This window comes from Eretmochelys imbricata, chromosome 15 (genome assembly GCF_965152235.1).
Source record: "Eretmochelys imbricata isolate rEreImb1 chromosome 15, rEreImb1.hap1, whole genome shotgun sequence".
Classification (NCBI taxonomy): Eukaryota; Metazoa; Chordata; order Testudines; family Cheloniidae; genus Eretmochelys; species Eretmochelys imbricata.
In genome coordinates this window covers 26601618-26817717 of record NC_135586.1, presented here as the reverse complement: position 1 = coordinate 26817717, position 216100 = coordinate 26601618, and the positions used below count along the sequence as shown (strand labels likewise).

The following is a 216100-nucleotide window of genomic DNA, read 5'->3' as shown; positions in this document are numbered from 1 at the left end:
ATGAGCACTAAAATTCCTTTAAAGTGGAAGACAAAAATGGATACAGAAACATCAGGTTAGATTTCCAGGTCAGTCACATAAACATTTAGAATCCCAGAGATGGTTCTATAGCATGTAAACAATCATTTATTCCATCTCGAAGTACCATACATATGTCCTCTGTCCGGTCATGCATGTACCTAAAGCACCTGTAGTTCCTTGTGGCAGAGATGTTCCCTCTTAGACTTGTACCTCTGTCACAGTGTCTATGCATAATAATAATTCAGAGAAAGGGGGATAAAGCTAGAGACTGGCACTTTGTTCAGACCCAGATTAGTTTTAGGCTGACTTTGGGGTCTGGATTCATGGTCAAACAAGGGCTGAGGTTCAGTTCAAAAGCACAGAAATCTTGCTAGCAAAGAGCTTTTGAAGATGGCTATTCTCATGAGCTTTTGGCTGCATCCACACTAAAACCAGAAAACAGATCCCTTATGCTTGTACATACCACCTGGACCCCAACCCTTAGGGACAAGTTTATATACAAGCCTTCAAATCGGAGCCCTATGGTTCACCTCAAAATGAAAAAATGAGGTCTGGTTTTGGCCCATTCCCTAGATAAAACTCTCCCATTAGAGACTGGCATGCAAAGGGTTGGGGATCTCCTCCCTTGGGAAATGTTTTTGAAAATACACATCATTTAGTACAGTCTGATAGACAAAATATTTGCTCTACAGACCATGCTGTTGCTGTGTGAAGGATTGACAGCCATCAATTAATCCTGTCCACAGCAGGACATTAACCCCACCAGAGGCAGGGAATCTCCCCATTCCCCTGCCACCCTCCTTCAGTTCAAACACCATATTGTACATACACCGAGTTTGGGCACCTACCCACGCCCCGAGGATGCACGCTGCATACTTTAGCTCGGCTCCATCTCTGGTTCATATCTGAGGGCACAGACATTTTTCTTTCTTTCTCCAGCTCACCACAGATTTTTGCACCCGTCAAAACACATTTATCTCCAGTGAGGGCAATTACTCAGCAGGATATTAATGATTTAGCTCCCACCTGTTCCTGTTGCCTTATCCAGACCCCCCTCCCCCCCCTTCTTCCCCTGGGACTGCTGCTGCAGCTCATCCTTCACACCCCTCTAACCTCCTCTGACTCTCCAAAACCTTTCCATTCCCTTGGCCAGGCTCCCCCAAACCTTGCTCCCTCAGATGCTTACCAGCAACTCCCCTTTCCTCAGGCCTTACCCCAAATCACTCTCAATGGGACCCCCCCATCCCTCTCCCTTTCAGACCCCCTCTCAGCCTCACCTCTGCAGCAGCCTCAGCCCCAGCTCAGCAGCCTGGAGCTCCCCTGTTCTGTTTGTATCTGAAGCCTGTTCCCATAGTAACTGCTGCTGGTGCTGCAGGCAGTGAGAGACAGGCTGGAAAGATCAGTTGTAGAGGAGCTTGCTGTGTAGGGGTGAGAGAAGGGGAGAAGTGGTGAGCACTAAGGTACCACCAGGCTGGCGGGTATTCCTCAGGGGGTGGAGGATAGGAGGTACTTCCTTTCTCCCACTGGCTGCTCCTGACTTCATGGTACACAGGCCGTCTCCACTCCCCCCTGCAGGACACTGGCTAACAGGACCCAAGCAGCTGCTCATCCCTTTACCCTCCTCTGCCCACACCCAGATCCCATTTACACCTGCAAGAGGTACCACTGTTGTGAGTCCCTGTACAACATGAACCCAGCCTCTAAAGAAGAGCCCGACTCCCCTGGGACAGGTGGCCTCACCTTGTAGCAGAAGCATCATGAGGGAGGGTAGCCCTGAGCTGAGTGCATGGCACATGAGTACCACAAGGCCCCATCTAATTAAGTCATTATGTCAAGTTTTCTGTGCCAGATCACTGCCTTTCAGAATCTCCTGTAATCACATGACTCCAAGAGCTGTGGCTTCAAGAAAAACTCCAGACACCCTGAGACCTATGATAAAATAGCAGGAACTGCCACTACTACATCATCTTCCCTCATTCCCTTTTCTCTTCTCCCACATCTTCCAACCACTAACACTGCTCTTTGTACCTCCTGAGTGGGGCAAATGGAGCAGAGCAAGCTAGAGAATCTGCCCCAAAGTTTCAGAGTAGGAGCCGTGTTAGTCTGTATTCGCAAAAAGAAAAGGAGTACTTGTGGCACCTTAGAGACTAAACAATTTATTTGAGCATGAGCTTTCGTGAGAGCTGTAGCTCACGAAAGCTTATGCTCAAATAAATTGGTTAGTCTCTAAGGTGCCACAAGAACTCCTTTTCTTTTTGCCCCAAAGTATTGACTTTGACTGCTTTACCTATCTGAAATAAGGCATCTGGTCCTCAGGTTAGACAGCACTTGTATAAACAATCCACTAAAGGGGTTGTCCAGGGTAATGCTTCCTTTAAAACACGTTTGCAAATATAAAGTTTAAAATATTATCTTCCCTTAAAAGATAATGAAGTTTAAACTCTCTTGACTACGTAGAAATAACGATTTCTAAATCTAAGTTCTTTTCCTCATGCACGATATGCAGCGTGATAGTCCAGAAAGTCAATTTTGTTATCCTTTGAAACATTAGGTTTTTTTTTCAAGCTCAAGAGGCAGCTTGACTGTGTGAGGTGCGAAGCTACTACTGTATTAGACCCATGAAGCAAAAAATATAAACAACTCTTGGGTGTGTGTGTATATATCAAATGGAACGGGGCACTTTAAGGAGTCGAGATAAGAGATAAAATGACCGATGCAAGCAAATACAAACAGGAACTGCTGCCTTTAATTTTACACACCTGGACATTTGCAGGGCTGGGACCTTGGCTAAAATTCAAAGTGAAGCCAGTTTTAGGCTCTATAGAAAGGTTAAGGCTGAGATTCTGTGCTGTGCTGCGCTCCCCCGAGACGCATTCAACGGGAAAGGAATTAAAGGTGGCTTTAAGCCACCTTTTCCCCCTCCTGCTTCTGATCTGTTCCAGGAGCAAAAATAGCCTCCGGCATAATTAGGTTAGCTAATGGCCTTCTCTAGATTCCCTCGGACGGCCTCTGGCTTGCAGAACAAGTATGACTGTAGTGGTGTGGTCATTCCTGCCTCTTCCCACCCCTGCCATCTCCACTCTAGTCCCTAGCTTCTCTCTCAGACCTACTGGCCTGGGGCTTCCACAAGGGCTAGCATAAGTCCACTTATGGAAAGCCAATGCAGTGATTCCACCCCTGCATCTTGTAAGCAGTTTATAGCACCTATACACCACGGGAGTAGGGAGATGAAACCCATTTTATATTTCTAGTGGTCATTTAGTTTTGGTATTTATTAAAATTCATTTAGTTTAGTATTTATTAAAGCCAATTTTCTCTTGTTTCAGAAAGCATTATTTTGCACTACAGTGGCAGCTTGAAGTTATAATCAACAATGTTAGTTCAAAACCCTGGTGATTATAGATTGTTATATACTCCCAGCAACATTCATTCCATCATTTCCTACCTTGATATCATTAGGCAGAAGGGCCAAATTCCACTCTCACTTACACTAATACAAAAACACTAATTCCCATTTACACTGGTATATGGTCCTTCTGTTCAGTTCCCCCTTGCTGGACCCTCGTTTGTAGGGTAAGCAGGGAGTTTAGGCCTCTCCACCTGCACACTATATCTGATTTTGCAAGGAGGATAACACAGGCTTTGTTGATTACACTAGCTGGCATGTATCAATACCTCTGACTGAACATATCCGTAAACACCAGCAAGCAGGAAGAATATACAGTAACTCCTTGCTTAAAGTTGTTTCGATCTTACGTCTCTGCTCAATTATAGAACATGCTCCATTTAAGGTTGTGCAATGCTTTGCAATAACATCATTTGGCTGCCTGCTTTGTCCACAGCGGGCAGCCCCACGTCAGCTCCCCTACGCCCCGCCCCCAGCGCCTCCCACTCGCCGGGAGACCCCACGGATCAGCGCCTTCCCCCACCTCCTGCCCACAGCAATCAGCTGGCTTGCGGTGTTTGGGAGGCAGGGAGAGCCTGCGTGCTGTGTCCTCCCTCCAGAACACCACAAGCCAGCTGATTGCCATGGGCAGGAGGGAGAAGCGAGGACACCTCGTGTGGAATAAAGGGGTAGGAGGGGAGGCTTGGGGGAAGGGGTGGAGTGGGCGGGCCAAGGGTTGAGCCCCCCACCCCAGGTGCTTGCAGAGTAGGGGAAGCTGCCGCTGCTGCTGTGCAACGTGCTTCTCCCAGCCTACAGCACCTTCAGCCTCCTTGCCTGCCTCATTGTCTCCAGTGCCAGTGGACTGTGCCTGTGTGGGGTAAGGTGGGGGCATCTCCCAACTATAGTACTGTACGGCAAAAAAAAATTCCCTGGAACCTAACCCCCCCCATTTACATTCATTCTTATAGGGAAACTGGATTCACTTAGCATCATTTCACTTAAAGTCGCATTTTTCAGGAACATAACTACAACTTAAGTGAAGAGTTACTGTAGCTGAAAAGCAAATGAGCCTACCACATATGAAGGATTAATTAATTAATAGGTCTTTTAATAATTAATTGGTATGGAGTTAACAGATCAATAGGCTGCTTATAGCCATGGCTTAAAACAATCTATAACACCTTCTACACCAGTGCTTATAACCACACATAATATACTATCCATGTCTGTAATATACTTATAAGATGTATAATTTATTAATCCATTATAGCCTTTGAAACCTCAATATTAAGAAGTTGACCCTCTGATCTCTAGATATCAGTGTTGATCTGCTTCTGTCAGGTCCAAGTTTGTTCAAAACTGAGATTCTATAAAAATAACCTTTTCCAAAAATTATGACAGCTACACTAAAATCAGGTATACGTCTTTTTTTTTTTTTTTTTTTTAAGAATTCCAATAGAAACTGGTTTAAAAACAAACCAAGCCAATAAGAGTCCTCTTGCAGTGTATGCAACCCAAAAACTACAGCACAGCAAATAAAATGAACAAGAAACTCAATATACACCAAATTAAAACTATATTATAGTCCAAGCTATGAGAAATATAAAAAGCTGACCTGTTCAGGAAGGACTTTAGATTAAAAATGAATGTAAATTATCACCAACAAACAAAAACAAAAAAACCCAGCATAACTCTTTATTGGTAAATGTTACTTCCCATGAACAAACAGAAAAAAACATTCACTAAATGTTACAGAATAATTTGGCAAGGATTCTAACTAAAGAAAAAGCATGGACCTCACTTTGATCTCACACCTGATTTACATCAGTGCAAGTGAAGTCAGAATCAGGTCCTATGACTCTACAATCTATTCCTTATGAATCAGTAAAATTACTGATCATGACCAGGTGCAAGTCTGTTGAAAGCAATTCAGGTGTAGTATATGCAGCAGGCTGGAGGTCAGAGCCTCGGAACCCATCATAAACATTCCAGCTTCAGCAAGTAGATGTAGGTTGCAAAGGGAACTTTTCAAACCAGGTTGGAGTTAAAAAAGCACAAACTTTGATCTTATTGTCTTCCAAGCCAGTCATCTTTGCAAGGGGAGAATATTGCAGCTGAAAAAATGAACAGGAATAAAATTAGGTCTTCTGCATTCAATCCGGAGTAAGGAAATAGGGGGAAAAGGATTTATTTTTTTCTGGCCCCTTTGTAATCTTTGAGCTTACTACGTAAAGAGCTCCATAGCCAGACCCTTCCCCTCCAGTTAACCAAACAGAGCCCCACTCACCTCTTTAGCCTCCCCATTGGGCTGCGAGGCTAAGCCTTCCCCATTCCCAACTTGATCTCTTGATATGATGCACCTCCCCACACTGCTGCAGCTAAATCTTTAACAACTGACTTTAGATAATGTCTTTCACTGAAGGTTCTAAAAGTGATCATCAAATTTGAGAGGGGTGATCAAAGCAGAGTGAACCATGCCCAACACCACATGACAAATTAGTCCTGTCCTTAATGCAGAATCCATGGTTCTGATCCTGTGTGAAAGCCCTATCCACTCCATTAAGTGGAGGAGAATATTGCACCCAGCTGAATCTGCAGAGGAAAGATCCTGTCTCCACTATAATTCCAACAGTTTTGTGAGCCTCAGCTACAACACAGCTGTGCCCCAGTCAAAGACTGTTTTCCCCGGGGTAGACTGAAAAACCAGGTATAACAGTGTTAGAGGATCCAAACTACATCCTGAAAACATATGGGGCCCTATTTCCCACAGGCACACACATGGTACAAGTAATACTGATTGACATCAGTCCCTGCAGTGAAGAAATTATACTCCAGGGCTGTAACAAGGTTATAACAACATGGTTTGGGCCAGTCTACGCAGGAAAACCAAACCATATTATAAAGCAGGTGGGGCATAACAGGGTCCAACTGCAATTTGTATAGCACCAGCAGGTCCCCCCCCCCCCCCCCCCTTGCTAGGCAGGTCAGAAGTACCCACTTGATAATGAGCAAGGTGGCACTCAAAGACTTTGGTGCTGAAGAAAGCTAGGTTGGATTCTGCCTCAGGTAAATTCCCAGGGGAGGGCAGAAGGCTCAGGCTCCGTTCTGCTTAGCAAAGGCATCTTCCAGTTTAAGGCTGGTTAATGACATGCCTATTCATGCACTTTGCCAACCTGAACTCAGAAGCTATGGAAGAAAACAGCATGCCTACCCCAGCAGTCCTTTCCCAGCCCACTGCTTTGGTGTGAGCCCGAGGTGTAATTTCTTGCCGCCACGGATCACGGTCACACTCAGAGGTTTCTGAAATGCAAGAAAATAAACAGCACCTTCTCCTGTCAAGTTGGCCCTGCTCTCATTTCCCTGTCCCCCTAAGAACATAAGAACAGCCATACTGGATCAGACCAATGGTCCATCTAGCCCAGTATCCCGTCTTCTAACAATGGACAGTGCCAAATGCTTCAGAGAGAGTGAAAAGAACAGGACTATTTATAGAGTGATCCACCCCGTCACAATCCCAGCATTTAGTACTCAGAGGTTTAGGAACACCCAAAGCGTTGGGTTACATACCTGACCATCTTTTTAAACTCCCTCTTTTGGAAGCTGTTCCATAACCTTAATTTTTGTTGCCCTTCTCTGTACTTTTTCCAATTCTGATATTTTACTAGATGGGCTGCCCAGAACATCACGCAGTATTCAAGGCATGGATGTACCATGGGTTTACATAGTGGCCTTATGACATTTTCTGTCTTATTATGTATCCCTTTCCTAATGGTTCCTACCCCTCTGATAGCTTTTTTGACTGCTGCTGCACATTGACTGGATGTTTTCAAAGAACTAGCCACAATGACTCCAAGATCTCTTCCTTGAATGGTAACAGCTAATTTAGACCCCATCATTTTGTATGTATAGTTGGCATTATGTTTTCCAATGTGCATTACTTCGCTTTTATCAACATTGAATTTCAAGGCCATGTGGCAGAGTAACTCTTCTTCCTTCCAAGGAGAGTCAAAAGCAGCTCTCTCTAAAGCTTATCACCATTACTCCTTGATCAGCCAGCAGCAGGCACTCTCAGTAGAGACAAAGCATGATGCTTACACACCCTCCCAAATCTCTCAGCCCAGGAAAGGTCTCAACTGTTCTCCATTGGATCCAGCTGGTCTCAGGAATAGTATTGAGCAGTATAGCTATGGGGTCAACATTCACATCAAAAGCAGCAGCAGGATGAGCCTGATGTTTGGTTTCCAGAGTGGCAACTTGAGACTACTGGTGTCTTCCAACTATCACAAAAGAAAAAATATCTAACCTTCTGTTCAAAGACTGCAAATAGAACTCAGCCGAAGCTGGTAACCTGCTCACCCCTTCGCTGTGCTGCACCACGGTGGCAATATTCTGCAGTGTCTGGAAGTTGTGTGTGTCGACAGAGCCAAACTCAATGATCTCATCATCAACCTGTAATCCCTTTACGAAGAAGCAACAGGAGACTAAGCATCATTTGCCCTCAAAGATACACAACGCTTTGTGTTTATATAACATCTTTCATCCAAGGACCTTAACACACCTGGTGAACATTCATCTAGAACGGGGTGGGGAACCTACAGCCTCTGTTCCGCATTTGGCCCATTACTTAATTTCATCTGGCCCGTGCATGGGCAGGGTGTCCCATAGGCTGGGGAGGGCTGTGCCTCCCCAAACAGCCAGACATTGACCTGCCCACGCTCCACCCTGCCCAGCTCCACTTGCTCCTGTTTACTGCTGTGCAGTGTGCGGCTCCTCCAGACCCCCTGTGCTCCAGCTAGCGCTCCAGGGGCCGCCTGCCTTCCCAGCGCTCCTCTGGGACTGGGGGCCCAGCCTGGGGCAGGGCTAGGGGCCGCAGTGGCGAGGGGCTTTGGGGCTCTGGCAGGGGGGCAGAAGGGGCAGGGCTGGGGGCTTTTGATCAGAGCCTTCCTTTTAACTTCTGTGGGTCAATGACCCATGATAGCAAAAAGGTTCCCCACCCCTCATCTAGGTTATGCCTCCATTTAAGAATCTCAAAGTGCTTCTCAAAATTTAGTAGATTAAGCCTCACAACCCCCCAGGGAAATATGGGAGTAGTATTTATTATTTCTGCTACAGAGATGGGGAAACCAAAGCACATAGTGGTGACATGGCCTTACCCAAGTCATACAGTGTGTCAATTGGAGAGCTGGGGAAAAAACGAGTTCTGATTCCCACCCCCATGCCCGACCCACTAGCTAGGTGTTCTAACATGGCCACGGCTCTACAGGTTACAGCAATACATATTTTACACTGTCCAGGCTAACGAGTATAATTACGTCCACCAGGAAAGTTACAAGCACCTGGCAAGAATCTGGTTTAACAACAGGAGCTCAAACCCTGCTCCTGATTGCAGGTGAGTGGGGAGGGCCACCTGCCATATCTGGGGCCCAACTGGCAGAGATTGTGCCATTGGAAGCAAGATGACTGAACTTGCCGAGATGCTAGCAGGAGAGCCTGGTGTGACAGCATTCACTCTTGCGAAGGGCTGTGGCAGACTCGGGTTCTGATTCATTGCCTCAGCCTGAGCTTCTGCCTCATCCTTTGCCTGCTTCTCCTTCTCTCGGGCATGCAGCTGGTGGAGAGCTTTTTCCACTTGCAGCATTAGGGCCTTGTGATCATTCTGTAAACCTAAAGGCGAGAGACATTAGTGCAGAGAAGACAGGAACAATCACATTTTCATTTAAAGTCCTTACCTAACAGATGCATCTCTCTCTGGCTGAGATTCTTAGCTTTCAATTAAAAGTATTTTGTTCCTCTTAGGCCTACACTGTGAATGAAACTGTGCTAACAACCTTGTGCAGCTAGCATAGCTGTTCCTAGCTCAGTTTCCCTGTCCAGTGTGGCCACCTGAGAACCATATTAAATCTGTTAGTAACCCATGCTCCTGACTACCTATCTATGGGAGTGAGTCAATGTCCCCAAATACACTACAGGATCCACTGTGTAAGGATAACCAGTTACAACAGTCATCACCTGACAGTGCCATGGTTACAGACTGAAAGCTGTTTCACAGCCCTGCTCATAAGCAGCAGTGATACACAGTACACATACACAGTTGTGAAGAAACAGCCATGTTACAAATTCAGTAAAAATCCATAGCGTAGATAGAGAATATGGACTAGGGAGATCAATGTCCACATAAAGAACACTAAGCAACCAGGTTTCAGAGTAACAGCCGTGTTAGTCTGTATTCGCAAAAAGAAAAGGAGTACTCGTGGCACCTTAGAGACTAACCAATTTATTTGAGCATGAGCTTTCGTGAGCTACAGCTGTAGCTCACGAAAGCTCATGCTCAAATAAATTGGTTAGTCTCTAAGGTGCCACAAGTACTCCTTTTCTTTTTACTAAGCAACCAAATCCCCTTTCCATTAAATCACACGCTAAATACAACACTTATTTCTAAACAATGACTATTATAATACATTTGTCCACAAATACAAGGCAAGCACTAAATTTAAAAGGAACAATGTCAACTAGTTTTAGTTATTTTATAAAGAACACAGAAAGGTTTTACAATCTGACTGTTCTCATTAATCATTAGTAGGTGCATTAATAATGCTGCACACTGCATTTTAACAGATTCAATTTTATGACTGAGCCAGTCCACTGGCACTTTTGTAGTACCTGACCAGAGGGCAAAGCTGCTTAGAAACAAAACTCAAACTGACTCCACTATTTTTATTTTCCAAACTGAATAAAATGAAAATATTAGGGCTGTCGATTAAGCGCAGTTAATTCACACAATTAACTCAAAAAAATTAATCGCGATTAATCGCACTGTTAAACAATAGAATACCAATTGAAATTTATTAAATATTTGAAAATGTAGAAAAACATCCAAAAATATATTGATTTCAGAATAGTGTACACCTTACATTATTTTATTACAAGTATTTGCATGTAAAAATGATAAACAAAAGAAATAGTATTTTTCATTTCACCTCATAGACGTACCGTAATGCAATCTCTTTATCGTGAAACTGCAACTTACAAATGTAGAATTTTTTTGGTTACATAACTGCACACAAAAACAAAACAATGTAAAACTTTAGCTCCTACAAGCCCACTCAGTCCTACTTCTTGTTCAGGCAATCACTAAGACAAACAAGTTTGTTTACATTTATGGGAGATAATGCTGCTGGCTTCTTATTTACGTCACCTGAAAGAGAGAACAGGCATTCGCATGGCAGTTTTGTAGTCAGCATTGCAAGTTATTTACATACCAGATATGCTGAACATTTGTATGGCCCTTCATGCTTCGGCCACCATTTCAGAGGACATGCTTCCATACTGATGATACTCGTTGAAAAAATAATGCATTTTTGATTGAACTCCTTGGGGAAAATAGTATGTCTCCTGCTCCCTTTTTCCTGAATTCTTCCATACATCTCACGTTATAGCAGTCTCCAATGATGACCTAGCACATGTTCGTTTTAAGAACACTTTCACTGCAGATTTGACAAAAGGCAAAGAAGGTACCAATGTAAGATTTCTAAAGATAGCTACAGCACTCGACCCAAAGTTTAAGAATCTGAAGTGCTTTTCAAAATCTGAGAGGGATGAGGTGTGGAGCATGCTTTCAGAAGTCTTCAAAGATGTGGAAACTCTGATGTGGAAACTACAGAACCCAAACGACCAAAAACAAAAATCAACCTCCTGCCAGTGGCATCTGACTCAGATAATGAACATGTTCGTCCACACTGCTTTGGATCATTATCGAGCAGAACCTGTCATCAGCATGGACGCAGGTCCTCTGGAATAGTGGGCAAAGCATGAAGGGGCATATGAATCTTTAGCGCATCAGGCATGTAAATATATTGACACACTGGCTACCACAGTGCCATGCGAACACCTGATCTCACTTTTAGGTGACATTGTAAATAAGAATCAGGCAGCATTATCTCCTGCAAATGTAAACAAATTTGTTTGTCTGAGCAACTGGCTGAACAAGAAGTAGGACTGAATGGACTTGTAGGCTCTAAAATTTTACACTTTTATTTTTGAATGCAGGTTTGTTTTGTATATAATTCTACATTTGTAAGTTCTACTTTCATGATAAAGAGATTGCACTACAGTATGAGGTGCAATGAAGTGAACTGTATGAGGTGAATTGAAAAATACTATTTCTTTTGTTTTTTACAGCACAAATATTTGTAATAAAAAATGTGAGCGTTGTCACTTTGTGTTCTGTGTTGTAACTGAAATAAATTTGAAAATGTAGAAAACATTCAAAATATTTAAATAAATTATTAACAACAGTGCAATTAATCAAATTAATTTTTTTTATTCGCACAAATAATCATGATTTTTTTTTTAATCTCTTGACAGCCCTGGAAAATATTAAACAGCAGTAGGACGTTATTACTATAAAAACGGTTGCAATTCTGAATTTTATTAAGTTATTAATAAACTAAAGAAACTCATCCTTTTAAACAGCCTAGTTTCCAATCAATAATGTCCCTTTGCTAACAGAGTTCTCAGTTTTATTTCTTTACGTTTGCCAAGGGGAAAAACCAAACCCGATGTTTGCAAAACAAAAAGCCAAACTTCTGACAAGCGTTGTCCCCTTCATTTCGCTCAGCCCCCGCGAAGGACGACTTTTCAGGGCAGAACTGCTTACAGATAACGTTGTGCCTGGCCGCACGGACTTGGTACACGTCAACATCGGCACGCGGATACCCTTCGGCATCGACCAGCGGCTCGTTCATCCCGACTCCCTTCTGCTGCGGGGCAGAAATGCGGTCACCGACCTCGCCTCAAGAGCCCGCTCGGGTTCCCGTTTTTTAAAGGGCAAACAAACAAAAAAACGGCACCTGTGGCGTCCCCGCAGCTCGTCGATGAGGCTGAACGAGAGCGCCGGGGAACTGCAGAGTCCGAGGCTGGCACAGGCCCGCCCCGGGGCTGCAGACCCCCCCCGGCTGACACGCCTCACACACAGCCGCGCTTTGCACAGAGACCCCCCCCGCCGCCGCCGCCTGACACGCCCCACACACAGCCGCGCTTTGCACAGAGACCCCCCCCGGCTGACACGCCTCACACACAGCCGCGCTTTGCACAGAGACCCCCCCCGCCGCCGCCGCCTGACACGCCCCACACACAGCCGCGCTTTGCACAGAGACCCCCCCCGGCTGACACGCCTCACACACAGCCGCGCTTTGCACAGAGACCCCCCCCGGCTGACACGCCTCACACACAGCCGCGCTTTGCACAGAGACCCCCCCCCGGCTGACACGCCTCACACACAGCCGCGCTTTGCACAGAGACCCCCCCCGGCTGACACGCCTCACACACAGCCGCGCTTTGCACAGAGACCCCCCCCGGCTGACACGCCTCACACACAGCCGCGCTTTGCACAGAGACCCCCCCCGCCGCCGCCGCCTGACACGCCCCACACACAGCCGCGCTTTGCACAGAGACCCCCCCCGGCTGACACGCCTCACACACAGCCGCGCTTTGCACAGAGACCCCCCCCCGGCTGACACGCCTCACACACAGCCGCGCTTTGCACAGAGACCCCCCCCGGCCTAACACGCCTCACACAGCCGCGCTTTGCACAGAGACCCCCCCGGCCTAACACGCCTCACACACAGCCGCGCTTTGCACAGAGACCCCCCCGGCCTAACACGCCTCACACACAGCCGCGCTTTGCACAGAGACCCCCCCCGGCCTAACACGCCTCACACACAGCCGCGCTTTGCACAGAGACCCCCCCGGCCTAACACGCCTCACACACAGCCGCGCTTTGCACAGAGACCCCCCCGGCCTAACACGCCTCACACACAGCCGCGCTTTGCACAGAGACCCCCCCCAACACGCCTCACACACAGCCGCGCTTTGCACAGAGACCCCCCCCAACACGCCTCACACACAGCCGCGCTTTGCACAGAGACCCCCCCGCCGCCGCCGCCGCCCCCGCCTGACACGCCTCACACACAGCCGCGCTTTGCACAGAGACCCCCCCCGCCTAACACGCCTCACACACAGCGGCGCTTTGCACAGAGACCCCCCCGGCCTAACACGCCTCACACACAGCGGCGCTTTGCACAGAGACCCCCCCGGCCTAACACGCCTCACACACAGCGGCGCTTTGCACAGAGACCCGCCCCCGCCCCCGCCGGCCCCGCGCGTCCTGGCAGTGAGCCCCGTGTGCGTGAACAGACACCCCCGTGCGCGCCGGGGGGCGGGGCAGATGCAGGGCCCGGGTGCCCCCCGCCGCGCCGCGCCGCGCCCCGCCCCCGCACGCGCGGGCACTCACCCCCTCCAGCACGGCGTAGCAGGCTTTGATCTGGGCCTCGAGCTCATCCTTCCTGCGGACCAGCTCCTGCACCTCGCGCACGCTCAGCGCCTCGGGCCCGGCGGCCTCCTCCGCCATCTCCCGAGCCCAGCAACCTCGCCCGCGCGCACGCGCGCGAGCGGCTCACGCGCCGCGCCGCAGGGCGGGGGAGGGGGGCGGAGCCACGCAGGGACCCGCCCCGCCTCCCTGGGCGGTGGGCGGGGCGAGCGGGGGTGGCTGGGTGGGTGGAGCCGGGTGGAGCAGGCCCCGCCCTCCCTGAGCCAGACACACACCTGGGAGGTGGAGGTGGGCTCAGGGGGGGGACGATGCATCTGCCGCTGTGCAGGGGGGTCCGTGCCCACCTTTGATGCCTCTCCCGTAGGGCACAGAGGGTGCTGCGCCCGGAGAAGATGCATCTGTGCGGAGCGGGTGGCAGGCCCAGACAGAAAGTATCTGCTGAAATGCACCGACCCCGGGGGGGTGGGGACGGGACAAGCCACCCCAACAAGCCTGTCCCTCGTGAGGGTTTCTAAACGGAAGAACTTTGGAGTCACTTGCAAGCGCTTTAAAAGAGCTGGCGTCGCCCGGTCACTGCCTCTTTTTATATCCTTCTAGCACCTTCCACGCACCTTCCACGCCAGTTGTGCGAACATCTGGAGAGAAAAATCAGCGGGAAAAATGCTGCCGAGTTTCGGCTTCTTTGAATTCATAGAATCTCAGGGTTGGAAGGGACCTCAGGAGGTCATCTAGTCCAACTCCCTGCTCAAAGCAGGACCAATCCCCAATTTTTTCCCCAGATCCCTAAATGGCCCCCTCAAGGATTGAACTCACAACCCTGGGTTTAGCAGACCAATGCTCAAACCACTGAGCTATCCCTCCCCCCTGAATTGTGCCGCTGAATGCTCTATACCCCCGTGCAAGAGAGATTTCGTAATGGTGACAGACTTCAGGGCAGCAGGCCTTGTATGCGCTACTGTAGCTCATCATCATGTGGTACAAACGGGAGAGGCAAATTCCTTCTCAGGATCGCACATACACCCAGTTTCATTGAAGCAGTTTACATGCTTTAAAGCCTTTCCTGATCAGCTTTTCCTAGTTTTGTTGCCCGTGAATGTTTGCAGATAGCTTTTGAACTGAAGAGTTCTGCAGTGCTAGCTTAAATCAGTGCCATACGGCGGGCTGGCTGGGGGGATGTGCTTGTGGGTTTGTTTTTTATCTTCTGACTGCTGTGGAGGGATTCTTATCTTTTCAGTCTTTTAGGTAAACATGTTTTTAATCAGTTTCATGAGAGAAACACTGTTCACTTCTGTAGGTTCCCAACATCAGCTCCTGCAAGAGCTGAAAAAGTGACCATTATGCTGCATGTTGTCAAACTTTTAGACCTTGGCTGTTCTGTACGTCTACTTTCTAGTTTGTGGCATGATGGAGGCTCTTAGGGGCATGTGTTTTTGTTTTGTCAAGGTTTTTTATTTGCAAGAAATCTCATAACAAGGATGACTGGAGCTTTGATTATTTCCTTGTTGGGCGGAGGAGAGAATGCTTGAATTGATTTGACTTTGAACTGAAAAGGAAAATGGGATTTCAGCCAAATATAATAAATATAGTCAGAGATGACAATTTTTTCTTACTTGTCTGGACAGAAAACACCATGCTAAAGAAGTGTGCTTGAACTCTGGCAGACAGCTAGGCTAAGCCATAGTCCGATAGGTCTCTCCTCCCACTCCGGTTGGGTTGCTGGTGAGTGTGGTTTGAGGGAGGGTGGGGAATGAAGAAAAAAAGAAAATGTTTTCTTGGGGCATGCCTGACACCAGCTCCAGTGCTCACACAGGCACAGCTGTGAGACAGCTCTTCTTGTTGGGCTTGGACAATCTGGTCCCTGAGGAGACAACAGTGTGAACTGATGGAAGGACTCAGCAGAAAAAACAAACTCAGCCACAGTCAGCTGTGTCTTTCCCTTACTAACAAATCAAACAAAATTAAGAAGGAAAAGCGAGAAAACATAAAACTCCTTAGCTGGGGTTCAGCTGAGTCCTATGACCTCAGCCCTGTCCTTGCCAAAAGTATTCTCTCCTTGTCTCCCAAGCAGCCCCTCAGCTCCTGTGTCAGAGGAGAGGACCCATGTTTGCTGGGGCCCAAGTTGACTGCCTGCAACCTGTCACACCTTGGTTATAACATGTTTATTTCTGTCCACACAGGGAAGAAGAAACCGTATTATAACAGGGTTTACCAGTTCCATGAGGGGCGTGATTTTCCTCTAATTGGTGTCAATCAGATATAATGGTGGAAAGCATTGGTGTACACTGCACAGCCATCAAATAATAAATTTTGATCACTGCTATTCTATTCTAGATTTGAAACAGCAATCTAGAGCCGAAAAGCACCCTTTCCCACTGCCAATTCCTTGAGCAATCCACGGCCACCCTCAAGTAAGGTTTCTGTTTTTATAATCTCTCTGCAGCAAACATCTGTAGAGGCTGGTACTGCCAGAGCCCTGCTTCAAGGAGATGGTACCTGATGTGTGGTCCACAGACTAAGCTCAGTGAAATCTGGTGTTAATCAGAGTATGAAGTTACTCTGGGTTTACACCACAGTCTATGAGAATCTGGCTCCTTCTTTTAGGCTTTCCTTAGATAATCTGACTCACAGGTACGCTGCAGGGTATATGAACTCCAGATACTATTCCCTGCACAGCTCATTTCATCATGTCTTACCCTATGGGCAGAATGATTCAAATCAAGTAAACCAATTCAAACCAAGTAAATCATTTTAGTTTACAATCTAGAGAAGGTGGAGTCAGGGAGGGGCTTTCTCTCCTCCTCTTGCTATATTAAATGCATTGAAAGAGTCTGACTGTCTCTTGGTGCTATCACATTCAATCAGGTTACAAAAATGGTGAGGTTGAGAAATTTTTTTTTTTGTTTAAATTTGCTGCCAACACACTGTGGAGGTAAAAGAGTAAATCTCCCACTGTGCTTGGATAGATTTATTTCTGCACAATTACTCTCAGTACTGTTTATGCTTTGAAAAGCTGGGCTTTTCATATTTATGTTTCAAGTAGTTCAGAAAATGTGTTTTCTAAAAACTGACCTGATGGATTACAGTTTTCTGGTGATTAGTGTACATTTTTGAAATGTGAATATGTCTCTCTTTTTTAATTCTCTCTCTTTAGACAACTTACACGGACAAAGGAGAAAAGGTAAGAATACAATTGCATGGAATGGGTTTATATTCCCTCCAGCGAAAGACTGGTACTGTTACTGCAACACTGATCATATTAATTTCTTATTCATTGATTGCCAGGTAGGATTAAAAGCAAAAAGGCGCTCCAGTTTTATAGTGTTGAAACACTGCTTATATGTATAGTTTTCCTTCTCTGTAAATTGCAATTAATGATGCAAATCCTTTTTCTTCACTTTTTTGGGGAGGGAGGAAGGAGAAATGTAAGAGTAGTGACATTTACCAAGGAAAATCTAACTCTTCCAAGTCTAAACATAAGCATGCTTTATTGTATTATTTCTCACTAATGACTCTAAATATATTTTCAAAACTTTTTTTCAAATTTAAAGCATTTTAAAAAAATACTGATACATACAGCAAAATTATGTTTTGTTGCTAAATACTATACCACATAACACAGATTTATTTTATATATTTTATGCAAAGTACATGCACAAATAATTAACAGTGATTAAAAATGACAATACAGAAGACAGCAGATGTCAAATCGTAGGCAAGGAAGAAAAGCTGTTTATTAAAGTAGTGTTTGACCAAATAATGTTATGAAATACTCCAAATAAATTTGTTAAACTCCCAAACTGTAATTTGGACCCACATTTGAAGTTGGGTAAGAGCTTTCCTCAATGAGAATTAATCTTTAACATAACAAGGTTAACAAACTCATACTGGATCCAAACAATTGTGCAGGTTGTTTGAACTGTGGCACAAATTCTAGTTTCCATTATTCTCTGCAACCCGTCCCCATTACAATCTGCGTAACTCAGAGCAGAATTTGACCCGTTGGCTTGATTCTGTTCTCATTTGAACGGATTTTACATGTGACTTAATTGACTTAAGTGAAAGCACTCCTGATTTGCAAGGCTGGGAGAACAGAATCAGGTCTAGCAGTGACAGACAAAGCAATGACTGAATGGATTGGCTGCTGTGTGTTCTTCACTCCACAGAGGACCCCAAAATATTATTTTCCAGAATCATGAGGGGAAAGTACCCCACTGTAAATTATTCATGGAATTTTTTTCCAGCTTTGCTCCTTCCTGGCTTGTGAATATTTTAGTAGCACCTTCCTCACCCACACTGGAATTTTTCCTCTAGAGCATGCTTTTAGGGTGCTGTGATTTGATCCAGCCAGGCCATATTGACCTTGACAACTGGCACCCAGATATTATAAATAAGCTTTTGGTGACTTTGTTTTTAGACAAATTACTGTTGAATATTTAGAAGAAAAATTAATTGTTTTGCTTGAAATGTATAACACCCCGCCCCAGCTTTTCAAAGTCCCATGTTCTGGGGGTCAGTGCCCAGTGACCATCAGAGCTCTGTAAGGGCTCCTCAGAAACCCTGTGAGGTGGGAGTGCCTCAAATTATTTGCAACCCAGCAAAACTGGTTAATTTCAGATATCCTGGGTGTATATTTTATCAAATCCTAGTCTTAGATTTGTGCTTTCCCTGGTTTTATTATTTCAAATGCTAAATGTGCAGTCACAACATGTTTCTCTAACTCAGCAGTTCTCAAACTGTGGGTCGGGACCATGTTTAAATGGGGGTCACCAGGGCTGGCGTTAGACTTGCTGGGGCCCGGGGATGAAACCCGAGCCCCACTGCATCAGCCCTGGGTGGCGGGGCTCAGGTTATAGGCCCCCAACCTGGGGCTGAAGCCCTTGGGCTTTGCCCCCACCCCCCACCTGGGATGGTGGGGCTTGGGCGGGCTCAGGCTTCGGTCCCCCCTCCTGGAGTCATGTAGTAATTTTTCTGACTGAAGGGGGTCATGGTGCAATGAAGTTTGAGAACCCCTGATCTAAACCAGTCTAAGGATGGCTTAGATGTACTCATTGCTCCTTGCTAAAATAGAGACCGTGTCAGCTTGAAAGTGTTGCATGGAGATGGCATTAAAGTGAGACCCAAAACCCAGTAGATTCATATTAACTCTTCTTCATTCCATTTAGCCCGAAGGAGGCAAATTTCTCCACTTCCACTCTCTCACATTCTGGGTTGGAAATGCTAAGCAGGTATGTAGATAAAAGTCACGTGTGTGCCTGTGAGGTCTCAGGGTTGGATCATTCTTGTGCACTATCCCTGTGTGAAGAATAGGGGCATAGGTAATCTGCCTTTGTGATTGGCTGTGAGGAGGGGCGGGTCTGCCATGTGATACCTGGATGGTCCTAGGGATCTGCATTCAATTAAAATTCCATCAGTGGCTGGCTCTGGTGATCTTGCGCAGATGGAGGTGTTTCAGCACTTTTGCTCAGTGGAATGTTCTTCAAGGATGGTCTTTGGACCATTATTATGCAACAGTGCTGTTTACACTGCAGACAGGGCATATTTGTGTGGTCAGGCATGGAAACATTTGTCTTCCTAAGTTAGTGGACATTCAGAAAATCCAAAATAAATGAAAATATGAAATCCCAGAAGAGATTTGCAGTGGCACATGTTTAATATAAAACAAAAACATAGTTCCTGCTGCTTCCCTGACCATGTCCCCATCTCCAGGCCTTTGTGAGTCATTTAGATGGAGGCAGTATGTAGCAGTCTTGTTTGCAAAGAGATAAGGTATCAGTCTTAGCTGATTGGACCGGCAGATATATCATTCCATGTTAAAAGGACACTGACAAGTTAAAATCCCTCTATTTTAAAAACCTGATTTTTTTTTTTAGTGACATCTTAAATTAATGGAAAGAATATTAAAAAGTTCATTTACATTTCATCATTCATTGTATTCACTTTTTCACTTCCATCCAGTTTGGAAAAGGGTAGTCCATTTCACTCACATTTATACTCCGCTACTAATCGGTTTCTCTTTCTGCTTCTCCTCCATGAGCATGATGTTGCAATGTTTGGGTTGCAACTAAAAAGGGAAAACGTTCCTTTAAAAATGTCAGGGACCCTTTTCTTTTGTTGTTAGATGTTGTAAGAATGCAGTATGGCCTGCCCCTTTTGCTGCCAGAGCCCTTTTCATGTCATTTACAGCAAGGTTTGCAGTGTGGGGTTGCTTTTTTTCTCTTCCAGCAAAGTGAGTAAGCTCATGTAGCAGGTGCAGGAAAGTATTAAAATATGCAGTGACTCACTGCAGACTGTTGGAAAGACTCAGCAGAAAACCATAGTCACCGTCAGCAGGGTCCTTCCCTCAGGGGAGATTGTTTATAGCAGGGGTTCGCAACCTTTTTCTTTCTGAGCCTCCCCCCCTCGCTATAAAAACTCCACGGCCCGCCTGTGCCTCAGTAACTGCTTTTCTGCCTATAAAAGCCAGGGCAGGTGTGAGAGGGAAACAAGCAGGGCAGTTGCCTGGGGTCCCACACCACAAGGGTCCGTGTGAAGGTACATTGCTCAGGCTTCGGCTTCATCCTCAGGTGGCAGGGCTCAGGGCGCTGGGCTTCAGACCTATGAAGTGGGGCTTTGGCTTTCTATGCTGGTTGGGCCGCAGTGAATCTAATGCCGGCCCTGCTTGGCGGACCCCCCTGAAACCTGCTCACAGCCCCCCAGTGGCCCCGGACCCACTGGTTTATACAAGAAAACAGAACAAGTTAACTTAATCAGACAAAGAATCCCAAACCCAACTGAGACCTGTGACCGCTGCCTATGGAGCCCAAGATTCTGCCTCTCAGACAGTCAGTCTTGTGCAAGGGGAGTGGGACACCGAGCTGGACTGAATCCCTTGTTTACCAGGGACCAGGCAGTGCCCTTGTCTTCTGCTACATGCGCAAAGGGATCTCTAATTCATAATGTACATGTACAAAGGGCCACTTGGCAGACTGGGACATCAGACCCTTAGCAGTCTCTGCGTGCAAGTGCTTGCTTGTGAGTGAATGAGGGTTGTGTAGGTGATTAGAGGGTGCAGAAGGAGCATCCCCAAGGCTATCCAGAGTGTTACTCACCACCGCCTGGACAGTTGCTCGACCTCTTTTGAGTTAGCTGGTGGCTTCTGCCTCCCTGGGACTCAGCACTAGCCTTACGCCCACCCTGCAGGAGAAGCAACAGTTCTGAACCGAAACAGCTGCTCCGCACTCAGGCTGTGCTCTGCTGCCCCAGTCACACCCACAACTCCGCCCCATCCTCCCCTTTTCCCATCCTCCTCGTCCTTGCTCGTGGCTGCTGGCCTAGACGAGCTGTGCTGAGCATGACACCGCACACAGCTGCTGCCTTCTCGTTGTGTGGTGTGTGCCCAGCTGAGCCGGTTCTCTGACCCACTACCCCATAAGGGTTTGTAGGCTCAAGCTTCTAGTCATGTTAATGTTCATGGTGCCAAGTCACCTATCAGCCACTGTATCCTGTGACGTGCCATCACATTATCTAGCTGGAGACCCAGTCACTAAGGGGGCAGCCTGGTGCTTGGACAGCCTAAGTCAGGCCCTGAAAAGCAAGAGGGTGAATGGGGCTGTGTCTAGCATGGTGGAGCTTTGCACAGTACGGAAACACTTGATTTGAACCTGTGAAAGAGCTGGGTTCATTGTGGGACCCCTACAACATTTTGAATGGAAGTGTGGACCCTGTTGGAAATCTTAGATATAGTCGCAGCCCTCCGGGGGTCCACAGACCACAGGCTGAAAACCGCTGTGGTATGCTTGCAGTGCATAGTTATCCCCTTCAGATGCACAAACAAGGACTTGCTTGTGCAATGTTAGAGGCCCATATGGAGAAGGAAGTTTGATTTTTTTTAGGACCATATTTCAGATCATTCAACAGCTGGATCATATTGTACATGAGCTGTTCACTAGAGAATGGGGCCAGTAGGTGACGCTGAAAAGCTGTCTGTGCTTTGGGCAGTGCTAGTCTGGATATGAGTGTTACCAGAAAATAGTCCTTTCCTTTAACTCTAACATGTTTTCATGTATTTCAAAGGCTGCCTCGTTTTATTGTAACAAAATGGGATTTGAAGAACTGGCCTATAAGGGCCTGGAAACTGGCAGCAGAGAAGTGGTGTCTCATGTAATAAAGCAGGATAAGGTAAGCTTGTGAAGAACGCTTTAAGGCACTATATAAAGAATAATGTCACTACTCTGGTAGCGGATCAGGGGATAATGAAGTGCTGTTTTCGGTCAGGTAAATCAGGGGAGAGAAGAGATGATTTCTAGTGGTCTCAGCACCAGACTAGGAACTGGGAACTTCAATCCTTCACATAGACTCCCAAATTAGTTTGGGCAAGTGATGTAACCCATGTGCCCCAGTGGTGTCACATGGCCAGCTGAGGGGGTGAATGATATGCTTAGTCTTTTTGTCTGGGCAAAGGTAGGCGGGTCACATCTGAATTCCAGCTTCTCACATTTTGTGGCATTACAATAAACTGCATTAAGTCCTTGAAGCCATTTGGAATCGCCCATTAGCGTGGTGATGTCCTGTGAGGCAATGTACCTCTTACATCTGCTTCCTCAACTGGAACTGAGGCAAAAGGCTCAGTTTCAGGTCCAAGAACTGACATTTTTACAATTTTCTGATCACTGGCCCAAAATAAACGGAGAACAAAAAGGGACTTTCTAATCTCCAGTTTCTCTGAGGCCAGTCCTGCATCCTTTCCTTGCCTGTCCCCAGACAAAACTACTGATTTCAATGGGAGTTTTGCTTGAGTCAGGACTGAGTCTAAGTCAGTAACAGAGCAATGCGAAACATCTTGGGATTTTTTAAACTAGAGCTGGATGAATATTGCATAAGAGCATTCATTAGCATTTATGCAAATAAAAACACATACATATCTTCAGTTTACCTATTAGTGTCCAATCCTGCAAACCCTCTGCTCAGATCTCCCACTGACCTTATCTGACAGTAAATAACGTATAATATTCTGCTTAATTCTCAGATCATATTTGTCCTCTCATCTGCTCTCAACCCTGAAAACGAAGGTAAATGAAAATGATCATCAGGGATGATAAAGGACTGCAGGCAGCTGTACCTCCTGGAGTGTAATCTGCACAGGGAACACTACTGAAGGCTACAGCGACTAGACCTCCCCCATCTTTCCTATCATGGAGCCATTTATTATCCTGTCCTGCTGGGACTGTGTGCGGAAAGTAATAAGGGGGCAGGAGCTATTTTCTCCTGTTTACTGTTTATAAATCCCTGTTCACTAGAACCTAAAGAACCCAGCCACGAGCAGCAGCTCCCTTTGGAGCAGATCCGGGCTCTTAGGGAAAGGGAGGGGTTCTAACTTGTGTGGCTGGAAATCCTGCCCTTATGAAGCAGTCTCTTCTCGGGCCCTGGGTTACCAGGGGAGGCTCCTGAGAGTGGGCATTCTTTGCCTACCCTGGTTTAGGGAGGATACAGTGTGATCTTTACCTGACAGTGTGAGCTAGCTCTGAACAGGCCTTTAAGTGACAGTTCAAGCTCATACTGTATCTTACAAATGGCACCATGGCTGTGAATTGGGACAGAATTTTGTCATTTCACAAATCCAGCTGATACTTTTACTGGGTTACCACTTCTTTAGTCTTTGGACCTGCTCTGATCCTCCCTGAAGTCCAAGATGTGGCTGAATCTGTTCTCAAGACTAACCCAGGCCAATCCATTACCTATTCACTCCCTTTGCATACACGTGCAATTCTCCCACCGACCAATAAAATGGGAAACTTTGAAAACTCTTTCACATGCTGCTACATCTAATCAGGAGGAAGGAGCTGTTGATGCAAGGCAGAGCAGCGAGCCAGAGGCAAGCAGTCCAGCGCACTGAGCTCCATGCGTGGTCTGTCAGGCACTGCAAATGAAAAGTCCCTCGGGTCACTCACACACACACACACATTGTCTTTCTCTTTGCACAGAAATGGGAAAGCACTTGGTGAAGCATGGAGATGGTGTAAAAGACATTGCATTTGAAGTCGAGGATTGCGACTTCATTGTGCAGGTAAATGATATAATCAGAGAACCATAAAAAGGCAAGGCTGGAAGGGACCTCAGGAAGTCATCTACTCCCCCTGTGCTGAGGCAGGACCAAATACTGAAGTGTCCAAGCCAGTTCAATTTAACATCTCCAGGTCTTGCAGGGTTAAGTACTCCATGTAGATAGTGTCAGTTTAACCACTTACAAAGTTCAAGAGTCTCTCCTGCTCATATGCAAAATTGCAGCAACTGCACTGAAGCAAATGTTGACACTGGGGAAACACCGAACGTGATGCACCATAGTTTCCCTCTACTGGGACGTGAACTTGCCTTGAAGTGCGGTTCTGTTCTGAAAAGTGACTCCACGGAGACAGCGTTGGGAGGTTCCATGTGTGCTGTGTCTCAATTGCTCCATATGAAATTCACATAATTTACTATAAAGGATGGGTTTTTTGCCTAACTCCCAGCCTTGCAACTGCCCCCTAGGATCGGACAGTCAATCCAGGGTCTTTCCGGTTTGTGCGTTGTCCCCACCAATATTGTAGAATTAGATGCTATATGTCTTCTCCTGAAGCATCCAGCATTGGCCAGTACTGGAGACAGATGAGCAGGCTTGATAGGTCTGCTCTAGCATGGCAGTTCTTACCGTCTTCTGTTCTCTTTCACAGAAAGCTAAAGAGCGTGGGGCAGTGATAGTGAAAGAGCCCTGGGTAGAGGAAGACAAATCTGGAAGAGTGAAATTTGCAATCATCCAGACGGTAAGCCTGAGGAAAGAGTTGTCTCTGTTCCATGGACTGTAACATCATGGGCTGCAGGGGTGGGGGCTGCAAGATCACTAATCACACTCACAAGTGGAAAGGGAAATCGAGCAGCTACATGGGCACTTTCCATCAAATACTGCAGAGCTGAGCTTCCGGGCCCCAATTCCAGGCTCCAGCACTGCCCCTCTATTGTGGCTCAGATTGAGTGGCTGGTGTGCTTCAGCTATTGTGGGCTTTTCAGCAACCCACTGGTGTCTATAGGTAGCCACTGTAAGTTAGAACAACCCTGGGGCTGCTCTCGGTTATGGTGAGGCTGTGCCAGCCCCTGGAGCAGTCCAGAATCCTGGAGGTGGCATAATTTCACCTTTGCCTGCTCCCTTTCAGCAGAGCATCCGGCTCTCTCACTCTTCTGAATATATGACTAACTTGAGGAAAAATGCAGGCTAAACTGAGTTCCCCAGCTACAGGTCAATGGAGGCCCATGTAGTTGCCTACATCCCCGCTCAGGAACACCTCCGCTACAGGAACCTAGTGTCACATGGGAAATTTCAAATTATGCAATGACTTCTTTGGAACCTGCACAGTGAATATTTAGCAAGCATCTGCAGTCTCTGCAGCCAGCACCTGGAGTTAGCGTAGACTTTTCTAGTATTCTAAATTCTCTGGGCTACTTCCTGCTCAGACCGAGTACCACATTCCCTACCACATGTAGGGGGTCAAAATTGGACCCCTGCTCCTGAAAGCAACAGGCGCTGGTAAGCACTTGGGCATCAGAGGGTTCCGCCCCTTGCATTGTCCTACAGTGAGCCAGCAGTCATGCCTGGTGAACCTGAAAGGGTTCCAAATTCAGGTTGGATTTGATAAGACTCCAATAGCTTGGCAGTTCCTCTGAACTTCTTTGGTCTGCAAATCTGAGGATTGGCTGCCTTGTCAGATTTCCAGCCCTTGCATTTCCCATCCTGATCAGAAACAGCATCTGAATGGCCTCTCTCACTAGGAGCTCCTAGTAGTGAGGAGTTGGGAGGGAAAGAAGCTCATTGGACCACTTCAGAACCACACCAAGGTGCAAGTTACGTTTTTGAACTAGGCGCAGATCCAGGTGCTTATTGAACAGTTATTGGATTATCTCAGAATCCTTGGAGAGGAACAATATTTGTAACGTTACCCATTTTCTCCCCTCCCAGTATGGAGACACGACGCACACATTAATAGAAAATCTTAACTACAAAGGTCTCTTCTTACCTGGCTTTGAGCCTCCTCTCTTCAAAGATCCACTGTTACCAAAGCTGTAAGTACAGGGCCTGATCTAGCAGTTCTTACTTATACAAAACTCCCACTGGCTCTGCTGAGTAAGGAATGCAGGGTCAGGTCCTCAGATCATAGTGGTGAAATGTTCAGAGGCTGGGCTGTCTGTATGCAATAGATGTGAGCTCTAGCTAGACCTGTGCTTAACTCAGGCATTGTGCTTTGCATGGTCTCTTGCAAATGTCTTCTGTTTTTCCTCTATTTGAAGTCTGTCACCTCCCGGTTATGCTTGCAGTTTCAGTCTCAGATGCACCTGAAAACTCAAAAGCGAAACTTGGTCAAAACTTAAGATGGGCCTTGTAATGGAATGCTAAAAGGTCTTATATCGTTCAGCCACTAGATGACGCCACAGCAATACCTTAACACAGGCTAGCTATAAAAACTCAATGGCCCACCTGTGTCACAACAACAATATAAAAGCCAGGGCTGGCATTAGGGGGTAGCAAGCAGGGCAATTGTCCGGGGCCCCATGCCACAGGGGGCCACACAAAGCTAAGTTACTCAGGCTTCTGCTTCAGCCCCGGGCAACGGGGCCTCGGGCTTCAGCCCTGCAGAGCAGGGCTTAGGCTGTCTGCCCTGGGCCCAGTGAGTCTAACCCTGGTCCTGCTTGCGGCCCCCCAGGGGACCCCTGGTTGAGAACTACTGCATTAAAGGATCTTCTGGATGACACATCTCTGGTGTACCTCCCTGAGAAGGAGGCTCTGTAGCCAGGCTAAGTCTGGTGCAGGAACTTGACCTGCTGGTAGTAGCCCTGCAACCTACTGTGTACAAGGTGTGCTTGACAGGCCTGACCCGCACAATTCACAGCTGGCTCTGGATCACAACCCCAACCCAAACGTGTAGGGTGTCTAGATGCAGGGTTTGGTTTGACTCATTTAAGAGACAGGGAACAGTTGCAAAATTGAGAACCCTGTTTGGCTGCTAAACCCTTCCCTCAATGCTCAGCCGCTAGGGGATGACATGATCACACATGTGAGCAACCAACCAACAGTGATGCGTACACAGGACAGTACATTACACTGCAAGCAGTTATGCTCGTACCCAAGTATGGGGCCAGGAGGGAATTTCCCCTGGGGATTATTGGCGGAGAGTTTTAGTTGTGTTTTATCTCTTTGGCACAGAGCGGGAGTTGTGTGTTAGGAGCAGATGAGCATACCTCCATGGGACCTTGGTTCCTTCTCACTGGCGCCTGTTTTGATGGCACTGGTTGTATTTTACGAGCTGTGTCACTACATACATAAATGCCAGCTGCTTTTTGAATGAAAACTGACCTGGTCTTTCTTTCCCAGACCAAGTGGCAAGCTGAGTTTCATTGACCATGTGGTGGGGAACCAGCCAGATCTTCACATGGTCCCTGTGGCAGAATGGTGAGAACTGTAGCAGTTAGAAAAAAGCCACTCAAGCAATTCTCTCTGTTAACACCACTGTTCAGTAATTTATGTCGATGTTTAATGTTCTATTTATTTTATTAACTCTGCTGTCTTGCTGACAGGACACTTTGCACAAGGTTCAGTTCTCTTAGGGAAGTATACTCTGGCTTCCATGGGAGCAGGGCTGTATTCCAACATGGTGCTCAAGGGGGCAAGGGCCAGCCAGTGTGCTGTGGGATTAAGGGGAGTGCTATCCACTGGCTAGAGTCACAACCAGCCCACCCACGTCTACTGCATGCACTGGTCTGGAGCCTACATGGATCTCTTTCAGAGGAACACCAGTGAACATCCACTGCTGCACCTCCATTCCCGTCTCATGGGATCCTACTTGGGCAGGCAGGATTTGGGCAGCAGAAGAGGCATTTGGCAGCTTCCTTGACCTTTCCCGGTGATGTCCAGGGCAGAATTTGATCCTTGGTCAGAACTAGTGCAGTGGCTCCCTTCTTTGGGTCTGGTTGATTTTAGGATGATTGGATCATATATCTAAGGCTTCATACTGCAGTCACTGTCTGTATGCAGCCCCTGTCGAAGATAGCGACTACAGGATCCCTAATGCAGATACAAGGAGAAAAATACGCTTTCCATGCGTGTAGCTCAAGTCCCTACGTTTTGAAACATGAGCTTGTTTAACTCTGACTCAGCAGAATTTAATTTTTACAGGGGTGGTGGTAGCACAAATATCTGGGATGGGAGGAGTTAAGAACATGGCTCTGGATATACTGCACTACATTACATGCCTACTGGCTGACAGTGCTGCACATTATGGAAAACCTGTCATCACCATGTCAGTTTAACTGCTACAAAAGCTGAATTCTACATAATACCTCTCTCTTCTATAGTGTGCGTAGATCTCAGAGTGCTTCACAATCTTTAATGTGTTTATCCTCACAACACCTGTGTGAGGCAGGCAGTGCTAGTGTCTCCATTGTACAGGTGGGAAACGGAGGCACAGAAAGACCTTAAAGGCCTGATCTACACAGTGCTGGCAAAGCGCACTAGAGAGGTGAGATTTGTAAAGCACTCGAACTGCCCTAAGTAGACCCAGCTGTTGTGGTCTAAAAGGAACCTAGTTCATGTTAACGTAGTCCTGTGTTAACATGTGAACTAGGTACATTTTATAGCACGCCTGCAGAATCTATAGGGGATCATTAGAGAGCAACACTTTAGCGTGCTTTACAATTCACACCCCTCTGGCATGCTGTGCCGCACCGTGTAGACAAAGCCTACGGGAGTTGCCTGAGGTCATGCAGGAAGCCTGTGGTGGAGTGGAGAATTGAACATAGGTCTCCCATCTCCTAGGGTAGTGCCCTGATGTATTTGGCTCATTTATTTCTGAGCTGGCTGCATATGTCAGAAGATATTCTAAAGAAAAAAGGTAAATTATAGTGTAAATGAAGTAAAACTCCTTTATACACCTGAATCATGTAGAGGAACAAACAGCCATTGACAGAGTGATTCAAAGAAAGACAGTCACGTGAGGAAACCATGGAAAGTGATTCCCAGCATAACACAGCAAGTTGCCAAAAGACCCCTCGCCACCCCAAATTCCTGAGAGAGTTAAAACAAAGTAAACTTTGTGAGTTTATTTACTCAGCAAAGACCATTATCAGGTGATGTAGCCAGAGGACTTGAGTCAGTCACATGTAAAGCCACTGAAGTCAGTAGAAAGAAAAGGAGTACTTGTGGCACCTTAGAGACTAACAAATTTATTTGAGTATAAGCTTTCGTGAGCTACAGCTCACTTCATCGGATGCATTCAGTGGAAAATACAGTGGGGAGATTTATATACATAGAGAACATGAAACAATGGGTGTTACCATACACCCTGTAATGAGAGTGATCACTTAAGGCGAGCTATTACCAGCAGGAGAGCGGGGGAAAAACCTTTTGTAGTGATAGTCAAGGTGGGCCATTTCCAGGAGTTGACAAGAACGTCTGAGGAACAGTGGGGGGTGGAGAGGGGGAATAAACATGGGGAAATAGTTTTACTTTGTGTAATGACCCATCCACTCCCAGTCTTTATTCAAGCCTAAGTTAATTGTATCCAGTTTGCAAATTAATTCCAATTCAGCAGTCTCTCATTGGAGTCTGTTTTTGAAGTTTTTTTGTTGAAGAATTGCAACTTTTAGGTCTGTAATCGAGTGACCAAAGTGACTGAAGTGTTCTCTGACTGGTTTTTGAATGTTATAGTTCTTGACATCTGATTTGTGTCCATTTATTCTTTTACGTAGAGACTGTCCAGTTTGACCAATGTACATGGCAGAGGGGCATTGCTGGCACATGATGGCATATATCACATTGGTGGATGTGCAGGTGAACGAGCCTCTGATAGTGTGGCTGATGTGATTAGGCCCTATGATGGTGTCCCCTGAATAGATATGTGGGCACAGTTGGCAACAGGCTTTGTTGCAAGGATAGGTTCCTGGGTTAGTGGTTCTGTTGTGTGGTGTGTGGTTGCTGGTGAGTATTTGCTTCAGGTTGGGGGGCTGTCTGTAAGCAAGGACTGGCCTGTCTCGCAAGATCTGTGAGAGTGGTGGGTCGTCCTTCAGGATAGGTTGTAGATCCCTGATGATGTGTTGGAGAGGTTTTAGTTGGGGGCTGAAGGTGATGGCTAGTGGCGTTCTGTTATTTTCTTTGTTGGGCCTGTCCTGTAGTAGGTGACTTCTGGGTACTCTTCTGGCTCTGTCAATCTGTTTCTTCACTTCGGCAGGTGGGTATTGTAGTTGTAAGAATGCTTGATACAGATCTTGTAGGTGTTTGTCTCTGTCTGAGGGGTTGGGGCAGATGCGGTTGTATCGTAGAGGTTGGCTGTAGACAATGGATTGTGTGGTGTGGTCTGGATGAAAGCTGGAGGCATGTAGGTAGGAATAGCGGTCAGTAGGTTTCCGGTATAGGGTGGTGTTTATGTGACCATCGCTTATTAGCACCATAGTGTCCAGGAAGTGGATCTCCTGTGTGGACTGATCCAGGCTGAGGTTGATGGTGGGAGGGAAATTGTTGAAATCATGGTGGAATTCCTCAAGGGCTTCTTTTCCATGGGTCCGGATAATGAAGATGTCATCAATGTAGCGCAAGTAGAGTAGGGGCGTTAGGGGACGAGAGCTGAGGAAGCGTTGTTCTAAGTCAGTAGAGTTACAGCAAAAGGCAGAGTGAGTGTAAATGAAAATTATTTCGAGTGGGTCCAGTTCAGCTCTGCCAGAAGATGATGCATTGCCCATTAATTTCAAGAGGTGAGATGACGCGGTGGCAAGGATGTGTTGTCCAGTGCATCTGCAGGCATTCAACTGCTCATGCCCTGTTAAAGTGGAAGGGAGCTTCATGGGTTAACCCTGGCAAATGAGGGTGAAATTATCTTCTTTACTTTATTAATCTAGTGATAGAAACTCATCAGCGCTGAAGTCCACAGTTCTTAGAAGCTATGAGTTGGCTTAATGGGGGAATGAAATCTGCCTTTTCTGTTCCCGGTCAGGTATCACAAGAACCTTCTGTTTCATCGGTTCTGGTCTGTGGATGATAAACAACTGCACACAGAGTTCAGTGCCCTCCGTTCCATTGTGGTCGCCAACTACGAAGAGACCATAAAAATGCCCATAAACGAGCCAGCGATGGGCAAGAAAAAATCCCAGATTCAGGTAAATACTCATGAAACTTGGGTCTCAATATCAAGATTGTTATTTCCCCATAGGCCTGTGGTCATGCACAGCGCTTCACACAGAAATAACAGATGCAAGCTGCTCAGAGCCAGGACCTAATTTCAGGATCCAGGAGGGCTCATGAGTCAGTGCCCGCTTATTACACTAGATGGCAATGTCTCACTGAAGTTATATCTGGGTTAAAATCTGCAGTTATGATCCAAAAAGTGACTCTGAGAAAAGAGCCTTTTCTTATTCAACAGATCTGTTGTAACAGAGGGAGGGACTGTTAGACAAACAGGGAAGCTGCTTGCACTCAGTCTAAGTTTGCTGTCCTAATACCCATATCTAGCCCTCTTATTTCACTAGTAAAACACCCGTGAGTTTAATTTTCCATTTTGTGGAAGGACTGGAGGCAAGGCCTTGGTTTGAGCTGCAACTGCTTTTGCTTCTTTTGTTTTTAAGCATAAAAGCAACTTAGAAAATACTCAACAGTTGAACCAGAGCCAAAAAAATTCCTGCACTAATGGTGTGTGTTTGTTTCTTGATAGGAATATGTTGAATATTATGGAGGAGCTGGGGTCCAGCACATTGCTCTGAATACCCCTGACATTGTTACTGCTGTAAGTCTGACAATTTAATGCTGCTAATGAGTAAAAATAAAAATGAAAAGAAATCCAGTATGCTGCGCAAACTTTTTAAGTCACTGTATGTGGCAATGCCCTTAATTTTCTCTGAGCTACCGCGCAGTGAGCAAAACAGGCCAGTTCGCCGCTTACACAGAGCTAACCTGTGAGAGCTAAAGTTTTTAAAGCTGTATACATGGGGCTTGCTTAACTTCTTCAGCAATGGTGGCTCACAGAACAACCCACTAACTCTCCTTTGTCGTATGGCTGCAGAGATGTTAACCATCCACTGCACATTGAATTGTCTCTTGCAACATGTGTTAACTCCTTATGCTTAACAATCCATTCCATGGTCCGTTTAGCTGTGACACTCTGAGGACCTTTCCCAGACCTGATGAAGAGCTCTGGGTAAGCTCGGAAGCTTGTCTCTTTCACCAATGGAAGTTGGTCCAATAAAAGATATTACCTCACCCACCTTCCCTCTCTAGTTATTTTGCATGACTTTTGTGCATTCTCCTACCCCAACCAGCACAAGAGACACACCCATCTCTTCGGTGGCTCTATATGAAAGGAGTTTGATGGGTCTCAGCTCAGTGTCCACATCACAAAAACCCCACCACAATTGACACTACCTGTCCCCCTTGTCAGCAACCACAGCAGAGGGGCCAAAGACTGACTGGGCCACGAGGATTTGCCCTTTGAGATGGTACATCCAGGTCAAGATTGAGGCAGATTGGCAGCGGGATTTGTGGAGGATGCTCATGTTACCACTGCGCATGCTGTACTTGTCTGTTTATACAGATAGGATTAGAAACGCCAGGCCTGTCAATCTGACCTCTTTCACCAGCACTAAGTTGTCTCTTGCTTTTTCTCACACACACAGAGTTGTTGGGATATTAAGCACTCAAACACACAGAGTCTTGTTGGAAGACCACAGGCTAACTCCTGATGCCATCTGTCCTGTCCATCTAGGACTCAAATCAGATGGACTAGAGGAGAGGAGTCTTAGTGTAACCCAGGTTTCAGAGTAACAGCCGTGTTAGTCTGTATTTGCAAAAAGAAAAGGAGTACTTGTGGCACCTTAGAGACTAACCAATTTATTTGAGCATGAGCTTTCGTGAGCTACAGCTCACTTCATCGGATGCATACTGTGGAAACGGCAGAAGACATTATATACACAGAGACCATGAAACAATACCTCCTCCCACCCCACTCTCCTGCTGGTAATAGCTTATCTAAAGTGATCATCAAGTTGGGCCATTTCCAGCACAAATCCAGGTTTTCTCACCCTCCGCGCCCCCCCCCCCCCCCAAACTCACTCTCCTGCTGGTAATAGCCCATCCAAAGTGACCACTCTCTTTAAAATGTGTATGATAATCAAGGTGGGACATTTCCAGCACAAATCCAGGTTTTCTCACCCCCCCCCCCCTCCAAAAACCACACACACAAACTCACTCTCCTGCTGGTAATAGCTTATCAAAAGCGACCACTCTCCCTACAATGTGCATGATAATCAAGGTGGGCCATTTCCAGCACAAATACAGGTTTTCTCACCCCCCCCCACCCCCATACACACACAAACTCACTCTCCTGCTGGTAATAGTTCATCCAAAGCGACCACTCTCCCTACAATGTGCATGATAATCAAGGTGGGCCATTTCCAGCACAAATACAGGTTTTCTCACCCCCCCCCCACCCCCATACACACACAAACTCACTCTCCTGCTGGTAATAGCTCATCCAAACTGACCACTCTCCTTACAATGTGCATGATAATCAAGGTGGGCCATTTCCAGCATAAATCCAAGTTTAACCAGAACGTCGGGGGGGGGGGGCGGGGGAGGGGGTAGAAAAGAACAAGGGGAAATAGGCTACCTTGCATAATGACTTAGCCACTCCCAGTCTCTATTTAAGCCTAAATTAATAGTATCCAATTTGCAAATGAATTCCAATTCAGCAGTTTCTCGCTGGAGTCTGGATTTGAAGTTTTTTTGTTGTAAGATAGCGACCTTCATGTCTGTGATTGCGTGACCAGAGAGATTGAAGTGTTCTCCGACTGGTTTATGAATGAGAAAAACATTCTTGACATCTGATTTGTGTCCATTTATTCTTTTACGTAGAGATTGTCCAGTTTGACCAATGTACATGGCAGAGGGGCATTGCTGGCACATGATGGCATATATCACATTGGTGGATGTGCAGGTGAACGAGCCTCTGATAGTGTGGCTCATGTTATTAGGCCCTGTGATGGTGTCCCCTGAATAGATATGTGGGCACAGTTGGCAACGGGCTTTGTTGCAAGGGTAGGTTCCTGGGTTAGTGGTTCTGTTGTGTGGTATGTGGTTGTTGGTGAGTATTTGCTTCAGGTTGGGGGGCTGTCTGTAGGCAAGGACTGGCCTGTCTCCCAAGATTTGTGAGAGTGTTGGGTCATCCTTCAGGATAGGTTGTAGATCCTTAATAATAGTGTAACCCACACACCTCCTGGATGTGGCGTTCTGTCGCATCTAGTGGCACTGAGGCCATGTAGAGAGAGATTAAATGAGTCTGCTACAGCCTTAGCTAACATTCGTGTGGCTTTTAGCTCATGCAGTAGAGTCTCATACACTGAGGTCCCAGGTTCGATCTGGCTCACCGATGATCGGGGTCTATCAGGGTTACGTTAGCATCAATTAATTTCTTGCCGTGTATCTCTCTCTGTTTCCAGGAATTCAGCAGACTTCTACTGTGACCTTTTAACTCCTTCCCCTTTAAAATGGGTCTGGCTTTTCCCGTTCATTTTTTAATGACATGGAAGTGCTGCTGTAAGGGTAGGTTCTGTTACAGGAGCCATGGAGGCAGCCAGATAGATAGTGGTTGTTTATTGCGTGAATGAGTGCTAACCTAGGAGGGTTGCACATGGACTGGTTTGCATCGGGAGCTGCCATCAGGATCTCTATGCTGCATGGGCTCCACTTGACCTGCTTCTGAGCTCCTCGCACCAGCTACTGGCATTTCCTGACCCAGCGGCAGCTTTGCTGCTCTGAGTGGGACCATGCTTTAGCCAGTAGGGTGGGAAAGGGGGTGAGCGAAAGAACCACTTGAATGAATCTCACTCTTGTGTTACAGGTCACAAACTTGAAACAACGGGGCATGGAGTTTATGACGGTTCCATCCACTTACTACCAGCAACTGCGAGAGAAGCTGAAATCTGCCAAAATCAAGGTTAAGGAAAACATCGACAAACTGGAGGTCAGCCTGGTTCTCAAGGTGTATGCAGACAAAACAATGCAATCTCTGGCATTTCAATAACACTTTCCAATCTGGAGGGTCCCAAACAGCTCTGCAGACTGCGATCTCTTCCCTCACCACTCGAGCTGGGTGGGATTTTATCAATAACCTTTTTGTTTCTGGAACATGCCAATGTGCCCAAACTGAAACTGTTCATGAAAATTAATCTGTTTCAATGATAATTTTGTCAGGAAGGTTTCTCAGGTCCAGGATGGGTGGAGGGAGAGACAGCCCCACCCCATTTGGAACAGGGACTTGAGCCTTGGTCTCCCAGATCCCATGTGAATGCCCTAATCACTAGGATAATTGGCTATTCTGGGGTATGGAGTGTCTCAAACTCTCCCCCCAAAAAAAGCTTAAAACCTCTAAATTTTTCATGAAAACAAATTCTTGTTTTCTGTACTCACCACTAGAATGCAGTCACTCCCAGGGACAGATTGTGACCATTGCTTTAACAACCCAGTGACATGACAATCATTTAGGAAGGAAGGAAGTGGAGAGTAATGCATCCACCTGAAACTTCAGATGGAATTTTGGATAACCACGACATAACGCCACAGATTGGCATTTGACCAGAACGTTATTGTCTTTAAATCATAACCTCTAAAGATCCTAATGGCACAGAATTCCAGATATTCCAACTCGAGCAGTTCTGATGCAGACCAGACATCAAAAAACTTTTCACAATATTGCTGAAAGATTCTAGTGGATTTAGGGGGTTATTTAGCACCAGCTTCCAGCTTCTCAACAATTCTCCAAACAATCGGTTTTATTGTTTTTCTTTCCAAGGAACTGAAAATCTTAGTTGACTTCGATGAGAAAGGATACCTGCTCCAGATCTTCACTAAACCCGTTCAGGATAGACCCACTGTCTTTCTGGAGGTCATACAGCGCCACAACCACCAGGTTTGTTGAGTGTTTGGGCTTGAGAGGTTCTTTCCTGGCTGCCTTTAACTGAAAATGTTAAGATTTTTCATTATAATTTAAAAAAATGGAGCTATGCCAAAAAGCAGGGGTAGGCAGGAGCATTGCGCTCCCGGTCCCATTTTGACTGTTTCATGTCCCTGCGACCGCACAGGGATTTTGCTCTGAAATTCTTAAAGTTAAAGTTTTGAAAAATTAAAAAGCTGCTGCAGAGACTTGGTTCCTTAGACCAGCCAACCCAAAATGGCAGCTGCGAGCAGCCTGGTGGGATTTCCCGTGGGGCCTGTGAGCTGCCAAGCTTTTTAAGAGATGCCGCTGCTAAGCTGTTTTTACAAAAGAAATGTTAAAAATCCAAGTTGCTCTTGGTTGACTGAACTCACAGCCTGAGCAGGCCAAGGTCCCTTAAGGATGTCTCGGTTGTTAACCAGGCTGCTGATGAAAAGCCTGATATTTGGCAGTCCCGGATCATGATTGTAATGGTATGAAATTCCAAAGGGTACTTACCCACTAAGCTCTTTCCTTCTGTCAAGGGTCAGTGCCTCACTCCTTCAGAGCACCGTGTAAGACAACAGACTGGGGAGACTTCCTCCCAATGGAGAAAATGGTCTGTTTCTGGACCTCAGTGGAGAATTCTCTTTATTGCTCTATTTGGTGCCTATACACGCTGGGTGGATATACCAGAAATAGAAAGATAGAACCAGCTCCAGACCTAGCTAAGAGACTCTCCGGAGTTTACCTGCTCTAGTCCCTTGTCTCTCCAGAATTAGGTGCTTAATTTTATTATCATTCTGAGGTGGGAAGGAAAGGGGAGGCATTTTCATACATATGTCACAGAGTCGTATTCTTGATGGAGTCTTTGGTATGGCTTTGACACTATAAATAATGATTAGCAGCTTGCATAGCACATTCCACCATCAAACTTCAATTCATTAATCCTCACAAGATTCCTGTGAGCTGCAATAGGTAAGCAGTAGCATCCTCAATCTATAGATGAGAGAAACTGAGGCACGGGAAGGTTAGATGACTTGCCTGTGACCACTGCAGTTGTCAATGGCAGAAGTTCCTGGCTTCAAGTCCCATTCTGTGTCCTTAGGGAAGGAAGTCCCACTGTATGTAAGTAAACCTCTTGTGGCTGCTTGGTTTACTCCTGAGACTCTGGAAATAACAAATTCACTTGCCATGTCCATATGCCAGTTAATGTTCTTTTCTTCCCATATGTAGGGATTTGGTGCTGGAAATTTCAAGTCTTTGTTTCAAGCTATAGAAGATGACCAGGATGCAAGAGGAAACCTTACCATACTAACAGCAGATGGAGAAACTAATTTAATCTAGAGCCTCTCAGCAAGAGATAGGCAGCAGACACAATAACTTCCATATATGAACGTGCCTATACATTTTTGTTAAAAATCTCCAATAATTTGGGTCAGTAGCCGAACACTAAGCATATAAACCAAGGAAATTCACAGTTAAGCATGAGAGGCAGGTATAATAGGCCAGAGGTGGCTAAGCCTCCCCTATCCCAGGCTGTGGCCCCGCCCATGCTCCGTCCTGACGGCCCACCTCTCTCTCCCCTTCACCCTTGAAGCTTGTGGGGGCTCAGCTCAGAGTGGCCCGCGGTCAGGCTGGGCTGGCGCGGTGGGTCGGTTTGGGCCGGGCTGGCATGGCAGATTGGGCCGGTTTGGACCGGGCCGACACGTCGGGTCAGGTCGGGCCGGGTCGGTTCGGGCTGGCCCGGCACGTCGCTGACTGGGCCAGCGCGTTGGGTCGGTTCAGGTTGGGCTGGTGCTTCAGGTTGGTTCGGGTCAGGCCGGGTCAGTGTGTCGGGTCAGGTCGGGCTGGGCATTGGGTCGGTTCAGGTCAAGCTGGCGCATCAAGGTGGGCTGGCACATCGGGTCAGTTCGGGCTGGGCGCCAGTCGGGTGGGGCCGGCACGTCGGGTCAGTTCGGGCTGGGGGTCGGGTCAGGTTGGGCTGGGCCGGCGCGTCGGGTCAGGCTGGGCCAGTGCGTAGGGTTGGGCTGGGCCTGCATGTCGGGTCGGTTCGGGACGGGCCAGCGCGTCGGGTCGGGTCAGGTCGGGCTGGCGCGTCAGTTCGGGCTGGCGCATTGGGTCACTTTTGTCTGGGCTAGCGCGCCAGGCTGGGCTGGCATGTCAGGTTGCATTGGGTCGGTTCGGGCCAGGCCCGAGCGTTGGGTCGGCCAGTGGCTTGGAGCAGCTGGGGCAGGAAAGCCAGTGCTTGGGGCAGTTCAGCCAGGGCTCCTACGGCAACAGCGTGAGCCCTCGGGACTTTGGTGGGTAAAAGGGGCAGGGCCGTGGGCATAAGGGGCAGGGGACTATGCTCCCCAAAGGGGGGGATTCACGCACCACCAATGCAGTTACGTTTAAACTTAAAAGGATTCCAAATGTGATATGGTATGGCAATGTAATTAGGACAGTCCAACAACCTTAACTCTGCCCGCTACTGACGGAGGGGGAGGGGAGTTAAAAAAAATCAAATGTCTTTAAAATCAGTTTAATCCGATCTGGGTTGCTAAATACTAAAATGCCTTAATCATCACTACAGGGCAGTGTTCAGGTTTCTGCTGAGGAGGAATTTCAGTTATGAAGAATAACACGGAGAAACAACTATTAATCCTAATAAACTATTTGCATGTTGCATAAAGATTTCAGTGAATTTTAACTATAGAAAAGAGGGCAGAGTTAAGGTTTGGTGCCCTAACTGCATGTTATACCTTAGTTGTTCGGATTTCTTTTAAATTTAATCTTATCTGTGAATTTCCTGGGTTTCCAACACTTGGTTTTGGGATAATTACAACGTCCCTGTAATGCGGTTTAACGTAAACTGCCAAACTCTCAACCTTAACTCCACTTTAATGTAGTTATTGTCTAATTAATTTTAATTCCTAAGCTAATTAACATGTACATTCTCAGAAAATGCGTTCTGTACTCAAAGGGTACGTGTGGTAACTTTGGGGAGAATGCAATGTATTGTCCATACATTATAAAGGGGTTGAATCCCTGCTTTAAGTGCAAAACTTAACTCAGCCTTTGTGGCAGAAATATTCTTTGAAGTCTCAATCTTCTGATGGGGATAAGAGCTAGGGAATGGGACTGATTGCCTTTTCTCCTGGGTCTCTCAATCAGCCCCTGGCTGCAATTAAATGTCATGCTCATAAAAGTGGATCCCTGTAACCAGCTCTGCAGTTAGTGTCCCCAGCTTCTAAGCCTCCGCAACACACATGCAAAGAAATACTGATGAGAGACAGAGGCCTGCCACTGATGCAGACTTCTACCAGAGTAGTGGCGCCCAGATGGCGATATACACACATGGCCAAAAGAGCAGAACAAAGCCCATCTGTTTGCTAAAGAAACATCAAAAAATAAAACATCCCAGAATAAACTTGGCTCTGCTGACTCTTGGTCTGAAAGACTTAAAAGCAGCCTTAGGGGAGAGAGCCCAACCCTGGGTAAAATTTTCAAAAGTGCCAAGTACCTGAGAAACTGACATCCCATTGACTCGCAATAGGCTCCCAAGTACCTATCGCTTTTGAAAATGTTACCATGTGGGTTGTGATACCAGGCCCCCAGCAAACCAGGCAGAACCAAGAACAGAGTCAGAGTCATGACTATGGGTGTTTTTTCTCTGCAGGAAAAAAATCTGGTCAGGAGACACCCTCCCTCCCATGCTTGGCGATCCCATCCTTAAACCATGGGTTACAGGAAGAGGGCAGATAGCCTAAGAGGGGGAAGGGACTCAGGAAATGGTAGAGATGGGTGACTGACTTGGTTAACTAGAGGGAGGGGGCACCAGGTTCTCACGAAGAGGAAGAAAACATCACTGACTATTTATACTATACACCAGTTTCTAAGATTGCTTTTAGCAGAGATGCTTAAACCATTGTCAGTGTCACATAACCGGGACAGTCTCCGTTTACAATGCCCAACATCTCATTACAGAGGGGGCCAAATTCAGCCCTGCCGTCAACTGACACAACTCTATTGAGTTCAGTGGTGATGTGTCCATCTATGCCAGCAGAGAATTGGTGCCATAGCATTGGTGGAAGAAACTCAAGGGACAGGAGACCATATTGTTACAACAACACAAATGCCAACCAATTTCATCTGCGAACACCTGACCTGGAAATAAAATGGATCATTATACGATGTGGCCACAGTTCTGTCACTGGTTTCCCCAAGTCAGTCCCCACTGCCCACATAATGTGTTACGTTTGGCTCTGCCTTCCCCCACAACAACCCGCAAAAGGAGCATTGACACGGGGGAGACGTGTTCTTCCTGCCCTGTGGGCTGGCACCAGAGAATTGGCCAGGAAGAGTCACTGGAGGGGATTCCAGGCTCAGGCCCCTGCTGGGCAAGAGAGAGGTTAGTTGAAACTGGAACCCAGTACGCACACACTTCTGTCACCATTGTCAACAAGAACCTGCAGCTCCCAATTCCCAGCATTTAGCCCCAAACTGCAGGATTTGCCAAAAAAAAAAAAAAAAAAAAAGGACTTGCATAAATAGCTGAGAAGGAGACACCTGGAAGGAGGCAGGGAGGGAAAGTGACCTATCAAAGGGGGTGAATGGGCAGATGAAAATCAAGTGGCCCTGAGGGGCAAAGAGGGAGGTTATTAGAGACGTGGGGGGAGGGTGGGTCAGAACTCAATTGACTGGCAGTTAGATAATTGACTGCCTGGGGGAACTGCTTCTCTTCCCAACCATGGGGGAGAGTCCTCCCCTTTTTTTGCATCTCCTGTCCAATTGCTTGTGGCTCTCTCCTGTATCAGTCACTGTCCCCTGCCCCCACTTTACCTTTAAGGGAAGTGTCTTGCACTTCTTTTCCCCCTCACCCCAGTCAGAGGGCAGCTCTAGCAGAGCCTCCTGCCCTTCCCCTCTCAGGAGTGCGTGTGTGCTGTGGGGAGCGGCTGGAGAGGAGGGCCAACAGGCTAGGACAACATATTTTTCTACAAGAAGTGGTGGGGGAGGAATGGAAAAAGCCCACTCCTTTCCCTGCAAATATACCTTGGGGCAGGCTGGGACAGGCTAGACCAGCCCTTCCTCACTGAGGCAGAATTCTGAGGGGACCCAAAGCAGTTGGAGCAGGGCAAACATTGGATCCAGGGTGGGAAAGGGAGAGGTGGTTGTGTGGAGATAGGGTCCTGCCTCCCTCTGCCACTGGTCTGGGGAGATTCGTACCTTCCTCCCTGCCCCAACTGCTTGGAATGAGGAGCAACTAGTGATTGAGAAAGGTCACCCAGGGAGCGGCTCACAACTTGGTAGTTATGGAGAGCGGAGCATGTGCAGGAGAACACGGACCCCAAGGGGAACACAGATGACGGGCAGACAGATGTCACGTTGTGCCTCCCTATGACTATCTCAGAAGCACAATACCGGGGGAGGGACGACTTCGCATAACTTTGCAAATCCACAAGCCCATCAAGTTAACCACCCCCCACAGAACTACGCCCTTAGGTGGCTTATCAATGCGTCCAATTCGGCCCTTGGGCCCAAGCACCAGGCTGCTTCTGAAACGGTCTTGTGCAACCCTAGGAACCTTAGAAAACCTTTTTGGCCACTTAAGCTCCCAGTTTCTCCCATAGGAGCTTTTGAAAATCCAGGCCATTCTCATCACCTGCAGAACGTGGGGCGGGAGGTATAAATAGAAACGGCATCTCACCCAAGTGATGAAATTTGCTACCGCAAACCCTAGTTCATGGCCTCCTTTTCTGCTACGCTGGGCTTGTTTTTTCATCTGTTTCAATTGTAAGCTCTCTGAGGTAGGGACCGTCTCTTCCTACAGACAGAACCCTAGCACATTTGGGCCAATACTGCCAATAATGAACAGAGGGGGTGGTGCTTTAATGGCCAAACAAGGGGCTGAGAGTAAAGGAGTCCAGGGTTTTATCTTCAGGTCTGCCACGCTCTTGATGTCGGACTGAAGCGGTGGCCCCTGTGGCTAAACGGGGGCAGGGGGTGCATGGCTCTGGTTCCCTCAGCTCAGTGGAGCTGTCAGTCTACCCCTGGGGTCCAGGAATCTGGAAACCCCCCAGCGGGCTGGTAGGGGATCCCAGGCCTGCCCACTCCATTGGGTTCCAGCTCCAGGCCCTCAAGCTACATAAGGAGAGTCAGGGGTGCTGACCTGGACAATGCCCGGAGCTCCTTCCTACCTTCCCTCGGGCCTCTGCAGGCTCTTCACTCTGTGGGTTTGTTTGCCCCTTGCTGGGTGTTGTCCAGTTGTCTAGCAGTCCACTGACTAGAGTTCCCCTCTCACTTACTCTGTAGCAGCCTCTCCCTTCTGCTTCCCAGCCCTTTTATCCTCCCAGCTGCTGCTAAACTGCCAATCAGCAGTAGCTGGCAGGGCTTGTATTAACCCTTTGCTTGCTGGGCTAACATGGGGTACATACATCCCATAGCAGTGACCTTGGGCAAGACTCTTAATTTTGTATCTGTTTCCCTCTACTGTAAAAAGTAGATCAAGTTCACTACAGATTTAGCACAATTAAAAAAAAAAACCACCCAAACTAAAAGCTCTTAGCTCCTTGCCAGCCTTACGGCATAAAGAGTCACAGACCGATAATACAAACTCAGCCTCCAACAGTAATCTCTATGGGATGCTGAGATGTATGCAGGCTAGATGATCATAATGGTCCCTTAAAATCTCTGAATCGATGTTTCAATTAGTGCGTTTTGGGATCCTGAGATAAGAAGAGCTATAGCTGTGCAAAGTATGAGTCCAATCCCACAACTTTTGTTCAAGTAAGTGATCCTTACCCATGCAAAACAGTCACACTGAAGTCAACAGGGTTACTCACGTGACAAAGTGTGACAGAATCGGGCTCTATGTTTATAGGCCCTGATCCTGCAATGAGACTCACATGGGTATGTTAATAAAATGTAGCTCTTCAGGATAGGGACAGTCTCTTATTGTGCGTCCATACAAGGCCTAGCACAATGGGGTCCCCAATCTCAGAGGCCTCTAGATGCTACTGTAATAGAATAATAAGCACAACATAGTGTTTTTTTCTGTAAGAAAAGTCAGTATATTTATGGTTTGCTTTATAAAAGTTACTATAATACAATGGTACATAGTATTCAATTCACAAAAATATGAACAAATATATACAGCATGACACATCCACAACAAAACACTTTCTTCAAAACAAGATACATACTGATGACAGAATCTATATGCACAAAACATCCCTAAATTTATAAATTTGCTTAACAAAAGCGAAAGCAGAAATCCTAAATCTTCAAAGCAGAGATTTTTTTTAAAGAGAACTTAAAAAAAAAAAAAAAAAGCAGAATTTTCATTTATTGCAAACCATTTTACCTGCCTCCTTTTAAAGGAGGCCCTTAACCTTCACACTGTGAATTAAAACAACCTGTTTACAGAACCCATGAAACAGCAAGGAATGAGGGCAGCTTTTTAGGTTTTGTTTTTAAAACTGCCGATTGGATTAGAGTGTCCTTTACAATGTGTTTCTTTTCACTTGTACAAATATTACAATTGCAATTAAAGAGGAAATTTATTAAAAAAACACATTAAATTGAAAAAATCCAGATGCAGATTTGCTTAAATATATTTTAGGTTGTCTATTAATAGACTGTACATATTTCCTCGCTTGAAATAAATAGATTTTGCACATTAGGTTTCAGACTGGCAAACAAAAACAAAAACAAAGCCTCCACTTGGCATTCTTTTGTCTTCAGTTTCTTAATGCTTCTAATTTCGTCTACTTATTTGACCAAAAAAAAATATTTATACAGAATTTACATTATACAAAGCTTGACACAAGCTGTAAATGCCACCAGCTCCTTTTCTATAAGCATTCCTTCTCCCTCCCCCGTCATCCTGACACGAGTTAGAGCTGGAATCTTCTTTTTAAAAAGAACTCCAAATTACAATAGCCACTTTTAATAAATTATTTACATGCTCTTGAAGTACAAAGAAATCAGCAAAAAAATTCAACATGTTTCTACAAGAAACAGTGTCTGAAGAGAAGATTCTTAAGTTTGCCTATGTACAGAAGATGCATTTTTTTAAACTTCAAAATCCTTTTTTCCTTAAATTTTTATTTTATATAGAAATGCACTGAAATGATCCCTGAAAAAGGTCACAAAAACCAGAACTGAATCTACTGTCTACATTGTCAGAGTTTAAAAATGTTTTTCTGGTAGAAATAAGATGTTCTGTACAATATAAATATCTGCAAGATGAGCCCCTTCCCACCCCTTGATAGTTACAGATTACTTATGGGACCCAACATAGTTCTGGAATTGGAAAATATTGGTGTGAAACTGACAGATAAATGAACAGGGCAGGCAGGACATGCAGGTTTTTCAAGCAGAGAGGGCACTTACTATGTATGCCAATTTCTAAGGCATTTACAAACATAATTAAAGCCAGCTCATTCGTGCTTGGGGACAATAGAACTTGCAACTACATTTCCACAACTTTTGTGTTATTTTCTGGGATTGTTTCACGTAGCAGACACATTAAAGTGATTCAGTTTCAGGGGATAAAATTTAACAGTGAACACATTCAATCTCTTTGTTTGTTGTTAATGTAAGCCCAAGCAGAATTAAGGATATGGTCTTCAATGAAGAAAAATACTTCTGTAAATACCCCTCCAAAAAAGAATGCCTGGCAAGATTTGATTTTAGTAGTTCTCCCCCCCTTGAAAACTTCCCACATTACAATCAGCTTTTAATGGCTATGGCAACACCCAATTTAGCACAGCATAAGGCTCTGCCAGCCTTGGGCTGATGTCTATACATCACACGCTATGGTCCCTCCATTTTGCTCATCAATCTCAGGTTTGTAGGGTACCAGCCTTCGTAACTAGGAATAGTCATGAATGTGTAACTGGTACAGCGGCCCACATACGTATTTGTATCTGCAGAGTGCCCAGACATTGCCCAACCAAGACCACGTGGGTGACTTGCCAGGAATGAGGTGGCCAAAACGAGTATGCATAAAATGGAGGCCATTGCTGCCACTCATTTAATGTCAGCTGAGACATCCTTTGGAGACTACAAGTCCCACCATCAAATACTCCATCCTGGCCCACTCAGAGGCTGCTCAATTCAAGATGGAAACTCTGCATACTGGGCCCTGCAAGCCCAGATTCTGAAGGGAAACAAACACACACACACACACACAAAGAAGCATGAAGTCAGGCTTCTAAGCTCATATTTAGACTCTGAAATATGTAACCTGTTTTTTCAAAAGTGCTGAGCACTCAGCTGCTCCCATGGAAGCAGCTGGCTGCTGAACACTTTGGAAAAGTCAGGGTAGTTAACATTTCCAAAAGTGCCAGAGTGACTTAGAAGCGAATGGTACTTCGGCACTTCTGAAAATTTCACCCTAGGAAACTAATAGTAGTCTCATTTTTTTAATCTTGGCCAGAATCTCTATAGGCTGCTTCTCCATAATAAAGACAAAGGCAACTGCATGTGGCCACCCTATCATCCCTCACAATCCACTGGGGTCATCAGTGTCGTAGGAAACATATTGTACATGTAGACTGGACCATGTATTTGTAAGAAACCAATGTTGATACAGTAGTTTGAAGGGATGGAAAGGAAGAAGGCAGAGAAATTAATATGGTTTAGAACTTTAGTTCTGAAACACAAGGCTTTAGTGCAGTCCCCAAAGCCTTAGACATGCCAACTGGAGAGACAGTATGAAAGGAAGAATCATATTAAAACAAATAAAGGAGCAGTTGGCTTAATTTCAAAACGCTCCCAATGCAGCTGTAGTTATAACCAGCTCTCAAAGACAGAAACCACTTGTGCTTCTAATAAATGTATGTCTTTGGGTCACAAATACCCACTGTTGAGGAGATTTTCAGAAAGCATTTACTGGGGTGCGGGGGACCAACAAAACAAAAACAAAATAAATAAAAGGAGAGACTATTGCATGTCCAATCTCGAGGACAATGTAACTATCCTCAGCTAGAAATGCAAATAATATTAAGGCAGCTTGTATCAGTACAGGTCCTCTAGGCCTTTTGCTTGAAACAGAAATGAAATATAGAAGTCTACCCCATATTACATGCTACATACTGTAATACAGTCCTGGCAAATACATATGCAGTATAAATAACTTCTAAAAAACTCATTTCTAAGATTCCAACTTCTGATCACTGAAGCATGATCAGGCAGTAATCGTCACTAGACAGAAGAGAGTATGGAACTCAGTTGTCCAATTTACTCTAAAGGGAAAAGATTTTTAGTTACTGTGATAACAGTAAGATTTTCCCTCTACAAAGTGTTTTTTTTTTTTAAATGGCTTAATACAACTAAGTTCCACTTGTAAGCAGGAGGAATAGAATACGGTTTGAAAGACTGATCTGCTTACCTTCAAGTGGCCAAACAATATTTCAGATCAAAAGATACTTGCATGGGATTCTGGCTCATCTGAAATGGAACCCCTAGTACAAAACTGAGGATTTCATTACAACATACACTTACAGTGATCAAATATTTTCTAAAAGGAAAATAAATGTTTTTATTTGGAAGTTAAACTTTTTTAAAACCCAATTTTCATACTGTACAGTTTGGGACAGACTCTGATACCCTCATGCACTTAGAGCAGTGCCTTACTCCATAATTAGTCCTATTGAAATGAATGGGACTAATTTAAGGTACTGCTCAGTGTGAGTGAGAGTGGCAGAATATAGCCCTTTAGCAGTAGAACAAGAATCTCGCCCATACAAGTGCAGAGCAAACAGTCTGAATGAAAAGTCGTGGAATGGGGGGGAAAAAGGGTGCGTGTCAAGAGGCAAAGTTGGAAATAAACAACAAAAGAAACCCAGCAGTTGGTTTCTTATAGGGAAAGAAATCTCAGTGCCATCTTCCATGGATTGTTCTGGTAGTGTATGCTTAAAAGACAGTAAGATTTCTACAGCATAAACAATGACTGTACTGATCATTTAATTTCAGCCTCAGTATTTTGAATGAAAGAGGAACAGATCCACCAGAAATGTAGATACAGAAAAGGCCATTTCTCAAGCCACCTTTCACGAGTAAGGACTAAGTAACTGATTAAACTTATTATACAGATTGTGGTATTAAATATTTTTCCTGTATGGTAACAGAGCTATTGATCCCCCCAAAATACCAGCATGGCATGTGAAAATTAGAGGTGAGCCTAAGGCATTACATTCAGGCCCATTACAGAGCTGAATGTTCCCCAGCATTCCAGGATGTTTGGGTCAGAGGAATTGATCAGGCCCATCTCTAAGGAAAAGGCAGGACAGTTCATTTATAGTCTCACTTGAGACACACCCAAGCATACACATACACACTCACACTCTTGCATCCAAGCCTCTGGCTTGCTCTGTAACATCAACCATACATTTATTTACAGCTTACTCTGAAAAGTCTGTGCAATTTCAGCCAATCAAGCTCCCAACAAACCTTTATGGCATTTTCAGTCTCTGCTTCACATTTAAACGTTGAATGTCTTTTTCAAACAACAAACTGATGAGAAAAAAGGTAGCAGCATTTATAGAAAGACAAAGGTTTACAACAAAAACAACAACAACAACAAAGGTACCATTATCGTACGATGAGCAATAAAATAGAGACTGAACAGAGAGAAGCTAGTGTTTGGATATACTATGCCACAAAGTGGTAATCACCTTTTGTGTGTGTTGGATCTGACGAGGAAGAGCACCTGAAACGTGAACAGTCCTAGTTATGCATGTGCGCTTTTTGCTTTCACTTGTGATCCTGACAGAAGTGCGAAACTTGCTTGGTTTTCTTCTCTCTCTCTCTCTTTTTTTTTTTTTGGCAAAGTGCAACCACACCTGGTTACTGCAGTTCTGACATGGCCGAAGGTGCAAGTGTGACGAGAAGCCTCGGGATTAGTTCAGGGTCCCCCTGCAGTTCTCAGAGCCGCACAGACACGGGATCTTTACATCCTCGATCGGAAACTTGTAGTCATAGGTAATTTCCTCATTCACGCTGATGTGCTGCTTCGAGTAGATGACAATCTTCTTCTGAGACTCCACGGTGACGACTTTAGCGTAACAATTTGGCTGCAGGGGTGACAAATTGGGAAAGGGGTTAATTTTCTGAAAGTTTTAGATGTGCTGGCTTCTTTAGCAGTTATTTAAATCAGCTGAAATGTTGCAATTATTTTTACAGAGGGGCACAGGTCCTTTTCCTGAGGCTGGAGTGTGGGGCTTTCATTTTTTTTCCCTGCCATACTCAATTCCTCATGGGAATGGGAAGATTTATTGGCGGAATTAAGACAAAAAACAAAGTTCAGCCTTCATATCCTTTTTCTAAGGTACAGATCGTGACAGTTTGTTCAGTCAGCATGAACGGCACCTACAGGCTTTGGTAATGGGAGGTGGGAGGCGGTAATGACTCAGACACCCAAATTATTACTACTCATTGAGTGCACACAGTCTGCCCAGTACTGTACAGAACACAGGCGAAGGCAGAGTCCCCACCTGGAGGAGACAGACAACCCTGGTCCTACATGAACACCATTTGGAGACTGTTCCCATACCAGTGTTAGGGTATGTTTTGTTTTAAATACACTTTCCCTAAACACCGTACAATAGTGTCTCTCCAGGATCTTTAGATACAGTCGGATTTCTAGGGCCAAATTCAGAGCGGACTCTAAATTGTTGTAACTTAGATCTTCCAGTCCCCTCATACCAGTTCTTTATACTAGTCTTGACCCACATCAGCTTATCAATATGTTGATTTCAGTTCCTATTAAACATCACCACCTCAGAGTATAACTGAGTGTCTGGCTGGTTTATCTGTAAGTAAAGGCCAACTCGAAAGCATAAGCGAAGCGATACTTACATTGCAGCTATGATTAATGAACCTGGCAAAGTTTCCACATTTTGTTGCATCAATGATGGTGTCATGGTCGACCCTGAACATGTAACTGCTCCCAATGCCTTCATCCTCGTATCGCTTCTCTCGCATGTCTGCAATGACCTACCGGGCAAACCAATTGTCGAGTCAACGTGTGCCATAGAGACGGGCAGTAAAGTACATGGGATTTACATGCAGTTAATTTAAAAGGCACAAACCAAAACTGCCATTCGGGATTTAAAAAGATATTCACGCCCCCAAATTATTCAAGAGAAGACAGACTTAAAATTCAAAGGACAAGCATTTAGGATGGGATTTTCAAAGATTAGGCACTGAATTTCAAATGGGATTCAGCACCTAATTCCCTTGGACTTTAGAAAAGCCTGCTTTACAGTTTAAATCAGTGATTCTCAAACTTTTGTACTGGTGACCCCTTTCACAAGCCTCTGAGTACGGCCCCCCTTATAAATTAAAAACACTTTTTATATATTTAACACCATTATAAATGCTGGAGGCAAAGTGGGGTTTGTGGTGAAGGCTGACCGCTCATGACCCCCCATGTAATCATCTTGTGACACCCTCAGGGGTTTCAACCCCAGTTTGAGAACCCCTGTTTTAAATCCATACACCACTGAAACCTACACTGAGGACAACACTTGGCAGAGCCCCTAGCTCTGCACTGAAAAAGATTGTAAGACTCCGAAAATGCTCTGCCTAGCTCATGTAAGGAGGAATGTGTATAAAGAACCCATGTCCTAGTCACTTGGATTCCTTTCATCACATCCCACTCAATTTCTCCCTTGACAATACTTCTAAAGTACAATCGGACTCTGCATGTGGATTTTAGAGAACTTTAAAATTATGCTCTTAAACCAGAAATTTGGTCAGGGCAAAATTTCCAGAAAGAGTCCCTGCACGATACAGGCAGAGAACAGCTACTGTGAACAACACCCATCTCTGAAATCTGCCAGGGGTAGGACTTGAACTCACAGTGCATAGATGCAGTTGAGGCTCAATGAGTACAGTGTGTAACCCTGAGCTGCCTGCACGCTCTATGGCTTCAGCAGAGCCCTAGTCTTGCTACACGTGCAGTTTAACTGTTTTAGACACATCAGGTTACCTTGTGCTGACCTGGAGTTCCAAACTTTACCCTCAATAATTTATTCAGTATTGCTTCCCCAGTGTACAAGCTGAGATCAATCCCATGGGATCATATCATTTTGGGGAAGATCAGAGCATTAGTTTGAGCCCCAGATGTGGGCAACAAAATTTTAGAAGAATCATGTAATTTTTTTGTAAACAGCTGATGTTTTATGGGGTGGGGAGAGTTGTATCTCAGGAACCCAACTGCTCAAAAGACCCCAAATTTGGATTTTAGAGCCCTTACAATAATCTTCTTTCAAAAAGTAGGTGACTCTCAACCCTATCTATAGCACAGCTTCTTCATGTCTGTGTTTCGTTTGCCTTACAGATTGTATGTTCATCCAGAGCAGTGAATGGGTAGCTAAAGGGCTGTGTAAATTTATTGCACTCTATAAAAAAAAAAAAGACAAATTCTGAGAATATGCCTGGATTTAATCCTGTTTCGAGAAATCCTGCTCCAGCCTACATTGATCGGGGATTCTAAACAACTGTTTGTTTTTTTTTAAATGCACGCCGAGTCTTCACCACTCAGCATTAAAGGGACCAGCCAGTCCATCATGTGAACAGAAGTATTTTAAACTTGTCTTGTCAAAAATCATAAATTGGAGTCTTTTATCTTATGCTCATTTCCACACAGATGTGACATAACATCATCAATAGGATTCTGCACAATGACTTTGCCTTGCATATGTTACTCTCTGGGTTTCCAGAGAGCAGGGGGCAGGCAGGAGGAAACAGAGCAAGAGAACTGAGCCATGCACAAAAAAACCCAGAAGAAACACTCAAGATGTATGCAATCGTGCAGTATTGAAAGCTTCAAGGAAGCTTTAGTGTTTGTGAATTCACAAGCAGGATGGAGAAGATAAATAAACCCAGGGAGGTATGAAGAGCGATGCTACGGAGGACAGATACATGTGGCCTTCCACACTTCATGACTGAATCATGGCAAAGGCCCTGTGGTCACCTGTGAGGAAATCCATCTTACCTGTCTGATGTTCTGACCCACATATTCAATCACCATCTCGTCAGCTGCAATGGGCTCCATAGCAAAAAGGCCCCAGTCATGAATGTGACTCTTGCAGAATTTTAGCTTTTTCTTCCGGAACTGTGTACAAAACAACCCCAAACCATCATGAGCAAAAAACGAAACAGCAATCCGCACAGTACACAGCACACAAGAAAGAGCATGTGCAGTGTGTTCCATGCTACAAGTGTGACATTGCAGCATGTGGCTCCTGACTCTATTGTTAAATCAGACTATTAATTACCTCCACGTTAGCTGTGAAAGGGAGTGTAGTCTAGTGGTTAAAGAAGGGAAGACGTCGTCTTGAGTAGACGTCGTCTGCTCCCAGCCCTGCCCTGATTCGCTGCATGTTTTTGTGAAAGTTGGTAGAACAGGCCCGTTTAGGGCAAAGGAGATACAGCCCAGTGTCTAAAGCACAGTTTTGGTCTGGGGCTCAACTCCATTTGTTCACTGATTGTCTGCTTCCTGTTTTATTGTCACTGCCTATCATGTGTTAAACCCCACAGGGTATCTATGATGACCTCTGCCCCATGGATTTCCCGCTGATTTGCTTCTTTCCATTCCCTTTAGGTATTTGAACATTAGATCAAAGAGATCTAGCACTTGTACTGTTTGGAATTTTATGTGTATTTAGTTCTCCCGAAAGTCAATACCCCAGGCCAAAGTACCTCAAACTACCTGCTGTTCTGAAGAGACAGTACAACGAAGGGGTGAGAAGACCGTTCAGTTTGGAAACCCCACTCAAACCTTCAGTGAGATGACGAACAAGGGTGCCCAAACGTGGAGGTTTTTGTGATGCGAATACGTGTCCACTAGGAACTGGACCGAGATCGCCATCTAATTTCACACAGGCTACACAGCCATCAGATGGTAAAACTACTTCTGGTTACTACTAACCTGAACTAGATTGGAACCCACAATTTACAGATGAGTCTCTTTGTCCCATTATCAACCCCCTTGATCATGCAGTTGAAACTACTGGACATATTGTACTAAGTAGCTCTTGCTCCCAGACATACTGCTACAGTGTAATACACAGCTTAATGTGACAAGGAAATATAGGCATCATGGAGAGATTTATAACTCACAGGATTCGTCATGGATCTGCGGCTTTTAGCTGGCCTTGCCGTAGCTTATTCCTAACCAGGACCTGACCTGTGCTCTCCGATTCACAGAATAAAAATCTGGTTGCATGACCTACCTTGAGTTGGTTAAATTTGAGTAGGTCGCTGTCACAGCTACCAGTGAAGGATGAGAGAAGCCTGCGTTGCTCTGACCTCCTCTCAGAGCCAGCCCGGGTGGAAGCATGAGGTTGGGCAGGGATGCTCATTCCCTGCAAACAAGGAAGAACAGTTTAGGAGTTGCAATTTAAAAAAATTTGGGGCAATCCATTTGTACATTTTCTAGAGACAAGTGAGAGATGAAAGCGGAGCCAGTGAGGAGTTTGATGCACATCCTCACACAGCCAGTACATATCTATCACAGCATCAGCGTAGAAACTATTGGATTAGTTAACACAGTCTGCCCTGGCTAGTGAAAAACTCCTCCCTACAGTATATCCGCAGTGTGGTCTACTAGGTAAGGCAGGTTTCAGAGAGTCTGGACTCCTGGGTTCTACTTCCAACACTGCCACAAAACACAGAAATTGTAAGACTTGATCAACTGGTTAGTTGTCAGTGGTCCATGTAGCCAGGTATTTGGTCTCTGTCAGTGGCCACTACCAGATGCTTTAGAGGAAGGTGCAAAATCTTCATAGTGGACACATACTGACTAACTTGACCTTAGAGGTAAGTTTCTTCCTAATCCTAGTCAGTCAGTGGCTGGCTGATCCCTTGTAGCATGAGGTCTTATAGCCCTTCTAACAATTTTTTTTCCCCTATCTAATATAATTGTGGAGTTTCTCATTATCCATAAAGTCTAATCCTGTCTTGAATACTACACTAAACTCTTGGCCTTACTGATACCTCCTGTAAATTACTTTAGCTGTAGCTCACGAAAGCTCATGCTCAAATAAATTGGTTAGTCTCTAAGGTGCCACAAGTACTCCTTTTCTTTTTGCGAATACAGACTAACACGGCTGTTACTCTGAAACCTTTAATAGGTTAGTTATGCTTTGTTTAAAAGAATATTTCATTTGATCAGTTTTAGATTCAATAACTTTTAATTTCATGAAATGTCCCCTTGAAAGGTAAATAGGAGCACTTGATTTGCCTTCTCTGTGTCACTGGTTAATTTGATTACCTCTATCACCTCCCCTCTCTAACTAAACAGTCGCAGTTTCTGAGGTTATGGGTCTATACAGCAGTAGGTGGGAAAGGTAATCATGATGGTCCCTTTCTGACCTTAGAATCGTAGAATCATAGAATATCAGGGTTGGAAGGAACCTCAGGAGGTCATCTAGTCCAACCCCCTGCTCAAAGCAGGACCAATCCCCAATTTTGGCCCAGATCCCGAAATGGCCCCCTCAAGGATTGAACTCACAACCTTGGGTTTAGCAGGCCAATGCTCAAACCACTGAGCTATCCCTCCCCCAAAGGGATAAAATCTATGAGTCTTCAGTCTCTCTTCATATACAAATCTTTCCATTCCTCTGATCGTTCTATCACACCTCCTTGCTTTGCAACATGATACCTTGGTATATGCAGCCCCAATAAAGTATTTTAGATCTATATTGAAAAACAGGTTCCTCAATCCCCAAAGTACTTCCAGAATGACAAACCATACATATACATAAGAATCACTTCTCTTCAGCCACCGTGGAAATGCTCCTGCAATGGGGTGCAAACAGCAGACATTGAGAAAATACCAGTGACAACGCAGAACAGTTTAGGAGAGGAGGTCACTGTATATAGCTCTACCAACAGGGACATTTAAGTAGGCAGAATGCATTTCCCCATATTGGAATGCTGTACAGGACACAGGGGGAAGACACCCCCACTCTTACAGAAAATGACCTTGACTCAATAGGATCTCGGTTTTATTTCTCATCTGAAAGGCAATACTTCCAACAGGGAAAGCCACACTGGGGCACTGGCTTAATGCCATCTCAGAGACGAGAGTTACTAACACCACATTGCAAGACAAATCCAATTAACTCAAGGAAGCAGTCAGCAATATGAGTCTCCTTACTTGTGTATCAGCTGGCGGCTCCTCTGCAAATGCACGACTGTTGTTGAGGTATTTAAGTTTGTCCTTCTTATCAATTTTGTAATAGCCTTCACTTCGAGCACAACCTGTAACATGTTCCCGCATGCCATCATCCCGCTTCTTCTTCTTCGGAGTAGAAAAGCTAGTAGGTGGAACTAAGTTAAGGAGAAACCCAGCTATACGTGGAAATCAGACAAAAAAACCACTCTCCTTGGTATTTGATTCTTACAGCCATGTGGACAATTTCAATGCTATTAAAAAAAAGAAGGAAATTAAGACTGTTTGCCAAAACAAGCTATTAGAGAAGTGAAAATCTAACTGTTAGGCAACTGGACACTGGAAAGGTTTGTTTTTGTTTTTTTTTTTGCAGGTTTTAGGATTCAGCAAATGAAAGTGGTTTCCATCTAATGGTTCCGTGGTGACCATGTCAAGTGAGTTTGCGTGTCTCAGTCTACTTCCCTGTAGACAAAGGACACCATCACTATTGGCACTAATTGACAATCTCCACAAAGAGGCCAGGGAGTGTATGGGCAACAAAGACCAAACTAATTGCTCACCCCTAGAGTTGGGTCCCTCAAGGTAAAGGATGGGGCAGAGTGGTAGTGGGACGAATTAGCACTGCTGTTCCCCATGCTGTACATGATCAATAGCTACTGAAAGAACTTCAGCCTCCAGGGCCAACAATCTGGTACCTTCCATGAGCTCAGAAAATTAAACAGTTTTTAGGGCAACCCCACATCCCTACTTGAGAAATGGACATTTCTTTATCTGTCACTATAATGCTCTGGGGCTGCAAAATACATTAAAACAAAGAATAATGAAGAAATATAATGAAATGGAAGAGAGGAAAGGGCTCATTTGTCAAGAAAAGGCTCTTCGGGAGATGACTTCTGCAAAGTATGTGACCATGGACAGAGACCACAGCCACCTGAGTAAACTGGTGAAGCAGTTTGCTCTGTATGTTTTTAATGACATTTTCCACCCACTTGTAGTGTTTCTAGAACTTCCTCGCAACATCTCAGACTGTGGTCAAGATACCACGAACGTATCACGGCAGCAAAGACTCATCACTTGATATAGTGATGGAGAGGGCAAGGAGACATTCCCTCTCTCAAATCCAGCTCCTGGTTAACCTTAGCACAGCTCCCCAGACTTTCACAGGAGCAGAATCAGCTCCAGGCAGATATTCCAAACCCCATTCTGAACTCCTCATTGGCCAAGCAAAACTTAGAACTGGTTTGGTTGTAATATTAAATGTTCACCCACACCCCTTCCTCTCCCTAATACGGACCTATATAGAAAACAGCATGATGCAGTGGCTGGAGCTGGGGATGGGAACAAAAGATTATATTCTCTGCTCTGCCACAAAACCCAGCTGACTTTGGGTGACAAAATTCACTTCTCCGTGCCTCAGTTTCCACAGTTACTACAATTGCAAAGATAATGATTTTTCCCCCCATACAAGGGTATGGCAAGGATTCATGAGTGTTTGTTAAGTGTTTTGAGGTCCTAGGTCAAGGTAATACAGAAAGACAAGTATTATCATATCACATCATAATGAAAGACTATTAAAACAGTTATGACACCAATCTTCATTTTCACCAGATGGCCCTAAAACAAGCTCTTCAGTTCAGTAAACCTTGCCTACAAGGATTTATTGTCACTATAATAAAATAGGGAAAGAACAAGTTAAAAATTACTTCAACAAGTTAGATGTCTTCAAGTCACCAAGGCCTGATGAAATGCATCCTAGAATGCTCAAGGAGCTGATATCTGAGGAGATATCTGAACCATTAGTGATTATCTTAGAAAAGTCATGGAAGATGGGAGAGATTCCAGAAGACTGGAAAAGGGCAAATATAGTGCCAATCTATAAAAAGGGAAATAAGGACAACTAGGGGAATTATAGACCAGTCAGCTTAACTTCTGTATCCGGAAAAATAATGGAGCAAATAATTAAGTAATCAATTTGCAAACATCTAGAAGATAATAAGATGATAAGTAACAGTTTGCATGGATTTGTCAAGAATAAACCACGTCAAACCAACCTGATAGCTTTCTTTGACAGGGTAACAAGCCTTGTGGATGGGGGGAAAGCGGTAGACGTAGTATATCTTGACTTTAGTAAAGCTTTTGATACTGTCTCGCATGACCATCTCATGAACAAACTAGGGAAATGCAACCTAGATGGAGCTACTATAAGGTGAGTGCATAACTGGTTGGAAAACCATTCCCCGAGAGTAGTTATCAGTGGTTCACAGTCATCTTGGAAGCATAACGAGCGGGGTCCAGCAGGGATCGGTTCTGGGACCGGTTATGTTCAATATCTTCATCAATGATTTTAGATAATGATATAGAGGATACATATACAAAGTTTGCAGATGATACCAAGCTGGGAGAGGTTACAAATGCTTTGCAGGATAGGATAATTCAAAATGATCTACACATACTGGAGAAATGGGCTGAAGTAAATAGGATGAAATTCAATAAGGACAAATGCAAAGTACTCCACTTAGGAAGGAACAATCAGTTGCACACATACAAAACAGGAAACGACTGCCTAGGAAGGAGTACTGCGGAAAGGAATCTGGGGGTCATAGTGGACCACAAGCTAAATGAGAGTCAACAGTGTAACGCTGTTGCAAAAAAAAAGTGAACATCATTCTGGGCTGTAGTAGCAGGAGTGTTGTGAGCAAGACAACGAGAAATAATTCTTCCGCTTCACTCTGCGCTGATTAGGCCTCAGCTGGAGTATTGTGTCCAGTTCTGGGTGCCACATTTCAGGAAATATGTGGACAAATTGGAGAAAGTCCAGAGAAGAGCGACAAAAATGATTAAAGGTCTAAAAAACATGACCTAGTTTGAAGAAGACTGAAAAAATTGGACTTGTTTAGTCTGGAAAAGAGAAGACTGAGAGGGGACATGATAACAGTATTCAATTACATAAAAGGTTGTTACAAGGAAGAGGGAGAAAAATTGTTCTTCTTAACCTCTGAGGATAGGACAAGAAGCAATGGGTTTAAATTGCAACAAGGGAGGTTTAGGTTGGATATTAGAAAAAACTTCTTAACTGTCAGGGTGGTTCAGCACTGGAATAAATTGCCTAGGGAGGTTGTGGAATCTCCATCATTGGAGATTTTTAAGAGCAGGTTAGACAAATACCTGTCAGGAATGGTCTAGATAATACTTAGTCCTGTCATGAGTGCAGGGGACTGGACTAGATGACCTCTCAAGGTCCCTCCCAGTTCTGATTAGCAAGTATTTGAAATAGCCATTGCAAACAGGTTACTGTACACATGACTATTTTATGTCTAAGCAGCTTCACATATGAATGATTTCCCCCCCCTGTAAATTGTAATGGAAACAGTTTTTTTATTTTTAACAAAAATTCTCTTCTGCATTTGCAGACTGGGTTAGTGCAAAAAAAAAAAAAAAAAAAAGTGAAAAAATGAAACTGACTGGTCCTAAAAGTGTAGCTAACAAGCATAGTTTAATTGTCTAAGCTGAGAATGCAAAAACAAACAAAAAAATTAAATTAAAAAAAATTCATTTACTATCTACAGCTTGGGTTACTACACTAGGTAAGGTTTTTTTTTTCAAAACAATTTAACTTGTCAGTATCCTATCAAGACATAACGGTCTTCATAAACCTTGAAAATGACTTTTCTTGTTATAAAATCTCCATCAGCCAAATGAAGCATCCTCCCGATGGGTACACATTTATAATGTGCTTCAAAAGCAGCATTAACATACAACTGTATTTAGATTGTAGCAGTTATACACATGACTATGTGTGCTTCTAGAAGAAGGAATCTCTTTAGAAGTAGAATTCTGTTGTCTGATTGGAAGCATATGTCCATAAACATGTGCATGAAACCCACGACCCTTTAGCTCTATCCAGGAATTTACCCTACACTTATATGACCTCTTTCTAAAACTACAGGATTGAAGCAGAAGGTCTGGAATTAGCAAAAACAAATGGACTTGAAAGTGCCCTTCAACCCTGTATTTGATGACTTGTTATAAGAAATCCAAGCCCTGTAGAGTTAATTTTATAAAGTCACCATATAATGAAGTAGGATTGGATGCAGTGATGGGAAGTTACAAATCAAGTTTTTAACTGGATCAGGCAGTGGCCTTAAGAGTTGGTGTTAGAACAGGGGTGGGCAAACTATGGCCTGGGGGACACATCCAGTCCTCCAGACGTTTTATTCCAACCCTTGAGCTCCCATCAGGGAGCGGGGTCTAGGGTTTGCCCCGCTCCAGCCAGTGAATAGAGCTGGGGGCTTGCCCCGCTCCGCGCAGCTCCCAGAAGCAGCGGCATGTCCCTCCTCTGGCTCCTACGCATGGGGCAGCCAAGGGGCTCTGCACGCCACCCCCACCACAAGCGCCGCCCCCACAGCTCCCATTGGCCAGGAACTGCGGCCAATGGGAGGTGCTGGGGCGGCACCTGCGGACAAGGCAGCACACAGAGCCGCCTTGCTGTGCCTTTGAGTAGAAGCCAGAGGGGGGGACATGCCACTGCTTCTGGGAGCTGCTTAAGGTAAGTGCTGCCTGGATCCTGCACTCCTGACCCCCTCCTGCACCTCAACCCCGTGCCCCAACCCTGATCCCCCTCCCACCCTCCAAACCCCTCAATCCCAGCCCGGAGCACCCTCCTGCACCCCAACCCCTCATCCCCAGCTCCACCCCAGAGGCCTCACCCCAACCCTCTGGCCCCACCCCAGAGCCCCCTCCCGCACCCTAAACTCCGCATTTCTGGCCCCACCCCAGAGCCCTCACCCCCTCCTGGACCCCAACCTCCAATTCTGTGAGCATTTATGGCCCGCCATACAATTTCCATACAAAGATGTGGCCCTCAGGCCAAAAAGTTTGCCCACCCTTGTGTTAGAATAACGTTTGTTAATGGAAGGAATTTATCTCAAATGTTGCCATTATGCAAATTACCAAATACATCATACACACACACACACACACACACACACTCACTCACAAAACCTTCCTTTCCAGGACCATCATTCCTACCCTCAGCTGTCCAGTTCTCCTCTCCTTAGCCTCTTCCCTAGCAAGTAAAGTACTATTAATGTAGATGCCAATTACTTAAAACTTATAACATTTATTTTTTGCAAATGAGTTTTCAAATGAGGAAGACAAATGATATTCAATAAAGTGGATTTTGTAAAGACTTCATACCAAAAACTAAAAGGGGTGGTGGGTGCAGTTAATTTTGTCTCCTTTTTGGATATTTTCTAACAATTAAAAAAATGCATTTAAGGCTATTACACAAGCCATAAAAAGGCAGAAAATTAAAAGTTTAAGCCAACAAGCTGCCCTTAAGTCATGTCCTTTGGAATGGAGAAAAATAACGAAGAATGAAAAATGCAGTGTCAACCTAAACCTTGAATTTCCTACCTTTTGTTACTCTGAGTCACATTAACATTTTTAAATGAAGAGGAAACAATGTTTTACATGGAATCAGAAGAGATGGGATATTTTACCCCACTGACTGCATCCATACGTATTCCTATGAGGGGAAAATTATGATTAAAACCATAACCAATACACTGCCTCTTCCAAGACAACACTATGCTTTAGGTTTAATCCAGAACCTCAATGTGAAAGGATATAAGGATGGTATACCCAAAGGGTATCGTTGAGCCAGTCCATACCATTATCTTGCTGTAACAAGCGATCATACGTGATACACATGAACTTGATATCTTCCTCATCTATTCCTCCATTCCAGATATCATACAAAATGGTCATCTCCTCAAACTCGGAGCGGGGCCTAAAGTGGGGCCGATGTGGAGAATATTCAGGGGAAGGAATCACTGGGATGTCTTCAGGTGTCTTTTTCTGCCTCCGCCACTGTCTTTTAGGTTTCACGTGAATCTCCTCTTCTTTGAAGTCCTCATTCCACTGATTCTCTAGTTCCTTAAACGGAAGTTTCTCTGCTATGGCCTCTGGGGTTACCTTCTCGTGGAAGCTGTCATTCCTGAAGTCTAGGGTGACCGCTTCAGGGTCTTTCAGTCCGTAAAAAGCATCAGGATGCCCACCCAACAACTCTTTGCTCACAGCACTTTCTGTCAAGGCAACTGGGACAGGAGGAGGTTCTGAAGTTTTGCTGGGATAGGCCTCCAACGAGAGGACCGAAGGAGGTGATCGTTTCGGCCGCCCTGGTTTCCTTTTGGTGGGCAGAGAGGAAGGAGTAGGAGGAAGAGGGAAAGGAAGAGACACAGTAGGTGCTTCTGAGGAGAGCAAAACGGATTTCACGGCTACCTTGCTCTCCTCTATGGATGTCTTTCTATCCACTGGCACACATGGCAGGGCTGCTACAGATACTGGCTCGTCAGGTGGCAAATCTATGTCTGTGTGGAAATCAGTTTCTGGAGGGCTAGCAAAGGGAATTGGGGAGGGAACACTGTTCATGCTGACCGTTCGGGAAGCACTAAGAGGTTCTTTAAAACATTTCTCCTCTGGCTCATCTTCTGATGGTTTCTTGCCAGACAAAAGGCAAGGAAGGATTGCACCAGGCTCTGGGAAAGTAGGCGTGAAATTAAAATCCCTCCCAGGAGTCCGAGGAATGCCACTATTAATCCCAGGAGAATGGGATGGGTATGAAAAAGGGCTGCCTGGGACTTGAGGGGAACTTAAAGTCAAGCTGCTTCCCGTAAGGGGAGCATCACTTCCAGGGGTGGCTGGAATAGTGTCCGTACTCTGTGACTTTGCAAAGCCATGTGAAGACTTGGCCATAATATCCCGCCCTGGAGTCCTAGGAAGCTCCTCTTCCAGAGCTGTTTTGGTCACAGTTAACTGTTCAGGGAAATTTTCTGGAGGGAGTAAAGGTTCCTCTTTACTAGGCGTTGTTGGAAGGGGAAGTGTAGAGGGTGGCACCTTATTAGCTGGAAGTATGGGAGTATCAGAATCCGAATGGACCACCATGTCCCGTCCAGGAGTCCAAGGCAGTCTCTCCTCCTCCTCCTCTGCTGCAGATAGTAGTTTTCCTGTAACTCGGGTTTCTAAGTCACTATCATCAGACTTACTGAAGAAGTGGCTCTTACTGGGTAGAGGTTCTTCAAATACCCCCACTGGTGCTGGGAGACAGAGATTCTCTTCATCTTGAGATTCAGGCTTTGGACCCTCTAATACCTTAGGTTCCAGCTCGATATCCAGTTCGGACTCTTCCACTGGAGAGAAAAACAGAATGAGCTCCATTCAGTTGCTAATCATTTCCAAGTGTGCACACGTTAAAGATGCTGCAATTACAAAACCAGTTCATATCCACTGGGAGGCTTTAAAAAACTGCCACTTCCCATTTTGGAAGCATAGAGAGGAGCTTAATTAGGACCCTGAAGCGACCACAGATATCCCTACTGGACCACCAGAAAACATATGATTTATCTGGGGACTAGCTACTCTAGAGGCTATACCCAAGGTTTCCAGCTTACAAAGCGCTTTGCTTACCAAAACCTTGGCTGGCTTCTTACAGCCATATAAAACATGAGTGAATTATTGGGGAAAGGCTGTTCGTAAGTAGGCTGTAAGAGCCTTGAGCTGTCCTTAGTTTTGTTTTTTTGCAGGAGGTAGTAAATTAACTGGAGGGCCAGCAAGAATGGCAATGGAGCATGGGGGAAGCGTAATGCTCTTGAACATAACGTGGAAGACATGGGAGACCCCTGTAATGAAATGTGGATACACTCGGTTGGTATCACTGAGGCAATTTATATGCTTCTCTAGCTATAACACTCATTTGTTCGTATTTTATTTACCTCGTAGGGCTTAGGGCCAAAAGGAACCAACACTCAACCTATGAGGCAGCTTGAAATAACATTTTCAAGAGGAAAAAGGAAGGAGTGTGGAAATGTCTGGCCAGTTGGAGGGTTCTCTCAGGTCTATCTATGCTAAGGAGCAAACCTGAAACCAGGATTACTGACCTTTGCAGGGAGGTCTGACTCATCTCACTCTTGAGCAATTGCATTGGGATGTCTTGATAGGAAGCACCAATGCGAATGCTATAGATTTCTCCTGCATTCTAATATGCCACCGCTAATGAAGATTCCCTACATCAGAGCAACCCTCCCTGTAGTGGAATGCGGCTGTCTCCAGAATGTATCAGAGTCTCTCCACGTGTCCTCCAAGGACAACAGCTTGTTCTAGAAAGTAGTTCCTTCTCTGTCCCCCAATGGTGAGCCTATGACCAGCCTAGAGCTTCCGGGTCCCAGGGCAGCCCAGGAGCGAATGGCTGAGCAGGGACCTGAACTCCAGTCCCGCCCCGTGGTGGTATTCTCCACAGCCTGTAGATTGGCAAGCTTTACCCACCTCACTCCTATTTAATAACAAGTTTAAAAATCTCCTAGAGGTTGTCTTCACACGTAACATACGACTCTGTGAATTTAAGGAAGACACCAGAACACCAATTTCCTTCTCCTGGGAGGAGGATGCTGGGACAAATGTTCATTTACAGTGGCGCTAAGTGAAAAACCCCTAATGTAGGTCTGTGATTCCACCCCTCTCAAGCCCTGTTAACTATCTCTTTCCATTCCCCAGTCACACAGCTCCTTCAGAACCAAAGAACTAAAGGAGCCATCTTCTGGCTGTCATTAAATTTAGAGTCGCACTGCTCATCTACAAGGCACTTCATAGATTAACTCTCTGGTCCTTCATAGGCCACTTATTCATTCACACACCTCTAAGGGTATGTCTACACTGTGATAAAACACCCACAGCACTGAATCTTAGAGCCTGGGTCAGCTGCCTCAGGCTCCTGCTGTAGGGCTAACAATAGCAGTTTAGCTGTTCAGGCTCACGCTGGAGCCTGGGCTCTGAGACACAACCCCACTCCCACCCCACTTCACGGGGTCTCAGAGACCAGGCTCTGGCCTGAATCTGAATGTCCACACTGCACGTTTAGAGCCCTGCTGCCCAAGCCCACTGATCTGGGCTCTGAGATTCAGTACCATGGGTTTTATATTATAGTGTAGACATGCCCTAAGACTATTATGCTCCAGAAGGACACTGACACTAAACTAGCATAGGATAAGACTCTTGGGTGCAATGCTCAGAGCACTTTCAGCAGCAGAACTCCAGCTGTAGAACACCTTACCAGATGATCAAGAGCTCAATCCAAATCTCCTTCCCCAGTGAGGACATCTCCAGGACCAACCCATTATTGCAGAGATAAGGAGGAGGAAAGGACAAGAGGGGCACCGAAAGTATGCAGAGTTGGATGCTGTGAGAATATTATACTTTGATACTACAGCGACAGATGACAGAATACATTAACCCACTGTACCTGCTACGCATATAGGGGACGGCACTCGCTTTACTTCCTGGTCTCTCTCCGTGACCAACAAAGCTTCAGCAGCAGCAGTAGATTCCTCTGGCACTTCACCACTTTCATCTTCCCGTTGCTTGGTTTCTTCCATCTCTTCCTCTTTTACGGCTATAGCTGGGGCCTCTAGTGCCAGGCTTGTTGCTTCCATATAGTCTTCCACTGGAAACAGCTCCAGGATGGTCTCTTTTTCTTCATCTGCTAGTTCATGACTAGCAGACTCAAGCTCTATTTCAGCAGCCATGGCCTCTCTATCTTGGTCTTCAGCCGCCACCTCTTCCTCCTCCTCCTCTTCTTCCTCCTCCTCCGAGTCAGAACTCGACTCAAATTCTGAGGAGTCCTCACTTTCATCAGATGACTCAGCTTCAGCTTTGGAAGATGTGGGACTCACTACATCTTCTGCAAGGATAAGATGTTGTTATTATTACTGTCCTTTTATGAGCTCATTAAATAATCATGTGAAACTACAGAAATTAATCCCCTGGATAGAGTTTTTGGGGATTTCCTCATGATTTTCAAGGGTTTCTTTAGACAAAAATATAGCTCATGTTTAGAAGAAAAATCAGTGTGGGAAAATATTTTTTCTTGAAAGATATAAAACAAAACTGTCCTCTGAAGCTCTGTGCTCCCAGAGAAGAGCTTCTAGAAATCATGGGAAACGTTGGTGTCTGCTTGTGCCCTGGTAGTGAGCATGGATGAGTGCATGGGGAGAAACTATTCTCTGCACTCTTAAAAGTGGCAATTGGGGTGAGGGGGAGAGGCAAAGGGGCAATTTACAGTATATTTTAAAATAAAATTTTATTCTCAATTTTTGATTTGGTGGAGTGTTATTGTTATAACCCAGTGCTGTAAACTCCAATATGCACAAAGTTAGAACCAGTTCAATGATAGCAACCCCTATTATATATACTTAAGCAGGAATACAAGCTTAAGAATTGGCCTAGAGGTAAGCAATTCTACTGTTAACAAAAATGTGGACCTGACCAGAAGCTAAAGTTTACTTTGTTTCTAGTAAGACTGCATACCTTCTTCAGAATCCTGCTCATCTTCCTTTTCACTTGTTTCTACTCCCGTTTCTTCATCTTCCTCCTCTTCCTCCTCTTCATCAGCATCTTCCTCCTCTTCTTCGTCTTCCTCCTCCTCCTCCTCTTCCTCCTTTGACAGTAAATATTTTAGTATTTAGAAAAATATGTTGATTTTGTGTATTCACTTTAATAAATACACCAAAATCTCAAATACCACAGCAATGAATGCAGTAAACAAACCTAAACAGACAATAATTCTGGACATACAATTCAATGTGCATCAGTGCAGACTCTCAAAAGTTGTGTCCCAATAAAATCAAACAAAAGGCAAATTAAAAGACAGTTTGCCCACCTCTATAAGACATTGAGTTTGTGATATTATACAATGGGGATGGAAAGAGAAATTTGTTTTGAGCTGGTGAGTAAACTATGTCATCAAATATCAGGAAAAGTAGCCCATATAATTTTATCTAAGATACTCTAACTACATTTATTCATAAGTGATTATAGCTGGAGACTCAGGGTTTGAGAATTCCACAGTTTAATTGTGTGACGCACTGGGGCGGGGGCAAAATACCTTGCCAGGTGCTGCTTTCACCAATCCTCCCTCTTCCTCCTGCTCATCTTCCTTTTCAGAACAGGATTCTTCTTCTTTACCTGAAGTCTCATCTCCTTCCTCCCCCTCACTGTCTAGCTCCAACGGTCTTGCTGGTCTCCTTCGGAGGCCTACTGCATCCGCATCCTTCTTAGACAGGTCTGAAGTAACATCAGACATGTCTCTGTCCCTTTCTGACTCTGGTGAGGGGAAATAAGAGAAGAGAATTGTAATCAAAACACCTTCATGTCAAGGATTCAACTATCATGGGTAAGCTCATAACATTATTATTAATAGTATTATAGCAGTGGTCAAAGTTTCCAATCAGGATCAAAGCCCTACTGTACTACGCAAGAGAGAGTCCCTACCCCAAAGAATTTGCAGTCTGATTTAAGGCAAAGCACAACAAGGGGGTGTAACAATAGAAGGAGGAAATGGGGAGGGTGAACAAGAAATATTAAGGATCTCAGTCATACCTAGGGGCCATCTACGTAGCCATTATTCGTTGGCAATTTATCACAGGCTTTCCATCAGAAGTGTGTCTTGAGTAGCGATTTACTGGAGGACGGGGAAGTGGCTTTATGGACTAGTTTGGGGCAGATGTTCCATGCGTAAGTGGCAGTGCGGAATAAAGAGAAGACACATGTGGAGAAATGGGTGGTCGCAGCTGACAAACCTGGCACAGCAGATTGGGTGAGGTGGCACAAATAAGAGACAGGAGCAGTAAGTGGAAAGGAGACTGTATTGTAAAGAGCCCTAAAGGTAAGGGCAGAAAAGGGCAGTGGAGAAGAAGGAGCCAGCAGAAGGATTCAAAGAGATGAGTGACATGGTCAGAGTGATGAACAGGTGGATATCTGAACGGACTTAGGGAGGACAAGGTGGAGCACAAAGGCCAGAGAGGAGGCAGCTGCAGTAGTAAAGACAGGAGCTTGCAAGAGCCTGTACAAGTGTTTTAGCAGTGCACATACAGAACAAAGGTGGGATCCTGGCATGTGATGGAAGCAGCAGCAAGACCTGGATAAAACCCGGGAGTGTGGGATTTCAGAGAGGCCAGAGTCAGTGACGGCATTCACGTCAGTGACTTGTTGAGTAACTGGGAGGATGCTGGTGCCGTCACCCGTGTTAGAGGAAGGGGAGAGAAAAAGGGAAGAGGGCGGAAAAGCATAGTTTTGGCCCTGTTAATTTTAAGTGTAGTGGCAAGACACCCACGAGGAGACGTCAGCCGGACAAAGTGGGATGCAGGGTTGGAGAGAGCGAAGCGGGTCGGGGAAGAAAAGCAGATGGGAGAGTCGTCAGCATGAGGGTGATAACTGAAGCCAAGATCACTTTCTGTGGTGAAGGTGTATTGGGGGAAAGAGGGTGGTGGCACGGACAGCAACGAGAGAGGAGCGGAAGAGGAGTACCATCACCCATCGAACGAAACCCTAAAGGAAGCCCAGAATTTTGACATGCCCCCCCCGGCATGCACCCTGACCAGCTGTATGTTAAATACCAGAGCTGGGATTTGTTCATGCACAAGGGTACCATGATCAAAGGGGTCCAAAGCCACCAAAGCTCAAAAGTCGTCCTCAATAAACATCAGCCTGCTTAATGGCCCTCTCCCAACCAGACTTTTCTGCCATATTACTTTGTCAGCCTTACCCCACCTATCGACTTGATTCCTCATTGAACTGCTGCATTGAATCACTGAGGATCAATGGGCCTGGGTCCCAGGAGTCTGCCTTAATCTGCCCTTTGTGCATTGATATAATGTTAACCCTTTGTAGGCTGCAGACTGACAACCAGCCTTCTAACCTTTCTTTGGTCTGAAATTTGGAAAATGGCAGCAATGATAGGGTTAAATGTGGGTGCAGATGAAGAACAGTACATTGCCACACACAGAGGTTGAGGTTCTATACAGGGGAAGCAAGAAGGGTCCGTAAAAGGAGGGTGGAAAGCTGCCATCATTGGGAGCAGCAACCTCCTCTGGGTTCCTTATATTTTTATATTTTGCAAGCATTTGCAGGTGTGCAACTGGAAGAGCACCCTAAAACCAAGCACAAAGTCCCCGTTATTCAGCGAAGACAGACAACGATGCCTAGAAAAAGCAGGGACTGGGTTTGGAGTGTGGTGCTCATAGGATTGCTGGGTGGCTCCACTCTGTGGGGCAGGCTGTTGCAGAAACTCCCGTTCAATAGGAAGGTCCACATGCTAGAGTTAGGGGGTTCATTCTGCCTAGTTGTGCCCTGGTTTGCTCCTGAAGAAGAGAGAGATGCTGCCAGCCTCTGAAAGGGATTAAATTTTGGTGTGTGCGCTTCAGAATAAGACCCAGCAGAGGTAAAGGGGTAAAAATAGGGTTTAATATCGAGGGAACAGTAAAGGTGACAAAGCCCTTTCCATTATATTAGGGTTAAATGCAAGCTTGCTGGGCTTTGGAAAGCCTTCACATGTTTAGCCCTTTAGCTGCCAATGACTGCAATCTCAATGGTGCTTGAAGGACTAGTGTTAGTTACATTGGGGCATTGGCGATTTATGTACCTGGCATATGGAGCAGCACACATACTGTGTGTTGCTTCACTAATCAAATAGGGAAGGAAGAACCCAAGGATTAATATTTTGAGGGAGTCCTTCCTGTGCCCCTCCACCCGAAATCACATGCTAACTGGTGTGAACACATCAAGAACTGGGAGTTTGTTTTAAACTTTAGATTGTATGATGGAATTCTTTGTTTATTGAAACTAAGCATCTTTCCTCACAGCCACATCTAAAGTACATTCTGGTTCTTATATGTTTAGAACTACTTAATAAGTTCGGTTTATAAACCCTCTTCTTTACTTTGGCTGCATGAGCAGCTGTTAGGATCCAGGATCAAGTTTATACGGGATAGTAACTGCACCTTAGTCTTAAAGAGATCCTCAACTGACCTTTATTTATCATCTTATTTTTACTCTGCACTGTTTGGAGTAAACTTTTAAGAGTTAAAATGTTTTAAAATGGACTTTCCCCCCTAAATTTAACAAATAAATTACCTTTTTCTTTTTTTTGTAAATGAAATCCAAGCCAAATTGGCTTTCCCTTATTGGTAAGATAAACACAGCTCTGGAATGTGATTGCTAAACTAACCTGAGCTCCCTCTGCTCGCTGGCTAGCTCTGCAGCAGTGGAACAAAAATATGGCAAAGTTGTGCATAAACCCTGGGTCTTATATTTCCTGATCACAGTAAATTTAAAGGAGCACAATCCAGAGCAGGTATCACCCAGCTGATCAGAGTTTTAAAGTAGATTGAATTTTGGCTCAAATTCTTGACTGTGTGTCTAAATGAATGTGCTGCTGAGAAGTTGAAAGGAATTCAGTTTTTGTATGGTTTGTATTCACACTTGTGTATCAATTAAATGTGGATTACAAACCTTCATCTTCATCGTCCACAGACGTGGAGGGCCTGATTCTCTTCTGATCTCCTGCTGAGGCAGCTTCAGGCGGCTCCTTTCTCTTCACCTGAACAAAGAACAGAATTAGCATTTCTAAAAAGGTACGCAGAACTGAAGAAACCAACTTTCCAAGCAGATCCCAGCTGCTTTACTTTGCTAGCGTCATGACGGGTTGGTTTACACTAGAAGTGCTGCAGCTGCATCACTGTAGCACATCTGGTAAAGATGCTCTATGCCAATGGGAGAGAGCTCTCCAGTCGGCATAATAAATCCACCTCCATGAGTGGCAGTAGCCATGTCGGTGGGAGAAGCTCTCCTGCCGACACAGCACTGTCCACACCAGCTCTTAGGTTGGTATAACTTACATCGCTCCGGGGGTGGCTTATTTACACCGCGGAGCAACATAAGTGGTAGCGTGTACACGCCCTAATGCTCAGAAAGTGTCTGACTTCAAGAGCTGTTGATCTGTTTGTTTTGCTCACAAATAGAATTGAGTTGTCAATGAAATTCTGCCTCCCAATTTGTATTAAATTTCAATGCCAGCAGGTTGCATTGTTACCTCTAGGTACTAAAATATACGAAGATGTGGAAAAACGAAAGGGAACCTGAGACTGAGGGCTTGTCTACTCACCGTGCTGGAGTGCAGTGAAGACACTACCTACACTCCGTCAGCATAGGTACTCCACCTCCCTGAGAGGCAGTAGCTATGTCGACTGGAGAGGCTCTCCTATCAACATAGCGCTGTCTATGCTGGAGGCTGGATTTCCCATACGCCCAAGGAACGTAGTTAAACTGACATAAATTGGTTGCTAAAGCAGGGAAGTTGAGACAGCTAAAGAAACTTCAAAGCAAGGTTAGCTTTAAATTAGGACTTGAAGACACCCTTGAATCTTTACTTTATTACAGAGCCAAACTGCTGAGTTCAGAAAAGTGAATTACTCCCCACTTCTCTCACCAAACCACTGTCCATTTTCCCATGCTTGTGCCTCTTGACTGGTGGCAGAAGTGTCATGATTCTTTTGGAAAAGACTTTCAGTCCAGTTCGGTAAACTCAAAGAGGGGTAGGTACTGAGACCTTCCAGGCATTAAGGTTCAGCCACCACAACTACAAAGCATCAAAACAAATTTACAGTTTCAGACTTCAGGAATTTAGGTATGCTCCACTCCATTGCTCTCATCTCTCTTTCTTCTAGCAGAAGATAGAAATAATAACCTAATAAGATAACCAACTTGGTCTCTCTCACTCTGGCTGCACAGGGTATTGTGCATTTTTCATACTTTGCATATTGCTTGCAGCATTTAATACCCAGACGTGCTTAATCAGAGACGCAGTGGGGCAAGCATATTTTGCAAGCAGTCTTCTAACTCAACTCCTCCATCCCCAGCCACATTTTAAAATCGGCATGTGTAAAATCCAGAATTGTTCCTGCTAACATGAATTAAGCCATTTGCCTGGCAAAACATGCTTGAACTGTGTTACAAAGGGATCTAGGCCCAAATTCCACTCTGGTGTAAATGGGTGACAACTCACTGAAGTAAGCAGAGTTGCACTTTCCACACCTGTGTCAAGTCCACCTCCTGATCTAACATGGTTTAAAGCTGCCTTGTCTCTTCCATGCTGACCGGTAACTGCGTATAACCCAGCCTAGCAGAAACCCTGTTTTTTTCCAGCAGTGCTGAAACTTTATTTCCTAATAAAGGTCCCCCCAGTTTTCACTGGGATGAGGTTGGGGTCCGAGCATTGCTACAGAGCGGCTCTCATTAATCAGAGTCACACAAGTGGTGTCAAAATGTTAAGAGAAACTGACACTAAGGAGTAGGGATCCCCCTCACCAAAGATTTCAGGTGCCATTAAAAGCGAGGGAGGTTGTTAGACAAGAAACACAGTAGAAAAAAGTGAGAGTGTCGGGATGTGGGGATCTGGACAGAAAAAGGAAGGCAGCATCTATACTCTGAATGCTCAGCCAGGGAAGACTACTATTGTTTTCTAACTCATACCTTGAAAGATGGCAGCCGGATGGCCCCTCGTAACCCAATGCCCAAGCCAATTCCCTCGTAGCCTAGCCCTTCTCCTTTGTTCCAGTTCTCCAGGAGGCAGGATGTAATTCGATCCTTTGGCTTCGGTTTTTCCTCATCTTTATTTTCACCAGACTTCACTGGAGTGAGCGATGCCTGCATAAAAGAAACAACATTTAAAGAGGCAACAACACCCTGGTGGGTATGCAAACACTGGAAATGCCTCAAATACCCCGGGGAAGGACCATCACCTATTCAGGCTTTAGCTTCTCTAAAGACAGCATCTTCTGAAAGGTGCACCATTATGTCACATGTGCTTAAAGTGGGTGTGGGGGTGTGTGTGTGTGTGCACACGTGCAGACGAGTCCTTTAGAAAATTTGAGCTTTTGTTCACGCCTCCCTAGCATACCAATGTTGAGGCCTATCAATGACAAATACAGAACATACGTGTTCAAGTTTCCATTGGTCAGGCTTGACCCAGATGAATCAGGGATAAGAATTGTATTAGGTCATCTAAGTCACTTCTCTACCAATGCCTCAATCATCAAAGAGTTAAACAAAACGGGATCAATCTGAGGGAAACTTTAGGACAACCAACACTGTATATGCAAATAAGTCCTTAAAAGACATCACAGTCCAAAACCAGTAAGATAAGACAAAATGCAGAGGAGAGGGGGAATTAGGGGGAATCAGTCTTGGGGAAATAGGGATCGCACGCAAAGGCTCTCAGAACTGCCACCACAACCAGACACTTTAGCATAGATGAACCTCTGACGCTTGTGCAAGGAGTTGCATTCTGAACTGGAAAAATGTCTACCTCAGTTCAACATACCTCCTTGGAGGGATGGATACAGTCATAGACCGGTTAAATGATTTGAGTAGAGGTTTTCCCCATTTGCCGTTTGTTAGAATTGCTTGACACTGGTTGTCCTGATCCTTTTGTAATGGGATTCCACGCCCCCTCCAATTTATGTATGTGCATGGACATGGATATGCTAGGTTCATATTGTATGTTTCCCTCATGCATATTGGGATACATAGACTGATTTATTATTGTAGGGCTACTTATGAGAATTAGCATCAAAAGAAATTTTTCAGTGATTTAAAAAAATTATATGGATTTACAAACAAAAGGGAAAGAAAATAAATCAAGCAAATCAGCCCAAAATTTGATCATCGATGTCAATTGTATCTTTTCAAATTGTGTCTTGCAGATGAATTATATGTTATACACCCAAGAGCCTACAGCTTGATGTCTGGAAACCATCAAGGCCTTAAAGACTTATAGAAGGGAATTTTTTTTTTTAAAAAGTGATCCACTTGTCAAGGGAGTAGAGGCAAGCAACGGTCCAATGCCATTTGGCTGTCTACATCAGCTTCAGGATCCTGTCCAACAGACCGTAACACTGCTAATATATCCAGATAACCCATGTTGGGTTTCTGGCATGTCTGGGGAGCACTCACTGTTTAAAAGGGATGGAAAAATGACCTGGCTACTCTTCACATGAAGAGAAGTCTTCTTCCATCTTGGATATTAAGAAGCTATTTCTCTGCACAAGAGGCACTAACTGCTCTGAGCAATGATGATAGTGGATCCTGCTGGAAAGCACTCGAGCCACACAGGCCTTTTTGGGACTGACCAGGTACCCGGTGTCACACTATCCTCTCTCTGGTGAATCTTGCTTCTGGAAGCCACCACAGCAGTTCTGATGAAGGAAAGCAGTGAACATTTTCAAGCCTTGTTCCACATACTGTGCCAGATTGAGCCATGCTTCCTAAACCCTCTGAGGTGCAGTTTAAAACAGCAGGTGTTTCCAAGTCTTGACAAAGTGAATGGGCAGTACTGCCAAGTTCAGAGCCCGTTTTAGGTCTCCCTAATGCCAGGTGCTGGAACCACAGCTACCACCTTTAGAGAAACTAAGAATTCAGTACCCACATTAAAATAAAACTGGAAAAGCATGTGCAGGAGGAACTTGTGAGGAAAATAGGCAGCTTAACAAGAGAATACATTTCTACCAATGAGCCAGAATCTATAATACTCCAAATCATACTCTCTCAATCAGAAGTCAATGAGCAAGCTAACGTTCAAGCTGCCTGAATGGCTCCTGGATCCTGAACAGAACCACATGTGGACCACCAAGGAGGATACTACTCATTTTTTTGAGACAGTTCCATTATTGAAACAGATTCACGTTCACAGCCCAGAAACCTACAAATGTTGATCTTTCTGAGCTGTGTGAAACTACATGAAGTAACTGAGTTACATGTGTACCTGTGAAGGACCAATGTTCTGCTGGACAAGACTAATTAATTTTAGATGGGTTAGAGAAACCAATGGCCTTAATAACCTAAACCAACTTTATTAGACTTCATGTATTAGCAGACAGAACTAATAAGTGACTTTGGACCTTTTAATTAAAGATTCTTTCTTTTTTAATTTAAGGCAGAATATTGCAGAGCTAGGATGATGAGAGTCAAAGAAAAGCTAAGTGTTCCTTTTTAGTTAGGAGGGTCAAGGCCCATACTGATAAAAAGCCTCAGAGGCCTCCAAGCCCAGATAATATAGAAACAGCAAAATCTTTAAAATGAAACATATTAGGCACTCAGAGACTTGATAGACAAATCTACAGTCTCACTTTGACAAGCTGCAGCAAAGCACGGCTCATCCAAGGTAGGTGTGGATGGGAAAACTCGATCCAACAGGTGGAGAAGAGAATTCAAACCTTTTCAAGATTGGAGCTCTAGACCTCGTGGGTCGGGAGGCGTCAGGATCAATGTGCAGCTGTCTCAAGAAGTGGGGACTCTTGACAGCTTTTAAGTGAAGGATATAGGATTTACTTCTGATTGGATCTTCAGGAATGGATTTCTAAAATTCACTCTGACCCATCCCATGATGAGGCTTCACAAGCATTATCTGAAGATCAATTACTTCTACTGCTGTTCATCGACTAAACTGGTCAAAGTTTATTGTCATCAATGAATACAAAATACAAGTTCAGCTCATATCTGCTAATACAGAACAAGCCTGAGGAGGATAACAAGCAAGGAACACAGGTAATACTAGATTAACTTTAATAGGCCCAAGTTACAAGATCAAAATGGCTTGTCTAGACCACTAGACCTTGCTGGACAGCAGTCGGCAGGTTGGCTTTGGAGCTCTAGTTCTGGCATAGCATCAGGTTATTAATTAATTATTATTATTTACATTACTGTAGTACTTAGGAACCCCAATGTATTATATGGGGGTCAGTACAAACACTGAACAAAAGACTGCCCAGGTGAACTCGTCAAATGGACTTTTCTGATAGAATTCAATGTCACTACACAGTAATTGTTACACTGCAACAGAATCCTACTGGTTCATCCAGGGTGGATCCCTGCACTGGCCAGTACTTGAGAGGAAGGTTTGAACCCCCCATAATTCACCTAGCTGTATGATATTTATACATAGCGAAGTGCCAACAAAGATTTCTCAGATCCCAGCCGATGTTCAGCTCACACCCTGCAGCATCAACAGCCCTGCTCCTTCTGATCCTAGTTAGCATAACTGCAATTCTGTTTTCATAAGAGTGTAATTTTATTAATCTTACTAGACTATCAAACTTTTCCATATCCTGTGGCAGTGAGTCTATGCAGATTGTGTTTAGAAATATTGCCTATGCTGAATCAGGCTGTAAGTTCCAGGAGAGCGAAGAGAACACGACAGTTAGCGGTGGCAGAAGTGTATAAAATAGACCGAGCGGCCATTGAAGAGCTCTGCCGCCAGTTGCTTATGTTTGGTCACTTCAGGGTCTCATTTAAGCCAGCTTCTCAAATTATCCCATTTCCCTTTATGCACCCACTAGCTAGCTTTGTGCTGCACTCGTTCCCTTGTTAACATGAGGGACCTCATCCCTGATACATGCTTCTCAGCAAGAAGTGAACGTCTTGAGTATTAATCAAGGAGAGAGGCTTGGTTCTGGATGCAAGTCATTTAACCCAGCACTAAAATGCAGCAAAATGTCTGAGGTGGAACACGGCAGCTGGAAAGGAAGTGAAGAACACCGCATCCAGCTCAAAGTAGAGGACTCCTCCTCAATGGCAAAGTTAACACCTCACGTCTTACAAAAAATGCCATAGGATCTCAAGTAACAAGTTATGAGGACCGTGGCTCTATGTTACGTCTGAAAGTCTAATTTGCAGAATGTATCTGCTGCTATTTTACTGCAAATCACTGCAACAAATAGTAGATTGTAAGAATTTAAGTTTTGAGGCTCTTAAATGTCCTATAATGCTAGCTTTTCTCTTAAAGGGAGCAATTAGCCAACTACTAGCTGATACAATGTTCATTGCATGGGGTACAGTTTAAATCCTCTGAGCAAGATTCAGACAGTCTTCACAAAATCCCTATAATTTCTAATCGACTAAGGCATATACTTAGCCTTCATGTTAATGGCAGTCACACACCTGTGTTGGAAAGTACACACCTGCCATAAGCAGGTTCAAGTCCTGGCACAAAATAATGCATGCCTACAGATCTTTATCAAAATAAAAATAAAAATGTCTGCTCTCGGAGTAACCTTCCCAGAAGGGAAGCTGATATCAGAAAGTGTTGGTACTGGTGGAGCAAAACTTTCAAATATTTGCCTTATATTTGGCTCTGGTTTTGGAGCGAAGATCCAATTCTATTTTAAAGGTTAACAAAATTCTCGAACTTTGTCCAGCTGATCTAAAAGTCTGACGCTCTAATCACGTCCCTATTGGAGCAAGCTGGGAGTGCCCAGATGAGCCTGGGTTTCTAAGGCCGGAGGAGATGTCTCTACTTCTTGAAAGTTTTCCTAAAGTTTTCCAAAATGAAGGCATTTCATAGATGTATGTGCTTAAAATGTTCTTCACCTGGCTTTCTCTTCAGGAGCAGCTATCCCAACCACAACACTGCTCTAATAAAAGAATACTGGTGACCACTTTGGCACTCGAGGCTATGGTTATATAATTAAAACACCCTTAAACAGATTATTAACAACAAGAAGACACTCAAAGGTTGAGTTGTCCTGGAGAAAGTTCACTCTTTTGCCTGTGCAGCATACATCTAGGGAAGTGCCCTTTTGCTAGTGCACAATCTAGAAGTTAAGGAACAGGCTTATTAAGTCAACTAGAGCCAAATCCTGGTCCTACTCAAGTCAAATGAGAGTTTTCCCCACTGATTTCACTGGGTCAGGATTTAGTCTAGGATTCATCCCCTCCAATTTAAATTTTAATGGGACATCTACCTCTTTTCTTGGAAAGCTATTCTATTGTCTCATTGCTCACCCTTTAGGACCTTTTCCTGATATTCATCTTTAAGTTTCCTCTAATTTGATCCCCACATTTTCGCTTGCCCACACCCTACCTTGGAACACCTTAAGCCCTTCTTCTCCAGAACCATCTGCACAGCTGTAACATATGAAACATTAAGAGTTCCTACCTTTGCAAGACGTTCTTTCTTGTCCCACCAGTCATCAAAGGCTCTGAATGCTACCACCTCGACCATTTTCCGGTTCAAGTCCCTTTTCATAATTGCTTTTAATTCCTTCACAATCACCAAGAGGACACCATCCACAGTAGCCTTATGCGGATCCTCCTTCTTCGGCACATAACCCGGTGGTGGGACCGAGGGGTCAAACTTGGGCAGCGGCGGCCATTGCTGCCCCCGGCCAATAGCTGCCCCCATCGAGAAGGGACGGTAGGGAGGGAGATTCACAAACTGCATCCGGCTTCCCATAAAAGGTGGGTACTGGTATGTGTTCTGCCCCTGCATCATGCGGCTCAGCATCTGAGTTTGCATCTGAAAGGACATTGGCATGCCGCCCCACTGGTTGCCCAGGACATTTATCATATCCACTTGCATGACGGGAAACATGCCAGGATGGAATGGAGGAAGTGGAGGCAAGATATGAGGCGGTGGGACCCCAGGTGGCGCAGGAAGCGGAGGTGGTGGGACAGTGACAGCTGGATGAGTTGGTGGAGGTGGTGGTGGTAGAGGTGGCGGCATTGGAAAGCCTGGTTGGGGTGGGGGTGGGGGTGGAAGTGGAGGGAACCCTGGTGGGGGCATGGGTATCGACTGAGTCATCACAGCAGAGTTGCTAACAGAGGAGTTCACCACAATGGTTTTGGCACATTCTGCACTGGTGATTGGTGCAGAATTCATTTCATCGTCAGATATTTCCATGTCCTCCCCTGAAGAATGCTGACCCTGGAAGAAAGGGGAAGAGAAACACATTCCTTTAACGTAAGTTACCTTTACACTGGTTGCTTGGAACAAGAGCCACATTACTGACATTTTAATTATAATTGGATAAAGGAAAGTGATGTACTGGAAGGTGTGTCCCACTGAGCACGTGGAGTTTCACTTAAGCCATTCTGTTTCATGTCAGACTACACACAGAACCTCCAGGAAGTGATGAGGTAGAAGCTTTCTAACAGTGAAACAGCACTAGCCAGCTGAATAGCAAAAATTGGCTTCTATGCAACATAGTAAACGCTGCCCCCATATTTTGTTAAGCACCTACAATCCCACTTCGGTGTGCAACACAATCTCTTGCTGACACATAGTACTGATAGAGAACACAATTTAAAAGAGTAACTAATCTACCTTACACTATCCAGCAAGTCAGTGTTTCCATTTTTTAAAATCATAATCCCCTGACCTTAGCAGCTAAATATTTATTGTAAGTAACAGGCAGAGATGTGAGTTTCATATTAATCTTTGCAACTGTTACAAATATGCCCTAGGACAAAGTGTTTCAGACTGAGAAAGGAGCTCCGTATCTACTTTTCCAATTATCTTTGATCCTCACAGATTGAATCCAAAATTCTCAGAGGTAGGGGACTGGGGAGAGACACTGACCCAGGGCATGTCTACACTTGGAGCTAGGGATGTGGATTCCCAGCTTGAGTAGACATACTGAACTCGTTCTCAGGCTAGTGCACTAAAAACAGTAGCATAGCCACAGTAAAAAAGGCAGCAGCAAGTGTGGGCATTGGGTAGCTCCAAGGGCAAACCCGCTCAGGCCTCATGGGTACCTGCCACTGCCTGTCCTACTTTGGCTACACTGTTATTTTTAGCATATTAGCTCAATGAGAGCTAGCGTGAGTATGTCTACTTGAGAAGAGAATCACACCCCTATCTCCAAGTGTAGACAGAGCCCAAGTTTCTGAACAGACAGACACTCTACAAAACCATATGGAATATGGATATAGATATTTTGTATAAAATGCAAAACCTTCGTTCCACCTCCACCCCCACCAAAAAAAACCCCATTCGAAGTCAATGGTGCTATTATGTAAATAGATTAACATACCCCAGGGCACCTGGCTGCTCAGAGATTCAGAGTACCAAGAATTGCCTTTGTAAATTGAATAGAGCACAACAGCAATCGATCAGCTAGACCCATTCTAGATATATTTCAGAATAGCAGCCATGTTAGTTGTAGTCGCAAAAAGAAAAGGAGTACTTGTGGCACCTTAGAGACTAACCAGTTTAGCTATAGTTGCACTTAGCAAACACGATCTCAGCTGCCTATTATACTGGAAAGGCATTTTAGGCTTGGAGTCACACAGGAAGCAGATGTATGCTGTCCCATCCCTCAGAGGATAAAAAAAACATTAAAAATTCCAGCAGAAAAATATAGGGGGTGGAAGAGGTACTCAACACTCAGAGGCCATTTTTCTGGAATACTTGATCAGGGCAAAGCTGCTTGTTAACTGGATCTCAGTTAGGGCCAGAGTGACAGCACCTGGTCCTTGGCCCCATGCGGGGAAAAAAAAGAAAAGAAAAAAAAGACTTCAGTCTCCAACTGATCGCTTATTTCCCTCTGCATCCACTGCCTGAGGCACAACTGGACCCACTGCCTTATTATTTCTTGCAAGCAGTTCCTTCTTCCCAACCGCAGTGCATAAAAAGGCAAAACAAACAGCTTGCATGTTGCCACAAGCTGCCCTAAATACAGAAACCGCCCCGCAAATCTAAAGACACGGACTCTGCTGAAGCACAGTAGTTGCGGCTGTATTTTTGCCGCAACAGTCAAGGGATTCGTGGGTTCTGTGATTTTTGTGGGGTTGTGTTTTAAAAAAAAAAACACTGGGATATTTGCACATGGGTGGATGAGCATGTTGGCAAAACAGCTGAATCGACTGCACTCTGACTACACGGAACTCACCAACACACACTATAAAAACATGAATCATTAGACTGGTTTTAATCAAAGGATACTTCTGGTACAGCAACGACCACCAGAGAGCAGGCTAAGCACAAGACTCACTACAGCATGCTCGTAAGCCTTCAGATCACGGTGCACCTCTTTTGTCAGGGCCTTCCCTTAGCGCATTAACTGCAAAATGATCACACCAGCAAGTGCCAACTCCCAGACCTGAAGCTCTGCATAGCTCGAAAGCTTGTCTCTCTCACCAACAGAAGTTTGTCCAATAAAAGGGATTGCCTCACCCACCTTGTCTCTCTAGGCTAGACCCAACCACTCATAAGTAAATGGTTTACAAAAATGGCAAGAAAACTGGCCCCTTTTCCTGAAAAATCACCACCATACAGGTACTAATGCCTAAGTGCTATGGTGGGTGCCTTAGAAATAGAGCAAATAATTGATATTTCAGTGGCTCACCTGTAACAGCTGAACAAAAAGTAAATTTGGGTTCAAACAGAACATTTAATTCAACCAGAAACTTGGGGGAGAGAGGGGGGCTAGGGGGTGGGAAGAGGGTTTTTTTTTTTCTTTTTAGAACACGTTTTTGGGTGTTTTTCACCATTTTATTTAACAGACCCAGCTAAATTTTGAAATGAAACATTGATTTTCATTTAAACTTTTCAAAGCCCCTCCCCCATTTTTCATTTGGCTGAAATTGTTTGTCACAGCCAACCCAAATTTACAAATAGATTTGTTTGATGGAAAAATGCATTTTTTGGCAAACAAGCTATTACTGAAAAGAAATTCACCCAGTTCTACTTTGAAATGCAGGTAATAATGGTTTGTCTCTGCCCAGGATTAGTATGACAGGTATCCGAGGAAGTGGGCTGTGGCTCACGAAAGCTCATGCTCAAATAAACTGGTTAGTCTCTAAGGCGCCACAAGGACTCCTGTTCTTTTTTCAGGATTAGTACGGCTGCCAATTTTGGTTGGGTGTATTTCTGGAGATTTCAGCACATGACATAATCTTTAATTAAAGATTAATCTTTAATTCTGGGAGACTGCAGGCCACTCCTGGAAGGCTGACAGCCCTAATGGTTAGCAGAGCTCTGCAGCGTGACGGCGACGTGGGAATAGCTCTGAAAGTGCTCAGCGCCCTGCATTAGTAACTCTGTATGTTCATGCAGGCACTCTGCGATAGATGCATTTTATAAACCCTAAAATGACTGGCTAAAATTGAACAATAAAAGTGTGTCTGGGGTCTGAAACAATAACCCAACGCACGGGACTTTCAATGTAATTATGATTTCCGCCCTCTTCATCCTGAACACCTCGTGACTTGCCATCTAAAATTTCCAGTTGTGTTTAATACACTTCGCAGTCCTTCCCATTGGTCCACTCTGGCAGCTCAGGGAGCAGCAAATTACGTCTAAGGGACCAGGAATGTTATGAATGAGGAGAAACTCTGCAGTTTCAGCTAACAATGCTTCAGCGAAACGGGGCAGAGGCGGGGAATGAATAGACAGGTTGTGTCAAGTGTAAGGAAGGTTACTTGAAACTAGACCCATTTTTCAACAAGCGAAGCATGAAAGGTGTTGTTAAAAAGCACCCAGATCCAGCACAGGAGGTGCTCAATGTAAAATATCCATTACTGGTTATGAAACCCAAGGGAATCTGGTGTGTTCAGGTTACTGAGCAAAGCAAGAAGTGACTTTATATTCTGCTGGTTGAGCAGTGCTGAGACCTGTAGGGAAAGTCACTTTATCTCCTTATGGTGGAGGAACAGTGCAAGGCAGAGACACAGAATATGAAGATCCATGGCAAGCGTTGGGGCCCTGATCTACCTAAATTTTCTGTGCGCCCGAGAAAGACTGTCTCCCAGTCCTCCCCTTCTTCCACAAGGGAGGCAGCCTAAACCCGCCACAGCAGCTGGACAGCTTGTACTTCATCAGCTTGTACTTCCTGCTTCTCCACCTCTGATATACTGCTCCAACATTACGTGACATGAATCCCAATGATCCTGCCTGAGTCAGCACGTTCTTTCTGGAGCACCCCGCGTTGGAATACCCCCACCAGAAGGTATCCTATTTACATAATAACTCATAAGACCTGCTCACTGGAACAACCCCCACCCAGAATTCTCCAACATTCCAAACACTCCTTAGAGGGTCGTTCCAGGCAGCTGTCTCAGTGCTGGGCAACCCTGCATAGAGGTTGAGGAGGGAAGATTTCCTCTTCAAGGAATGGTCTAGCAGAATGGTGTTCAAAATTATAGGTAATAAAATCCAGCAGGCCTAACCTGTCTTATTTTAAAACTTTAATAAAGTGCTTTGGCTACAAATGAGCTTTTCTTTATTCTTTTATTTCGCTTACTTGCACTGAAATGGGAACTGCAAATACACATGGACTAAAGTCCAGTGTAAGATTGGAAGGCTGCTGTAAATTATTCTGAGAGATAAGGTGGATGGGTGGGTCTGGCTAGATCTGAAGAAGCCCTCTGCATAAGTTCAAAAGCTTGTCTCTCACATAAACAGAAGTTGGTCCAATAAAGGATATTACCTCACCCACCTTGTCTCTCTAATATTTTGGGACCAACATGGCTACAAAAATACTGCATACAACAATGTACATTCTTCTGACATATATGGGGTTGTGTATGGAAAGTCACAATATTTGCCCACCCTTCCTAAAACATCAGGATTTGCACTTCACCAGCATCTGGAGAGAAAACAGGATTTGAGGTCCAATTTTCATCCCATGGGAGATGGAAAAGAGAGAAGAAAGGGGAAAGGTAACAGTAGAGGGAGACAGAGCAGAAAGGAAAGAGAAAAAAGAATACACAAGATTAGGTGAGAGAGGTGAAAGCTAAAGCTTGGACTTCAGCTTGGCATCCCCCACCCAGGTCAGTGGGGCTCGGGCGGGTTCAGGCTTCCGTCCCCCTCTCCTAGAGTCGTGTAGTAATTTTTATAGTCAGAAGGGGGCCATGGTGCAATGAAGTTTGAGAACCCCTGCCCTAGACCATCTGCCCATCCCTCATTTCCTTCATGAAAAAAAAGTGAGCAGGCTTTGTTCACTTGGGGATTCCATTTCCACAAAACTGGGTTAAATCACAGTCCTTGATATTACACCAAAACCAATGAGTTCTGGATTTCAAAAGAACAGTTTATCAAATGAGTTCAAAGAAAGCCAATCCTGCCAAAAGAAAGGGCATTTTTAGCTGTATTAATCTGTGTTGCACTTCTGAGTCATCAGAGCTGCCACCTTCACTTTGCACTAATGTGTTTAAGAATTGGCAAAACAGGTATTTAATTGTATGCATGCAAAATTTTTCAAAGGTGTTCTAGAATGCACATCTGTTTGGATAGACTGGCATAACTGGTTTTAAATGGCCTCATTTATTGTCAATCCAAAACGTCAAGTGCCCCATTTGATACTGGTACAGCGAGTTGTCAGCACACAGATTTCTAGAGCAAAGAAAACAGAACACCAAATCCTGAGATCCCATGGTCAATCTGGCTGGATAGCAATGGAATGTGGAGCCCCCCCACATCTAGAGTACCAGTCCTAATCCAGGTCAGTAATGACCGAAATTAGTCACCATTTGGTGACCTAAATCATAATCCAATCCAGTCTCAGTTGAAAAAGGTTCCACATTACAAAATTCATCAGCACAATTGGTATCCTTTTTGGTAGTTTCAAGCACAGAGGTGAAGCCAGAGAGATTGCTCTCTCCTCTGAGCTGTAGGAGTGATCTCATGAACAGAGACAAGGTCTGCATTTGGAAGACTGCACTATAACTGTCCATGTTGTATCTGTCCTGTCCCAGGAGAATTTTATAAGCATTAATTTCACTTTAAAATAAATGTCTCATCACATCTGTGTGTCTAGATTTCAGCTAGATGTTCTCAGAATTTGACAACTGCCTGCCACTTTTACTCAAACCTTCTGTTTATCATCAAGTCACACATTTGTGTTAGGCAGCCTGCATCACCAAATGCAAAAGACTACTCCAATATAGCCCTACAGTAAATAGCACTGGGTCAGCAATCCCAGTTGAACCATCAAGCACGAATATAATGAAATGCAGGTTAAACAGCAGTCAGTGTGATGCAGGAGGAGATTGTTAATATTAATGAACACAGCATTGCTTGCAAAATGTGGAAACTCCGTAGCCTGTTCCAGCTAATGCTCAAAACAAAAAGAGGAGGGAACAAATTTACTTTCCTTTTCTCCCTCCAGCAAAACATGTCCTCAGAAAGGAAAACGTAGCATTAAGTTTTACTTTTCTGTTGATACCTCAGGAAAAGGGAGAAAAAACAGACTCTTTACAATTTTAAAAACAGTGCTCACAGTCAGCACCTAGGTGCATATACAATATAAACAAACAACAATTTAAATTATATTTACCAACTTGAATGCTCTTTGTGAGATATTTAAGCCCCAAATCTGCCCTCCTATACACTGGCTAATGAACAGGAACTGTGGAGGCAGAATTTGGCCCTTAAAGCTCTGACTAAAAATCTGAGTAGTTCACATTTAAATACCAAAAATCTTAGCAATTTTAAATGTTGAGAGGAAGCCTGGCAAGAGAGCTAGAAAAGAAGCCAGTCCTGCTTCTCAAAAGAAAACATTACTTTATCATAACCTCACTGAATGACAAAATATTGAGCACTTAAATGACTTCACTGAGTTTTGGATCAGGCCCATCCAAAACATTCGAAGAGGTTCACAAAAAAGGAGCAGGTATCATTAATCGCTTTTAAAAAAAACCAACACTCCACTGCCTGTGAAACTGAGGCACAGGGAAGTTAACTGACTTAACAAAGGCACACTGCAAAGCAGTGTCAGAGTCAAGAATAGAACCCAGGTCCCTCCAACTTCCTAGCCCCTAGACTATTGCTGCTGTTTATTGCAGGTTACATGTAGGGCTCCCTCCTACCATAAGCATGACAGTGTGGTGACATTCTATAAAGAAAACAGCCCAAGGTCAATCTCCTTGAGCAATTTCCTGAGTTGCTTCTTCTGGAAATCTGAAAGAGAACTGAACATTTTAAACTTGTCACTAGATTTCTTACTACGGCATCCAGAACAAAAAAAAACTCTCGGCTGCATTTTCAGTCTTGGTCACATGCAACAGTTCCTCAAAGACACGATATTGCACTGAGGAACATTTTTCTTTTCTTTAAGCACAAACAGATTCAAACCCAGCATAGAGATCCTGCTGCAGACTCAGGTGGCACAGTGCAACACGTCATTATTTTGCTGTCCAGAGTTAGATGCCAGGGCATAAGTGCTGGTTTTTAGGGGTTTTTTGTTTTGGTTTTAATTACACACACACTTTCAGGGAACAACTGCAAAGCATACAGAAAACAACACTGCACCCAATGATACATTTTGCCTTTCAGAAGTGGAATGATCAAGCAGTAAGACATGAGAGATCAAGCAGTAAGACATGAGAGGGTGGATGCTATTAGTAATTATCTTTAGCCCAGTGGTGTCAGGCATGAGGCCGAAACACTCAAGAGCATATTTATGACAAACTTGTCCTGCATTTTTAATTGAGATTATAAAACAGATCTTTCCTTCAATGATGCATATATTGTAAAACAGTGGTTTTCAACCAGTAGTCCTGGGGTCCGCAGACTATGTCTAAGGGGTCTGCGAAAGGCTGTTACTACTTTAGAACAGTGGCTTTCAACCTGAGGTCCATGGACCCCTGGCGGTCCTCCGACTATGTCTAAGATTTTCAAAGCAGTTCGCACCTCCATTAGAAATTTTTTAAGAGTCTGAAAATGAAAAAAGGTCGAAAACCACTGTATTAGAGGCTATCTGGGACCAAACATGTAAATAGAAGCTACAATTGTTGGTTTACTGTCTCTTCCCAGACCTTTCACATCAAATAGTCTTGTCCTTCATTTTACTGTAGACAGCAAACAGCAGCGTGCATACGTCTGCAGCTATACAAAAAAATGTTATTATTTCTATCAGACTCCTTATCCTCTACTAAACTTCTCCTTCCAGGAGATCCTTTTGCCTCATTTGCCCACATTATCCATTCTTCCATGACACAACTTACTCACAGAACAGCCTCCTGAATCAACATTTGCCAGTCCCCAAAAAAGAGTTTGTTTTGAAAAGCCAGTGTGCAATATCAGAATAAAACTCCACCACACACCATTTATAGTGATTGTCTGTATGGGCTCACTGTGGGTTCAGATTGTCAGCTCTCTGGAGCAAGGACTACTGGAAAGTGCCATGTATATCTACATGCAAGTTATAAGATTACAACATCATGTAATGTAAGTAAATGACAGTGAATACTCTTCAAAACAAAAGTGTTTAATTAGAGAATGGAAGACTGTAAATGGCCAAATTTACTTCCACACTTTTGACACAGCACCTTTCAAATCAAATAATTCGGCAAACGTTACAAAAGGAAATTCTGAAAGAAGAGAAAGCGACACAGACAGACAGAGAAAACAGATTAAGTCAGCAACCAGCCTCAATGCATATGCTGGTGCTGTGCTACATTAAAAGGTAGGATTTCAATGCACTAGAGTTTTTGTTTGTTCACTGTTTAACTGCTCAGTATAAGAAACTTTGTTGTTTTTTTTTATTTTACTAACAAATAATAATAGTTATAAGCAATGGCAATACCTCACTCAGTGTATGCAGTGTCTTGGCTTGTTTTTGATTGTGTTGTTAAACTGGCAGCAATTTGGAGCAAGGACACATTATTTGTTTGGCACAGATCACCCGCCATTCAGAACAGTGTACACCTACACTGCTCTACAAAAAGAGAGACAAAAGCAATTGTAAAATGAAAGTACTCATCAAAAACAGAGCATCTTATTGGAAAATATCAAACATCACCACCCTAATTTAGGCTGCTTTGTTAAATGCTCAGAGGAAGCCTTACGATGATACCACAAAACACAAAGGAATAGAGGGAGCAATTCCCCAGAGAACCACGGCTCACTCCTAGGACTACCTAGTGTGTAAAGAAATGCCACTACGGTGCATGTTTGTGTCTCACAATGTGCCAGGCTCAGGTGTTGGTTCCTAATTAGATTGTGCTTCATGCAGGGAGAAACCACAGAAGGGCAATTGAGAATATCTGAGGAAGTCAACTACCTCAGCTCACCTGGGCATTTTAATAAGCAGCAGAATAGCTCTCTCATAGCAGGGAAATGCCTAAGGCTAGTAGTGGCAAAGAGGAAGGAAGATCCCCTTAATAGTCACATTCAGCTTCTTTTTACACTTGGAACACGTAAATTAGCTCCTGTTTTAACGTCTGTGTAGGATCTGGAATCCGGGCCACTGGTCTTCTCCACAGAGTGAGACCCAGGAAATTACGATGAAGGAACCTAAGATGGTCACAGTACTGTAGACAGAAGCACCTTAGGCAGAATCACGATTCTGATATTGAGCTGCTGGTGGTATGCGTAGATAAGCTTCCTGTGGGTCCACAGATGAACACTGGGATGACCATGCGTGCTCCGTGAACCTTTTGGGCACAAAGTGACCTTGGTCTAACTATTGCAAGCCCCAAATGGGATAAACCCATGCTTGTTCTCTTGGGGACAATAAATACCAGAGAATCTCTTGTCAGGAAGAAATGGAACAAGAGCGTAAATTGCTTGTATTTGCTTATGGCTAATACCTTGACCTTTTGTTCAGGAATTGAGGCAGCTAGTGGGGGACAATGCTGTTCTGAGCAAAGGGGATAGATGTAGGCCAGGGGCGGGAAAACCTGATGTGGCCCTCATGCCAAAAGGTTTCCGAAATTGTATGGAGGGCTGGTTAGGGGAGGCTGTGCCTCTCCAAACAGCTAGGCGTGGTCCAGCCCCCACCCCCTATCCGACACCCTCTGCTTCTCGCCCCCTGATGCCCCTCCAGGACTCCTGCCCCATCCAACCCCCTCTGACCTCCCCCGGACCCCCCGCCCTGACTGCCCTCCGCTGCCCCATCCAACCCCTCCTCTCATTCCTGACTGCTCCCCCCCGCCCCCGGACTGCCCCCATTCAACCCCCCTGTTCCCTGCCCTCTGACCGCCCCGACCCCTATCAACACCCCCGCCCCCGATGACCACCCAAACTCCCCTGCTTCTATCCAACCCCCCCTGCTCCCTTTCCGCGCTGCCTGGAGCGCTGGTGGCTGGTGGTGCTATAGCCGTGCCGCCCACAGCACCAGGACAGGCAGCCGCACCGCCCGGCTGGAGCCAGCCACGCACCGAGCAGCACAGAGCACCGGGTCCGGCCACGGCTCTGCAGCTGCGCTGCGGCCCAGAGCATTGCACTGCGGCGCATGGAGCTGAGGCTGCGGGGGAGGGGGAAGAGCAGGGGCGGGGCGGGGTGCTAACCTTCCTGGGCCAGGAGCTCAGGGGCCGGGCAAGAGGATCCCGTGGGCTGGATGTGGCCCACAGGCTGTAGTTTGCCCACCTTTGATGTAGGCAGTAACCTTGGGATGCTGCAGAGAGCTCAGTGGTCTGAGGTGGTTAGGTCTCCACTGGTCTAGAAAGGTGAGAAGTCTGCCCTTTAGCTCCAGAGGTCTCTTGAAAGGGAGTGAGGAGGACTCCAGGAACGGACACAACAGGGAGCCTTTAGCTCCCTCTCAGGAAGTATTAGAGCCAAAAAAATAGTTCCTCTGGAAATTTCTTTCCTTTACTGCCATCACCATAAAAGAGAAAACAAAAAGTTAAAACTTGGGTCTGTTATAAAAGTTAAATATTTGGGGTCGGCTTTTCACAAGCTCTCAGCATTGATCTAACTGCTCCCATTGGTTCCCACTGAGCACTTCTGAAAACCCCATCCTTGGGCTTTCGTGACTAGCCGCACCATCTGATCCCAGTTTTCCAAAAAGGCCTTAAGAGTGCAATGGAAGAGGTTCCTAAAGAGACAGCTCCCAGGCTGCGGCAGAGCTATATATTAGACATGGAAGAAAACTCCTGCCAGTTTGCTCCAATAGGAAGCTTGGAAAGCTTAGCTGAGTTGGTGGAAAGGGCAATACTTTATAGTGTGTGGGGGCGAGGGGGTTTCACCCCATGTGTTGTTACTGACTGCATTAACTGCCAGGTGAGGGTATGATTTAGTCAAATCTTTCCCTCCTTCACAACCGGGGGATTTCCACCTAAGTAACAGCTACGCTATAGGCTTAATTTTAAGTGATTTAGTGATATCACTGTCAAGAAAGATAAGTTCTCTAAAAGGGAGAATTTAGAGGAGCCAGGAGCTGTAGCTCACGAAAGCTCATGCTCAAATAAATTGGTTAGTCTCTAAGGTGCCACAAGTACTCCTTTTCTTTTTACTCTTCCTCTGGGATGTCCTCAGACGTAGCTGTCTGCAGGGACAACCCCACAGAAGAAAAGAGAGCTTCCCCGAAGCTCTTTCCTAGCGATTACCTGTTTATTGTGAGATTTGTCAAGAGAGTTTAAGCCAGCCTTATCAGGAAGAGTAGGAGATGCAGGGGGTGTGTCCTGCTCTTGGAGAGCTATTTAACAATGCAGCCAGTCTCTGAAGACATACTGTTCTGGTTTCCCTATTTAGGGTGGGGGAAGGAAAGGGATATTTTAAGGAGCCATTTGCACTCTTCACTTCAAAGGCTTTAGTCAACAGGGAAGCTAAATCATGCATAAGTGATGATGAAGTGGCAAGAGAATAACCCCTACTGACAAAAGAGTCAGGGAATATTCTCTACTTCTCCCAAAGACTTCTATGCAGATCAGCCAGACCTGCTGGAGTGGAAGATCCAGGTAAATCTCTTGTCCACCATCACCTGATTCAACAGTTCAGAGTCTCTGGAAACAAATAAGGCAAATCCAGCTGACAGAGGGCCTAAAGAGCCTTTCTGCAAAAAGAACATTTAATTGGCTTGCTCTTTGTGGTTTTCTGCCATCTCAGCCACTACCAGAGGATTTTATTCTGACGTTTCGCAGTCTGGAAAGAGCAGGGATTTGAGGGTGCATCTTCCTCTCTAAAGAGGAAGAGAAAGACAAGGAATTTGGGGCTGATGGGAGGAGACTGAAAGTTCTCAGTACCAAAACTGTTATAGATACGATTGGTGCTACTGCCAGTCAGCATTCCACAGTGGCACCTTAGGGTCAAAGTTACAGAAAAGAACTAACTATATTAGATCAGAATCCATCTGCAAGCAAAAAGGACACAATACCCTAGTAGAGGTCACAGACAGCATACAGTACCAGGTAGCAGCTCAGAAAGCCACTTCCCAAACTCTGGAATTTCCTTTCATATATAAAGCTATTAAGTCAAACTAACTCATGAATTCAGTTCTTCCTTCTCAACGCAAGTAATAAGAAAGCAGATAAGCCTGCAAAACCGCCTGGCCTGCTAGCAGGTAACTATCAAGCCAGTTCATTTTTGTACAGACATTGTATTCAAACAACTTTTCACCAGTAAATCTAGATTGATTTGATTTTCTTCCTTAACACCTCTCAACTACTACCAGAAATGGATGAAATAATGTGCCTGTTACTACAACTACAACATAATTAGGGAAGCACTGTCTTTGTTCCAGTTGAGAATTTCTGCAGATTTCCCACAGTCAGTAATAAAAGGAGTTCAATATGTAATAATATATCACCAACTAAGAGAAATACAGCCCTTGCAGTATGGGGTTTCCTTAGCAAGAATATCAAAATACAGGGAGACGGTGTTTGAGAGGCAGTGGGCAAAAAGAAGTATTTATCAAGCCACCTTTCAATTCTACCCTCCTCTTTAACAGTAATGATCCCTCTTTCACATCAGTTTTCTCTTGGAATGGATGCTGTCACAGTTACAGGTGAGCTGCCTTTTAGACACCTTTGCAGTGCCTCTTGAGTGCACCCCTCAGGTGACTGCCTAGCTTTCTTCACCTCCCTCAAGGTTGGAATGTCATAGTTCAAGCACTCTTTGACTGGCGCTCTGGGTTGCAGCCCCCATTTTCCAACCGTGTAAACAGGACAGGATCAACTGTATTTGGCACCTGCATGAAAATTTCTCTCCAAAAGCTTGTGACCTGCACCTGATTAAAGTGACTGAAAACAAAAGTATTGTTTATCTACCCAAAAGGTACATAAGCAGAGAAAAGTATTAAAATAACAAAAGCCCCATATGGCTGGCTCTTACCAAAGACTTATCTTTACCTTGCAAGTCTGTGGTAAATTCCACTCAGACCAGGATGCCTACTTCTGACCTGGGAGGGACAGACAGATCTGCTGCTGTTTCGCTCTCGCCCTGTCAGCATCTGTCCCCCCCAAGCCGCTGCTGCTTGGTCCCCTATTCCTTTCTCTCCAGGCGGGTTTATGATCCTTTTTATCTTAGGGTCCCAGATGGAAAAACAAACTTGTTAACCTGGCTTTGAACCGGTCAAGTAGGCATTTCCTAATTAACAGTTCCCCATTGTTCTCATTAGGACCCTTGGTATTCTCTCTGGAGGTATCTTATTTCTGCCATTGCTTCATTTTTCCAACTTCATAAGGGCAGGCAGAATAATATCAAGCGTACATATAATATTCATAAAAATAATATAGCTATCTCCCTCAATCCCCATCAATGTCTATAGCAATATCCAGTCAGGAGCATCAGAAAGTTTTTCCTTTTCAAAATTTGCCCAACAAACAAGAGCTCTGTAACAGAAAGCAACTTCCTCCTTGGTATTACTCCTCTCCAGATGGTGGGGGGCAGTGCAGGAGGAAGGCTAGAAGTAGAAAAACTTTCTACAATTGTAGGTGAAGAGTCTTGCCTAAACTTGTAGCTAAAGGTACCCAAATGAAGGACAACAGGCTTCCCCTTAGCTCCCTGCCGATATTATAGTTGCTCAGTTACACTACCCTTAATACAGATGAGAAGCAGTACATAAATTAAGTACCAGCAAATGTCACAAATTAACACTGTTTTCAATACATCCCTCAACTGGGGTGGTGTTTCCATTGGCATTTTGATTTGATGAAAAACATTTATAAGGACAACACTGCAGTTTGTAAAATAGGTACAGAAGGAAATTTGAATAACTGAATTTAGAAATGGAAAAGGCAGACTAGGCCATCTTATTCTAGCCTGCTGAGAACTTCTATAGCCAGTCTTTGTCCTCTCTTCGCTGATTTGTGCTTGGACAGGCCCAGATTCTCCACTTATTCTCTTCTGCAGAAAGTCACAATTCTGGGATAGTTATTTCAGAGGTGATCACCGTGAAAGTAAGCAAGTCACTGCAAACAGGCAGGTTGTTTATTAGTTAGAACAAGAGACTAAAAGTCAGGAAACCTGGGTTCTGATTCCTGACCAAACTTTGGTTCCCTTTCCTAACTTGTTGTGAGACTTTGGGCCTCTCTGTGCCTAAATTACGCCATCTGTAAAAATGGGAATGATAACACTTAAAGCACTTTGCTTAAACTATTGAGATTCTTGACGGAAAATCACTGCAAGAGTGCACAGTAATGTTATTAGTATTACAATTCCAGTCCAGGATCCAAAGAGGATAGGCTTGGAAGAACCTAAAGCTCTTGATTCCCTCCTATTAAAGTCTCTCTCTAAACAATTCTTGTGTGTGTTCAATATATCAATTTTAAACAAGTTTGAGTGTACATGTTTGTTTTAAACCTGCTGTCTATTAATTTAATTCAGTGGCCCCTACTTCTTGTGTTATGAGGAGGAGTAAATAACACTTCCTTATTTACTTTCTCCACACCAGTCATGATTTTATAGACCTCTATCATATCCCCCCTTAGTTGTCTCTTTTCCAAGCTGAAAAGTCTCAGTCTTATTAATCTCTCCTTATATAGAAGTTGTTCCATACCCCTAATAATTTTTGTTGCCTTTTTCTGAACCTCTTCAAGTCCAATATATCCTTTTGAGATGGGGTGACCACATCTGCGCGCAGTATTCAAGATGTGGGCGTACCATGGATTTATATAGAGGCTATATATATATGTATGATATTTTCTGTTTTAGGCCACTTCTAGATTACTCCAAATGGATAACGTTTTTATCAAAATATGCTTTCCCATGAGATTAGTTGAATAGTTTGAAATTACAGATGAGTACCTACATAGACAGATTATTCATCCAAAGTACTATATGCAAATAAGGTGCAAACAATTGTGAGAAAAGTCATAACTCCACACTGAAGACAGCTCTTTGCTTAAGAATTCAGAATTAAGTCCACCACAACTCACCTACTTGATTTAGTCCGTTAACTACCTAGATTCCAAAGCCTGGGTCTCTTTATTGACCAATCATGCATCTTCCCTTTAAAAATACCTTACCTTATGGTTTTCAGTTAATACCTTTTTACTTTGGATTATTTATCCTCACACCTCCTTTAAAAATGGCAAAAATGAAGTAGCTACTTAAATTTTATTCCATATCCTGTAATCAATATGCTTAACACACTGCAGACAAGATTAATGCTGTAACTTGCTAAAAAATAGTGGCAATTGTGGAGTAATGTTGTTGCCACAGCAAACTAATGAAAATGGCCAAAAATGTGAGTCAAAAGCGTAGAGAGACTAAATTCTTTGGACCATTTAAAATTATGCTACCAGATCAATAATAAAGATCCCAGTGCATCCATGGTGTTGTCCAACTGAAGCCAATCGAGTTCCATCAGGGATGAGCCTACCCCAATATCTTCTCCCTCACCCAACAAAATCTTCATCCATATTAATAAAACTATAGATTTTTAACAGCTAAAATATTTTAAAACTTTTACATTTCTCTCTTTATGCCACCCCAAGGTTGTATTTTTCTACTGACAATGAAAACTGATTACTGTAAGCCCTTCAGAACAGGTACTATCATCTTTGTGTATGTCCCAGTACCGAGAATGTCATGGGCAGAACTGGAAAAGAAATATCCAGTAGTGAGAAAGATCATTTTGGTTTACAGCAAGTTTCACTTTCTGGTTCTCCTGCACTAGGCTGCGCTGCTTGGGTTGCAGACAATGCAGTGGGGTGTTTGTTAAAACAAAAAGCAGTTTCCATTGGAATTTAAACGCAAAAAAATCTGTTAGACCTCAGTCCTGCGATGGGGCTCTGCATGGGCACAGGCTTCCACCTATATGATGCTTTTGGAGGATCAAGCATAAGGGTGAGACATTCACACAGCACTTATTTATGGAAACATTTCTAACCATCTTAGGTTTTGTAAAAGATTTTTGTATTACAACTTATTTTTTAATCTTAATTTGTGGCCATCTCTGACTGGACACATCCCTTTTAAAAAAACAAAAATAATGTTTGAACAAATTCAAAGATGGCTCCCTAGTCAAAATGTAATATTTTAACCACATTTTCCTATTACTACAATGTATGACTCTGTCCAACTTTTCCTTGCATTTCAATTGAATTTAAAGGTTTTGGTTTAGTACTAAAGAACTTTGTATTTTCAGAGTTATTTATGTTTTAGGCAACAGTACAAAGCTCATATCATGAAAACGGGTTTTCTGTGTTTTTTGCCCATATTAACTGCCTCCCTCCACCGAAACATTTCATATATCTGCAGCTGGACCCCCCTAGCCACAACATCCTCCAGCTGAAATGGCTATATTTAGTGACTGCACAGCCACAGGAGATGAATGGTGCAGAAACCTACAAACTATTCTCCAAACATTAACTTAAACCTGACCTGATCGAGTCTAAAGCCTGCACCAGTATCACTGGTGTGATCTGGATTAAAGTTTAGTGGCTGGAAAAAACACCAAGCACCTGGAATAATAGTCTCTGCAAAACACTTTGGGAGAAGGGGAAGCTGTGAGGAATCCGGTTACCAAAAAAAAAAAAAAATCAGTCTCCTTGTTCTAAAGGAGTCTTTCTTCATTACTGTATTCACTGCATTACAATCCCATATAGTCAGGTGAAAAGAACACATTTCTTGAACAAAAACACAGTTATGCGATCCTTGCCCTGAATTATATTAAGCTTTCTCCAGAAAGAAGTGTAGAAAATGTCTGACTGTCTCTCACTCCCAGGCTCCTGATTAAAGCTGCAGATTCAGGACTCCTGGGTTCTCTCTCTAGCTCTGCCATCAACCTACTTCATGGATAGTAGGTAAATGAGGAGAGCTGCTGGTCAAAGAATCATGATAAATTGTATTTATCATATGTTCATCACCTCCACAGGAGGTATAAACCTACATTACATCAAAATGAATACACATTAAACCTAAATCCCACCAACAAAATGCATAAGTCAAAATATCAGAATCATAAAATGTGAAATTGGCAATTTTATTACAGCAGTGTGACCCTTTTGCAACCAAACCTCTAAACCAGGAGAAACTCTGCCAGCTCCAGGTTCAAACAGAGAAATGAAACCTAATGGTTTCATTTCCTTCTCTCATTCCTGTCTCTGTGCATTGTTCATGCTGTCCTTTATGCATAGAATGATCTCAGGATGCCAACCCATCAACTTCCCTTAACTGAAATCACTCCTAAAAATTCACTTTTGCAAAAACTATAAGAAGTGATTTTATGATTAGTTAGGGGAGGAGCACATTAAAAAATCCAACTCACCACCTCTACATTTCCTAGTGCATCTTGACTTTTATGTGCCAGTGTTCTACACTGTAATCTTTACAGAACAGGCACTTCTTTATTTCTGTACATTCTAAAGCACAATCACATTGCCAAGGCTAAACAAATAAATTTTTGAAAAGAAACTTTTTTTTAAGCCTCCCAATCTTTTATAGTCACCTAAACCAAAAACTTATCCCTGGATGGGCAGAACATTTACAAAAGATCAACTGGCAGTTTTATAACAAAACCTGAGACAGCAGTCTGGATCAAACGAACTTTTGTGCCCAGGTATGACATGCACAGGGTTTAACGAACTCAATGGTTTCCTTTTGAGTTTTGCCTTTGCTGCGCTAGGTACAAACTAAGCCCCAAACCGAAAACCAAAGTTCATGGGGCGCAGGCATGACCTGCAACTGACGTGTGCATAAGTCCTACTCATTAACTGTTTTTTTAGGAAAAGAAAAGAAGTACAAGTGGCACCTTAGAGACTAACCAATTTATTTGAGCATAAGCCTTTTTCAGGGTACATCAGGGAAGGCAACAGCAACTGAACATGTGAATATGTACGAGTCAATCTATTGCTCTATGTGTGACAGACAGACAGGGCACTCCGAACATAGAGCACAGTGGCTTCTCGGTTCTCTTAAAAATCACTGAGAGATTAATGCTGGCAGCAGGCAGCATACCACAATATGTCAACAGCAATTATTTTCTCAATATTTCTACAGATTACCTAATACACTGGCATGATTTTTCAATGCCATTCATTTTGCCACACACTTTTACCAAGTAATTTGTTTGCTTTCACTTGGTCACTTTCCACTATCACCAAGTGCTGAGGACAATTGGGCATATAATGAATTGGAGAAACTGAAGGAATTCTTGGGGAAGGTATACATTATTATAATATGAAACCTCACCACATGCATTTAAGAGAATCAAATATCAATAACATCACAACTAATGGTTGAACTTTGATGGGAACAAAGGTCTAGAGAAAGTAGTATTTACAAAAAGCAGAAATTAAAACGCCAAAAATAACAGTCAAGCATTTTTAATAAGCCCCTAAGATATTCTGGGGCTAAGACATACCCAAACCCTGCACAGAAGCACAAGAGGAAGGGGAGGAGAAGGCAGCATAAGAGTCTCCCCAACACAATGTCCTTGTACAGGAGTTGGTCAAAGGATCAGCAAAGTGTGCTGGGCAGTGTCCTCCTCTGGCCCCCTTTACTAGCAGGATGATTCTAGTACCAGAAACACAGCTCACACTGCTTTGCCTCTATGTATGGTCACATTTGTGAAAAGCAGGATTTAGACATATATAAAACAGGGACCATTCACCAGCTATTGCGTTGGTCATAAATCCCTTGAGAAGCAAAGTCTCTGCTCCCTGATATTATCCCCTATGGACCATAGCTATTTGACAAGTGGCAGGACCACAGCCTCATACCTCTATACCAACAAGCAACTCTAGTTGGGCGGTAAAGGACTGCACGTTGCATCCCTGGAAAGGGTGGCAGAGTTGCCAATTGGGGCATGCTTCTCTAGGAACAATGCTGGTGGATTGGGACTTGCACTGTAAAATGGCGCCCCCCCACTCTCTCTCTCTCACACACACACACACAGCTTTAAAAGCTGCAGTTTGACCTTGAGTATCAGAACTTCTACAGATTTCACCATGCAAATTCTGAGCAGTATTCTTACTTATTATTTAAATAGGAATAATATATAACCATTCCTTTAAATGGCTGAAAATGTTAAGAAAACCACATACGGTAAAACTGAGAGAAAACTGAATTAGAAGAGGATATATAACCAGCAACAGTGATTTATAAAAGGGTATGAAAATGTCACTTATATTAGATATGCAAACTTTAAAAGCCTCAGAGTCCTAGCATGACACCAGATAATGAAAGAAGCACTGGACCTCTCAACCACAATATGCTTTCTATTTTTCAGTCAGACTCAAGTATTTCACCATTTCTAGTTTTGTTACTAACAAGACACGTGTTCTTTGTTCTTCTGTTTCAGTATCAAGGCTATGTATAAAAATCTAGTGAAATATTTCTTCATTTAAAAACATGTTTATCCATGCATATATGTATGTATGAACACAATACACTATGTACTTACATAACCAAACTGAAGTTCTGACCAGTCCTATGTAGTTCTACTCTGAAAAGTGACTGTAAAAAAATGCAGTTCCAGGTTTGTCATCTCTCTCCAACTCCATATCAAATGTGCTCTGTTCATAAGCAAGTTACTATTTTCATAACTACCCCCACTGCAAATGCAACCAGGTATGTGAGAATCAAGTTGGTCTCTCTCTCGCACCATCACCAATAATATGGATTCTACAGACCAAATTTTGACTGAAGGTAACAATTGTGCAACTCCTTTGCCTTCAATGAGGTTTCATAGAAGAGACCAACTGGAAGTTAGTAAACAAATCCAAGACTGTACGAGGAAGAGAGCCCGTCCATTTCACTCTCTTAGCCATACTGTCTCTGCAGGCGTATAAACTGGTAACAGCTCATTTTCGTCACTCAGAGCAGCTGACAGGACACCAAATCAACACAAAGGTTGAAATCCTGTGCTGGGCCTCCAGGAGGCTCTGGGGGAGGGAAAAGGTGGCTTTCATTTAAGCAATTTTTGCACCCTCAGAATTCCACACTGCTTCAGGAGCCAGCACAACCATCAATTTACAACAGCCTCGTCAGGGCGGCCTCTGGTTTGCTCCGCAGCCTGGGGCAGTTCAGAATCCCCCCCTAGCACCTGGGGGCATGATCCTGCCCCTAGCATGCCCTCTACCCTGAGTTTTAAGTGTGGCTAGAGTACTGAGTGTCTGTGCCAGGATGAGGGTGGGAATTCTCCCTTAGCCCTTTTGAGGGCTATTTACGGTCCCTATATGCTGCTGTGGTGGCTCCCATCCTAGGGTGACCAGATGTCCTGATAGTAGGGGCTTTGTCTTATATAGGCAACTATCCGTGCACCCCCCCGCTGAGAAAATAGTGCCCACATTTGTCACACTTGCTATCTGGTCACCCTCTACACAGGAGCAGAACCTTTCTCAAGGAGCACATTCAAATAAAATGATTTTACATCGTCTGTTTTCACAGTAGACCCACACTTGGAAATGAAGAGGCCCCTGAGGATTTGAAAGAGACAAATGTAACGTCCTGTTTAAATAATCTTTTAATGGATTTGGGTATTTGCCTTCCCTTGAGTAGCCTTACACTCTTAGGGTTCAATCCTCCAGTAACAATGTCTTCTATGAGGCGCTTTGTTTGAGTAAAAAATGACAGAACGGAATCCATAGTTTAAGTAGCTCTCTCTCACCGCTTACATTGCACAAGCTTAGCCTAAGTGACATAATGCATATATACAACAGAGCTACTGTCCCAGACTCTGCTACACTGACATTGGCTGGCTGCAGAGATGGAAATTAATGGTCACAACATGTACCTATTTCGATTATGAACAGGTTCTGTGAAGCATGATCGCATTCTAGACACCTCAGCGCTCAGGAACATTTCTGTTTCATTTGACTCACACACTGTGTGTTCGAGAGACTGGGCAGTAAGTCACAGCTCTCAGGGTTATTTCATCTTTAATTAGCATAAGGAAATTCAGCGCAACTTTCCCCCACAATTACCTCGTCCAGAGATGATGGTTCCTATTCTAACTGTAAATGGGGTCCCAGGTGCGCATACATATAATGCACATACATAACAGTTCACACAGCTATTTATGGGCATGAGGACTAAGACACTGCTACTGTGGAAACCATAGCTCTGAATTTCCTGGCTCTTAGGTTTTAAATTCTCAGCCTCAATGTGCACTTACATTTCTTTTCACCTTGAATTAAAACTTCTGTGCCTTACAGAAAAGGATACGTCAGAAACATCCAGCCTCAACAAATATGAACCGAATCATTGTTTATATTTTTTTATACAGCATTGTGTATTTAAAGGCTCTCCAAGCAGTTAACATATGATGAGCCAGATCATGCCGTGGGTTGAGTGGGAATGAGAATGGGGAAAAGACGATATTGGGGGGGGTGTCTCTTCCACCCCACTCAGCAGCACTTAAAGATCATCACCTTTTGAACCATAGGCAGGGGGGCTGGTTCTTGCCTGCACAGTGCAGCATAGCTCCAAGAAGGTATGGGCCACACTCCCTGATCAAGAGAGAGTTTCCCAGGCAGCTCACGCACCCTTTTACAAAGGAGCAGCAAGGCGTAGCTGGCTACGAGTGCTCCTGCGGCCCCCTTTCACTGGCACGATGGTTCTAGTACTAGAAGCACAGATGGCCTTGCTTTGCTCCCCTGCACGGTCACTACTGCTAAAGGCAAATTTAGATCTACGTTTCCTAGGAATCCATTCAACAGCTACTGAAATGCAACCAACTCTAGGGTGCGAATGTAGCTGCTGTTTGACAGCACACAACTCTCTGCAGTACGTTAGAACAGGAGGGGAGGAAAATGCCATATCCAGTTAAAACTGAAGAGGGGAATTAGGGAGGTACAATGGAACTGGCCTGTCTGATATTTTTACAGAGACAAGGTGGGTGAGGTGAAAGAGACAAGTTTTCAAGCACACACAGCTCTTCTTCAGGTCGGCTCCATGGTAAATTTTCCAAAGTCTAGGCACAACTATGGAGGAACAAAAGCTCAAATACATTTAAATACATAGGGCAAATTCATGCTGGGTGGAACTCCAGTGACTCCGGTGGAGCTTAACTAGAGATGCATTTGGCTCCTTTCAATTTATGCTGATCTATAATTTTAGATCTAGAAAGTCTCTACAAAAAAATTATAAAATAAAGTAACTGTGGTCCTGTGACAACACATCTCAGCATCAACTGAAAGAAAACCTGTGCCACTGCATAAAAACAAAGTTTGCTCTTGGAGCTGGTTTCATCAGCAGTTTTTAGGTGTCCTCAAGACAACTGCATATTGTGTAATCTCCATTTGTGTCACAAACCCCTTGACTAAAACTCACAGCAAGTAAAGTGCAGAGCAATAGTCTCTTCATTATTCCAGAGTCGTCCTATTTTCATGATCATCTTAGGCATTTATAAGGCACCCATCACTCTGATATCTAGGTGCTTAGGCAATTTACAAGGACAGTTGGTAGGCTGTTGATCACCAACATAAAAGTATTTCCTAATAAGTGAAGTGCTAATCAGATGACATTCTTATCATAAAAAAAAGCTGCTCTTAAAAAAAAAAAAAAAAAGCTTAAAGTCTTCATACGCTGGAACACAAAAGGCACCATCAATATGAAACAAAGTGACTTGTTCTGATCCTACCGTCCTCCCCAATATGCACATGCAGGGCCTCTTCCTGTAGCAGGCCCCAAGCAAAAACAAGACCCGGCTCAAATGGGATGTCAAAACGTCAAACGTTACATATTTAACTCTTGCGCTTCTGAAATCCCACACACACAAAGATTGTTTTGGGGTTTTTTTTTTGGAAAGAGCTTGATAGGATTACACCTTCCTCACTGTCGCTCAGTTAGGCAGGGCAAAAGACTTTGCTTGGTGTTACCTATGGAATCTTGCTAAAATAAAATTTTAACTAAACTCTATTTCACTTCCCCAGTTTTCATTCCCGTACTCAAGACTAGTTTGAATGAGCTCTACAGGTTCTCTCAAATTCTTGCATGTGCTCTTTGTAAGAGGATCCCTTCCTTCCCCCTCTGCCCCCCTCTTTCCCCCAGCCCACATTTCATCTCCACTTTAGGCTCTGCTTCTTAGCTGCTTTCTTTCAGCCAAGGGAAGCTTAACAGGACTTTCTTTGGAGCCCATAATCACTATCCTGAGATTAGCCACGGGTAGGTGTTGCTGACAGAAGCATGGCATTCCCTTTCTCAGAGCCAAACACACTGCCATGCTCAAAAAGTCAGGCCAGATCCTGGAATCAAACTCGGGTGTCTTGCAGAGTGGTTAATGAGGGACCAGCCTCACTCTCTTCATTTTAACCTCTGCAATTGCAACTCTGGGTTTCCTGCCTTTATGCAGGGTACATGGTGCTTTCCCTAGAGAACAAGAGTGACTGCGTAACAGCAATTCTGAAGTAGAGCCAAACCCTGTTCCCATTCACAAAACTCCCATTCATTTTGGCAGAAGCAGGATTAGGCGCATTAAAAACTGCTGCCACCTTAAATGAAAACTTCCCTGCTACCTTTTTTGGGGGGTATTATTATTACAAATATTGAGACATCATAGTCCACGTGTGTACAGATAGAACGTGCATTCAGACTGTATATCAATACACATTCAGACACTTTAAAAGTGAATTATGAAGGAAACAGAGGTTCCAAGTATCTGCCCTTTATTGCTTCTTTAAGACAGAAAGATGGCTACTACAGGCCCCTCCCCACCTAAATATTAATTTTGGCTCTGCTCTTCCCCCTCACACATTAGAAATATTAGGTCCTGGCTTTCCTGTTTGCTGAAGGATTCTTTGAAGGACTGGAGCTGAACAGAAACATCACAATAGGCTGATGCCTGAGCGGCAGCTTTCCCAGCCCAAGACTCAATACTCCTTTCTGACTCACTTGAAGTTTGGAAAGCTACAACTCAAATTTCAGCCTCCGGTGGAGTCGCTATTCAACTCCGGTCCTTCAAAGAATCCTTCAGCAAAAGGGACGGTAGCCAGAACCTAGTTTGTGGAAAGCTGGGAGGGGGTGGTCACTGTGGGGAGAGAAGCAAAAAAGCACCCAGCTCACACATCATAAAGGAGCAGTGAAAGGCACATACATTTTTTTAAACGCACTGGAATAGTTGTAGGGTGATTTTGTAAATAATAGCAGGTTCTGAACAAACAGCTCTAAGAATTAAAAAAATAGAATACCTCTGTGTAAGAAGTCTACAACAGCAGGGAGTATAGGTTTTGAGATACTGTTAACAACTTTTTGACTTTTAAATAGGCTTTTAGAACATATTCCATTTTGTGCAACAGAGTTGTGGAGACAAACTTCTGACACTGGTAACTCGTTAAGGGAAGACTAAGATTAATCACAGGCTTCAACTTCTGCACACTGTTGTCCCATATCACAATCTGTTAATACAATATACCGGGAACTCCTCTGAGGCCGGTAAGGGACATTAACATTGCAGTTGTAGAAAGTCCCCGATCCCAAACTATTACACTGGCATTCATCCCATTTTTAAAATGTGCTGAAATGCTCGTTGTTAAAAGAAAGCAGATTCAAGCCCATAATGCCCAACAGATCATGCAGAGTTTCCATCTGTGAACAAGCAAGTCACAAAACGTGGGTTTTTCAAAAATATCCTCTCCCAATCCTGCAGGGAATGTCTTCTGGTTTAAAACCCACTTCCCAACCAAGACTGGGGCCCCAAAGTAAACATGTATCAGAGAGTTTTCTCCTCTGCAGTCCTGTTACCAGAGGGGTGGAGACTGTGTCAGCCTATAAAGAGAATGGGGGCACACCAAGTGGTTAAGCTGTTCTAAAGCTGGACCGGCACGTCCAAGTTCAAAAAGATTTGAACATGTACTTACTTACAAAACACACACAAAGTATCGGTCATCATTTAGGCATAAAAAATAGATCTCAGGAGAATGTTCCTATTAGCCTTATTTAACATTTTAAAATGTGTGATCTAATGATTGTAGTGCCTTTCACCCAAACAATCCCAAAGCACTTTGCAAACCACAGATGCCCAGGAATGCTGCACCTGCTGCTGAAATGCAGCCACTTCTAGGGTGGAAATGAAGCAACTGTTTACCGGAGCAGGGAAGTATTTTCTGCCAGTTTAATTACAGAAATGTTTTATAAATAAACAATTATCTTTTACACAGTGTTCATTTATTAGACAGCACCAATCTAGAACATTAGATGTCTCCCTGAATGTGATTTTTCCTTGCACTCAAATTATAATAATTTCATCTGCTTGAGATCCTGTTATAAACAGTACTGAATAGAAGGGTCAGGCACTTGTGAAGATATATATTTTGACTGTCAGTGACGTGTTATACTGGGACCCAAATGTACATTACAGTATGTTACTCACATTTGTTTCAATTGAAATACCAAATAAAACACCCACTGCAATGCACTCTCTGTCTGTTGGCAGCATTCCATATAGTTAAGCTCTTGATGTCCTTCATCCCCAAATGCTCCATTAGAGGCAGCAGGCTGTGCTCTATTGTTGGAAGACTCAGTGGAACACATCCCCAGTAGGTCAGTTACCTCTCGTCTAAATCGCTTAAGGAAAGAGTATGTTAGAACCCAACAACTGTTTCCTGTTCACACCTGATGGAATAAACAATGTGACAACTACCAAAGTAGATGTATTTTTTAAAAGGGACGTCAGAGCTGGCAAGCGGTATTGGACTGACAGCTCTGGTGACTCAAGAATCTGTTGATCCACAGGACAGTACATGCACGAGCAGTGGTAATGCAAATTTCCACACAGTCTCACCAATAAGCTTCAACCCGAAGCTGGAAGGAGCACCCCCAAGGGGGAATTCAGTTTCTATCGACTATTCAATCATAGAGCTCCCTACATGAAACTACCAATTACAGGGGTTGTTCTTGAAATAGGGATGCCTGTTAACCAGGAACTGGACTAAGACCATCAGCTCATGTCACATCTAACCCATTACCAACTCCCTGAGTCAAACCTGGCTAAAACCACCCTGGCTCAAAAAAACCACAGCAGTTTTTAAAGACCACTTTCTGAATAGAGTACATGCTCTACCTTGTTCTAGTCACATAGACATTCATGTAGCTTATCTGAATTCTCTCTCTCTCTCTTACCTCATCCATTTTTTCTGATGTTGGCGTCTGGTCACCAGGCAGCATTTCTTTAGTCTCAGAAGTCTCAGCTTTGGATGTCCTACTCAGCTGATCAATAGGAGTCATACTTGCCTCTGACGTTCCTCTTGAATTCTGACTCAGAGTAGCTGTCCCAGGGATTGGCTCGTCGTCATCAGAATCTGGTAACGGTGTCGGACTAATGTCCTCCAAGCCAGTGCTGGAGGGACGTGAGGATGGGGTTTGACCTCTATAACTGGGCTGAGAGTTAGAGCCATACAATGGGATAGGAGAAAGCTGGGAGGAGGAGGAAGAGATAGGGCTACCTTCCATTCGGATCTCATTGTCCGAATCATGTTCGTTGAGAAAAGGTAACTTTGTTCTCTGCTCTTTCAAGAGCATCTCAATCCTCGAGTCTAAACTGTTATGCTGCATTTCAGACTCCATGGTTGGGGTGCCAGGCGTCTCACTCCTTTCTGGAGTCTGAGAGAAGGATGCTGTACTTTGTTCGGTAAGACAGTTTGACTGCGGCAGGGATGGGAGTTCCTCCTGTTTTTCTTTCACAGGAACAAAATCAATATTAGTAGCAGCACTACCTTCTATTGAGATCTCAGCTGGAGGTGGTGCAGGTCTCCGGTACTCAGTGTCTCTGGAAGTTTGGGGATACTGCTGTTCATCAGATGGGGGAAATACAGCTGGTGCTTGGTATGGAGAGAAGGCAGATTTATAACTTGAAGAACCCGAGTGGCTCAAGGGAGGAGTGTGAGAATATTGTACTGGCTCTTGCTGATGAGACTTGAACGTGCTAAACTGATGTTCTGACCCTCTGTAAACACCTGCAGAGTTATGGACATAGTGATGTCCTGGTCGTCTATTGTAGGCATCTGTAAATTTTGTTTCATGTCTCCTTGGTTTATACCCAGAGTCCTGTCCGTAATGGTAAGCTGGTGTCGTTTGACGACTGGAATAGGTTGAATCTTGGGAAAATGGAGTCCCCAGTCGTGGGGTGAGCGGGGTTCCTTGGGACTGTGGGGTATACTGGCTATACGAATTTGGGGTGTCTTGCCGACAGCTGGAATAGGCTGTATCATGGGAAAACGGGGTGCTACTGTTTGGGGTAATGGATGATCCCGCAGAAGAAAGGTTACTGTCTTTCAGACGTTTTACAGAATCAGTCAACTATAAAAAATAAAATAAAAGTAAATAATATATATAGATATACATACACGCACACACACATTCAAAAACTATTTGTCTGAATTTCTGAGAAGCTGAGCACCAAGACTTCCCATTGAGTTCCATGGCAGTAGGGGGTGCTTATAGCTCTGAAAACCAAGTCATGCACAAATAATTATCCACTGAAATATGTAGGCAGTTATTTTAGTTTAAAAAGTCTGTAGGAGAGGAAGTAAAGGAAATGGGCAAATACGATTTATTCTTTAGCAGCAATGTTAAAGGTCAAGAGAATCAGGTGAACATGAGACATCAAGAATACTGAAAATAAAATAAAAAATTCTGTCAGTTTTTGAATGTAACTAGAGAAGAGAATGAAAGAGTACCATTGAAACCAAAAGATTAAGACTATTTTACACAGTATGAAGGGACCCAAATAGCTAGTTTACATATCAGACCATACACATATTAAATCAGACCATATACATACACACACTGGCTCCACATCTGCAATCAGTTCCACATAGTAGATCTGTATGCAAGTACAGAACCTGTGGAAGTCAATGGCTTCTGTTGGTCTGATTGTCAGCTCAGACCCCTGATCTCCCCACCTGTCACACGTTAAGCTCTAGCAGAAGAGTCAATCTACTATATGTAAAGAGGTTGTGTCTGAACTGCAAACAAACAAACAAAAATTAAACAGAAACTTCACAAAGACAATGATCAGGTAGAATGTTTCCAGCTATGGAATCTAAAAACTAAAAAACATGAACCTTGCAGAACAGCCAAATAATAGATCTCAATGAAATTTACTTCAAAGGCACACCGAGGGGTTTATCCAAACAATCCAATTAAAGCTTGAAGCCAGTAACAAAAAGAAAAAGAAAGACCCCGCAAACAATGATGAGTAATATCAGCATCATGCCAAAATCAATGTTCAGTAATGTGGATAGGCAAAAGAGAGTTACCTAGTCTAAATCCCTTGCACATCAGCAAGAGATGGTCTGAGCTCTAACACAGCAACAATAAAAACAACCAACCAAAAAACAGAGAAGATTTTATTGAGGTCGCAGTGAAGTAATAGTTTTTGAAGATCCTATTTAAAAGTTATCTGCTACTTTTTTAATTAAAATTTGCATGCCAGTGGCTCCACAGAATCAGCAGCACTGTCGGGTTTTGTGCAGCACCCAACTGTCTGATACACTGACACAAACACACTTGCAGATGTAGTTATTTTTTGCATGGTATGACTGTTGCAGACCATAAAGATCTGGCAGTTAAACTTTCTCTTCCTCACGCCACCCCCTCCTCCAAAGGTTACAAAGGCAGCTTAGGTCAGACTTACTCCTCCTATAATTAATTTGTGTATCAACTCCCTGGATATTTTATTGCCTGCAGGTGAGAGCCAAGAGCGCACTCCCAGCCAAGGGCAACGTAAGAGCCAGATCCAAAGCCCACTGAAGTCAATGGGAGTTTTTCCATTGACTTCAATAGGCTTTGGATCAGGCCCTGAGTGAGGGAGGGCTGTAAGGAGGGAGCAGGCAGATCAGCTGACCTTTACTGCTGAAACAGGAGGAAAGGAGGCAAATCAAGACATTTCAAGCTACTCTACTGGAATTACTACAGCACATTAGTAGTGTCTTGGCAGAATCTGGTAGACATTAACTGAAGGACTCACCAGAATTACTGTTCTGTGGGTCACCCCAAAAAAATTGAGTCAGGATAATATTGTATAATAAATTGCAAGCCCTTTAATCAACAATAATGGTGGTGACTGATGTAAACAAAAAATGATGAAGCAATTAGATGTCTCATTAATAACTGTGAAAACCAACCCATAATAGTAGAAGTGTACACATTCATTTTGGATCATCTGTAACGAGGCAATAAGCACCTCCCTGTGAAATGCTGAGCACCATCCACTCCTTCTGAAATCACTGGGAGTGAAAGGTGCCCAACAGCGGAGGCTCAGCACCTGGCAGGACTGGGCTATCTAGTCAAATCACAACCTCTTTCAGTTCCACTCTTCCACATTTAAGGATGACCTGCTGGGGAAGAAATGAGGCCTCTTTATGATGGAGAAAGATGACCTGAAAGGTTTTGTTCTGAGGGAGTTTGGGGATAGGATTTTTTTTTTTTTTTTCAGTTTGATTTTCACATTCAGTATTCAAGGCTTGTCTATCTGGAGAACTAGTGAAATGAGAACAGTATAAGAATCAAAGAGAGAGAAAGGTGAGCAATTGAGAGGGGGAAAAGATTTATAGCTACAATGTTTAAAACTATTAAAGCCAAAACTTCCAAACCTGGATGCCTCGAGTCAGGCCCCTAAATCCATAATCAGACTCTACATAAAAGTGGACAGAAATCCATGGGCGCTCAGGGTGCTCAAGACCACTGAAAAGTCAGGCCACTTTTATTTGGGAGTCTATGGCTCCAAACCAGCAGGTGATTCCACGCACAATGGTGGGCCCATAAAGAATCTCTCTAATTTAAATGGAGGTCCATGAAGAAGCAGGTGACTGCCTGTTCAGTCAGTTGCAAGAGAGATGTTTACATAGACTACTACTTAAGAGCCAAACTTTAGACACCTGATTTTGGAACTTCTTGGCTCTGTTTTTGGTAACTAACTGATTCCAATGACCATTTTGGAGAACTGATGTCATTGTTAAAGACACAACACCTCTACTCTTCATTTTGAAAGGTGTGGGGGAAAAATCTCAAACGCATAAAACGGCCTCCTGAAAAACTACAGAGGAACCAGGATGGGCATTCCTGATATTTTTGAGAGAAAAAAAAGCAGAAAAGATACCCTAACCTTTAAAATTCAAAACACACATCTTACCCATCTTCTAGCAAAAGCTTAGAATAACCTTTACAGTGAAGGAAAAGAGGCCAAGTTTATCCTTGCAAGTCACTCCACTGAATTCAACAGGAGGACCCGATGGATGGATTTGGCCCTGCATCCTTAATTACAGAAATTACTAAAGTTACTAGGATGCATTTAGTTGGTTCTGTATATTTATAACAGGACACAAATCACTCACAATATTCACTTAGGAACAGCATGAATTTGTGCATGATACTTAAAGAATTAAATTTGCTGTGGCAAGTTCCAGTTATTAAATTCAATGTATTTATTTAAATACAGATAATGAATTTTAAAGTAATTTTTAAAATGTACTGACAAAACAACCCCAGGATGGAACAAAACAATACCACACATCACTTGTTATAGGAAAATCTATTTGAATCAACCACTGTCTGCTTGTAAATTTTTAGAAATGTACGATTAAAATACATCCAAGCAAACTGTACCTGCTGAGTTTCATTCACAGTTGGCGAGACATCCTGCTCATTGCCCACAGGAAGGGTCTGCGGAGTGTAAAGACCATTAACCAGCAGTTCATAGAACCGCATACGGGTTTCACCTGCACAAACCACAATGAAAGTTTATTAAAAAAAAAAAAAAAAAAAGCCACACACTGTACATCGAAAGTCTCTTTATTAAGCCTTCCCCAGACCCAGCTAGCACTCTTAATAGTCCCCATTTTAGCCAACATCTTTCCAGTAAAGGAGGCCACGGCAGCACTTAAGGTAAGAGCCACTGTTTCTTAAAAATCTGCGGGACAAGTGATGCAAGGCGCTCCCTTCTCGGACAATGGGAATGACCACATCTTCAATTACAGCATCTGAAAAAATGCATTATCAATAGGCCACCTCGCTGAGATGAATGGGAAAAGGTACTGGAAAGCAGTAAAAAAATTAGCCAGGGCAGAATCCAGCATTAGTAGTTACACTTAACTTGATGTATATAATTAAAGATACAGTAGCCTCTGTTAATGTGCTCCCTTGAGAGAGAGGTTTCTAAGTAGTTTTTCCCCTCTTCTCATTCTATTTGGCTGCTCTGTTTCTGCGCCATGCTTTCCGGCGAGCAGTAATCTCTCTCTTCTCAGAAGTGTCAAATGGTAAAACTAACTTTTATAAAAGCTTCATCTCACTAAATGCAACAACTAGTTCTGACAATACCTGTAGCCAGTTTAGAAGCCTTTTCCTCATAAACCTTTCCAATAGAATATGAGGTGTTATTAATACAAATGAGATGCAATAGAACACAATGGACAAAATAATTATCACTTTTCCAAGAAGGTACTGGCTAACCTGTGTTTTGGTGTAATGTGTATGTAGCACTTTCCTAGCATGAACATTTTACAGAATGCAAACCTGCATGCAATACTGATATCTGTGTTTAACATTCTCATTTTCAGGCTGCTAAATTCTAGTGAAGACACAGTTTCTTAATATTAGACAAGTTTGTTTACTTTTAGCCTGAGCCTGCTCATTTTGCAGTCAGTAAGTTTGTCACGGATTTCAAAAGAAGCTGGGTCAGACCCTTTGAGATATTTTCAATTTTGCTTACATGAGGGGTGAGTTCTTTGTTTTTTAGAATGTGAGAATAATTTTTTTAATTGAAAATTCAGTTTAAGTCAACACAGCAGAAGATGTTTCTTACCCAGGGTTTTTAATCTTTTTCTTTTCAATTACAAATAAAAAAAGTAAGTAATGTATAACTGAAAAAGAAATAAAATACAGTAAAAATGCACAAACCCAATGCCTGAACCTGCAGCTCGCACACACAGTATGTATTCAAGTGAGTGAGTACTCCCACTTAACAGGACTACATGAGTAAGTGCTGCAGGATCAAACACCCAATTCTCGTACATAATTGTGCGTAACTAGTATCTACAAATGCACTTGTCTAAAGAATCCGCTCCAGATTAAGAGCTTGATACTGCATTATTCAGGTAAAACGCCCACTAAATTCAATTTTGGATGAATAAATACTGCCTATCAGGCTTCAATAATGTTCAGTTTTACAACACTGCTTCACATACATAAATATTGGGCCAGATCCTCAACTTGGGTAAACTGTCATCGCCCAGTTAAAGTCAATGGAGCTATGACAATTTGCAGCTGGAGATCTGGCCCAGGGCATTTGAAATACTGAATTTACATGAAATTATAGCATTCGCCATCAATGTTGTGATGTAGAAGCAAGTTTAAAATTATTTTTTTTAAATAACACAAATACCGTAGCTTCCTCATTTTCCCCTTTTTATTCAGTAAAACATTAATAAATACTTAGTATTTTCATTTTCACAGAGCTTTGAATTACCCCCTTAGAGGTAGTGAGGTAGGTAATTAACTATATATCCATTCTACAGATGGAGAAATGGAGGAAGATAAGTTAACTGAATTGCTTTAAGCTACACAGAAAGTCCATCTCAGAAGTGGGAATTTTGAACTCATGAATTCCAGGCTCCTAGTCCTGTGCTCTGACCACTTGATCATTAAATATACAGATAAAACACTTCTTGCACTCCTTTTTATACTCATTTATTTTGCTAAAATTTGGAATCCAATATTGAATTTTTATAAAAGTGCATTTTACTACCTTCTTGAAAAGCTGAATATTGGGAATAAATGGATAAGTAAAATAAATATTACAGATTGTGTAGCCAAAGATGTCATAAGCTGCAACCGCTATTTTTAGCATTATATTTTAACTGATCTTGCCATACCACAAAGCATTGCTGGTGTTATTGCATCTTTTAAAAGAACCAGAAGAGCCACAAGTTTTTAAAAGGTTAAAATGAGTCGCATAGAGAGAGTTTATGAGTTATATGTAAAAATGAAAGTGCAACTTAAAATTAAGAGGTCTTTGTATTTTCACCAAAGTAATTAAAACGTGCAAAACCACCAACTTAACATGCAGTTAACTTTCCTAGCTCTTGAGCGATGACCACCTGTTCTAGGATTACAAAAGTGAAATATAAAATCAACAAAAAACTGAGGAAAACTCTCCAATCAGCTTGCTCAAGAACTCTCTTAATACCTAAAAAAACCAGGAGTACTTGTGGCACCTTAGTCTCTAAGGTGCCATAAGGACTCCTGTTCTTTTTGCGGATACAGACTAACACGGCTGCTACTCTGAAACCTCTTAATACCTACTTTCACCCCCTGTGAATCCACTTTAATTCCCATTATTAATTCTGAAAGTGGCTTTTGCTCCAATTTCAATGTATATGTTAATCTTCCTCAAATTAATAGGGTGATATACAATTTAAGATGAAATAGTGCTAAAAATATTAAATCCCAAAAATCAAAGCATATGCATTTCACAGTCACGGTTTATTTATAATGGCAAATGATTTAAAAAACTTTTCTGACCATTCTTTTAATATTTAGGCAGTAATGTCAAAAATTATTCCATTATACTCACATAACACGTGCTACATACTAAATGTTATGTAAACACTGACTGCACTTGAAGGTTGTTGAAACATTTTTTTATACTTTGTATGGTTAACGGAGACAAACAAAGCACTTTTTGCTTTGAGAGAAAGGTGTTCATGGGCTCTTCCTCTTTCTTGAAGATAAACAGTGCAACACATACTTAAAACTGGAATTATCATGTTTACAATGCAAATAATAATAAATAAAAATTACAAATAAATGCCTGTAACATTTTGTGTACTTCACTGCTTTAGCTTTCAGCCAGATGTTTAGAAAGGTCCTTCACTAGCATGTTTGGGGGAAAAAAACAACACACATAAAACAATAATAAGCAGAATTTTAATATTTTCAGTACTTGAATAGTTACTGCACTGTTAATTCCTGTAGTAGTACCATTGTGCCTCAGTTATGCTGAGGATTAAAAGTGTTACTGTCCCTTTAAGAGAGAGAAGACACACACACACACACACACACACACACACGTGCTCTCACACAGTGTCAAGTGCTGTACACTTTTTACTGCCAGACTTGGGTTTGTTGCTAAGTACCAGTGAAACGCCAGGAGCTCAGAAAATAGGATCCTGCCGCAGTTCAGTCGGGTGTTTTTTAAAGATATAGTAGTTTCTAAGACAGGGAAAAACTTTACAACCATATTTCGAAGTGCATTTCTAAGCCTCTGAAAACAGTCACCAGTTTAGATCAAGGCATTTGTAAAGAGATTCTGAAATGGGTTGAGGGTGATGGCAAGGGCAGAGTTTGCCAAACCCGGTGTCAGTGTGAGTGAATGAAATGGACAGGATGGCAGCATTTTGTAAATTACAGGACTGTCTCCTAGCAACAGACAACACATTCAGTTCCACGTGACTTCCAGTGGCCCAGAGAAAAGGAGAGACAGGCAGATGGGAAAAGAGTAACATTCACTTATTAGTATTTTTTAATCATCCAGCCCCTGCAGTCTGGAAAAGCATATCACTTTAAGAGGAGACAGGGGACGCAGGGGGTTGCAACTATACAGAGAATTAAGCTAAATTCTGCTTCCCACCTTTTGTATCCAGTTCCACATGGATGATGTTGCCCATGACTGATGTGTTGTGCAGGTGCTGGACGGCTTCCCTGGCACCCTTCACTGTGGCAAAGATCACTTTGGCAATGCCCAGGTGCTTCTTGTTCTTGGGGTTGTAGAGAATCTCTACTTCTTCCACTTCACCATATTTCTTGCACATGTCGGTCAGAAAGTTTTCACGGATGTTGTCATTCAACTTGGCAAAGGTTACCTGCTTGGGAGGCACTGGCCCCACGTAAAACTCATCAATCTGGAGATTTATACAAACACAAAATTAAATACAAATAATTAAGAACCAGGAGGGAGACTGGCAGCAGAAAATTAAATCATTTGGAACAGACAGACAGAGTTAGTCTCCTTAGAACTCTGGGGAAAGAAACTGTCTACAAACAATGTCACACCAGTCTGAAGAGAAATCCAGCCTCTACACTCTCAGAAATTCATATGGAAATGGTTACTTTTTCATCTTAAAAACATATTTTATGCAGCTATATCAAGCATCAGAGTTGTAACTCAAAACAGGTAAACTGATCCTATCAGACAGATGTATTGATTTCTTTATGGAATAGGATTATTGTTAAACGGTTTGCCAGATAATATTAATACGAATCTGTCATTTAAAGGGCCCATTAAGTTATTTCAAACTCAAGCTCAATTGACAAATAACAAGAATCCAAACTAAACCTAAAGGTTAGTGCAGGTACCTTGAATTTGGGAACAGAAAGCTCCAACTCCTTGGTTTTGGTCCATATTCTTCCTATCCTGGGATCTCTGACACAATCCACCGGAGCAATTCCCGAGTTCTGCAAGGTGGGGTGGAGGGGGAAAACAGAACACACAAAAAACATCAATAATATTGCTAGAAATTTCAGGGGGGCGGGAAGCATACCACAGGGAAGCAGGGGAAGCCTCAGGGGAAGAGAAAAGCACACAAACACGTGTCAAATTGCGATACTAATGGGAAATAGACACAGATTGGAAACACAGAGAAATAAAGCTCCAGGTTTTAGCTCCTTCTTGGGATCCTGACAGTTGAATACATTGTGTCAGGTGGCAGTAACTTTCGAGCCTTTTCCTCCCCCCACCCTCCAACATTTGTTACAACATGAATTATTACAGCATTAAAAAATCCTTTCCCCACAACACCTCCCCTAAACAAGGACTGCTAGAGAGGGGGGCTAGGTAGAGGTTTATGCGGGGTACATAATTTATTTTAAAAAACAAGACACTTACAGGCATGCTAAAATTTTGCCCATCATAACGATAGAGTTTATGCTGTCCTTTTTTCAGAGCTGGGTCAATAATCAATTTATAACTTCTCCAGTGGTGATTTCTTTTCTCGACAGAAGTGCTGGCTTGTGTGCTGTTCTCCATTCCGTTGATCCAACCTGGCGCGGGGGGAGGGAGGGGAAAAACACAAAGTTTTAAAAAAATGTAATAAAGATCCCATTTTAAGAATCACCCATTAAACCCACCAAAGCTGGGGGGGGGGGGAATACACAAACAGGAAGACTCTAAAATGGGGGAAATCTTAGACAACCCCCGTGAGACAAGAGACAGAAAGGGGAGGGGGGGGGAAGACCCAATCTCACTTGAACTCTGTTTTTTGCCATGGTCTTCTGGGTGCTTGGCTTTTTCCCCTGCCTTGATCTCCTTGAAAGACATTGAGCGAGGCGGCCGATCGTCTCCTTGCAGCGAAAGGCGAGCTCCTCTTCACATTCGGCTGGTTACATTACACTGCTTTTGAAAGGCTCCTGCCTCCTTTTTTTGCGAGCCAACACATATTGTGTGTGTGCTTTCTGCTTGCTTCTCAGGCATCCCACAATACACCACTATGGAGCTCGGCTAATGGCTAACCGCCCTCAACCGAAGGCACATTCACAGCAGCTGCAGCGCGCCGCGAAGCCCCCAGCCTCGCCGAGCCGTGGCACCTCCCCACCCGAAATAAAGGGCCATGCATTTTCCCGAGCCGACCGAGCCTGGGGAGGGGGGCCCCCCCCCCGCTTTAATGGCATGCAGGGAATTCCTTGGAATCTGCGGGCTGCGTTTACCTTAGCGCAAACTGTTTCTAAACAAGATGGACAGAGGTGGGACAAGTTTGGGGGCACTCACTGAGCCTGGCAGGGGCAGCCCGGGAGCGGCCCGGGGCACGGGCTGAAGGGCTGTATGCCTGGCCCCCCGCTACGTGTGTTCCCGCAGCCCCACCGAGCCCCGCTGGCTGGCGAGCCGCGGTGTTACAATGTGTCCATTGCACAGGACGGGAACCAGGGGGAGAAAGTAGCAGTTTTGCTTATTAAAGGTCCTGGGGTTGCAGCAGCCAATCAGCGTGGAGCTTCCATTTTGTTTGAGCGGTGAAAGGCAGCTGGGGATCTCTCTTTTTGCCTCTTTTCCTGGGCGAGGAGCGTCTCGCCTGGCTTTGGGCTTCATGTTGTTTTAGCTCATCTTGTGCTTTTGGTTTGTAATTTGGCCGTGGTTAGGTAATTGGCTGGTTAAAGGCACCAGGAGCCCGCAGCCAATCAGCGCGCAGCTTCCATTTGGCTTGAGTTATTAGACGCTGATCTAAAAACATCCTTCACCAGACAGCTAAGGAGAGGCCAACAGATCAGGCAGCCATTTTTCTGCAATGGAATTAAATGGCCAACTGGGTTTTCCTTTGTTCCAAAAGGGGATACTTTATTTGAATCCACACCATCCATTTCAGGACTTCTCAGTGTTGTATTAATGTCTGACAACATTTTAAAGGACTCAATGAAGAAGGAAGATAAAAAAGATTTGGATTTTTCCTTATGATTTGGAATCCATCTTTGTCTTGTGTAACTAGGTCATGGCACACCCTTATGTCAGCAGTAACAATTTTGAATTCAAAAATAAGTAAATACATATTTTTGTTTGGGTTTTTTAATCTTTATAACTATATTATGACTGAACAATAAATTTTAAAAAAATAGTTCCTGTATTAAACACTTAATTCCTGGCCATTTTTATTAACTCCTTTGGTGCTTATAAGGTAACGTTTTAAATATAGATTTAGGAATAGTGAATTCTGGCATAAAAATTTACTATGATAAACTTTTTTTCTTTTACATTGTAAGTACCCAATCCATTCTGTCCTTACTAAGTGTAGTTTTCATGTTAATGTTACTGGAGTTGTCCTTATTTCTGAGCCTTCATTTGCATGTCTTATGTTTTTTTGTCTGTTTAGCTAAAACAATTTTATGCTTTTAAAATATTTTATTTATAAAGCAAAATATCTAGCGAGAGATGTTTTTAAAATGTTTACAAACAGTAAATGTTAACCAGGTGTTTTCACACTAACATGTACAGACTAAAATATTTGGGGGAAACATTTTTGAGTTTCTGTGTCGTCTGGAAAGCCACTGGCTGTCCTTTTAATGTACAGAGTAAATCTGTCACAGGAACCTAGATTTAAGCCTCGAGTAAAAGTCCTAACTGGATACTGTCAGTCAACATAACTGGACAACATTTTCTATAGTTTTTTGATGCTACACCATTGCCATATAAAGATCTTTAAATGTCTTAACAAGATACGTTTTGACTTGCAAATTCCCCAGAGAAGTGGGGATACAGATTATATAGCTATATATTTAGAAATATGTTTTAAAAAAGCTAAACAACACAACTTCACCTTGAGAACTGCATTCATCAGTGGTGAGCGGGTAAGTAAACCCTTTTGCCCTTGCAGAGAAACAGATAGCCCAGGCCTGTTCAGCAAATGTTATTGTCCTGGACAGAGAGAGCCTAATTATCGTCTGTAAAAACGGTAGCTAACTTGTTCTTGTGTCATCGATACATATACAGACTATATTAATATATATTTTTCAGAGCGTGATTTCTTTTTCCTCCACAAAGCGCTTGTTAGCAGCTCTGCTTTTTGTGGAGGGAGACTGCGGATCCATGCTGGCATTACATGGCTGTTAAATTGTTCCTCTCTTCTTCGCTCTCTCTCTCTCTCCCCCCCCCCATATCTATTTCCAAACAGTAAGATTATGAAGGAGGATTTTAGAAGACGAAACCCCCTTTACGTGTTTATCCATCTAATTACTGAAGAATCTGGCTCGCGAAAAAACAAAAAGGGACTGTTTTCAGAACGGTGACAAACGAGCCTGTAAAGGTCTCGCTAAAATGCGCTGCAAAATCCTTCCCCACGAGACGCAGCTACTTTAGAAACGGTCTGAAAATAGATCCAAAATGAGGGAGGCTGCCTCCAAAGGAGGGACACTTTGCAGCCTGGATTGTTACAGTCGGGAAGAAGTGACGCAGTTGATGTTCACAGCAGTTCTGTGTTTCATGCAGCTACTGAGCCCATGCAACTAACTCCCAGCTGAGTTTTATTTTAAAATCTGCTAATGCACCAAGCGTATCATGCCTTTGCAGCCCCGTGCCACGGGAAAAACCGGGAGGCTGTCTGGCATTTCAGCACGCAGCTCCAGGTTGTACTCCATATTGTTTGTGAGAGGGGGTGGGGTAGTGGTTCGTAATGGCTTCTTCTTTGCAATGCTGTATTCTTGTCAGGTTTGGGGGCAGCAGCACGTCTGTGTCTCCCAGTGTCTAGCGTTGTTTCTATTTCCGATCATTGCAGGGAGGTGACTGCCCGCCCCCCCCCCTTTGTGAGGCTTGTGGAAAGTGAAGAAGAGAAGTAAGGGGGGGGGTTGTTTTTTAAGGCTCGGGGAAAAAATGGTTGCCATTTCGTGAAAGCACTTTGCAGCAGCAGAAGGAAGCGAGCAGGGGCTTGTAATCGGAGATCCTGGCAAGGCTCCAGCTAACGCCTGCTGTTCTGCTAGGCACTCCCAGGGGGGCTGGGGGGGACCGGGAGGGGGCGGGGGAGAGAGCGCGAGGAGGGGAGGCCAGGGCTAGGCTGGCAGCTCTCTTAAAGAAACAGGACACTAGCTTGGGGAAGACAAAGCAGCATCGAGTAATGCAGACAAAGCCCTCGTGGCTATAAATAAAACGATTGTTGCTATGAAGATCCTCCTGGTCACTTTTTAAACTGACCGTAGCATAGCACAGGCATTTGACAAGCGAGTGCAATACAAAAATAGCCAAATGGCCAGGAAATGGCGTGGGGCACCCTTATCGCTCTAGAAGCTGGTGTTTTCTTTACACAGATCAGGCGACGGGCTCGCTGTCTGGAGTGCAGATGCATGTAATGGGGTTTATGTTGCTAGAAACGTGTAAAGCTATGTAGAGACCGGGACAAGAACTGTGATCTTTAGTTCAGCCCTTTAAACAGTCCCCATAGCTCTTAGCCCATTGTTTTTCAAAGTCGGTTTCACTGCATGTTGCTAATCTTCCTCTGTCCTCTTCGGCCCACAAACAGGGTGGGTCCAACATTGAGATGGGAGGGAGGAGTAGCTGACAGCAGAGTGCATGGCCTGTGCCAAATCAGGTTGTTGGCTGGCCCAGCTTCTCCGCTGACTTCAGGGATGCCGTGCAGGGATCTGTCTGTTCATTGTAGGTCCTGCGGCCATTGTATTACCTATGGTCTCTGCACCACTCTGTGTCCGTGCAGGGGGGTCCTTGCCTTTCCAAAAGGAGTTTTGAGAGGCCTCTCTCCCTCACTTCTCGGCTATTGTCAGCCTCAACTTTTAGTAAATGGAGGGTCATATTAGTCCATTGATCCATTTATATCCACTTACAGAAAGGATCAAGGCGAGAGGCCAGCTCATATTCTGTATTTCTAGGGGAAAAAAATCTAGGGCACTATTGAAACTAGTGTAGGAGGTTTATTCACAGGGAGAATTAACAGACGTCCCTTTTCAGTGCAGTTAAATCCAATATGGGTGGTTTTGATATGCGAAATATCAGATTAAATAGATTTTTCCTACATCTAGCTAAGTATGAGGGTATTGTGGTTGTTTCCAAGTTTATATACTCATTTTGCTGTGTGGGGAGGAGCTCATTTCATTCCACTCCACTCCACACTAAAATTAGATCAGATAATGCAACCAGCCTTAATCAACCATCCAAAGGGTGAGGAAAAACCCAGTTGTAGAGGAGGCCTTCTTTTAAGGGTAGAAGAAAATCATACTGTGAACTTTTATGGGAGGGGAAAGGGTAAGTGGCTACTTAAGACAGATGCTTGTGTCTTGGAGGTGGGATGCATGGTGCAGGGTTCACTGTACCAGTTTGTGTCTAAAGTTAGTCATTTTTTTTGTTTTTTGTAAAAGCTTTGGTTTATGTTGAGAGGGTTAAGGTAGGGTAGGGTTGTGCAAATAAGGCATTGCATTTTCATCTTTTTCAAAATAAATATAAGGGTTTATTTTACTCTTAATAGTTGACTGTATTTTTATCCATGATCCTTCCACAACCTGAATCAATCTGTTATACTAGAATAAGCAATAAACCTGTATGTATGTGTGTGTGTGTCTATATGGAATACACAAACATAAACTCCCACGTGAAAATGCCTCTAAAACACAAGGCTTACTTTTAAAATTAGAAAACTGGCTCCCCTGCCTTCCCTCTCCAATGCTGATACCTTTAACCAGCCACCTCTCCTGTCTAATTGGGATGCAGTGGTTCAAACACATTATTTTTTTTTCTCTTCCCCTGCTTTTCTGGAATCTCTTTGAAGTCATTATGCACTCTAGCATTCTTGTCCCTTATACAGTGAAACAGGAAACTCTCCGGGCTAATTTCAGAAAGTGGAGTGCATATTTGTATTCAGTAAAATATCTCTTTGTTAGCAACATGTAAAACTCACGGAGTGCCCTAACCCATGAAGCCATATTCATGTGCATGGCTCTTGCTTGTACCTGTAGTTCTGATCACTTTAAATAATAATTAGTAAAGATATTTGCAGAAACTACTATATAGTCCTTCTTTACCATAAATCCTTGTTAAAATGTTCCTTGACTATTTTTTATTAGACTAGAAGTCAAAACCATTTTAATTTACCGAAAGACAACAAAAGCCAAACAGCATCCCAATCAAAACAGTGCTGCTGATTATTTTGTACTATTGTAAAACAGTTCTAGATCTTGCACTATATTGTGCAAGCTGAAGACGTAAGTGATGAATGAGGAAGTGGTCAGTTAATTTTAAGCAACATCTCTCAACTTTCTCGTGCTTGGTTTTTTATTTTTAAATAAATATTAAACTGTTCAGATATTTTAACAAATGTTAAAACCCAAATTACCACCTCCTTCTCCCCTCCTCCCCAAAAAATGGTTTAACTGAAATTCTGTTCTTCACTTAACTAGTTATACCCAACTATGATTATGGTTTCCAAATAGTGGGTGATTTTTTTTAAGGCCCTACTTTTGTGTGTGTTTGCACAACTCTGTCCAAGCACACATCTATGTAGTTACTTTTCCAGTGCTAATTCCTTTGTGTGCAATTAACCACTTTGCAGCGTGCAAAACCATCACCTGTGTCGTCAGGCAGTAGAATCTTATCTGTTAATTGCCCTAGCAAGTGTTAGTGCTAGAAAAGTGTGTGTGGAGAGTTGCACATATATGCAAGTGAAAGCCAGTGTGATGGTGCACTGAAAACGTGGGCCCAAATGTGCTGCAGTAAGTACCATAAAGTGGGTTGAAGCAGAGATTAGTGGCCTATTTTTCAGAAGTGCTGAGCACCTGCAGCTCTTGGTGAATAAGAGGCTATCTAGCGCCCCTGAAAATCACATCATGTATGTCTGAACTTGGAATTTCCTTGCTTTTGTAAGGTTGTTAAATAGTAAGTGTCTTAAATGTAGTCTAAAAGTTGTTGAGGCAATCTGAGAGCAGTTATACTCTGTAGAGTGGATGGCTTAGCAACCAAACATCAAGTCTGAAACAGTGGGCTATCACTGCATTTTAAATCCCAGAAAGGTCAATGCAGACTTTCTCTGAGTTAGAGTGACTCAGTTTTAGTACACAGGGATCTTTAGAGAGACACCTTAAAAGCAGATTTCTGCTCTGTGTGCTTCCTAATAATTCAATAATGCTCTTTCTCATAGGAACAGGATTTGTTCTTGCCCAACATATCCCACTGCTTCATTATTGAGCAGCATGCTCTGTGTCAGTTGTCCAAGTGGCTATCATCGCTATCCCAGACACGGTTGCATTTCTGTGACAAAGTGTTATATCTGACATACTCTAGGATGAAAGACACTATAGAAGCAGTTATTTATATGATAAGTTTTATAGCTACCCTGGTAAACATTCATTTTGACTGTATTCAGTCTTACAACTCTTTTATACTCTTTTATACTGTACCAGTTTTTTTACAATAGTAAATTAGAAACTAGTACATTAGTGCAGTGTCTGTGCAGGCATTTGCAGCTACTCTCATGCGGCTTTGGACAGTAGATTAATAGAAGGACAGAAAGTATCATTGTGATCATCTAGTCTGACTTCCTGCATAACACAGTCCATAGGACTTCCTGCAGCTAATGACTGCTTCAAGTGCAATAGTTGTGGTTGAACTAGAGTATATCTTTTAGAAAAATATTGAGTCTTGTTTTTAACATTTCTGGGGTGGAGAATCCATCATACTCTTTGATAAATTGTTTCAGTGATTAATTACACTCATTTTTAAAAAATAATTATGCCTTATTTCTAGTCTGAATTTTTTTTTGGTTGGTTGGGGGGGGGCAGGTCCTGGCTTCAACTTCATCCATTAGATCTTGTTATACCTTTTTGTCTGCTAGATTTAATAGCCCGGTGTTATCAAACTTCTGTTTGTAGGTACTTCTAGACTGTCATCACATTACCCCTTAATCTTCTTTTGATAACCTAAATGGATTGAGCTCCTTAAGTCTCTCACTATAAGGCATGTTTACCAATCCTTTAATCGGTCTCATGGCTTTTCTCTGAATCTTCTCCAATTTTTCAACCTCCTTCTTGAAATATACGCACATGAATTGCTCACAGTATTCCAAGTAAGTCACAGCAGTGCTAGATGCAGAGGTACTATGACTTCTGTACTCCTACTTAATATTCCCATGTTTATAAATCCAAGGATCATATTTGCTCCTTTTCGCCACAGCATCACACTGCAAGCTCATGTTTAGATGATTATCCACAATGCCAGAGTTACTGCTTCTCAGAGTCTCCCATTCTGGAGGCATGGCCTGTATTTTTTGTTCCCAGATGTGTGTCTTTACATTTGCCCATAATAAAACACTTGACTATATTAAAAATATTGTTTGCTTGAGCCCAGTTTACCAAGCAATCCAGATCACTGTATCAATGACCGGTCCTCTGCATTATTTACCCACTACCCCAGTCTTTGTCATCTGCATACTTCATCAGTAACCATTTTGTATTTTCTTCCAGGTCATTGATAAGTATTTAATAACATAGGGTGAGGAACCAATCCCTGCAGGATCCCATAATGAACATTCCCACTCATTGATGGTTTCCTGTTAACAATTTACATTTTGAGGCCTATCAGTTAGTCAGTTTTGAATCCATGTTGATTTTATATCATTCTAGTTTCTTAATCAGAGTGTTGTACAGAGTTAAGTCAAATGCCTTACAGAAGTCTATTACATCAACACTGTTACCTTTATCAACCAAACTTGTAATCTCATCAAAACATGATATAATTTATACTAGAACCTAAAATAGTTAGAATGGGAAGGTTAACCAAGGAAGATGGTTTTCCTTTTTTTTTTTTTTAATATATATATAATTTTTGGTGCCATACAATTTTTAACCTCTGCCAGAGTGGGGCTGTAATTTCTCAGCCAAAGTATGCCATCTCTAGATAGGGCAGCCTTTTACCTCTACCCTGCCCTGTAATATAGTCACTGGGGATATACATATGATCTAGCACAGGGTTTCTCAACCCATGGGTTGGGACCCAAAAAGGGGTCACCAGAATGTTTCAAAGGATTGCATGGCAACTTCTGTGGATCCTGTCCCACAGGGCTGGCTGGGATTGCCTCCCTGCTCCAGGCACTGCAGCCTCTGGGGTCCCAGCACCACTCAGGTCTGGCCCAGCCGTCATGATGACGAGAGTCTGAGTAGGCCAAATTTGAGTGAGTGGCACTGCAACTCCATGAGCCAGGTCACAACTCCACTCTCACAAATTTGGTCCAGTCAGGGGGCCGGGGCCAAACCTGAGTGGCGGTGAAACACCTGGAGTGGAGAGCCAAGCCCAGCCAGCCCCACAACACAGGAACTGCCACTGTGGGGTGAGTGCTGGGCAGGACTCAACCCCCCTCAGGGGTAGGATCTGACTGAAACCACCCCAGGGCCTCCACCCCCAGTCTATTTGCTGGGGCGCAACAAGCCATAAACATTTGCAAAGGAGTCCCTGAGCCCAACAAGGTTGAGAACCACTGATCTAGCATGAGACTTGAAACCTTTAACCTACTGTATTGTTTTCACCATCTTGATACAAGAAGATGTGTCCATAACTAATCACATATGGTGGAAAGAACACATCTGTCATCAGAAAAAATCCGTATGTCATTTGATGCACATATGATTTTTGTAACCTCAGTATGTTGGCTATTCGTTATACTTTTTGTAATACTAAGCATGAGCAGCACATCAAGACAGTTTTTGAATGCTTTCAAAAATATAATAATTTTTGAGCTATAAAAGAATAACAAAGCAAATTCAATTCCAGTCATATACCAGCTTGTTGCATCTCATTTCATTCACAATTGAAATAGAGCTACAGCTGAAGTCAAATGATTCATTTTGTGTTTACAGCTGGTAATTGTATAAAGTACTTTGAAACTTTAAAAAGTTGTTATAAATTAACCAAGCTCGAAATTGATCAGTACTTTGAAGTTATTACATCATTTCAAAATGTTGGCTTAATGCTTCCTGTCCTAAAACTGTCAAGAAATTACTTCAGTAGTTAAAAATTTTGGCATTCAATGAGGTTGTGTTATTGATAGGAAATGAAAGAATACACTATGAGTGGTAAACTACAAACATATATGGATCAAAATACTTGTGTATTGAGACTTCAATCACTCAAATGGTCTAGAGACACTATTGTACTTGAGCTGGTTTAGGAAGTGTGAATGCAGTGTCTGTTTCAGAGTAACAGCCGTGTTAGTCTGTATTCGCAAAAAGAAAAGGAGTCCTTGTGGCACCTTAGAGACTAACCAATTTATTTGAGCATGAGCTTTCGTGAGCTGTAGCTCACGAAAGCTCATGCTCAAATAAATTGGTTAGTCTCTAAGGTGCCACAAGGACTCCTTTTCTTTTTGCAGTGTCTGTGATCACTATAACTGGCTGATGGAAAATGCTGTTAGAGTTAACTTAAAAAAAAAAAAGTTGTGAACTATTCTTTTTTTTTCTCTTGTGATGACTTTCAAATTTGTTCAGCTTATAAGTGAAACAGTTTTTTTTTCTAACTACTACATTGCAAGCTCCACTTGTGATATAAAATCAAGCTGAGTTCTTTCTCCCCCTTATGTTGTTGCTATTACTGATGATATCCTAGTTTTTTTGTTTTGTTTTTTGGGTTTTTTTTGGACAGGGCCGTTCAAGTGCTCCAGCTGGTTTATTAAATCAGGGTTTTTCAGTAGAACTGGCTTGGATATGTGGTCTGCCTAATGTTGGCTGGTCCACTATAGCCCTACTCTGCTGCATAGCACAGCAGCTTACAGTTGCTAAGCAGCTGCAGATTCTTCTTTACCTTAGCTACCAATCAGCTGTTCAGTGGAAGAAACATCAGTTCCCTTTGATCCATTAAGAAGCGTAAGCAACATGAAAACATGAGCAGTGGCCATGGCAAAATTGTTCCTTTTCTGGCTGGCTGGTAGGGCCCCTGGCAAAAATGCTTAAGGATGAGAGATGAAGGTAAACTTTATGGAGCAGAGGAAGGAGGTGCTGAGGAAAGAGAGACATTGATGGCAGGGGTGAGGGAGAACTAGCATATGTGCACAATGTAGATTACAAAGAGAGCATATCTTACACAGAGCAAGGGAACACAGTCGGGAAAAGAAATATGAGAGAGGTCAAGAGCGCAACTCAGAAGGGAAAGAAACAGGAGAGAGAACAGGTTTCAGAGTTGCAGCCATGTTAGTCTGTATCCGCAAAAAGAATAGGAGTAAAATTTATTAGTCTCTAAGGTGCCACAAGTACTCCTGTTCTTTTTGAGGAGAGAGAACAGTATACATAGGAGCAAGAAATAAGGCAGGAACTTAAAAGGCCTGCAAATGATGGGACAGAAAATACAGGAAGAGGAAAACAGAGCTTATTTGACCTGCACCCTGTGTAGACACTTATCCCAGTGAAAAGTGGGTGAAAAATGCTATCACATTAGAATGGTACCTTGCATTTATGCATATTTCTTAATCCTACGTGCATTTTTAACCCATGCCTTTTACATTTTTTAAAATGTATTAAGCCTTTGCCTCTTATTTAGAATTGACCTTCCCATGTTCTGTTTTTTTAAATTAAATAACCCTAATCACATTCTATCATTATTCTAATATATTTTCTTAAAATTAGTGTTAACCCTTTAATTTATTGTATTTTTGACCCAAGCCTATTTCCAAATATTTTTATTTATTTTAACCCTTGAAGACTACTTTCAGATTGCAAGACAGCTCTAATCCCCAAACTCAAGTAAGCTCTCTCCACGCCTCCAGAGAGCTGTGACCTGCTCATTTTCTCCACTCCCTCCTGAGAGGAGTCGGTGATTATGAACCACTTTACTTCCCAACACCTTCCCTGCTGGTGAAGTCTTTCCTTTTCTCTGAGTGCAACTCCTCTCTCAACTGATTAATAATGTGCTGAGGTAAGACTAGGGGCTACTGGGGTTGGAGCAGGTTCCTGGGACAGGGAAAATATTACATAAGAACGGCCATACTGGGTCAGACCAAAGGTCCATCTAGCCCAGTGTCCTGTCTTCTGGCAGTGGCCAATGCCAGGTGCCCCAGAAGGAATGAACAGAACAGGTAATCATCAAGTGATCCATCCCCTGTCGCCCATTCCCAGCTTCTGGCAAACAGAGGTTAGGAATACCATCCCTGCCCATCCTGGCCAATAGCCATTGATGAACCTATCCTCCATGAACTTACCTAGTTCTTTTTTTGAACCCGGTTATAGTCTTGGCCTTCACAACATCCTCTGGCAAGGAGTTCCACACGTTGACTGTACGTTGTGGGGGGACGGGACTTCTTTTTGTTTGTTTTTAAAACTGCTGCCTATTAATTTCATCTGGTGACCCCTAGTTATTGTGTTATGAGAAGGAGTAAATAACACTTCCTTTATTTATTTTTTCTCCACACAAGTCATGATTTTATAGACCTCTATCATATCCCCCCTTAGTGGTCTCTTTTTCTAAGGTGAAAAGTCCCAGTCTCATTAATCTCTCCTCATATGGAAGCCATTCCATACCCCTAATAATTTTTGTTTCCCTTTTCTGAACCTTTTCCAATTCCAGTATATATTCTTTGAGATGGAGCAAACACATCTGCACACAGCATTGCCTGTGCTTCTCCCATTCCAGGTCTCTTTCTCCTGAGAGGACTCTGTAAACCAGCCTCCTGAGGGAGATGCTCTCAAGGACCAGGTACTGGACTGCAGGAGGGGGCTGGTGCCACAAAGGACTGGGGGAATCTGTCTGTAGTGCCCAAAAATTAATCGTCTATCTGACAGGTGTTCAGTTATCCATATTAAATAAGCTGATGATTTGAGCCCTATAAATAGCTGCTTTCTAGGTGGGAGACAATCTGTGGTTTACAAACCAGATCTGTCCCATCTACATAAGAGTTGCTGAATGTTCCCTGCCTGGTTTTGCTGAGTTGTGCTTCTAGTTTGGCTGTCAGTTCCATTTTCCTGCCACAGACAGTTGTCCAGTTTTCCTTTTTTTAGCCCTTTGAACATTATGGTAGCATTTGGATGGTTTATATGCATAGTTTGCCTTCGTGTTTTGCACTCGGTTAGTGCATGAGCCACTTTGAGCCAAATTAAACAGGAACTCTGTTTCCAAGACATGGAAAAGCAGATAGGGTATTTTCTCATTGAAATTTCCTTTTTCCACATTACTTAATAGTCTAGAAAATTGTTTTAGCAGCTCTTTCTGCTGAAAAGAATTGAACAGTGTATTATTTCCTAATTGGCCAAGTAACAATTTAATAATGTTATGATTTGGGCTAAACCTTATTTAAGCTAGTGGGTGTAACAGCCACCTTTCATTCTGGATAAAGTGTAAAAAAGCAATTGAGCTCCTTTATGGAACCAGACAGCTGAAATAATAGGAGTACTATCCAAACATAGGCACAAGGTAGGGCTTGAGTAGAAGCTAAACAATGTGGCCCAAGAGGTTTCCCTGGGGACAGATATAGCAAAGGCAGTGGGTAGGGCAGAGACTGATGAAGATGGCTGTGAGAGAAGCAGAGAGACACACCACAGAAACAGACACAGAGAAGGAGCTGAAAGCCAAGGAGACAGCAGAATGAGCTCTAGGAGCATGGCCCCGAGAAAAAGCCTAGAGAACCTTTTGGCTGAGGGATGACTGAATGAGGCTTACTTGTGGCACCTTAGAGACTAACAAATTTATTTGAGCATAAGTTTTCGTGAGCTACAGCTCACTTCATCGGATGCATGCAGTGGAAAATACAGTGGGGAGATTTTATATACAAAGAGAACATGAAACAATGGGTGTTACCATACACACTGTAACAAGAGTGATCAGGTAAGGTGAGCTATTAACAGCAGGAGAGCGGGGGCGGGGGGAAACCTTATGTAGTGATGATCAAGGTGGGCCATTTCCAGCAGTTGACAAGAATGTGTGAGGAACAGTTGGGTGTGTGGGGGAGGAATAAACTTGGGGAAATGTGTATGGCAACACCCGTTGTTTCATGTTCTCTGTGTATATAAAATCTGTATTTTCCACTGAATGCATCCGATGAAGTGAGCTGTAGCTCACGAAAGCTTATGCTTAAATAAATTTGTTAGTCTCTAAGTTGCCACAAGTACTCCTTTTCTTTTTGTGGATACAGACTAACATGGCTGCTACTCTGAAACCTGAACGAGGCTTGGAACTCTGAGCAAGGAAACTCTCTTCTGTTTGATTCCTACTGTGCTGAAGGAAACAAGACTTTGACCATTCTTTGTAAATAAATAGGATTGCATTTAAAAAAAAAAGCCTTTCTCCATCATCCGTTTCTTTTCCTACCTGAAACAACCTGCAGGACCCTGGAAATTAGCTAACCACTTGGGACAAACAGAGGTAACAGTAACTTGTACTGATAGTGTCTTGCACTTACATAGTGCCTTTTGTGAACTGCTCTACAAACATTACGATTCACAGTATCCCATTGACTTATTTTTATATGAATTTTACAGGTAGCACAAAAGTTAAATGACTTAACCAGATTCACGTATGCCTCGTTTATACAAATCTGCGCTTTTACTGGTGTAGCTTTGCTATACCAGTACAAAGCACAGGTTTGCCATTATAGCTGCCTCCACACTAGGAATGCTTTGCTGGAATAGTATCCTGATATTCCAGTATCAGTAAGTGTTTGGTGTAGACACAGCCTAGGAGGTTTTTGCTAATTTAGTTATGCTGGTTGGTATAACTATCTTGGCAAAATTTTCCTAGTGTAGACAAGGCCATAGAGTGGCGGTGATGCCGACAAAAAAAATTAACAATGCTCCTGTGCAGAGACCACAGCCTACCATGCTGACGAATACTAACTATCTCATTGTTTACTCCTATTCCCCCTTCTGTCTATATATGCATCTATGTCTCTTCTGTTATATTAGATTGTAAGCTGTTTGGGACAGGGACTGTCTCTTTGTTCTGTGTTTTTACAGCACCTTGCACAATGGGATCCTGGTCCATGACGAGGTCGCCTGGGTGCTATGGTCATACAAATAATAACAGAGCGGGGAAATGAATTCAGTATCCAAACTTCTGCTCCCTCACTCTAAACACTAGCTCACATTTCCTGTATGGCATCTGGTAAAGATGTTAAATATAATACACTATTATCTTTCCTAAACAGGCTTCCTCCCTAAAATTAAGGTGAAAATATAGTCTACCTCGATGAGAGAACATTCCATGTGGTAATACAGAAACTAGTTTGCTTTGCCACTCATTGGCAGAAAGCATATCAACTTGTCATTTCTCTTGAAGTACAGGATTTGAGGGAAACATTAAGGAACTGTTAAGTTCTTAAGTGTTGCTTAATTACTGAGTCATCAGTGTAGCACAATATTAATATATTCCATGATTAGATTTTTTTTTAAGACAATGGAAAAAATCTGTAAAGCGAAAATTGTAGTCCTGAGGCAGGGGCTTCAGGATTAAATTAGTAATTCAAATTAAAACAAGTTGAGCTATTTACTGGATCAGATTTTTTTTTTCAATTGTAAGATTATATGAGTCAAACTATATGTTTTTAGAATCTTGTTACACAGAAGAAGAAAATTCTGCCTCAGGACTGGTTGAAAAGAATCTTGTGACAGCTTACTAAATTTCTGTTTACCTTCTTAGCACCAGATTTCATTACTGTTGAACTATCAGATTTCAGTGGGGTTCTGCACTGAGACAGGACTATGCCTGAGTGCATCACAACACAGGGTATTGACGTGTATGAGAATTATATGTTTTTGTGTGTGATAGTATCACACACCATGCTCTAAAATATATTTTAATCACATTATTAAAAAGTTGTGCCTGAATATAAAAAAATCACTATTTGGCATCTAATTTCTGGGATAGAATGCTTCCAGTTTCCTCTGCCTTGGTTTGATACCGGCAACATTTATAAGATGAATTTCAAGTGCTGCAGGGTGTGGGATTTGCAGGTTGCTCATGTTAATTTCAACCTAAATTCTCTGTCCTGGGCCTTCAGAGTAAAGTGGATACAAATACATATTTTTTTATTTAAATTTGTCTTTATTTAAATGTATTTTTATTTTTAAATATAAACCTGCTTAAAGTTAAATTTGAAATTGACAACCTATGTTAAGGTCTAAATTTACTGTAATCTATTAAAATAAAATTTTAAAAATAATCTGCATCAATGACCCCTCTTTGAATTTTAGGATGTTACTTTTTAAATTATATATAGAATTAGGGGGAAACATCTTGAACTTTTGAGATCAACTCAAGCTTTATAAATGTCACAATATCATGTATCGCATTAAGTATCTACCTGTCTATTACTTTCAGTCTTTAGGATGGAGAGAATGCTGCTATTTACATTTTTCCAAATGTAAGTTATTTCAGTTTCTTTTGCCCAGAAAATATTTTGCCGTAATTACTTTTCTTTTCAGTTTAACTAGCAGGTGGAGAGAGAGAGTTAAGCACTAAACTTCTGAAAATCTCACTAGGCACTTATCTGGATCTTTAGGTACATATCCATGGTGACAGTAAACAATCCATCAGTTCACTATTTACTGTTCATTCTTCCATTGTTTTGCATTTAAAACTGATTTATTAAACATGTTTTGATAAACTTACTTTTTTCTTGATATAATCCAACACATTTAAGGTAGTTTTGTTTAATAAAAACATTTTTAAAATGCCGTTTTTGTATGTTTTAATCAAATTTCTATTTCTGTCCAAATGCAGCTTGATACAAATAGAAAGTAAAAAATTATCTAATAAGAAATGAATCATTCACCATTCTCTAATATAAAGTAAAAATTAAGAATCTGAAGAAGTGTATGTTAAGCTACATAATTACTTACGTATATATGTATAGATATAGTGCTGTCCTTGTTAGAGAAAAAAAAAAAAAACAACCCACCAAATTTGGTGCATAGGCTATTAAAGGTGTTTTAATTATTATACTAACCAATGAAAGGGGTTTTTTATTTATAAAATAAAAAGTACAGATGCAAAATAAGATTAAATTCAGTTATTTAAATCAGAGTTTTCTGTTTACTGATCTGATTTTTAAATCACTTATTAACATCAATCCTCCCCTTTAAAAGTGTATTTACCCTCTGAATTTAGGCAAGCCCTGCTAGCTCAGTGTTTGAAAGCACAAGATCTTTCATACAACAGCAAAATGCAGTGTCTGACAAATCAGACCTGCAAACTTTGAATTAAAAAAAAAAAGAGGAAGAAAACTGCAATCACTTCTGTAGCTTTTTATTTTTTGAAACTTAATACTAATAACTAGTAGGGTTTTTTTGTTGATGTATTTTAATTTTTTTAGTGATTTCAGTACTGGTGAAAAGTATGGGATTGACAGCTCTTGACCACTGAGTTCTCTTATTGACCCGCGGTAAAAAAATATCCTTGGCACTGGCATTACAAATTTCCTCACAGGGTCCTCCTAATCATTTGCTTCAACCTTAACATGATGTGCTTTCACTACCTCTAGGGGGCAGAGGAGTTCAATCTTTATGCCCCTTCAATTCCTGTCCTCTGCTGAAACTGTCAATTAGTGCTAATTGTAATGAGGACAAGCAATCACTGAATACTGCTCTAAGACCACCAAACTCATCTCTCATTAGGTACCCAAGATTATATAAATACTCTCAGTAGCTACCAGTCTGGGATAGATTTGAACTGGCAACCCATAGGTGAAAGGTTCTGTATCCCAATGCAAAGAACCAAATATCTTTTTAAAGCAAAAATCTACTCCTTATTGCCTTTTTATATTAATTATAACAGAATTTTTAAGTGCAATCCCAGCATCCCCTCCCCAATTAGAATGTCAATATACAAAATTTCTCTATCTTCTGCCATTGTTTTCATTTCACATTATCTACCTAAAAAAAAAAATATGCTGATTTTTCTTTCCAAGAAAAACAAAATAATTCAGGTGGATTGCTGTGTAGTAATATCTGCTTAACTGATTGACTTTTAAAATGAGAGGCAACATAGTCCAGTGACCAGGACACCTAGGTTCTGTTTCTTCCATTTACATGCTGTGAGAGGCCCACTCTCTCTCTGCCTCTATTTCTTCTTACACCCTTTGTCTGTCTTGTCAGGTTAGCCTGTAAGCTCTTTGGGGGCGAGACTATCTCTTAGGATGTGTGTGTATCTAAGAGAATGGGGGCCTGATCTCCGTTGGAATTTCTAGAAACTACTGAAATACAAATAAATAATTAAGAGTAGCATAAGTGCAGACACAAAAACAGTTGCAGCAGGTACAGCTGCTGCCTGGTGGGGAGGAGGGGGAGATGAGACCCATCTGGAGCTACTTCTCCAGTTCCAGCTCAACCTGGACCCAAAGCAAAAAGAGTTGCAACTGGGAGCTTTGGAACATGCAGACACTGATGATGTCATCACACTCTCTCTTCTCAGTTTTTACTCTGGACAGTCTCTCCCCTGTGCTGATTGGCTATGTGCTCCAACTTCCCCTGCCTCCTTCCTCAGTGTTCTTTCTATTTGCTTTGCTCCATCTCCCCTCCACTACCTCTAATGTCTCCTCTTCCTTCCTTTGGGTTTTTGTTTAGCTAATTCCTCCTAGTAAAACCCCACCCAGAAACCACCAACCAGCCAACGCTTTGGAACTAACATGTTATTTGAAAACCATCACATTTCTTCTTCTGCCTGTATGTTATATTCCTTTTGTCTTGTCTATTTAAGATTGTAAGCTCTTCAAGGCAGAGACTGTCTCATACTCTGTATGTACATTCCCTACTTCAATGGGATCTCTAGCCACTATAGTAATACAAATAATAATATGTAAGCAGAGTTAGGATGAGCTCTACCCTGACATTTGGTGGCGAGTCATGGTGGGTTGTGGAAAGAACTTCAGGGGCTGATCTCATTTGCATAGGCACACCCACCCTGCCTAGATGCTCACTTTGGCTGCTGTAGGAGCCCCAGTTTCTCTGTTATTGGGGCAGGAATAAACTGTTATTATCCTGATTATGTGAATCAAGGACAGTGGAACTGTACTTGGCCTTTTGTTATGATGGAGGGACTCGCCATCAACTAAGCAGCACTCGCTAGTCATGGGTTCCAAAACCCAGTGAAAGGAGAGAGGCTGGGAACAGGTATTAATACTTAGTGGTATGGGCCCCCTGGTGAGGGCCTTACATGCTAATTACACTTCCTCCTCTCTCCACTGTGGAATATCAGAGCTAATTTTGATTCCATTAGGAGTCTAGTTACAGGTTGCTGAGCTGAATTCACTTTGGGCTAATGGTGCACCAGCACTGAGGCTCCCCTACTACAAGCTGAAATCACAAAAGAGCTAAACTCACTAAGAGCTTAAATCACTGAGTTGTGTTAAGTAGTGCGGGAGCCTGAAGATATATTGTGGAGCAGAGCAGTTTGTGGGACGGCTAGCAGAGCGGAGCCCCATGGAGAGGTGGGACAATCAGCTTTGGACCATATAAGGTGCCCCTTAGCCTCTTCCCCCCATCTCCACCCAGGTTGGGAGGTAAAACTCTGCAGATAAACTTTTGAACTCTGGGGCTGCCCTGACCAGGGACAGAGATTTTTGGGTTGTTGGACTTTTGGGACTTTGGGTAATTTTGGGTTGATGGACTCAAGAACCAAAGGGAAAGGACACGCCCCAATTTGCTTGGGGTGGGTTTTTTGCTCATGGGTTGTGTTATGAATCCTGTTGGTGGTGTTTCCCCAACATAATGCCACATTGTTTCTCTCTGTTATTAAAAGGCTTTTTGCTACACTCAGACTCTGTGCTTGCCAGAGGGGAAGTATTGCCTCTTGGAGGTGCCCAGTGGGGATGGTATATATTTGTCCCAGGTCACTGGGGGGCTCGAGCCGGTTTTGCATTGTGTTATTGGAATGGAACCCCTAGATACTGAACCCAGCCCTTGTTGCTGCCAACTCTGATGGGCAGAAGGGTTACAAATATAATTGGAATATTTTGAAAAAAGAAATAAGGTCCTGAGTTTTCAAAGACTTATGTACATGTTTCACTTTAAGCATCTGAGTCATTCTATTGACTTCAATTGGACTACTTGTTCTTATCTTTAAGAATATGCGTAAGTCTTTTGGGGCCTAAAATTATATGTGCTCACCAAAGAAAAACTATTCGATATATTCAATAATAAAAGTTTTAAAGGTTTATTCTAGAAATAAAACTTAAGTGTTTATTGTCTTCTCGCTTTGATTAAAGTATAAACTGATGACTGTACAGCAGATGGCATTTGTTGACTGTTATATTTTACCATAAATTATATAAAAGACAAGCATGCTACCTTGCTTGTTAGTTAAAGAGACAGATTTTCCCTTAGAAATCATATTGTAAGTCATACTTATTAATTAATGTACATCTACAGAGGTACAGCTTTAAATGGCTGGGAACTTTAAGCATTAACATGGCTTTCAAAGTTCCTACAAATAGAAAAGCAGTATTTCTTAAAGGGAATGCTTTGTGTGTTAATATATTTACTGTTCCAAAAACACCCATCTAAGTTCTTTTATAGAGTACCCACCAACATGCTATCTGAAATCTTAATATAAGTTTTTAAAATGTTTACATACTAGCAGCTAACCAATGAATTAGAAGGGAAGTGTGGTAAATGGAGATGGGGGAGAAGTAAGGAATTCTTCAGAGGGAGAACACTGGACAAATAAGGATCAAAACTAAGTCATATGTCAAGATTCTTGTTGATAGGTTCCAGCATGGTTTCCCTGGAAGTGTGGACAATGTTTTTTTCTTTTTCTCCTGATAACCAAATCACATTAGACAGTTCCCTTCCACTAAGTAGACAATGGCATAATTTTATGACACCGTTACCAGGCCAAAAATCTTTGTCCACCTTGGTTAAAGAACCCCTCTTCTAATATTAATTTTTAAATATGGCTATATCTAGCATTTTGCCTGCAGTGTAAACAGGACCCCAATTTAATGTACAGTCTATTTCATTTGTATTTTGTGGCAAACATAAACCTCAAGTATCAATTAATAAAGTGGTGAGCAGTGCACATTTAATTTGATAACTGATATTGGTGGTAACAAAAATGCAATATAGACAAAACATTCACATACCACTATCAGCAGATTCTTGATTTTGCCAGAGTCACTGCAAGTCTTTATATTCTTAGTGCTTCACAGTCTGTAGTGGGTATGAGTTAAGCTGTAATGTACTGGTGCTAGACTTGTTATATCTGTAATAAATAAATAAATGGGATGAACACTTTCAGGTTTAAAAAATCATATTTGCAATTTGTTAATAAAGGGCCAGGACCTGCTTCCACTGAAGCTAATGGCAAAACTTCCACTTAGAATCAGACTCATAATACAGGTGTGTGCATTTATCACAACTAGGAAAAATACTTAGTATTTGTATACTACTTTATATGTGCAAAACATTGTACAAACATTAATTTAAAATAATGAAGGTAACCAAAATATTGAACTGTTCCATTTTTCAAATGTCAGGTTGACTATCTATTACTTTAAAATACTATATCTATCTATATGATGTTTAGAATAGACTAAATTGCTCTCTTGTATTAATTTGAGTCCTCAATCTAAAATGCTTCCCCTAACACAAAGTATAAAGAGGAAGTTTAGACATATTTTTTGTAAACAATCAAATCCTACCTTGAATTAGTTATTGAATTAAAACTCTACGAATTACAGTAATTCATTCAAGGGACATGAAGAAACATACTTATGGGTTATAACATATCTATTGATTTTGAGATGGGTATAAGGGCCTGATCCAGCAGAGTGCTGAGCCATTCCTGGGCAGTGCTAAATGCCCTCAACTGAAGTCCTTACAAGTTGAGTCATCTTGCAGGATCAGACCTTAAAAGTATATTTAAGTCTGAAATGTTCATAAGGTTTTATATTATCTTTTGACAGATGTATATACTCTAAATGCTCATGTTACATTTTCTCCAAAATAAAACGTTAACATCAAATAAGAGTGAACTCGGATGCCTATTGTCTTTAAAATTTGATTTTACAGCTCCTACCTGGGTACTTGTATGCCCCCACCCCCCGTAATATCACCTCCTTTTTCTATTCAGTTCTCTGTATATAAACCAGTGTCTTCCTTGAAACATCACTGACTCCAAGGGCATGAGACAATTCACTGATAGTGAAAGTGGTTTTTGCATGCAGTCTCGAAGGCCATCTAGTGACACAACTATGCAGGAAGAAATGTCAGACCCCATGTGAACTGCAATTTAAAAAAACCCAAGTAAAATTGGGGAATGATAAATTCAACAGTTCCATTGGTGGATGGTTACCCCTTACACAAGTAATATTTCAGAAAGTTTTAGGGGTGAGCCAAATTTCCCAAGGAATTTAAATTTGGATACTAAATGGGAGAAGAGTTGAGACACTCTTCACTGAAGAGGGAGCAAGTGGTTCATCTGTGCTAGGTATAGGACTTAGTCCCTACAGAGAATGGGGTGCAATTTTGATCTCAATTACCACATTGTAAATGCAGTGTAACTCCAGTGAAATGCAAGATCAGAGCCACATTTGTCATCTTACCCCTTTGGTTCTTACCTTTAAACAGATGTATGTGCATAAACATTTAGAGGGTTTGGTCTATGTAACTGAAATAAACACAATATTAGAGCTGAATTTGATGACAGTAAGGTTAATATTGTACCAATAACACAATATTGTCTGAACACAGTTGACGTTTCCTAATTTAAGACTAGGACACCTAAGACTAGGACACCTAAGATGCATTAGAAATTAATTAAGTGAGCCACATGAATTTCTGGTGAAATACTGAAGTAATCTGGAGTTTCACTGAGGATTAACTTGACTCAGTACATTACCTTCATTGTCCTAACAGCTATTCTTTTCACCTGTGATACTGCGTCACTTGCACCCTGAAGAGGAGTACCTGGTGTGTCAGATATAAACATTTTTGGCTGCTTTTATTTCTGGAGAGAGTAAAAACCATGTTGCTCCTCCAACAAGTGTTTCCTGCAGCTGCCAGAGATTTTAAACAAATAAAATACATGTTTAAAGCCCAAGGAAATGCTCTTGAGAAAAGATGAGGATGCCAGAATAGTTACGGGGAGGGCAGGGCTTAGGAACAGTGCAGTAAAGCTCCTGTAAAGGGATGGATATCTGACAGGGGGCTTTTCAATTCCCCAGGGGCTTCTGGGTGTAAGAAGTACCTATGTACAAGGCTGTCTTGCGCTGGAAGTTCCTGTATAAATGGGCAAAAAGAAAAGGAGTACTTGTGGCACCTTAGAGACTAACAAATTTATTTGAGCACAAGCATCCAATGAAGTGAGCTGTAGCTCACGAAAGCTTATGCTCAAATAAATTTGTTAGTTTCTAAGGTGCCACAAGTACTCCTTTTCTTTTTGTGGATACAGACTTACACCTGCTACTCTGAAACCTGTATAAATGGAGTTGATTTCATGGCAATGTGAGGGGTCTGCATGAAGGTTTCCAGATAGAAGTCCATACGGGGGGTGGGGGTGTGACTTAATGCACTTTCCGGTGTGTGTAAGAGGTCTCAGTGCCCATGGGACCACTCCTGTGTGTATAGGAGCGTGGTGTCTCAGTTCCCTAGGGCCCCTGGATGTGTGTGTGTGTGGGGGGTGTCTCAGTTCCCTAGGGCCCCTGTGTGTGGGGGTGTGTGTGTGTCTCAGTTTCCTACGGCCCCTGCGTGTGTGTGTGGGGGGGGTGTCTCGGTTTCCTAGGGCCCCTGGGTGTGTAGAGGGGTCTCAGTGCCCAGGAGCCCCTGTGTGTATAGGGGCGTGGTGTCTCAGTTCCCTAGGGCCCCTGGATGTGTGTGTGTGGGGGGGTGTCTCAGTTTCCTAGGGCCCCTGGATGTGTGTGTGTGTGGGGGTGTCTCAGTTCCTAGGGCCCCTGGATGTGTGTGTGTCTCTCAGTTCCCTAGGGCCCCTGGATGTGTGTGTGTGGGGGGGTGTCTCAGTTTCCTAGGGCCCCTGGATGTGTGTGTGTGGGGGAGTGTCTCAGTTCCTAGGGCCCCTGGATGTGTGTGTGTCTCTCAGTTCCCTAGGGCCCCTGGATGTGTGTGTGTGGGGGGGTGTCTCAGTTTCCTAGGGCCCCTGGATGTGTGTGTGGGGGTCTGAGTTCCCTAGGGCCCCTGGATGTGTGTGGGGGGGTCTGAGTTCCCTAGGGCCCCTGGATGTGTGTGTGTGGGGGGGTGGTCTGAGTTCCCTAGGGCCCCTGGATGTGTGTGTGTCTCTCAGTTCCCTAGGGCCCCTGGATGTGTGTGTGTGGGGGGGTGTCTCAGTTCCCTAGGGCCCCTGGATGTGTGTGTGTGGGGGGGTGTCTCAGTTTCCTAGGGCCCCTGGATGTGTGTGTGGGGGTCTGAGTTCCCTAGGGCCCCTGGATGTGTGTGTGTGGGGAGGTGTCTCAGTTCCTAGGGCCCCTGGATGTGTGTGTGTCTCTCAGTTCCCTAGGGCCCCTGGATGTGTGTGTGGGGGGGTCTCGGTGCCCACGGGGCCCCTGGGTGGGTGTGGGTGTGAGGGGGGGTGTCGGTGTCTGCCCTGAAGGCTCCGGTAGCGAAGTCCGCCGATGGGGCGTGTGAGGCGCAGCGGGAGCCGGGCCGACGGGCAATGGCGCCACCTCGGGGCGGGGTCCCGGTCTGCGTGTGCGGGACACCACCAGGGAGCGGAGCCGGGGCGGCTGGTGCCGGCGGCTCGAGCCGAGCGCGTTCCCCTCAGCCAATCCCCGGCGCAGCCGGAGCTGGGCTGCTCGGCCCCTTCCCCGCCCACCTCCGCCCGGAGCCGCGACCCCCGGCCGCAGAGGGAGCCGAGCTGACAGGGATGCCGCGTGCTCCCGCGGGGCTGCCGCTGCTCTAGAGGCGGCTCCACCCCCACCCCGCCGCACATGGCGGTGCCGAACGGGTCCGTCCCCGGCGGGGGGCCCGGGGCCCCCAAGGCGAGCGAGAGCCCGCCCGCCCCCTCCGGGAAGAAGGAGCTGAAGATCGTGATCGTGGGGGATGGAGGCTGCGGGAAAACGTCTCTGCTCATGGTGTACGCGAAGGGCGCCTTCCCGGAGGTGCGTGCCGGGGCCTGACCCCCCCACATCCTGCCCCTCCCTGAGGAGCCCCAGCCTGTCAGCCCCTCGCGGGAACAGCCCTCCCGCCCCAGCAGGGGGCAGCCCGCCGGCATCTCCGGGAGCCCCCCCCCGCTGCACCCCGCGACAAGGGGGGCTCTGCCCGCCTCCCCCCCCCGGGATTGCCCCAAAGGGGACGCGACTAGCCCTCCCCTGAGCAGCCGGGCCCCCCAGGGGCTCATTTGCTGAGCTCTTGCCCGGAGCCCAGAGAGACGGGGGGAAATTCACGTCCTCAAAGAAGTTTCCCGCTGGCCAGAGCGACAGCAGGCGCCGGGGCACGCTGGGCTCCGCGCTGGGCAAGGCAGAGAGGTGCCTGCTGCTGTCACTCACACCAGGCTGGGAAGGTTTGGGTTGGGGTGAAGGGGGTTTCCAGGAAGGGGGGTGGGGGCTTTCTGGAGGCTGTTAAACTCATCGCTAAACCAAGTCGCGGCAGGATGTGCAGGCGACGGGTTTGTACCTGCCCTGAGAGGAGTAACTGCCAGGCGGTGGCTGAGCTCGTCTTAGTAAATTTGAGAGTTGGGGTTTAGACACTTCTCTTGCAGTCACTTTTGTGCCTTCAGTTTTTTTAAAGTTCAAGAATGATTTTTCCTCCAAGCGTTTGTAACCAGCCTTATTTTCAGAGAAGTCTCTGTATTGAAACCTGTAATGTGAAGATTTGGTTGGGGCTTTCTGGTAACACAAAAGGGTGAGGAGGGAGAATACCAGATATCTGGCTCAGAAAACAGAGCTGTACCTAGAATATTGGTGGCAAGGTTCAAATAAAGCTTGAAACCTGTAACAGCCGAATCATTCCTTTCTCTTTGTATAATGGTATTTCAGAGAATTAAAACTTGTTAGAGTATATATGGGAACATAACCTCCAGGAGATGTCAGTGCTGTTTCTAATCCCTTTGCTCTTTGCCTTGTGAAAGTGGACAAGTCATTTTAACCTGTCTGCTTCACTTTCCCCATCAGTAAAATGGGGATAATATTTGTCTACCAGAGTTCCTGTAAGGCTTAATTAATTCATGCTTATAAAGTGCTTTGAGATCCCTGGAGGGAAGGGATTACTGAACTGCAAAATAGTATTATTATCATTTAACTAGAATTGTATTTCCTTTTTTTGACAGAAATATGCACCTTCTGTATTTGAGAAGTATACCACCAGTATTACTGTTGGCAATAAAGAAGTAATTCTGAATTTGTATGACACTGCAGGTAAATCACTTTAAACAAAATCTTGCTTATTTGAAAAATAAATAAGTAAACCAGCACAGCCAATTTTCCTGCAGCATCTGATAATGGATTACAGAGGAAGACTAGCCTTAGGCAAGTAGAAAGCCAGCTGAAAGTTTTTTGTGGTATTAATAGCAATACAGCAGATCAAGTTTTGTACGACAGAAATGATTTAGTTGATTATGCTTTTTTATTTGATATATCAACTATTCTTTAATATTTCAGACATTTGAGGGGATGTTATTTATGTGACTCCTTTTACCAGCAAAATACTAAAGATTCACCAAACTAGATTGTTCTTGCGCACTTTTGGATATACAGCAGGCTGATCTTGGAAAGATTGTAAAACCAAGCATATTTTCTTTTTGTTTTCTGTTAACGTATTTTTATAGGTTGTGTTAGAGTTAAAACTAAAAGAGGTCAAAACACACAGAACCCTTAAAGAATAAAACAACTTCTATTATCAATTTAGTCATGCCTATGTGACTGCCAGGGAGAAGAAGTCCTAGTCCTAATGAATTTACAGTTTTAGTCATGGGTTTGTTCTTAATAGTGAAGACTATTAAGAAAGTCACCAAATAGCATGCATATCTTGAAGGTATTAAAAATCAAGTGCCCAGAAGCAAAATGTAATGTAATCAACCAGGAAAATACTTTAATCTCCCACCATGTGTGATCAAAACAGTAAAAGGGATTTTTAAAAAGCCTGTTAGTGTTCAAAATAGAAAGCCCACAATGCTAAATGTATGTTAGAACATTGACAGTTTTTATGGTTTCTTCCCAGGGATGAATGGAATGTTTTGTGTTCAACTTTGTTCATTATAGTTTTTATAGCAGTGACTCTCAATTGTCCAACTGTGTTCCAAAAGAGAATTAAGATACACTGTGTCAAATTCTGCTCTGTTACACCAGTTTGAACCAGGAGCAATTCTATTTGGTAAATAATGAAGAGGACAGGTCACTGATTTAGAGTGATCTGGATTGCTTGGTAAACTGGGCGCAAGCAAACAATATCTGTTTTAATATAGCTAAATGTAAACGTTTACATCTAGGAACAAAGAATGCAGGCCACACTTACATGATAGGAGACTCTATCCTGGGAAGCAGTGACTCTGAAAAAGATTTTGGTGTCATGGGAAATAAATCTAGTGACCACAAGCTTCCAGTGTGTCCAAAATATGTCCAGTGCGTCCAAAATATGACCCTGTGGCCAAAAGAGCTAATGCAGTTCTGGTGTGCATAAACAGGTGAATCTCAAGTAGTACTAGAGAGGTTATTTTACCTCTGTATTTGGTGCTGGTGCATCCGCTGCTGGAATACTGTGTCCTGTTCTGGTGTCCACAATTCAAGAAGGATGTTGATAAATTGGAGAGGGTTAAGAGAAGAGCCACGAAAATGATTAAAAGATTAGAAAACATGCCTTATAGTGATAGTCTCAAGGAGCTCAATCTATTTAATTTAACAAAGAGAAGGTTAAGGGGTGACCTGGTTATGGTCTATAAGTATCTATGTGGGCAACAAATACTTAATAATGGGCTCTTTAATCTAGCAAAGAACTGTATAACATGATACTGGCTGGAAGTTGAATCTAGACAAATTCAGAGTGGAAAGAAGGCATACATTTTTAAAGGTGAGAGTAATTAACCACTGGAACAATTTACCAAGGGTTGTAGTAGGTTCACCACCGCTGACAATTTTAAAATCAGGATTGGATGTTTTTCTAAAAGGTATGCTTTAGGAATTATTCTGGGGACGTTCTATGGCCTGTATTATACTTGAAGTTAGCCTGTGTGATCCAGTGTCCCTTCTAGTTGTGGAATCTATAAATCTATGATGGCAGTGCCGTTACTCCAAATTTACATCCGTTTAACTTAGAGCTGAATTTGGCCGATTAATCCATTTTTAAATTTTTATATAAAAAAAATATAGTTGGCCTTTTAAATCCATTGTAGGACATCAGAGTAATCATCTTTCAGCACTATTTTTTATATTAAGTGATCTTTGTGGTGAACCTTTTGTCCAGTACAGTAGACTCTTGATTACCCAAAATTTCCTAATAAATTGCCAATATGTCTCCCTATTTTTTTTTTAAACACTTGCTCTTGAATCAATGATACAGATAATCTGGATCCTACCATAAATTATTTGGGGGGGGGGTTTAAGTTCAGGAAAGAATGGTGTGAAATCTACGATGCATAACCAATAGCTGGAACTTGTTAATGTAGAATTTTGGGGTGCAAATACTGTGTCGCTTATTTTTTGTAAACTTGCTGGGTCATATTGACTGGCCTCTGTCAGTGCAGGGTTTTATCTATTAGACAGTTTTCTAGTGCTTTGTCAAGTCTAATTTTAAATGACTCAGTGATGTGCTTCCCACCACTTGTCTTGTGAGACCATTCCAGTTTCTTATGGACTATGTGGCGATGCCCACAATACACTGTGGTTAAAACTATGATTGAAACTGTGCTAGCAACAATCATAGGTCCCAATCCTCTACTGGGATCTGCTTGTGTGGATCCGTATCCCGATATGGAGTCCCATTAAAGTCAATGGGACCTTGTTAGGTGGTTTGAGTCCACACTAGCAGATCTCAGTGTTGGACAGGGTTCATGCTGTAAAGAATAGGTCCTCTTAAACTCATCTTTTTCTGAAGTTGGTAGTTTACTCAGAGTAAAAGTTTATAATATGAGTATGTCTTCTAAGGTCCAAACCTGCTCCAATGGGCTAAACTCCCATTGACGACTTTGGTTGCAGGATTAGGGCCAAGAATTATGTGTTCTTTCTTGTAAATCTTAATGGTGCAGTACTAGAAGTGGGCTTAAGAGAGCATTTAACTGGAACAGAAAACTATCAAAGGATGGGGTTTGTCCTTCTGCTACATAAATGCTGAGGTATTCATTTTCAGGACACGAGATGTTGTTACAGGATCAATGTTCCATTACAATGACTTTATTTTTATCATGCGACTTAGGTATATTAAATCACTTTGTCAGATGCATGTTGATGCACTAATGTGGCAGTTATGTATGGTAGCATTATTGAATTACTGCATTCCCATTGGTCTAGAGAAAAGCCCTAGTGTGTGCTATAGCCTAATAGAGACCAGTTTTGTCATAAAAGTAATTGTCTTGAAAGCACATTATATTGGCTGCAGTTTATTAATAAATTTCTGATTAACTGAAATATTGGGGTTTTGTTTTTAATTTTTTTTTTAAAGAGTAAGTCATGCTGCCATCTGACTAGGTGACTCTGTTTCCATTAACATAATGGCCTACATTTCCAAAAGTGTCTAATGATTTTTGATGCCTCAATTTTTCAGTACCCATCATGAGACACATTATTGCACCTATCACTATAGGGTCCTGGTCTATGACTGGGGCCCCTAGGCACTACCAAACTACAAATAGTACTACTACTAGTAATAATTAATAATAAATAAAGTCCCACATGACATTATCATGAGCAAACTAGGGAAATGTGGTCTAGATGAATTTACTGTAAGGTGGGTGCAAATCTGGTTGAAAGACCCTATTCAAAGACTAGTTATCAATGATTCATCATCATATTGGGGGGGCATATCTAGTGGGATCCTGCAGGAGTCTGTCTTGGGTCCAGTACTATTCAATATTTTCATTATTGACTTGGATAATGGAGTGGAGACCATGCTTATAAAATTTGCAGATGACATAAGCTAGGAGGTGTTGATAGCAGTCTGGAGGACAGCATTGGAATTCAAAATGACCTTGACAAAATGGAGAATAGGTCTGAAATCATCAAGCTGAAATTCAATAAAGACAAGTGCAAAGTATGACACTTTGGAAGAAAAAAATCACATGCACAACTATAAAATGGGGAATAACTAGCTAGGCAGTAATACTGCTGAAAAGATTTGGGGGTCATAGTGGATCACAAACTGAATGAGTCAACAATGTGATGCAGTTGCAAAAAGGGCTAATATTGTTGTGGGGCGTAATAACAGGAGTATTATAAGGTAATAGTCCCAACTACTCAGCGTTGGTGAGGCCTCAGCTGGAGTACTGTGTCCAGTTCTGGGTGCCATACTTTAGAAAAGATGTGGACAAATTGGAGAGAGTCCAGAGGGGAGCAACAAAAACAATAAAAGTTTTAGAAAAGCTGACCTATGAGGAAAGGTTAAAAAAAACTGGGGATATTTAGTCTTGAGAAAAGAAGGCTGAGGGGGGACCTGATAGCAGTCTTTAAATATGCTAAGGACTGTTAAAAGAGGATAGTGATCAATTGTTCTCTATATCCAGAATGGTATTAGCCCAAGAAGTAATCAGCTGAACCTGTAACAAGGGAGATTTAAGTTGGATACAGTTAGAAAGTTTTTCCTAATAAGGATAGTTAGGCACTGGAAGAGGCTTACAAGGGAGGTTATGGAATCCTCATCACTGGAGGTTTTTAAGAACAGGTTGGACAAACACCTGTTAGGGATGGTCTAGGTATTCTAGGTCCAGTCTCAGCACCAGGGAATGGACAAGATGACCTCTCAAGGTCCCTCTCAGCCCTATATTTTTATGATTCAGGGGCCTAATTTTCAAAGGGAAGATGCTCTGTATATCTTCAGCATGTTAAGGTATGTCGAGTGGGGCATCCAAAATCACTGGTCACTTTTGCAGATTTAGTCCAATATATTTTATAATGTCCAGAGCCAATGAAGTTATTCAGTTGTTTCAGATGCTGTGACCGAGGAACCTCTTAGTGCCAACTTTCAAGGGACACACAGGGGCATGAATAGGAACTACAGGAATCTCCTGGGTCTGCTATATACATTCTGGTTCACCAAAGAGTGTCATGTGAAGTCTCAGAAAAAAGCCGGTATTACAGTGGTCATCAGTATCATTGCAAAACACACATATGAATGTTGTGTAAGAAGTTACGTATGTACGCTGAAAAATATGTTCTTAAGAGCTGTGCATAGGGACTGGTCACCAGCAGTGGTGAAAAACAGGTTTTCTGTCAGACAAGATATGTTTATCAAGGTGTCTGTTTTCATGTAAATTATGTGTTGTATCATTCCTAAGGGGCTCCTCTCACTGGTCTGAACCAAATGCTAATGAAGGATTGTGAAAACTTCAAAGGGAGAAAAATAACCAGAGGAAGTAAGGAGTGGGGATAGGGGATGACCCTATTTTGATGTGCACATGAATGGTTAGCTCTAGTATATTTCAGGGACAAACAAGACATCCTGGCATCCTTTGCCTAGGAAGGACAATGAGTTTGCTTGGTGAAAGAGGGGTCACCAGGCTTGGTTGAAAAAACTGGAGAGAACTTTGGGCTAGATAAGCTTCTTTAGACAAGTGGTAAACTTGTTAGTTAAGTTTAGTCTCTAGAAAGTGTGTGTGTGTGTGTGTGTGTGTGTGTAAACTGTTTCCATTATTCTTACTCACTATCACTTGAACTCTGTTCTTTGGTAATAAGCTTATTCTTGTTTTCTCTATAAATGTATCTAAGTGCTGTGGTGTTAAGCAAAATGATCCTGAGCTGAATCTTACAAGCTGGTGTGTACTGTTTCTTTGGGAACAGCAGGCTTGGTAATTCTGTGAGTATTCAGTGGGAAAAGGGCTGAACTCTGCAGGGAACATTTGGAGATTTCCAGGGGTGGTGTGTGCCTATCACAATCCTATAGAGAGAGAGCAAGGCCAACGGAAGCCTGGAATGCAGTGCTCTCATGTTGCCAGAGCCTGGTGGTTTCAAGGAGCTGATCCACAGCACTTCCTCACACCTAGGGAAGGTGGTAGTGAGGTGCCTGGGTGTCCTGGGGAGCATCACAGATGCTTTAGTCAATAGCCGCAGTTAAATTATTTTAGCTACTTATATGGCCATTGTTACAATAGTGTCTGAGTTTCTCACAATTTTTAATGCATTTTTCGTCACAACACCCCTGTGAGGCAGGGAAGTACTTTTAGTTCCTCATCTGTAAAGTGGAGATAAGACACAGAGAGACTAAGGCGTGGATCCTGAAAGATATTTAGGCTCCTAACTTTCATAAATCAATAGAATTGAGGAGCCTAAGTACCTTTGTGGATCTAGGCCAAGTGACTTGCCCAAGGTCACATAGGAATTTGACCTAACCATTGGAGCATGCTTTCTCTCTGATTGCCTCAAAGCCAGCTGGAAAGCCCTTCCAATTACTGACTGAAACTGTTCAATCACCAGATTTGACTAGCAGTAGATTGAATTAATGCCACTTGAGGTTTACATACTCAAATTTATTCATTCTTGTTTTTTTTCCGTACTTAGCTCATATAGCTGTGTCATAAAGAATATCAGTGATAATTAAATTATTCTTCTGATGTCAAACCTGGGGTTGTTCAGAAAATGAGTCCATGAGAAAATGGAAGTGCTGATATATAAAAGGCATGAAGAGTGAATTTTATTAATATTTAAAACATTTGAGGCAAATTTTCGATTTCGTAACTATTTTATGTTCTGTACTAATGGAAAAATCTCTGAAAATGTACTATTACTATATTTTACATTTTTATTGCAATAGAATATAGAGGTCCAAATGAGTTAAAGGCCTCATTGTGTATATAGTTAACATTTTTGTCACCAGGGAAGCAGTTGAAACTTAAAGCTGTGGTTGTCAACTAGTGGATGTTGTCTCATTGCAAAAGCATAGTAAGTGTTATAAAATTAGTATGACTTATCTGAAGGAAAAAGAACATTCTGTTTAAAATGTGATTCCTGTAAAATAAACTTACTAAGGTCATGGAAAATCTTGACCGAAAAGAATCAGATAGTTACAAGTATATGGCATTTATAAGTCCAAGATCCCGCAGATTCTTCTGTTGACAAGAAAATAGCAAAGTCTGAAACCTTAATATTGCAAACTGTAATAGGCTTGTAGTATGAGTTTCTGACCAACTCAGTGAAAAGGAAGATAAACTGAGCAGTTGAAGTAATAATTTTAAACATGTTGGAGCTGTTTCATCCCCCAGTAATCTATTTGAACACAAAACAATTGAAATTGCTTCCTGTGAAACAAAACTTTGAGTCTCTAAGGAAGTTATTACATAAATATTGAGGTAGTTTTGGGCATTTCTCCTTCACTCCTCATGTATAAACAACAGGAGATCTCTGGGGTGAAGGGCTTCAACCAACTGGCTCACCTGACAACAGTGTCAGAGGGGAAACTTCAGCATGGAATACAGAATCAAATCTCTGTTCTTCCAGAAAGTGCTGTTGGGTCTTCAGTATCCACACAGTTCAAACAGGACTTCAGAGTTGTTTAAGGTCTTGTCCAAGACACCCTCACATATTAAAATTTATATAACTCAATGTATTACCTCAGTAGAACGAAGGAATGAGTTGGCTCTTCCATGTGTTAAGCCTGTAGTTTCAAGGACTCTGTATTTCAAACCTGATGTCTAGGTCTCTAAGACATTCCCTCCCACTTTGTGAGGACATGAACAAGGAGACTGGAGAAATATTAAAAATAAAAATGGAGGAGAATTTTCATATTTTTCACAGGTTTAATTCAAGTTAGGGGGGAAAGTTTCATTATATATGATCAGTTTAGCAACAACTGGAAATCATGAACTGGAATAAAAGTGGATAGAATAAGAATTTTTCACAGTAGATCTCTTGTGTTATTGTGTGCTACCTTCTCTATAATCTTCCTTATCAGAAGCATCTCTTGCTGTAGCAGGAAGTTGGTGGTCTGTGTGCTGCAACGCACAAAGAGTTTGCAATATATTGTTTTACCTGCAAATGCATGTTGCATCTGCTTGTTTGATTAAAATACCTCACTGTAAAGTGAGGTAAAGGAATTGAGAGTTAACTCCATTCACTTAGCATGTAAAGAATTACAATTCACTGGTGGTGATGCTTTGTGTTGTAATTCAGGAGATGTGGGTTTAATTTCTGATGCTGGTCTCTCCCTCCACTGCCATCTCAGGAGGATAGGTAATAGAGTGTATTCCACTCCAGAGGGACTCATGGGAGGGGAGATAATGCCTTTTGTCACACAGACTACTCACTGTGGCTGATTAAAAAGTGACATTGACAATCTCTAGCTGGAGTCCTTCTGGTCCTACATCACCACAAAGATGGTTGCCACTAAGATCCAAAACCTTCTGTTGAGGAGTTTAGAAAAGTGTGTGAGAGAATCACTTTCAGGATTCCAAAGGGGACAGAGAGGAAGGGGGCCTGTGACCCAAGAACCCCTTAATGGCAACTGGCAATGGGGTTACAAGAATATCTTGATTCTGGCATATACATTCTAGTTCATCAGAGAATGTAATGTGAGATCTTAAATGAAAAGCAGGGTCACACTGGTCATCAATATCATTGTGAAATATATGTACAGATGCTATGTAAGGAGTTATGTATATATACTGAAAATATGTTTTAAAAGTCTTTATCAAGGCAGAATTGAAAACAGAGCTTCCTCCAGACAGGAGGTAAGAAATGTGTCTGTCTCTGACAGGATGTCAATCAAGCATGATAAGCTAACACAATGGATGCCCATTTACATACGAAGTCAGAAGTTAGCAAGGCGATCTGAAGTCAACAGGGAAGCAGCACACAGGAAAAATAAGTCTTAGGTGGTTATCGTGGCTGTGTACAAAGCCAATGAACTTTGGGGGCATATTTATGAGGCAAAAAAGACACCCCATTATCCTACACCTAGGAAATAAATGGGCAGTCCATTTACATTCATGAACATGGGATCTCAGTCAGCCTTGGTTGAAGATGCCATAAAATATTTTGGGAGTGAGAAACTTAACTGTCAGATGAATGTCGTTTCTAATGAAGTTTAGTGTCTAGAAAGCATGTTATGATTTTGTTTTATATGTAACCATTTGTTTCCGATATCCTTACTCACTATCTCCTGAATCTTTAGTCTTTAATGATAAAAACTTTTTGTTTTGTTTTTCACTCTCAGTATATCTAAATGGTGTCATCATCCGGATGCAATGGTGAAAGCTGTGAAAGGGCAAGTCTTTGATAAGGTTTTGGATTTTTTTGTGTGTGACAGGATGATAAGAATTTGTTGCTTCTGCCATTTTGACAATTCCCATCACTGTGTTTGAGGGCAAGAAGAAAGGCATGTGTAGCTTATTTTTTGGATCTAACTGGATCCAGATTAATTAAGACACCACGATCCAATCTCTCAAAATGTTATTTAATGTAATAGCTTCCTGTCAAACCTGGGGCATTGCAACAGGTTGAAATTCACAATCATCTGATTATTCATTGGCATAAGTTAAGAGATTTTACTCCACTTCCTAGAAGATAGTTGTCCATATTACACAGACCACCACCACAACTGACATTTAATTAGCCCTTTTGTTGTCCATCTCAGTAGGAGGACCAAGGAATGAAAGGGGATTGACTATGAAAGTGGAATCTGCCATCCAGAGCTGGATGAAGCACATTGGTTTCGTTGGATGTCCTTTTCCTGTTCCTAAAGTGTCATAGTTTTGTGGGTTTTTTTGGTTAATTAACATTTAATGAGCTGGATCATACAAGATGGTGTGTATATTGTTCCTTTGGAACAGTGGACTTGGTAGTTCTGTGAGTAACCGGTGCCGGGGCTGGATATCACCGGGGAATGCTTCAACGGGACATAGGGTCTGGGGTGCACATATTGTTAACCTGCAAAACAAAGTAAGGGGTGGGACTGCACAGAGGAGATTGAGTGGCTCACAGGCTGGTGGAGGTAGGAAGCTAACACCCAGCCAAGCACAAGTAAGACTCCCTCATGCTGGAGCCAGGGATAACAAGGTGACTCATAGTTCTGGGTACCCTGAAAACCACCACAGGGCCCTCCTGGGAAAAGATGTAAGGCTGTAAATATTGTGTCATATTTAATTTTTGATTCATCTCTGCCAGGAAGAAAGTAAGTTTCCTCAAGTTTTCTAAACCGAGTTCTGAAAGTATAGCCTTAGCTAACATACCACAGACTAAACAAAAGATCATTCAGATTTTTTCTTTAACTATAGGGGTTCTCAGTTATGTGATTGAAATGTTCATTTTAATAGGAAATATACCTAATTTGAGGCAGCATGTTGGCATGACCTGTGAAGTGGTATGCAGGGTCCTAACTACATGAAGATTGCCTGGCAGCTGGTGGCAATTGATAGTGCTACTAAGGGTATGTCTACATTGCATTCAGAGGTGAGATTGCAGCTCAGATAGGCATATCCGTACCAGCTTTAGTCTAGCGACCACAGCTAAATATAGCAGTGAAGATATGGTGACATGTGCTTGCAATGCAAGTGTGTACCCAGAGCCCCAAGTGAACTTGTACAGCCCATGCAGTCCCATCTTCACTATTTTTCATCATGCTAGCTAAACTAAAGCTAACAACACACTTGTGCCTACTCATACTGCAATCCCATCTTCAACTGCCATGTAGACATACCCAGAGAGAGGCGCACTCTTGTGGTCAGTTCATAGGATGCCATTGACATTTAGCTTTAAATAAATATTTTTCCCTTGTCTGTCAATTGTAGTCCCATGGGACCTTTTCTATCCAGAGAATATATTCTAGTAAATATGCAAAGTGCTGCTAATTAAAATATTTGGAAAAATCTAAAAATAAGTGTAAAGTCCATTACACTGATGGCTTACATTTTTTCAACATTATTATGGAGTACACAGGCAAATTTTAAAACTGATAAAATATTTGTTTATGAGACAATGTATAATTAATTCATGGAACTCACTGCCACAAGAAATTAATGAAGAAATGAGCTTAGATTAAAAGAGAATCCTATTTATTTAAATAGGTTACGGTAACACCAGCTAGGATTACAATTTATAAGAGATATAAGCTTTCATGCTTCAGGACAGAATCTAGACATGAATTGACAGGGGTTAAGAAGAAACATCTGTTGTGGGTAGGCTATTGTATAATTGTCTGTTACAGGAGTTTAATGCCTTCCTTTAAAGTCACGTTCTCCGAGACCTGGTCTAAGAATTCTTAGGTGTTGGTCCTCGTTGCATGGACAGCATGTTATAGAATAGAGAAATAGTTCCTTTGTAGGAACCTATTGAATAACTACAACAAAGCACAATGGTCATTAAGCTGATTGAAAGTATCATGATATATTCCCAAGGATCTTGGACGCAAAAGAGAATTTTAATTATGTCCCCATGCAGAGTGCAGGGCGGGTATTATATGCAAGCAGTCCAAGCTGCTTAGGGCCTCATGCAGGCTGAAAAACTCAAACTAGCCCAATTTTTCCTTCTGGCAGGGAGACTGGAGAGAGGTGCAACTCATGACCTAATTTCCTCCTCTCTTCCTGTCCCCCATCAGACTGAAGCCCCACCTTTTCTTAAGACCAAGTTGTGACAGCATGGACTAGTTGCCATTTCAGGCGAAGGGGCAAGCATGTCGTCTTTGGCAAGGAATTAAGCATCTTGTGAAATTAGCTGTACCAAGTGAAGCGCTGTGCAGGCAGCTTGTAAAAGGCACAAAGATGCAGGAAATTAATGCTAAATAGCAATTATTTTACAATACTGGGGGAAGAGAAAGTTTGAAAATTTTGAAAGAAAAAAATATATATTATAAAAAACAAACCTTAATGACATTTTCATACACCACTTTTGACAACACAACAGAGAGAAGAGAATTAAAATTGAGACTGAACAAGGGTAATCAAAGGTTTTGTGTGAGCTCAGTGGCCCCTTCTGTTCAGTCCTGCAACTTTGTTTTATCTGATCTTGCAGAATTTTTGTTTTAAATCCACAGTGAAGAAAAATTCTGACCACAGCCTGAGTAACCTTACCGAGAAAAGGGTGTTTTCACACAGCTATTCTTGCATGTCATCATCCGGATGCAATGGTGAAAGCTGTGAAAGGGCAAGTCTTTGATAAGGTTTTGGATTTTTTTGTGTGTGACAGGATGATAAGAATTTGTTGCTTCTGCCATTTTGACAATTCCCATCACTGTGTTTGAGGGCAAGAAGAAAGGCATGTGTAGCTTATTTTTTGGATCTAACTGGATCCAGATTAATTAAGACACCACGATCCAATCTCTCAAAATGTTATTTAATGTAATAGCTTCCTGTCAAACCTGGGGCATTGCAACAGGTTGAAATTCACAATCATCTGATTATTCATTGGCATAAGTTAAGAGATTTTACTCCACTTCCTAGAAGATAGTTGTCCATATTACACAGACCACCACCACAACTGACATTTAATTAGCCCTTTTGTTGTCCATCTCAGTAGGAGGACCAAGGAATGAAAGGGGATTGACTATGAAAGTGGAATCTGCCATCCAGAGCTGGATGAAGCACATTGGTTTCGTTGGATGTCCTTTTCCTGTTCCTAAAGTGTCATAGTTTTGTGGGTTTTTTTGGTTAATTAACATTTCCATAATATTTAAAAAGTTATTCAGGATGCAAAGTCATATTGTTGTCTGACAAAAGATTTCAAATGTGGAATTACTGGGCCTTGCAGCATCAAGGGGTCTGATGATGTAATCACCAAACCAAGATGTCTCAATTGGTGATGCCAGTGAGGTGTTGGCATGGATCCCTTCTGCAGCCAGCTTTCAGGCTGCTGCCTTCAACCTGCTGCACACACGGGATCTTTCCTGAGCCTGATCCCCTCTGCCTCCTGGATGTAGTTTCTTTTGATTGGTCACTCTGCGTAATATGGTGTCCTCTATGAGCTAGATATTGATTTGGGTTGCTGCCCCTCCCAGAGGGCTCTGCGGCCCAACCCTTTCCCTCATACTTGTTCTGGAAGCCAGGGGTGGAAGTCATCCAGCAGCTTAGTTACAATATGCACATCTCTGACCTCCTTCCCCAATTTCTTTATGGCAATAAAAAACACTAAAACATTTGGGGTATATCTACACTCTACTCATAGGGTGTGATTACAGCTTGAGTAGACATACCCAAGCTAAACCTGTACAAGCCCACTGAGAACCCTGGGCAATTGTTTACGGGGCTACTCGGTGCTGAAGCACGCACGGCTACAGCTTCAACCTAGCTCGGCTATGTCTACTCAAACTGCAGTCGCATCCTGTGAATACAGTATAAACAAACCCTTAGTTCCATCATTCCTTCTTTCACAGAGGTTTTGTTATTTTGCTTTTTACAAAAAAGAGAAAGCACAGTAGCTCAGACAATAGGATTTCACATACAGGCAAACATTTCCTAGTGCACTATTCATCTACCACAACATAAGTGCTAAAGTATCTATATTTGCAATAGACAGAAATTGAAAGTGTCCCTCTTCCAATGTTGTTTAAGATCAGTTTCAGCCTTTTAAACCCATAACTATTTTTAGAACAACTCTGTAGCTGTTAATTTTGGCAGAGGTGAAGAGAAACAAATAAGCACTCTCCTGGAATCAGATCATGTTGTATTTCCATAAAGCATGTCCTTTCTAGCCTTCCCATCATGGTATGTCTATTTAGCTTTTGCTATGCTCTGTATTTGCCATTCCTGAGATGTATGAAATACATAAGAAAACATGTTATGCCTCTGTAAATCTAGATTTCCTCATGTCTTTATCTGGTTATCTTAGTCTACCTTTAAAAATAAATACCTGGTTCTTCTCAACTCTCCCTCAACTTTGACTGTGAAGATGAAGCCATGTGATGTCACATCTGTCTGTTCTGTTTTTCATTATGGCACATTGGTTTTACACCATCCAAAGCAGTTCTTTTGAGATCCCTGCCATAGTTCATCAGACTAAGTGTTTTTGCTCTGTTCCAACTTGGGCCAGGTCATTATGACTTCGTAAAATGGAACATGCATCAATCTGCTTCACCAATTACAAGTTTTATGGCAAAGTAGCAGCAAATGAGTTGAGAGGCTGGAGTAGTTACTGTTGGTAATTTTATAACTGGCTGCTAGAGGATAGCTTGATTTCATAAAGTTGCCTTTGTGGAGGCTAAGAGTAATAAACGTGAGTGAAAGAAGCACGTGTACAAACACACACATGCCAGCAATATTGCTTTACAACTAATTTCCTTCTCTTTTTTTTTTCCTCCTGAAATTTAATACAACTTTAGATCACCTAAGCAAAGCATTACATCCCCCCCCACCCCCGCCAAAAAAAAAAAAAGTGGTAAATCTGGTGCAAACAATTAGGTGGATTTCAGAAAATGAGAAGAATTAGAAATACAGTTGTTGCATGTTATATAAACACCTCAGAGCACAATAGATTCCTTAATTGTCTTATTTTGGGATTAAAAGTTTTAAGGTTCCAATTCTGCACTGTTTTGGTGTCTCTCCTCTGAAATCCTAAATGCTTTTAACTCCACTGAAATTAACGGCTCTTGGCACTATGTAGACTTGGGTCCTAACCCACCACCATCCCTTTATGCAAATAGTTGTGGCAAGCTGCATAATGAGTTATTTAGTAGGGAATCCTGTTACCAGCAGGAGTTAAATATTCAGGTGAAAGATTTGAATGCACTGTAGTGATATTGTTCTTTTTGTATCCATGCCCTTCTTGATCGCACCATACTTTGGAGTCAAGCATTTTGAGGACAATAAGAAGTGCAGGGCTTTGTGTTGAATACCATGATGCAACCGCTGTGTATTAGAAAGTATGTTGAGATAATGGTTAGCAGAGGAGTACGCTTTACGTAATGCTGATGCAAAGATTTTATTTGTGATCCCCTTTGGGCAGGAATTGCCTCTGTGTTTTTGTATAGTATCAGGCACACATGGTGCTCAGTAAATATATGGAAATAATAATGCAGAAAGGATTGGCATCCCTGACTCACTTCTTGGAAAGTCAAAACTTCCTGCTGACATACCTGACACATGGGACAGCACTCAAGTGGTCTCAACGTCTTTGCTGTCTTCTTAAACATCCGTTGGTGCCTTCTGGAACACTTTGAAAAAACATCCCATTGAAATATTGGCCTTTGATGAAACAGGATCTTTGATTTCTTAGTGCAACTGCCTCTGGTGCTGATTGGCCACCTCCAGACGCTTGCTCAGTGTGACATCACAATGCTTTGGTTTGAAGGTGACTGGTATGTCATAAATACAGGGAAATAAGCAGACCAGTTTTCTCATGTGAATGTGTGGGAATAGTAAAATGAATTCCCCACATGTCAAATTATTCCTAGAAGGAAAAAAGTTTAAAAACATTTCCAGGAGGCATTAGCAGCTCTGTAAGGCCCATTTCAGAGATCAGTAAAGACTGGCTTATGTTGCCCTGTGTCTTGTAAAATCAGCTGGTAGTAGTACTCTGCCGTATAGCTTTCTGAGGCCTGTACTCACTAATGGATCACAATCCATCTGAGGGGTGGCAATTGTCATGTTCATTACCTCTCTCTGTTCACTGAGGCCAGTAAGAGAGGGGAATTTGTTATTTAAGACTACTTATGCTGCATTCACATCTGGCAAAAAGTAGGCATGTTTCCTACCCTCCATTGAACCCTGTATGTCAACAAGACCCTTGCCAATTTCACAGTTTTTAATCAGTAATAAGCTACCAGTCTAGACTCATGCATTTGTCTCTCTGCTAGTGAATGACAGTCCAGTCTTCATGTTTCAGATCCTGCAGCATATGGATTTGTGTCCTGCTTAGTATCAAGCTGCAAAATATTGAACATTTAGACAAAAAATCCTTTTGCTTCTGTCATAAATATAAAGGGAAGGGTAAACCCCTTTGAAATCCCTCCTGGCCAGGGGAAAGCTCCTCTCACCTGTAAAGGGTTAAGAAGCTAAAGGTAACCTCGCTGGCACCTGACCAAAATGACCAATGAGGAGACAAGATACTTTCAAAAGCTGGGAGGAGGGAGAGAAACAAAGGGTCTGTGTCTGTCTGTATGCTGGGTCTTTGCCGGGGATAGACCAGGAATGGAGTCTTAGAACTTTGAGTAAGTAATCTAGCTAGGTATGTGTTAGATTATGATTTCCTTAAATGGCTGAGAAAAGAATTGTGCTGAATAGAATAACTATTTCTGTCTGTGTATCCTTTTTGTAACTTAAGGTTTTGCCTAGAGGGGTTCTCTATGTTTTTGAATCTAATTACCCTGTAAGATATCTACCATCCTGATTTTACAGGGGGGATTTCTTTATTTCTATTTACTTCTATTTTTTATTAAAAGTCTTCTTGTAAAAAACTGAATGCTTTTTCATTGTTCTCAGATCCAAGGGTCTGGGTCTGTAGTCACCTAGGCAAATTGGTGAGGCTTTTTACCAAACCTTGTCCAGGAAGTGGGGTGCAAGGTTTTGGGAAGTATTTTGGGGGGAAGGACGCGTCCAAACAGCTCTTCCCCAGTAACCAGTATTAGTTTGGTGGTGGTAGCGGCCAGTCCAAGGACAACGGGTGGAATATTTTGTACCTTGGGGAAGTTTTTGACCTAAGCTGGTAAAGATAAGCTTAGGAGGTTTTTCATGCAGGTCCCCACATCTGTACCCTAGAGTTCAGAGTGGGGGAGGAACCTTGACAGCTTCATACTGAGATTTCACAAGGACTCAATTTTTATGGACCTTTTTACTATCAAGATGATGCTCTTAAACATATCTTCTTATACATTTTCAAACAAGGAACTCATCCTATTAAGGCCAATGATTTATTAAAAATGTTTACAATCTATGCAATTACTGTTTTTTAGACAAGACTGATACCACAGGCAATGGGAATGCATTTTAAAATATCTGTATTGTAATAGTGTAAAGAATGAGGTTTATTTTATCCAAAGCATAATCACTTTTTTCCTGTGTTTCAGGGCAGGAGGATTATGATCGGCTACGACCACTTTCATACCAGAATACAAACATGGTCCTAATTTGTTATGATGTTATGAACCCTACTAGCTATGATAATGTTTTAATTAAGGTAAGAGACCTCATAATTACTTGGCTTATTCATGTTAAATTTACTATGCTAGATGGGTGACAATGACTGATTTGTAACAATGCTTTTAGCAGCCTCACTCCCTAAGATTATAACTAATAAATGCACTGTTCATTTATCACCACACATCTAGCAATGGGCCTGAGACACAGTGCTGAGATCTGGATATGAGTTTCTCCAACATTTATGGGTGTTCGGATATCGGGATTGGGTTTATGGCCCTCTTAATTTCAATACAATATAAAAAATACAGAGAAACCAGAAGAGCAAAGTCTAATTCTCCAGGAGTACCTCACATAAAGCTTGTCTTCTCTCCCTCACTTTTTATTCATATATTTTTGTTCTATTGTTATTTGCCCCAAAGAACTCTTACACCTGGCTTTTAACAACAAGTAATCCTATTTGTGAACCCCTGCTGCAAGGTTGACTGGGACCCCAGATCCAGAAGGCAGAAAGTTCAAGGTCAATATCCTTGCTTGAGTTACTAAGAGAAATTTTTTACTATATAATTTAGTTTCAGTTCTGTGATTGATTAGATGTTTCAGCCTAAAGTTCTGTAAAGGGAGACTGTTGCATTCTTAAGGCTCAAAATGTGACCTCCAGTGGATTGGACTGAAGAACTGATGGATCTAAAGGCAGAGGAGGCCTGGGATTACTTTAAATCAAAGCTGCAGAACCTATCGGAAGCCTGCATCCCAAGAAAGGGGAAAAAATTCATAGGCAGGGGTTGTAGACCAAGCTGGATGTGCAAGCATCTCAGAGAGGTGATTAAGAAAAAGCAGAAAGCATACAGGGAGTGGAAGATCAAAGGGATCAGCCAGGAAAGCTACCTTATTGAGGTCAGAACATGTAGGGATAAAGTAAGACAGGCTAAAAGTCAAGTCGAGTTGGACCGTGCAAAGGGAATTAAAACCAATAGTAAAAGGTTCTATAGCCATATAAATAAGAAGAAAACAAAGAAGTGGGACCGCTACACACTGAGGATAGAGTGGAGGTCAAGGATAATCTAGGCATGGCCCAATATCTAAACAAATACTTTGCCTCAGTCTTTAATAAGGCTAAAAAGGATCTTAGGGATAATGGTAGCATGACAAATATTACCATATCTGAGGTAGAAGCGAAACTCAAACAGCTTAAAGGAACTAAATCGGGGGGCACAGATAATCTTCATCCAAGAATATTAAAGGAATTGGCACATGAAATTGCAAGACCATTAGCAAGAATTTTTAATGAATCTGTAAACTCAGGGGTTGTACCGTATGATTGGAGAATTGCTAACATAGTTCTTATTTTTAAGAAAGGAAAAAAAAGTGATCCAGGTAACTACAGGCCTGTTAGTTTGACATCTGTAGTATGCAAGGTCTTGGAAAAAATTTTGAAGTAGTTAAGGACATTGAGGTTAATGGTAAATGGGACAAAATACAACATGGTTTTACAAAAGGTAGATCATGCCAAACCAACCTGATCTCCTTCTTTGAGAAAGTAACAGATTTTTTAGACAAAGGAAACGCAGTGGATCTAATTTACCTAGATTTCATTAAGGCATTTGATACTGTGCCACATGGGGATTTAAATTAGTTAAATTGGAAAAGATGGGGATGGAGACTACAGCGGGTCCTACTGAAAGGTGAACTGTCAGGCTGGAGGGAGGTTACCAGTGGAGTTCCTCAGGGATCAGTTTTGGGACCAATCTTATTTAATCTTTTTATTTACTGACTTCGGCACAAAAAGTGGGAGTGTGCTAATAAAGTCTGCGGATGATACAAAGCTGGGAGGTATTGCCAATTTAGAGAGAGACCAGATATCATACAGGAAGATTTGGATGACCTTGTAAACTGGAGTAATAGTAATAGGATGAAATTTAATAGTGAGAAGTGTAAGGTTATGCATTTAGGGATTAATAAGAATTTTAGTTATAAGCTGGGGACGCATCAATTAGAAGCAACGGAGGAGGAGAAGGACCTTGGAGTATTGATTGATCATAGGATGACTATGAGCCACCAACGTGATATGGCCGTGAAAAAAGCTAATGCGGTCTTGGGATGCATCAGGCGAGGTATTTCCAGTAGAGATAAGGAGGTTTAAGTACCATTATACAAGGCACTGGTGAGACCTCACCTGGAATACTGTGTGCAGTTCTGGTCTCCCATGTTTAAGAAGGATAAATTCAAACTGGAACAGGTACAGAGAAGGGCTACTAGGATGATCCGAGGAATGGAAAACCTATCTTACGAAAGGAGACTCAAGGAGCTTGGCTTGTTTAGCCTAACCAAAAGAAGGTTGAGGGGAGATATGATTGCTCTCTATAAATATATCAGAGGGATAAATACCGGAGAGGGAGAGGAGTTATTTAAGCTCAGTACCAATGTGGACACAAGAACAAATGGATATAAACCGGTCATTGGGAAGTTTAGACTTGAAATTAGACGAAGGTTTCTAACCATCAGAGGAGTGAAGTTTTGGAATAGCCTTCCAAGGGAAGCAGTGGTGGCAAAAGACCTATCTGGCTTTAAGATTAGACTTGATAAGTTTATGGAGGAGATGGTATGATGGGATAACATGATTTTGGCAATTAATTGATCTTTAAATATTCATGGTAAATAGGCCCAATGGCCTGTGATGGGATGTTAGATGGGGTGGGATCTGAGTTACCCAAGAAAGAATTTTCTGTAGTATCTGGCTGGTGAATCTTGCCCACATGCTCACGGTTTAGCTGATCGCCATATTTTGGGTCGGGAAGGAATTTTCCTCCAGGGCAGATTGGAAGAGGCTCTGGAGGTTTTTTGCCTTCCACTGTAGCATGGGGCACGGGTCACTTGCTGGAGGATTCTCTGCTCCTTGAAGCCTTTAAACCACGATTTGTGGACTTCAATAGCTCAGACATAGGTGAGAGGTTTTTCGCAGGAGTGGGTGGGTGAGATTCTGTGGCCTGCGTTGTGCAGGAGGTCGGACTAGATGATCATAATGGTCCCTTCTGACCTTAATATCTATGAATACAGCAACTGAAAGTGGTTGTACTCTGATGGAGAACGTCGTCTGGATCATAAATCTTTTTGTTAGTTCAAATCCACAGTTCCATCACTGACTTAAAATTTTTTTTTTTTTTTACAGAATTAATTTAAAAAAAAAAAAAGTGTCCACACTCTTGGTTTTCACTCTTTTGACTCTTCAGCAACACTGTCAGTGTATGCAGCTGTTTTTGCTGCCACGGTCCGTATATCTGTATAAACTGGAACAAAATTCTTGTTTTCAAAGTTTTAAGACGGTATTAAACATTGAAGAGTAAAACAAACAAAAAACTCCTCTCAGTATAATAGCGGTCAGTGTCCCTCTAATCTCTCTAAGCAGCATACACTCCATCTGTTTCAGAATATATGATGGGCTAGCTCTTCACTCCTTTAAAGGGTTTGGAATTTTACAATCTGTTTTCTAAGCAATTCTGAAATCAATAACAGTGAGATAACACTAGGTCTGAGTGTAATGGAGGTGAATTTGATTCTAAAATTAGTGATGTATGGTATTGGGTACAGGTGAGAGAGAGGTAGGCACCTCTTTATATCTTTGAATTTAGTATTTCTGCTCAGTATATGCGATGCTCCAAAGTGAAAGTTTTAAGACTAAAAACAGATAAATGAAACAAAGTAAGACTGGTCTGGATTCCGATCTTGTACCTGCTTTTAGAGGATTTATTCTGGATTTACACTAGTGTAAGTGAGCTCTTTGGGGGCAGGGAGGATATCTTACCTATATGATTGTACAGTACCTGATGTTGATTGGGGATTTTAGGTGCTTTCATTATATAAATAATATAATATGTCTAGATGCGGCAGCTGCTCAGCTCTCAGAAAAAATTACTTCAGTTGGCTATTTTATTGAAAGCGTGCTCGTTATGGGGCTAATCCTGCTTTCTTGAAGTCAATAGCAATATTTCGTTGTCCAGGATAGAAATGTTGGGTGCGCAAGGAATGCAAGTTGATGTCCTAAAGAAACTGCCAGCTTTTCCAATTGCTCTCTATCTCAATCTTCACTCATGTCCTAAAACACAATGTAGGAGATATAGCAATGATTTTCAACCTGTTTACCATGGTGTTCTGTGGGCCACATCCAATACTACCTATATGGCCTTGAGGATGTCACATGGGCTGCAGCGGTGTGCTGATTGGGCTGCAAGCAGCCCGTGGGTTGAGAACCACTGAGATATAGGAAGGCCCATGTGAGTTAGCCCTCCACGAGCAGAGCACAGTTTACCTCTGAGTACTTTAAGGAAAGGAGGGCCCTCACATATTTACAGGTCAGGTTGCGGTATATCTATAAATACTCACTTAAACAAATAATATCCTACCCTGTTCCTAGCACTGGATACTTTCTACAATTTTGTTGTAAATTGAATGCTGATTTTGTTCCTAGGCATTGTCATTTTGATTTTTTTAAAAGCTTACCTAAATGTTTCATTTTCCACCATCAGTGGTATCCTGAAATAAGTCACTTCTGCCGTGGAGTCCCTCTAATACTTATTGGCTGCAAAACAGACCTTCGAAAGGATAAAGAACATTTACGTAAGCTCATGTCTTCTGAGCAGGAACCAATCACATATACCCAGGTAAAGATGATTGCAGTTAAGAGGTCTGTCCTTTGCCTGAGCAATAGGCACGTTTCCTGTAATATGGTATTATTACTCATGAATAGGAAGCACTGCCATGAAAATTTTGACACAAAAAGGAGCATCTCACCTCAAAAGTTAATTGCTTATTGATGCAAAATTTACCATTCAAGCACCACTTTGCAAACATTAACCAAGCCTCACAACACCCATGTTACGTAGGCAAGTCTCGCTATCCCCACTTTACAGATGGGGATAATTAGTCAGTGGTGGAGTGGCTTGTTCCTTGTCGCGCAGGAAGCGTCTAGAGAAATGAAGCTAGAACCTAGGTCCGCCCCGCCCTGTTCTCTCCTATAACATACGGTCACCCCTCCCGTTAAATTTTGCTGCTGTCTCAGTGACCTGTGAGTATTCTGTGTACAAGTTTGGGCAACAGCTTGATGTGTACCAAAATTTTGCAATATTAAAAAAGGAACTATTGCTGCATCAGTGTCAGAAATTACAGTGTTATTTCCAGTCAGTCAGAAACAAAAATGTCTATCACCTTGCGAAATTCTGCAGACGGTCTCCGTTGCATTTAGTGACTCTCTTCACCAATGTCAGGCACATGATCTTTTATTATTTAGTTCAGCTCAGGTGCTGCTCAGAGCCTTGATACTGTTATTTCCACAAGAAATTGTAGACATTTATGAAAGCTCCTTTCTAAGAAAATCTATCAGTATGGCTTAAAAAGACTGAGGGCTGGTCTCCACTCCAAGGAGATCGACACTGCTGCAATCGATGCAGCAGGGGTAGATTTAGCGGGACGCAGAGCGCTCTCCGGTCAACCCCAGTACTCCAGCTCCCCAAGAAGGTTAAGATAAGTCGACAGGAGAGTGTCTCCTGTCGATGCAGCACAGTGAAGACACCGGGATAAGTTGATCTAAGCTATGTCGACTCCAGCTATGTTATTCACGTAGCTAGAGTAGCGTAACTTAGGTCAACTTATCCTGGTAGTTAAGACAATCCCCTAATTCAAACTGTTCAGACTCTTTACAACAATGTGGCAAACTAAAACTTTATACAGTAGCATTCAGATGTTCCTATGGGAGAGATCTTCCTTCAGCTCAAGATATGGAACTGCTGCTTTGGTCCCTAAATACCCTGGCTTCAGTCCCATCTTTGAGTGGATTCTTCACAGGCTTCTCTGACATATATAGATACAGTATACATTTCCAGATAGAGGTCAATCACCAAATGGATAACGGGTATATACCAGCAGTTTGCATTGTAGAAATGTAAATAATGTACAGAATTCTTATGGCTATTGGTTAGTAAGAAGCTTGTTTTGGGGGCAGTGTGCTTCAGGATTTCTTGTCTGTTATGCTCCATTTCCTCCTCCTTATTGAATGCCTTACATAAAACTGACCCATCCTTCTGGTTGAGTCATCTTCTGAAGCTCATCCACACTGTTCCTGGCTGAAGCAGAAGGGGCCACTCATGCAACACAAGATGCTTCTACTGCTAAGAACGGAGTTTGGGATTCAAACACTGATCCTCCACCTCGGGAGCATGCTGACATCTGAAAGTGTAGAAATTTTATGTAAAATTGTGGTCAGGTCAATTTGATTGTCCTGTAAGAAGATATACTGTGGACCCAATTTTCAAATATGGGTCCTGACAGACTGGCTACACACCTAATTGCTAATTTGAGCATTCAGATATGGGTTCTGGAGGCTCTCTTTAGAGCCTAAACTTGAAAAAAGTTGGGCTTTAAACACACAACAAGGTAGGCAAAGCCTTAAGGAGTCTCCACTGCATTGCACTTCCAAGCTGGTTTTTAGATTAAACTTTTTAAAATCAATAAAGTTGTTCTATAAGTGGAGCCCATTAATATATCATCATTAAATGTGTGTTTTCTGGTAGTGCTTAGGACCTAATACCACTTATTCCTTACCTCTACAAACAAAAGCATCTGCCTTGTTTTGCCTGACCCCATTGTATAAAGATCTCTTCAGAATTACTCACCTCTTCCCACTGTAACTCCAAGAACACTTCCATTTGTTACCTTCCTTTCTCCTAGGGTGAAGCAGCTTGTCAGCAGATGAAGGCACAAGCTTATCTGGAGTGCTCAGCCAAGTGTCGAGAAAACATAGAGGATGTTTTTAAAGAAGCAACAAACATTGCACTGAATGCCATGAAAAAAGCTAAGCGCCGAAAAAAGAGGAAACGGTGTTCAATATTATGATGATCCAGACTACTGGGACTATAGAAGAGTTTGTTAAAATCTTGATACATGTATTACCAATAGTTTATTTTTATAATTTGTCTTTTTTTCCAGTACATTTATTCCTACTTTGATTTTATTTTTAAAATTTGATTTTGTAATAGTGTGCTTTTGTTGCACCTCATATGAAGATTTCAAAGCTCTATCGATATTAGGTTGAGATAGATGGCTATGTATATCTGGATTTTGTTCCTGACTGTAAATGACAGTCAGCCAGGTTCCAAATCCACTATCTTTTATTTATACACTGACAGTTTGACTGGCAGTCTTTATTGCTCATAGTTTTATTCTAGCACATAGGTGCTAGTACTTCTGGCTCTGATTTATTGGTCTTGTTCACTACTGAATTGACATGGAAAGGATAGAAATGGCTGCTTCTCTCAAAGAGAGACTGAAGTCAAATCAGAGCAGATGGTCAGATTCAGAAAGGATAAAAATCAAAAGTTCTATATTGATGAGTTCTAATTATAATTACAAAGCAACAGCTCTATTAACCATTCTTCTCAGTGTAGCCTCAAGCAACTGCCCCAAACTATGTACATGTACTATTCTGCTGCAGCTTTATTAGAATGTCCACTTCGTAAAGCAGCTGTTTGGAAATCTGTTGTGTGGTCTCTCCAGATTGGATTGATGATAATAGAAAGTGTTTTACATCCTTCGTTATAGTCTACTCAGAAAACCGCTAAATGCTTTACCTCTGGCAGGTAACAGCAGCCACAATTTTGATACCCGGAGAGAGGATCTAATGTGCAATACAAGCAAAACTTATTTTAAAATAAACAAAAGTGCAATTTATTCAACACTGTGCGCTTGTATGATGTGTGGCAAATTGAGCTGTGCTACTTACATCTGTGTTAAGAATTACATGGTGAAATCATCCCTGCTGCCCCACAATGAATATTTTACCTTCAAGGACATCTAGTTAACAATGCATGCAAGTGTCCTAGTTGCTTCCCATTTAAGTGAGAGGAACCATCCCATTAAAATTAGCACCTGCACTCCAAGACTTTAAAGTCTTGCGAGAAATGTCTCTGTATGTGAGGTTGCTACAGCTGAAGATTTTTCACAATAATGTTACACTACAGAAATAGCATGTTTTAAAACGATATTTTACAGCAGAGGTTTTTTCTGAAATATGCCATGGTTTGGGCTGTAATATACAGTCCATCCTAGGGGAGAGTGGGTTGTGTTCATAGCATGTCAGCAAGTTATTTCTCTGTCTGAGAGGCTTACGTTTGCAGTTTTTGCCAGGATTCCTGCTAACAACCTGAAAAGTTCCAAAGCTCAGGTTATTAGGTTAGAAACATTAAGTTTCCGGTCTTATCTTCATTTGGTTGTGGATACAGCTAATAGAAAAATCCACCTTGGAGTGATCGGTTTCCTTTGTGTTGTATGCAAGTGGGATGCAGAGGTTTTGTTAACTTGGAATTGACCCCAGAACTAGCCTGCAAAAAATCTAAGGACCATTAAGATTCACGGAGGCCTTTACATACCTCCAAGCTCAAAATGGAATAATCTGGAAATCCAAAACAAGCTTTGGACATTCTACTCATGTCTAGAGACAGACTGAACATGAAGGGAAGGAGGGAAAACCTCCATTGCTCTATTTAAAAAAAAAAAAAAAAAAGGCAAAAGCTGATTCAGGAGCTACACAACCCTCATTAGATGGAAAAACATAGTAAGATGTGGATGTGTGTTTTCTTAGCAAAGAGGGATAAAAAAATTTTTACTGCAAAGCAAGCTATAGTATATAGGCAAAAATTCAGTATACAGTTCTCTAAAAAGCCTGAGTGACAAATATGGTAGTGCTCATTCTATTTACCTCATCCAGTGCACTAAGTGCCCCATAAACAACTATGTGGGTGAAACCAGACACACAGTTGCTATGCTCTCAAATGAATTACACAGAGGAAAATAATAAGACAAAAACACTATCACCTGTGGGTTAACGCTTTCCACAAATGAAATAAGGAGAAGGAGAAAACTGACGTAATTAGAGGCCCAAGTGCTGCAATTACAGCCTTTGGTCAGAGCCATTTTCAGAACATGGTTTTGGAAAACAATGGTAAAGGCAACATTTAAAAGAAGGTCTTGAAACAGCTCTGTGTTGTACTATTTATTTCGTGCGTTTTTCAGGGCTGACCAGATTACCTGATCTCTAGCTGAATATCACCAGGCTTCCTGCAAACAAAGCCGATAACAAAACATAACATTTAAACCATTAGCTTAAAGTTTGTTCTTTAAATAGTTTTTTAAAAGTGTGCATAGCAGCATGGTACAAATATGGGCAAGTTTCACAGTACACACAGGTTAGCATAGGCCACTGAAAATGTTTTAATTAAGTTTGAGAGATAAACATTAGGTCTGCATTACTGGTTGACCTAAAGCATTTTTAATGTTTTACTAATGTAGTACCTGGAATTTCAGAAATAAAATAGTGCTGGATCAAAAAAACCCAACCCAAAAACAAAACAAGAGATGAAGGTACAGAATTACAGTGAATATCACTTTCTCCCAAGACTGGTGTTTGTTCTGGCAAGTGCATGCCACATTACTGCCATATATACAAAGGAAAAACACAAAATGTGTTTCGTATTAAATATACTTAAATAATAGGGCTGCAGAGCGGTGCTTGCATAATACTGTACAACAGTCTGTGCTGGGAGAGTTCACATTCTTAGCTTAACACGAACAGGATTTCTCCCAATGTTTGTTTGCAACATAGCTGCAGTTTACCAGGTTCAGTCTGATAAATTATTTGAGAGTGAAACGAAGAGAGATCCCACATTTTAGTGTCCACCATTGCAACCCAGTTTCACAGTTTCTTCATTTCGTCTTCGTTTTTCTGAAGCTTAGTGTGCACCACTTTTAAAGTAGTAAGAAAGTTTCCAAGGAAGAGCAGCAGAAATGTGAGAGCCAGTACAAAAACCTGGGTGTGGGGCAGAAAAGAAAACAACACACAAAAGTGATTATCCATTTGTTAAGTCTTCTAATTATGACAGCAGTTAGATTTGAAGGGTTTTGTTTTTGTTTTGTTTTTTTAAATGATAAGGAGGTCCTGGCCATAAGTGTAACACACATGCACAACCCCCACCCACAATCAGGCAAACTCTATACTTGCCTTAAAAAGTGAGTCACCATATATGAAAGTTGTAGACAAAACGACAGGTTTTCCCTTCAAAATGGGTTCAATTGAAGGGGGTTTATAGTCTTTCCATGCAATAGGACAAAGTCTGATATATTGGGTGTTTTCAAGCTCCGACTTCTATTGTCCTATTTTATAACCAACAACATTTGTCCTTATGTAAGTAAAGATAAGGAGGTAACCAAATCTCATGCCTCAGATTGTACACTGATCCCCATAGAATTTGGGAAGGCTGTCCTGGTCTCTGCCCCACCACCATAGCAAATCCTACGATTCTGTTAGCAGTAGTAGGGGCAATGGGCACGTATAGAGGGAGACGATCCTAGTCCAATACACAGAACTCACATGTGGCTCAGTGGGTTATTCAGTTAGCAGGTGTATACTTTTATCATGATCATTTAAATGGGATTTTACAGCCTTTAACATTAAACAGTTTACTACTTTTGTACACAGATTATTTTTAAACTACTTCACTGTATGGGAGATGTCATGGTCCAGTTCAACTACTCTGAAGTAAGTGGGGTTGTTCATGCTTATGCCAGGGCTATATTTAGTCCCAAGCCTCAGCATACGTAGGAACATTCATTAATATGAGAGGAACTACATGCATAATGAGAAGATATCAAGCTAACACTGGAGGGTGCGTCCCTCCTTTTTTACTAGGAAACAAAAGCTGAATGCTAGATTGTGTGATGGAGCTAGGGCATGGGGTCTGCGGAATTTAAAAAAAAAAAAAAAAAAAGCCCACAACAGGAGATTCCCTGCCCTATTGGGTGTGCAATAACTCTTCTAGATTTCATTTGAATTCATAGATTCAAAGGCCAGAAGGTCTGACATCCCTGTATAACACAGGCCAAAGAACTCCCCAAATATTCCTTTTGAAGAAGAGTAAATCAAGATTGGACATTTTTCCTGAAAGAAATAAAGATGGTTAGTGATGGAAAATCCACCATGACTCTTGGCAAATTGTTCGAAAGGTTAATTACTGAATTTACATCTTATTTCCAATTTGTCTAGTTTCAACTTCCAGCCAGTGGATCATGTTAGACTTTTCTCTGCTAGACTGAAGAGCTCATTATCAAATATTTGTTCCCCTTGTAAGTACTTCTAATCAAGTCATGCCCCCTTAACCGCCTCTTTGTTAAAGAGCTTAATATATTTAGTTTGAGTCTATTACTACAAGGCATGTTTTCTAATCCTTTAATTGTTCTCATGGCTCTTCTCTGAACGCGCTCCAATTTATCAACATCCTTCTTGAATTGTGGGCGCCAGACCTGGACACAGCCTTCCAGCAGTGGTCACTCCAGGGCCAAATTCAGAGGTAAAATAACCTCTCTACATCTATTTGAGATTGCCCTGTTTATACGCCCAGGATTGCATTAGCTTTTTTGGCCACAGAGTCACACTGGAAGTTCATGTTCAGCCGATTATCCACCATGATCCCCACATCTTTCAGAGTCACTGCTTCCCAGGATAGAGTCCCTCTCATGTAAGTATGGGCTACATTCTTTGTTCCTAGATGTATACATTTCTATTTAAGACGTATCAGAATGCATGTTGTTTGCTTGACCCCATCTTACCAAGCGATTCTCATCATTCTATATCAAGATCAATACAAGCAACTGAATTCTAGAAAATGTGTACATGTTGTTTCCAATGAGGAACACTAAGTAGAAAAGTGTCGGGATCCTTAAAGATATAGTAATAAAGTGGATACTGCCATATTCTTTATACCTACCTTCTGTTTGGTATTGTATTCAACTTATACAAAGGAAGTTATTCTGACAAATTCTAGGTCAATTTTCAGACTAAGGCATTTGGATCAATAGGATAACTCTATTTACAACAAACAAGAACTCTGATGTTACCTACCTGCCATTCTTTGCATTCAGTATGCCTAGACAGTTCAAAAAGTGTGATTGCATTATACAGCTGCCAAAACTAAAAAGAGAGAGACCACTTCATTAAAAATATAATAAAAATAAAAATGGATTGTTAAACAGTTCAGGTTGCTGTAAATTTAGTAATTAGCACAGCAAGGGAAGCTACTTGACATGCCGGTGTGTCCTCTGGCAAGAGAAAAAAAATTATTTAATTTTGGAAGCCATAGCTATGCATGAGGTACAGGTAAGATACTTGTTGCTAACCATGAAGGATTATGTAAAACATTGCATAGATATTTATATTTAAGTCTGGTTCAACAAATCAGCACATTAATGTGACTCAGGCTTTTCATGCACAAATGCATTCTATTGTATGATGTTCATTTACAGGTGCATTCCCTGTGGGTGAGAGGGCTGATAAAAAATAATCAGTAAGATGTAAGGTATCAAAAGAATTCAAATGTTTTAAAGAGTTTGAGTGTGTTATAGGAATTAGTCTTGAATGAATCACAGCAGCAGAGCAACATTGAGCCTCCCTTTTAAAACAAATCAAGAATAATCAATTTCTCCCAGGTAGATTTTCCAATTGCAGTTTTGTCTGCAAAAAGGGAGGAATACATCTACATTTTTAATCCCTTTTCTTATTTAAAATTTTATACTGCACCCAGTATCACCATGTGTCATTATGTATGTATCCATGGCACATCTTTTGTATCACGCGGTACACACTAAGACATGATCCTGTCCCAGAGAGCTTAGAGTCTAAGGGCCTCAGTCTGCATTCTTTATGAGATTTCAGAGGTTACCTCGAGTAAAGGATGGAGGATCGGTGCTTCAATTGGACACAGACAGTACAGGACAAATCTGTAATATACTGGAAAGCTACATGCAGGTCCAGTCACAAAGTGGAGTGTAGTTTGTATTTATGGTTTTCAATTACACACTTCTTATGTTGGTGCATGATTGCTGAAATACTCCATGGAAAATCTCTTCAGAAGGTGGAATTTCAGCAAAGCAGTGTGGTCAGATGGTATCCAAAGAAAGGGAGGGAACTTTAAGCATGAGGGGCAGTATAAAAGGTGCTGTAGCTATGAGTGGAGGGGTACAAAAAGTGCATTTAGGAGCATAAGCGGTTGGGGGATGGAGGGGAGAACGAGGCGGTGGTGGTGGTGGAGTCAGGCAGGGCTTTGAAAATGAGGTGCTTGAACTATTCTATTGTGATGTACATTACACAGGTTTTTGGGTTGTTGTTTTTTTAAACTTGCTAGCAGCTGGCACAGAGGCAAGGGGATATTTGATCTATGACCCACAACCATTGTGGAAGTAAATAAATACCCCCAATGCCCCCAACCACCTAATAAACATGAAGTCAGAGTGGGGGAGGGGAGAAATTTGTCCTCAGAAAGTAATAGAAGTGGATTCAGGGAGACTGGAAGAAGGAGTAAATTTTAGTGCTAGGAGCTCTTGATTAAAAAATGCCTTAATCCCAGGAGTTTAACCCTAGGAAACAGACAACAAGGGTATCCCACTTTATTACAATGGCAAGAACAAGTCAGAGACTGCTAGGGAAGAAAAGCAGTTACTCACCTTCTTGTAACTTGTTTTTCAAAATGTATTGCATATGTCCTTACACTGTAGGTGTATGCAGGTCTTGTTGCAGGTGCCAGAAAGTTTTCTTAAGTGGTACCCATAGGGGCAGCCCCACATGTGCCCTGGCTTCCTCCCGCTACAAGCTATATAGGATGGAACTGCCTCACCGGTCCTTCAGTTCCTTCTCACTAAGATCCCAGTGATAGTCATGCATTAGGGGAAGGAGCGTGAGTCATAAAATGGATGTATGCAACACATCTGGAAGAACAACAGTTACAAGAAGGTGAGGTATAATTTTTCTTCAAGTGATTGCATATGTCCATTACACTATAAAGTACTCCCCAACTGTTATCTGTGCAGGTGGTGCTAGAAATCTCATCAGAAGAGGAACTGTAGGATCGCTTTCCGCACATTCACATCTTCCCTGGATGCTACCATAATTAAGTAGAATCTAGTGCATGTGTTGACCAAGGACCACAGATCACACTGTGCTCTGTAGATGTTCATAATAGGAACATTTCCCACAAACACCATGGAAACCAAGTGCGCTCTGGTTGAATGCACTGCTAGCTTCTCAGGAGACATGATATCTTTGGCAGGATAGCCCATGACAATGCAGCTTGTGATCCATTTAGAGTCTTGTGCTGTAAACAGGATGGCCTCTCATTCATTCTGCATGGGAGATGAAAAACTAAAAGGGCTTTGTTCTGAACATGTTAAAAGCTAAGGCTCAGTGCACATCTAGGTGTGCAGCTTTGGTCCATCCGTAAGAGCACATGGCTGTGGGGGAAAAAAAGACAGGCAAGTATAGAGACTTATTTAGGTGGAAGTCAGACACCACCTTAGATTGGAACTTAGGGTGCGGCCTAAGCTGCCTCTTGTCCTTGAAGAATATGATGTACAGAGGGATCCGGGTCTGAAGCGTTCGTTACCGAAATTAGAGAGGGGAGACAGAGAATGGGATTCCCCACACACGTTGTCCAGGCTCATCCACCAACTTTGAGATGACAACACACTGTTTGGGGTGCATACTAACCTGTCCAGAGGGTGAATCCATGGGCAGTAGATTACTCAAGCCATGTCTGCATTCACTGGAAGTGAAGCCTTGTGAAAGGGTCACATAAGTACAAGCAGCCATGTGGCCTGAGGCAATTCCTTACTGAGATTCATGGTGGAGCTGTGAATGACACACAGAGATCCTCTATGGCTAGGAACCTGGGATGGGACAGGTAAGACCTGGCAGAGGTCGAGTCCAGGACCTCTGCAATGAACTCTGTTCTCTGGAGAGATGACTAGATTGACTTCTCTTGTTTATTTTCAGGCCAAAATTGCTGAACAGCCTGAAAGTTGGATGGATACTGGTCTCTACCTGATGACTAGAGTGACTCCATACCAACCAATTATGTAAGTGGAGATACACGTTACCACTAGGGAAAACTCTGTGGCACTGATGCATGAGACATGCACATACCTATGTAGCGTAACGGACATATGCAATCACTAAAAGAAAAAGAGGGTGGTGCCAGGTAACCAAACAGAAGAACTCCAATGGCAAACTCCTGTAATTACAAAGGTTAAAGGTCTTCTTCATGGTCTCATACAAAAAAAAAACAAAAAAAAAAAAAACCACCAACCAACCAGATGTATCTTCATTAAAAGGGAGTTTCTGGAATAATCTGTGTTAAACTAGTTTTCCTACTTTCAACCATTTCATAACTTCTTCCTAAAAGGGATACTCAATTTCCAGCTGTGGAACACAGTTACCATATGTACTATGTGATCCAAGAGGCAACTTTGTGTTTTGCTACAATTACAGCACTAACAACTCTGACAATCCTGGGTCTTTATGTTCAGATAAAACAAATCAGTGAAATATTTAGAAGCCAGGTTCTCCAACTTACATGCCCAAAGAACAGGAAGGGAAGGAGGAAGGTCAGCCCTCGCCACATCCAAGACTGAAATCCTTCTGTAAGGCCAGAACATTAGGAGAGACAAATAAATTAGTACCTTCATGCCAACACAACCCCACCACTCTCCTGCACCATCATCTGTTATTACTTTCTATGTCTTCTTCAGATAAGAAGTTCAGGACAAGGAGCTCTGCACTGTATGTAAAGCACCCTGGATGCTTATGGCTGTATATAAGACAACAAATGACAAAAGATACAATTTTTACATTTAAGATTACAAAGACTTCAATATATCAGTTTAATACTATCCTTTTTGTCCAACATAACAAAAGGTTCATAAATCGTTTAGTTTCAGTCTCCTGTTGCTAACACCTACATACTCAAAATAAGCATGGAAGGATAGTGGAATGATGCTGTGAAAGCTTTGAGATACTCTGAGGAAGTGAAAATAGGCTTTTTGAGAAATCACATTTAAAACTTTAAGTCAATTAGCTGCTGAATGTAACTTACATAGTTTTTGTAAAACTAAATTAGGGGTTACAAAACCACTCACCTACTGTAAGATCCAAGTGGTTTCTTTTCCCTAATGCACAGAGTCTGTAAAGGCAGCCACTTTGATAATAATATTGTAGGAACTGTACACAGCCTGGAAAACAAAGGAATTATTCATTTTAGCTGGAACTGGGAGGGAGAAAACAAAATCATGTTGCACTGGCTACTCTAACACAAACAGTAAGAAGAGTTAATTCATTGCTATCAGCTAATGTAGGCCTGGTCCACACTAAAAAGTTAGGTCAACCCACCTACATGGCTCAGAGGTGTGAAAAATCCATACCCCTGAGCCATGTAGTTAAGCTGGTCTAACCCCCCCCGGTTTAGACTGAAGAATTATTTAATTGACCTAGTGCTATCAACCTAGCTACCGCCTCTCAGTGGGGCAGGTCTATAGTGAAGTGCTATAACAGTGCCCCTGAAGTGTTTCAGCTGTAGACAAGCCCTTAGTTTAATACAAAAGATCCTCTAGAAACCTTAGTATTTAAGGAGCAGAAGTGTAGAGGATCCATATTTCATTCAAGAATTAGCAAGGTAAGATATACTTACTCTGAAAAATTGAAAATGCTAAAAATTGATTGCGAAACATTTGATACATGAGTCCATCTGGCCTGATAGAGAGGGGTGTAAAAAAGAAAAAAGATTCACACTTTTGGTTTAATAAGAAACAAAAAGTAATATAAATTTCCTTCTCCCTATTTCAGTCAAGTCTGATCCAATCAGTGAATGACATAAGCAGTTATTCTTGTTATCCAGTGCGGCCCACTAGGCTGCAGATCTCAGCTTTTACCAAAGCATATGGCAAAGCTTATGGTGTCAGTAAATGTCCAAACATCACAAGTTGCCTTCAACCCAGAGTTATCTCATTGGGTTTCCCTGGGTTCTTTTCTCTAATTTGGAATGTTGCTTTTTCTTGTTAATTAAATGGCAGTATTCTATAGCCAATGATCAAATCATTCAGCAATATTTGCAAAAAACCCAATCAACATAGGTGTGTGCACTTGAGGGGAGAAGTAATTTAATTGTTTTCATACAAACTATTTCTGTTCCTGTGGTTTTAATAAAGAAGTTAAATGGTGACTGAAATAAAAGGATTTTTATATTAAACATATATATAAAAAGATGATAAGTGAGACTACTTTAATCAAGGTTTTGTTAAGTTACACAAAACAACATTTCAAACTGTTTGCACAATCATCCTAATCAGGAGATAAAAATTAAAAACCAAAACAAAACCGAGTTTGAATGTTACTTTCATTTTGCTGAACCCAGATTATAAACAGATAAAAAACCCCAAAGATTTATTGAATATAATTCATGTCATTTATTGTCTATAGAGAGAGATTTATCTGCTTGTTCTTTAATATAAGTTTCTTAGATCTTTATATAGAGCAGCAAATCAGGGAGATTCAGACATTTTGCTGCCCCCATTTCAGCTACTGAGGTGTTGTTTTAATGGAGCTGTAGCTGTGAACTCTCCAGTAGCTCTATATTTATCATTCCAAATGTCACACCAGAGAAAACGTGTAAGGCACAAAGCTGCAGCAAGTGCCTGGGAAAACACATTTATATCAGGTCACTTTAGATGTCTCCGAGGAGGGTTTAAAACCATTAATGAAAATCTGTCAGCGGAGTAAAGAGAAAAACTTACCATGTTAACATTACTCCAGATAGAAATGTGGAGACATAATGATGAGACACCCACCAGCCCTTAATCCTTAAAAGAAAAGAAAACAGGTAATTAAGAAGAGTAGGGAGGAAAGTCACAAAACATGCACCCTAAATTTAAAGCCAGCCTTTCGATATTGAGATGGAACGCGATGGCATAAGCTGGAGAAAGTTATGAGTCTGAGCAGAATGTGCTAAAATAGTTTGGCCAGATCAGTACTAATCATTTCCTGAGCTAGGATAAATAAATAAATCAATCAGTATAAAATAAGTGAGGTTTGAAAAACAGGAACATCACAGTCTTAAGTCAAAACAATCTACCACTGTGAGATTAAATACAGAGTCTATTCAATGTTACTGGGAGGCAAAAGCAGCCATTGTTTTATTTCTACAGTTCACAATTGTAACAGTCAACGAAATTGCAAGAAATCCCAAGAAAGCCCACAGTTCCCATTCATTTTCAGTCATAAAAAAGCACCAGTGAGCAGCAGACTTAATCTTCCCCAACCAGATCCCATCAGGAAGAACATTCCAATGCTCTCCATTCTGGGTTCACACCGTTGGCCTCTCCATTTTCCTCAGCATACATAAAGGATACATTTTGTCGGTGATGCTCTCAGAGGTCACTGAACTCCACCCCACTATATTTCAATTATGTAATAATAGCAGAAAATCATTAGAAGTGTGAGTAAGTGCCATTACCACACACCCCCCCCCCCAAACATCAGCCTAGAGGGGGAATGCCCTCTTCTGGGCACCACCTGCCTAAACAGCAACATCCAGGCAGCCTTAGGCCTGCAAGCTACTTTATTTTAGAGGATGCGATAGAAGTGACTGTGTGCAGCAAGAAATGGAGTGATGTTCTGCTGCACACACACACACACACACACACACACACACACACACAGAGAAAAGGGATGTGATGTTCTGCTGAACCCACACACAGAAGAAAGGGGATGATGTTCAGAGGCAGAACCAACACAAACACCCCCCCCCCCAACACACACTTTGTTTTTCTAATTGATATTGCACAAGTTGCACCAGCAACGCATTAAGGGAACTCACGAGGTGAGCGAGTGAAAGGGCACGGCTGCACTACAAACTTTTGCCGACCAAAGTTACGGTGGCATAAGGCTGCCACAGTTGGGTACATCGCTTGTGTGCGTGCATACTTGGTGCCTTGCATTAGTGCTGCAAGTACTCACCAGGAGTGCTTGTGTCAATGCACAGCACACTGTACTGTAAGCATCTCAGCGTGCAACTCACCACCATCCACCGCATTGTCTTTCGGTAAGTTTTGGCAATGCATGGTGGGGCAGAAACTAGTTACACAGGGAACTGGGAGCAAGAGGTCAACTTCCCAGCATCCAACTTTCTCCACCCTATAACGTCACAGGACTTGAAAGTCCCACGAACGCACACAGGACTTGTTGCTGTCCACTACGTGTGACTGAAGCACGGAGCCTACACAGCTCTGCACTCTTGTCATGCGCACTGCGAGCACAAAACGCACAATCCTCCAGTATTTGCAGAACGACAAGAACCACAGGGAACAGGACAATGTCCTGGATGTCAGATTGCTGTGTCCCACAGCAAGAATCAATTCAAGATTGTTGGTGGCATTCATGGAACAGCTGCAAGTGGTGGAGCACCACTTCTGGGCCTGACAAATGAGCACTGACTGGTGGAATCACATCATAATGAAGATTTGGGATGATGAGCAGTGGTTTCAGAACTTTCAGATGCACAAGACCACATTCCTGGATCTGTGTGCTGAGCTCAACCCAGCTCTCCAGTGCAGGGACACTACAAAGGGAATTGCACAGACAATGGAGAACCAAGTGGCAATCGCACTGTGGAAACTTGCAACACTGGATTGCTGCTGTGAGAAATCATTTTGGAGTTGGAAAATCCACTGTTGGGGACCACTGTCATGCAAGTGTGAAGGGCCATTAATAGTCTCCTGCTCAGGACTGTGACTCTTGGCAACGTGCAGGCCAAAATGGATGGATTTTCAGCAATGAGGTTCCGGAATTGGGGGTGGAGCAATGGACAACATGCATATCCCTATTCTGGCACCACACCCCTTTGCCACAGAGTAATCAACAGAAAGGGCTATTTTTCTGTGGTTATGCAAGCTCTTGTAGCTCACTCAAGACACTTCACCGACATCAATGTTTGCTGGTCAGGAAAGGCACATGATGCTTGCACCTTTAAGAACACAGGACTGTTCAGAAAGCTCCAGGCAGGGGCTTCCCCTTCACCTTTGGGGACGTTGAAATGCCAGTAGCGATCCTGGGGGTCCCAGTCTACTGCTTGCTCCCATAGCTCATGAAGCCGTAAACCATACACCTCGACAACACCAAGGAAAGAATCAACTGCCGGCTCAAGTGGGCGCATAACAGCAGCCAAATATGCTTTTGGTAGCCTGAAGAGATGCTGGTGTTGTTTACTCGCAAGATTGGATCTCAGAGAGAATAATATCTCGATGGGGATATGCCCACTGCATCCTGCATAACGTCTGTGACGCCAAGGAAGGAAAGTTGCTGCCAGGGCGGAGGGGGAATGGCCGCCTGCTGCATTGGAACAGCCTGACGCAAGGGCAATCAGAAAAGCACAACACGGAGCTACACAACTCAGGGAGGCTTTGAAAGAGCACTTAACAGAGTCACAATGATGTGTTGTGGTGTACTGTGCTCTGCCCAGCCCTGAGGTTTGGGAACCTGTTAGGAATTGTGTGGCACTTGGTGCATGGTCAGTGTTGCATTCATAGATGTGTACCTATTACTTTTGTGGTGCATGCTGTACATTTATGTCAAACACAGTGTAATAATCATAGCTCATAAGATCAATGACAAAAGTGTACAATCACAAGTGGGTGCTTTCAGTACTGCCAGCCATTCTGCAGGAATTATTTTCCAAATAATAATTTTATTGAGTAACCACACTTCAGAAAAAGGAAAAAAAAAAATCTGTGAAAGTTAAAAGCAAATATATTACAACCTTAATAAATTTATGGAACAGAGCATAAAGAAGGGGACAGAACATTCATGTCCATGTTAGCTATACATACAGCAACTGTAGCTGAAGTTGTGTTTGTCCATGATGTCCCCCAGTGTGGAGGGGTAGGGATGTATCCCTGATGCCATGTGGAATGTTGAGTGGGTGTAGAGATGTAGGGAGTTGCCATTCTGGAGTTCTCCAGGGACTGCAAAGGGAGATGAGCCTGGGATTGTGGACCCTGTAGGTCCACAAGTGTCTACAGCATCTGTGTTTGCTGTTGGAAAAGCTCCGTTACGTCCTGGTGCATCTCCCTCTCCAGCTCCTGGACCTTTCTCCCTAGAGTCTGCAGTATTCATCCTCCAGGGCCTCTGTTCATGGTCTGACACAGCTCTGGCTTCCAGGATCTCACTGAACACATCATCCCAAGTTCTCTTCTTTCTCCTCCTGATCTGGGAGCCCCTCAAGCAGCTGCAGATAAAACAGACAGAGGTGACTATACTGACAATGGTACAACAGAAAGCAAAAGTTAAGGTTCAGAACTCCCTTCCCTTGCTCTCCTAAGGTTTTAAACAAGACACGATTATTGACACTTCTGCTTCGGAGTGCTTGTTCACGGCCCCACTCACATGGTGAGTATGGCTGGCCAGGGCTGAGGGAAATGACGTGGGAATAGCCCAGTTGCATGAAACTGAGTATATGGCCATGGCACTGAACACGGTCACCACTTTCCACAGATGGTGGTGATTTCAGCTGATCTCACACTCCTGAGAGTAACAAAGGCACAGATAACATAGTTGCTCCTGGCATTCCAAAGCCGCCTGGGCCAGTATGCTGCTAACCTGTTTACGAAATAGTGCCCAAAATTATTGCTGACTGGCATGGAAAAGGGTCCTACCTCAGTGGAAGAAATAAGGCTGCCGTCCCTAGAAACCTTTTGGAGAACATTGCAAAGTACCTCTGTGGAAGTTTCATCGAGATCTCTCAGAAGAACTCAAGGGACAACCCCAGGTACATAAACTGCTCCATAAGGAGTCCCCCGCCTAACTCCATAGGGGAATGAAAAGCAGATTTTACCTGTTGTACCACTAGCTCTTCTAGTACAAATAAATTAAAGGCAAGTCAATAGCTATGTTCTGCTAAGTTGGGGGCACCATCACTGTAATGGGAAATACATTTACACACTTACCCAAGGTTCTTTCCCCTGTATCAGGTTCACTTGTGCTCAACTGCCAGGACTGACTAGACTGTGGAGTCTCAAACAGGTCCTGGCTCACAGCACGGCTCAACAATCTCCCCACCCACGGTCACACGTCCCACATCCTCCTCCTCGCTGTTCAAACCAGGGGCCTCAGGCTCCCTGGAGGCGTGCAAGATGCTGGTGGGGTTTCCTCCAAGTACGGCATGCAGTTCTTTGTAAAAGTGGCAGTTCTGTGGCTCAGCATCAAGTTGACTGTTGGCCTCCCTGGCTTTCTGGTATGCCTGCCACAGTTTCTTCACTTTCGCACAGCACTGCTGCTGCTCCCTGTCATACCCTTTCTCCTGCATCCCCCGTTCAATCTGCCTATAGATGTCCACGTTTCTATGGCTGATTTGTGGCTGTGTTTGCATAGCCTCTTCTCCCCACAGGCCCATGAGATTAAATATCATCGGTCTACTCCAAGTGGAAGCATATAGCTGACATGGTCAGCTGCACACCTTGAAGCCCTCTGTTATTGTGTCCTCGCCAAGATGAACAATCCGGAAAAGGCATTAATAAATTTAAAACTTCAAAACTTCGCAGGGATTTAAAGGGCAAGAGAAGTCTTCTGGTCTCCATGACCCCTGGGCAGCAGAATTCACAACTGTGACCAGAATGATCAATGTCAGACATTGTGAGACAGCTGCTGGAGGACTGTTAGGGTTGACGTAGGGAATGCAATGTCTACACTTGCACTGCATTGACCTCAATATATTGACCACGACTCAACGCCACTCAGGGAGGCGGTGTTACTATGCTGGCATAATGGAGAGCTTACAATCAATGGGAGACCAATTTAAGTGTAGAGACACGCACAACTAGGTCAACGCAAGGGGACTTACATTGACCTAACTTTGCAGAGTAAACCAGGCCAAAAGGAAGCAACATAGCGCACTAGTCTGACTACTTGAAGTCTGCAAGCAGATACAACTTATTACTAGAGCATCTTTAGGCATGAAGGGAGGTGGATTTGTACAATGCAGTATCTCTCAGCAAGGAGGAGAATTAGGCAGGAGACTAAGCTCCCATTACTCTATTCTAGACAGCATTATCTATGCAACACCTGCACTAGCTTGAGAAGGGAGTTGAGGTAGGAAGCATCTTAAATGCTGACAGACTGTCTAGCATGGGAGGAAAGTAGCAATCAAAGCACTGTCTAATAGAATCATGACTGCTGCCAAGATATTGTAAGTGCTACCTACTATGTACATTCCTATAATGTTATACAAATAAATTTAACTTCAGTCTTGATTTTACTGAGTGAGTTTCTTATAATATTAATAAAGAGAAAGCTTCAAAATTTAAAACAAAAGAATATCGCGAGACTTTACTGAGGCGTAATCAAGAAATATACAAATATCACAATGGGATAGGTTAGTTTCAGATATTGAAATGGTGTTAGTTTTGGAAGCATTAGGCCAATGTTGAGTTGTTTAAATGAGGAAACTGTTGGTGCTGTGACTAACATGCAAGACTGGGACAATTCCTGGTTGCGCATGACTTCAGACTAGTTGCTTAATGTCTTCTGTGTTTCAGTTTCCCTAGTTGTAGAATATGAGACTACCACTTCCTTTACTTCACAGAGGGTTTGTGAAGCTTAATTCACGATTGTAAGGGCTTGTTTACACCTGAAACATTACAGTGATACAGCTGCAGCCCTGTGCTGCCCTCCCCCATACACCCCCACTTAGGAGCAAGACCTGCTGCTGGCTGCTTCCGGGGCGCAGCGCAGCGTCAGAACAGGTAGGGACTAGCCTGCCTTAGCTGGGCAGCACTGTCAACGGGACTTTTAACGGCCCAGTCGGTGGTGCTGACCAGAGCCCCCATGACCCAGTGCCTTACATGCCGTGACCCAGTACTTGGTCGCGACCCGCAGTTTGAAAACCACTGGTCTAGAGACAACTGCTTTCCTGAAATGAAACTAGAAGCAAAATCTCTATCTTACATGAGAGGGGTTTTTTAACAACAGTTCTGTGGCTACAATTGTTAGTTTTATGCCAGTATGCTGGTACTTATAAAAGTAATTGTTGCTACAATGCTGTGATTATATTCACAGCGTTGTAGCTTCACCGGTAATACAGATCAACCTGGATGAATCATCTCTGAAGACTGCAAGCAACAGTATTCGCTAATTAGGCACGAGTTTCCCCAGAAATGTACACACACCCCTCAACCACCATTACACATGGAGGTTCTCTGCCTCTCGCTTTTTAGTATGTAATAGGAGAAATTACTTTAGTACAAGGCTTTGGAAAAGTGACTGATTGAAATAAATGGCCATAAACTCCTCCCAGTTGGTCATTAAACCTTAGTAAACATTCTGCACCTCATTCATTACTGCTTAATTATATGCATAGCGTGCTGTCAACACAAGTCTTCTACCACCACCATTTTAGTTGGTTTACTCATGTATTAAGTTCAATTAAGAGGGAATTTATAAGCCATTTGGTTCCCCAGGGTAGTGTTTATTGGACAAGGATGCATAAGTGAAGTTGAAGTAAAGTAGTTTTGCTTATTCAAAGTGTGGCAAACAAGCCAAATTAGAGAGAGAACCAATTAATACAGCAGTAGCGCGCGTGTGTATTCATTGTCTAGATTGTGTGTGTGTTTTCCCTTGTGAGGGCCAATCTACAATGGATGAGTAGCAACTCAGCAGGGGGCCATCAGATCTGACTTCACAAGCAATAATGAGCCCCAATTTGTGTCTCCGTTACACCAGTGTACAGAAGAAATAATGAAGTCAACTGAGTGAATAAGTCCCCATTATTGTCCTTTCTAGCCAGGCACTTGAGGAATGCGAGTTGGCTGGCTACTAGGACATTGGGAGAGGTCCTGAAATGGCACTCACTATAATCACTGCTAAAAGTGTATGCAGCACAGCACATCTCAGCATTTGCACTGATGGCTTGTGGAATATACACAGGGCTTAAACAACAAAAATCAAGCAAACAGTGATCTTGCAGAGTGTTGTGTCATGTCTCCCAGAGGTTGCGTGTGTTTTTTAGCGGCTATATTTCCAGCCATAAGGAAGGGAACGCAGGACATCCCTAGTTCAAAGCCATCGTTAGTAATGCTTCTTTGGAATGCTGTAGGACTCTGGGGATGCAGCTACAATTTCTACCACTCAGACCAGGGAATCTGAAGATCTCAGGGTGGTAGGGGGAGGAAAGAATATTCAGGTCACGTCGTCAGGTCCCCTAGAAGTGCAAGGTTATTCCCTAACATGGTTTGACTGAAAAGGACACTGTCAACTTGATTTATCTTCGATTGACTGACTGTCACCTGTTTTTCTTTTCTTTGTTTTTTTTTGTTTGGGGGCAGGGGGAAAGAGATTCTGTTTTGTTTTTTAAATTCACTGCTCTAAATACTATGAAATTATTATTTTTTAAATTCCTTTGAAGTAAGATTCAAGAGATTTTTCTGCTCCTCCACTGATGTTTATAAAAGTCTCTTCAGCAAGAGAGGCTGACTGACTATAAGGGGAACAGTGAAACTGGCTACGCACAAAGAGCTGTCAAATGCATAAAATAACCAAAATTGAAAAACAGAGAAACGTTTTCATGCGTTTCTTTCAGTTATAGTAATGTTCCAGTTATTTGTAGCATCTAGCATTATAGTTAGGTGTGACTAAGTATATACATTTTGAGGAACAATAGCAGTTTTCATGGTGATGATGTAACTTGAATTGGCAATACTGGAAACTTCCGAAGAGCAACTCCAGCTATAAATGAATCTGCAAATAATTTAGGATATTTATATTGAAAGCATACATTTTTAAAGAGGAAACATTAAATAAAAAACAATTTAGACTATGAGGTTATTGAGAGAGATAGTGTTTGGGGGCTTTCGTTTATTTTTAATTTTTAACAAGTGTGTACTATTTTTACCGCTATTAAATTATATCTACTTTAACATCGGATTCCCCCCCACCATTGTAGTTTAGATATATGTTTTGCTACATGGTATAAATCGACCTCTATCAAGAGCTGGAAATGCATTCATTATCTATTTCTACAACCAGATAAATCACATTATAAATCTAGACCACAGTTAGGCTTTTCTGCATTCCTTTTTAGTATGGAATCAGAGTTTCTACTGTGATTTTGAAAGAAGGGTGAGAGATATTAATGCAGTTCCAAAATACAAGGCTTCTGGAAAGCTACAAAAATACAGTCTTCTCTGTAGGCTTTTGGCTAAGATATTCCAGGGTACAAAAATATTGGAAGGACAGAACAGGTCGTGGGTAGTGGGGGAGTGGCACTATATGTATAATCAAATGAAATAAAAATCTTAAATGAATCCACATGTTCCATAGAATTTCTATGGATAGTAATTCAATGCCCTAATAAGAACATAACAGTAGGGATCTATTATCGACCACCTGACCAGGGCAGTGATAGGGACGATGAAATGCTAAGGGAGATTAGAGAGAGACCATCAAAATAAAAAAAAAAAACCTCAGTAATAGTGGGGGATTTCAATTATCCCCATATTGACTGGGTACATGTCACCTCAGGATGAAATGCAGAGACAAAATGTCTCGATACTTTAAATGACTGCTTCTTGGAGCAGCTGGTACAGGAACCCACAAGGGGAGATGTAACTCTCGATCTAGTCCTGAGTGGAGCGCAGGATCTGGTCCAAGAGGTAACTATAACAGGACCGCTTGGAAATAGTAACCATAATAGAACAACATTTAACATTCCTGTGGTGGGAAGAACACCTCAACAGCCCAACACTGTGGCATTTAATTTCAGAAAGGGGAACTATACAAAAATGAGGAAGTTAGTTAAACAGAAATTAAAAGGTACACTGACTAGAGTGAAACCCCTGCAAGCTGCATGGACATTTTTCAAAGACACCATAATAGAGGCTCAACTTAAATGTATACCCCAAATTAAAAACACAGTAAAAGAACTAAAAAAAAGAGAGCCACCATGGCTTAACAACCATGTAAAAGAAGCAGTGAGAGATAAAAAGGCATCTTTTAAAAAGTCGAAGTCAAATCCTAGTGAGGTAAATAGAAAGGAGCATAAACACAGCCAAATTAAATGTAAAAATGTAATAAGAAAAGGCAAAAAGGAGTTTGAAGAACAGCTAGCCAAAAACTCAAAAGGTAATAAAATGTTTTTTAAGTATATCAGAAGCAGGAAGCCGGCTAAACAACCAGTGGGGCCCCTGGACGATCGAGATACAAAAGAAGCACTTAAAGACAATAAAGTCATCGCAGAGAAACTAAATGAATTCTTTGTGTCAGTCTTCACAGCGGAGGATGTTAGGGAAATTCCCAAACCTGAGCCGTCTTTTGTAGGTGACAAATCTGAGGAATTGTCACAGATTGAAGTGTCACTGAGGAGGTTTTGGAATTAATTGAGAAACTTAACAGTAACAAGGCACTGGGACCAGATGGTACCAAGAATTCTGAAAGAACTCAAATGTGAAATTGTGGAACTATTAACTGTCCTTTAAAGAAGCTACTGTACCCAATGACTGGAAGATAGCTAATGTAACGCCAATATTTAAGAAGGGCTCTAGAGGTGATCCTGGCAATTACAGACCGGTAAGTCTAACATCAGCACCGGGCAAATTAGTTGAAACAATAGTAAAGAATAAAGTTGTCAGACACATAGAAGAACATACATTGTTACGCAAAAGTCAACATGGTTTTTGTAAAGGGAGATCATGTCTTACTAGAGTTCTTTGAGGGGGTCAAACAAACATGTGGACAAGGGGGCTCCAATGGACATAGTGTACTTAGATTTCCAGAAAGCCTTTGACAAGGTCCCTCACCAAAGGCTCTTATGTAAATTAAGGGTAGGAATAAATGGTAAATTTTCAGAATGGAGAGGGGTAACTAGTGGTGTTCCCCAAGGGTCAGTCCTAGGACCAATCCTATTCAATTTATGTATAAACGATCTAGAGAAAGGGGTAAACAGGGAGGTGGCAAAGTTTGCAGACAATACTAAACTGCTCAAGATAGTTAAGACCAAAGCAGACTGTGAAGAACTTCAAAAAGATCTCACAAAACTAAGTGATTGGGCAACAAAATGGAAAATGAAATTTAATGTGGATAAATCATAGAATCCTAGAATATCAGGGTTGGAAGGGACCTCAGGAGGTCATCTAGTCCAACCCCCTGCTCGAAGCAGGACCAATCCCCAATTAAATGTAAAGTAATGCACATTGGAAAAAATAACGCCAACTATAAATATAATATGATGGGGGCTAATTTAGCTACAACTAATCAGGAGAAAGATCTTGGAGTCATCGTGGATAGTTCTCTGAAGATGTCCACGCAGCATGCAGCGGCCGTCAAAAAAGCAAACTGGATGTTAGGAATCATTAAAAAAGGGATAGAGAATAAGATGGAGAATATCTTATTGCCCTTATATAAATCCATGGTACGCCCATATCTTGACTAGTGTGTACAGATGTGGTCTCCTCATCTCAAAAAAGATACACAGGCATTAGAAAAGGTTCAGAAAAGGACAACTAAAATTATTAGGGGCTTGGAACGGGTCTCATATAAAGGAGAGATTAAAGAGGCTAGGACTTTTCAGCTTGGAAAAGAGGAGTCTAAGGGGGGATATGATCAAGGTATATAAAATCATGAGTGGTGTGGAGAAAGTGAATAAGGAAAAGTTATTTACTTGTTCCCATAATATAAGAACTAGGGGCCACTACATGAAATGAATGGGTAGCAGGTTTAAAACAAATAAAAGGAAGTTCTTCTTCACTCAGCGCACAGTCAACCTTGCTGGAGAAACTCCTTGCCTGAGGAGGTTGTGAAGGCTAGGACTATAACAGGGTTTAAACGAGAACTGGATAAATTCGTGGAGGTTAAGTCCATTAATGGCTATTAGCCAGGATGGGGGGTAAGGAATGGTGTCCCTAGCCTCTGTTTGTCAGAGGGTGGAGATGGATGGTGGGAGAGAGATCACTTGATCATTACCTGTTAGGTTCACTCCCTCTGGGGCATCTGGCACTGGCCACTGTCGGTAGACAGGATACTGGGCTGGATGGACCTTTGGTCTTGACCCAGTATGGCCATTCTTATGTTCTTAACATCAACTGTAGTCTCAGAGAATGTATATATTATTGAATTATGAGGGTGGCATCTAACATCTGCACGGAGATGAAATCAGTGATGCAGATGATCTTCAATTATGTCTTATGCTTATGATAGTGTCACCTTAGACTGAGTTAAAGGTGTGAGGAGGTAGTCAAAGGAAAGTGCAAAATTAAAGCATATTTAGACTGTCAATCTTTCACATTCGCAGGAAACCCTGCCAGTTCAGTTTCTATAAAGACAAACTAGCTTATTACTAACTCACTAAAAACTAGTTTATTAATATAAGCACATTCAGCACTCTGGTGTAAGGGATCAAGGCACAGTTTCTTCATAACTTGCCTTTGTTTTTCTCACCCCCAAGTGGATGTGTGTGTTTGGAAATGGATGTTCAAAAGGGTCAAATAAAAAGGACTTAGCAGGATTTTTATCCCAACCTCACTGGGAATCCAACAAACCATCTTTGCCTTTTTGTTTTAAATGAATCCTGTGCTTTGAATTACTTTGGAATATCATATGGTACCTTGATCCATTGTTGATGAGAATGCTTTCCCTTATTGTCAATGTGCAATAATACCACACCAACAGGAAGTTAAACACTTCATCTGTCACCCTATTAAAAAAAGAGTAACAAAAACAAGCAAATCTTGTTACGATAAATATCCATTTCAAGATTATTCTCCTCCCTACCCCAAGAACAGTGTAAGTGAAAAATAGTTTGTGTGAAACCACAGACATTAAGGCCCTGATCCTCCAAACCCTTAGGTACATGCTTAATGTTACACATGACTAGTCCTGCTGAAAACCCTCCTACATAACCCCTACACCTTGTCTTTTCTTCAAGAACTATGCAAATTTTTTTTTGCGGGGGGGGAGGGGGAGGAAGGGAAGAAATAGACTCTGTTACTTTGGGAGACTGGGAAAGTGCTATATGATAAAAAAAAAAAAAAGACTTGGGATCCCAGGTTGATGAGCAGGTGTGTAGAGATGACATTAATTCCATTTGAAGGAGGGAGTGCTCCATAGAAGAAGCAGATGATCCAATTTACACAGGCATTTTCAGGCTAATTTAATGAGCAGATACGATTAGATCTATATAAATCCAATCAACTAACAACACAGTAGAGCACTGTACTCTGTTTTCAAGACCTGAAAAACTCCTCTATTTTGACTTCCTAAAGTTTAAAGTCTAAACAACCCTGAGCATTTGTGCATTCCAGGGAATTATATCCTTAACAAATGATGTTGCATTCATGGCAGATTTAAAAGGGAGCTTAACAGGAGGGCCAGGCTCAAGTTTTGCTCACAATTAAATACAAGAAGTCGTACAATGCCAGAGACATTTTCATTGCTTTTAATTTACTTTTAGAAAGGACAGCGTTTGCTTTGATTTGCACATTCCCCTGCAATGTTTGCAGTCCCAAAATTACAATGCTGTCATAGTGCATTACCACCAGCAAGAAAAAACAAAAAACAAAAAAACCCCAATGAGTCTAGCATTGTCCAAGCTGAGCTAAATACATAAATAAACAAATGATTAAATAGGGCTGTTGGTTAATTGCAGTTAACGTGGGGGTTCTCAAACTGGGGATTAGGACCCGCTAGGGGGCTCGCGAGTTGTCAACCTCCACCCCAAACCCCGCTTGCCTCCAGCATTTATAATGGTGTTAAATATATTAAACAGTGTGTTTAACTTATTGGGGGAGTGGAGGGGGGAGGTCGCACTCAGAGGCTTGCAATGTGAAAGGGGTCACCAGTAAAAAAAGTTTGAGATCCACTGAGTTAACTCATGCGATTAACTCAAATTAAATCAATCACGATTAATCGCAGTTTTAATCACACTGTTAAACAAGAGACTACCAGTTGAAATTTATTAAATGTTTTGTATGTTTTTCTACATTTTCATAGATATATCTATCTATATCTATGTATTATGTGTTGTAATTGAAATCAAAGTGTATATTTTGATTACAAATATTTGCACTGTAAAAATGATAAAAAGAAATAGTATTTCAATTCACGTCCTACAAGTACTGTAGTGCAATCTCTCTGTCCTGAAAGTGCAACTTACAAATGTAGATTTTTTTTTTGTTACATAACTGCACTCAAAAACAAAAACAATGTAAAACTTCAGAGGCTACAAGTGCACTGAGTCCTACTTCTTGTTCAACCAATTGCTCACACAAACAAAAACAACGAGGAGTCCAGTGGCACTTTAAAGACTGACAGATTTATTTGGGCATAAGCTTTCGTGGGTAAAAAACCCACTTCTTCATACATCTGAAGTAGGTTTTTTTTTTAACCCATGAAGGTGCCACTGGACTCCTCGTTGTTTTTGTGGATACAGACTAACACAGCTACCCCTCTGATACTCAGACAAACAAAAAGAAAAGGAGTACTTGTGGCACCTTAGAGACTAACAAATTTATTTGAGCATAAGCTTTCGTGAGCTACAGCTCACTTCATCGGATGCATGCAGTGGAAAATAAAGTGGGGAGATTTTATATACACAGAGAACATGAAACAGTGGGTGTTACTATACAGACTGTAACAAGAGTGATCAGGTAAGGTGAGCTATTACCAGCAGGTGAGCCGGGGGGAGGGGGGGGACCTTTTGTAGTGATAATCAAGGTGGGCCATTTCCAGCAGTTGACAAGAACGTGTGAGGAACAGTAGTGGGGGAAATAAACAAGGGGAAATAGTTTTACTTTGTGTAATGACACATCCACTCCCAGTCTTTATTCAAGCCTAAGTTAATTGTATTCAGTTTGCAAATTATATCCAATTCAGCAGTCTCTCGTTGGAGTCAGTTTTTAAAGGTTTTTTGTTGAAGAATTGCCACTTTTAGGTCTGTAATCGAGTGACCAAAGAGATTGACGTGTTCTCTGACTGGTTTTTGAATGTTATCGTTCTTGACGTCTGATTTGTGTCCATTTATTCTTTTACGTAGAGACTGTCCAGTTTGGCCAATGTACATGGCAGAGGGGCATTGCTGGCACATAATGGCATATATCACATTGGTACATGCACAGGTGAACGAGTCTCTGATAGTGTGGCTGGTGTGACTAGGCCCCATGATGGTGTCCCTTGAATAGATATGTAAACAAACTTGTTTACATTTACAGGAGATAATGCTGCTCTCTTCTTATTTACAATGTCACCAGAAAGTGAGAACAGGCATTTGCATGGCATTTTTGTAGCCATCATTGCAAGGTATTTATGTGCCAGATATGCTAAACATTCATATGCCCCTTCATGCTTCAGCCACCATTCCAGAGGACATGCTTTCATGCTGATGACACTCGTTTTAAAAAAGTGTTAATTAAATTTTGACTGAATTCCTTGGGGGAGAATTGTATGTCCCCTGCTCTGTTTTACCCGCATTCTGCCATATACTTCATATTATAGCACTCTCGGATGATGACCCAGCACATGTTGTTCATTTTAAGAACATTTTCACTGCAGATCTGACAAAACGCAAAGAAGGTACCGATGTGAGATTTGTAAAGATAGCTACAGCACTCGACCCAAGATTTAAGAATCTAAAGTACCTTCCAAAATCTCAGAGGGATAAGGTAGGGAGCATGCTTTCTTTAGTCTTAAAAGAGCAACACTCCAATACGGAAACTACAGAACCTTACCCACCAAAAAAGAAAATCAACCTTCTGCTGGTAGCGTCTGACTCAGATAATGAAAATGAACGTGCATTGGTCCGCACTGCTTTGGATGGTTTTCAAGCAGAACCCATCATCAGCATGGACGCATGTCCCCAGGAATGACGGCTGAAGTAGGCGCATGTGGCACGTAAATATCTAGCGACACTGGCTACAAAAGTGCCATGAGAACGCCTGTTCTCACCTTTCAGGTGTCACTGTAAATAAGAAGTGGGCAGCATTATCTCCTGCAAGTGTAAACAAACTTGTTTGTCAGAGCGACTGGCTGAACAAGAAGTAGGACTGAGTGGACTTGCAAGCTCTAAAATTTTAGATTGTTTTATTTTTGAATGCAGTATTTTTGTACATAATTCTATATTTGTAAGTTCAACGTCCATGATAAAGAGATTGCATTACAGTACTCGTATTAGTTGAATTGAAAAATACTATTTCTTTTGTCTTGTTACAGTGCAAAGACTTGTAATAAAAAATAAATATAAAGTGAGCACTGTACACTTGGTATTCTGTGTTGTAATTGAAATCAAAGTGTATATTTTGATTACAAATATTTGCACTGTAAAAATCAATATATCTGAAAAAGTAGAAAACATCCAAAAATATTTAAATAAATGGTATTCTATTATTGTTTAACAATGTGATTAATCACAATTAATTTTTTTAATTGCTTGACAGCCTTATTAAATAGTAAATTTAAAAATGCTTTCAGCTGTAATAATTTATGGTGCTACTAGTAGCAAAGGAAAGGAAATTGGTTTTAAAAGATATGGTGCCTGATCCTCCAAATATTTCCACATGAATAACTTTTATGTACATAAATAGCTCCATTGAAGAAAATGGGACTACTCACAAGTGTGTTTTCAAGACAGCACTAGGATTTATCTTGATGGCACTCTTAACTCTGAATTCTGCACTAATCACAGTAGAGTTAGCAGTTTTGTTTGTTAAATTCTGATTCTGAGATGCAGAGAAGATAGTGGTTTCTAACTCAACATTCAAACACTATATTTTTATTTAAGTGTTTAGTCAGAAATAAAAGTACTGCCTTACCTATAATGAAGAATAAACCTGCATGCTACAGCACCAAGCAACAAGATTATTGTCAAATAAAGTTTGAACTTTTCATATTCATCTTTGTAGGCAAACCTGGGATGACAAAATAATGTAAAAGTATTAATATTTCTGCCATTAAAAACAAGTAAAACATCTAAATATTTGTGGTTTTAAAACTGATTTACATTCTACAAGTAGAGTTCCCATTCTACTTACATGTAGTACACTTAACACCCTATCTGTCCAAAGACAAAAAACTTCTTTAACTAATATTCATAGTTTTTTTTCTTGCGTGCTTTTCTTATCAACTGTCATGGGGGGGGAAGACGACACACCACAAAAACAAGTTTTAAAGTAATCCTGAAGAACATTTCTTCCTCATCTCTCCCCCCACCCCCAAAAAAACACCACACATGTAGCTCACTGTTCCATTTTCCTCCCACTGAGAAAATGCAAGCATGGTATAATAGCAGTAAGACCTTTGTACTTATATGGCACCACTGAGAGAGGCTTCACTTTAATAAAGCTCTTCATTAACATGAATTAATTCAATCTCAACACCCTGCGAGATAAGTAAATATTATGAGACAACTATTTCTGTATGACGATAGTGGAACAGTGAAAGCAACTATGTGACTACAGCTGGATCTTAAGGTCTTTTATCCAGTTCAGAGCAGACAGGGGTGTCTCCTGAATGGCTGTGACTCTTCCAGGATGAGCAATCATCCGTGATGTTGCCGACAGTTTGCACCATGTCACAGTTCGGTGATTCCCTCAATTTCCTTCTATGGAGTAAGTATGCATATCTTCCATGTCAGGTGCTGTCCCTATGTGCCGTGGGGAGGAGAAGCCCAGCATTTGCACAGTTGGGGTCATGGATTAGATTTCTGTTTGGTATGTTGGCAACCACTCAGGGTTCAGACCATCTTCTGCGAACATCCTTGTCTTCTGCTCCGGAGGGCTGTGGCACGAGACCAGAAGGGTTTTCTCAGTGTTAGTCAGTGGCGGGTGTGCGTGTGTGTTTTATGTCATAGTGGAGCAGTAGTGTGGTATTTGCCATGATCTTTATGTTCTCTCTAACTGTCGCAGCATCTTGTCAGATATGTGCTGGCACAATGTTAGCCAATGTTGATAGGCATGGAAATGGCATGGACATGAGGGTGCTACTGATTATGCACAGAGCAGCATTAATTTCTGGGTCCACTAAAATTGTGGGGGGGCTTTGGCTCCAAATTGGGGCACAATATTTCTCTGTGGAATGAAGCAGGGCTAGTGTCAACATTTGGTGTGTGCAGGTGTTGCTTCCCCAAGATATTCCTGCAAGTTTCTGTATGATGTTGACCCTGGCCTTCGTTTCCCTTTTGGTTTGTTCAAGGTGGCGACGGAAGCTGAGTGTGCAGTTCAGAGTTATCCAGGATTATGATCATCCATCAACAGTGACCCACAGAAATTGATGTTTAATGTCTTCTTGGCCTGCATACTATTCAAATCGAAAGCTGAGACCACTGTTTGAGGCATTTGGCTTTAACCACCTAGAAACAGATTTCTAAAGGCTTTTAAAGTCCTGTTCTAGAATCTTTTCTGAGGTTTCAAATGAGGAAGCCTGAGTAGCCAGCACAAGGTCATCCACATAACATGAACGTGCGGCAGTATGTTGGTGGAATATCGCTGGTATATAGGTTGAAAAGTGCTGGAGCTAGAATGGACCCTTGAGGGAACCTATTTAGTCTTTGCGGGTTGCAGATGGCATCCCTGAGACGCAGTCTAATAATGATTCATGCTGTATTACATTTTACACTTTGTTTCACCTCGGTTAAACAGGTTGTGGTGAAGACAGAACCAGAGCTTAGGCAGCCCAACTGCCAACACATCACATTTCTACTCCAAACGATAATTATACTTCCAATTCCAGGGTCATACTCTGTCCTCAGTAATACCCGTCCTTAACATGGTCTCACAATAGGGATTCACAGTGAATACCTTGAAGACAATGGTGTTACAGATGTTTAACTGGGAGGTCACAGTCTCATCTGCAGATTCTTTATTACTGATGATATAGGTACAAGCCAGAGAGAACCAGCTTAATTAAAATTCAAAGGGCTAGTTTCAGGACTGGCAGTTAAATATATATATTTTTCTCCTTTTCTATTTATAAATGGATCAAATTTTCTCTGGAAGCCACTGAGACCCAATATAGCTGGAATCACACTGCTATTTTTACAGTTACAAAAGAAAAAAAGTCACAATTTATGCTCTTCTCCAGTATAAGTCCATGTGTGTGGCCCCCACATACTAAACTAGTTGTTTAAAAACAAATGGTCAGTTTGAATTCAGTGGAATTACATGGATAAATCTGGCACAGTATTTTGAATAGTACATAGCTCTATTGGTTGATCTTGCAGGGCCAATACCCTGCTCATGCTATGGGGAAAAAATCACCTATGCTGTACTTCAATATCTGTCTTCTACTAACTGGGAACAACTGTAAACAAAAAAAACCCCACTTACTTTGCCTGGTTACTTAGAAGAGTTACATTCACATTTCCCAATACCAGATTTAAGTACAAACTGAAAGACAAAACATCCAAAGACAGATCAGTCCATTTTAATTTAATACAAAAGAACTGCTGCCCCGCAGGCTAGATTTAGAAAGATGTTCCAACTCCAGTAAGCAATACTGCATATTGTGGTCTAGATTTTTTAATTATAGCAAGAGATGAAACTAGAGAAATTCGTATAAAATGCAAATGGTGCCTTAGGAATAACATCAGTACTCTCTTCAAATTGATCCCCAATATTAGTTGGTGATTGGTGTGGTGTTGTTTTTTTGTTTTTTTTTTTAAATCAACATTTTAAGGAGTAAGACAGATAAAAAGTTTCTGGTGGGAGGCCTCTTTACTGTCTGTAGTGTTAGGGATCAGGAGAAATTATGAATCAACAGTGAAAATCAGGGATGGGGAAACTGGATTAATATTTTCACAGCAAGATAGCTACATCTGCAAGAAGCAGCCCATGAATGGCATCCCAGTACTGTTAAGACAGAGTACCACAGATGAGAGCTCTCTTGGTACCAAAGAGCAAAAGCCAATACAATTATAATTGTAATACGGGAGCATTTACATGAATATTCTGAATAACAAATTTCCAAGTTTGCCAAGCTTTAGAGCCCATATAGTTTCTTTCAAAAGTGAAATTTATTTCTGATTCATCTTTCCCTCTCCATTTCAATCCTCCTGCAAGCAGGAATGTGATTAAACATCAAATAGTCCACTGTGCTATCCGATGAAGTGAGCTGTAGCTCACGAAAGCTCATGCTCAAATAAATTGGTTAGTCTCTAAGGTGCCACAAGTACTCCTTTTCTTTTTGCAAAGACAGACTAACACAGCTGTTACTCTGAAACCTACTATATTACCGTTTTATTTACCTTCTGCTTTCCTCTTATTCTTTGCAGATATATCTGTTAAATTCTTTTAGAAGAGACACACTGATCTAAATACTTGTAGCAGCTTTATATTAGGAAGATTAATTTTTAATAAATACATACCCATTTCTCTTTGGTAAATAGGCTTCCATGTCAAAGAATATATTTTGCCTGTCTTTGATCTGGGTGTTAATTTGCTGTATGAGATCAGATTCTTCAGGACTAGACTTGTGTTTGCACCTGCGAGGATGGTGAAAACACAGATCCCTTTTTACAAAATGGATTTTAAAGGGGATAAAAATCAGCTTAAACATGGTAACTTTAAAAAAAAAAAAAAAAAAAAGAAGAAGAAAAAAAAAAGGTATTTCCTTACCAGCACTTCTAACAGCAAGAGCTTACCTTTAAACTTTGGCTGTTAAAACTGAAAAAATAAAATCTTACTGTCCTCTGTTCATCTTAGGTGCCACAAGTCCTCCTTTTCTTTTTGCGGATACAGACTAACACAGCTGCTACTCTGAAATCTGTTTACACTGTTTCTTTACTTTCACACTATGTTCAGCTTGAGCAACAGAAAGACTAGTCAATGATTATAACGTAATGTGAAAATTTCTAATCAATTTTGCTTTTTGTTTCTCAGTTCATTAGCAAGCTGCTATATGTTTCGATTCCAAAAAACTGCTAAGTAATGCTATCAATCCCTTTTCAAAAGGAACTTTTCATTATCTTTAATTTTTTAAAATAGTCTTACAGGTATTTCATAAAAGCTTGCTTTTAAAAATTCGAAACTGATCTGAGTGTGCTTTTAAATTGAAAAATCTCTATCCAGACCATAAACTTCATAAAAGGCAATCTGAAGGGGAAAAAAACCCCCAACAAGCCCACACTGTATAGCCTTTCAAAGTGACATCATGCAGCCTACAGAGCCTCAAGTGAAAGGATGTTAACTAATTTAAATCCAAGAGATCGATTTGGTCCCTATACAATTAATGTATGTTAGATGGAGGAAGGCAGGGGAAAAGAACCTCCAGATCAGCTCTTCCTGCTGTCTCCCCTCTATTGAAATCAGCAGCTCTGGGGACAGCAGGTGGTGCCAGTTTAAGCACGGCTGAATACAGACAATATTAGAGCAATAGGAGGGCTTTTCATTAACTGCTTTGTGACTCTAATCTCAATCATACTGCTGCTCAGCACACAAAGTTCTTCTGAATAGAAGGAAGAGCTAAGTGCTGAAATAGTGCAATGATGGACATTTTAAAAAACCTCTAAAATAGATTGTCATACGGAGCTCACTGCTTTGTACCAAAGGAGAGAAAGTTTGAGGGGGATGAGGAGGAGGAACAAATGTAATCTCCAAACTATAAAGCAAGATGACACTTCTGTGGATTTTTTAAGTTACTGCCCAGCTCTGCTAAGAGATTATTCCAATTGCAACTACCAATGTGTGAACAGATACGGAACAGCCTGCCAGTGCTCAAAACAAAGGGGAAAAATGCAGATTCCTTTTACTCCTGGAGGAATTATGCACCACTGTGTATGCACAGAATTTATGTCCCCCACAGATTTTTTTTGCTTCCCCGCAGAAAAATTACTTTCTGAAAGGGAAGCAAAGGGAAGCCACAAGAGCAGTCAGGAGATCCTCCCCAGCAGTGTGTTTCAGGTGCCTGGGGCAGCCGGCAGAGGGGTAAATCACGTGGGGGCATGGGGCAGGACAGGGGAAGACCCGACTGGTGGCTCCTACCCTGTGCCGGGTTTAGCTGCTAGTCCCAGCTGGGCTAGGGAGGACAGGACTTCCTCTTCACGGCATCTGGGGATGGGACAGACCCATCCCCAGATTTCTCCTCCAGTGGCAGGAAGTTCTGCAAACTCCCCACCCCCACCTCCTGCACCCATTGCTCCTCAGCTGCAGGGGGAGGGATCCCTGTACAGGGAGCTGCTTCTCCATCTGCCTAATCCCCATGCATCCAGACCCCCGCATACCCTGACCCTCCCGCCGATCCTCTCTCCCCCACACACACTCAGAACCCCCCGATGAGCCCCTCTACACCTGCACCTGGACTACCCCAACGAGCAACCCACACCTGGATCCCCACCCTATCGAGCCTCAATCAGCTGCATCTGGATACCCACCCCACTGAGCCCCACTCCCTCAGCATCTAGACCCCCTACTCAGCCCCCCACACCCAGATCCCCCCCCATTGAGCCCCAAACACCTTCTCACCTGGACCCCCTGACAGAGTCCCATTATCATTGCACCCCAAACCCCGCAACAAGCCCCTGCGCATCCAGATCCCCTACTGAGCCACCTGCACCCAGATTGCCCCAGACAAAACCTTCTCAACTCACACCTGGATCCCCCCACACTAAGCCCCTCCACACTTGGATCCTGCCTTACTGAGCCTCCCTGCCAACACCTGATGCAGCTGACACAGGGAGGGCAGGGCCCCTGGAGCGTTTCTGGGGCAGGCCAGGTCCTTGCACTGCGTCAGGGTTGGGTGCAGCCTCACCGCTGAGTCCATGTCCTTGGTGGGGTGGAGAAGAGGTTGCACAGTGATCTCCCACCTCTGTGCAGCCAGTGGCCTGTGCTCCCCAATGCCATGCTGGAGCCTCCACATTTATTTGACAAATAAAATTTACAGAATTTTAAAATATTGTGTGCAGAAATTTTTTTTTTTGGTGCAGAATGTCCTCAGGAGTATTGCTTTGTAGTGGTAGAACAGAAGGAAAGGGGAGTTCATTTTTCAACGTTTACCACTTGAGCACTTGGAAATGGGACAATAAATTGGGTCACATCAGGAAATTCTGAAAAGGAAATATTAGTAGATGATAACTAAAAGTCCATGTAGTAGAACACTATCAAGTCCTCATCTCCTTCTCTTTAAAAATGTATCTTAGTCTGGTGGTTAATCAATGCTTACATATGATCTAACACAGAGTAACTCTAAAAGATAAATATTTGATGAACTGGGAAGCAAATGTTAACCAGTACAAATATTACAATATCAGCTTTAAATCTCAAAAAAAAAAAAAAAAGATTAAAAAACTATTCCTCTTTTAGAAGTATATTAAAGTCCCCAATAAGCCAATGTTGTTGGTGGGAGTTGAGTATCCAAACACCATATTGGAAGAATACCACTGAGGATTAAAATTTACCTTCAGATGCAACTACATGGCTACCAACGAATTCACATGACTTTTCCATAGTTAGATGGAACTGAGTTTTATCTTACTAATAAAACTACAGGTAACAGGCTGATGGCAATGCAGTCCTACAGTATAAAAATATTCCTACAACAAAATATATTGTAGGGAGCAATTCTGTATTGACTCCTGAGGGATACACGAGATGATCTAGTTGGTCTTTTCTATTTCCATGAATCTATTATGGTAGTAGTTACATCAAAATTTACACCGCTGTGATAACCTAAGGCGGCTCGCTTTTTAGGAGACTGGGAATGCAGCAAAACAATAGTTATAGCCTGTATTTCAGTCACTCAGGAGAACCCCCCCCAAGACTATCCCATTACCGTTGGAGGCTGTATTTCAAGTCTTTTAATTTCCTCTTCTGCTTACGAATGGAGCTGCTGCATGCAGCCTGCAAGTTATTGAGTTCTTCAAGTTTCTGTCTATAGACCTTGTGAGTTTCCTGCAAAAGAGCAGAGAAAAAAGGAGAAAGCAGATGCAATTTCTTTAAGCCAGAAAAACCTTTGGAGAAAAATAAAAAACAAAAACAAGACACACGCTATTTTTCTGGGAGAGCAGGGGCCCAGGTTGCTCCTCCATCTTGCTCCTACCTGCCTAAGGAACAGGTCTGCCTGTAACTGTGGGTGCTTTTTGAGATTAACATCTGTATCTCCCAGTAACTTCAACTGGAGCTGTGGGTACTCTCAACACCACCACCAAAAACAAAAGTCATTTTCATGATTTTGATGTCATTCCTAGTGGGGAAGGTACCTGCTGCTGAAATATGGCCAAGTGCACCATTTATCTTAAATTGGTTTCATTCTATGCAAGGTTCTCAGGATACCTATGGCACATGAATGCCCAGTCCAAGTGATTATAAATTTCACTTAAAAAATAAAAAGCCTACATAAAGAGGAGGAGGAATGTCTCCTATTTACTTCATTTCCCTTGCTGTTACTGAAGAGGTCATTTATACTTCATAATGAGCTTTTCCACTCATTAAAAAAAAAAAAAAAAAAATCTTCTCCTCCAGTCTGATCCTCCAGTAAAGTCATAATCCTATGTTCCATCCCCAATCTGTTTCTGTGAAATGGCTGGTTAAATGACAGACCAACGACTCCAATTTCACAGTACAATAAAATGGGAGGTGAAGAGCTAGGAAGAAAAGAGGAAAACAGACCTGGTTTACACATAAAACCCTCTTTACCACTTTTGCTAATTAAACAAATTTGAATGACTAGTAACCAGTACCATATTCTGATTAACAGATATAGTTTGAAGTCTGCCACTCCCTACAGCTTGACAGGCCCTCTTTAAAAAGAAGAGCCTCCTCATCACAACCTGTTGTTTTCACTTCTGAACCCATAAATTACTGCTTGGCTGGCTTTTCCACTGGCTGTGAGCACATCTGCATGTTCCTCGCACCTATGCACACCCCTCATTTTAGCTTGCAGGCTAACGTGGTAATTTCTTCACTCTTTATGTTGGTTTTATTGCCCTTGCTGAATTCGTCTGGGACAAAAGTACACACTAAAGCTCCTTCAGCATTAACTATCATTCACCACATTATGGCCACACCAGCTGGCTGAAGCTAAACCCAAGCAAGACAGAGGTTATGCTGGTGGGCACAGGAAAGTACTCTGAAGAGTTTGCAGCTATGGTGCAGTCTCATTTGGTTGAAGGTAGACAACCACCATCGGTCAATTCAGTTTCTAGCTAAGGAATGCTCCTGGATTCCTACTGGTACTAAGCTCTCACATTGCAGCATCCATGAATAACGCTTTCTACCATCTCCAGTTGGCTAGGAAACACCATCCAACCCTGACAAAAGATGACCTGGCCTCAGTTATTCATGCCTTCATCAGCTCTCAGCTGGACTAAAGCAATGTGATATACCTGGGCATGAAGCCTTCAGCTCTTAGGAAGCTCCATCTAATACAGAATGCTGCAGTACATCTCCTTACCAACAAACACACCAAACCTGTCCTCTGCTTGCTACGCTGGCTTCCCATAGAATATCGAATCAAGTTCAAGGTCTCTGCCCTCATCTTCAATTTACACTGGGCCCAGGTCATTGTGTAGCTAAAAGATCAACTAAACCTCTGAGATGAAGACCACAAGCGATAGCTTCCCTCCTCTAGCACATTATAGAAAACTGCATTAAGGGTGAAGCTCCATGGTGCAGAAGACAGAACTTTCTCAAGGGCCAGTTCCAGATGGTGAAGTGAACATCTACAGGAACTAAGGATCATTGCAAACTTCACCAACTTCCACTCCAAGTGCAAGACGTATTTCTTTAACTTTGCCTTCTCTATCGAACATATGGCAACATGTATTTTTGTAAATTATAAAAAGAATTCCAAAGACAAGACACTACTGCAACACACTTAGCCCCCTGGGGAAAGAATGGGAGGGATCACACACACACATTTAGTCACATCATTTAGTGCTCAGCTGCTATGGTGATGAGTGCAGTATAAGAACTTATACAGAACAGTTACATTTGACAAAAAGCATCTGACACAGCTTTCTCCCAGGTCCTCCTAACCTGGAGTGAAAGGGGTTGATCCCATCCGCAATAGTCAGAAAACCAAGCTCAACATCAGCCTGCTTTGTTAAAATAGATGTTCTACTCTGTTGGCTGCGTCCACACCAGTAAGACAACTGTTTTCAAACACAGCTTGAAGACATGACATGACACACTCCAGACAAGCAAAACTAATTTCATGGTATAGACACCAAATCCTTATCCAAACTAGGTCAGAAGCCCTTTAAAAAAAAAAAAAAAAAAAAAAAAAAACCAACACAGTTCCAGCCAGACACCATTTTCATCTATACACAGTACGATCACAAGCCAAATAGCAACTGTGCTATGAACTAGCTGAGGGAAGTTTGTCTATAAAGATTTCTGTAAGCGGGATTCTAAGAGTGTAAGCAACACAAATGCCTGTTCACACTGGACATAGCGGTCTAACACTACGAAAGGGTAACCACTCATTTCTGAACAGAGTCATTATTACATACACATTTCTGTAGTGCCAGTCAGTATAGCTGTTGTAGCTGGCAGAGTTCAGATTCCAACATCAAGGGTGTTCCCCTTACATTCATAATTAACCCCACCCTCTTTTTTTTTTTTTACTCCCACAAAAGTCAATTTAACACATTAGGCAGTGCCTTAATATACCCACTGTTATGGCAAATACGTTGCTCAAGATTTTCAAAGAACCTTCTCTGCCTACAACTAGGCTTCAAGTTCATATTTAGGCACCAAAATAAGTTGCCTGATTTTCAGAAATGCTGAGCACCCAGCAGTGCCAATTGATTTCAAAGGGCACTTCTGGAAGCTCAAGATTTCTGAAAATCAGGGCACTTATTTTGGTGCCTAAATCCAACTTTATGCTGCCAATTTAAAATCTTGGTCATTGCTTTATAAGATTTTGGACTAGGGGAAAAAACAACAACAACAACAAGATGGTGAGGAAGAGGAAGGGGTTAAATGTATAAATAAGATGGTGATCAATTGTTCCCCATGTCCACACAGGGTAGGATAAAAGTAATTGGTTTGGTTTGCAACAAAGGAGAATTAGGTTAGACATTGGGGAGGGACTTTCTAACTATAAAGCATAGTTAAGCATGGCACAGGTTATGGTTTTAAGAACAAATTAAACAAACAACATCTGCCAGGGATATCCTAGGTATACTTAATCCTGCATCACACGAGGAGATGGACTAGATGACCTCTTAAAGTCCATTCCAGAACTACATTTCTCTGATTCTATATTTGCATTGCAGGTCTATCCACTAAGCACATCTCAAGTAAAGATCAGAGGGAGTTCAATTACACATTTGTCAGTTTTGTTAACATCATTCAGCAGTACTTAATGTGCTAAAAACATACAGAAAAAACACATATTTGCTTCTCTTCTCATAAGGGTTTAAACACATGTTCACTATATATACACACAATTAGAATGCAACACAAATTGAACTGTATGCACTGGATTTCAGTTTCAAAAATGCCTGTAAGCAGTGGCAGCAAAGCCATAATCAAAATAACTATCTCCAGGACTGGACATGGCCCCTCAAATTAATTTTTAAGAATCAGTTATTTAATGGAAGGCAGTTTAAATATTAACTAATTCTGCTTCTTTTGAGCTTGTGCAATCAGTTCTTTTGACTGTTTACACTATCTGGTTAAAAAATAAAAAGTTAATTTCCAAAGGTAGTTAAAATATTCTTAAATACATTACACTCTGGCTCTGCTTTAACTTTCCTGAAAAGAAAGACTTTAATTAAAAACACAGATTTAAAAGATTGCGAGTTCCACAGCTGCAGGAAAGCAGACAATTGTTGTAAAATCCACATCAACGTCCATAAGAAAAAAAAAATTTTACAGCGAAGTTATTTACTCATTAAGAAATATCTGGGGAAAGTTTACAAAGGGTGCCTTTTTGCAGTTCAATGTGTGCATGACTCCTATTATGTTAGCTAGCATAATCCAAAGGTCAAATACATCCCTGGAGGTTTAACTTCAGTGCACAACTTTCTATGTGGAAAACTCTGTGCTGATCATTTAAGAACTTGAACTTATCAACTTCACACAGGTGCCTTTCTCCTAAGAAGCTACGCAGGGTTGTAAATACTACAACAACTTTCCTTGAGTTCATAAACTCTGCAGTGTCATGGCCTCAATGATTACTCATTTATACAAATGAAAGTCATGTTTCCCAACATATTTGGGAAATCAAAGTTGCAGTCTGAGTGTAACTTGTGACCATACTATGATAGCACATTTAAATGTGCGGGTTTGTTTGTTTTTTAAATAGGTGCCCTGAGGTCTGTTCTACTGCGCACACCACACCTTTGGTTAAGTAGGCTTGTGCATGGCACATGTACACAGATACACATTCACCTACCTTCCTCACAGGGCTGTTGCAAGGCTTATTTAGATGATGTATACGAAGACCTGCAATATGGGGATATATCTAGTAGACAGAGATAAATTGTGTGCACAAATGCACGTGTACACACACACACTTGATTATTTAGTCACTATGGGGAAAATCCTTACCCACATCCACATCTTCCATAGATACATGAGGCCCAACTAGGCAGCAGAACTGGTGTGGCTCTGTCACGCAGGGCTGGAAGGAAGGAGGCAGGTTGCCAGGAGGGTCAGCAGTTTCTGTGCACCAGAACTGTGCTCCTCAAGGTTCCAGTGTGGGGGTGTGGCTTGGGATCCAAAACTATATAGATCCATTGGCTGCTCCCTTTCAATCAATTAAGTCAAAAACACTTGACAAACATTTAGTCTTACAACATCCCTCCTACATGTACAGATTGGGAAACCAAGGCATGGTAACTAGTAATTTAGGGTGCCCAGCTTCAAATAGCTTAAAGATGCCTCATTTCTAGAGAGCAGATGATCAGCACTTGGGGGCGGACGGGGGGACAGGGGGAGAAGAGCCCCTTTAAGATGTCTGCAGTTAAGTACCCAAAAATCACTACTCACTTTTGAAAATTAACCTGCAAGTTACTTGCTCAAGGTCACCTATCAAGTCAATGACAAAGGAATAAACAGAATCCAAGAGTCTTATTAATTATTTGTATTACCATTACACCAAGGGGTCCTAATCATGGCCCAGGACCATGGACCAGCCATTGTACAAACAGAACAAAAAGTCAGTCCCTTCCCCAGAGAGCTTACAATCTGAGTATAAGACAAGAGACAAAGATGATACATTACAGACAGGGAAATACTATGAGACAGTCTTGATCATAATAGGCAGAGTATACAGGGAACTCCTCCCAAGAAGGAGGGACAGACAGCACAAAGGTGCTTGTTTGAAAATGTAACTAGGTGAATGATGGAAACTGGCATTGCGGACAAGTCAGAGGCAGGAGTCGGCCTCTAAACAGCAAATGAGAGATGACAAGTAGGGTTGGGGATGTCCATGAAGGGCCTTGAAGGTAAAGACAAAGTAGCTTGTTTGATGCGACAGAGAATGGGGAGCCAGTGGAGGGACGCAAAGAGAGGGACAAAAGGGTCAAAGAACAGGCTACAAAAGTTATCCTTCCAGCAGCATTCTGAAAGAGTGAAGCAAGACAGCATTTGTGAAGGCCAGAGAAAAGAGAGTGTTTCAGCAATACAGACACAAGATGATAAGAGCCTATATAAGAGTGTGGATGGATTGGAAAGCCCATGTCTTAGAAATGTTATGCATAGGGCCCTACCAAATTCACGGTCCATTTTGGTCAATTTCACGGTCATAGGATAAATTTCATGATTTCAGATATTTAAATCTGAAATTTCATGGTGTAGTAACTGTAGGGGTCCTGACCCAAAAGATGGTTATGGGGGAGTTCCAAGGTTATTGTAGGAGGTCACAGTATTGCCACCGTTACTTTTGTGCTGCTGCCTTCAGAGCTGGGTGGCCAGAGTGTGGCGGTTGCTGGCTAAGGGCCCAGCTCTGAAGGCAACAAGACAGAAGTAAGGATGGCAATATCATACCATGCCATACTTACTTCTCCGCAGTTGCTGGCGGTAGCTGTGCCAGCAGAGCTGGGTGCCCGGCCAGCAGCCACTGCTCTCCTGCCACACAGCTCTGAAGGCAATGCAGAAGTAAGGGTGGCAATACTGTGACTCCCAATCCCCTTACAATAACCTTGCAACTCCCCCACCTGATCTTGGTCATCACCCTTAGAATTAGGAGTGTTGGGGGGAAAAGAACAGATTCTTCTTCTGCAGTAAAAGGAAGGCATCCCCCAGGGAGCGGGTGACCAAGACCCCCCTGTTTAACAGAAAAGAAGACACTTCTTTTTGACACCTTTGAGAACAAGATCGACCTCTGGCCATCCCCATATCTGGAATACATCTGGTAGGACCTAAATGTCCAGCTCCCATTCCTAGTCATAGGAGAAGGGTCTACTGACAGCATCAGCTGTGTGTTCTGGATGCAAGGAAGGTAGGCAGCTGAAATCTGGATATGGTTAATTATGCACCACTTCCAGAGCTTTATCTTGCTTCTCTCTGCTTGTTGATATAAAACATGTAGGACATGTTGTCCATCATGACCCTGATTGCTTTGCCCCTGATGAAGAGCAGGAAATTGAGGCATGCATTCCTGACTCTCCTAAGCTCCACCAGATTGATGTGGAGACTAGTTTCATGGACTGCCTATCTGCCCTGAAAAGTGCGGGTGCCAAGATGGGCTCCTCACTCTAACAGGAATGTGTCCACCATTAGAGTCACTGATGGGATTGGGCAGAAGAAAGGGATGCCCACACAGACATGGAGCTGCTGATTCCACCAGTTTAGGGAGTTCTTTACTTGCAAGGGGACCAGCACCTGCCTACCCAATGCATCCCTGGTCAGAGAATAGGCAGTCCTCAACCAACTTTTGAACAAGCAGAGGTCACAAAGGTGCACACTGCCATATGGCTAAGGAGTTGAAGTCAGTTCTTTACTGATGTCTGAGGGCTTCCCCAATTTGTCCCTACCAGACCTGACAGAGACACAAATTTGTCTAAAGGGAGTGTTCTCTAGCTGTCACTGAGTCCAAGTATGCCTCTATAAACCATATTCCTAACAACTCTAAACTAACTAGAATAGAATAATTATTTATTCAGCACTGTGAATTGTCAGAAATGTGATTTGCAATAAATGTGATTTGCCGAATTTGGTGGAGCACTGGGGCTCACACACTTACTCTTGCAAGTAGTACTGCAGGGACTTTAATCATCTCAGAAGTTTAGGGTGACAGCTAAATAACTTTTCATTAAAAAAAAACAACAACAACAAACACTCAATGCTCCTCCTCACCACATACAAATACAGTGCCTTTACATACATCCACCCCATGCTTCCTCATGCCAGACACTAAGGCTATGTAGTGGCATGTGGGCGAACTGCCCACAGTTCCTTCTCTACATTATTGTATAGTGTTGCTGGATCTGGTAAATAATGAGCCTAGTTTTCACCATGTATGTAGCTGCATTTTTTAAGACATTGACATACAGAGATCCACAGCATACGTGGGCACCATTCGTAATCCATCTTGCATACAAAAAGGTACTACAGAAACTACATAGTCCACACAACTTTCCTAAAGTTACGCATTGCCCACCTAGGCTACTTTACAGCAGTATCATATGAACGCATGTAAATTACATATCACATCTGCCTGCCCAGGCTTGCTATTTAACTGTCATTTAATGCAGGCAACAATGCACTAAGACTCCTTCCTCACCTCCTTCCCTTCACATATATTCACACACAACCCTGCATTAAAGTTTCATCATTGTAATAAATGTTAAGAGCCATGTTTAGTAATGGAGTTACTCCAGCATTACCGCCAAGACTAGCCACTTCTGTGCTGAAGTACTACAGGATCCCCACACTTACATCTGCATGAAATGCTTTCTCAGCTTTTCTCCACACAGAATACAGCTACAGTAAGCAGCAGAAACAGCCTTTCTGCAATTTAAGAAATAACATTAGAACCATAGAATAACTGGTAAGAATGGGCTAAGGTGAATGCCTCCTGTGTAGCTTGAAAGCTTGTCTCTCTCACCAGCAGAAGTTGGTCCAATAAGAGATATTATCTCATCCACCCTACCTCCTAATAAATCTTCAATGCCAAGACTCAAACTACAATAGATTCCCTAAACAGCAACAGAAACCACAAGCTGCTAGAATCTGATCTTCTGGGAACCAAAATGCACTAATAGGAGTGAATCAGATTAAATTCAAGCTTAATATAACAAAATGTAAACCAGCATCTGGAAGAGTAATCATCAAGTGAACACCTTTTCATATGGCTTATAACGTAAATTCCCCTTCCCCAGCAAATATAGGTATAAAGTATTGCGGTTGAGATTTACAGGTGAACTAATACAGGGGATGCCAAAAGAGCTTTAATTTGGCTGTTGTATTCAAAAAAACACAGTTCTATGCATAGTATTTTCTTTATTCATAATAAAATAAATTATTCTCTCTCCTAACACTGCAATAATCACCCCATAAATAAAGTTAAATAATACACTCTCCAATTGGAACAGATATCATGAGAAACTGAAAGGCTGACTAATGGACCCTAAAAAAGTTTAAGGATATTACCTACCACTGAAGTGTTTGTAGGCTTTTTTTAAATATTGCTGTTCAGCTAATTATTTCATCCCAAGCAGAATGAAAATATGCCAAAAAGAATAAATCCAAGAGCTTGTCAGAAACTGTTCAATTAAAAAAAAAATCAGAATTATCTTTTTGTACAGAAAGTAGTTTTCTCTAGAAAAAATAAATATCCTTATGCAAGTAGTTTCTCTCCTCACTAACAAGCATTGCATCCATGATCCAATGTGACGTTCTACAGCCTTACTTTCTCCAGAAAGTTATTAGCCACAGTGAGCGAAAGGAGGGCTATAGCTAGCGGATACACAACATTAATCCTTCCATGCATGGCAAATCCCAAGGCTTTCCCTCCTCAGTTACCAATCACAGGCTTCCTCTAATGCATGCCTAGGTTCATCGGATACTAGAGATAATCAGAACTGCCAGGTCTCATTCCAGCTGCAGAGCGTGTCCCTCATAGGGGAAGGCCAAGGGAAGATCATCCATTTTTATACATTTTTTTTAAAAAGGACACCTCCACCCCAATACACACCACTTCTGTCGGTGGTGAAGAGTTTGGGTTTTTTAACAGAGGTTTTTCAAATCTCCTTCTCTCTATCAGCATGACCCAGCTTGAGAGAGTCCTGCATCAGAAGCCCATTAGCTGTGATGGGGCCCGGTCCCCACCCTCTCTTAAAGCATAGCTCAGGGACACAAAGGGGTGTGGACGCATACACACAACAAAGCAAAAGCTTTCCCCCCCATCCCAAAGCAAAGCACTGGCTGGCCTCTCTGCAAAACCCTGCCGCTTCCCATCACCTGGAGCTGCTGAAATTCCTCTTCCAGCTCTCGCCACTCTCGCTGATACCTCTCCGACTGCAGTAACATGGTGCAAGGGCAGTCAGCCCCAGCCGCCCTCAGCCTCCCCGGGAGACTCCAGAGAGCGAGAGCGATTTTCTAGCGGCTACAGCAGCGCCAGCTTCCAGCTGGTCTTAGGGCCACGTGCACGCCCTGTCCTGACGTCATCATGCGAACCCTGGGGTTGGGAGTGCTTCTGAGCACGCGCGCTCCCAGGCTCTGCTTCCCACCGGCCCCCTTGGCCTACGGTAGGGGAACGGGTGCGTAGCGGTGCTGCCGCCTTGCGTGGGTCTCTCTGCTGTAGCCGTGACTGTACTCTTTCGGTTGCCCTGCCCATGCACTCCGCACACAACCCGCAGGCCCGCATCTCCGCTCATGCAGGAGCCCTGCCGCTTTTCTGCTCAGAGCAGCCACCGCTTCCAACCTCGGCTAAACGTGCAGCCTGTCGTTGCCACCCCAGCCAAGGTCAACTGAGATCTTCCCAAGGACACTGTGCACTTGGAGATTTATTGTTTCTTTTCCAGCAATAGATAAAAAAAGTGCAATTATTGCATATGATAATTAATTCAGTTTTATCTTCTGGAGCATAGGTGTGCATTGGCACTTCAGGGATACAAGGTAAGAGATAGGGCTGATCAAAGGGAGTCTCATTTTCATAGAGTTGTGGAAGCACCAGACTGAAAAATCATACTAGGTCATTCAGCCTGTTCCCCTGCCAGTGTGCGATTATTCCTTTCAGCACACAATATAGTATTTTAATCATTCTATAATTAAATGTACCAAACGGTAGGAACTGCATCCCTTGAGAGACTGTACATATTAACAGAGATGACCATATTTTGCTTAGATTATTCTGTTAATGCACAGATACAGTGGTGATAGGAACAATTTAAATTCCTAATGTTGTATAGGGCCCAAATAGCTAGCCAATATTTGGACCCTTGCTGTGTTGTTTCTGTTAAGAAAAATTGATTATACGAGTCAGGTGTTTCTTTCAGAAATCCAAGCCTGCTTTCTCACTAAGTACTCTGCCCAAAAAAAGCTCCCATGGCTCCCTCCCAGGGCCACAGTCACACTGCTTCTCTCCTGTTTCCTTTCTTTCTCCCTGCTTTCTCATTCCTTTCACACATATAGACAGCCATGTCAGTCCTGAAAAGTATGTACAATATTCCTTGTTATCTTCAAGGAATAATGAGAATCAATGATCCAGTCACTAACTGTTAAATTATAATTATTGCAAACATTTATAAGATACCCATCACTGTAATATCTAGGCTCACTTTACCTGTCTTAGATTAAAAGCAAAATGATCTCCTAGCATAGGAAGCAAATTCCCCATGGCTCCCACAGCTCCTCGTCTTAAAGGACAGAGATGAGGAGAACATTGACAATAGGCAGAATGCTTGGGGCACTAGAGCTGGGAGTTAGCAGGAAGTCTGTACAAAGTGATGAGTCTTACAACACTTTTTGAATGTGACCAGGCTTGGGTAAATAAGGCAGGAGAGCTTCTAGCAGAAATTAATTCCCACGGAGATGGCCTACTACCAAGAATATCCTCCCCCAGCTCCCTGAAGCCTCATCTTTGTGACAGCATAGGCATTCTGGACAAACATATGTGGCATGATTGGTCCTAGCCCATTAAGTCATTGTAGATGGTGACCAGAACCTAGAATCTCACTTCAAAGTTGACTAGCAGCCAGTGCAAGGTGAGAACCTCTGGTCTTTAATGCTCCCTAGTCCACCTTGTTCAGAAGGCAGGCACCTACATCTTGCACAAGTTGAAGCTTCTGAGTTGCCTACTTGATTAGTCTCAGGTAGAAGGCATTGCTGCATTCTAGTACTAGAAGGGACACAGGCCTGGATAACTGTGATGAGCTCTGCATCAAAAGGAACAGTCACAATCTTTTGGTCAGCTAAAAGAAGGTGTTTCTCAGCACTGTTGCTATCTGAGAATCCAGGAGCAGAGATGAGTCTATAAGACCCTGATATTCCAAAGCCCTTTGAGAATGGGTGGTCAGACTTTAAAATGCTTTCTCCTATCAATCACCATCACTTCCATCTTATCCACATTGAGTCAAAAGGTTTTCCAGGTCCCTATCTCAGCCAGATATTAAGAGGATATGAAACAGTTCTGTCTGGGCTGTAGGAAACTAGGCAGACTTGAACCATCAATGTATTGATGGGCATTGTAACCCATACTACCTCACAGTCTTTCCCCAGTAGTTTCACTTTAATGTTGACCAATAAGAATGATATGACTGAGAGCTCTAAAAAAGGCAGAGAAGTCTCCCATCACCACCATCTGGGATATCTCTGACAGGAACAAGCAGAACCACTTTGAAGTGATTCCCTCTGCCCTTGCTAGGTACTTGCAGTTCTGTCCATTGTCCCAAGCAGATCACCAACCAGTGAGACGCAGCCAGGACTAGGTCTGAAATGGCTGGTGTCCCTCTGATAAAAGGGCATTATTAATCTCCAACAATAATGGACCCAGACATTCTCCACTTGTTTGCACATCTCTCCAAGAGAATCCAAGCATCCAAATAGGGCAATGGCTGAAACTCAGGAAGGATGGTGCATTTCCTTCCCTCCTGCCGTGACACTTCTCCTATGGCTCCTGAGAGGTCATCTGAACTATCATTCTCTGCAAAGTAGATTGACTGTTCCTCATAGTGAGAAACAGTCAATTCTAAAACTGACTGGGGGCTATCAAGGCTGGTCAGTCATTTTACCACTTGTAAGCTGATGGGACTCTGTTGGATGAGAAGATAAAATTCTTAGTCTCGAAACATAGCCATTGCATATAAATATGCTGTAGATATATGTTTAAATTAGATTATCAGATCTATCAAGGGTCATCTGCTAGTGATACTTCAGTCTGTTCCCCTCTTATTTAATCTGTCATTAGTCAAACCCATAATGATGCTGTGGAAAGGAAAGGGCATCTGGGCATTATGTCTATGGAAAGAATATTGTTGCAGTTCCCTCCAGGCCATCTATTTGCTTTCAGATAAGTAGGATAGTTTTAACTCCCTGAGAGTTTTTAATCAAACAACACCCTACATTCTCTGAGAGCAGAACATCCAAACACTGGATACAGACACATCAGCGGGCAAACAGATAACAGTGAAGGGAAGAGGAATTTGGCCAAGGATACCAAGGCAAACCCAAGGCCTTATGAATAGTGCCATGGGATCTTTTATGTGGTTCAAAAAACCTACAGTTTATACAGAGTGCTACTCTAGTATACTATTTTTGACAAATCGTATGATTTTAGAAAAAAATTATAAGGTTTGACAATCACATTTTAGATCACAACCACACATTAATATTTACTTGTGTACATGTTGAAAATATTCTGATTCACCATAAGGATGGAATACTCCCTACTGGCAAAAGTAGAGCACAGGATCAGGTCCAAGAGGTGAATATAGCTGGACCACTTGGTAACAGTGACCATAATATAATTAAATTTAACATCCCTGTGGTGTTGGGGAAAACACCACAGCGGCCTAACACTGTAACATTTAATTTCAGAAACGGGAACTACACAAATGGGGAGGTTAGTTAAACAGAAATTAAAAGGTACAGCACAAAAAGTAAAATCCCTGCAAACTGCATGGAAACATTTTAAAAACATTATAATAGAGGCTCAACTTAAATGTATACCCCTAATTAAAAAACATTTAAAAGAGCCACCATGGCTAAACAACAAAGTAAAAGAAGCAGTGAGAGGCAAAAAGGCATCCTTTAAAAAGTGGAAGTTAAATCCTAGTAAGGAAAATAGAAAGGAGCATAAACTCCGGCAAATGAAGTGTAAAAATATAATTAGGATGGCCAAAAAAGAATTTGAAGAACAGCTAGCCAAAGACTCAAAAAGTAATAGCAAAAAAAATTTTAAGTACATCAGAAGCAGGAAGCCTGCCAAACAACCAGTGGGGCCACTGAACAATCGAGATGCTAAAGGCGCACTCAAGGATGATAAGGCCATTGCGGAGAAACTAAATGAATTATTTGCATCAGTCTTCACGGTTGAGGATGTGAGGGAGAATCCCAAACCTGAGCCATTCTTTTTAGGTCACAAATCTTAGGAACTGTCCCAGATTGAGGTGTCATTAGAGGAGGTTTTGGAACAAATTGATAAACTAAACAGTAATGAGTCACCAGGATCAGATGGTATTCACCCAAGAGTTCAGAAGGAACTCAGATGTGAAATTGCAGGACTACTAACTGTAATCTGTAACCTGTCATTTAAATCAGCTTCTGTATCAAATGACTGGAGGATAACTAATGTGACGCCAATTTTTAAAAAGGGCTCCAGAGGTGACCCCGGCAATTACAGGCCAGTAAACCTGACTTCAGTACCAGGCAAACTGGTTGAAACTTTAGTAAAGATCAAAATTGTCAGACACATAGATGAACATAATTTGTTGGGGAACAGTCAACATGATTTTTGTAAAGGGAAATCATGCCTCACCAATCTAGTAGAATTCTTTGAGGGGGTCAACAAACATGTGGACAAGGGAGATCCAGTGGATATAGGGTATTTAGATTTTCAGAAAGCCTTTGACAAGGTCCCTCACCAAAGGCTCTTAAGCAAAGTAAGCAGTCATGGGATAAGAGGGAAGGTTCTCTCATGGATTGGTAACTGGTTAAAAGGTAGGAAACAACGGGTAGGAATAAATGGTCAGTTTTCAGAATGGAGAGCAGTAAATAGTGGTGTCCCCCAGGGGTCTGTACTGGGCCCTGTCCTATTTAACACATTCATAAATGATCTGGAATAAGGGGTAAACAGTGAGGTGGCAAAATTTGCAGATGATACAAAACTACTAAAGATAGTTAAGTCCCAGGCAGACTATAAAGAGCTACAAAAGGATCTCTCAAAACTGGGTGACTGGGCAACAAAATGGCAGATGAAATTCAATGATGATAAATGCAAAGTAATGCACACTGAAAAATATAATCCCAGTTACATATAAAATGATGGGGTCTGAATTAGCTGTTACCACTCAAGAAAGAGATCTTGGAGTCATTGTGGATAGTTCTCTGAATACATCCACTCAATGCGCAGCAGCAGTCTAAAACACGAACAGAATGTTGGGAATCATTAAAAAAGGGATAGATAATATGATAGAAAATATCATATTGCCTCTCTATAAATCCATGATATGCCCACATCTTGAATACTGCATGCAGATGTGATCGCCCCATCTCAAAAAAGAAATATTGGAATTGGAAAAGGTTCAGAAAAGGGCAACAAAAATGATTAGGGGTATGGAACAGCTGCTGTATGAGAGATTAATAAGACTGGTTTCAGAGTGGGACTTTTCATCTTGGAAAAGAGATGACTAAGGCGTGATATGATAGAGGTCTATAAAATCATGACTGGTGTGGAGAAAGTAAATAAGGAAGTGTTATTTACTCCTTCTCATAACACAAGAACTAGGGGTCACCAAATTAAATTAATAGGCAGCAGGTTAAAACAAAAGGAAATATTTTTTCAGACAATGCACAGTCAACCTGTGGAACTCCTTGTCAGAGGACTATAGGTCAAGGTCAAGACAATAACAGCGTTCAAAAAAGAACTAGATAAATTCATAGATGATAGGTCCATCAATGGCTATTAGCCAGGATGGGCAGGGATGGTGTCCCTAGCCTCTGTTTGCCAGAAGCTGGGAATGGGCAATGGGATAGATCACTTGATGATTGCCTGTTCTGCTCATTCCCTTTGGGGCACCTAGCATTGGCCACTGTTGGAAGACAGGATACTGGGCTAGGTGTACCTTTGATCTGACCCAGTATGGCTGTTCTTATGTTCAAAATATTTTTCTTCCTTGTGTGACAATAATCCCTCCACCTCAGCTTATTTATCCTTCAAAGAAGCCCTGTTCTCACAAGCTTAAAACCATACTGTTCCAGATAATAGAAAAACAAACAATCTAACAGACTGGTGAGGTCCCTTGATGTGGCATGTTAGAGGTCAGATGGCTGTCTTGAACGGATCCATTGGGGGGGAGCATGTATTACCAATGTGTTCCTTCTCTGCAGCATATCTGCAGTGACAAAGCCATAATGCAACTACTTGTGCCCCCAGAGCCAGTGATGATGCATTCTCCAAAGTGTGTGTCCATGCTGTCTCGATGAGTTGGGTACATGGGGTTGGTTGGGTGTCCACAACCTCCTCTGCACTAGCTAGTGTCTGTAGTACAGTGTCTGGAGGCTAGTGTCTGGTGCTGAGTCCATCATCTACTTCCAGAACGCTTATATTCCACTCCCATTACTCCAGCCACCAAACCTAGAGTGCCAAAATTGCTCACATATCCCCTTTATTTCTCCACCCCACTGCTCTATTCATAGTAGGAGATATAATTTAGCCTCTTGTGTATTTTGCACACTATACTCCTTAGCAAATGTTTCAGTCAATCATGGTTTGAGAGTAATGCAACATTTTGTAAAATGTAAAAATTTAGTCACTGTATTTTGGGATTAGCTGGTTTCATACATATTTCCTTATTCTCTGGCATGTGGAATTGTTTGTATATTGTCCAGTATCAGCAACTGTTTCTTATCTCTGTGGCTTTTGATAGGTTTGATACTGCATGTTCTCATCTATATACGTTTATTATGCCTTTTGCTATGGAAAACACAATGGTATTTTTGTCTTTTAACCTGTAAAAAGAGCACTCAAATAAGTTGTTGGGGGATAAGTAGTTAGGCCATAGTACTTCTCACTGCTGCTGGTTGAAAAAAAAGTGGGGGGGGGAGTTTTGGAACTTTTCAAAGGACATACCATTGTTTTGGAGGACACACAATTGCTTTTGCAGAGTAAAAGTTTAGGAAAATAAACTCTTTTTCTGCCATTATTTTCAGTTAATTAAAGATCCAATCAGTTTATATCATGGTAGACACAATGTGATCAGTGAGAACCCTTGTTTTGTTTGCTTGCTCTCCCCTGCATCCTTGTGAGTTCAGTCATAAGGCTGTTCTCTGCTCTGAAAACCAGTAACCCAACCTTTCCTCAATACAGACATTCCTGTCCCAACAACATTGTCTTCCCAACCAGCTGGTCAAGCACAACCACTTGGTCATAGGGCCGTTCAAATTCCCTGACAATTTTCATTCCATCTAAAACCTTCTCAAATGTGGTTTGAGCATTGGCCTGCTAAACCCAGGGTTGTGAGTTCAATCCTTGAGGGGGCCATTTAGGGATCTGGGGCAAAAATTGGGGATTGGTCCTGCTTTGAGCAGGGGGTTGGACTAGATGACCTCCTGAGGTCCCTTCCAACCCTGATATTCTATGATTCTATGATTCTATCCACACAGGGCCTTTCCAAAGCAAAGTCAGTGGATCTATACACCTCAGAAAGACTCTGGCAGTTAGGAACTGAAACAAGTCTCCCAAACAAACTGTTGCTTTCTCCATACAGTGATTCACCCTGAGTTAATTCAATCAAATCACTTCCACACCCATCAGTTGCAGTGAACTGCTTGCAAAAACTACCCTGAAGATTTTTCTCTTCAGGAATCTTTCTAAGCAACAACCCATTTTTCACAGAAATTCTGCCCTTACCCTTTTCACCTAGGTCTTGCTCTAAAGGAATATTTTCCTGAGCAACAACACTCTTCCTGGGTTTCCCTTAAATCCAGAATCACCTCTGTGCCATCAGGAGGATTTTCACAAAACCCCCTTTCAGGTAAACTGCTAGTCTTCATAGTCACAAGATTAGAAGCATTCTCTTCCTTGTTGCAAGTTTCCACACTGTCAGTGGGTAACATAGTCACATCACCTTCATGCTTTCCTTGTGTCCTTTCGATGATATCACCGTGATCAGACAAAGTTGTCATATCTTTCCCCAGCAACATACTAGCAACAGGCAAAATAGAAGCACCAGAATCGCTTGGTCTCTGGGAGCTATTTATGACATTAACTGGATGCAACCTAGTTACAATGTCATCATCCCTAGCAGACACAAATTTAGGACCACTTCCTTCCTGGGCTTTAGTTGTATCCAGAATCAACTCTGGGTCATCTGATAAATTTTCAACCATCATAGGCAGACAGACTTCTTCTGTCTGCTTTACAGACAGAAAAGAGCTGGAGAAACATTCCCCTTTAACAGACAGGCTTAAGATATCCTTTCCTTTGTCCCAGCACACATGGCTGTTCACGGACAATTGCTTGGAGATTGGAGTAGCTCCCTTCATAGGCAAGTCATTACCCCTAACAGACACAGAAACATTTCCTTCACTGTCACAATTCTCCACACTGGTAACAGTTAAGGTATAGGGATACTCATGTTCCACTAACCTTGCCTTCCCAAACTGCTGATTAGACAAAGCCATCAGCTCAGAAGGCTGCTTATGCTCATCTAAACTCTCTTTGCCTTTCCCTCCCTTAACAGATAAACTGCTGTTTTCCACAAACAGTGTCATATTACACAGAGCTATTTTAAGTACATCACTTTTACCTGGGTCACACTTAACTTTTCCAAGCTTTACTAGCCAACAATGTATCACTCACGAAGAATGTACCCCTTCCTTCCTCTGTTAGGGCTTTAACCTGATCACCAATTTTAATTTGCTCTAGAGAAACATCTTCCTGAGCCTCATCTAATGCCAGATTCACTTCTGAGATACCAGACAGACACTCAGAAATTTCTTCCACATATGCACTGCCTCTTTGCACAGATAAACAGCCATCTTCCTTAGACAAACATTTGGAGAAACCCTCCATAGGCAAATCCTTGCCCCTAGTAGACACAGGTTCAGGATTATTTCTTTCCCATGACTGGTTTATGTCATCAACTTGACTGAACAAAGCTTTAATATCATCCCCAGTCAAAAGATCCTTAGGCAATAACTTTCTAACACCAGCTATAACTTCATGTTTAACACCATTCCATTCAAAATGGATTCTGGTTAAAGGCACACTTACAGTAAACTCATAGAGGATTACAATAGTCATACTCTTATTTGCTAAATAATCTTCCTCTTTGACAAGATCTGCTTTAACAAGTGTGATGTTAGAAGCTGTAATTTGCCCTAAACAGCTTTTACCATTGACTTTTACATTCTCTGCACAAGTTATGGGGTTACTTCACCCGAGCTCACTGTAAAAGCGTTTACATAAAAGATGGCAGTGTTGAGGTAAATTTGGTTACACACAGACAACTGCTTAGAGTCAAACAACATACCAACATTGTTACAAACTGGATAGATTCTATCCCCATCTTTGCTGTTGAGAGGAGTTGGTTTTTCAGGATGATACAATTCTTGTTGTTCCTTTATTCTCTTGAGTAGGACTTTAAGTCTGTCCACTTTTGCCTTAGCTTCTAGTTCCTGCAATCGAATGTATGCCATTTTTCGTTTGTGTTCAAAACACAGGCGTTCTCTTTCAGCAACTTCTCCTTCCAAATCAGCTATTTTTTGCTTTTGTTCAAGTTCTAGGTGCTGGTTTCTCACTGCAAGCATTTTTGCTGGGTCTGCTTCCTTATCACTGGCAATTAACAGATTTTTCAGTTTCTGCTCTGGGGCCTTTTGCATAAAATACAACCCTCTCTGTAAGCACATTTCTACCAGGTTTTTCTGTCAGGATCTCGATCACGGGTCACTCACCGTAACTGATTTTTAACCCTTAAACTCCCCAATATCAACATTAAATTTTGACAAGCACGTGGTTCTGATCCAAAAACCCAATTAACCTGTGGTAATGTGCATCCAAGCACAACTACTCCACTGTGACCGGGGTCCTAGTGGAGAGCCAGCTATGGTCACTCAATTAGGGTGAACTGCAAAAAATGGGGCAGCCAAACCCCAAAAAGCTGGTGGATATTCCCATAGTTAGGTTTACCAAGCCAGCATAAAACAGCTTCTTTATTACCTTACTGGTTACTCAGAAGTCCAAACAACACAGTTCCCTTAAAGTGATCCAGCCTCAGGCCTCCATTCAGGTACCCATGTCAAATATGATGAAAATTTCTGTAAATCTTATTTCATCACATAAAAAAGGGTTCTACCAATCCCAAAGGATCGGACACATTACCTTCCAGGTTAATGAATGCTTCAGATCTTACCCAAATACACGCTACAGCCAATTCTTATTAACTAAACTAAAATGTATTAAAAAACTAAAGAGAGAGTATTGTTAAAAGATCAATATACATACAGACATGAGTTCAATTTGTTGAGGTTCAGATTCACAGCAGAGATGGTGAGCTTTGCAGTTGCAAAGAGTTCCTTTAGAATTCAGTTCATAGGTCATAGTCCACTGTCCAAATCTCATATTCAGGGCATACCAGCATAACTGGGACCTCAGCCTTGCGATTCAAACTTCCCCTGATGAAGTCTAAGCAGATCTGAGATGACAGAATCAGGACCCAAGTATCTTTTATACAATTTCATGTCCTCTTTGACAAGTTGGGATTTCCTCACAGAACAAAAGGTAATTAGGATGACTTTGAAGGAGGTCCATCACCAGTACTTAGCTATACGAATTAACATAAGGCCATATGCTTTTTCCTCCACCATTCACAGTACATTTCAAAGAGAGATGAACACTGAGATATCCCATGTTTACAATTCATTTAAATGCTAGGATCTTCTTTTGACTTCTGAATTATCAGAATACAGCAAGGACAGGGACTGTTTATTACATTGTTGACCCTACTCATACATATGTAAATACACAAAAACACAAACATTATCTCCCCACATGTCTTCTGTGGGTTATTTATTTTTCAGGATGTTTAA

The 216100-nt window shown here is 42.5% G+C and overlaps 5 protein-coding genes and 1 long non-coding RNA gene across 11 annotated transcripts; 3 read left to right on the top strand and 3 right to left on the bottom strand.

The window, feature by feature from the left end:
* Window positions 1-5087: 5087 nt before the first annotated feature.
* Window positions 5088-13879, bottom strand: PSMD9 (proteasome 26S subunit, non-ATPase 9). Of its 3 annotated transcripts, none has more exons than XM_077834971.1 (6): window positions 13698-13875; window positions 12063-12165; window positions 8877-9070; window positions 7763-7864; window positions 6618-6706; window positions 5088-5520 (listed from the first exon to the last, which is right to left on the bottom strand). In XM_077834971.1, exons 1-6 carry the CDS (start codon window positions 13812-13814, stop codon window positions 5493-5495), a joined length of 633 nt encoding a protein of 210 aa, XP_077691097.1. In that variant the 5' UTR covers window positions 13815-13875; the 3' UTR covers window positions 5088-5492. The 3 variants fall into 3 exon arrangements, with proteins under 3 accessions (XP_077691097.1, XP_077691098.1, XP_077691099.1); XM_077834972.1 differs by having other exon boundaries at window positions 12063-12162; XM_077834973.1 differs by lacking the exons at window positions 5088-5520; window positions 6618-6706 and adding an exon at window positions 6713-7683 and having other exon boundaries at window positions 13698-13879.
* A 7930-nt stretch (window positions 13880-21809) lies between these two features.
* HPD (4-hydroxyphenylpyruvate dioxygenase) lies at window positions 21810-37027 on the top strand. Its single transcript, XM_077835100.1, has 11 exons — window positions 21810-21890; window positions 22738-22780; window positions 23693-23775; window positions 24419-24508; window positions 25696-25799; window positions 27106-27183; window positions 30716-30878; window positions 31430-31501; window positions 34610-34732; window positions 35561-35677; window positions 36917-37027. Exons 1-11 carry the CDS (start codon window positions 21810-21812, stop codon window positions 37025-37027), a joined length of 1065 nt encoding a protein of 354 aa, XP_077691226.1.
* Window positions 37028-42716: 5689 nt separating this feature from the next.
* Window positions 42717-113149, bottom strand: SETD1B (SET domain containing 1B, histone lysine methyltransferase). Its single transcript, XM_077834609.1, has 18 exons — window positions 112801-113149; window positions 112442-112596; window positions 111913-112011; window positions 111188-111458; window positions 107167-107279; window positions 102682-103857; window positions 75673-76440; window positions 70212-70385; window positions 68193-68280; window positions 64789-65006; window positions 64212-64341; window positions 63148-63585; window positions 59483-61042; window positions 53838-54004; window positions 51910-52041; window positions 50670-50789; window positions 48527-48664; window positions 42717-47742 (listed from the first exon to the last, which is right to left on the bottom strand). Exons 1-18 carry the CDS (start codon window positions 112871-112873, stop codon window positions 47569-47571), a joined length of 5994 nt encoding a protein of 1997 aa, XP_077690735.1. The 5' UTR covers window positions 112874-113149; the 3' UTR covers window positions 42717-47568.
* A 293-nt stretch (window positions 113150-113442) lies between these two features.
* Window positions 113443-162796, top strand: RHOF (ras homolog family member F, filopodia associated). 3 transcript variants are annotated; one of them, XM_077834615.1, is made up of 6 exons: window positions 114767-114885; window positions 115209-115659; window positions 138212-138299; window positions 155008-155117; window positions 159601-159735; window positions 161798-162796. In XM_077834615.1, exons 2-6 carry the CDS (start codon window positions 115576-115578, stop codon window positions 161960-161962), a joined length of 582 nt encoding a protein of 193 aa, XP_077690741.1. In that variant the 5' UTR covers window positions 114767-114885; window positions 115209-115575; the 3' UTR covers window positions 161963-162796. The 3 variants fall into 3 exon arrangements, with proteins under 3 accessions (XP_077690738.1, XP_077690741.1, XP_077690740.1); XM_077834612.1 differs by lacking the exon at window positions 115209-115659 and having other exon boundaries at window positions 113443-114885; XM_077834614.1 differs by lacking the exons at window positions 114767-114885; window positions 115209-115659 and adding an exon at window positions 136766-137045.
* Window positions 122366-128159, top strand: LOC144275428 (uncharacterized). Its single transcript, XR_013348029.1, has 2 exons — window positions 122366-124702; window positions 126135-128159. It is a non-coding gene; the product is annotated as an uncharacterized LOC144275428 (long non-coding RNA).
* A 327-nt stretch (window positions 162797-163123) lies between the features above and the next one.
* On the bottom strand, window positions 163124-205428 carry TMEM120B (transmembrane protein 120B). 2 transcript variants are annotated; one of them, XM_077834610.1, is made up of 12 exons: window positions 205313-205428; window positions 195729-195847; window positions 192328-192444; window positions 191291-191350; window positions 188780-188875; window positions 184582-184671; window positions 172733-172798; window positions 171631-171692; window positions 171083-171175; window positions 170521-170585; window positions 167019-167087; window positions 163124-164930 (listed from the first exon to the last, which is right to left on the bottom strand). In XM_077834610.1, the coding sequence occupies exons 1-12, from the start codon at window positions 205379-205381 to the stop codon at window positions 164817-164819; spliced, it is 1020 nt and encodes a 339-aa protein (XP_077690736.1). In that variant the 5' UTR covers window positions 205382-205428; the 3' UTR covers window positions 163124-164816. The 2 variants fall into 2 exon arrangements, with proteins under 2 accessions (XP_077690736.1, XP_077690737.1); XM_077834611.1 differs by lacking the exon at window positions 191291-191350.
* Between the last annotated feature and the right edge of the window lie 10672 nt (window positions 205429-216100).

What these genes read in the sequence shown, in the direction of transcription:
- PSMD9 (XM_077834971.1), bottom strand. Translation starts at nt 13,814, where the DNA reads ATGGCGGAGGAGGCCGCCGGGCCCGAGGCGCTGAGCGTGCGCGAGGTG. An exon ending in GGCCAGGCACAACGTTATCT is followed by an intron (nt 9,071 to 12,062) that starts GTAAGCAGTTCT and finishes TCTCGCCTTTAG; the next exon opens with GTTTACAGAATGATCACAAG. An exon ending in TGGTGCAGCACAGCGAAGGG is followed by an intron (nt 6,707 to 7,762) that starts GTGAGCAGGTTA and finishes CTTGCATTTCAG; the next exon opens with AAACCTCTGAGTGTGACCGT.
- HPD (XM_077835100.1), top strand. Translation starts at nt 21,810, where the DNA reads ATGGGATTTGAAGAACTGGCCTATAAGGGCCTGGAAACTGGCAGCAGA. An exon ending in ATGTAATAAAGCAGGATAAG is followed by an intron (nt 21,891 to 22,737) that starts GTAAGCTTGTGA and finishes CTTAATTCTCAG; the next exon opens with ATCATATTTGTCCTCTCATC. An exon ending in AGAAAAAATCCCAGATTCAG is followed by an intron (nt 30,879 to 31,429) that starts GTAAATACTCAT and finishes GTTTCTTGATAG; the next exon opens with GAATATGTTGAATATTATGG.
- SETD1B (XM_077834609.1), bottom strand. Translation starts at nt 112,873, where the DNA reads ATGTCTTTCAAGGAGATCAAGGCAGGGGAAAAAGCCAAGCACCCAGAA. An exon ending in GTCCCCTATATGCGTAGCAG is followed by an intron (nt 61,043 to 63,147) that starts GTACAGTGGGTT and finishes TTTTCTCTCCAG; the next exon opens with TGGAAGAGTCCGAACTGGAT. An exon ending in TGGGTCAGAACATCAGACAG is followed by an intron (nt 48,665 to 50,669) that starts GTAAGATGGATT and finishes TTTGCCCGGTAG; the next exon opens with GTCATTGCAGACATGCGAGA.
- RHOF (XM_077834612.1), top strand. Translation starts at nt 114,709, where the DNA reads ATGCTACACCATTGCCATATAAAGATCTTTAAATGTCTTAACAAGATA. An exon ending in CATTCATCAGTGGTGAGCGG is followed by an intron (nt 114,886 to 138,211) that starts GTAAGTAAACCC and finishes TTTTTTTGACAG; the next exon opens with AAATATGCACCTTCTGTATT. An exon ending in AACCAATCACATATACCCAG is followed by an intron (nt 159,736 to 161,797) that starts GTAAAGATGATT and finishes CCTTTCTCCTAG; the next exon opens with GGTGAAGCAGCTTGTCAGCA.
- TMEM120B (XM_077834610.1), bottom strand. Translation starts at nt 205,381, where the DNA reads ATGTTACTGCAGTCGGAGAGGTATCAGCGAGAGTGGCGAGAGCTGGAA. An exon ending in TTGAAATACAGCCTCCAACG is followed by an intron (nt 192,445 to 195,728) that starts GTAATGGGATAG and finishes CCATCCTCGCAG; the next exon opens with GTGCAAACACAAGTCTAGTC. An exon ending in CTGAATGCAAAGAATGGCAG is followed by an intron (nt 164,931 to 167,018) that starts GTAGGTAACATC and finishes CCCCACACCCAG; the next exon opens with GTTTTTGTACTGGCTCTCAC.